At 43.0% G+C, this 288,358-nt stretch overlaps 5 protein-coding genes and 1 long non-coding RNA gene across 9 annotated transcripts in view; 3 read left to right on the forward strand and 3 right to left on the reverse strand.

The window, feature by feature from the left end:
• Positions 1-47,095: 47,095 nt before the first annotated feature.
• On the reverse strand, positions 47,096-57,813 carry LOC139383341 (uncharacterized). Its single transcript, XR_011628725.1, has 3 exons — positions 57,587-57,813; positions 47,431-47,553; positions 47,096-47,299 (listed from the first exon to the last, which is right to left on the reverse strand). It is a non-coding gene; the product is annotated as an uncharacterized lncRNA (long non-coding RNA).
• Positions 57,814-68,781: 10,968 nt separating this feature from the next.
• On the forward strand, positions 68,782-155,620 carry LOC139383361 (kinesin-like protein KIF13B). The gene is made up of 40 exons (XM_071127872.1): positions 68,782-68,952; positions 69,483-69,831; positions 76,252-76,345; positions 107,097-107,109; positions 107,455-107,515; positions 108,019-108,111; positions 108,420-108,600; positions 109,294-109,381; positions 110,052-110,186; positions 117,465-117,577; positions 117,769-117,880; positions 118,106-118,318; positions 118,685-118,795; positions 119,020-119,154; positions 121,874-122,004; positions 124,473-124,559; positions 124,709-124,902; positions 125,112-125,400; positions 125,553-125,715; positions 125,847-125,993; positions 128,177-128,326; positions 128,718-128,843; positions 132,265-132,438; positions 132,814-132,971; positions 133,277-133,409; positions 138,759-138,908; positions 140,054-140,083; positions 140,188-140,287; positions 140,465-140,591; positions 140,890-140,945; positions 141,130-141,254; positions 141,426-141,701; positions 142,160-142,312; positions 142,612-142,689; positions 142,874-142,924; positions 143,089-143,218; positions 144,891-145,024; positions 149,723-149,785; positions 150,121-150,817; positions 151,018-155,620. The coding sequence occupies exons 2-40, from the start codon at positions 69,762-69,764 to the stop codon at positions 151,224-151,226; spliced, it is 5,550 nt and encodes a 1,849-aa protein (XP_070983973.1). The 5' UTR covers positions 68,782-68,952; positions 69,483-69,761; the 3' UTR covers positions 151,227-155,620.
• Positions 155,621-160,029: 4,409 nt separating this feature from the next.
• On the reverse strand, positions 160,030-191,441 carry LOC139383825 (homeobox-containing protein 1-like). 4 transcript variants are annotated; one of them, XM_071128401.1, is made up of 10 exons: positions 191,221-191,441; positions 169,474-170,061; positions 167,364-167,449; positions 167,034-167,144; positions 163,876-164,032; positions 163,609-163,691; positions 163,401-163,496; positions 163,193-163,287; positions 162,461-162,538; positions 160,030-161,804 (listed from the first exon to the last, which is right to left on the reverse strand). In XM_071128401.1, the coding sequence occupies exons 2-10, from the start codon at positions 170,058-170,060 to the stop codon at positions 161,631-161,633; spliced, it is 1,467 nt and encodes a 488-aa protein (XP_070984502.1). In that variant the 5' UTR covers position 170,061; positions 191,221-191,441; the 3' UTR covers positions 160,030-161,630. The 4 variants fall into 4 exon arrangements, with proteins under 4 accessions (XP_070984502.1, XP_070984500.1, XP_070984501.1 ...); XM_071128399.1 differs by having other exon boundaries at positions 160,030-161,987; XM_071128400.1 differs by having other exon boundaries at positions 163,193-163,290.
• Positions 191,442-200,337: 8,896 nt separating this feature from the next.
• LOC139384019 (left-right determination factor 2-like) lies at positions 200,338-202,115 on the forward strand. Its single transcript, XM_071128649.1, has 4 exons — positions 200,338-200,605; positions 200,833-201,076; positions 201,201-201,440; positions 201,640-202,115. Exons 1-4 carry the CDS (start codon positions 200,338-200,340, stop codon positions 201,959-201,961), a joined length of 1,074 nt encoding a protein of 357 aa, XP_070984750.1. The 3' UTR covers positions 201,962-202,115.
• A 12,711-nt stretch (positions 202,116-214,826) lies between these two features.
• Positions 214,827-229,390, reverse strand: LOC139383834 (ADP-dependent glucokinase-like). The gene is made up of 6 exons (XM_071128412.1): positions 229,037-229,390; positions 224,914-225,073; positions 219,320-219,510; positions 219,137-219,233; positions 218,830-218,966; positions 214,827-218,392 (listed from the first exon to the last, which is right to left on the reverse strand). The coding sequence occupies exons 1-6, from the start codon at positions 229,227-229,229 to the stop codon at positions 217,686-217,688; spliced, it is 1,485 nt and encodes a 494-aa protein (XP_070984513.1). The 5' UTR covers positions 229,230-229,390; the 3' UTR covers positions 214,827-217,685.
• A 6,009-nt stretch (positions 229,391-235,399) lies between these two features.
• Positions 235,400-288,358, forward strand: part of LOC139384025 (kinesin-like protein KIF26B) — a 172,533-nt gene continuing 119,574 nt past the window's right edge. The window contains exons 1-2 of the mRNA XM_071128655.1: positions 235,400-235,949; positions 236,355-236,750. Of these exons, the coding sequence (XP_070984756.1) occupies positions 235,890-235,949; positions 236,355-236,750 (456 nt within the window). The 5' untranslated portion in view covers positions 235,400-235,889. The remainder of the gene's footprint in view (positions 235,950-236,354; positions 236,751-288,358) is intronic.

Here is a 288,358-nt window from a genome sequence, read left to right on the forward strand (position 1 = left end):
GGTGTGTCATCTACTGTAATTTCACTGTCTTAGTACAGGATAAAAACATCATAAGATAGATATTTTAAAGTGTTTTCATTGAGTCGTTTCCAGATGACAAAGTCATAATCGTTTTAATGTGACGTGCCCAAAATGTAAACGGTGTACAGTTTTATGTTAATTTGATGTGTTTTAGATTTTTAAGAAATGGTTTTATTATTTCTGAGCCATAACATGCATTACTGTTATTTAATTATTGCAGTCCTCCTGGTTTAGCATTAATGTGCACTGAAATGTATTGGTACCACTAGGTGGAGCCAGCAGATCTGTTGGTTGGTGGCCTTGACACTGGTGATTGGGATCTTACTTCCTCATTCTATTGAGAAAACGTATTGTCTCATAAGTTCTCCTGTTTTACAGGTTTGTAATGTATAACTATACAAAATATACTTCGAAATAGTAAGATAACATGTTTTGCTATCTGTTTAAAATCTAATTGTATTGGTCACATACACATATTTAGCAGATGTTATTGCGGGTGTAGCAAAATGCTTGTGCTTAGGAGCTAGAAGCAGAGCTGCCATGTCTGTCGGCATCATCTTGGTACATTTTGGAGTAGTTTTTGTTGAAGTTATAAAATGCTAAGTCTCCCCATTGTAAGTAATAAGTCATGCTAGGTGGAAAGGATTTAACATGGAGGTTAACCATTTAAAGTTGTAAAAGTAAAAAAATGTAAGCTCCGGTTCTCTTTTTTTTTTAAATGAAGACTCAGGAAACATATTATCTGGGACCTGTGACAGATTTTTGGGGGCTCGTCCGGGATTGGCGACACCTGCTGGTTGGGACCTGATCCAGCGATCTATGACATCTGGCACCAAGCAGAAGCTGAGGCTGTGTTCCAGAACATCAGAGTGAGAGTTGAGGCTGTAAATCAGACATCTGGGACTGTGTGAGGGATAAAAGAAGAGGTTGCCATGTCAGACAACAGGAGGAAGAGCCCTAGTGTGGGACATCAGGAAGTGCCTGCGCGTTCTATCGGGCTAAAGAACTCTTGAAGGGCGCCAACACCGTGGGTCAGATACTAGACAAAGAGCCATCAGAGCTTGAAGTGGGTAATGAGGAGGGTTTTGATTTTGTCAATACTTTTATATTTAGTAAGCCTTTGCTTGAGTCCAAGGATATGGGGATGGTTGAATTGTTAGGTTTGAAAGATTCCATAGATGCTCTTATCTAGGCCCGTAGTGTAACTGTTGCACCACCTGCGAGCACAGAGGTTAATGTCGAGTCACACAACACACTCTCTCTATCCACTGATGCAGCTAATGTAACCACAGCTAATGTAGCCCATGACATACCACACACAGAGAACCAGAGGTTACTCTCAGTCTATGAGGAGCTAGGTAAGAAACTTCCCTAATGTAAACTTACTCCTACACTACAGCTTATTGATGGTTGGGTCGAAATCACTGTAAACTTACTTGGGAATGAGGACCCCAACCTATCCATTCAGGACCCGTTTCTGCTGAGTTGCATGGAGCTTGAGAGTCCGCTGCTTGGATTCAATGTGGTTAAAGAACTGGTTAAAGGGCAACAAGATCCAAGTCATGCCAACCCTTGTCAATTTGATCAGTGGGGCTATGGTTATTCAAGATGACAAAGGTAAGACCACGATAATAGTCCACAATAATGTCCTCTGTCTTGATCACGTTGAGTGAGAGGTTGTTGCCCTACACCACACGGCCAGTTCTCTGACCTCCTCACTATAGGCTGTCTCATCGTTGTTGGTGATCAGGCCTACCACTGTTGTGTCATCAGCAAACGTAATGATGGTGTTGGAGTCATGCCTGGTCGTGCAGTCATAAATGTACAGGGAGTACAGGAGGGGACTGAGCACACAAACCCTTAAGGGGGCCCAGTGTTGAGGATCAGCGTGGTGGATGTGTTGTTACCTACCCTTACCACCTGGGGCAGCCCGTCAGGAAGTCCAGGATCCAGTTGCGGAGGGAGGTGTTTAGTCCCAGGGTCCTTAGCTTAGTGATGAGCTTTGAGGGCACTATGGTGTTGAACACTGAGCTGTAGTCAATGAATAGCATTCTCACATAGGTGTTCCTTTTGTCCAGGTGGGAAAGGGCAGTGTGGAGTGCCATAGAGATTGCATCATCTGTGGATCTGTTGGTATGCAAATTGGAGTGGGTCCAGGGTTTCTGGGATCATGGTGTTGATGTGAGCCATTACCAGCCTTTCAAAGAATTTCATGGCTACAGACGTGAGTGCTACTGGCTGGTAGTCATTTAGGCAGGTTACCTTAGTGTTCTTGGGCACAGGGACTATGGTGGTCTGCTTGAAAACATGTTGGCATTACAGACTCAGAAAGGGAGAAATAAAAATATCAGTGAAGACACTAGCCAGTTTGTCAACGCATGCTTGGAGTACACGTCCTGGTAATCCGTCTGGCCCAGTGGCCTTGGGAATGTTGAGCTGTTTAAATGTCGTACTCACATCGGCTGCGGAGAGCGTGATCACACAGTCGTCCACAACAGCTGATGCTTTCATGCATGTCTCACTGTTACTTTCCTCGAAGCGAGCATAGAAGTTAATTAGTTCATCTGGTAGGCTTGTGTCACTGGGCAGCTCATGGCTGTGCTTCCCTTTGTAGTCTGTAATAGTTTGAAAGCCCTGCCACATCCGACGAGCGTCGTAGTTGCTATAGTATGATTCGATCTAAGTCCTGTATTGATGCTTTGCCTCTTTGATGGTTCATCTGAGGGCATAGCGGGATTTCTTAAAAGCTTCTGGGTTACAGTCCCGCTCCTTGAAAGCTGCAGCTCTACCCCTTAGCGCAGTGCGAATGTTGCCTGTAATCCATGGCTTCTGGTTGGGGTATGTATGTACAGTGACTGTGGGGACGACGTCCTCAATGCATTTATTGATAAAGCCAATGACGGATGTGGTGTACTCCTCAATGCCATCGGAAGAATCACAGAATATATTCCAGTCTGTGCTAGCAAAACAGTCCTGTAGTTTAGCATCTGCTTCATCTGACCATTTTAGTGAGTCACTGGTGCTTCCTGCTTTAATTTTTGCTTGTAGGCGGGAATCAGGAGGATGTAGTTATGGTCAGATTTGTCAAATGGAGGGTGAGGGAAAGCTTTGTACGCGTCTCTGTGTGTAGAGTAAAGGAGGTCTAGAATTGTTTTCCCTCTGGCTGCACATTTAACATGCTGATAGAAATGAGGTAAAACTGATTTAAGTTTCCCTGCATTAATGTCCCCGGCCACTAGGAGCGCCGCCTCTGGATGATCGTTTTCCTCTTTGCTTATGGTGGAATACAGCACATTGAGTGTGGTTTTAGTGCCAGCCTCGATCTGTGGTGGTATGTAGACAGCTACGAAAAATACAGATGAAAACTCTCTCGGTAGATAGTGTGGTCTACAGCTTATAATGAGATACTCTACCTCAGGCGAGCAAAAAATTGAGACTTCCTTAGATATCGTGCAATAGCTATTGTTTACAAATATGCATAGGCCCCCTGTATGTTCTTAATGTCGTCGTTCAGCCACAACTCGGTGAAACATAAGATATTGCCGTTTTACTTTGAAACACTTACCTTGAGTCAGAGAAATCCAGTTCATGAGAGATTCAGTCAAGTACATATACAGTGCCTTGCGAAAGTATTGGGCCCCCTTGAACTTTGCGACCTTTTGCCACATTTCAGGCTTCAAACATAAAGATATAAAACTGTATTTTCTTGTGAAGAATCAACAACAAGTGGGACACAATCATGAAGTGGAACGACATTTATTGGATATTTCAAACCTTTTTAACAAATCAAAAACTGAAAAATTGGGCGTGCAAAATTATTCAGCCCCCTTAAGTTAATACTTTGTAGCGCCACCTTTTGCTGCGATTACAGCTGTAAGTCGCTTGGGGTATGTCTCTATCAGTTTTGCACATTGAGAGACTGAAATTTTTTCCCATTCTTCCTTGCAAAACAGCTCGAGCTCAGTGAGGTTGGATGGAGAGCATTTGTGAACAGCAGTTTTCAGTTCTTTCGACAGATTCTCGATTGGATTCAGGTCTGGACTTTGACTTGGCCATTCTAACACCTGGATATGTTTATTTTTGAACCATTCCATTGTAGATTTTGCTTTATGTTTTGGATCATTGTCTTGTTGGAAGACAAATCTCCGTCCCAGTCTCAGATCTTTTGCAGACTCCATCAGGTTTTCTTCCAGAATGGTCCTGTATTTGGCCCCATTAATCTTCCCATCAATTTTAACCATCTTCCCTGTCCCTGCTGAAGAAAAGCAGGCCCAAACCATGATGCTGCCACCACCATGTTTGACAGTGGGGATGGTGTGTTCAGGGTGATGAGCTGTGTTGCTTTTACGCCAAACATAACGTTTTGCATTGTTGCCAAAAAGTTCAATTTTGGTTTCATCTGACCAGAGCACCTTCTTCCACATGTTTGGTGTGTCTCCCAGGTGGCTTGTGGCAAACTTTAAACAACACTTTTTTTATGGATATCTTTAAGAAATGGCTTTCTTCTTGCCACTCTTCCATAAAGGCCAGATTTGTGCAATATACGACTGATTGTTGTCCTATGGACAGAGTCTCCCACCTCAGCTGTAGATCTCTGCAGTTCATCCAGAGTGATCATGGGCCTCTTGGCTGCATCTCTGATCAGTCTTCTCCTTGTATGAGCTGAAAGTTTAGAGGGACGGCCAGGTCTTGGTAGATTTGCAGTGGTCTGATACTCCTTCCATTTCAATATTATCACTTGCACAGTGCTCCTTGGGATGTTTAAAGCTTGGGAAATCTTTTTGTATCCAAATCCGGCTTTAAACTTCTTCACAACAGTATCTCGGACCTGCCTGGTGTGTTCCTTGTTCTTCATGATGCTCTCTGCGCTTTTGACGGACCTCTGAGACTATCACAGTGCAGGTGCATTTATACGGAGACTTGATTACACACAGGCGGATTGTATTTATCATCATTAGTCATTTAGGTCAACATTGGATCATTCAGAGATCCTCACTGAACTTCTGGAGAGTTTGCTGCACTGAAAGTAAAGGGGCTGAATAATTTTGCACGCCCAATTTTTCAGTTTTTGATTTGTTAAAAAGTTTGAAATATCCAATAAATGTTGTTCCACTTCATGATTGTGTCCCACTTGTTGTTGATTCTTCACAAAAAAATACAGTTTTATATCTTTATGTTTGAAGCCTGAAATGTGGCAAAAGGTCGCAAAGTTCAAGGGGGCCGAATACTTTCGCAAGGCACTGTACCTATAAGAGAAGAACAAAGACAATTAAGACAACACGAAGACTAATACCTACCTTATCCAGTCTAGCCAGAGACATAGGGAGAATGGGAAGCAAGACCCTTGACCCCCCCCTGTAGATGACGCTCACACTGATATTGATAGCAGACGATCTAACAGAGAGAAAAGGCCCAGACAAATGTTCACTTACCAGACATTAGGCCAGCCTTCACTACAGCCACACTCTACAGTCAACACAGTTGGAGCCTACAGTACACATTATGCAGAAGCATGGTGGACACCTTACCACATCCCACCAATATACCAAGTCACACCCTACACACCACACATATCTTACACACCACACCCATACTCACCTTTCACATATCTTACTTATGTGTACTGAGTTAATTAAGAAGGTTTTCCACCACTTATTTTCCACCATAATTTGCAAATAAATTCATTAAAAATCCTACAATGTGATTTTCTGTCATATTTGAAGTGTACCTATGATGAAAATTACAGGCCTCTCATCTTTTTAAGTGGGAGAACTTGCACAATTGGTGGCGGACTAAATACTTTTTTGCCACACTGTACATCCCTGTTAGTGAGCATTTCTCATTTGACAAGATAATCCATCAACCTGATAGTTCTGAGGAGTATTTCTGTTTGTAATAAAGCCCTATTGTCTGGGTTTTTGTTTTTCAATTAATTTATTTCAATTGACTGATTTCCTTCTATGAACCATAACTCAGTAAAATCTTAGAAATTGTTCCATGTTGCGTTTCTATTTTTGTTCAGTATATTATTTGTGAGCCATAACTTTTATTACTTTTATTAAATTATTGGAGTCCTCTAGGTTAATATGCACTGAAATGTATTGGTAACACTAGGTGGAGGCAGCAGAACTGTTGGTTGGTGGCCTTGACACTGGTGATCGTGACCTCATTCCTCATTCCTCATTCTATTGAGAACTTTTTTCTGAAACCAGACAAATTTCTCATCTCATATTTTCTCTTGTTTTACAAGTTTTTAATGTACAACTATACAAAATATACCTCAAAATAGTAAGATAACATGTTTCATGGGTTGTGTGATGTTTAAGACAGATTTTTTGGTTGTTTTTGTCGAAGCTAGAAAATGCTAAGTGACTCCATTATAAGTAATGACGTCATGCTAGGTGGAAAAATTTAACATGGAGGCGAACCTAACAAAATGACATCACAGACTTTTAAGTTGTAAAAGTACATTTATAAGCTCTTGATGACTTTATTTTATTAAATGAAGGCTTAGGAAACATATAATCTGTTTTCCTGGTCTCAACCCTGGGACCAGTAACATTAATTAATAGTATATTTATTTATATAGCGCTTTTCATTACAAGTAGAATTTCAAAGTCCCTCTGAAAACAAAATAAACAAAGAACTATTTAACAAAACAATTGTAGGGATCTAGCAGTTCTTGAGCGATGGTCTTCCACAGCTTTATATGATAGGCAGCTTGAAAAGGTTGTATCTTAAGAGGAGGCAGCATAGATGATACAGCCGGGCAGGGAGGTAGAGATATCTGACAGTTAGGACACAGAGCTCAGGGCACCTCGTCGTCTTCGATAGTCACAACTCTTCCTCCTCCGTAAGTATGCTGGATCGTCCACTATTGAAATGAAGCACCCACCTGGGTGATGCTTCGGCGACTGTAAAAGCACCACTAAGACCAACACACTCAGCAGTGGTCCAACAAATCACCTCACGCTTCAGTCCACTTCCCTCTAGAAACTGGGGCAGGGGGGCCAAAAAGCCGATGCTGTTGATCTGGTGTTGCTGCCTCATTCAAATCATATTAGCAAGCAAGGTAGCTAGCTAGCCAAATACAAACTGAATTGTCATAATCAGTCCTGCAATTCTGTGGGCCACCACAGGATATTTCAGTTCATCTAGTTATCAAGTTATGAAAAACAAAAAAAGTTGATAAAAAATGTTATAAAAACACTAAAAAATAAAATATTTACAGAGCTCTCTGCCTAGGCTACCTCATGGCGCCATGGCAATCTCTTTTAATCTCCTTTTGTTATCTCTAAACCATGGTCTGAATCACTGTTCCAATCCATTAATCTCTCAGCCTTATCTGGACAGCTAATGACGTGGCCTTGGTTCATCTAGCCAGAGAAGAAAAATCCAACCACAATGATTCACAACCTTTAAGTAGGTTAGAGTCAATCAGATCATCCCATTGGGATGTAGTTATTACAGTCCCAACATAGCCATTGATGGAGATTTCTATATGGCTCACAGTCCCAAGGCTTTAATTAAGACCATTCATCACCAATTCAAGTAGTTGTGTTTTCCTGTTTGTGTGTGTTTGTCACTTGCTGCACTGTGCATCGTTAGGAAATATTTTTTGTTTAGAACAAACACACACGCACATACACTCCCCCCATTTCCCAGAACTTCCACCACCCCCGTCACAAACTCATCATCTTGACCTTTTTTACTTCACCCACAGACAAGGTAAATACAATTCTTATGTTGCACTCAAGACCTAATGACTGTACTACTCTAGCCACTTAGCTGTCCAGTGTCCAGCCAGATTGAGCTGGTGTGTCCATTTGTCCTGTGACGAACTGGTGGCTGGCGCCACCCTGGAGTGCATCAGAATCACAGGTCCTCTCCTGTACAACAAAAAGCAGCTCATTTAGATGGTCTTAGTTCCTGTGGACTCCACTGATGCTCGGTCCAAATCATTGTCTTACGTCAGGAGGCATCACTCCTACCAGACACTAGTCCTTCGAGCAAATTAAATACTGCACAATTGAAACACTTGCCCCGCAATCCCTCCTTCTCCCAAAGCACATGTAAATATTTAACTATAAATTGTGGCTTCCTGTATTATATACTGAACAGAAATATAAATGACGCATGTAAAGTGTTGGTCCAAAATGTTATAGGCTGAAATAAAAGATCCCAGAAATGTTTGATACGCACAAAAAGCTTATTTCTCTTACATTTTGCGCACAAATTTGTTTACATTCCTGTCAGTGAGCATTTGTCCATTGCCAAGATAATCCATCCATCTGACAGGTGTGGCATATCAAGAAGCTGATTTAACAGAATGTCTACCAGAGCTGTTGCCATGAAATTCAATGTTCATTTCTATACCTGAAGCCGACTCCAATTGTCCCAGTTCTTCCATTGGCCTGCATACTCAGACATGTCACCCATTGAGCATGTTTGGGATGCTCTGGATCAACGTATACTACAGCGTGTTCAAGTTCCTGCCAATATTCAGCAACTTCACACAGCCATTGGAGAGTAGTGGGACAACATTCCACAGGCCACAATCAACAGCCTGATCAACTCAATGCGAAGGAGATTTCACGCTGCATGAGGTAAATAGTGGTCACACCAGATACTGACTGGTTTCCTGATCCATGCCCCTACCTTTAAAAAAAAATGTATCTGTGACCAATAGATGCATATCTGTATTCCCAGTCGTGTGGCATCCATAAATTAGGGACTAATGAATGTATTTCAATGAACTGATTTCCTTATCTGAACTGTAACTCAGTAAAATCGTTGAAATAGTTGTATGTTGTGTTTATATTTTGTTCTGTATAGTTATGCTAAAACATTTATTCTATTCTACTGAGCCATTTACTTTGCTTGTATTCTAATCGTATATTATTTCTTGTTGTTGTTGCATTGTCGAGAAGAAACCTGCAAGTAAGCATTTCGTTGGACGGTGTATACCAGTACACACGACTAATAAAACTTCAAATTTGATCTGGACATATGACAATGTTGTTCAAATACTATTTTCTATTGATATGATATTCTATTGCTTTTTAAAACCCTGGAAAACATTTCAATGGTGGACCTGGGTGTGTGAGGTCAGTGTAGTGATGTGGGATATTATAGAGGAGGACACTTGGAGTTGGAGTGGTTGGTGTGACAGCCTACTGTACACTTCAATAGTGGACACGTGTGGCGCTGTTACCTCGTCTTTGAATCTGCTGCAACACCCCTCACAGGTCAAAGACCTCCCGTTTCTGCAGTGGGTACACTTCTCTCACAACACGTGTCACTGAAGGAATTGACATCATGGGCTGCCTGCAAATTGACATGACCATAGAAATAGACTATAGAACGAGCCTCCCCATTCATGTCCATGAGGATTCTATTTCTATTGACATGAAAACAAGTTCTAGTGTAAAAAACATGGAGAATTCTAGAGTCTGAGACTCTATTTAGGCTATTTGTTTTTTTCTAACTTTAAGATCTGTTAGTCTGCACCTTACATTGAGTTCATTACCTTAGGGTCCAATTAAACAGTCCAGGCCAACCAATCACTCCCTATTTCCTGACCCTTCTTCTGACCTCACTAACCACTAAACTTTAGCTCGGTGTTAGGTTACATAAAACTTCACAAAATACAAGCAGAGTATAATTTCCCTTCCGTCTACAAGGCAAACAACCCAATCAGCAAAAAGACTTCACTGAATGAAATTTTATTGGTCACATACACAGGGTTAGCAGATGTTATTGCGAGTGTTGTGAAATGCTTGTGCTTCTAGTTCTGACAGTGCAGCAATGTCTAACAAGCAATTTAACAATTCCTCAACAAAAACCTAATACACACAAATCTAAGTAAAGGAATGGAATAAGAATATGTACATATACATATATGGATGAGCAATGACCAAGGGGCATAAGCAAGATGCAATAGATGGTATAAAATACAGAATATACAGTTGAAGTCGGAAGTTTACATGCACGCAGGTTGGAGTCATTAAAACTCGTTTTTCAACCACTCCACAAATTTATTGTTAACAAACTATAGTTTTGGCAAGTCGGTTAGGACATATACTTTGTACATGACACAAGTCATTTTAAAACAACAATTGTTTACAGACAGATTATTTCACTTATAATTCACTGCATCACAATTCCAGTGGGTCAGAAGTTTACATGAACTAAGTTGACTGTGCCTTTAAACAGCTTGGAAAATTCCAGAAAATTATGCCATGGCTTTAGAAGCTTCTGATAGGCTAATTGACATCATTTGAGTCAATTGGAGGTGTACCTGTGGATGTATTTCAAGGCCTACCTTCAAACTCAGTGCTTCTTTGCTTTACATCATGGGAAAATCAAAAGAAATCAGCCAAGACCTCAGAAAAAAATTGTATACCTCCACAAGTCTGGTTCATCCTTGGGAGCAATTTCCAAACTCCTGAAGATACCACGTTCATCCATACAAACAATAGTATGCAAGTATAAACACCATGGGACCACGCAGCCATCATACCTCTCAGGAAGGAGACGCGTTCTGTCTCCTGGAGATGAACGTACTTTGGTGCGAAAAGTGCAAATCAATCCCAGAACAACAGCAAAGGACCTTGTGGAGATGCTGGAGAAAACAAGTACAAAATTATCTATATCCACAGTAAAACAAGTCCTTGCAAGCCAAAGAACATCATTCCAACCGTGAAGAACAGGAGTGGCAGCATCATGTTGTGGGGGTGCTTTGCTGCAGGAGGGACTGGTGCACTTCACAAAACAGATGGCATCATGAGGTAGGAAAAGGATGTGGATATGTTGAAGCAACATCTCAAGACATCAGTCAGGAAGTTAAAGCTTGGTTGCAAATGGGTCTTCCAAGTGGACAATGACCCAAAGCATACTTCCAAAGTTGTGGCAAAATGACTTAAGGAAAACAAAGTCAAGGTATTTGAGTGGCCATCACAAGGCACTGACCTCATTCCTATAGAAAATTTGTGGGCAGAACTGAAAAGCGTGTGTGAGCAAGGAGGCCTACAAACTTGACTCAGTTACACCAGCTTTGTCAGGAGGAATGGGCCAAAATTCACCCAACTTATTGTGGGAAGCTTGTGGAAGGCTACCTGAAACGTTTGACCCAAGTTAAACAATTTAATGGCAATGCTACCAAATACTAATTGAGTGTACGTAAACTTCTGACCCACTGGGAATGTGATGAAAGAAATAAAAGCTTAAATAAATCACTCTACTATTATTCTGACATTTCACATTCTTAAAATAAAGTGGTGATCCTAACTGACCTAAGACGGGGAATTTTTACTAGGATCAAAATGTCAGGAATTGTGAAAAACTAGTTTAAAAGTATTTGACTAAGGTGTATGTAAACTTCCGACTTCAACTGTACATATGAGATGAGTAATGCAAGATATGTAAGCATTATTAAAGTGGCATTATTAAAGTGACTGGTGATCCATTTATTAAAGTGGCCTATGATTTCAAGTCTGTATGTAGGCAGCAGCCTCACTGTGCTAGTGATATAAGTTATTTTTAAGTGTCTTTGTCCCAGCTTTGATGCACGTGTACTGACCTCGCCTTCTGGATGGCAGCGAGGTGAACGAGCAGTGGATCGGGTGGTTGTCCTTGATGATATTTTAGGCCTCCTGTGACATCGGGTGCTGTAGGTGTCCTGGAGTTTGCCCCCGGTGATGCGTTGTGCAGACCGCACCACCCTCTGGAGAGCCCTGCGGTTATGGGCGGTGCAATTGCCATACCAGGCGGTGATGCAGCCCGACAGGATGCTCTCAATTGTACATCTGTAAAAGTTATTGAGGGTTTTAGGTGACAAGCCAAATTTCTTCAGCTTCCTGAGGTTGAAGAGGCGCTGTTGCGCCTTCTTCAACACACTGTGTGTGGGTGGAACATTTCAGTTTGTCCGTGATGTGTATGCCGAGGAACTTAAAAATGTCCACCTTCTCCACTGCTGTCCCATCGATGTGGATAGGGGGATGCTCCCTCTGCTGTTTCCTGAAGTCAACAATCATCTCCTTTGTTTTGTTGACGTTGAGTAAGAGGTTGTTTTCCTGACACCACACTCCAAGTGCCCTCACCTCCTCCCTATAGGCTGTCTCGTCGTTGTTGGTAATCAAGCGTACTACTGTTGTGTCGTCTGCAAACTTGACGATTGAGTTGGAGGCATGCATGGCCACGCAGCCATGGGTGAACAGGGGAGTACAGGAGGGGGCTGAGAACGCACCCTTGTTGGGCCTCAGTGTTGAGGATCAGCGAAGTGGAGATGTTGTTTCCTACCTTCACCACCTGGGGGCGGCCCATCAGGAAGTCCAGGACCCAATTTCACAGGGCGGGGTTGAGACCCAGGGCCTCAAGCTTAATGGTGAGCATTGAGGGTACTATGGTATTGAATGCTGAGCTGTAGTCAATGAACAGCATTCTTACATAGGTATTCCTCTTGTCCAGATTAGATAGGGCAGTGTGATAGCGATTGCATCGTCTGTGGACCTATTGGGGCGGGTCTAGGGTGACAGGTAAGGTGGAGGTGATATGACTAGTTTTGCAAAGCACTTCATGATGACAGAAGTGAGTGTTACGGGGCGATAGTCATTTAGTTAAGTTCAGCATTGGCATTGTTGTTTGACAAAATTGCACATTTTGGCCTTTTATTGGCCTTTTATTGTCGCCAGCAGAAGGTGCACCTGTGTAAATGATCATACTGTTTTATCAGCTTCTTGATATGCCACACCAGTCAGGTCGGTGGATTATCTTGGCAACAGAGACTTTCTCACTAACAGGGAAGCAAACAGATTTGTGCACAAAATTTGAGAGTAATAAGCTTTTTGTGCTTATGGAACATTTCGGAGATCTTTTATCACAGCTCCTGAAACATGAAACCAACACTTACATGTTGCGTTTATATTTTAGTTCCGTGTACATATTTTTGGGATTGAAAATATGTATTTTTCAACATCTCGTGCTCACTGGGAAGGTACATGCAAGGTACACTGGTTCACAGGAGAGAATTCATAGCAAAGAGAAGCCAGTGTATCATAAAAATGTGCTTTCTTATCACCAAGAAAAGGATCCAAACATTCTATATGTGAGAGCACTGTAAAAGTACATGGCTAAATGGAACCTAATCTGAAAAGTCAATTTTAATTCATTTCAGAACTAAACGCCAGTGTATTTCTGGACTGTGTGTGAATCTCCTGTGTTGCTGATGATGCATCATGTTTAGCCACGTCAAGCAAACAGAGCCTCTCTAAAATGGCTTCTAAATATGGGTGTGAAGGTATTGCCTCTGTTTACCCACAATTACATCCCTTTGCCCACAAATTACTTTGTTACAGTCTTCAATTTACCCACAATGACTACAACGTTATGTGCTATAGGCTTACGGCACTAGGCTATACCAAGGTTCCCCAACTGGCAGCCCGAATTTGGCCTGCGGGTGTTTTTATTTGGCCCCCCAAGTTTACTAAGCAAACAATATACAGTACCAGTCAAAAGTTTGGACACAGCTACTCATTCAAGGGTTTTCCTTTATTTTTACTATTTTCTACACTGTAGAATAATAGTGAAGACATCAAAACTATGAAATAACACATATGGAATCATGTAGTAACCCAAAAAGTGTTAAACAAATCAAAATATATGTTATATTTGAGATTATTCAAAGTAGTCACCCTTTGCCTTGATGACAGCTTTGCACACTCTTGGCATTCTCTCAACCTGCTTCACCTGGAATGCTTTTCCAGCAGTCTTGAAGGAGTTCCCACATATGCTGAGCACTTGTTTACCGCTTTTTCTTCACTCTGCGGTCCAACTCATCCCAAACCATCTCAATTGGGTTGAGGTCAGGTGATTGTGGAGTTCAGGTCATCTGATGCAGCACTCCATAACTCTTCTTGGTCAAATAGGCCTTACACAGCCTGGAGGTGTGTTGGGTCATTGTCCTGTTGAAAAACAAAACGCAAACCAGATGGGATGGCGTATTGCTGCAGAATGCTGTGGTAGCCATGCAGGTTAAGTGTGCCTTGAATTCTAAATAAATGACTGACAGTGTCACCAGCAAAGCACCCCCACACTATTACACCTCCTCCTCCTCCATGCTTCACGGTGGGATCCACACATGCGGAGATCATCCGTTCACCTACTCTGCGTCTCACAAAGACACGGCGGTTGGAACCAAAAATCTTAAATTTGGACTCATCAGACCGTGTTTCTTGGCCCAAGCAAGTCTCATCTTCATATTGCTGTCCTTTAGTAGTGGTTTCTTTGCTGCAATTTGACCATGAAGGCCTATTTCACGCAGTCTCCTCTGAACAGTTGATGTGTCTGTTACTTGAACTCTGTGAAGCATTTATTTGGGCTGCAATTTCTGAGGCTGGGAACTCTAATGAACTTATCCTCTGCAGCAGAGGTAACTCTGATTCTTCCTTTCTTGTGGCGGTCCTCATGAGAGCCAGTTTCGTTATTGCACTTGATGATTTTTGAAAATACACTTGAAGCAACTTTCAAAGTTCTTGAAATGTTCCTGATTGACTGACCTTCATGTCTTAAAGTAATGATGGACTGTCGTTTCTCTTCACTTATTTGAGCTGTTCTTGCCATAATATGGACTTGGTCTTTTACCAAATAGGGCTATCTTCCTTATACCACCCCTACCTCATCACAAAACAACTGATTGGCTCACACACATGAAGGAAAGAAATACCACAAACTAACTTTTAAGAAGATAGGGGTGGTATAAGGAAAAAGGAATACGAATATATAAATATATGGATGAGCAATGTCAGAGCGGCATAGGCTAAGATGCAATTGGAAAGTATAGAATACGGTATATACTGTACATATGAGATTAGTAATGCAAGATATGTAAATATTATTAAAGTGGCATTATTAAAGTGACTAGTGTTCCATTTATTAAAGTGGCCAATGATTTCAAGTATGTCTCTAGGCAGCAGCCTCTCTGTGCTAGTGATGGCTGTTTAACAGTCTGAAGGCCTTGAGATATAACTGTTTTTCACTCTCTCGGTACCAGCTTTAAAGCACCTGTACTGACCTCACCTTCTGGATGATAGCGGAGTGAACAGGCAGTGGCTCGGGTGGTTGTTGTCCTTGGTTATCTTGATGTCCTTAACCTGTGACATCGGGTGCTGTAGGTGTCAGAGGGCAGGTAGTTTGCCCCCGGTGATGCAGACCGCACCACCCTCTGGAGAGCCCTGTGGTTGTCTGAGTGAGAATGAATAACAAATCAATGATAGCTGGCTAACCACCAATCTAGATATTGTTAGTTGACATGGCTAATTGAGTGACAGTTGGTGTCTGATAAAAAACTGATGGTGCACAAGCAAATTTGAAATTGCACCTGGTGCATTCTACTATACAGTGGGGCAAAAAAAGTATTTAGTCAGCCACCAATTGTGCAAATTCTCCCACTTAAAAAGATGAGAGAGGCCTGTAATTTTCATCATAGGTACACTTCAACTATGACAGACAAAATGAGAAAATAAATACAGAAAATCACATTGTAGGATTTTTTATGAATTTATTTGCAAATTATGGTGGAAAATAAGTATTTGGTCACCTACAAACAAGCAAGATTTCTGGCTCTCACAGACCTGTAACTTCTTCTTTAAGAGGCTCCTCTGTCCTCCACTCGTTACCTGTATTAATGGCACGTGTTTGAACTTGTTATCAGGATAAAAGACACCTGTCCACAACCTCAAACAGTCACACTCCAAACTCCACTATGGCCAAGACCAAAGAGCTGTCAAAGGACACCAGAAACAAAATTGCAGACCTGCACCAGGCTGGGAAGACTTAATCTGCAATAGGTAAGCAGCTTGGTTTGAAGAAATCAAATGTGGGAGCAATTATTAGGAAATGGAAGACATACAAGACAACTGATAATCTCCTTCGATCTGGGGCTCCATGCAAGATCTCACCCCATGGGGTCAAAATGATCACAAGAACGGTGAGCAAAAATAAAAACCTAGTGAATGATCTGCAGAGAGCTGGGACCAAAGTAACAAAGCCTACCATCAGTAACACACTACGCCGCCAGGGACTCAAATCCTGCAGTGCCAGACGTGTCCCCCCTGCTTAAGCCAGTACATGTCCAGGCCCGTCTGAAGTTTGCTAGAGAGCATTTGGATGATCCAGAAGAAGATTGGGAGAATGTCATATGGTCAGATGAAACCAAAATATAACTTTTTGGTAAAAACTCAACTCGGCAACGAAGGAGTGGCTTCGTAAGAAGCATTTCAAGGTCCTGGAGTGGCACAGCCAGTCTCCAGATCTCAACCTGATAGAAAATCTTTGGAGGGAGTTGAAAGTCTGTGTTGCCCAGCAACAGCCCCAAAACATCACTGCTCTAGAGGAGATCTGCATGGAGGAATGGCCAAAATACCTGCAACAGTGTGTGAAAACCTTGTGAAGACCTTGTGAAGACTTACAGAAAACATTTGACCTCTGTCATTGCCAACAAAGGGTATATAACAAAGTATTGAGATAAACTTTTGTTATTGACCAAATACTTATTTTCCACCATAATTTGCAAATTAATTAATTAAAAATCCTACAATGTGATTTTCTGGATTTATTTTCCTAATTTTGTCTGTCATAGTTGAAGTGTACCTATGATGAAAATTTCAGGCCCTCTCTCTCATCTTTTTAAGTGGGAGAACTTGCACAATTGGAGGCTGACTAAATACTTTTTTGCCCCACTGTACTTATTCTCAATATTAAGTTGATACACCGACTGAGTTCTTTTTTAGTTTTTTGTTCTGAGCCCCCTAAGCCACCGCTTATGCCGGCCCTGAGAGGAGGCCCAACATACACAGGTGTGGGCAAACACATAATTGCTTGCATACTCACGCTACGCACACACTCACAGGGTCGAGTATACACACATTTGCGTGTGTGTACACACACCATGATAGGCATATAGATGTATGAGGGCACTGGCCCTTTATGAGGACAGACACTTAGACAAGACAAATGTTTGAAGGGGGATGAATCAAAACAAGACATGTATAATTGAGTTATATTGCTGATATGGTGGATGATGAGAATGAGTCATAAGGCCATTGATTTGCAATTACAGGACAAACAGAACCCACGAAACACACCAAAATTAGAACAAGGCACACTAATCAGGATACAGAAGAGGCTTTACCACTGTATGCACCAATCACGGTACAGAATTTCAGTTTCAACAAAAGAAGCTTTGAGAGATTTCCCCATTACACTTTCAGTGTAATAAATATTTCTAGGGCAGTACAGTATCAATGTTCTTTTGAAATCTAGGCCAGATATCATTGTGCTATCCTTGGTCCTCTGTAGCTCAGTTGGTAGAGCATGGCGTATAATACGTTAGATTCCCGGGACAGGCCGTATGTTAAAAAATAAAAAACAAAAAAATAAGTAAATGCTAAATGGCATATAAATGGCATATATTATCATATTATGTTACCTACCTCTCCCTGGAGTGAGACTCTTGCTTGGGTGATGAGAGATGCAAAGTGAAAAGAGTCCATGGCCTAGTTCAAATACATTTCAAAACCAAGCTGACAATGTTGGATAGGTGAAAAGGGATAAAACGGGCCAGGTCAATGATTACCTTGAAGGGGCAGAAGGAAGGGCCCATCTTGAAAGTGCTAGTATTTTCAACACCTTTCATAATGAACAGCTCCTAACCAACCAGTCCAGAAATATGGAGAGCTCTTAACCAAATCAAATCAAATGTTTTTATATAAAATTTGATTTGATATATAGCCCTTCTTACATCAGCTGATATCTCAAAGTGCTGTACAGAATCCCAGCCTAAAACCCCAAACAGCAAGCAATGCAGGTGTAGAGGCACGGTGGCTAGGAAAAACTCCCTAGAAAGGCCAAAACCTAGGAAGAAACCTAGAGAGGAACCAGGCTATGAGGGGCATCCTCTTCTGGCGTAGCAGAAATGGACCAACAAGCATTTGTTTTCACTCTTTGATCCTTGGTTGATAGCTTGTAACATTATTCCATATATTCCAAATCAGAGCGCATCATGACCTGCATGAATGTTAAACAGTAGGCATAGATAGATACAGTTGAAGTCGGAAGTTTACAAACACTTAGGTTGGAGTCATTAAAACTTGTTTTTCAACAACTCCACAAATTTCTTGTTAACAAACTATAGTTTTGGCAAGTCGGTTAGGACATCTACATTGTGCATAACACAAGTAATTTTTCTAACAATTGTTTACAGACAGATTATTTCACTTATAATTCCCTGTATCACAATTCCAGTGGGTCAGAAGTTTACATACACTAAGTTGATTGTGCATTTAAACAGCTTGGAAAATTCCAGAAAATGATGTCATGGCTTTAGAAGCTTCTGATAGGCTAATTGACATCATTTGCATCAATTGGAGGTTTTATTTTTTACCTTTATTTAACTAGGCAAGTCAGTTAAGAACAAATTCGTATTTTCAATGACGGCCTAGGTACAGTGGGTTGACTGCCTGTTCAGGGGCAGAACGATAGATTTGTACCTTGTCAGCTCGGGGTTTGAACTTGCAACCTTCCAGTCCAACGCTCTAACCACTAGGCTACCCACCATGCTGTACCTATGTATGTATTTCAAGGCCTACCTTCAAACTCAGTGCCTCTTTGCTTGACATCATGGGAAAATCAAAATAAATCAGCCAAGGCCTCAGAAAAAAATTGCAGACCTCCACAAGTCTGGTTCATTCTTGGGAGCAATTTCCAAAACCCTGAAGGTACCACGTTCATCTGTACAAACAATAGTATGCAAGTATAAACACCATGGGACCACGCAGCCGTCATACCACTCAGGAAGGAGACGCTTTCTGTCTCCTAGAAATGGACGTACTTTGGTGTGAAAACCGCAAATCAATCCCAGAACAACAGCAAGGACCTTGTGAAGATACTGGAGGAAACAGGTACAAACATATCTATATCCAGAGTAAAACGAGTCCTATATCGACATAACCTGAAAGGCCGCTCAGCAAGGAAGAAACCACTGCTCCAAAACCGTCATAAAAAAAGCCAGATTACTGTTTGCAACTGCACATGGGGACAAAGATCATACTTTTTGGAGAAATGTCCTCTGGTCTGATGAAACAAAAACCATTATGATCATTGTTATGTTTGGAGGAAAAAGGGGGGAAGCTTGCATGCCGAAGAAGACCTTCCCAACCGTGAAGCACGGAGGTGGGAGCACCATGTTGTGGGGGTGCTTTGCTACAGGAGGGACTGGTGCACTTCATAAAATAGATGACATCATGAGGACGGAAAATTATGTGGATATATTGAAGCAATATCTCAAGACATCAGTCAGGAAGTTAAAGCTTGGTCGCAAATGGGTCTTCCAAATGGACAATGACCCCAAGCATACTTCCAAAGTTGTGGCAAAATGGCTTAAGGACAACAAAGTCAAGGTATTGGAGTGGCCATCACAAAGCCCTGACCTCAATCCTATAGAAAATCTGTGGGCAGAACTGAAAAAGCGTGTGCGAGCAAGGAGGCCTACAAACCTGACTCCGTTACACCAGCTCTGTCAGGCGGAATGGGCCAACATTCACCCAACATATTGTGGAAAACTTGTGGAAGGCTACCCGAGACGTTTGACCCAAGTTAAACAATTTAATGCCAATGCTACCAAATACTAATTGAGTGTATGTAAACTTTTGACCCACTGGGAATGTGATGAAAGAAATAAAAGCTGAAGTAAATCCTTCTCTCTACTATTATTCTGACATTTCACATTCTTAAAATAAAGTGGTGATCCTAACTGACCTAAGACAGGGTATTTTTTACTTAGGATTAAATGTCAGAAATGGTGAAAAAACTGAGTTTAAATGTATTTGGCTTAGGTGTATGTAAACCTCCGACTTCAGCTGTAGATTTTTCTATTGTGTTATTGACTGTACGTTTGTGTAACTCTGTGTTGTTTGTCGCACTGCTTTGCTTTGCTTTGTCGCAGTTGTAAATGAGAACTTGTTAACCTGGTTCAATAAAGGTGAAATAAAATAAGCAGTTAACATCCCATCATGCTTAGGGTCATGTATAAAATGCTGGGCAGGCCAATATTTTGACTACCTTGGCCATGCCCCCGAAGGATAAAAATTCCCCCATCCCCAGGGTACAAGTGCCTGAATTGTTTGAGCATGTAAATGATGTACACCATATGCCACGGCTGTCTGTAAGACCAGATCTCAACCATATTGAACACTTATGGGAGATTACGGAGCGGCGCCTGAGACAGCGTTGTCCACCAACAAAACACCAAAGAATGACATTTCCTAGCTAGCACAAAAATCTCATTCAACTAATCTTAGTCTTAACTTTAGACCATAATTAGTGGAGTGAAGTGTTTAGTAGAGTGCTGGAACAACCTGTACTGTACACTTCTGACCCACTGGGAATGTGATGAAAGAAATAAAAGCTGAAATAAATCACTCTACTATTATTCTGACATTTCACATTCTTAAAATAAAATGGTGATCCTTACTGACCTAAGACAGGGAATTTTTACTAGGATTAAATGTCAGGAATTGTGAAAAACTGAGTTGAAATGTATTTGGCTAAGGTGTATGTAAACTTCTGGCTTCAACTGTATATGTTGTCTCTGTAATAGAGTTGAAAACACACATTTTAGATGGTATATTCAGATAGTAACGTTAAACTCATATTTGAAATGTAAATTGTCCCATTAGATTTTGTGTTACCTTGCAATGTCACGTTCGTCATAAGGATTGGACCATGGCGCAGTGTGATATGCATACATTTTATTTTTAATGAATCAACAACCAACCAACCAACCAACCAACCAGTAAAGCTATACAAACTAGTGCTGACAGGCAACTAAACATAGACAAGATCCCACAACTAACAATGGGGAAATGGCTACCCAAATATGATCCCCAATCAGAGACAACGATAAACAGCTGTCTCTGATTGGGAACCATATCAGGCCAACATAGACATACAAAAACCCTAGATGACAAAAATCCTAGACATACAACAACTAGAGTACCCACCCTAATCACACCCTGACCTAACCAAAATATATAGAAAAACAGAGGTCAGGGCGTGACATGCAACTCCTGTACATTTTCATATAAGCCAGTGTTGTTGGTTTAGCATCAAGGGAAATCAATAAGGGTCATTTGCAGAGCTAAAATGCTATGATACAGCCTGCTTACAAAAGAGAAAACTATGATAAGCTTTGGTACGGTCGTGTCTTTACTATCATTAACTGAAGACTGATAGTTTTTTTATCAAAGATTCTCTGTAATTAGTTACAATGTGATCAACTGATTAATCATGTAACTAATTAACTATGAAATCGGGGCACCAAGGAAAAATATTCAGATTACAAAGTTATCATTTCCTAAAATAACTTTTCAGATATTTTATCTGATCAATTAGTCTTTGAATTAATGAATTATTTACTTTACCTCACGTTAATCTCATTCCAAATGTTGTAAATTGTTGGTTATCTGCACGAACCCAGTCTTCACTATGAGTCATCCATACATCAATTGTCTTAAATCATTTATTTATTACTTACTAAGTAATTCACAGAAATGCATAAACAAACAAACAAAGGTAAATGTAATGATAGGAAAATGTGCCCTAGTGGGCTGAACCGGTATGGCGGATTGTTAGACAAAGGGGAAATGGGGGGGTTGATTAAGAAGTCACTACAGAGTGATAATTATAACAATTAAAATGCTAATCCTTTACACATGAACACTCACTCATTCGGGAACAATTGCAATCAATATATATATTTACGCTCAGTGTGTCGTCTTGATCGCTGGTGAAAAGTCTTTCTTTTGTAGAATTGTCCTTCTCTCTCCCTCTCTCTCGGTTAGAGGGGACAGTTCAAAGTGACATTCGTTATAGAATGGATGTTTCGGCGGTTGTCCTTCTTCGCGTTCGATGATACCGAATTCCTAGCTGCAGACTAGTAATTAATATCAAAGACTTGTTCTCATTCATTCATGGTAATGTGGCCACACCGTCTCCCATGAGCTTCCCAAGTTGTGACAAATGGACCAGTTCGTAGCTGGATTCTTCACCGATCTTTTACACTTTCTCTGGAACATGACATTTGTTCGTACCTCAAGTTCTGTGAGGTGGAAGGATTTCCTTTGTCTCCATGAAAAACTACTCTCTATAACTGTGTGTCCATGAGTTCTTCTCAGTTATTTACGACCTCTGACCACAGCAGCCTAGTTGAAGGAGGCAAGGGGGGGGGGGGGGGGGGGATGGGGATGGGGTTGCTATACTCAAAGAGGCCAACGTCATGACAGTACTCTATTACAACTTAATATACAGTATATTAAGTCTACCACTGATTATACAAAGGCATGAGTTACCTGGAAACGTATTGAAACTTGTTTTCATACCAAAAGGGACATTAATAAATTTAGTTAATTAAAGTTTCTAATTGTAGTTAGAACATTTTTGTTTACATGAAGAGAAAAATAATGTATATGCATACAATTAATTATTTTAGCATAATGCGTTGATATGTTTGCAAATGTCTGGGTGGGGACTCGATGATCCATTTGAAATGGAAGTCATGTTTTAAACTCAAAGCTCTCTCTCAGACACACGTACGCATGGACGCACATACAAACGCGCATACACCTGTGCAACGAAGAACTGTTACTTTTGCCAGCACTCAAAGTGAGAGTGAACTATAACAAGATCATTGTAGTCCCTAGGTGGTTCACGCGAGCGTATGTGTGTATATGTGTGTGCTGAAATACTTTAAGAAAAGAGATGGGGAAACTCCATTTGATACGCATTAACGCCCATTGTGTACGTTGCCCGTTTGTCGTCAATGGGCCACGCGGTGCATTCTGGGTGATCTCCCACAAAGAGTGTACTCCTTCAAGGAGTCAATGGGAGTCAAAAACCCAACATTAGCATGAATTGCATGAACAGCGAGATTACACATCTTTTCAGAGATAATGAACTTGTTCTCTGTCATATCGTTTAGCTTTAAAATTGTGACCTTACCTACTTCCAAGGAAAATAGGTATGTTTCTCGACTCATACCGCGACTTTTAGAAGGGATTGCGCGGCAATTGGATTAGCAACTGCGTGACGCAGCATGACAACGAGAACCCAATTGGTCGACAGTCTGCTGGGTGGTGCGTTATACGTTTCTCCATTCATTGTCCATTGAGTTTCCCATCTTCAGTTTTTTAAAGTATTTCTGTGTGTGTGTGTGTGTGTGTGTGTGTGTGTGTGTGTGTGTGTGTCCGTGCACCCGAAGCCAATCTTAGTAAGGTAAGGAAATCAAGGGAAATAAATTCTGTTCTATCGTAAGAATACCATTTGTCCCCACTCAGCTATTCTCTCTAGCCTCTGGTCACCCCTATTCACCCTGAGGCCATGCCCCAGTCGCCCTTTACTCTCCGGGGCAGACAAAGGGGTCTGTAGAGGTCTGGAGGTGGACCATATTTCATGGGTGAATAAAAACCAAAGGGTTCATTGCTCTTGTCTCAGGGACATACAGGGCTTGACTGCTTGTTCAATACTAAGGTTACGACAGTTTGCTGCACAACACAGTGATGAGAATGACATGCCTTGCGAAAGTATTCGGCCCCCTTGAACTTTGAGACCTTTTGCCACATTTCAGGCTTCAAACATAAAGATATAAAACTGTATTTTTTTGTGAAGAATCAACAACAAGTGGGACACAATCATGAAGTGGAACGACATTTATTGGATATTTCAAACTTTTTTAACAAATCAAAAACTGAAAAATTGGGCGTGCAAAATTATTCAGCCCCTTTACTTTCACAAAAAAATACAGTTTTATATCTTTATGTTTGAAGCCTGAAATGTGGCAAAAGGTCGCAAAGTTCAAGGGGGCCGAATACTTTCGCAAGGCACTGTATATGGAGGGAGACGTCAATGATTTGTCTGGAATTACAATGTGTTGAAATATCTATTTTTATGATGGGGATTGCATGATGAATGGCAAGTTCAACCATATTGAACAGCTGGACTATAAAACAGACCATCTGGGTCTGATTCTCTGGAACCACTGGCTGGATGACAGCTGATTCCTTTATGAGTTGCAGACGACAGCTAGATAGTGTCCAGAAACATTCATGTTGTTTATGGATCAAGACATTTAAAAAAAATACTTTTTGTGTCTCAGTGCAAAATTGTTTGGGAAACATAACGGAAAATCACCTTTATAAGTAACCAAAACTTGCACAATTGAATGCTTTCAGTTGTACAACTGACTAGCTATACCCCTTTCCCTTTCCCAATTGCCCCTATCACTTCTATTGATTGTTAGAGGTGGCTAAAGTTACCAGAAGTGTGTAGTGACTGTTTAAAGATATATGAACCTGTCACGACTTCTACCGAAGTCGATGCCTCTCCTTGTTCTGGCGGTGCTCGGCGGTCGACGTCACCACCGGTCTTCTAGCCATCATTGATCCATTTTTCATTTTCCATTGGTTTTGTCTCGTCTTCCTAAACACCTGGTTCCAATCCCATTCATTAGCTGTTGTGTATTTAACCCTCTGTTTCCCCTCATGTCCCTGTCAGAGATTGTTTGTTGTTCATTTATCGTGTTGTTTGTGCGCGACGGGTCCTCGTACCCGTTTTGATTATTGCCATGGTTTTGGCTATGTTTTTTAAGTTATTAAACTACTCCATCTCACCGAGTTTGATTCTCCCGCGCCGGACTTCCCTGCCACCTATACACACGTTTATGACAGAACCATGGATTACACTACAAAAAGTGAAATCTAAGCCAGCCTAAATATCTTATATTGATTAATAATTCACTTAAAATGATATTGTTTTACCAAGCTAAATTATTTAAATGTAATGGCAGATAATTTCCCTTATTTTAACCTAAAAAAGGCTTAATACAAGTAATTTATCTTATTTCAAGATATTTTTCAAGATATTTTACCTTAATCGTATTCTCAAAATAAGATAAAATGTTTGTTTTTTTACACAAAGTGAATTATTAATCCAATATAAGATATTTGGCTATCTTAGATTTCACTTTTTTCAGTGTACTCAAGGCATAGACTACTTTCAGGATGAGTAACCATCTCACATTAGGTTGTAAAATACTGAACTCCCCCTTTAATGCTGGATCCACACTATTACACGTTGTGTCCACCACCTACGGTACAAGGACTGTATTATTGTCAAGGACTGTATTAAATTTGTACATAAGTGGCTCATACCACATTGCATCATCAGCAAATACCACTAAACAGACCAAACTCACAGACTAAACTTACAAGGTCCATACTTACGAACTCTTGAGTTAAACCTCTCCTTAAACCTTCAAGAACAACAATAGCAGCTGTTATAATCTATTTTTCCCCATTGGAAAAGCTATCTAGTCCACTTCACGACGTCATGTTTTCCCTAACAAAGCTGACTGTTGTGTGCCTGATGACACATTCTGTAATGTTGACGGTCTCAGAAGAGACACAAAACGCTAAATTAGCAATTAGCTCTCATTGTGAAGCTGGCAGCAACCACTATTTACACTCCAATTAGTTTTGACAAGGCCTGAGCACAGACATTTTGGTGCTCTACGAAATAACATTTCCTTACAGTCTCACAGTTGTAACTTCTCGTCTCGCAAAGGCCCATAGAAGGATGAAAAGGGGGATGTGTGTGTGTGTGTGTGTGTGCGTGCGTCGGTACGCGTGTTCGAACATGTGTCTGCATATGCCCGTGTGTGTGTTGTAGTGGATGTGAGCATGCACGTGTGTGTGTGTGTGTGTGTGTGTGTGTGTGTGTGTGTCAGTCATAATGTCTGCTTTAAAGGCATGCAGTGCAAATTAATCAACGTCGCTAATTAAAGTGTTGAGAGTCATTAACAATTACCTTGGGGGGAAATGACTGCTAGGTCGACAGTTACTTAGAGAGAATGACATGTCTAAAAATACACTTACGTTTCTGTGCGTTAACTTTTTCTTTGGATACAATGTGAACTCGAACAATTTTGTTGATTTCTACGCTGGTTGAGAAAAGGACTTCCGGTCAGGGAAGAAGTGATATTGATTTCACGTACAGTTTCCGTTGAAAGTGATCCTACAGATGGAGTTGTGAGAAAATCTCAAGCAGCGGCTTGCTTCTGAGAGAATATAGCTACAGTGATATTAACCACACGGGTGAGCATATAGATTGCAAACTTTCAGTGAACAGATGACCATAGTGGCTATAATCGTCCATCACCTTAGGTTTAATTTGAACAACCAGGGGCGCAACTTTCACTGGGACGGGGGGACATGACCCCCCCACACATTCTAAAATAGCATAGTTGCCCCCCCCCCCCCCCCCCCCCAGTTTTATCATTGTACTGTGACACAAAACGCGGCGCAGGTGTGCGTTAGGACCATGCAGATGCCTCAGAGTGGTCGGGGAGGCTGTTTTCTGGTTTCAGCCGGCTAGATTTACAAGAGAAGTAATTTGATGATGTACCAAACAGCTCTACAGGCTTCACTGTTATGGTGCACATTCAGTACACAACACAATGCTCATCATGTCTTAGCAGGATCAGATGGTGACAGACATCAGTCTACGGAGCTCAGGTGAATGTTGCAGTATATTATAACAATTAGTGGATGGCTACAAAGTTCCATCTTGAGTTGATGGGTAGGATACTGTCTGGGATCTGGGAATGATGATCATTTCAATTATTAAACCATTGACTCTTCATGGATAATATAATGTATACATGTACACCAAGGTCATTCTTTGTCATGCCTCATCTGAGCGGGATCAGATGGTGACAAGGGTCTCATCAGGTTCAGGCAGCCAGGGAAGACCAGTCTGTGACAGCGCAGAGGTGAACTTTTTCCGATAGAAACACTGGACAAGCAAGAAGCTTAAAAGATTGAAACTATTTTAAGGCATTCTGACCAACCTCTAAAAGTTGATTTCCAAACTGTACCAACGGTTGAGAGGCTTTTCCCGATGACACAAAACATGTAAAACAGAAACGTGAGGAAGACCTGGGAGACACTACTGATGATGATGAATGGATATGTTAGAATGCCCAGTCATGTTCATATCATCTCAGACATAAGTTAGTGCAGTTTAATACCATCCATAGAACATACTATATGCCAGGGAAACTGAATATCTGCTGGAGATGTAAAACACAAAAAGGAACATATTTGCCTATGTTATGGTCTTGGGAAGGCTGGCTGAATTCTGTCAAAGATTATGTTATTTTACCTCAGTATGTCTACAGATTCTCCCTTCTCACTGTTTTGGTTTGCGTGGAAATGTTGATACTGGAGACTGTTATCAGAAGAAACTGTGTAACCTAACATTTATAGCAGCTAAGAAATGTATTGCCTTTAATCCGAAGGTTGGTTATCCTCCCACAATGGATGGGAGAAATGTAAAGTTATGAATCACTAGAATTGATTTATTACAAGATTAAGGGTGTACTGTGCAACTTTCACAAGGCCTGGATGCCTTATATGGAATACTGTAAGATAAAAGGAGTCTGTATTGAAAACATGCCCACATCAGGGGAGATACCTATTTAGATCATTCCTGGCCCTGGGGGTCTCCCGTCCTGTTGATTGTCACTTTGGCCTTGGCCTAACACACCTGATTCCAATATTGAATGTTTCACTAAGTTCCTAAAGCTAAGTGGGGTGTGTTGGGTTGGTGTGCTGCAGGGCCCTGGACCCCTAGGGGCAGGACAGGGTGACCCAGCTATATTGTGTGCAAGTAAAAAGAGCTCTACAGTACTATTAGGCCAATGATATGAATTATATGGGTGTACTGTTTCTGTGTTAATGTGTGTTTTCATTCACTTTTGTCTTCCAAACCTTTCCCTTGCGACATAAAAAAAAGATGGGAAGGAAGGAGTTGAGTTATTGACTAGACCGGTGGGAGTTAGGCGTGGAAGCAGCTCAGGCTGGCTGGGTGGTCTGGTTGAAATTAGATATAGAGGATGTCTTAATAAAGAAACTAAAGTTAAGTCTTTGTACTTTATTTATAAGAGTTGTTCATTTGTTAGGCTATTGGTTAAAAGTGCAACAATATTGATTATTGAAATATCATTGATCTAGTTCAGACATATCAATCACTTAAACATGTTTAGTCATCTCTTACCTAGCTTGACTGTGGGCATTTTTGCTTACTTTTTGCTGTTCTAAATAGAGACTTCTAGAAGGGCCATGTGTCATATTAAATTGTGTAGAAATGCAGGAAATGTGCTTTAGATGCCTGAAAAAATGGGAGGACCCCCAGACCCCCCCGCCAAGTTTTTTTGTTACATTTTTTTTTCACCTTTATTTAACCAGGTAGGCAAGTTCAGAACACCTTTATTTAACCAGGTAGGCAAGTTCAGAACACCTTTATTTAACCAGGTAGGCAAGTTCAGAACACCTTTATTTAACCAGGTAGGCAAGTTCAGAACACCTTTATTTAACCAGGTAGGCAAGTTCAGAACACCTTTATTTAACCAGGTAGGCAAGTTCAGAACACCTTTATTTAACCAGGTAGGCAAGTTCAGAACACCTTTATTTAACCAGGTAGGCAAGTTCAGAACACCTTTATTTAACCAGGTAGGCAAGTTCAGAACAAGTTCTCATTTACAACTGCGACCAGGCCAAGATAAAGCAAAGCAGTTCGACACATACAACGACACAGAGTTACACATGGAGTAAAACAAACATACAGTCAATAATACAGTATAAACAAGTCTATATACGATGTGAGCAATCGAGGTGAGATAAGGGAGGTAAAGGCAAAAAAAGGCCATGGTGGCAAAGTAAATACAATATAGCAAGTAAAACACTGGAATGGTAGATTTGCAATGGAAGAATGTGCAAAGTAGAAATAAAAATAATGGGGTGCAAAGGAGCAAAATAAATAAATGAATTAAATACAGTAGGGAAAGAGGTAGTTGTTTGGGCTAAATTATAGGTGGGCTATGTACAGGTGCAGTAATCTGTGAGCTAAGTTATGTCTCCCCACTTCTAAAACCAAAGTTGTGCCCCTGTGAACAACAAACAAACAAATTCAAGTAAAAGACACAAAATAAAACATGTTCATCTACAGTATACAGTATTTAAATCATGATGAAGAAGTCTGCCAATCTCTAAATGAAGCCCAAAGAATTATAGGAAACAGAGACCCTCTTGAGCACCTCATTTTTTGTGTGCAGAATGACAACAATCTGGCTAATTACTGGGGCCTCAATGAAAAAAATGGACTGGTGTCGGGACCTTGAGGACAAAAATAGACCGGTGTGTTAGAAATTCCCAGGCTAATTTCTGGTCCCTGTTTTGCCTCATGGTTTTAATCAACCTGAACCCAGACATTAGTTACTGATGCATTCGGCCTGTTTTCCTCTCTTCTCCTCCATACACAGGGGAATGGGAAGGGATCGAGAAAACTGGGAGAAAACGGAGAAGAAACTCAGAAATCAGTGGGCTTGGTTAGTGTGTGAAGATAAGACCTGTTATCTTTGACTCTGCAGGTGTTGAGAGTCGTGATCCAATCGAGGTGCTGCTGATGGAATTAATTGACTCCTGAACCCAGGGACTCAATAGTACACAATTCATTTAAAATCTAGAAACAAATTGAGAATCCTGACCAAACACTCACTGACGTCAAAAGGTGTTGTTCTGGGAATAAGTACATCAGTCTTAAGTTAACGGAAGTGGGTCATCTTAGGAAACAATGACGATGCTAGTTAGCTGGGGAAGAATTCCAAACTCACTTCCACAGACAACACTGTTCAGGTTTCTCAAGGAACAGAATAAGTGTTGCTCAATAATTCTCAACAGAATTCCTAAAACCGTTCTGCTTTCTTCATTAAAACCTTATGAAAAGCTAAATCTCTCGTAGACATACAATGTAAACATACATGGTACCGTAGATCTGTCATGATACAAAGATGCACTAGATAATGAGCAGCGTTAGTTTTGGTGGTTTTCCTCATAGCCGCAGGAAGTCGGGGTGCTGAAAAGTCGGAATAAAACTAAATCAATTATAAAAAATGTTCCCGCAAAAGTAGTGCGCTAATAGTAATGCTTTACTAGTCCTGTATTAGCAGACCGATATAGCAGTCTGTAGCGTGGGCAGTCTGTAGCGTGGGCAAAAAAAAGTGGTGGAGCTCTGCATTCCAGTTCCGATCTCTTCTGTTAACATGTATGGACCCAGAACTGAATCAAGCATCTGAACAATTATGCAAGGCTTTAGTTCTGCGTTAACCGAGACTAAGCTAAACCAAACTTTCCAGAAATATGACTGTACCCACTTGGCATGAACTGGTTGAATCAATGTTGTCATTTCAAACAAAATCTAAATCAATGTGAAGACGTTGAATCAACATGGAAAACGGATTGGATGTGCAAAACATCATCGATGTAAAGGAATTTATTGAATTTATGCATTTTTTTCACCCGTCTCTTCCTGTAAATCCAATGAGATGGTTCATTTTTTTCACCCGTCTCTTCCTGTAAATCCAATGAGATGGTTCATTTTTTTCACCCGTCTCTTCCTGTAAATCCAATGAGATGGTTCATTTTTTTCACCCGTCTCTTCCTGTAAATCCAATGAGATGGTTCATTTTTTTCACCCGTCTCTTCCTGTAAATCCAATGAGATGGTTCATTTTTTTCACCCGTCTCTTCCTGTAAATCCAATGAGATGGTTCATTTTTTTCACCCGTCTCTTCCTGTAAATCCAATGAGATGGTTCATTTTTTTCACCCGTCTCTTCCTGTAAATCCAATGAGATGGTTCATTTTTTTCACCCGTCTCTTCCTGTAAATCCAATGAGATGGTTCATGTTTTCATTTCACCTTTATTTAACCAGGTAGACTAGTTGAGAACAAGACCTGGCCAAGATTAAGTAAAGCAGTATGACAAACAACACAGAGTTACACATGGAATAAACAAACATACAGTCAATAACACAATAGAAAAAGCATATGTACAGTGTGTGCAAATGAGGTAAGATGATGGAGGTAAGGCAATACATAGGCCATAGTGGCAAAATAATTACAATTTAGCAATTAAACACTAGAGTGATAGATGTGCAAAAGATGAATGTGCAAGTAGAGATACTGGGGTGCAAAGGAGCAAAAAATAAAATAAAATAAATAACAGTATGAGGATGAGATTGGATGGGCTATTTACAGATGGGTTATGTACAGGTGCAGTGATGTGTGAGATGCTCTGACACCTGGTGCTTAAAGTTAGTGAGGGAGATATGAGTCTCCTGCAATTCGCTCCAGTCATTGGCAGCAGAGAACTGGAAGGAAAGGCAGCCAAAGGAGGAATTGGCTTTGGGGGTGACCAGTGAAATATACCTGCTGGAGCGCATGCTACAGGTGGATGCTGCTATTTGAGCTGAGATAAGGCAGGGCTTTACCTAGCAAAGACTTATAGATGACCTTATAGATGACCTGGAGAATATGAAGCGAGGGCCAGCCAACAAGAGCATACAGGTCGCAGTGGTGGGTAGTATATGGGGCTTTGGTGACAAAACAGATGGCACTGTGATAGACTGCATCCAATTTGCTGAGTAGAGTGTTGGAGGCTATTTTGTAAATTACATCACCGAAGTCAAGGATCGGCAGGATAGACAGTTTTACGAGGGTATGTTTGGCAGTCTGAGTTAAGGATGCTTTGTTGCGAAATAGGAAGCCGATTCAAGATTTAATTTTGGATTGGAGATGCTTAATGTGAGTCTGGAAGGAGAGTTTACAATCTAACCAGACACCTAGGTATTTGTAGTTGTCCACATATTAAGTCAGAACCGTCCAGAGTAGTGATGCTGGACGCGGGCAGGTGCGGGCAGCGATTGGTTGAAGAGCATGCATTTAGTTTTGCATTTAAAAGCAGTTGGAGGCCACAGAAGGAGAGTTGTATGGCATAGAAGCTCGTCTGGAGGTTAGTTAACAAGGTGTCCAAAGAAGGGCCAGAAGTATACAGAATGGTGTCGTCTGCGTAGAGATGGATCAGAGCATCACCAGCAGCAAGAGCGACATCATTGATGTATACAGAGAAAAAAGTCTGCCCGAGAATTGAACCCTGTGGCACCCACAGAGACTGCCAGAGGTCCGGACAACAGGCCCTCCGATTTGACACACTGAACTCTGTCTGAGAAGTAATTGGTGATCCAGGTGAGGCAATCATTTGAGAAAGCAAGGCTGTTGAGTCTGCCAATAAGAATGTGGAGATTGACAGAGTCAAAAGCCTTGGCCAGGTCGATGAATACAGCTGCACAGTATTGTCTCTTATTGATGGCGGTTATGATATCGTTTAGGACCTTGAGGGTGGCTGATTTGCACCCATGACCAGCTCGGAAACCAGATTGCATAGCGGAGAAGGTACGGTGGGATTCAAAATAGTCGGTGATCTGTTTGTTAACTTGGCTTTCGAAGACCTTAGAAAGGCAGGGTAGGATAGATATAGGTCTGTAGCAGTTTGGGTCTAGAGTGTCTCCCCCATTGAAGAGGAAGATGACCTGGGCAGCTTTCCAATCTTTGGGGACCTCAGATGAATTGAAAGAGAGGTTGAACAGGCTAGTAATAGGGGATTCAACAATAGCGGCTGATCATTTTAGAAAGAAGGGGTCCAGATTGTCTAGCCCGGCTGATTTGTAGGGGTCCAGATTTTGCAGTTCTTTCAGAGCATCAGCTATCTGGATTTGGGTGAAGGAGAAATGGGGGAGGCTTGGGAATGTTGCTGTGGGGGGTGCAGGGCTGTTGACCGGGGTAGGGGTAGCCAGGTGGAAAAGCATGGCCAACCGTAGAAAAATGCTTATTAAAATTCTCAATTATCATGAATTTATCGGTGGTGACAGGCAGCTGGGAGGAGGTGCTCTTATTCTCCATGGACTTTACAGTGTCCCAGAACTTTTTGGAGTTTGTGCTACAGGATGCACATTTCTGTTTGAAAAAGCTAGCCTTTGCTTTCCTAACTGCCTGTGTATATTGGTTCCTAACTTCCCTGAAAAGTTGCATATCAAGGGGGCTATTCGATGCTAATGCAGTACGCCACAGGATGTTTTTGTGCTGATCCTGGTTCTAAATTTTTTGAATGGAGCATGCTTATTTAAGATGTTGAGGAAAGCACTTTTAACGAATAACCAGGCATCCTCTACTGACGGAATGGGGTCAATATCCTTCCAGGATACCCGGGCCAGGTCAATTAGAAAGATTATAAAGAAAATATGTTTGTTGTTTTTTCTTTGAATTCACATTAGTTGACAACTCAATCAAATGTAAATCAAAACTAGATGTTAAAACTGACGCCTGGCACTAGCTGGTTTTAGAGATGCAATCAGAGCCAGTGATGCAGAACGTGTTAATGTGGAGCCAGAGAGCTGCTTCTGAGATGGCTTGACGCTTTGGGGAAAGAACGGCCATTCGCTCAGCACAATCCAACCAAGACAACGTCTCCCCTCTCTGATTCCACTGACAGTCATTACAGTGACAAATCACTCCGGTGACGCAGGAGAGAGATTCTCCCAGGATGGATCTCTGTCTTTATTTCTCTTACTCTCCCTCTTCCCTTCACTCTCCTTTTCTATGCTTTTGTCTCTCTTTCCTGTCCCCTCTCCACATAAACCCTGATGTTGTTATGGTGAATGGACATGCTAGATAAGCAACAGAAAAGTACCACATTAGAACATTGAACATACAGAGAACAATAAACAAGTAAATCTGATTCAGGGGACTCTGATTTCACCCGATAATTTACTAAGAATTTCCTGATATGGACTCAAGGAACATTATAGAATTACATGGATAATCTGGGATTCAACAAGAACCCAAATTACCTGATATTGGTCATCTGAGTACCCAGGACCCAATGTTTGCTTTGCACTGCTCTTCCCCACCCTATGTAATTTGTCCAACTATAAACTCCCATCTGTGCAGGTCTGATAATTCACCTCTAAGCTTCCTCTCCTCATTTAAGTCACTGTCAGGAATCCTCCTCTAATACAGGAAGAGAAGAACTCCTGATTCGGATCCTGTTATCACTGCCTTAATACTAACACCAATTTAGGTCTGGTTGGTGGGCGGCATAACGGCGGGTGATTGCAGTAGAGTGCAGCAGTGTGGTGAATTGCAAGGCTTGAGAGGTAGTGTGTTATAATGACGATTAAATCATTATCCACTTCCGGCCTTCTCTAGGCTACACATGGCTGCAGGGCAGAGTTACTGCAACTATAAGGAAAATAATTATAATTCAAGTAAGAAGGAAAGGGGTCTTTCTTGAATTACGGTGGAATTTGGGCATGGCTTATTTAAACGTATTTGGGTACATCTTCCCATTCTAAATCAACTAATATGGTAGCTTAATGACTTTAAATAATTGTTACCATTATGATAATATTGTGCTACCAGTAGGGGTAACACCAAATGATGGTAACACCAATGAGAAATGTTTGGTAAATTAAGATTGTCTGAAATGGAGGCCACAAATCCTCAAATCTAAGGTCATCAGTCCTTAACCATAATTTGCTAAAGTTATAGAATGAATCGTTTTGCAAACATTGTTATATCACCTCATTTAAATTGAGTAACACCAAGTGACACTTTGGATTTAGACACACCAAATGATCAATGGAACCCTTAAATGTATGACATACTAAAATGGTGTGATTAGATCATTGTATTTAATATAATTACAGGTAAATGAAATGTATTTATTATTGAGTTATAAGAGTTTGCCACCTGAAAGAATGCTCAAGGTCCTTATACACTGAGTGTACAAAACACTGAGTTGCACCCGTTCCACAGGGATGCTGGGCCATGTTGACTATGCTTCCCACAGTTATGTCAAGTTGGTTGGATGTCCTTTGGGTGGTGGACCATTCTTGATACACATGGGAAACTATTGAGCTTGAAAAACCCAGCAGCATTGCAGTTCTTGACACACACAAACCGGTGCACCTAACACCATATGCCATTGAAAGGCACTTAAATCTTTTGTCTTGCCCATTCACCCTCTAAATTTACCCTTTCAATCCATGCCTCAATTGTCTTAAGCCTTAAAAATCCTTTAACCTGTCGCCTCACCTTTAATCTAGACTGATTGAAATGGATTTAAAAAGGTGACATCAATAAGGGATCATAGCTTTCATCTGGATTCACTATGTCATGGAAAGAGCAGATGTTCCTAATGCTTTGTACACTGTGTATATCTTTGTAATGAGTGATTTTTGAGGCGGTAACACCAATGAATAAACTGAGGAACTCACATTACACTTATAAAACATATTTTATAGCCTTTTTTGTTTCTTTTGATCTATACATTATATTAAATACTTTTGTTCACTTTCCAGAATTCAAAATAATAGATAGACATCTGTAAATCCACAAAACATGTCACTACAACTCTACACATCACCTCTGGGATAAGACAATCTGCTTACCCTAAGTACATTAAAACAATGCATAAACATACAGTTTTGCAGTATAAAGGATTTGCATTAGGTTTTATCATTAAACATTAAGGCATTTAAACCCAAAAACATGTATGATCTGTAATTATTTGTCATTTTAAAGTGTTTTTACATGGTTGCAAAGGCCACCGCAATTCAAGAACGACCCAAAGACATTTAGTTTAAGGATTAGCCCCTTTTCTTGGTACCATTTGAAAGGAAACACTTTGAAGTTTATGGAAATGTGAAAATAATGTAGTAGAATATAACACAATAGATCTGGTAAAAGATAATACAAAGAAAAAACCAACCATTCTTTTGAATTTTTTTTGTACCATGTTTAAAATGCAAGAGAAAGGCCATCATGTATTATTCCAGCCCAGGTGAAATGTTGATTTTGGCCACTAGATGGCATCAGTGAATGTGCAAAGTTTTAGACTGATCCAATGAACCATTGCATTTCTGTTCAAAATTTTGTATCAAGACTGCCCAAATGTGCCTAATTTGTTTATTATGAACTTTTCCTCAAACAATAGCATGGTATTATTTCACCGTAATAGCTATTGTAAATTGGACAGTGCAGTTAGATTAACAAGAATATAAGCTTTCTGCCAATATCAGATATGTCTATGTCCTGGGAAATATTCCTGTTATTTACAACCTCATGCTAATCGCATTAGCCTATGTTAGCTCAACCGTCCGGTGGAATGGACACCGATCCCGAAGAAGTGTTGAATCACAGTGAGACTTTGGTGTGTTGCTCCTTCGTTCTACATTGTTTCAGCAGGGTAAAACTTTGACAACAATCGCTAAAAGACAACATAAATCAATGCTGAGAGTTCTGGAGTGTATGTGTGTGTATGTGCCCTCGTTCCTGCATGCGTGTGGGTTAGAAGACGAAAGTTGTGTTGCGTTGGCCGCCCAGTGAGAGGTGTAGGTAGACTACTGTACAGTAGAAAAGGACAAGCCTCGTCTGTCAGGACCAAATGTCACAGATTCATTGAAAAAGGCACCCAAGTGTGTCATCTTCCCATCTTCCACCAGGCATCACAGAAGCCCAAAGGGTAGGTGTCCCTGCCCCTTCCTCCCTCACCCAGACATTTCCCATCTATTTCTGTCTCAACCCACTTTCCATTAGGTTAATAGTTCCTTGCTGACGGCGGCCATATTTCTGGTCAGCTAAAGGCAACAAGGAGTGACGGCAGGAAGGTGATGAATGGGTACTGTAGGGGAATCTATAAGAAACAACATATCAGCATAATAACAGTCGATGCTCAGAGTCGATATTCACGTCATAAGAAGGAATTCCTTTCGACCACGCCCACAAATTGGGGAAAACAAACATGAATTCCCATTGACCCCCCCATTGTAAAAAAAGCCAACTTCATTGTTGATTTTAAGTTATACAGAAATAACATAACATGCCAAAAAGCTGCTGTGTTGTTCAATGTAAACGTAACCAGGTGAAAAATCAGGACTTATGGTTTGCAATGCTCCCACATTGGAAAATAGAGCCTGCTAGAAGAGTCATGTGGCTTCAGGTTATTTGGTGTGGGAAATTGTGGGGACCCAGTGTCCAAGAAGGCTACACAAGCTATGCGTGTGGAAAACATTTAATCACTGGTAACACCCTGATCAAACCCGGCTCAGCTCATGTGCATGTTGATTTTGTCTATCCCTACCAGATGAGTTCATGACACGCATATTAAAATACTAAAACCAACTATAATAGTTATGGGACAAGTCAAAACACACATGAAACATTCATGGACATTTAGCTAGCTTGCTGTTGCTAGCTAATTTGTCCTGGGAGATTAAAAGTGGGTTGTTATTTTACCTTTTTTTGCAGGATATTTGTAGAATTTTTACTAATTTTGAGTCACACAAAATCATGTGTTCTCTACTCCGACAATTAATCCACACATAAAAAGGGAAAACAAGTTTTTTTTGTTTGTTAGTTCTTTGATTAATCTCATCTTCGTTCTTCCTCCTTCTTCTTCTGTGGATTTAATACTGCGGATGGCAGTACTTTATAGTGCAGTACTGCCACCAACTGGCTGTAGTGTGGACCTTGTTTATCTTTCAAATCATCCAAGTGGCTATATACTCTTAAAAACCTGGGATAAGTTGTGCTGTTTTCAAAACTGTAATATTTACATTAATTCTAATTATTTCCAGGGATACACAACGTCCTGAAATATATGTAGATATCTTTGTTAGAAATAATACTTTTTTCCCATGAAGGAGTGATGCTGAATTTAAAAAGGGGCTCAACTTACCCCACTCTCCCCTAGCTAGGCATGACCTCGAAAGGGTTTGGTGCAGAATTTCCCAAACTCGGTCCTGCGGACCCCAAGGGGTGGGGGGTTTCCCCTAGCATTACATAACTAATTCATCCAATCAAAGCTTGATGGTGAGTTCATTATTTGAATCAGCTTAGTAGTGCTAGGGCAAAAACCAATGTTCACCCCTTGGGGTCCCCTGGGCAGAGTTTGGGAAACGCTGGTTTAGAGACATGTGTCCTCATTTCATGGATTTATATAAACATGTACAGTGTCCTCGTTTCAAACTTGTTCCGGAGGGTTGGGTTGGAGTAAACCCCGTCGTGACTCCCTCTCTTATCTACGACTTGGAATGCCCACCGTTGAGGGCTTCCCTCATTTGAATATTTGACTCAGAAAGGGGATCCGTTTTCATTTTGATTTTAATAATTTTATTTGATTAATACTACCACCAACACGTAGCCTTAAACTATAGAAATATATCAAATGATCTTGTTTATCACTTTAAGAATATATCAAATGATCTTGTTTATCACTTTAAGAATCAGGACATGGTTACAGTCATTATTTCCCTTGCAAAGCACAGGGGCATACCTTCTTCCTTAAAAATGATTCAAAATAGAAACAGCAATCTGCTCAAAGGGAAATTGGATGAATCATATGATTGTTACCACAAGTGTTGCTATTGTTGCCAGTGATGTTTCAGTCAACACATGATACGCTCTACCTTTCAACGCACCTAGGATGGATAGATGGACAAAATAATGAGGAAGAGGGGCGGGATAGGGGCTCTCAATCTATTGTTCTCTCCCAACTCGCTGCTTTCTCTTTTCTTATAAAAGACAATACAGCACTGATCAAAGCTATGTGAATCAGTCAAGTGGGAGACATTGTTGGACGATAACGTCTCAGTCGAACCCGATAACCGTCTCTTCCCAGTTCCCACTTGGGACTGAGCTCAACTTGGGGAGAATGGTGCCATTAGTCCCACATACGTACACAAATCCTAGGAGCCATTGCACTGTCGAGTCTGGCGTTCTAGCTCATGGCCTTGTAGTGTCCTTCAGAACTGGCCGATGGGTGAAAAGAATCAGATGCCTCCTCTCCCCTCCTCTTCTCCTCCCCGCCTCCTCCTCGCTTAGCCTATGCCTTGTGGTTATCATAATCATCATCATTCTATAAGATAACCTATGGAGAGGATGACACATTGGTCATTGACCAGCTGATGTGTGTGTTCTCTATAAAGCCACCCTATGAATTCTGGGTAAGGGTTTACTATCCCGCTCATATTATCTGTCATCATTACCACCTGAGGGCCTCCTCTCTCACACACACACACACACCTCCCAGTTATAGAAATGTACATATCCCTTTTATTACCAACCATTTGTCATCAGTAGCATTTGTTACACTGTGCCTTTTACAGAGCAGTAAATCAGTGTGTATTTGACGCGGGCGCAGGCCGGGATTGAAATCTAATTGGCTATTGCTTTTGCCAAATGAACCAAGAGAAGCCCATGAGGAAAACAGGCAAATGTGGGCATCACGCTTCCGTGTGTTTGGGCCCTCGTGTCCGGTAGACCTTTTTGGGAAATGTCGTCATGGCGATAACAAGTCAGGCTCAGCTCTTGATCTGTCATCTTCTGTCTTTCAGAAGGTCTGTAATGACCAAAGTGACCGATAGATCAGCGAGAGAGTAAGAAAACAGACTGAAGCGCTGGGAGACCTTATGACATCACAGTTCCCTCAGGCTGATCAATGGATCATCAGATCAGCCATCGTTGGGTTCTGCCTAGCAAGACACTCTGGCCCTAAAGTCCAGCTAAAATAGGAGAGGAGCAGAGTAGGCGAGCAGAAGTATAGGACAAGAGGGAGAGAAGAGGTCGATAGGGAAAGCGAAGTGAGAAGGGAGAGATGGAGAAAAGAGGAGAGCTGAAGAGAGAAGGAAAGGAGGAAGAGAATACAGGGATGCACAAAAAGACAGACAAGACGGCAGGCGCAGAGCACCCCAAACCAACACACCCCTCAGACAGAGGAAATGGGATGATAACACTAGTGCCGCAGAAAGAGTCCTCATAGTGATTACATGATTCCTATCACTTAATTAAACAACAAAGTACAGTATGTTAATGCAATGAACTATTACTTCCACTTAATTGGCTTACCACCGCATTAAAAGAGCAGAGTTAAGGAGCTTTGATCGAAAATACGTGTTGAGGAAACTCTGATTTAAGCAACAACAAAAAAAGTGTAAGACTTTAGGTCAAGCTTCAGGTGAGGTAGGAGTCATTTTTGTTTGTAGAGTCGCAAGCTTTGTTTGTAGAGTCGCAAGCTTGATGTAGTCATTGGGGGCAAGCAATATGGGACCAAATACTATCCTTTAGAGTATTTTAGGGTGTGCGTAGCCTTGCGGTTACGTACACCCTAACTGGTTCAAATTCCCGAGCCGTCAAGGTGAAAAATCTATCTGTGCCCTTGAGCAAGGCACCTAACCCTAATTTGCTTCCGGGGCGCCGTGTAAAATAACACATTTCACTGCACCGGGTCCAAATATTTATGTTTTTTTTTGGGGGGGGGGGGGAGAATTTGACCCCTTTTTTCCCCCAATTTCATGGTATCCAATTGTTGTAGTAGCTACTATCTTGTCTCATCGCTACAACTCCCGTACGGGCTCGGGAGAGACGAAGGTTGAAAGTCACGCGTCCTCCGATAACCAACCAAGCCGCACTGCTTCTTAACACAGCGCACATCCAACCTGGAATGGTTAGCGTACACTGCGCCCAGCCCGCCACAGGAGTCGCTGGTGCGCGATGAGACAAGGAAACCCCTACCGACCAAGCCCTCCCTAACCCGGGCGACGCTAGGCCAATTGTGCGTCGCCCCACGGACCTCCCGGTCGTGGCCGGTTACGACAGAGCCTGGGCGCGAACCCAGGGACTCTGCTGGCGCTGCAGTACAGCACCCTTAACCACTGCGCCACCCGGGAGGCCCATATTTATGATTTCTTTAAACGAGGGGACTAGGTACATAAAGCTTTTATATCTAAATGGTAAAACAAATACGTATGAAAATACCTTCAAGTAAAGGCTGACATTCTATACATTCTGTAAAGGCTGACATTCTATACATTCTGTAAAGGCTGACATTCTATACATTCTGTAAAGGCTGACATTCTATACATTCTGTAAAGGCTGACATTCTATACATTCTGTAAAGGCTGACATTCTATACATTCTGTAAAGGCTGACATTCTATACATTCTGTCTGACATTCTATACATTCTATACATTCTGTAAAGGCTGACATTCTATACATTCTGTAAAGGCTGACATTCTATACATTCTGTAAAGGCTGACATTCTATACATTCTGTAAAGGCTGACATTCTGTAAAGGCTACATTCTGTAAAGGCTGACATTCTATACATTCTGTAAAGGCTGACATTCTATACATTCTGTAAAGGCTGACATTCTATACATTCTGTAAAGGCTGACATTCTATACATTCTGTAAAGGCTGACATTCTATACATTCTGTAAAGGCTGACATTCTATACATTCTGTAAAGGCTGACATTCTATACATTCTGTAAAGGCTGACATTCTATACATTCTGTAAAGGCTGACATTCTGTACATTCTGTAAAGGCTGACATTCTGTACATTCTGTAAAGGCTGACATTCTATACATTCTGTAAAGGCTGACATTCTATACATTCTGTAAAGGCTGACATTCTATACATTCTGTAAAGGCTGACATTCTATACATTCTGTAAAGGCTGACATTCTATACATTCTGTAAAGGCTGACATTCTATACATTCTGTAAAGGCTGACATTCTATACATTCTGTAAAGGCTGACATGTCATATTGATCAGCTGATGTCAAAGCCAAAACGCTGGAGTATAGAGACAAAATTAACACGTAAAAAGCAATTGAAGGCCATAAATCATTTCTCTCTTAGAAAACGCCCTATGTGGCATCGACATGAGTCAGAACAATTTATTATAGTGACAAAATTGGGTAAGAATTTATGACCAATTGCCCAGAGACAACACATTGTGGTCTGCCCCAGCTGCCATGCAGACAATTGTCTGTCCAGTCGGCATATAGGTGCAACGCAAACACATTTCCCTCAGCAAACAGGAGTGAAAATCAGCTTCCATAAAGTTGGCGCAAACTTCCAGTGCATTTCACAACATTGCCAGATGCCATGGCCAGGAATGGATTACATCTATTGGTGAGTATGTTAGCTAAGTAGATAGCTGGTACTAGCTAGCTGCCTTTTTTATACAACATTATTTGATAATGCTAGGGAGCCAGGCTATCTATAATACCACAGATGAAAGACTCCTGTTTGCCACATCTTCAACTTAAGCTTAGAAGACGGTGTGTGCACTCATACCCGGAGAGAGGCAAAGGTAATTCCGCTGCCAAAGAATAGCAAAGCACCCTTTAATGTAGGGTTGGGCAGTATCCAGATTACCATATCGTCATACCGTCCTTCTCTCATCCCGGGATTTACGGTATTACTGGGGGTGCTTACAATATTAGCACAAGTAAAAGCGAATTTCCATGGAGGCTGCTAGCTAAATATGCTAACGAGCGCAAACAGAAATAAACTAATTGCAAAGACAGGCAATCCAGCTCATGAAGTTATATAGGGAAGAAGCTACCGCATGTCATTTTTGGTGAGTTTGGACATTTACAAGCGAATGTGAAAGAGAGACATTGTGCAAATTAGTTTTGACACATGCTTGTCTGAAGGAAGAACAGTACTGGCTCTGGAGCAGCATGTGTACACACTGTGTCTGTGTGGAGTCGCTAGGGCAATGGTCCTGCCTGCTCTGCTTGGAGAAAAGGGGGAGGAGCAGACGGGCCGAGAATGGAGAGTAGAAAAAACGCAAGGAAATCAAAAGATGGCAGTTGCAAGTGTAGAGAGAACTCATTCAAATGGCTTTGATTTTTCAAACATGGCAGAAAGCTAACACAATATGATGCCCAATCACCTTATTGATTCAACCACTTACAGTTGAAGTCGGAAGTTTACATACACCTTAGCCAAATACATTTAAACTCAGTTTTTCACAATTCCTGACATTTAATTTGAGTAAAAATTCCCTGATTTAGGTCAGTTAGGATCACCACTTCATTTTATGTCAGAATAATAGTAGAGAGAATTATTTATTTCAGCTTTCATTTCTTTCATCACATTCCTAGTGGGTCAGAAGTTAACATATACTCAATTAGTATTTGGTAGCATTGCCTTTAATTTTTTTTTTACTTGGGTCAAACATTTTGGGTAGCCTTCCACAAGCTTCCCACAATAAGTTGGGTGAATTTTGGCCCATTCCTCCTGACAGAGCTGGTGTAACTGAGTCAGGTTTGTAGGCCTCCTTGCTCGCACATGCTTTTTAAGTTCTGCCCATACATTTTCTATGGGATTGAGGTCAGGGCTTTTTGATGGCCACGCCAATACCTTGACTTTGTTGTCCTTATAGCCATTTTGCCACAATTTTGGAAGTATGCTTGGGGTCATTGTTCATTTGGAAGACCCATTTGCGACCAAGCTTTAACTTCCTGACTGATGTCTTGAGATGTTGCTTCAATATATCCATGTAATTTTCCGTCCTCATGATGCCATCTATTTTGAGTGCACCAGCCCCTTCTGCAGCAAAGCACCCCTACAACATGGTGCTGCCTCCCCCGCACCCATTACAGTAGCTATATAGTCGTCTACACTGCATAATGAAACAATCCCGAGTAAGCTAGTGTTTTGAGGGTGGACTGACTGTATTATTTGGAATTAATAGACTGGCTTTTATGCACCACAACTTTCTATCCAAGCTGGAAGAGCGCGCGAGGACGGCTCATGTCATGCAGGTTCAGGTAGGCCATAAAGGACAGTTGATTAGTATGCTGTTGCATCCCAAATACATTTTACAATCTGCATGGTTTGAATTTCCAACATTAATTACTGAACAAGTAGTTACGTTATTGCCGCCAGCCAGCAGTCTAAAGGTCAGCATTGTGACACCCTTTATATCTTTGTGAAATGCTAGACTTAAAATGAGAAAATGACAACCAAATAGACCCAGCACTAAACCTGTATCCATAAGCTAAAGCAATTCGAAAGGCATCGATTTATAGGCAGCCGTATAGACGTGTCACAATGACAGCACCGTGGACAACGATCGGTAGTCTATACTTTGTGAGTGGCTGTCTGGCACATTCGATTTTCAATTTTTATTTTAGGGAGGGGAGTGGGGGGTGAACTCCGACCTTGTGGGGGGTCCAGAGAAACTGCGTTATGCTAGTGTTCAGGAGGGGAGAAGTCCTGAACTTCAAAACTAGCTTACCTTGCTGTACTCACTACTGCCCTTGTTTGTGGTTATTGAATGACAAAGACACACCCAAGAAACACCCATATAAAACCACACTCCCAAGACAACTCTCGTATGGCTTCAGTCATGGCCGCTATCATATCTTAATGACCAAGCATTAAAATGAGGCCAGATCAGGTTCACGTTCAGTCACTCTTTATGTTTAACTGTCCAAAAACATATGGTGAGGCCCTATAAACACGGCATCCATATTAGAAAGTCATCACACAAAACTCCCTGATGACTTCTTGATATGGAATGCCATAATCCTGGCTTTGGGCATCTTTCTCATTAGAGCTATTATTGCTACCAGGGGATAGGGCGAGGGTGTTGGAGCGAGACATGCTACACCTGTCGACACACAGAGACACCTGGCGACACAGATAACCACCCCCTCAGTTGGCCTAGCTAACCCCACTAATGGTAAACAGGTGGTGGGGGCAGAACGAGGGATGAGGAGGTGAGGAGTGGAGTGGAGGAGGAAGAATTGTGATAGAGGCCAGATTTGTTTTCCCAGTCATCTACACAGATAGGGTTCAACTCTGCCACTCTGAGTTTGAGACAAATGTGCTTGATTTGATGAGAGCGTAGGACCACATTTGAATGAGGGGTGAATTCAGTATGTGCCCAGTATCTGGTAGTTCGCACACAGAGAGAACAGGTCAGGGAAGAGAGGACAGGAGAGGGGCAAGGAGAGAAAGAAGAATAGTACAGAGGAGAGAAGGAGTGGTAGGAAGAGGAGACACTTTCAGCACCACACACTCTCTTTCTGTCTCACTCAAACACACAGACACACACACAGTTCGTCCTTCCTTCCTGTCCTTATCGGAGCTACAGGAAGTGATTGCTCTCTTATCTCTGAGCGTTCCCTCGATAGCTGGGTGGCTGTCCGGCTCCTCACACACCCTCTTACAGGCACAGACAGGTTAGGAGGTACGGGGCCACACACAGTACATGTGTGGAACAGTTTACCTGAGTTAGGCGAGCAGACAGTGTTAAATATGAAGTTAAATCTTTATTCTCCCAGCGTGAAGATTAACATGGGATGGCGGTGGGCAGGAGGGGGACGTGAGGCAGGAGATTTACAGTATGTCACAACAAAACTGGAGTGGGGCTGTGTTCAGAAGGAAGGAAACGTAGTAAACTTTTAAATGATCTACCACGGGTGTCCTGGACTTTGGATTTCAATATTATATTTGTAATGACATTACATACGTTTTTTTCCCAGTTAAAGCTCCATTCTTTCTTTCTTTTGTGTCTCTCTTTCTCTCTGTTTCCTGGTCTCCCCCCCCCCCCCCATCTCTTGCTGTTCTCCCCTTCCTTCTCTCGCTACCTCCATCTCTCTCTTAGAGCATGTCTCCTGTCTAAGTTGTGACGTGTGAGCAGGATATGGGAGGATGGCGAATCGATGGGGCAGGCTGGCGACTCAATACGAAAGATCAATCGGATGTCGATGCTGTCTTATCACAATCTGTCTCATCCTGCCATCCCTCATCCCCGCACGCACACACACACACCTTACAGTGAACATGTTGAGAGTCACTCCTCATCCCAATATCACAAGACTGGCACCACACACACATTGCCTAAAAATAAACTGCACCTCTTGCACCGTAGTGCGTGATTGGCTGATAACAAAATAGGAGAAGGAGAGGAGCAATGAATGTGTGTTATCTGTGTTCCCTATGGAATCAGTTACTGTTACTAGCCAGGCTACGACACAACTTTATTCTTCCATTATGCTCAAGTCTCACAGGACAACAACAACCAGGTGATGCCTAATTAGTTTGATCATTTTCACTCAATGCATGATTTGCTGTCTAATGAATGTCACTCACTGAGATAATTCTCCAGTGACTGTTGTGTTATTACAGATTACAGTGCAGTATTGGATCGAGTATTCTTTTGTAGGGCACTACCACTTGTTTTGAATGACACTATGACACTGAAGTGAGGGAGAGAGGGTGAGAATCATGGAGAGGTTCGGAGGCGGTGAATGGAAGAGAGGATGAGGGGAGGATAGAGGACGACAGAGAGATAGAGAAAGAGGGCAAACCCACCACGGTAAGGAAACTAATCAATGCAGTGTTATACTCACAAACAAAGGGACAATCTTTGCTTTCATTGAGGAGATTTTTCACCACTTTCTTCCACATGATGAATATTAAAATACATCTCTCACAGCAGATGAAAAAGATGATCAGCATGTGTCTATTTTTTCCATCTCCCCGGGCCTCTAAACCCACAGGGGACACCTCCGGGACAAATTTACCCACAATGCCATTCTGTGTGACCCGCGGGCAGCGGTGAGACAACAGATTTGATTCCCTTGCTTAAGTAATGACCCCCTACCCATAAACCCTCTCAATTCATCCTTCTTAATAGAACCCTGGGTAATGGGAGTCTATACGGTCATCGCTGGCTGCAGCCAAAGACCATAAAAGACTATCGTCTGCATCACACCGCTCTCAGTCTCGATCACCCAACATTTAGGATATTAGCTACTCTGAGGTAACTGAAAAAAATGGCTTCATTTTTTTTTCCATATTGAAATGAAATGGAGCTTGCAATCAGAAGTTGGGCCATGAATGGAATAGATATGGCGATTAGGATGGATGGAGGAAAGGGAGGAAAATAGGGGATGATGATGGAGAAAAGGGGAGAGGGAAGTTGCCATCTAAGCTTTAAAGGCCCAGTGCAGTCAAAGACCTGATTTTACTGTGTTTTATATACACCTGCATATTGGGTACACCCATCTACACTCTAAAAAGAAAAGGTTCCTGCAGTATCCTTTAGGGGTTCTTCAAATTGAAACCCCTATAAGTACATTTTTGAACTACCGCCCCTCCCCTATTAATATTATTGTTAATAATATTATTGTTAATAATAGTAATAATATGCATACCAATAACAACAATAACACAATATTTTAGTTGTCAGTGTTGTGTTTATTATGATTTTAGCGGCAAGGCAGAATAAAAAAATCTAAATATGAGGTAAACTCCCAGCAGAGCCCCTAGTATAATGGGTATATCCTCTGGCGTGTTGATGTTAATGTGTTGATGTTCTCCGTATCCATAGCCAGAATGATTTTGCAGTGCATGGTGACCGAACAGGTTTCCTGTTATATTCATCAAGGTGTAGGGAAGGGGAAGTCTGTGAATCCCAATAATAGTAATTATGCAGATGATTAACGGACCATGCACACGACAGTATTCATACCTAGGTTTTTGTGGTAAATATGAATGAAAAGAAAACCATTATCAAAACAGTTTTCATACACATACCTTGTCCATAATGAGGCTTATGGGATATTAATTGAAGAGGTAAGAGAGGAATATGGTAAATGTGATCTGCAAAACATACCAATAACAATTGACATGCCATTGTATGATTCCTCGTCTGTATACCTGCAGACACAGACACAAAAGTGAGCAGTTCAGTCATCTGCACCCAATACAGCTAGCCTTCAACATATTCTTACCTCTTTGTTGATTGATATTCATTGAACTGTGCCCATTTTCGGTTTTACAAAGAGTTGCACAAATATGAAAAGACAGATGGTATCATCATAAAACAATATCAATTTAGATCATACAAGGAACAAACCTGACCTTAAATTGAGGAGATCTTAAACTTGTCCAGTTATGTGCCTGCACCTGCTGTCCTTTCAAATTAAAATCAAAATGTTTCAGTTGGGCAGTTAGGGTCCTGTAAGAACCCCCACCAACTAAGGAGGTTCCTCGATGAGCCCCACCTCCTATTGGGTTATTGGAATAACCTTTTGGGGGAAATTTCCAGTGCCAAGAGCCATGAGATTATTCGAAGAACTTTCGAGGATCTCAGAAGAACCCTTGTTGAACCGTGTGAGTGTAGTAGTGTAGTACCGGGTTGGACGCACTTTGCCTCCATAACAGACTGAATTCTTGAGGCATGGATTCTACTAGGTATGGCATTCAAATGTTGCTCAATTGGTATCAAGGGACTGATTGGATGGGGCCATGGAATTATGCTGCTTACGGAAAATTCTGATAATCAGAATGACGCAACAGTAACCAGGATTCATCTAACCAGGCAATGTTTTTCCATCACCTGGTCCAGCTGGACCAGTGTGGTCATCTGCTGCAAAAGCCCATTCGTGACAAGGACCGGCGAGTTGTGCATTCTGAGATGCCTGTTCTGGTATGATCGGCGGTGCCACCACACCACACTCAAAGTCGCTTAAGTGACTCGCTTTGCACTTTCTAAAGTTCATTCAAAAAGTAACTGAAAGCCTTGATTCCTGTCTGCCTGCTTTAAATAGCAAGCCACGGCCATGTGACTCACTGTCTGTAGGAGTGAACCATTTGCGTGAACATGGAGTACCTAACAAACTGGCATCTGAGTGTATATGTCCATACTATGAGGTTGGAATAATACTGTGAAATTGTGAAAGTGATGAATAATGCCCTTTCAGTGTAAGAGCTGCTCGAAAAGACCACCTGAAATTTCTGCCTGCTCTGGTGGGATGGAGTTTTGGTCTGCCTTGGTGGTAAATTAGTTAATAGACCAATAAGAAAGAGTTCCAAACCTCTCTGCCAATAACAGCAAGTTTTCAGTTTTCCCTTCCCAATTGCTTTTTGCAATTTAATTAATTTATTATAATCACAGTAAGGTGCTTAATTGTTACCCAGAATTGATTTGAAATTGAGATAAAAATGGCTGCTTTGGACCTTTAAATAGAGGATTAGGAACTGTGTCTCTTCCACAATATGACATCTGTGTGCTGCTTTTCAATATACAGTTGAAGTCGGAAGTTAACATACACTGAGGTTGAAGTCATTAAAACTTGTTTTACAACCACTCCACAACTTTCTTGTTAACAAACTATAGTTTTAGTCGGTTAGGACATCTACTTTGTGCATGACACAAGTCATTTTTGCAACAATTGTTTGCAGACAGATTATTTAACTTATAATTCACTGTATCACAAGTCCAGTGGGTCAGACGTTTACATACACTAAGTTGACTGTGCCTTTAAACAGCTTGGAAAATTCCAGAAAACTATGTCATGGCTTTAGAAGCATCTGATTTGCTAATTGACATCATTTGAGTCAATTGGAGGTGTACCTGTGGATGTATTTCAAGGCCTACCTTCAAACTCAGTGCCTCTTTGCTTGACATCATGGGAAAATCAAAATAAATAAGCCAAGACCTCAGAAAAAAATGGTACACCTCCACAAGTCTGGTTCATCCTTGGGAGCCATTTCCAAACACCTGAAGGGACCACGTTCATCTGTACAAACAATAGTACGCTAGTATAAACACCATGGGACCACTCAGCCGTCATACCGCTCAGGAAGGAGACGCGTTCTGTCTCCTAGAGATGAACGTATTTTGGTGCAAAAAGTGAAAACCAGAACAACAGCAAAGGACCTTGAAGATGCTGGAGGAAACAGGTACAAAAGTATCTATATCCACAGTAAAATGAGTCCTATATCAACATAACTTGAAAGACCACTCAGCAAGGAAGAAGCCACTGCTCCAAAACCGCCATAAAAAAAAGCCAGACTACGGTTTGCAACTGCACATGGGGACAAAGATCGTACTTTTTGGAGAAAGAGGACTGATGAAACAAAAATAGAACTGTTTGGCCATAATGACCATCGTTATGTTTGGAGGAAAAACGGGGAAGCTTGCATGCCAAATAACACCATCCCAACCGTGAAGCACAGGAGTGGCAGCATGTTGTAGGGGTGCTTTGCTGCAGGAGGGACTGGTGCACGTCACAAAATAGATGGCATCTTGAGGCAGGAAAATTATGTGGATATATTGAAGCAACATCTCAAGACATCAGTCAGGAAATTAAAGCTTGGTCGCAAATGGATCTTCCAAATGGACAATGACCCCAAGCATACTTCCAAAGTTGTGGCAAAATGACTTAAGGACAACAAAGTCAAGGTATTGGAGTGGCCATCACAAAGCCCTAACCTCAATCCTATAGAAAATGTGTGGGCAGAACTGAAAAAGCATGTGTGAGCAAGGAGGCCTACAAACCTGACTCAGTTACACCAGCACTGTCAGGAGGAATGGGCCAAAATTCACCCAACTTATTGTGGGAAGCTTGTGGAAGGCTACCCAAAACGTTTGACCCAAGTTAAACAATTTAAAGGCAATGCTACCAAATACTAATTGAATGTATGTAAACTTCTGACCCACTGGGAATTTGATAAAAGAAATAAAAACTGAAATAAATAATTCTCTCTATTATTATTGACATTTCACATTCTTAAAATAAAGTGGTGATCCTAACAGACCTAAGACAGGGAATTCTTACTAGGATTAAATGTCAGGAATTGTGAAAAATTGAGTTTAAATGTATTTGGCCTAAGGTGTATGTAAACTGTAAGTAACCCTCAAATAATGTAAAGCAGTTTGAGGCCCATACAGAAATGCTAGACATCTACTCACTCTATCACAATGAACACACACTCTTTTTGATTCTTCCCTCCCCGTGAGAAGATGAGCATTCACCTCTGACTCTCCAGGCTTCTGCTTCCAAAACACTAATCCTATTTTTGAACAATAGCATTTAGGGCCTGCATAACTCATTCTGACACACACAAACGTGCACGCACGCGCGCACACATTAGGGCGGCAGATAGCCTGGCGGGTAAGAGCATTGGGCCAGTAATCGAAAGATTGCTGGATCGAATCTCCGAGCTGACAAGGTTCTGCCCCTGAACAAGGCAGTTAACCCACTGTCCACCGGGCGCTACCGTCTGATTCAGAGGGGTTGGGTTAAATGCTGAAGACACATTTCAGTTGAATGCATTCAGTTGCACAACTGACTAGGTATCCCTCTTTCTGTAATTGCAGTGGAACAAAAAAGCACAGCATTGCACTGCCTGAATGAGAATTCTCTTTAAATGATGCTCTCTCCTCTCCGTTTCTGTTTTCGGGACCACAAATAGACTGCGGTTTCTATTTACTTCTCAAAGGTTAATCAAACCTTTGACCCAGTTACTTACCAATTACAAACCTGGTTTTAAAGGCCAACTCTACAGTGGGTATCATAATTATTCACCCTCTTTGTTTACTTTTTATTGTGTTACAAAGTGGGATTCAAATTGATTTAATTGTCTTTTTTTTTTGTCAATCAACACAAAAGGCAGTGCAATGTCAAAGTAGAAGAAAAAAAATCTAACTTAAAAGAAAGATTAATTCAAAATTAAACACTATTGTACCTTGATTAGGTAACCCCTGAGTCAATACATGCTTGAAAATAAGGAGGCAGTTACTCAGTGATCTGTTAGATTTGATTTATTTTATATCCGTTATTTTACCAGGTAAGTTGACTGAGAACACGTTCTCATTTGCAGCAATGACCTGGGGAATAGTTACAGGGGAGAGGAGGGGGATGAATGAGCCAATTGTAAACTGGGGATTATTAGGTGGCCGTGATGGTTTAAGGGACAGATTGGGAATTTAGCCAGGACACCGGGGTTAACACCCCTACTCTTACGCTAAGTGCCATGGCTTTGGGTTTAGGCCAGAAAGTGTATTCCTTTGCTGAGTTTTCTTGCATTCTTACTTTAGTACCTTGTTGCATATACAGTGCCTTGCGAAAGTATTCGGCCCCCTTGAACTTTGCGACCTTTTGCCACATTTCAGGCTTCAAACATAAAGATATAAAACTGTATTATTATATTATTATTATTATAAAACTGAATAATTTTGCACGCCCAATTTTTCAGTTTTTGATTTGTTAAAAAAGTTTGAAATATCCAATAAATGTCGTTCCACTTCATGATTGTGTCCCACTTGTTGTTGATTCTTCACAAAAAAATACAGTTTTATATCTTTATGTTTGAAGCCTGAAATGTGGCAAAAGGTCGCAAAGTTCAAGGGGGCCGAATACTTTCGCAAGGCACTGTAGCATGCATGTTTTGGAATGTTTGTATCTTCCTTTCATTCTGTTTCACTAGGTCATTATTGAGGAGGAGTCACTACAATGTTGTTGATCCGTCCTGAGTTCCCTCCCATCACAGCCATTGAATTCCGTAGCTGTTTTAAAAATCACCAATGGCCTCATGGTGACATCCCTAAGCAGTTTCCTTCCTGTACTACAGCTCAGATCAGAAGGACGACTGTATATTTGATGCGTCTGGATGGTTTAATACATGAGCCACCGTCAAATGATTAACTTGACCATGCTGAAAGAGATATTCAATGTCTGCTTTGTTATCATTACCCGTATATCAATCACTGCCCTCCGTTACGAGGCTTTTGAAGCACTCCCTGCTCTTTGTAGTTGAATCAGCGCTTGAACTTCAATACTTGACTGAAGGACCTTACAGATATATATGCATGGGGGACAGAGGAAGGGTTAGTCATTCTAAAGTCACGTCAACCCCTATTATTTCACATTTCCATGTAACTTATTTATCAGGGCACAAGGCGAGACCCAGATGCAGACCCAGGACGCAGATGGTTGGAGTCTTAGATGTTTATTGATCCAAAAAGGGGTAGCCAAGAGAATGGTCGTGGACAGGCAAAAGGTTAAAACCAGTTCAGAGTCCAGGAGGTACAGAGTGGCAGGCAGGCTCGAGGGCAAGGCAGGCAGAATGGTCAGGCAGGCGGGTACAGAGTCCAGAAACAAGCAAGGGTCAAACTGGGAGGACTAGCAAAAAAAAGAACAGACAATGCAGGCGCATGGGAAACCACGCTGGTTGACTTGGACATACAAGACAAACTGGCACAGAGAGACAGGAAACACAGGGATAAATACACTGGGGAAAACAAGCAACACCTGGATGGGGTGGAGACAATCATAAGGACAGGTGAAACAGATCATGGTGTGACATACTGATACCCACTGTATATGTGGTTCCCCATTGATCTGAAGGTGCATCAGTTGAGGCTGCACGGTTCTTAAGTGGGAGAAAGTGGTTCTGCATTCACTGCCCTTCACATGCTAAGGGGATAAATATATCCAAAGAAAACTAGTAGTGGCAACGTTTTTGCCTGATTCACATATGTAGGGATGAGCCAAGCCAAGCTTTACTGGCCTGGTTCCGCATCCCACCATAGTTGCTGGAACCATACACAGGGTTGAGATTACAAAAATCTAAGGGATTGCAAAAAACGGTAACAGTAATCCGTTACATTACCAGCTAAAATATTGTAATTAGATTACAGATGCTTTTGAAAAACTAGATGATTACTTCAAGGGGGACTTTTAAATTTAGAAAGGATGTTGGCGAAAAAAAAATCTTTGACACTCAAATCAGCATTGAAAAAAGACTCTGAGCACAAATCAGAGACCACTATGATGACACACCAATGTGTTTGATGGATCGCGGGAAAAGAGCAGGAATAGGCTTTTGTAGACTACAGTCCAAGTTATATCTTCCAATGGTGCGACTGCTGTCGGCATCCAAACGCTTGGAGGTAAGGATTTAAATTATTGTTGACATCTACATAGCGCATTGATGTGAATCACACTGCTGCTCTCTCATTTAACTATTTGCGCTTTATGAATTGTGGTTGCTGTGGATGGCCTGCTGTTCACAAATCTAAATGTGTATTTGAACCTAATAATGTTTGAATTCAAGAAGTTTAAGCTGCCTATCAATCATTGTTTCTGAAACCAGTGGACAGCCAGTGAAAAATGCACTCTTGCAGCAGCTGCACGGTGCAGATCCCAGCCAAAATAATAAAACTGGGGCTTTTATTGCTCAATCTAAATAATGCTGATATTTTTAAAAATCCATAGGCTTATGCTCAAACTCGCACACTTTTGATAGACTTAAAAGGGGCACACTTTTTGGACATTTATATATATATATCCATTGATTCTTGAAAAATATAACTTATAAATGCATCATGAGCTCTAAATATAAACTTATTTTTCTCCAATATTTGTAAACATAGGGCGGCACACAATTGGCCCAGCGTCGTCCGGGTTTGGCCGGTGTAGGCCGTTCTTGTATATAAGAATTTGCTCTTAACCGACTTGCCTAGTTAAATAACGGTAAAAAAATAAAAAATAAATAAACATTGTAAATGTAAACAAACACTGTATAGCCTCATAACATGGTGAGACCAATAATGTTGATATCATGGATTATTGCATCCATAGCTCTGTCTATTAATCTGAGAGTGGTATATTTCTCCAAGCCCATCCCTCAGTATTTTACCCCAAACATTTTTTTCATCTGTGGATTTGCCCTTTAAACAGCTGCATATTATCAAGATATCAAAGTGTCACCAACAAAAAGGTAAACAATAGGCCTATAGCAAATGCAGCATATGGCAATAATTTTTCACATGTAAATATCACTTTTCAGATGTGCTCAAAGCATGCCATTCCATGAGCCCGGAATTTATTTTTCAACTCGAATCAATGAGCCCAATCAGTCCTCCATGACAACAAAATAATCAACAACATAGTAGGGCTGGCTAAAAAGTCTTTAGCTTTGGGGTTATGCTCAGAAAACATTTTGGCTAATCTATACTTCCATATTTCCAAGTCCTTTTCTTGAAGATCAAGGGGTATAACATTTAGTGGAATGACTGGAATTCTGATAGACTTTGGTTTTTAATGTAAATATATAATGTAATCGTATATATGTAGTAGAAAGCGATGTGTTAGAAGAAGCCTACATTACCAACCCATGAAGTAAAATGTAACATCCATATGACCAGCTATGTAAACTTTAACATTGATTTATCCTACAATAGATGTCATTCAATTGGTAACATACATTTTTGTCTTCTTCTAATGCCACTTAAGGGGAAAGTAATCTAAAAGTAACTGAATGTAAACAGATTATGTTACTGAGTTTGGGTAATCCAAAAGTTACATTACTGATTACAATTTTGGACAGGTAACTAGTAATTGTAACAGATTACATTTAGAAAGTAACCCTGACCGTACAGTGCTGAAAAATCAAACAACATTTTCACCTGTGTGTTACCCACTGGGAGATAGCTATTCCTTATCCCACAGCATGCTACATTTGGGTCTGATTTGTAGCTGAATTTTGAGTAATATTGAAATCTCAGTCTGGCACCCCTACTGTCCTTTGCTCTCTGGACTGTCAAATGAAAGATAATGCTCATTCTTAAAATCAATCAACACCGCCCCTTTCTCTGTGCAGCTCACTCACACACACACAAAGACACACACGTCCGCTGCCATGCTTCCGTCTGATTAGTGGCCGGAACAATTACTCTAATCATGTCATCTTAACGAAGCAACTGATAAGTAGAGACTGTGCTGGCCTCCTAATCCAGGAGACCTTCGCCTACTCCCAATTTCAGCTGCTATCATCACACACACACACACACATAAGCGCACACACATGGACAACCACGCACAAACAAGATACAAAAGGATAGTACATACAGACACTTAGGATGTCCTGAGACTCCATGTCCACTCTAACTTGATAAGACAAAACATCTACATAAGGGACAAATTCTGTCTAGTCATTTTGAGGAAGAAGACGAGAGGGTCGTTCCACCGTAAAAAGCACAAGAAAGAGGAATAACACCCACCATTTCAAATTGTTCTGGAATTGTTTCTGTTGTTAGAAACAGACAAGATTAGCATTCCTGCAACATTATTTTGTTGAAATATAATTTGATCACTGAGAAATTACGCTAATTGAGTGCATCCAAATTAGCCATTTTAATTCATAGGATTCATATAATAATCAATAAATATAAGTACCTGGCTTGCTGAAATGACCCGAGAGAGAGAGAGGTAAGCAGAGAGGGAGAGGTAGAGTCCCTGACACTGGAAAGGAGCCAGGGTTCAAAGCCCTTGCCCTTTGCCCAGGGAAACCCCTCGGCGCTTGGCTGCCCACATCACAGCCTCTCCTTCCCAGTTCCTGCCAGGGGGTCGCGGTTACCACCGGCTACGGCAGCCATAACATTTACATTAAATTAGCCAGCTTCAAAGACTGTCTGAGTCTCTACACACACCGTCTGTAAACACACACACACACACTAATGTGATGAGACATTTCACACGTCTAATCTCTAATCAATCCCTCAGGTGACGTGGCATTTTTGCAAGAAAGGGAGTTGAACCCTTCAACCACTGCAGCTACACAAAGCCACTGACTGTAGGTCTTTGTTAGTGGAGTTCCACAGACCAACTTTGTTTGGCAGAACTTCACTTTGGTTCAAACGGCTTTTGTGAGTCATAAGCAGCGGAGGAGAGGATGGAGACACCTTATCGCAATAACACACACACACTGCATTAACTTACTGCACAGCTCTGTCTGCCCTTGTAATTTCCGTCTATTAGTGGGTCTGTAGAGCTCTAAGCCGCTCGCATTACACAATGAAAAGGTCCTTCAACATATTACTCAACTGACAATATGCTCTATGGTAGACCGAGGAACAAGGTAGCAGCAAGGGCATTTATGAGCGAGAGCACGAGCGAGAGAGCGCGCAAGAGAGCACGAGCGAGAGAGCACGCAAGAGCAAGAGAGCGAGAGAGACTTATGTGAAGAAAATAATCACTTATCTCAAATTTGTTGTTTGCAGACCTGAAGAGACACGCCTCCGCCATTGCCTCCACATGTTCAATTCCTTCAAATATGTCAACACGGAATGGGAAAGGGCAAGAGGGGTTTTCTAAAGATATAGGAGATCATGATCCAATAATTCAAATCTTTGTAAGATTATGGCAGTCCCCATATTGGTTATGGGAGTGTCTAGCACCTTCACACAAACATTTAATTTGAACTAATAAGAAGGATGACAGCAATAGTTTTCTCTGAAGATGAAAGCAATATGATAGTCCTATTAGAAAGAGGAGGAAGGGAAGCGCTACTAAGGTACACAATAGTACATTTTGGTAGATCGGTGCTCTTTGGTAAAAGGGGTAAATTGGTCATCAAAAAGAAAGGAGGACCAAGGCACTCTTAATATAATTAATTTAAATGCCTTTATTAGTATGGCATGTTCAATAGAAACGTTTTTTTTTTTTTTTAAACCTACGCGTTTTGGCAGCATGGCCTTCCTCAGGGAGATAATATAATAGTCCTGTTCTGATTCTGGTAGCATGGTGCCCTCTAGTGCAGACTTGTGTAGCACTACAACTTTTACTAACTAGTGGTAGTACCAATGCGTTTTGAGAAGGAAGACAGAAGATGAAATAAATACAATTGAGATTCACCCGCTAGTTGCAATCTGATTCTCAACCGTCGCCCTTACATGTGCACTTGTTAATTGACAGAGTTTCCACTCCAATCTATTCCTATAACATTAGTGAAGGGGTGCATACTTCACTGTATGGTTATCACCAGCAGGTGTTGCCATATCACTGTAAAAGATTCCCTTCAACTGTATAATCATAAGCAGCAGTTCCCCCATGTCCAATTGTTTTGACACAATTTCATTAGTTTGGAAGCTCTTTATCACTGACCCATGCAGGTCAACTACCTGGTTGTACAAGGTTCCAGCAGTCCCTAGTCTCTGATATCCCAGACCTTGGAGCATTGTAAACGGCACAACGTCTGGGGAGGATGTCGGATTCTCTCTGTCATTTCGAAAGGGACAACAAAAAAAAACGTGTCCCGGAGAGAGTCCTCTTCAGACAGACAGCTCTCCCAACAAATCACGAGTTTGGGTAGGCGAGGGCTTAAAATGCTAAGGAGAATTGTGCTCATGTTTAGCTAGGACAACAAGCGTATACCGCTGTGATGTTACCAGTGACGCGCTTCGCGTTTCCGACTCGTCCTCTCTGTCCCAGCGACGCCTCAACTTGTACAGACTTGTTAAGAATGAGCACTGATACATTGCCGGAAGCAATCTGTCTGTCTAGAGCACAGGAGGCTGCTGAGGGGAGAACAGAGCTAATGTAATGGCATCAAATACCTGGAAACCATGTGTTTGATACCATTCCACTAATTCTGCCCCAGTAATTACCATGAGCCCGTTCTCCCCAATTAAGCAGCCACCAACCTCCTGTGGTCTAGAGAGACTAAAGCCTTGTTCACACGGGCAGGACTAAAACCCTGTGTTTTTGGGAATTCTGATTTGATCTTTGTCCTGTCTGAACAGCCTGAACAGCCAAAAAGCACATGGAATCGGATATTTCAAGCAACATTTCAAACCATCTCCATAGGTGGTTTGAAATCTGATAAAAAGCTGAATCCTGACCATATCAAATCTGATAAAAAGCTGAATCCTGACCATATCAAATCTGATAAAAAGCTGAATCCTGACCATATCAAAGCTGATAAAAAGCTGAATCCTGACCATATCAAATCTGATAAAAAGCTGAATCCTGACCATATCAAATCTGATAAAAAGCTGAATCCTGACCATATCAAATCTGATAAAAAGCTGAATCCTGACCATATCAAATCTGATAAAAAGCTGAATCCTGACCATATCAAATCTGATAAAAAGCTGAATCCTGACCATATCAAATCTGATAAAAAGCTGAATCCTGACCATATCAAATCTGATAAAAAGCTGAATCCTGACCATATCAAATCTGATAAAAAGCTGAATCCTGACCATATCAAATCTGATAAAAAGCTGAATCCTGACCATATCAAATCTGATAAAAAGCTGAATCCTGACCATATCAAATCTGATAAAAAGCTGAATCCTGACCATATCAAATCTGATAAAAAGCTGAATCCTGACCATATCAAATCTGATAAAAAGCTGAATCCTGACCATATCAAATCTGATTTATTTGCCCCTTTTTAGACTGTTATTTATCATATCTTGTTTCTTGCTACTGTAGTTACTGACAGCTTGAAAAGAAAATTTGGCAGCTAACTAGCTGAGCGAATGTACTAACGTTAGCAAACTAAAAAACTAGCTAGCTAACTAGCTAGCCAAAAAGGACTCGTTTTGAAAGTTGGATCAAAGCAACTGGGAAACTTCCATTGTAGGCATTACTGTCACCCGAGTTTGCTGCACAACAATTTCGGAGTGAGAGGAAGCGACAAGCACCACTACCAAGCAGCTTCATTACCATGACAACTAGCATAGGCATGTCAGCAAATTAATGCTGTCTGAACACGAACAAATCTGATTTGGTCACTTGTAACTTTACCTGTGGACAGTCAGTATTCCAAAATGTATTTGAAAACGAAAACTGATTTGAGCATTAATGCATGCAGTGTGAACAAGGCTTAAAGGGAAATGTCACTACTGCTCTATTTCACTGTATATGTCCATTAATATGTTATTAACATATCATGTGTCATAAAAATCGAGAAATTCCCCACTACACACAAATACGAGCGTTTCTGCACCTCGCCGGTAGAAACAGCTCTCTACATTTCCTGGTTGTAAGCAAACCAAAATATTCACAATTCATAGTGATTTCAGGAGGTAGTACTGCACAGTGAATGCTGATCCAGTTTATGTGAATACTCCAGTCGTCACTAGTTACCATAGCCACAAAGTCATAAACCCTCCTATGTCTACAATTTATCTTCTTAAAGTTGCAATATGTAACATCTTGGGCGTCCTGACCAAATTCACATAGAAATATGTGATTTAGATCTGTCATTCTCATTGACAGAAAGTCTAAGAAGCGGTAGATATTATTCTTGGGTATGACGCTACAAGCAAGGCACACCAGTATTTGGGGAGTTTCTCCCATTCTTCTTTGCAGATCCTCTCAAGCTCTGTCAGGTTGGATGGGGAGCATTGCTGCACAGCTATTTTCAGGTCTCTCCAGAGATGTTCGATCGGGTTCAAGTCCGGGCCACTCAAGGACATTCAGAGACTTGTCCCGAAGCTACTCCTGCGTTGTCTTGGTTGTGTGCTTAGGATCGTTGTCCTGTTAGAAGGTTACCCTTCGCCCCAGTCTGAGGTCCCGAGTGCTCTGGAGCAGGTTTTCATCAAGGATCTCTCTGTACATTGCTCCGTTCATCTTTCCCTCGATCCTGACAGGTCTCCCAGTCCCTGACGCTAAAAAACATCCCCACAGTATGATGCTGCCATGCTTCACCATAGGAATGGTGCCAGGTTTCCTGCAGATATGACACAGCATTCAGGCCAAAGAGTTCAATCTGGTTTCATCAGACCAGAGAATCTTGTTTCTCATGGTCTGAGAGTCCTTTAGGTGCCGTTTGGCAAACTCCAAGTGTGCTGTTATGTACCTTTTACTGAGGAGTAGCTTCCGTCTGTCCACTCTACCGTAAAGGCCTGATTGATGGAGTGCTGCAGATATGGTTGTCCTTCTGGAAGGTTCTCCCGTCTCCACAGAGGAACTATTGAGCTCTTTCAGAGTGACCATCGGGTTCTTGGTCACCTCCCTGACCAAGGCACTTCTCCCCTGATTGCTCAGTTTGGCTGGGCGGACAGCTCTAGGAAGAGTCTTAGTGGTTCTAAACTCCCTCCATTTAAGAATGATGGAGGCCACAGTGTTCTTGGGGACCTTCAATGCTGTAGACATTTTTTGGTACCCTTCCCCAGATCTGTGCCTTGACACAGTCCTGTCTCGAAGCTCTACAGACAGTTTTTTTCAACCTCATGGCTTGGTTTTTGCTCTGGCATGCACTGTCAACTGTGGGACTTTATATAGACAGGTGTGACTTTCCAAATCATGTCCAATCAACTGAATTTACCGCAGGTGGACTCCAACCAAGTTTTAGACACATCTCAAGGATGATCAATGGAAACAGAATGCACCCGAGCTCCATTTCGAGTCTCATAGCAAAGGGTCTGAATACTTATGTAAATAAATTATTTCGGTTGTTTTTTCAATAAATTAGCAAAAATGTCTGAACCTGTTTTTGCTTTGTCATTATGGGATATTGTGTGTAGATTGTGTACATTTTTATTTAATCCATTTTAGAATAAGGCTGTCACGTAAAACAAAATGTGGAAAAAGTGAAGGGGTCTGAATACTTTCAAATGCACTATTTGCACTACATTTTTTCAACCATTTTCCTTCCAAAGAATTTTGAATTAGGAATAAGCTAAGGCTTTCATTTATGGTCAAACAGATGTAAAGTGTTTTAAAAACATAACCAGAAAAAAAGTTAAGGTATAAGAAATACATCAAAATACAATAATGTTGAAGTAAAACGTGGTCACAAAAAGCTGAGGTAGATTTTACTGAAATTCTGTTCGGAGTCTCAGAGCAATTTTGTTAACGTGGAATTGGCCCCCATCTCAATGCCCCATCATTGGCTGAGTGTAACAAAACACATACCAGTCTACAGTACCCTTTTTTGTTCACAGATTAACATGGTTTCTTGTATTGGATGTTTTACATATCCTCATGATCAGTCTTTGTGTCTTTCCAGGAGACTTGCAGTGCAAACAAATCCTCTACAAGAGGTTGAAGCAGTGGGTGGTGAAGAAATTGTACGAGCCCAGAACCCATCACTTCAGGGAGAGGCTTGTCCAAACCCAATATCCCTGCCAACATCGTCAAAGCCTGCTAAACCAGCTGCCGTTACTGAACACAAGATGGGGTTCTCCAGCTGAAGAACATTCTGGAACTTACCTGAACTATTCAACCAACACAAAATCCACATTCAGTTAGAGTGATGTTGTATTATAATATAGAATGTCTAGTATGCTCACAACTACATTGTGGTATACATTTTGCTAGCTCTTGTACATAATTGATATCTATAATGGCGTTTGACCAAATGTTTTCCATAATATTTTTTTTGCCAGAGTACTGACAAGTGACTAAATGATTCCAGCTGCATCAGAAACCAATAAAGTGTTGACTTCAACGTCTGGATCAATTCATTGTTATATTCATGAAATGTATTTGGATAAACTACCTACAATCTTACTGAGTAAAAAAAAATAAAAAATGCTGCAGGTGAGTTGGTGTATCATTTAAACTTCCATTTGTTAGCAAGTAAACATGTTTCAATAAAATAGTAAGTCTGTCAATATAGCAAATAAGTAGGCATGACTTGTATTCAAGACAGTTTATTTGCTCTGGAGACCGAGCTGAGTTTACACAGCAGTATGAAGGAACAGTTATGGGAATGCATGACATAAAGTATACAGTTGAATAAAAATATACTACGCCTGTAATAAATATTACAGTTCTACAAAGGGAACACTTGCATGGTGCATTTTAGGGGTGCAGTGAGGTGTTTGGAGTCTCTTTGATAGAAGGGGAGATTGTTGTTATGGGACCTTTCACATCTCCTTTTGAGATTATCCAAGCGGTGTTGTCTGTGAGAGAAAGATGAAAACGCTATTAGACATTCATGGGCAATCGTTGTGTACCGTCTGTATTCCTACTGTAGCAGCATGGTGTAGAATATGAGACATCTCACAGACATACATTAGTTAGCCAGCTACAACACACAGGTATAGTTACTCCGAGACAAATGAGTCATAAAGCCAAAGTCATTCCGTTAGTCTTCGTCATCATCAAAACGTTTCTCCAGTTTCGCTCCTAATGAGATGCACTGAGGCTTGCTAGCTATAACATTAGACTACAGTACATTTTAGGTATAGCAAACAAAGCTAGCTAAACTTGACTAGCAAGCCCCGTTATAGCCGAATCGATCAAGAAATTGTACTGTACTGAACAACACTGCCTTGTGTAAAAACAAAGCTTATTTAGCTAGCTTGCTATTTTACCGACAGAAAAAACGTACTCGTTTGTCATTTACCCTCCGGGTTCAGCGGAGGTGCGTTCAGTTCGCTTGAATGTTTGCTTCATTGCGAATCGGTTTGTACTGAACGATGCATTTCCCCAACGGGTTCTTGTACAGACGTTGAGGTATGTTTGGTGGGTGTGGCGAGGTGTGGCTGGAAGCAATGAGTGATGTATTTAAAGCGGAATAGCCATGCTGACAGCAATCCTAAACCCTACCCCTCCCCTGGTCTTTCAGTACAGCACCGTTTCCGTTCAATTGAACATTCCAGAGCATAAAAACGCACTGAACGCAGCCCTGGTCTAGGGTGCCTGCGCTGCTTGCTGGTCTCACAAACTCAACTCCTCTTCAGTGTATTCCGGCTCAAATAAAAAAAAAAAGTCTATATGTTCCTATGTAAAATAACATTCAAAAATGTTTTGTTGTCCAGCACTTCTTGGAAAGAGTAATCATCAGAAGCAGCCATTGTAATTATTTAGTCATCTCTGATAGACAGTGCACTAACATACTGTAGCTCCCGTGAACCTGTAGAAACTAGTACTGCCTCCGTTTTGAAAAGAATGCCTTCGAGGGTGGGAACACAATTGGACAATGAAGTAGGGCTCCCACCAGGCTGTAGTTTTTACAAAGCCAGAAAGAAAAAACATCTACCTAGATATCCTGTAATGTCCTGGCAGATAGCAACAGGTCCAATGGCTCTACAGTACTGAACAAGGACAATCATATCTTGTCGCTGCTAGCGTAACCGTGCAATCGGGGAAAAACAAAAGCTACAAAACATGACAACTCTATTCGTTTTTAGATCAGACAGCAGGCTCAATCAACCGATGATGTCATTGGTTGAACTCACCGGGCGTGACAATTAAAAAATACCACTATAGTGCATAATTATGCCTAAAACACCTTTCGCCACTCCGAATTATGTAAGGAGACTGGAAAAAGTGTCTAGCAGTGAAGTTTCCCTTTAAGCGGTCCCAGCTGCCAGATTTTGGGATAATCTCAATTGCTACTCTTTGAGTCCTCTCCTCACTTTCTTCTCAAAACCCATTGGAAGAGACAGACAGATGTCCCTGCCATTGAGATTCTCCCCATGTGCTTTGCATTGAACCAGGAAGCAAGCACCAAAGGCCAGCAGCACAGGGTCCTTTAAAATATGATATTTTGGAACCTGACATAAATCTGTATTGATGAGTGATAGGGGGATCCCTCTTTTATAGGTCAGTTGATTCAGTCCTAATTAGGGTGCCAGCTGGTTATATGAAATTATTAACTGTTGCGGTCATGGAATGGTGTTTTATGATCGACACTGGGGAATGGTGACAGCATTGTTTGGTTGGCAGCCAGCTCACACTGACTGAAGTTGGGTTGATTGGTAGACTGACTGAGTGACTGACAGAAAGATTCTATACAAAGGCAATCTCTGTATACTGAAAACAGTCAATAATTGGATTTGATGCAAGTGATATTAATCTAATAAAACCAGTAAAGATAGAGTAGAGGAATGTGGTGGTCAAATACAACATTAGGACAGTGGAGGCTCCTCAAGGGAGGAAGGGGAAGAGCATCCTCCACAGTGAATTTCATAAAAATAGTGAAACATTAAAAAGTTATAACTTTCAGATGAAACTATACTAGATATGTTCACGTCACCAAATAATTGATTAAAACACAATGTTTTGCAATTAAGGTCTACAGTATTCTCAACAGCACTCTGTAGGGTAGTACCATGGTGTAGCCGGAGGACAGCGGGTTTCCATCCTCCTCTGGGTACATTGACATCAATACAAAACCCAGGAGCATTGTGGTTCTCACCCCCTTCCATAGACTTACACATTAATTATGATACCTTCCAGAAGACGCCCTCCAACGTATCAGAGTTCTTGCAGCATGAAATAAAGTTGTCCACCCAATCAAAGGATCAGAGAAGGAATCTAGTACTGAAAAGATAAGCTATAGTCAGCTAGTACTGCAGTGCATAAAATATAGTGAGTAGTTGACTCAAAGAAAGAGAAAGACAATTAATTTCTTTAAAAATGAAGAAGAGAGAGCGCGAGAGAGAGCTATATTTTGTTGTACCTTTTTCACTTTCACTTTCTTAGCTAGCGAATGCAGCTAGCTAGTTTGGCCGACTCAAACACTAGGCTCAAACAGAGAGGGATGCTATACTAGTTAGCTGGCTATGGCTATCCAACACTGTAACTCTTCCAAATCAAGGTAAGCTTTTGGTTTCATTAATTTATTGCCACGGGCCCGCCGGTGTAACTGCTAAACTGCTTGCTGACTGTACACTGTACTGCATTATTGTAGCAGATTTACTAACGTGTTAGTTCTACTAGCTATGTTGACTATGAAGTTAACAGTTAACTGTGTGTAGCAGTTAGTGGTTATGATAGGAAGGTTTGGCTTGGAAATATTGTTTTGACTGATCAGAGACAGCTTATGTGTTGTGCACTGAAGTCCACAAATGAAGGGAAAAAGGGAGAAGAGGAGAGCGCGTAGATGCAAGAAGGAATTATACAACGATCAGGGGTGTATTCATTCCACCGATTCTGTTGAATAACGTTTCTTAAACGGAAGCAAACAGAATGAATAAACATACTTTCATTTGTCAAATAGAAACTCTCGTTTTAATTTTTGGACTATTGATTATACTCTAGATCAGCTAGATGCAGGCAAGAGTGTGCAAGACGGTATTGAATGTGTCAATGTCTGTCACTTTGATTACTCAAATTTCTCACAACCTGTGCACCTACATTGTAAACTTTCATTCATAGGCTAGGTTGTAGCAACCTCATGATGGGTACAGGGAAAATTTTAGTATCATGTAGTAGTCTAAACCTATCGATGTTACATTGAGCTGGGTGAAAGGATTATGAATGACAGTCATCTAATATGCTGTGATAGAAATAAGGACATGCTTATCTTACCTTATCTTAAAAGGTACCGACCAACACTGCATTAGACCTACAGTTGAAGTCGGAAGTTTACATACACTTAGGTTGTAGTCATTAAAACTCGTTTTTCAACCACTCCACAAATTTCTTGTTAACAAACTATAGTTTTGGATAGTTGATTAGGACATCTACTTTGTGCATGTCACAAGTAATTTTTCCAACAATTGTTTATAGAGAGATTATTTCACTTATAATTCACTGTATCACAATTTCAGTGGGTCAGAAGTTTACATACACCAAGTTGACTGTGCCTTTAAACAGCTTGGAAAATTCCAGAAAATTATGTCATGGCTTTAGAAGCTTCTGATAGGTTAATAGACATCATTTCAATCAATTGGAGGTGTACCTGTGGATGTATTTCAAGGCTTACCTTCAAACTCAGTGCATCTTTGCTTGACATAATGGGAAAATAGACACAAAAGTATCTATATCCACAGTAAAACAAGTGCTATATCGACATAACCTGAATGTCGCACTGCAAGGAAGAAGCCACTGCTCCAAAACCGTCAGAAAAAAAACTGCCTACGGTTTGCAACTGCACGTGGGGACAAAGATTATACTTTTTGGAGAAATGTCCTCTGGTCTGATGAAACAAAAATAGAACTGTTTGGCCATAAGGACCATTGTTATGTTTGTTTAAAAAAGGGGGAGGCTTGCAAAGCCGAAGAACACCAACCCAATCGTGAAGCACGGGGTGGCAGCATCATGTTGTGGGGGTGCTTTGCTGCAGGAGGAACTGGTGCACTTCACAAAATAGATCAACATCCTGAGGCAGGAAAATTATGTGGATATGTTAAAGCAATGTCTCAAGACATAAGTCAGAAAGTTAAAGCTTGGTCGCAAATGGGTCTTCCAAATGGAGAATGACCCCAAGCATACTTCCAAAGTTATTGGCAAAATGGCTTAAGGACAACAAAGTCAAGGTATTTGAGTGGCCATCACAAAGCCCTGACCTCAATCCTATAGAAATTTTGTGGGCAGAACTGAAAAAGCATGTGCGAGCAAGGAGGCCTACGTTTGACCCAAGTTAAACAATTTAAAGGCAATGCTACCAAATACTAATTGAGTGTATGTAAACTTCTGACCCACCGGGAATGTGATGAAAGAAATAAAAGCTGAAATAAATCATTCTCTCTACTATTATTTTGACATTTCACATTCTTAAAATAAAGTGGTGATCCTACTTGACCTAAGACAGGGAATTTTTACTAGGATTCAATTTCAGGAATTGTGAAAAACTGAGTTTAAATGTATTTGGCTAACGTGCATGTAGACTTCCGATTTCAACTGTATATACTATGTACAAACAATACAGGGGACCATGTAGGCCTTTGCCAGAAGATACCGACTCTACTGTTACGCTTCTTTACACTGAGCTGCACTGTGGTCAGAACGCAATCATGGTTACATTAAAACACTGTGGAGACAGCGCAAGATATGGATCGGAAAATGTACCTCAATGCAGGGATGGGATATGCCACTGTACTCCAAATTTGACAATTATCCACATTGCTCCATTGTGCTCCACGTGTTGTTTGGTATAGCATGGTATGCATTAGTTTGTGGATGTCAATCATCCATTTTGTATGATATGTTACGAATTACAATTCATATGATATGTTATGAATTTGCAAAAACGTATGCTGGCTTGCACTAATGTTAGCTAGGTGGCTAATGCTAATGTTAGCTAGGCTAGGAGTTAGGTTAAAGGGTTAAGGTTAGGGGAAGGGTTAGCTAAAAGGGTTAAGGTTAGGGAGAGGGTAAGAGTTAACTAACATGCTAAGCAATTGGAAAGTAGCTAAAAAAGTATAATGCAGGTGCTAATTAGTTGTCCATGATGAGATTCGAACATGCAACCTTTGGGTTGCTAGACATTCACATTATATGGCTACCCATCCACACTCCCTTCGTTTTTAACTTAAATGGAAAAATCCACCCAAAACCACTCATTTCTATAATTTACAGTGTTAGATGACACTGATATGTGAGAACAATATTTTTTTGTGAACACATTTAACATTTTGTTGTTAGAGTAAGATTGGTAGCAAGATTTGGAAATCTGTTGCAGCTCAAGTCGACCACAATGCAATGCTCTCTCTATGGGCTGGCAGGTTAGCTAACTAGCTAGCATACGTAGCTACACACAATAATACCAAAGTCAGTATCAGCATGTGAAGTAGCTAGTTAATTGTAAAATCACCTAAACAAACTGCACTATCAATTAGGGGTCTACAAGTTCAACCTGCAGATCGATTCGACCTCAAGAATGGAGTCTGACATTCGCAACGGCACCATGCAATGCACCCTGGACAGAAGAGAAGACAATTTACCGCGTTATGACATAGGTCATAATCTGACATATATGATAGACATTTTCTTGATATAAAAGTAATATTCCTATTAACTTCCAGTGTAGTGAGAGCGGCTTTATCTCAGTGCTACATCATACTGAAAGCCAATATCTCAGATACACATGAAAACATGAATTGACCCAGGCTATAGATAGAACATCGCTCAGAGATGCATAAAACAATAAAACATTCAAAATAGGTGAATCTTTACTATAAGTGACCTTCTGTCTGATGTAACCATACCAAACATAACATACTGTAATCATACTAATTTGAGTTTCCCGGATTTACGTTTACTATGTTACGTCTAGCCTATGAGACCAGGCTAAATCTTCCTCACACTAGAATTTTTAGACTACGGAGTGTGAACAGCAGTGATGTTTTTCAAATCCATTGTGCCTGTGCGACGCTTGTACTGTAAACACAACGTTTTGATGTGTTTGACCTTACTATTATGGCGAAGGACTCTTTCTGCCTTACTTTCTACAATGTGCTAGATTCCCAACGTTGCACTTTGAAATATAATCTATTTCACGTAAGATAAACAGTTACATTGTTTCAAGTAATAGATAAATCATGACTTGACTGTTTTCGAACACAAAAAAAAAACACATTTCTCTGCAACGTTATGGCAGTGGAACTTCGGTCAAGCGTAATATCATTCGCTCCCGACCTTCCCTGCCGGAAAGGGCGTGCACGAGGTTATCCCAGTTTGAGAGCTCGAGAACAGAATTAACGGAACACTGTGCTGACGGGGAGTTGCTCGCCGAACAGGTGGAACATTTGGCCAAGATATACGAAATTGAAACCACACAGCACCATTCCGAAGATTGGATTTTAAAACACGGAGCAGCGTCGTTAGCCGGTAGATTGAGCCCCCGCACTTTCTTGTAAGTCGCGAAGTTGAGTCCCCTAGACTCAGCCCGTTAGCTAGCTAATTTTGTCAGCCAATGCAAGGCAAGGGGTTTGGTCGCAAAGCAAATAGGTTATTTGCTTATTTAAACTATCGTGGTTGGTTTACACTTTACATTATGTGATGTATGCTTGTTGGGCGTGCCCTTTAATCAATGTTTGCTGTCATTTGTTTGAATACAGAAAATAGTCTTAGCTAGCTAATGATATTTAGCTAGGTTAGCTCAACTCCAAGGTGGCTTCGACTATTCCATTTATTTGACTCCATTGCCAATTCACGAACTATTAATTGATATTGTTGAGCTGAGTCTTAAATGCTAATAATAAGTGAATGCCAAATGCATGTCTGCATCATAAAAACAACCGTTATGTTAGCACACTAAGTTAACGTTTGTCCTCTCTAGTCTTGTTTTGCGAAGACAATCAAATGGGTCCAGTGTGATGCTAAACATATTTCTTGCTTGTTTTGCAGCATGTATTGATGCATTTTCTGGATTGTATTTTACAGCTCAAACCCCTCGGGACATACAGTAACTGGAGGATAGCTGTTTATTGAAGATTTGTTGAAGGAGAGAGAATTTTCCTCCCAGCAAGACATTGTGCAATGATGGAAAATGCCATGTTTTAGGACGAACCCTTAAAGCTAGCTGGCTGACCAGGCAGCTAGCAGCACATATCAAGGATTCTGGATGATTCTTCCACAAGAGTCCATTGGGCATCATTATTATCATCCGGAGAGCGCCTCTAATTTATCACCGAGACAGACGCACTGTCTGTCCGTCTGACAATGGGCGACACCAGTCTGAACGACTCGAACGTGAAGGTCGCAGTCCGTGTTCGTCCTATGAACAGGAGAGGTAAGTAACATTAGCTGGGTTATCGCTAAATTGATGACACGAAGCTTGACACTCGGCTCAGTTGCTGTGAAACGGGTCTAATCGATAACCTCTTAGTGAATCAAAGCCCAGACCCTTGCCTGCCATGGGTCACTCCTTGGGGCAGGATCTGTAGTAAACGCATTATTATCTATGTTTTCATGAACATACAGTACCAAGTTTGGACACATCTACTCATTCCAGGGTTTTTTATTTCTTAACTATTTTCTACATTGTAGACATCAGCGCTATGAAATATCACATGGAATCATGTAGTAACCAAAAAAGGTTAAAAACAAATCAAAATATATATTATATTTGAGATTCTTCAAAGTAGCCACCCTTTGCCTTGGTGACAGCTTTGCACACTCTTGGCATTCTCTCAACCAGCTACCTGGAATGCTTTTCAATTAACAGGTGTGCCTTGTTAAAAGTAACATTTTCTTTCCTTAATGCATTTGAGCCAATCTGTTGTGTTGTGACAAGGTAGGGTTGGTATACAGAAGATAGCCCTATTTGGTAAAAGACCAAGGCCATATTATGGCATGAACAGCTCAAATAAGCAAACAGAAACAACAGTCCATCATTACTTTAAGACATGAAGGTCAGTCAATACGGTAAATGTCAAGAACTTTGAACGTTTCTTCAAGTGCAGTCGCAAAAACCATCAAGCGCTATGATGAAACTGGCTCTCGTGAGGACCGCCACAGGGAAGGAAAACCCAGAGTTACCTCTGCTGCCGAGGATAAGTTCATTAGAATTCCCAGCCTCAGAAATTGTAACCCAAATAAATGCTTCACAGAGATCATTTATTTTTATTTCACCTTTATTTAACCAGGTAGGCTAGTTGAGAACAAGTTCTCATTTACAACTGTGACCTGGCCAAGATAAAGCAAAGCAGTTTGACACAAAACAACACAGTTACACATGGAATAAACACACATACAGTAGAAAAAGTATATATACAGTGTGTGCAAATGAGGTAAGATCAGGGAAGTAAGGCAATAAATCGGCCATGGTGGCAAAGTATTTACAATATAGCAATTATACACTGGAGTGATAGATGTGCAGAGGATGAATGTGCAAGTAGAGATCCTGGGGTGCAAAGGAGCAAGATAAATAAATACAGTATGGGGATGAGGTAGTTGGATGGGCTATTTACAGGTGGGCTATGTACAGGTGCAGGGATCTGTGAACTACTCTGACAGCTGGTGCTTAAAGCTAGTGAGGGAGATATGAGTCTCCAGCTTCAGTGATTTTTGCAGTTCGTTCCAGTCGTTGGCAGCAGAGAACTGAAAGGAAAGGCGGCCAAAGGAGGAATTGGCTTTGGGGGTGACCAGTGAGATATACCTGCTGGAGCGCGTGCTATGGGTGGGTGCTGCTATGGTGACCAGTGAGCTGAGATAAGGCGGGGCTTTACCTAGCAAAGTAACAGACGCATCTAAATATCAACTGTTCAGAGGATGTGTGAATCAGGCCTTCATGGTTGAATTACTGCACAGAAACCACTACTAAAAGACACCTATAAGAAGACTTGCTTGGGCCAAGAAACACGAGCAATGAACATTAGATCGGTGGAAATCTGTCCTTTGGTCCGATGAGTCCAAATTTGAGATGTTTGGTTCCAACCGCCGTGTCTTTGTGAGACGCAGAGTAGGTGAACGGATCTCCGCATGTGTGGTTCCCACCGTGAAGCATGGAGGAGGTGTGGGGGTGATTTGTTGACACTGTCAGTGATTTATTTAGAATTCAAAGCACCCTTAACCAGCATTGCTAACACAGCATTTTGCAGCAATACGCCATCCCATCTAGTTTGGGTTTAGTGGGACTATAATTAGTTTTTCAACAGGACAATGACCCAACACACCTCTAGGCTGAGTGATGGAGTGCTGCATTAGATGAGCTGGCCACAATCACCTGACCTCAATCCAATTGAGATGGTTTGGGATGAGTTGGATCGCAGAGTGAAGGAGAAGCAGCCTACAAGTGCTCAGCATGTGTGGGAACTGCTTCAAGACTATAGGAAAAGCATTCCAGGTGAAGCTGGTTGAGAGAATGCCAAGAGTGGGCTAAGCTGTCAAGGCAAAGGGTGGCTACTTTGAAGAATCTCAAGTCTAAAATATGGTTAGATTTGTTTACACCTTTGTTTTGGTTACTACATGATTCCATATGTGTTATTCATAGTTTGTCTTCACTATTATTCTACAATGTAGAAAATAGCAAAAATAAAGAAAAACCCTTGAATGAGTAGGTGTGTCCATACTTTTGACTGATACTGTATATTAGAGATGTCTAGAGATGACTTTTGCTTGATGATTTCAACAGCCAACAACATCCACTGACATTTTGCTTGATCAGGCCAGACTATTGGGTGGGATAGCATGAATTTGAAAATATTCCTGACCTATAATACACAAAGGAGCTGCCTATTCAAGAAGTTATGGATTTAGCGTTAAATGGTGTGATCGGCCTGAACAAGTGTAGTCTCCCTTTCATAGCATAAGCCGCAGTAATGAGTGCAGTGACATGCCTCCCGTTTAATGAATTTTTGCGCACACTCAAATGATTCGGTCAATTATAATGCTGGCAATGAATCCCGCTTGGAGGGAAGAAAGGATATTTTAGCCGTGTGCCCCCAGTCGAATTTAGCCACGGGAGAACATGTCTGGAAGTACGAGAGTCTACCGAGGTGGAAAATACTGAGTCTAGCTACAATGTAGTGGGCCATGTCACGTGTTCCTTCTCACAGAGCGTAGAAATCGGTCACAAGACAGAATTTTACCAGCGCTCTTTCTCGTGTATCCTCCAATCATGCAATGAAACAAGCCCAGGGCAGGCAGTATCCACTTGACACTGTTATATCCTGCACTACACCTATCCTTGTCCATTTTGATTAGTAGCCTACTGTCTGCAAATTTAATTGGATTCCCACCAAAACAGACCCTAGACTGAAGTTTCTCCTTTGAAGATACACTGTAATACAATTGTTAACAACCACAAATCAGAACCCGAGCGATTTAGTGTTTTTTTTTTAAGGTTGTTTTGGTTAGATTTAAAAAATATATATTTATTATATTATATTATATATATTAAATTATATAGTTATCGATAATTTAAAACATTAAATCTATTATGAAATAAGTAGTGAACATTCAATTGCCAAAACATTGAAAATATTCCATTGATGTCAATAGAAAAATTTAAAATTACTATGAGGAAAATATTTCAGTTGTGTATATTACTTACTTTATTATTTTTCATTCCTTAAAGTCATCATCGTATCTCTGCTCAGGCAGTAGTAGCCAGACAGCCATAACGTTGTCTTTGTGCTCCCCATACTGTACTGTTTTCAGTCATCCTATTTAGCTAGGCTAACCTTTAGCGCTGCAGAGCTGTCTGACAATCATTTTACAAGTTCTTTAAAGTAGATAAGGCATACTTTCACAAACTGTCTCAATCATTCACTCTTGTTGTTGTGTACATTCCTTTCTCATGCGGTCTGTGTGTGTCTAACGTAGCAGTTGTAAAAGTGTATCCATCTATACGAGCCGGAAAGAACAGGCTCAAAGGATTGTCATTGTAGTCATTTACCACATATCTGCACTGAACTAGGTTCAATATTTGCTTAATGAAAACTACAAACTCCCTTCAGCCCAGCGTCCCACATAGTTCTTGACTTGATTCCTCTCAATAATTATTTGATTTCCCTCTAGAGAAACGGCACATTGGATTCACAAAAAAAACAACATGGAATTCAAGTAATTCATCCTACGTCGTCAATGTAGTTTTCTTTTTAGGATATAAAACAACGTTTTGGTTAATCGCTCAGCACTAGTCAGACTCTGAGCTGTTCTGGCTGTGCTGGACAAAGGCAGGAAGGGAGTCAGTCTGAAAGGACTATTTGCTAGCGTTGCATAACTGACCATGTTCTCATGGCCGTAGAGGAGTTACTGGTGGGAGGCCAGGTCTTCGAAGAACGACCCCATCGGCTCCAACCCAGTCACATCATATACACTGCCTTTCCATTTCCACATTGATGTCATGCCTATTGTACCACCAACTAAGCCCGGTGCTGTTTCACTTACCGCACGGAAGAAAGCTAATTAGCCAATGGAAAATGAGCTGGTACTGGAAAGAATCTGACGAAAGGCGAGAGAATACTAAGATATTATCGTCACTTCTCCGTTGCATTTCACATAAGATGTATATCTTTTTTCCTCTGTTCATTTCCTTTGAGAAAAAACAGATCAAATGCTATTACCGAATGTCACAGAATAGTCAACTGGTCAGAACATTAGCAGGTGTATGACCACACACTGATCTGTACTGCCAGACTGGTATGCGAGGCTGCTGGAGCTTACTCACACACACACAACAGGCGAACTGGTTGACCCATACCAGTGATAGTGATAACGGTGTAATGGCGCTCAAACCACACACACACACACACAGTGTGCCCAATAAAGATGCTCAGTGACTCGGTTCAGGGAAACACGGGGCTGTGACACTGGCAAGGCACTCAAGATCATGTCTTGTTATTTGGGATTTGACTGAAGCCTAAGTCTTTGGATTCCTTCACAGTACCAGCACTGACTCTTAAACCCAATTTGACCCCAACAAGTATACACATTCTTTACCTCTTTGCTTCGGTGGTTACTGGTCACCAGTGCATGATGGGGGAAGGATGGATGGAGGGAGGAAGGAAGGGAAGAGGGAGGAAGCCCGTGCTTCCTCTGAGGGAGAAGGGTTGCAGCCAGCCGGAGTCACTCACCCGAAGGTCCCTCCCACCCCCTCTGTGCCCCAGCCTCCATAGGGTAGTGCTACCTCTCCATGCAACTCCCCTATGCGCAAAAAACTCTATGCAGTTTGCATTGACATGGCCATGGATCATGTTCAGTAGGAAGCAATGGAAGAAAATGGACAAACTGTGAGGGACTACTATCGGGACGTGTCCAATAGAAACACTCAAGGTTTTAAAACCTCTTCCATTGTGTGTTCTAATGAACATAATGCCGGACTAGCCTTTCCTCTTGACACACTTACAGTTTCATGGATGTGTTTGAAATTGAATGTGTGTGGTTGTTTACATAGCCAAGTAGTGAATGTTTTGTTTGGGTGTCTGTGTGAGTTTGTCTTGTCAACTGGCCTCTTTGTTTGTGTGTATTCCTGTTGATGCTAAAAATGTGAGGAATTGTGAATATTGGACCCCAAGGGTCAAGAGCAAACACAGGGTTTTGAAAATAATGAACTGGTTGTTTGGTTAATAATAATAACAACATCTATAAGAATGCAGTCAGTGAGGAATAATTTTCTAGACACAGTACAGTAAGTACAGAGGAAATCTAGGCTAAATCATAATACTGTTGAAGTGTGTTTTGTTCCTTAGCACAATTTTGAAATGAGCAAACTGACAGTGTGGAAAGGGGATGAGCCCACATTTAGGCCAGCAGTACAGATGGAGAGCCCAATAATTAATGCTGCTATTATTAGGCTTCCATATGGCAGTGCTGGGCTGCGCTAGCTACAATGTGCTAACTAACAGGGCAGCCAAAAATAATGGCACACCCATTGTGCCCACAGAGCAGTTTTGGAATTCAAGAAATTATATTTAATGGGTTTTCTATGAAGGAGAAAAAAATAAGTTCTCACTCTCCAGTTTCGATAAAGTAACATTTACATGGTCATTCATCAGACATGTTTACAGTGAATGTGAATCACAATATGTGACTTAATGCAATATAGGCCTGCTACATTATCCATTAGTAGCCTTTGTGTGACCCTTGCAGGAATTGATCGAACAACCTTGTTTTTTTGCCATAGTCAGCAGCATGTCCAATCTAATAAGTAGTACTGAGCCATTTGGACCAGCATTGCTTGGCCATTTCTCTCTTTCTTGCATTGGCCAAACCTGAGTTGTGTGAGTGATAGCTGTTGTCTCCGAGGCCAAGTTAAGTCATGGTTTGGAACCAGAGGGCCAGGGTCAAAGTGTGATTGAATCAGTGTCCCAAGTCACGTGATGAGGGCATTTGTGTGAGGAGGACTAATAGTTTTAGACCCTTTGTTCTACAGTTATCAATTGAGTTACAGCTCACCTCCAAGATGAAAGGCAACAAGCCTGGGTCGATGCCTACCCAGTAACCACCAATCACTTAACAAAAGCTTATTTTTCTTGGCAGAACCCTATGTTATACATTCCCAAATGTGCATCTCTCGGTCTTCACACTACTTAAATGCTTTCAAAGTTGACCATGTTGATGTAATGTGGCTGCATTAAACTCTGTCTTGGCCTGGTGCAGGTTAAACAGTGTACAGATATTCTCCTTTCTAGTCCCATGATTATGTACCCACCCTGCACCTGGAAGTTGTTCTGAACCTTTTCTATTTCATCTCTCCCTCTCACAGAAAAGGACCTGAACACAAAATGTATTGTGGATATGGAAGGCAACCAGACCATCCTTCACCCAGGTGGTGGAAACCTGGGCAAGGGAGACTCCAGGTTGGTGTGTGTGTTTCTGTGTGTGCCCATGGGAATCCGTTTCAGCTGTTGAAAGAGTTTGAGTCCAGTAAGGGGATTTGGAGAATGTCGCATGACTGTGTTTGCGTGTCGACAGTCTGTCACCTGCTGAGTGAACAATGATTTGGGGGGGGGGGTTGAACAGTCTGTGTTTGTTTGTGTGGAGAGAGTGTGTGTCTGTGTGTGTATGCCAGTAGACAGCCCAGGCTGCCTGCTGCTCCTCTCCTCATCCTTCCGTGTGCTGGAGCATAACTCTCCTCCGGCTGACTTCCTCTCTTTATCTCAACCCTTCCGTTGCCCCGACAATGCAGGGGGAGGTCACGGCGGGGTCAACGCCTTGAGATCATGGAACCCCATTACATTTGCAGAAGCTAGGGAATGAGGAAAAAGAAAAGAAAGAGAAAAAACATGTTTGCTTTAGCATCTGTCGGCAGTAAAGATCCTCGGCTGACTTTTATGGGGGTAAACAAGGGAAGCGCTATCATTTCTCTCTTTCTCTGCCTCTTTTCTTTATTTCCCTTTTATTTTCCTTCGGATGACAATGGTGTGAGCGTTGGTGGGTGGACCAGGTTTTAAACGTGGAGGAGAAAGATGGAGCTGGCTGCTGCCCTCACACTGCAGACACTTTAATGGTGGAGCTGGGTTCGTGTTGTGGGACCTGCTGCTGGGATGAAGAGATGAATGGAGTAGAGGCCCTCCTTGCTCACTCCCATAGAGCCTCTACAGACTCCCAGGGCCCCAGATGCCTCCAATGGCACGAGTTCACATGACTGCCCAGTGTTTTACCTAGTTTATCTTTGGTGGTGAGGGGGGGGGGGGGCTCGGAATCCAGACAACAGAATTGTTTTTTTTTATAAATTTTTTCCCCTACCCCCTTTTCTCCCTAATTTTGTCGTTTCCAATCGCCTCAACTCCTGTACGAACTTGGGAGAGGTGAAGGTCGAGAGCCGTGCTTCCTCCGAAACACAACCCCAATCAAGCCGCACTGCTTCTTGACACAATGCCCACTTAACCCAGCCGCACCAATGTGTCCAAAGAAACACTGTACACCTGGCGACCATGTCAGTGTGCACTGCGCTCGGCCCGCCACAGGAGTCGCTAGTGTGCGATGGGACAAGGACATCCCTGCCGGCCAAACCCTCCCCTAACCCGGACGACGCTGGGCCAATTGTGCGCCGCCCCATGGGTCTCTCGGTCGCGGCTGGCTGCCACAAAGCCTAGACTTGAAGCCAGAATCTCTAGTGGCACAATTAGCACTGCAGAGCCTCTGCGCCACTCGGCCGGCCCAACGGAATTCAACAATATTCAAAAATGTATTGAATTAAGTAGGAAATCAACTAAATATATTATTTTGCCCAAGATGATCGAAAGACATGAACAAAGTGTGTCGTTGATTTGTATTTCCCTTTCTGAACTTTCAACTTTCTGAAGCAAAGGCACGGTAATTACCAGCGTTGGTCTACCACTTTGTGTAACCGTTAGCAATTTCCAATGGGAGATGGAAAGGCGTTCCCCAAAATCTTCTCAATTAAATGTTAATTACAAAATAGCCTATGCCTACCTGGCAGAATATCATTGTGATAATTTGCATCAATCCAGTGGCAATTGTTTAGCAAATTCTGCCATCATATGCGTGCTACAGAAACGCTGCTAACCAAACAAGTTGCTGGTGCCACTTAAATTAAAGCGTATCTACACCCAAAAATGAAAACCTATATTTTTCCCAGACCTCAAAAGTGGCCCCTTGATGTGGTTTAAGCATTGTTGTGTACTTAGAACATCAAATGTCATTGTTTTTCTGTTAAAGCTGATTATGGTGACTTGTTGTGTATATGGAAGCAGCCTCTTCTGTCTTACAGAGACTGAACTCTGTTTATCATGCATGCTTGCGCTGGATTACAAATGCCAAGTCACTCACCCACCATTGTACCTTGTACCAAATGGTGGTTTGGACCTCACTTTATATGCACAGAATACTACATTTGTATGTGTTCATCTACAAAGTCATTTTGGGTAAACTCCCTCTACATCTGTATTCTAGTCTCCTTCACTATCAGCAGTTACCATATTCGGTCTGCTAGGTGATTGCTACTTAAAGTCCCCAGGACATTTACAGTGTATTCAGACCCCTTGACTTATTACATATTTTGTTAAGTTACAGCCTGATTTTAAAATGGATTGTTTTTTCCCCTCATCAATCTACACACAATACCCCATAATGACAAAGCAAAAGCAGGTTTAGAAATGTTTGCAATTTCACCTTCCCCAGATCTGTGCCTCGACACAATCCTGTTTCGAAGCTCTAAGGACAATTCCTTCGACCTCATGGCTTGGTTTTTGCTCTGACATGCACTGTCAGCTGTTGGACCTTTTATATAGACAGGCGTATGCCTTTTCCAAATCATTTCCAATCAATTGAATTTACAATAGGTGGACTCCAAGCAAGTTGTAGAAACATCTAAAGGATGATCAATGTAAACAGGATGCAACTGAGCTCAATTTAGAGTCTCAGCAAAGGGTCTGAATACTTTTTTTCTTAACCTGTTTGCTTTGTCATGATGGGGGAATTGTGTAGATTATTGAATCAATTTTAGAATAAGGCTGTAACTTAAGAAAATGTGGAAAAAGTCATGGGGTCGGAATACTTTCTGAGTGCAATGTATAGTATTAGGCAAAACTGTTTTCTCATTTTGTGCACCAGAGGCATGGAATAGTCTACATCCCATGCTTTATCTACATATGTTAGTGCCACTGAATTAATTAAAAATGTTGATTGGAGACTGTAACAGAGGAGTGTAAATGTAAAAAAAAAAATATGCTGGATCGTGTTAAATTGTATTGTATATTTTTTAATTCTGTAATGTATTGATTGTTTCTGCTGCCTTGGCCAGGTCTCCCTTAAAATAGAGGCTCTGGTTCTCAATGGGCTTTTCCTGGTTAAATAAAATGTAACTTTTTGGGCGTCTTGACCAAATTCACAGAAATGTGAGTTACAGATCTGTTAGTCTAATTGAAAGGAAGTCTAAGAAGCGGTAGATCTATTCTATGTGCAGTGTTTCTATGCTTCCCATTCTTAAGTTTTGTTTTTGCATCTTTTACTTTCAATTTTGTACAACAGCTTCAAACAGCAGAAAATACATTTGACAGAGGTTTAGATGGTGCAAAAATTATTTACCCTATTGCTTGTTTTGTCAAACTTAAATTAGGCAAACTTTTTGAGTTTTAGCAACCAGGAAATGTCGGAGCGATTTCTGCATATTGCAACTTGAAAATGTGTGATTTTATCGAATGTGTGTGTATATGTGGGACGTTGAACTGCTAATGTTTTGTCTCTGCTCCCGTGTCTTGTTAAAGTTTAATGGCCGATTTTGGTTTGTTCTCCCTATGTGTTCTTTCCTCTAGCGACAGTTAGAATCAGGGATAGCCCTCTGTCGTGTCGATGCATGTTGGACCTTCTGTGTTGGCTGATCTGCTGTATCATGATTCATGAGTGGAAAATGATAATGTCAGATAGGGCCTGTCTAATGAATGTTCAATAGGCCTACAGTACATTGACACTCCCTGAATGTCCCTGGCTGGAACTGACTGTGCTCCACCTCCATTGAGACAAACTAGCCACGCTCAGACCGTACAAGGACTGCCTATCTAGCACTACCTTCAACAACCTTCAATAGATGAAGACCACCATACATGCACACTGGCCACACACACACTAGTGCTTTGACGGTCATTGAATTTTGGATGACTGTAATTGGCCAGCCAAATGACTGAGGTCTCTGTAATAACCATTTTGAATAGCCCCCCCCCCCCAGACCCCTTTTTCCACATCTTGTAACATTACAGCTTTATTCTAAAATGTGTTAATTCATTTTTTCCTCATCAATCTAAACACAATACCCTATAACCTGACAGAGCTTGGTTGTCCTTTGGGAAGGTTCTCCCATCTCTGCAGCACTCCACCAATCACCAAGAAGGAAGCCATTCGTCAGTGAAAAGCACATGACAGCCTGCTTCATCTTTGCTAAAAGGGACCTAAAGACTCTTAGACCTTGAGAAACAAGATTCTCTGGTCTGATGAAACCAACTCTTTGGCCTGAATGCCAAGCGTCACGTCTGGAGGAAACCTGGCACCATCCCTACGGTGAAGCATGGTGGTGGTGGCAGCATCATGCTGTGGGGATGTTTTTCAGCGGCAGGGACTGGGAGACTAGTCAGGATTCAGGAAAGATGAACGGAGCAAAGTACAGAGAGATCATTGGTAAAGACCTGCTCCAAAGCGCTCAGGACCTCTGACTGCACTTTTTTTGTCCATTGAAATAACATCAAATTAATTAGAAATACAGTGTAGACATTGTTAATGTTTTACATGACTATTGTAGCTGGAAAAGGCTGATTTAAAAACCATTTATTTTTTAATGGAATATCTACTAATCTAATTATCAGCAACCTGTGTTCCAATGGCATGTTGTTAGCTAATCCAAGTTTATCATTTTTAAAAGGCTAATTTATCATTAGAAAACCCTTTTGCCATTATGTTAGCACAGCTGAAAACTGTTGTCCTGATTTAAAGAAGCAATAAAACGGGCCTTTAGACTAGTTGAGTATCTGGAGCATCAGCATTTGCGGGTTCCATTACAGGCTCAAAATGGCCAGAAACAAAGCACTTTCTTCTGAAACTCGTCAGTCTAGAACGAGCTTCGACTGGGAAAAGTCATTTTGAGCAGTCATCCAACTTGGAATTCCAACTCGTGAACTCAAACCTCTTTCTAGAGCGCCGACTTTCCAACCTGAAGAACACTGACGTCATGATTTGACCTAGTATTTTTCAGTTGTTCACAGAGTTCACAGTTGTCTTGAAAGCACCATAAGTCAGTCGAGTGAACTATATCTTGTTATAACATCTTTTGTCTGACAACCAAAAAGCATTGTAGGACATCAACAAACATGGAGCTACACATAGCCGGCAAATAGCTTTGCATTAGCTCATAATCACTACAACCTTCAAAAAACTATTTTACATGCGAGTCTATTACAATGTATGCAAGAATCGGAATGCATTATGTCACCAGTACTTGAAAATGTGAATAAAACAATAAATATATTATGGTCCGGGCCTCCCGAATGGCGCTGCGGTCTAAGGCACTGCATCACAGTGCTTGAGGTGTCACTACAGATCTGGGTTCGATCCCAGGCTGTGTCGCAGCAGGCTGCGCCCGGGAGACCCATGAGGTGATGCACAATTGGCCCAGTGTCGCCTGGGTTAGGGGAGGGTTTAGCAAGCTGGTATGACCTTGTCCCATCGCCCTCTGGCGACTACTTGTGGCGGGCTGGGCGTATGCACGCTGACTTCAGTCAGCAGTTGTATGGGGTTCCCGCCGACACATTGGTGCGGCTGGCTTCTGGATTAAGCGAGCAATGTGTCAAGAAGCAGTGAGGCTTGGCAGGGTTGTGTTTCGGAGGACGCATTGCTCTTGATCTTCACCTCTCCCGAGTCCATACGGGAGTTGAAGCGATCAGACAAGACTTGGATATCATGAAATTTGGGAGAAAACGGGGTAAAAAGTACAAACATAAATTGTCTGCAACAGTGAAATGGGCTACTTATGTGAAACAGCCTATAGATAATTAGCAGGCAGCGTGCCTTGGTTTGAAGGTGGCGTGGGTTAACTGTCCTGTTGCGTAACAATCACATTTTGGAACAGTGAGTGCATTCTGACATCACGTGCCTGAAAAAAATTCACACTGGGGCAACCGTTGGAGATATTTGGAACTCACACGTGAAAATGGTTGAGAGTCCATATTATCGCATAAACTGTTTATGACGATTATTTTATTTTTATGATTGTCTTCATCCATAGCCGTCGGTTATACGATGCCAGCCCTAATACGTGCCAGCCCTAACACACAGCAGCGAGGCCAGAGGACCTCTGATGGGAGGGTGACTGTTGATCCAATATGGCCGACCAGCTGCACACCGTGTCATAAAGGACTCAGTGACAGTCAGGCTGCTGACGACGTGCTGGCACCACTGCTCTAGACTCATCTCTCCCTTTCTGTTCTGATAACAAGATTGGCTGGCTGTCTATTGTTGAACACCTGTCTGGGTGGATGGCTGGCTGGCTCACTCATATCCTGCCAGTATTGGAGTTTGCATTGTGTGTGTGCGTGTGTAGTTTGCATAGTGACGTAAGGTATTATTTGCGTAAGTGTCAGAGTTCAATGTTTGCTCGTTCAGTCAGACCTTGGCTCAAACTGTTAAGATGTCATTCTTCTTATTATATTGACAAGATGTTTATTGCACATGGGACAAACGTAGCTCTGTATGGAAAAATATCCAGAAGTATTTCTGGTATTTTATTAGGATCCTATTAGCTGTTGCGAAAGTAGCAGCTACTCTTCCTGGGGTCCAAACAAAACATGAAACATGACATAATACTGAACATTCCAAATCAAAGTTTATTTGTCACGTGCTCCGAATACAACAGTACAGTGAAATGCTTACTTACAGGCTCTAACCAATAGTGCAAAAGGGTATTAGGTGAACAATAGGTAAGTAAAGAATTAAAAACAACAGTAAAAAGACAGGCTACAGTGCCTTGCGAAAGTATTCGGCCCCCTTGAACTTTGCGACCTTTTGCCACATTTCAGGCTTCAAACATAAAGATATAAAACTGTATTTTTTTGTGAAGAATCAACAACAAGTGGGACACAATCATGAAGTGGAACGACATTTTTTGGATATTTCAAACTTTTTTAACAAATCAAAAACTGAAAAATTGGGCGTGCAAAATTATTCAGCCCCCTTAAGTTAATACTTTGTAGCGCCACCTTTTGCTGCGATTACAGCTGTAAGTCGCTTGGGGTATGTCTCTATCAGTTTTGCACATCGAGAGACTGACATTTTTTCCCATTCCTCCTTGCAAAACAGCTCGAGCTCAGTGAGGTTGGATGGAGAGCATTTGTGAACAGCAGTTTTCAGTTCTTTCCACAGATTCTCGATTGGATTCAGGTCTGGACTTTGACTTGGCCATTCTAACACCTGGATATGTTTATTTTTGAACCATTCATTGTAGATTTTGCTTTATGTTTTGGATCATTGTCTTGTTGGAAGACAAATCTCCGTCCCAGTCTCAGGTCTTTTGTAGACTCCATCAGGTTTTCTTCCAGAATGGTCCTGTATTTGGCTCCATCCATCTTCCCATCAATTTTAACCATCTTCCCTGTCCCTGCTGAAGAAAAGCAGGCCCAAACCATGATGCTGCCACCACCATGTTTGACAGTGGGGATGGTGTGTTCAGCTGTGTTGCTTTTACGCCAAACATAACGTTTTGCATTGTTGCCAAAATGTTCAATTTTGGTTTCATCTGACCAGAGCACCTTCTTCCACATGTTTGGTGTGTCTCCCAGGTGGCTTGTGGCAAACTTTAAACAACAATTTTTATGGATATCTTTAAGAAATGGCTTTCTTCTTGCCACTCTTCCATAAAGGCCAGATTTGTGCAATATACGACTGATTGTTGTCCTATGGACAGAGTCTCCCACCTCAGCTGTAGATCTCTGCAGTTCATCCAGAGTGATCATGGGCCTCTTGGCTGCATCTCTGATCAGTCTTCTCCTTGTATGAGCTGAAAGTTTAGAGGGACGGCCAGGTCTTGGTAGATTTGCAGTGGTCTGATACTCCTTCCATTTCAATATTATCGCTTGCACAGTGCTCCTTGGGATGTTTAAAGCTTGGGAAATCTTTTTGTATCCAAATCCGGCTTTAAACTTCTTCACAACAGTATCTCTGACCTGCCTGGTGTGTTCCTTGTTCTTCATGATGCTCTCTGCACTTTTAACGGACCTCTGAGACTATCACAGTGCAGGTGCAGATTGTATTTATCATCATTAGTCATTTAGGTCAACATTGGATCATTCAGAGATCCTCACTGAACTTCTGGAGAGAGTTTGCTGCACTGAAAGTAAAGGGGCTGAATAATTTTGCACGTCCAATTTTTCAGTTTTTGATTTGTTAAAAAAGTTTGAAATATCCAATAAATGTCGTTCCACTTCATGATTGTGTCCCACTTGTTGTTGATTCTTCACAAAAAAATACAGTTTTATATCTTTATGTTTGAAGCCTGAAATGTGGCAAAAGGTCGCAAAGTTCAAGGGGGCCGAATACTTTCGCAAGGCACTGTATATATATATTTTTTCAATCGGCAAATCGGCTTCCAAAAATACCGATTTCCGATTGTTATGAAAACTTGTAATCGGCCCTAATTAATCGGCCGACCTCTATTCAGGAGTCTTATGGCTTACGGGTAAAAACTATTGAGAAGCCTTTTTGTCCTAGATTTGGCACTCCGGTACCGCTTGCCATGCGGTAGTAGAGAGAACAGTCTATGATTTGGGTGGCTGGGGTCTTTGACAATTTTTAGGGCCTTCCTCTGACACCGCCTGGTGTAGAGGACCTGGATGGCAGACAGCTTAGCCCCAGTGATGTTCTGGGCCATACGCACTACCCTCTGTAGTGCCTTGCGGTTAGAGGCCGAGCAATTGCCGTACCAGGCAGTGATGCAACCATGCTCTCGATGTTGCAGCTGTAAAACTTTTTGAGGATCTCAGGACCCATGCCAAATCTTTTTAGTTTCCTGATAGGGAATAGGCTTTGTCGTGCCCTCTTCACGACTGTCTTGGTGTGTTTGGACCATTCTAGTTTGTTCTTGATGTGGACACCAAGGAACTTGAAGCTCTCAACCTGCTCCACTACAGCCCCGTCGATGAGGGTGGGGGCGTGCTCGGTCCTCCTTTTCCTGTAGTCTACAATCATCTCGGTCTTGGTTACTTTGAGGGATAGATTCTTATTCTGGCACCACATGGCCAGGTATCTGACCTCTTCCCTTTAGGCTGTCTCGTCGTTGTCGGTGATCAGGCCTACCACTGTTGTGTCGTCTGCGACCTTAATGATGGTGTTGGAGTCGTGCCTGGCCATGCAGTCGTGGGTGAACAGGGAGTACAGGAGCATGCACTCCTGGGGGGCTCCAGTGTTGAGGATCAGCGTGGCAGATGTGTTGCTACCTACCCTCACCACCTGGGGGCGGCCCATCAGGAAGTCCAGGATCCAGTTGCAGAGGGAGGTGTTTAGTCCCAGGATCCTTAGCTTATTGATGCGCTTTGAGGGTACTATGGTGTTGAACACTGAGATGTAGTCAATGAATAGCATTCTCACATAGGTGTTCCTTTTGTCGAGGTGGGGAAGGGCAGTGTGGAGTGCAATAGAGATTGAATCATCTGTGGATCTGTTTGGGTGGTATGCAAATTAATATACAAGGACAGAACTAATCAATTTTAAAAAAGGCTTACATATTTATACACACAAACAGTCAAGGTCAAATACGGGAGAGGCGTTGTGCCATGAGGTGTTGCTTTATCTGTTATCTGGCCTCATTGTGTTAGCCAACACAATGATGTCCCCGTATGGAAGCATTGTTCACATAAGTCCTCTTTTTAATTGTATGTCGTCGGATTAATCTAAAAGCACAATTTTAGGCACAATGTTTGGAAACTATTGTAAACACTAACTCACTTGGCCTCTCCTGAGTTGGTGAGCTTTAAAGTTGATGATCTCCTCAAAGGCCTAGTCCATTGACCCATGTCCCCTGACTGCTGCTTGTTATTTACAGTATTATTATGATCAGCCACCCAAGACAGGCGGGCCCCACTCTGTTGTTTGTCACGCATATTAATTCATTTAGAATGTGTCTGCTCTGCGGTAGGTGTGGGATTACTATTTAGGTCAATAGTACAGGACAGTCTCCTCAGCTCCCCTCCTGACTTCAGTCCCCATATAGCCCTCCTTAACCCTTCTCCCCGGACCTCCATCCTCATCCCTATCTGATGCTTCCTCACCCTGGCCCCTGCCCTATCATTTCTTTACCCGTCCCAGTTAGAACACTGCGCCACTCGGGAGCCTATGGCACTGCATCTTAGTGCTAGAGGCGTCACTGCAGAACCTGGTTCGATTCCAGGCTGTATCATAACCGGCCGTGATTGGGAGTCCCGTAGGGCGGCGCACAATTGGCCCAGCGTCGTCCGGGTTAGTATTTGGCCGGGGTAGGACGTCATTGTAAATAAGAATTTGTTCTTAACTGACTTGCCTAGTTAAATAAAGGAGAATTAAAAAATACCCAATCCTCCTCCCCACTCCCTAGTGCTCCTCGCCCTCCCCAGCCTTGTCCCCCCTAACCCTTGCCTCTAGTAGGCTGTAGCACAGGCTAAACCTCGTCCCTCTCCATACTCACAGCACAGAAGGGGAGCGAGCAGCCAGCGATGCGCATCCAAGCGTAAACTCATTTTTTAAACGACGCTGATCGCAAAAGAGAGAACCAGAGAACGAAAGAGAGAAGAGAGCAGGCGTGCGCCGGGTCTCCTGACTGCCTCGCATTCTCCTCTCATTGGCCGGCATGCTGCGTCACTTGACACGATGTGTGACTGGGGTGTGGGACAGGGACACTCGCAGCCCTCTGGGGTCTAACCCCCTCCCAAACTTAGCGCTGGTTCCCAGCCCCTGATTTGCTGTGACATGTGTCAGTGTGCCGGATCTCAACTCCTCAGCGAGCTGGTTATGGCTGTGGGGAGGGAGGGTTCTATTCTCTGGCCTGTACCATGCAGAGTGTTTCAACACTCGTTGAGCTCTTGGAAGAAATTGGGCAAGAAAGTCTCATAGTAGCAATGCATTGGGGAGGGTTGGTTAGATTGAGCTGTGCTGTGTTTTTTTACTGACTCACTGCCCTATACAGTGTTTCACTGAACTCTTGGAAGAAATTGGGCGAGTGGAAATGCTGGGCTTGGCTGTGGGTTTTCTCTCACTCATGTGCACACGTGGCGTGTGTGTATGTGTGTGTGTAAAATTAGGGTATACATGGTAACGGGACACGTATTCGAACCGTTCGGTACGGCAACCTCGGTTTGGCTCCGCACTGTGAACCCTAATTAATAAATAAATATGTTAGTGTTGTTGTTGATGAGTAATCGTGTGTTTTCATTTAAGAAAATACAAAGTGTTCTTGATTGTGCTCTCATAAAAGCCATTATATGACTCTTGATCATATTGTAAATGGAATCAGGAATAGCAACACTTTGTATTTTCTTTAATAAACAAAAATGAACTACAGTAACTGTTAGCATTTCATTTTCCCGCTGTACAGAAACCGAACCGTGATTCCAAAACCACTATACAAACCGAACTGTGTGTTTTGGTGAACCAATACACCCTTAATACAAGGCATGGCTCCTGGTCTGGAAGACATGAGACGAGTGTGAAATGCAAAGCTGGAGATGAAAGGAAGGGAGAGACCTGATGGAAAACACAGGAAACATTTTTAAGAGACATGTTCGGAGCCTCCCCTACCTTCTTACACTCCAGTTAGGCCCAGTCCTATCTGGAGTGTAAATCACACAGTGATGTTTCTCTCTTTTCTGGGAGAATGCCATGAAAGTTCAAGTCACTGGGGAAATAGGCCTATGTCAGTCAGTTGTTCTATGTAGCCTAGTGTCAGTCAAATGACGTGTCCCAATACCTGCTGTCAGAGTGTTACGTGTTTTTAATAAAGAGCTGAAGAAGTGCAGCTTAAGCATTCAATGGAAGAATGTTCATGGATTAAGGGAAACGGGTGTCTGTCTGTTTTACTGCTGTTGGCACACCTGTTAATTGAATAAGTGATATGCCACTCAACTCCCACTCAGTGTGTGTGTTTTAGATTGTAGACAGACAATCGTTTGCTTCAATTATATTAGTTTTTCCCTTTAGTGTTTGTTTGTGTGTGTTAGGTCTGGTACACTTACTGTATAACTGTGTAACTGACAGTTATGTGTGAAGACTGTCATGAAAAAAATAACCGTCATAACCATAAAAATACATATTTATTATTATGACTTTTTTGGTGGAAATAAAAGCTGACTGAAGACGGAATGGCCGGGCATTCGTGCGGGGGAGTCTGTTTCTGCTGTAACGTGGACTCTACAACGTGATGAAACTTTCAAAAAAAAAGTTTTTTTATTTTTTACTTCTGGCTGAAACAAGTAACGTGTTGTAGCAAACGAGTTGGGTTGTCTAGGCAACGCCCCCCTCCCCGCAGCAGCAGCAGCACATGCAGTCGGGAGCGGAGGAGAGGAAAATGTGTGTCTTTAAAAATTAAACAAACGGTTATTCAAATGGTTATTACTGTAACCACAGTCATTTGGCTGACCAATAACCTGCATTCAAAATTCCATGACTGTCAAAGCCCTAGGGGTGCGTGCGTGCCTCTAGCCTATGCCTTCAGGTTGTTTTTCCTGTAGTGCTCATCATATCTGGCTCCATCCTGCCTAGTCTGACAGGTGCCATGGGGGTATGGAGGGATGAGTGAAATAGAGGAGAAGAGATGGAGGTTGATGTTTTGAGCCTTCGGCGCTATGGGGGAGGAGAGAAGTGGCGGGATGAGGGGTAGATATGCAGGGGTCGTGTTAGAGTTGATGAATCTATATTTTCAAAACAGACCATCAAAAAATATCTGTGTTTTTTAAAACCATTTCACACACGTTTTATATTGAAAGTCAAGTGTTTTTTTTGCTTCAACAGAGTGATCAGGGACGTGCAACTATAGTTATCCTTCACAGAAAATACATTGGTGCGACACATTCGGCAGAATATAGCTTCATTTTCATCAGATGACAACAGAAGTGCAACGGTATTTGGCTGGAAGCCACAGAAGTAAATGAGCTTTTGCATGGCCATCAAATTAATGTTTATCATAGAAATAATGTAGCCAGCTAGATTTTGGAACATTGCTGCGGGGACTTTCTTCCATTCAGCCGTGAGGATTAGTGAAGTCGGGCAATAATGTTGGCCGATTTAGGATTGGCTCGCAGTCGGCATTCCAATTCATCCCAAAGGTGTTCGATGGGGTTGAGGTCAGGGCTCTGTGCAGGCCAGTCAAGTTCTTCCACACTAATCTCGAAAGTATGTGGACACCCCTTCATATTAGTGGATTCATCTATTTCAGCCACACCCGTTGCTGACCGGTGTATAAAATCGAGCACACAGCCATGCAATCTCCATAGACAAACATTGGCAGTAGAATGGCCTTACTGAAGAGCTCAGTGACTTTCAACGTGGCACCGTCATAGGATGCCACTTTTCCAACAAGTCAGTTCGTCAAATTTATGCCCAGCTAGAGCTGCCCCGGTAAACTATAAGTGCTGTTATTGTGAAGTGGAAAAATTGTCTGTCCTCGGTTGCAACACTCACTACCGAGTTCCAAACTGCCTCTGAAATATTTTACCAGGGTTATCTTCTGTATACCAACTCTACCTTGTCACAATACAACTGATTGGCTCAAAGCATTAAGAAGGAAAGAAAATCCACAAATTAACTTTTAATAAGGCACACCTGTTAATTGAAATGCATTCCAGGTGACTATCTCATGAAGCTAGTTGAGAGAATGCCAAGAGTGTGCAAAGCTGTCATCAAGGCAAAGGGTGGCTACTTTGAAGAATCTCAAATATAATATATATTTTGATTTGTTTTTAAACTTTTTTTGGTTACTAAATGATTCCATATGTCATAGTGTTGATGTCATTACTATTATTCTACAATGTAGAAGATAGTAAAAATAAAGAAAATCTGTAGCTGTGTCCAAACTTTTGACTGGTACTGTATATAGTGTAGCTAGCTAGCTAGGCTAATTGAGCATGCACTTTCTTCCTGCCCTGCAATTACAAATATCATCACCTCCATTTAGATGATTAAAAAGCAGCCTACCTGTTGGCTCTTGGTCGTTGTACCATATACAGTACTTGTCATTTAACTTTAAATTCTATCATTTTAATATCAACCGTTGTTTAGATAATCTCCTAACTTGCTTTGGCACACATGGAGGCTCTATGACTGTAGTGGCGCTTTGGTGACTTGTGATTGGCCGACAACAACAAGCTTCACGCACCACTCTGGGCTTTTTAAAGTTTAGCAGTGGAGAACATACTATTAACGTTTTATCCACAACTCTCTCTCCATCATTGTTGTTATGACTGTGAAGCCAAAATGTTCCCAAACTGGAGATTTAAACAATGATGGAGTATCCTCCAATTCTGGTTTCATCGATCCCGTCATTCGCCGTATACAGAGTTCCCTGCTGCACTTCACAAAAGGATCATTTAAAATCCGCCAGTTAAGATGAGAATTTTTGACGGAATAGCCTACAATGTTTTTTCAGATCAGATTTACTCATGGGGCAATGGCATACAACGCAGTGTGGTGTAGCTTCCACTAGAACTATGCTAACCAGTTTGGCTTCAGTTGAGCAGAGCCTTTCAGATTTACTGTATTTAATCTCATAAACCTAATTAAGAAATGGCAACGCTGACTTTTTGACAGCCAGTAAAAAAACGTTGTGGTTTATGGTGCGCCTTTTAGATCGAATTGGGTAGTGAGAGATTCATGACACAATGTTGTGGTATGTTTTGTGGCTGTGGTGTGTGTAGCCTCTAGATTACTTTGGGGCTTTAGAAGTGATATACAACTCTAGGCCCAAGGCCAGTCTTCCGAAGATTCTTCCAATAGTCCTATTACTACAGCTGTACAATCTAAACTATCACGTACTGGAATAAATCCTAGAGGATTACATTCAACTCCCATGTCTTCCACCCTGTGGCTGTCTCGGTGGTATGTAGCCAGGCCTATATAAACCATGCTCTGTGTGTGTGTGCGCAATGTTGTGTGTTGGGGAATGCCAGCCCAGCAGCTGTTGTGAAAGCAAATCCCCATCCCAAATTGAGGATAAAAAAAACACTGACAGTTTTACAGTGACTCTGTGACAGGAGGAAATCTATTGGCCTGAATGACAGGAAACAAAGCACTGCACAGGAGAGTAAAGAGGATTCCCCCCTGCCTCCAGAAGTCGATGCCTGGCTTCATTTACAGCAGTCCAGTGCTTGGGTTAATTGGGCCATGAATTGAATTTAACAACCCGGCCAATAAACTCCCACACATTGATTTGAACTATAGCTCAAAACTGAGTCAAATCAAAAAAAATTACGTTGTAGTTTTAATTTTTTTCACATATCAAACAAACAAAAATTCCTAACCAAAACCGTCTGTCCATGCAAGTCATTTGTTTATTAGACAGAAATGCTGGTGTTAAATCCATCTATGATTATCATGAAGCATCACTTGTGTGTCCCAATTGTCATATTACTTTCGCTTTGGTCTTCCAACAACATGTGGGAATAGCCACTAACTGCTACGTGAATAGGCTTCAGTAGCCTATAGCCCCATCTCCCCTAATCTGCATCAGATAGCCACATCTCCCCTAATCTGCATTAGATGCGTTCATAAATGTGTTGCTACTCACTGAATGTTTCAGAGATGTCAAGTTATGATGCTGTGTGCATTTCATAAAATGCTTGCAGTCAAACAACCAATAATACTGTGCGACTCGGTTTCTTTTTGTTTGGTCTGGACTGCGTTCTCACCTGTAGCGTACCGCACTACTGTACAAATTGAATCCACTCTTTTTGAGTGAACCACTGTATGTTGTTGTGTAGTGTGCTCCCAAGTGAGGAGTCCAAATGAACCGAATTAAGGGGTAAGAGTTTAGATAAAAAGTTTCTAAAAAAACACCCCGCTGCAAACCAATTCGGTGTGAAAGCCCACAAAGTGTGTGCATTGCCTTGATTCCTTGCTTCTCTCCTTGGCTCCCGTTGGAGAAGGTCAGTGGAGAACGATCTCAATGGGTTTTGAGAAGGAGGCGAGGACGCAAGGAATCATGGAAATGCAATTGAGATTCTGCCTGTGAATGGTAGGTCTTTTGTGACATGACAAACCTCTGTTTTAGTCTCCTGAGTTTGATTGTAAGACAATTCTATTCTAAGAATTTTCTAGAACAGGATCAAGGAAGTTGGCTTGATCCATTTGCTTACAGTACCAGTCAAAACTATGGACACATACTCATTTTTATTTTTTACTATTTTCTACATTGTAGAATAAGTGAAGACATCAAAACTATTAAATAACACATATGGAATCATGTAGTAACCAAAAACGTTTAAAACAAATCTAAATATATTTTAGATTCTTCAAAGTAGCCACCCTTTCTTTGCCTTGATTACAGCTTTGCACACTCTTGGCATTCTCTCAACCAGCTTCATGAGCTAGTCACCTGGAATGCATTTCAATTAACAGGTGTGCCTTGTTAAAAGTTAATTTGGGGAATTTACTTTTTTAAAAGCGTCAGTTGTGTTGTGTAAAAGACCAAGTCCATATTATGGCAAGAACAGCTCAAATAAGCAAAGAGAAACGACAATCCATCATTACTTTAACATGAAAAGAGGTTGACATGAAGGTCAGTCAGTATGGAACATTTCAAGCGCTATGATGAAGCTGGTCCTCATGAGGACCGCCACAGGAAAGGAAGACCCAGAGTTACCTCTGCTGCAGAGGATACGTTCATTAGAGTTACCTGCCACAGAAATTGCAGCCCAAATAAATGCTTCACAGAGATCAAGTAACAGACACATCTCAACATCAACTGTTAGGAAGAGACTGTGTGAATCAGGCCTTCATGGTTGAATTGCTGCAAAGAAACCACTACAAAAGGACACCAATAAGAAGAACTTGCTTGGGCCAAGAAACACAAGCAATGTACATTAGACCGGTGGAAATCTGTACTTGTCTAAAATTATGGATTTTTGGTTCCAACTGCCGTGTCTTTGTGAGACGTAGAATAGGGGAACGGATGATCTCCGCATGTGTGGTTCAGACCGTGAAGCGTGGAGGGGGTGTGGGGTTGCTTTACCGGTGACACTCAGTGATTTATTTTGAATTCAAGGTACAATTAACCAGCATGGCTACCACATGGCTACCACTGCTACGATAAGCCATCCCATCTGGTTTGCGCTTAGTGGGACTACTATTTGTTTTTCAACAGGACAATGACCCAACACACCTCCAGGCTGTGTGATGGCTTTTTGACCAATAAGTAGAGTGATGGAGTGCTGCATCAGATGACCTGGCCTCCACAATCACCCGACCTCAACCCAATTGAGATGGTTTGGGATGAGTTGGACCACAGAGTGAAGGAAAAGCAGCCAACAAGTGCTCAGCATATGTGGAAACTCCTTCAAGACTGTTGGAAAAGCATTCCAGGTGAAGCTGGTTGAGAGAATGCCAAGAGTGTGCTAAGCTGTAATCAAGGCAAAGAAATGGTGGCTACTTTGAAGAATCTAAAATATAAAAATAGTAAAAATAAAGAAAAACCCTTGAATGAGTAGGTATGTCAACTTTTGACAGGTACTGTATGTCTAGCCTACCTGGTTGTCACAGCTCTGCCAATGGGAGTAAACAACACACACACAGCAACTTGGATGGAACCATTAACAATGGTCCCAGCCCGTATCAGACAACCTTTTTTCCACCCCACATATCATCATCCATAAGGCCATAATGTTTTATGGGTGCAGGTGTTGTGCCTTGCTGGCATGCTGCTAAGCTGACTGAGCAGATGTCCTCTACCCTCAGTACCCAGACTCGGGCAGGCTGAGACAACATGTCAGTCTGCTGCTGCTGTAACAGCTTGCTGGAGCCAGGCCTGGCTGGGAGGTGGGAATACCAGGGGATGAGATGAGCAAGCCAGTGGGGCGAGGGTAGGTTGGTGGTGGAGTGGAGGGTGGCGGGGTGAGGGCTGGGAAGCAGCTGCCAAATACTTCCACTTTCCGACCATCCATCCATCCATCGCCCACGCCTTCCTCCCTCCCTCCGTGGCTATCAGAGTTAAGCCCAGGGTTGGAGCAAAAACCTACTCAAACACTGTTTGAGAGCCCTGATACGGTCTCTTTATAGAATTCACCTGAACCTAGTACTGTCTAGTGTTTCCCCTACCTAACCATCCATATAGGCGTGGTAGTCCACCTTACTGTATAATGTTTTTAGGCTCTGGTCATGTGTTGGTGTTGTGGGCATTGGGCTGGAGGGAGCAGTCACTGTGCTGGGACGAGGTCAAAGTAACTCTAGCTAGGCTACATTGTTTAGGAAGGGAGTGGGCAGGGCCAACGGGTGATGTGTCTGTGTGTGTTGAAGAAGTAGGACCCTATAAAATCTGCTTTGTGGAAAACGTGGACTGAATCATGGAATCTAGACAAAAACATTCAACAATATTAAAATGTATTAAACTTAATTGGAAATCAACCAAATGTAATGAACTTATTAGAAAATACCTTTGCCCAAGTTATTAATAAGACATTAACAAAATGCATCAGTGATTTGTATTTTCCTTCAACTTTCTGAAACGGTATAGGAATGCCCCTGTCTGTGATGGTCCGTGCCTATGTCTACACTTTGTGGAGCTGTTAGCGATAATGCTAATGATAACGGTCTGCTGGTAGATGGAAGGGCTTTCCCAAAAACCTTCTAAATAAAATGTTAACTACAAAGTAGAGGTCGACTGATTTAATCGGCATAGCCGATTTTAAGTTTTCATAACAATCGGTAATCTGCATTTTTGGACGCTGATTACATTGCAATCCACGAGGAGACTGCGTGCAGGCTGACCACCTGTTACGCGAGTGCAGCAAGGAGCAAAGGCAATTTGCTAGCTAGCATTAAACTTATCTTATAAAAAACAATCAATCTTAACATAATCACTAGTTAACTACACATGGTTGATGATATTACTAGTTTATCTAGCTTGTACTGCGTTGCATATAATCAATACGGTGCCTGTTAATTTATCATCGAATCATAGCCTACTTCGCCAAACGGGTGATGATTTAACACGCGGATTTGCGGGGGGAAAAAGCACCGACGTTGCACCAATGTACCTAACCATTAACATCAATGCCTTTCTTAAAATCAATACACAAGTATATTTTTTTATACCTGCATATCTAGTTAATATTGCCTGCTAACATGAATTTATTTTAACTAGGGAAATTGTGTTACTTCTCTTGTATTCTGTGCAAGCAGAGTCAGGGTATATGCAGCAGTTTGGGCCACCTGGCTCGTTGCGAACTGCGTGAAGACCATTTCTTCCTAATAAAGACCGTAATTAATTTGCCAGAATTTTACATAATTACGACATAACATTGAAGGTTGTGCAATGTAACAGCAATATTTAGACTTAAGGATGCCACCCGTTAGATAAAATCCGGAACAGTTCCGTTTTGTTTTTCGAAATTATAGTTTCCCGATTTTACCATATTAATGACCTAAGGCTCATATTTCTGTGTGTAAATTATAACTAAGTCTATCATTTGATATTTGATAGAGCAGTCTGAGCGATGGTAGGCAGCAGCAGGCTCGTAAGCATTCATTCAAACAGCACTTTTGTGCGTTTGCCAACACCCTTTTGCTATGCTTCAAACATTGTGCTGTTTATGACTTCAAGCCTATCAACTCTCGAGATTATGCTGGCAATACTATAGTGCCTATAAGAACATCCAATAGTCAAAGGTATATGAAATACAAATGGTATAGAGAGAAATAGTCCTTTAATAACTACAACCTAAAACTTCTTAACTGGGAATATTGAAGACTCATGTTAAAAGGAACCACCAGCTTTCATATGTTCTCATGTTCTGAGCAAGGAACTCAAACGTTAAGCTTTTTTACATGGCACATATTGCACTTTTACTTTCTTCTCCAACACTGTGTTTTTGTATTATTTAAACCAAATTGAACATGTTTCATTATTTATTTGAGACTAAATTGATTTTATTTATGTATTATATTAAGTTAAAATAAGTGTTCATTCAGTATTGTTGTAATTGTCATTATTACAAATAAATATCAAAAACAATCGGCCGATTAATCGGTAGCGGATTTTTTTGGGGTCCTCCAATAATCGGTATCAGTATTGGCGTTAAAATCATAATCGGTTGACCTCTACTACAAAGTAGCCTATGCCTACCTGGGAGAATATTAGGATTATTTGCATCAATCCAGTGTCAATGTTTTTAGCTAAGTGCAATCACAGAAATCAAATCCAAATCTAATTTATTTATATAGCCCTTCTTACATCAGCTGATATCTCAAAGTGCTGTACAGAAACCCAGCCTAAAACCCCAAATGGCAAGCAATGCAGGTGTAGAAGCACGGTGGCTAGGAAAAACTCCATAGAAAGGCCAAAACCTAGGAAGAAACCCTTGAAAGGAACCAGGCTATGAGGGGTGGCCAGTCCTCTTCTGGCTGTGCCGGGTGGAGATTATAACAGAACATGGCCAAATGTTCATAAATGACCAGCATGGTCAAATAATTATAATCACAGTAGTTGTCGAGGGTGCAACAGGTCAGCACCTCAGGAGTAAATGTCAGTTGGCTTTTCATAGCCGATCATTGAGAGTATCTCTACCGCTCCTGCTGTCTCTAGAGAGTTGAAAACAGCAGGTCTGGGACAGGTAGCACGTCCGGTGAACAGGTCAGGATTCCATAGCCGCAGGCAGAACAGTTGAAACTGGAGCAGCAGCACGGCCAGGTGGACTGGGGACAGCAAGGAGTCATCATGCCAGGTAGGCCTGAGGCATGGTCCTAGGGCTCAGGTCCTCCGAGAGAGAATGAAAGAAAGAAAGAGAGAGAATTAGAGAGAGCATACTTAAATTCACACAGGACACCGGATTAGACAGGAGAAATACTCCAGATATAAGAGACTGACCCTAGCCCCCCGACAAATAAACTACTGCAGCATAAATACAGGAGACTGAGACAGGAGGGGTCAGGAGACACTGTGGCCCCATCCGATGATACCCCCGGACAGGGCCAAACAGGCAGGATATAACCCCACCCACTTTGCCAAAGCACAGCCCCCACACCACTAGAGGGATATCTTCAATCACAGAGGAAGCTCTGAGCAGATTATTTGTTGCAATTGCAAACATAATAAAATGGTGGTCCGATTATGAGTGAGTCCCGGATTATGAGGAAAAACATTAAGATCCACAACATTTATTCCATGGGACAAAACTAGGTCCAGAGTATGACTGTGGCAGTGAGTAGGTCCGGAGACATGTTGGACAAAACCCACTGAGTCGATGATGGCTCCGAAAGCATTTTGGAGTGGGTCTGTGGACCTTTCCATGTGAATATTAAAGTCACCAAAAATTAGAATATTATCTGCTATGACTACAAGGTCCGATAGGAATTCAGGGAACTCAGTGAGGAACGCTGTATATGGCCCAGGAGGCCTGTAAACAGTAGCTATAAAAAGTGATGCATAGATTTCATGACTAGAAGCTCAAAGTATGAATTTGTTTTTATTTTTTTGTAAATTGAAATTTGCTATCGTAAATGTTAGCAACACCTCCGCCTTTGCGGGATGCTCAGGGCATATGGTCACTAGTGTAACCAGCAGGCGAGGCCTCATTTAATACAGTAAATTCATCAGGCTTAAGCCATGTTTCAGTCAGGGCAATCACATCAAGATTATGATCAGTGATTAGTTCATTGACTATAACTGCCTTGGAAGTGAGGGATCTAACATTAAGTAGTCCTATTTTGAGATGTGAGGTATCACAATCTCTTTCAATAATGGCAGGAATGGAGGGGGTCTTTATTCTAGTGAGATTGCCAAGGCGAACACCGCCATGTTTATTTTTGCCCAACCTAGGTCGAGGCACAGACACGGTCTCAATGGGGATAGCTGAGCTGACTACACTGACTGTGCTAGTGGCAGGCTCCACTAAGCTGGCCTGCACCCTGTTTCATTGTGGAGCTAGGGGAGTTAGAGCCCTGTCTATGTTCATAGATAAGATGAGAGCACTCCTCCAGCTAGGATGGAGTCCGTCACTCCTCAACAGGCCAGGCTTGGTCGTGTTTGTGGGTGAGACCCAGAAAGAGGGCCAATTATCTACAAATTCTATATTTTGGGAGGATCAGAAAACAGTTTTCAACCAGCGATTGAGTTGTGAGACTCTGCTGTGGAGCTCATCACTCTCCCAAACTGGGAGGGGGGCCAGAGACAATTACTCGATGGCAACACATCTTTCTAGCTGATTTACATGCTGAAGCTATGTTGCGCTTGGTGACCTCTGACTGTTTCATCCTAACATCGTTGGTTAACAATATCCCTATACTCACCAGTTTTAGCTTTAGCCAGCACCATCTTCAGATTAGCCTTAACGTCGGTAGCCCTGCCCCCTGGTAAACAGTGTATGATCGCTGGATGATTTGTTTTAAGTCTAATACTGCGGGTAATGGAGTCGCCAATGACTAGGGTGTTCAATTTGTCAGAGCTAATGGTGGGAGGCTTTGGCGTCTCAAACCCCGTAACGTGAGGAGTAGAGACCAGAGAAGGCTCGGCCTCTGACTCCGACTCACTGCTTAATGGGGAGAACCGGTTGAAAGTTTGTCGGCTGAATGAGCGACACCGGTTGAGCATTCCTACAGCATTTCCCTTCAGAAGCCATGAGAAAGTTGTCCGGCTGCGGGGACCGTGCGAGGGGATTTATATTACTATCTGTACTTACTGGTGGCACAGACGCTGTTTCATTCTTTCCTACACTGAAATTACCGTTGCCTAACGATTGCGTCTGAAGCTGGGCTTGCGGCACAGCTATCCTCGCCCTAAGGCAATCATTCTCCTGTATATTATGAGTACAGCAACTGAAATTATAAGGCATCATGTTAATGTTACTACTTAGCTTCGGCTGTTGGAGGTCCTGACGAATCATGTCCAGATAAAGCGTCCGGAGTGAAAAAGTTGAATGAAAAAAAGTTGAGTGAGGGAAAAACTAAAACTATAAATGGTAATAAAAGAGTAAAAACCGTGAAGTTGTCAGGTAGTAAAGTAAGGTTAGCAACAAAATGCACAGCAGCACGTAAACAAGTCTGCAAGTTGAAGTTGTGACTGGAAATGACACGTCCGAAACACCGCTAACCAAGGAAAGGTCTCTGGCTGGTATGCACTTGCGTTAAAGGTAACTTCACCCAACATTTTTAAATGTCTTCAATTTTCCCACACCTCAAAAGTGGTCTCCTGATGTCATTTAGGCATTGTTGTGGACTTAGTTGAGAACAAGTTCTCATTTACAACTGCTTTGCCTTATCTGGCCAAGATAAGGAGACTGAGACTGAGACTTTTGTTAATGACATCGCCGAAGTCGAGGATCGGTAGGATGGTCAGTTTTACGAGGTTATGTTTGGCAGCATGAGTGAAGGATGCTTTGTTGCGAAATACAAAGCCGATTATAGATTTAATTTTGGATTGGAGATGCTTAATGTGAGTTTGGAAGGAGAGTTTACAGTCTAACCAGAAACCTAGGTATTTGTAGTTGTCAACATATTCTAAGTCAGAACCGTCCAGAGTAGTGATGGACGGGCGGGCAGGTGCGGGCAGCAATCGGTTGAAGAGCATGCGTTTAGTTTTACTTGCATTTAAGAGCAGTTGGAGGCCACGGAAGGAGAGTTGTATGGCATTGAAGCTCGTCTGGAGGTTAGTTAACACAGTGTCCAAAGCAAGGCCAGAGGTGTACAGAATGGTGTCGTCTGCGTAGAGGAGGATCAGAGAATCACCAGCAGCAAGAGCGACATCATTGATGTATACAGAGAAGAGAGTCGGCCCGAGAACTGAACCCTGTTAGAGAAGTAGTTGGTGAACCAGGCGAGGCAATCACTTGAGAAAGCAAGGCTGTTGAGTCTGCCGATAAGAATGTGGTGATTGACAGAGTTGAAAGCCTTGGCCAGGTCGATGAATACGGCTGCACAGTAATATCTCTTATCAATGGCGGTTATGATATCGTTTAGGACCTTGAGTGTGGCTGATGTGCACCCATGACCAGCTCTGAAACCAGATTGCATAGAGGAGAAGGTACGGTGGGATTCGAAATGGTTGGTAATCTGTTTGTTAACTTGGCTTTCGAGAAGACCCTTTTGAAAGGCAGGGTAGGATAGATATTGGTCTGTAGCAGTTTGGGTCTAGAGTGTCTCCCCCTTTGAAGAGAGGGATGACCGCGGCAGCTTTCCAATCTATGCGAATCTCAGACAATACGAAAGAGAGGCCGAACAGGCTAGTAATAGGGGTTGCAACAATTTCAGGCAGATCATTTTAGAACGAGAGGGCCCAGATTGTCTAGCCCGGCTGATTTGTTGGGATCCAGATTTTGCAGCTCTTTCAGAACATCGGCTATCTGGGTTTGGATGAAGGAGAAATGGGGGAGGCTTGGGCGAGTTGCTGTGGAGGGTGCAGGGCTGTTGACCGGCTATAGGGGTAGCCAGGTGGAAAGCATGGCCAGCCGTAGAAAATTTTTAATTCTTAATTATAGTGGATTTATCGGTGGTGACAGTGTTTCCTGGCCTCAGTGCAGTGGGCAGCTGGGAGGAGGTGCTCTTATTCTCCATGGACTTTAGTGTCCCAGAACTTTTTTGAGTTTGTGCTACAGGATGCAAATGTCTCCTTGAAAAAGCTAGCCTTAGCTTTCCTAACTGCCTGTGTATATTGGTTCCTAACTTCCCTGAAAAGTTGCATGCTATTCGATGCTAATGCAGAACGCCACAGGATGTTTTTGTGCTGATCAAGGGCAGTCAGGTCTGGAGTGAACCAAGGGCTATATCTGTTTCTGGTTCTACATTTTTTGAGTGGGGCATGCTTATTTAAGATGGTGAGGAAGGCACTTTTAAAGAATAACCAGGCATCCTCTACTGACTGGATGAGGTCAATATCCTTCCAGGATACCCGGGCATGTCAATTAGAAAGGCCTGCTCGCTGAAGTGTTTTAGGGAGCGTTTGACAGTGATGAGAGGTGATCGCTTGACCCATTACGGATGCATGCAATGAGGCAGTGATCGCTGAGATTTTGGTTGAAAACAGCAGAGGTGTATTTGCAGGGCAAGTTGGTTAGGATGATATGTATGAGGGTGCCCGTGTTTACGGATTTGGGGTTGTACCTGGTGGGTTCATTGATAATTTGTGTGAGATTGAGGGTATCAAACTTAGATTGTAGGATGGCTTGGGTGTTAACCTCTCTGGGATATTTGGGACGCTAGCGTCCCACTTGGCCAAAAGCCAGAGAAAATAGAGAGCGCCTAATTCAAATAAATTACTATAAAAATCTAACTTTCATGAAATCACTCATGTAAGATACCAAATTAAATCTACACGTGTTGTGAATCCAGCCAACATGTCAGATTTCAAAAAGGCTGTTCGGCGAAAGCAAACGATGCTATTATCTGAGGATAGCACCTACGTAAACAAAGAGAGAGAAGCATATTTCAACCCTGCAGGCGCGACACAAAACGCATAAATAAAAATATAAATCATGCCTTTGACGCGCTTCTTCTGTTGGCACTCCAATATGTCCCATAAACATCACAAATGGTCATTTTGTTCGATTAATTCCGTCCATATATATCCAAAATTTCCATTTATTTGGCGCGTTTGATCCAGAAAAACACTGGTTCCAACTTGCGCAACGTGACTACAAAATATCTCAAACGTTACCTGTAAACTTTGCCAAAACATTTCAAACTACTTTTGTAATGCAACTTTAGGTATTTTTAAAATTAAATAATCAATAAAATTGAAGACGGGATGATCTTAGTTCAATACAGGAAGAAAACAAACTGACGCTACCTTTCTGGTCACGCGCCTCTATCTAACAGTTCACTTCAAGTGACCCTCGTTTTGAACCGGGCTACTTCTTCATTACACAAAGGAAAAACCTCAACCAATTTCTAAAGACTGGTGACATCCAGTGGAAGTGGTAGGAACTGCAAGAAGGTCCCTTAGAAATCTGGATTCCCAATGAAAGCCCATTGAAAAGAGAGTGACCTCAAAAAAAAAAACTCTGAATGTTTTTTCCTCTGGGTTTCGCCTGCTAAATAAGTTCTGTTATACTCACAGACATGATTCAAACAGTATTAGAAACTTGAGTGTTTTATATCCAAATCTACTAATAATATGCATATCTTATCTTCTGGGGATGAGTAGCAGGCAGTTGAATTTGAAAATACTGCCCCGTCACCAAGAAGTTAAGCATGTCCCAATTTAGTTCACCTAGCAGCACGAGCTCTGAAGATAGATTGGGGGCAATCAATTCACATACGGTGTCCAGGGCACTGCTGGGGGCAAAGGGTGGTCTATAGCAAGCGGCAACGGTGAGAGACTTGTTCCTGGAAAGGTGGATTTTTAAAAGTAGAAGCTCAAATTGTTTGGGTACAGACCTGGATAGTAAGACAGAACAAATGATAATGAGCGCTTTGTGAACATTTTAGTAGTAACTCAAAAATGCTACTTACAGTTTGCTGCACAGACGAACCAAATAAACTCACTATCAACTGCGTTTATTTCCAGCAAACTTAACATGTGTAAATATTTGTATGAACATAACAAGATTCAACAACTGTGTCACGGCTGTTGAAGGAGGAGGACCAAGGTACAGCGTGGTGAGCGTACATATTCTTTTTACCGAACAAAACAATAAACACTACAAAACGTGAAGCTAAAGGCTATGTGCCCTAAACAAAGTCAACTTCCCACAAAGAAAGGAGTGAAAAAGGGTTACCTAAGTATGGTTCCCAATCAGAGACAACGATAGACAGCTGTCCCTGATTGAGAACCATACCTGGCCAAAACATAGAAATACTAAATCATAGATAACAAAACATAGAAAGCCCACCCTAAATCACACCCTGACCAAACCAAATAGACACATAAAAGGCTCTCTAAGGTCAGGGCGTGACAAACTGAGACATAAACGGAACGAGTTCCACAGAAATGTGACTAACAGAAATTGAATAATGTGTCCTTGAGCAAAGGCGGGGTCAAAATCAAAAGTAACAGTCAATGTCTGGTGTGGCCACCAGCTGCATTAAGTACTGCAGTGCATCTCCTCCTCATGGACTGCACCAGATTTGCCAGTTCTTGCTGTGAGATGTTACCCCACTACACCTGCAAGTTCCCGGACATTTCTGGGGGGAATGGCCCTAGCCCTCACCCTCTGATCCAACAGGTCCCAGATGTGCTCAATGGGATTGAGATCCGGGCTCTTCGCTCGGCCATGGCAGAACACTGACATTCCTGTCTTGCAGGAAATCACGCACAGAACAAGCAGTATGGCTGGTGGCATTGTCAGGCTGGAGGGTCATGTCAGGATGAGCCTGCAGGAAGGGTACAACATGAGGGAGGAGGATGTCTACCTGTACCGCGCAGCGCTGAGATTGCCATGCAATGACAACAAGCTCAGCCCGATGATGCTGTGACACACCGCCCCAGACCATGACGGACCCTCCACCTCCAAATCGATCCCGCTCCAGAGTACAGGCCTCGGTGTAACGCTCATTCCTTCGTCGATAAACGTGAATCCGACCATCATTCCTGGTGAGACAAATCCGCGACTTGTCAGTGAAGAGCACTTTTTGCCAGTCCTGTCTGGTCCAGTGACAGTGGGTTTGTGCCCATAGGCGACGTTGTTGCCAGTGATGTCTGGTGAGGACCTGCCTTACAACAGGCCTACAAGCCCTAAGTCCAGCCTCTCTCAGCCTATTGCGGACAGTCTGAGCACTGATGGAGGGATAGTGTGTTTCTGGTGTAACTCGGGCAGTTGTTGTTGCCATCCTGTACCTGTCCCGCATGTGTGATGTTCGGATGTACCAATCCTGTGCAGGTGTTGTTACACGTGGTCTGCCACTGCGAGGACGATCAGCTGTCCGTCTTGTCTCCCTGTAGCGCTGTCTTAGGCGTCTCACAGTACGGACATGGCAATTTATTGCCCTGGCCAATAAGGCATGTTCACGCAGATGAGCATGGACCCTGGGCATCTTTCTTTTGGTGTTTTCCAGAGTCAGTAGAAAGGCCTCTTTAGTGTCTAAAGTCTTCGTAACTGTGACCTTAATTGCCTACCATCTGTAAGCTGTTAGTGTCTTAACTACCGTTCCAGAGGTGCATGTTCATTCATTGTTTATGGCTCGTTGAACAAACATGGGAAACAGTGTTTAAACCCTTTACAATGAAGATCTGTGAAGTTATTTGGATTTTTACGAATGATCTTTGAAAGACAGGGTCCTGAAAAAGGGACGTGTCTCTTTTTGCTGAGTTTATTATACAGCAAGGTGCTTGAGCCAGGAGGGGATTCTTGCTGTTACCAATTTTTGGTAATTTTGGAATAAGCCTTTACTGCTTTACCGAAGTTGCAAGACATTGCAACTAGGCCTAGAGCATGGTTCTGACTATGTCTGCCTGGTGCCCGAACTGCCTATACTGTGTACCTCCCCTCTCTCTCTGTTCCTCGCTAGCTCGCTATGAAAGATGTTTGATTAGTTGCCGTACTCAAGAGAACAGTCTCCTCCGTTCCAAAAATTGGAGTCGAGCCTGGAAGTCGACGTGCGAGGAATCAATTATTTTCGAGTCGACTCTCCACTACATTGTCGTTAACAGTTGGACAAATGTCAGCGAAAGTTAAATGAGAAGGAAATGCAAACTTTGCGAGGTAGAATTGAGGTACAGTAATGGTAGTACAGGTGCAATGCTTAACTATATGAAAGAGAGCAACCTTGAGACCCACACCGTTGCTAGCAGCAGCTCAGCTGCATTGTGAATTCACATGGAATTGTATGAATTTTTCTTATAGTTTGAACGGAAAATTCAACATTAACATAAATTGTCTATTTGTCACATCCCTAGTCAGCATAGCTTCCGATAGATGCACTGATCTTGATCCTAAACTCTGATTGGCTATGCTGGTCCAGTCCCTGAAGCCTGATTTGGCTATGCTGGCTCAGTCACTAAAGCATGATTGGCTATCCTGGTCCCATCCTGGAGGTCCATGTCCACCACCCAGCACGGTCTACTCCTGGGCCTGTGAGATGGAGGCCCAACCCGCTGACATGTTAACTAGTACCCCAGGGGTCTCTAATCCTCCCTGCAGTTTCTGGAGATGTGACGCTCACACACACACCTACACACACATGCACTCTCTGCCTGTGGCGCTGCTTGTTATACAGCTGAGCTGATCCCTTACGACAAGCCCAGCCCCAGGTCACGAACAGCCTGCGGCCATATTTATTCCTATCTCTCTCTCTGTCTTTGTGCCAGCCAGCTCTCCTCTGTTGTCACTAACATTGCTGCATATGCTCCAGTGGGTCTCTCGTGTGTGTGTGTGTGTGTGTGTGTGTGTGTGTGTGTGTGTGTGTGTGTGTGTGTGTGTGTGTGTGTGTGTGTGTGTGTGTGTGTGTGTGTGTGTGTGTGTGTGTGTGTGTGTGTGTGTGTGTGTGTGTGTGTGACTCCATGTCATGATGTGTGCTCTCGCACATGGCGATTTCTTTTCAGATATGAACTGTGTGTGTACTGTTGCTGTGTAATCTATTATTAAACTAATTTACTAATGGACAACCAGTGCGTGGGACTTTCAAAGGACACACAAAATGTCTGAAAAAGTGTGTGTGCAAATACGTGTGTCATGCATGCTCTCTGAGGGGAGCCCGTGTGTTTGTGTTAGAGAGTAACATCCCCAGCATTTTGTGAATGCGGTGTAGAAACTGAGTGTCTCCTTGTCTTTCTCCCACGGCCTGTGTGTTGGAGTGTAATGTTTATATAGGTCATTGTGTTCATTCAGTGCTGTGTAAAGCTTCTGCTCAGCCACAGGGTAGATAAGGGAGTCCTTAAATGCATATTTACCCTGCTGCTCGGCTCGACTCTCCCTCTCTTGTCATTATGTGAATCTCCGATTCTCTCTCTCCCCCTTTCCCTTTATCTCTCCCTCCTCCATCCTCTCCTCTGCCATTGAGTGATGCTCTCTCTGTTTGTGTTCAGGTCCACTGAACAAAGTCCAACTGATGACATGGATCAAGAGAGTGGCTTTGTGTCCTATAGACCCTCCCTCTCTCACTCTCTCTCAGTGTTGTTCGCACAGGGAGCCGGGAGCCAGGACCCCCCCTACCCATGATATAGCCTATGGGGTTGGAAACAGTAATGAAACATTGTCATAAACAAGGGTTTATCAACTCCAGGCCTCGGCAGCCACAGGGTTGAACATTTTAGAGAGAGAGAGAGAGAGTGTGAAAGACTGAGAGAAGGGGAGAGGGAGCAGGAAGAGTGGAAGCTAGCGTGCATTCCTGTGAATAGGTTCATGTTAGCTTTATTACCCATGCATCCTGTCTCAGACAAATAGCAAAACAACGCTAAAATGAATACTAACTACTGTCTCCTCCATTATTTGTAGCTCATCATTGAGATAGACCAGCAGTCTTTATTTTCTTGACTTATCTAGTGATGATCACATCACTGATAGTAGGATGTAATCTGAATACACATCATTATACTCAAACTATGCTTCTTAAGATCACAAGTGGGCCTCTTAAAATGAGCAGGGTTATTGACGGAGAATAATCTCAAAGCCCTCACCAAACTGTGTGTAACGCAGTGCCAGAAGAATTCATTTTTAGACCTGTCTCAGAAAATCCTGTTACAGTGTGTGATTGTCTGTCTCGGGGTGCACTACAGTACATCAGGGCCAGTGTCCACAAAGTACCTCAGAGTAGGAGTGCTGATATAGGATCAGGTTTTCTGTTTGGATCATAATTAATAATATTATATGGACATGGAGGACCTGATCCTAGATCAGCACTCCTACTCAGACTCTTTGAGAATACGGGTCCAGTAATTCCTGGTGTTTGTTTACATGCTGTCTGAGACATGATGCTTTAGTCTAAATGTCCCCCTTTTCTTTCTTTCTTTCTTTCTTTCTCTACCTCTACCCATGTGGCCATCCTGTGACCTCGTGTGAACTTCATCAGGAATCAGACCAAGGTAAGTCCAGGACTGTGACTGGCTGCTATTACTATTGATTGTGTTAATGTTTGGTTGGCAATGCTGTTATTGTCTCTGTGTTTACATTCTAGCTACGCTGTATTCATGCGTTTTATAAAGCAATCATTGTACTTTTATGTTGACATGTACACACACGGTTCATTTGTATGCCATGTTTATCATTGCCAGTGCTCAACAAGAAACACCCAACGGGCAAAACTGGTTGAAATGACACTGTAACAATGCCATTTTAACTGATCATTCCAATATGTTTTGCCCTCTAAATAACAGCTGTTTTAAATCAGTTCTAAACTGTTTTGTTTCATTCTATGTCTTGTCCCTCAGACCTTTGCCTACGACTACTGTTTCTGGTCCATGGACGAGTCGGAAAAGGACAAGTTTGCGGGTCAGTTTTCATTTTCCTCACGTTAGCCCCTCCTCACTTCCCTTCCTTCCCTCTTCTTCCTCCACCTCGTGTATCTAGAGGTGTCCCTGTGAGCACAAGATGTTGAAAGGACATTGAAACAGTGTATTTTTGGTTGAAAAGACATTGAAACAGTCTTTTCAACGTCTTTTGCTCAATGGGATAGGTCTGTTCAGGTGGTTTTTAGGTATTTTTTCAAACATTTGTCTCTACGGTGACTAAGGAATTAAGATCCCACCTGAATTCTCTGTCGTTTACTCGCTTGGATGAATCTGTAGGTGATTGTTTCTCGCATTGTTCATGGCTACGGTCTGAAGGTCCTATTTTAAATTAACATGCATAGCTTGTAGCTTATTTTGTAATTGTCTGTGTGCTCCAGATCATTTTCTAAAGCACCCCTAAAGGAATCAATGAAGTATTTTTGTACTGTTTTATATTGTATAATAATTTGTGGTGTTGTAACGTTGCCTGGTGGTTGTCTCCAGGTCAGGACGTGGTGTTCCAGTGCCTTGGGGAGAGTCTTTTGCACAACGCTTTCCAGGGCTACAATGCCTGCATCTTCGCCTATGGACAGACGGGTATGTTATTACATTATGGGAGAATCTGAGTTGCGTTTCCTTTATTACTTGCGGCCTCTCTCCTCGCTTCCTTCTCCAAACCCATTGGATGAGGTCAGAAGGTCACCATCTCATCCAATGGGTAAGGAGGAGACAAGGAATCAAGGAAATGCAATTGAGTTTTTCCCTATGACATATACTATTGGTTGTTCTGATTAGCATGTAAAAGATCCTTAGGTGTTCATCTGTCACCTCCCTACTATGCTCTCCCATTGGCTGTCTCCTCACATCCGTGCTCACCCATTGGCTGTATGTGTGTGTCCCTCCAGGTTCGGGGAAGTCGTACACAATGATGGGTTCGGGGGACTCTCCAGGTCTGATCCCGCGGCTGTGCAGTTCTCTGTTTGACAGGACCCTGCTGGAGCAGAGGGAGGGGGAAGGCTTCACCATAGAGGTCTCCTACATGGAGATATACAACGAGAAGGTCCGCGACCTCCTTGACCCCAAAGGGTACGACCTTTAACCTCCACATGACCTCTTGTTTTAGTTAATTGTTTGAATATACTACAGTTTGTCTGTGGCCCCATTTTTAAATAATTTAAACACGCTTCCTCCCTTGATGTAGTCACTAATAACTTGTTCCATGACATACTGGTAGCTTTTGCCTATCCAGTATGTTTCCAAACATGCTTCGGAGCTGGGCCCCAATGGTTTTGCACACATTTGCACCTGTTTGTCTGCTCACAGTTTCTATGGCTCACGCTTGACCCCAAAGGCTATGACCCCGTCACCTCTGACCCCTGCTAAAACAATCAATAGAATAGCAGAGCTGCGTGCCACAGGAGTGGGAGGTCCGACATCTGACGGCCATATGGAGTCAGTCTGCCACATTATACAGATGCTAGAACTTGGCCTAATGATATACCACTTGTATTGATCTGGCTATTGCTGATTCTATTTGGAGAACTGTTGCTTTTACACAGGAGAGTGTATAGGAATACAACTCAAATAGAACACTATTTGAGATTAATTTATTTACAAATAAATGAATATTTTTTTAAATTAATTTACAAATGAAAAATGATAGAAATGTATAAATGCATTCAGTTATTTATATTATTTTTAGACAAGAGCATGGAAGCATGATGACTGTGGATTTATTCCATAGTAAACCACATTCATATCTGTCATCCCCCCCCCCAGGAGCAGACAGGCTCTGAGAGTGAGGGAACACAAGGTGTTGGGGCCGTATGTGGACGGCCTGTCTCGTCTAGCTGTGGCCAGCTACAAGGTACACCACAATACCACTGCTGTACCACTACCACCAGTAGTAGAGTGACTACTGATATGACCATGCTACTGATGATACAAGCTTTATTCAATATTCATAAGCGACAGAATTGATACGATGATATGGTATCTCCATGAGATATTTATGGTCTGGGTTGGAGAGTAGAGAGGGGCGTGTCAGCTGAGAGGTTTGCTAGCTGTTCTCACATCAGTGGTAGTGTACCATGCTGGGGTGTTCATGCTCCCAGGGGATTTTATTAGGTCAGGATGTCTGATGAAGACCTAATGGTTGAAACATAATGATAAAATCACTTGGGAGCATGAACAACAGTGTGTGGAGTTCACTGAAAACTCGAGCACCTGCAAAAAAGTACCTGGATGCACGGCTGTTCTTCAGCTTTTGTAAATGTGTCATGCTGCCCTGCCCATGAGGGATGGTTTCTCTGGAAACAATATACAAGTATTTATTTGTTTACTAATGAATTATTTATAGCATCTCCCTTCCTCTCTCTGTTCTCCATTCTTCCTTTCTCTCCTGCCTACTTCCGTCCCCCGTTTGTCTTCTCACTCACTCTCTCTCTCTCCTTACATCTCTCACTGTCCTTCCATCCTCTCCGATACCCCCCTCCTCTTCTTCCTCTCTCCATCCACCCCTCTCCAATCTCTCCTAGGACATCGAGTCTCTAATGTCAGAGGGGAATAAGTCTCGTACGGTGGCCGCCACCAACATGAACGAGGAGAGCAGCAGATCTCACGCAGTCTTCAACATCATCCTCACACACACACTCAAAGACCTGCAGTCTGGGGTAAGCCATGCTGACACACAGGAACAGACACACACACACACACACAAACATGGAAACACACATGGACACAGAGACACAAACCCTCCATCTGGTTAAGGGGGGGTTCCCATACCTTGGTTTTGGAGGTTAACCCGCCAGATAATTTTTTATGTAGAAAGACTGGGAAGTCAAGTTCTTATGACTTTTTAAAAGGACATTCTACTCCAAAATTGATGAAAATAAAATTACGCTGACACCATCTAAAATATAATTTCCACCTCCAGAAATGAGTCCAATAACATATTGGTTATTGGTTACAGTGCATTTGGAAAGTATTCAGACCCCTTGACTTTTTCCACATTTTGTTACGTTACAGCCTTATTCTAATGTTGATTAAATTAAACATTTTCCTCAATCTACACACTACCCCATAATGACAAATATACATTTTACACATATAAAAATGTATATATGTATATATATATATATATATAAAAAAAAACTGATACCTTATTTACATAAGTATTCAGACCCTTTGCTATGAGACTCGAAATTGAGCGCAGGTGAGTCCTGTTTCCATTGACAATCCTTGAGATGTTTCTTCAACTTGATTGGAGTCCACCTGTGGAAAATTCAATTGAATGGACATGATTTGGGAAGGCACACAGCTGTCTATATGAGGTCCCACAGTCGACAGTGCATGTCAGAGCAAAAACCAAGCCATGAGGTCAAAGGAATTGTCCATAGAGCTCAGAGACAGGATTGTGTCAAGGCACAGATCTAGGGAAGGGTACCAGAAAATGTCTGCACCATTGAAGGTCCCAGAGCACACTGTGGCCTCCATCACTCTTAAATGGAAGACGTTTGGAAACACCAAGACTCTTCCTAGCGCTGGCCCACCGGCCAAACTGAGAAATCGGCGGAGAAGGGCCTTGGTCAGGGAGGTGACCAAGAACCAGAGGGTCACTCTGACAGAGCAACAGAGTTCATCTGTGGAGATGGTTGTCCTTCTGGAAGGTTCTCATATCTTTGCAGCACTCCACCAATCAGGCCTTTTATTAGAGAGTGGCCAGACGAAAGCTACTCCTCAGTAAAAGGCACATTAAACCCGCTTGGAGTTTGCCAAAAGGCACCTAAAGGACTCTGACCATGAGAAACAAGATTCTTTGAACTGATGAAACCAAGATTGAACTCTTTGGCCTGAATGCCAAGCATCAAGTCTGGAGGAAACCGGGCACTGCTCATCACCTGGCCAATACCATTCCTACTGTGAAGCATGGTGGTGGCAGCATCATGCTGTGGGGATGTTTTTCAGTGGCAGGGACTGTGAGACTAGTCAGGATCGAGGGAAAGATGAACCGAGCAATGTGCAGAGAGATCCTTGATGAAAACCTGCTCCAGAGCACTCAGGACCTCAGACTGGGGGTGAAGGTTCACCTTCTAACAGGACAATGACCCTAAGCACACAACCAAGACAACGCAGATGTAGCTTCGGGACAAGTCTCTGAATGTCCTTAAGTGGCCCAGCTAGAGCCCGGACTTGACCCCAATCAAACATCTCTGGAGAGACCTGAAAATAGCTGTGCAGCGACGCTCCCCATCCAACCTGACAGAGTTTGAGAGGATCTAGAGACGAATGTGAGAAACTAGTTAAGGTCTTGTTGAGCAGCTAATTAGTAGAATCAGGTGTTAAATTAGGGTTGGCCTGAACCCACAGGATGGTAGATCTCCAGGAAGAGGGTTGGGCAGCACTGGTCTATATCATGTGTCAACCTCATTCCACGGAAAGTCAAGTGTCTGCGGGTTTTTTCTCCTCCCTCACTAATTAGTAAAGAACTCCCCTCACCTGGTTGTCGTAATTGAACGGAACAACCAAAAACCTGCAGACACTAGGCCCTCCATGGAATGGGTTTGACACCCCTGGTCCATATTATCGGGTATGCTATTAGCATTATCACCTGTAGCCCAACTGATGCAGCATAGTATCTATAAATAGGCTGAAGCATGGGGTTGCCTATTTGCATTTACCCTAATGTGCTAATCATTAGCTAGATCCCAAATGTGATATTTTAACTAGTTATACATATTGATGCATTTTATGTCCCCAAGAAATGACAAACACAGTGAGTATAATGTAGGCCTACCTGTTAAGGTAGTTTTGGGTAATCCGCCACCAGGTGTACTTCTCACCGAAACCACTTCATGTCACACATTTCCCCACAACTCTTTCCCTGGTTACCACTACTCTTGCTCAACTAAAAATGTAATCTGGCTAATCACAGTTTCTTAAGACACTCCAAAAAAAAAAGCTTGAGGGTGGTGTTTTATCCCAAGTTACCCCACAATTGACCCGTGTACCATCCAGCCCCACTCTTCCCTATGCGATAAGTTGCTTAACCATGCTGCTGCTTAAAACTCTGGGTTTTAAATGGTGCAGTTCACACATATTTAGGAGTTGAGAAATAAATCAATAAAGCTGGGACCCCCCCCCCCCTTTTAACAAAAACCATTACAACCGCTGTTTCCCCTGCGATTGTGTTATGAATGGTTGTGCATTGACCACTTGTCAAAATGCATGTTCCCTCCCTATGGCACTCGCAGCTTGAATGTGCCTTGTGAGGAACATTTCTCCCGCATCGAACGCACAACAACAAGTCGACTAGGTAAGTGTATAAACTATTCTACTATGGGGTTGTTTGATTTTTCTATTAGTTACTCGTTTTGTTTGCAGAGGGAAAGTAAATGTGGACTGTTTTAGCATTTTCAAATGTTCCAGATTTTTTTTGCCGTGGCGCAGCGCCACGCTGCAGCGGAAACACTGCGACTGCTGTAATGCTTTTGTTATCTAAAATTCTCTCATCCTCTCACTCTACTTCAGTGTTGCTCACAATTGTTTGTAAGGGGGCAACTTTAGGTTGAGACAACCATTGAGGGCTGCATGTCTTTAATTTGTACTTTTTCTTCCAATATTATCAATTGAGAGCAATAGAGCACATGCAACTGATGATACAGCACATCACAGATATATACATACACACACATCAAATAGGCTGCATCACATGCATAAGACCCATATTAAGGGTTACCACAGTAGTTGGATGAGCGAAAATGTCTTCTGCTCCTTGACTGAATTCTAAATGTATAGTCTGTTGCTATCCTTGTGAGGCAATCCATGTGTGCATTGGTCAGTCTCTCTGTTTTTTGTTGTATCTTTCCCTTGGAACTGGAGATAAACTGTGTTGAGGTGGCAGGTGATGTCTGTTAAAACAGCCTTAATATCCACTGTGGATCATCCAGCTCTGGCTCCACTCTCCCCCTGCTTGCAACAAATTCACAGATTTGAGGGAGGAGAGAGAAATCTTTCCAAAGCTGCCACGAGACAGCCATCTCACCTCATTGTGAAATATCAAGTCGCTGTATTCTGTCTGGTATTCCTCCAGCAACTTGCGGAATTGCAAATTCAGTGCCCTAATAATAATGTTCACCAAGCGCACGACCTGCTGCATCACATTCTGTAAGTCAATCTTTGAGTTTAGCCACAAGTGCTTCCTGATGAATGATACAACGAAACGTTACAAATTCGGGAATATACTCTCTCATCAGGCCTAGGAGTCCGTTTTCCTTCCCTCGCATGTTTGGTGTGCTGTCAGTGCACACAGATACCAGATTTGACTGGTCAATATTATTATCTGCAAAAAAATGTAACGAGGTCTTTCAGAATATCCTCTCCTCGTGTTTGCCCCTGAAGGGGTAGTAAACATAATAAATATCTCTCTGAACGACTCGTTTTGAGGGAAGCGGACACAAACACATGATTGGGCAATGTCATTTGAATCCAGTGCAATACTAAAACACGGCGCCACGGATATGTCAGTAATCAGTTGCTTACTGATGTCTATGCGTCTTGTTATGGTCTAGTCTGAGAGTTGCAGTCCCGTAATTTGCTTTAAAATAGCTACCTTGTTTGTGAAATCAGCATACACTACTTCGGCGGAGGTCAAAAACAGTCTTATCTCCGCGTCTGTGAAGGCCTTCTTGTTTCTCGCGAGCATCCAAGCCATCTCAAATGTTGCCTCTGTCGTTTTCTCTGCAACAGTGATAGATAGACCTGTCCGCTATTTGCTGTCCTTTGAGTTGCACACTTTTGTTGTTTCTGAGGTTGCTTTGTGGCAGATATTTGTTTCGTCAAAGTGGGCATGGTGTAACTGGAAATGTCGCTCTAAATTTGCTGGTTTCAAACAAGACAAAGTGAGCTAGTCCCATTATGCAGTATAAACAAGTCTGTCCATTTCTCTTGGAACTTTGTGTTCTTCTTGAATCGACCGTAGCCAACTTCTCTTAGCCACCAAAGCTACGTTAGCTAGCTGCAGTTCCCCGCCGCCATGTTCCCGATTTTTCTGGTTCTCCGGCGGTTGTTTGTTCATAGCTGTCACGTTGTTCTCCAGCCCTTTCCTCTCATCTTCATTGGCAATAGATTTTTGTTGATTTATTTTACAATAAATCGATCCATGTCGACCAGACTGCAAAATGAGCTAGTAGCAAACTAATATGTGTCGGTCGCTGTAGCTGAGCAGTTTGCGTTCTATTTCGGGCCTTTCTGTTCAACAGTTGTGCTGTACTGCCATGTATTGCAGTCCAGGGAACTATATATATATATATATATATATATATTCAATGAAGTGATTCAGGCCTACATTGAATTGAAATTGTATCATTATTATGAATGGAAAATCACTGCGATAAGAGTACCACTGCTCTACTTCTTAAGCACTTTCTATCTAGGGCACTGTGTGTGTAGGCTACGTTTAAACAGGCAGGCCAATTCTGATCTTTTTTTCACGTATTGGTCTTTTAACCAATCAGATCAGCTATGAAAGAAATATCTGATGTGATTGGTCAAAAGACCAATTAGTGGAAAAAAATATTCGAATTGGGCTGCCTGTGTAAACGCAGCCTAAGAGTGTCCCAGAGAGACTCTCCTGTCAGCGAGCCTCAGTTTCCACTGTTCAGGAACTAGCTAGTGATGTTAGCCTCCAAGAAAACCTTTTAAATAAGTAATGAGCTGCTCTCTCTCTGTCTGGATGTCAGCTGATCTGCTGCTGTGTCAGCCTGATCCTTTGTTATCCCAACAACACCTGGTCGCACATCCAACTGTGTGTGTGTGTGTGTGTGTGTGTGTGTGTGTGTGTGTGTGTGTGCCTGACTTTATTTACATGCATGTGTGTGATATAATCACCCAAGCCTGGTCTTCTGGGACAATGTATGAAGCACACAGATTTGAATAATGCAGGAGTGGAACAGTTGATTCTAGTCCAGGTCAAATAAGGCTGTGTTCAAGTCAATGAGTGTTGCCCATTGTTGCAGACTGACCATTTGATACCTTGTTGGTTGTGTTCCTGAATGCAGCCCCAGGTGCACATGCTGGAATGGAAACAAAGCTAAATATAGACTGAGCCGGATCATTGAAACTGACACACAAATGAAGTCTGTCCACGCGTCAACACACACACACACACACACACACACACACACACACACACACACACACACACAGTTTTGTAGTGCTATCCTTGTGGGGACCAAAGAATTGATTCCAGTCCAAAATCCTATTTTCCTTAACCCTTAACCTCAGTCTAACCTTAAGCCTAACCTTAACCCCTAAACCCTAAAACTATACCTAACTCCTAAACCTAACCCCTAAGCCTAAAATAGCATTTTTCCTTGTGGGGACCGGCAAAATGTCTCCACTTTTCCTTGTTTTACTGTCCTTGTGAGGAATTCTGGTACCCACAAGGATAGTTAAAGAAAAACACACACACACACACAGTGAGAGAAAGAGAGATCGTGAATCATTGGTTCTCCTTTTTCAGCTGTTGATGATATGCTTTATCCTCCCTTTACTGATGATTTGCATATCTCCATGGAAATTCAGTTCAATGCAAATTCACAAGGGCCTGTTGACAGTGCATGTAATCTAAGCCTGTGTGTCTGAGATGAGAGAGGGAAGTTTAGTATAGCATCTTTATAAAAGGGTGATAACGCAATAACTAAATCATAGGAAAGAGCAAAATATTTCCTGTGGAATCCAGTTGGTGAAAACAGTTTGAGGTACCAGCCAAATACTTGGAATCCTTTTTGACCTAGGTTCACCCCAGTTCATGCAGTCTTTTTCCTTCTTTCTGTTCTCTCTCTGGGGACAAGAGCAGTCTTTGTTTTCACAACACACTGTAGTCTCTGCCTGCTCTATTCCCACTCAGCACAACTCCGTACATAATTCAACCCCACTGCCCTTTGGCTCTCTCTACCCTCCCCGCTCTCTCTCATTTTTCGCTCAACTCATTCACTCACCCCATCTCACATACTTTCATTCTCCCTCCCTCACTCTTTTTTTTATTTTATATTTTACCTTTATTTAACTAGGCAAGTCAGTTAAGAACAAATTCTTATTTTCAATGACGGCCTAGGAACAGTGGGTTAACTGCCTGTTCAGGGGCAGAACGACAGATTTGTACCTTGTCAGATTCGAACTTGCAACCTTTCGGTTACTAGTCCAACGCTCTAACCACTAGGCTACCCTGCCGCCCCTTTCTCTTACATTCTCGCTCTTACATTCTTTCCGTCCTGCATTCTCTCTGTTCTTCCTCTGTCTTAAATCATCTCTCCTATCCAGAACGCTTTCCTCTTTATTTCTCTCCTTCCTCCATATCCTCTCTTCCCCTCCCTCCCACCCTACCTTTCTCATCTGTCAATTATCTCTCCGCCTCCCAGTCAAGCTTCAGTCCTTAATGCACACATACCTTATGTAAGATAAAGACCCCATTACGCACCCACCCACACACATACACCCCCCCCCCCCCTTGCACATGTATACTGCATGTAAATTATAGGATGGAAAATGTTTTGTCAACTTCACTGAAATCTGTCAATAAGTTGACATCCCAAATAAGCACAGTGTGCAGGACCGGAGTCCTTCTAGCATGTATTCCAACACAAATTAAGTTATTTTAATTGAAAGAAAATCTGCTAAAATGACTTCTATCCGTTCTCACTCACTACCTTTCATTTTTCTCCCTCCCTCCCCCTTCCTCTCTCTCTCACCCTTAAACCTACCACCTCCCACCCCCTTTAACCTCCCACCTCCCTCCCTCTTTGTCTCCCCCCTCTTCTATTCTATTTCTCTCCCTCCCCTTACCTGTTCCTCTCACCATAACCTTCCCCCTTCTCTCTCTCCCCCTGTTAACCTCCCCCTCACACCCGCCTCCCCCTTGTTCTCTCCCTCCCTCCCTATCCTTTCTGTAGACGAGTGGTGAGAAGGTGAGTAAGCTGAGTCTGGTGGACCTGGCTGGCAGTGAGAGAGCTGCTAAGACTGGTGCTACTGGTGAGAGGATGAAGGAGGGCAGCAACATCAACAAGTACGTCACTGAAAACACACACAGACACAGACACAGCTCCAAGTGTTCTAGTTTTAGCTTCAAGTTCCCAAATGAACAAAATTATACACACTTTACACCCAGAAAACATTCCATCGCTTATGATCGCGGCCCGGTGTGTGTGTTACAATATTTTTCCTGACGGAGGGTGTGTTCTCTGTGTGTCTCTGCAGGTCTCTGACCACTCTAGGCCTGGTCATATCTGCTCTGGCAGAACAGGGGTGTGGGAAGAACAAGACCAAGTTTGTCCCCTACAGAGACTCTGTACTAACGTGGCTGCTTAAGGTAAGACACACACACACACACACACATCTTCTCTTTTTCCCTGCTCTTAATATAACTTCTCTCATCCTACTTTTCCCCTCTCGCTCCCATATCTTTGTTGTTTCCTTTAATTAGTTGAACACTTCTGCCCCAGAATCATATTAAGATTTGGTCCCTGCAACCTTTTGTCTTTCTTTCATTCTCCCTCTCTTACTAACACTCCTTTCTCTTCCTCCCCGTCACCAGGACAGCCTGGGCGGCAACAGCCGCACGGCCATGGTGGCCACGGTGAGCCCGGCGGCCGACAACTACGACGAGACGCTGTCCACGCTGCGCTACGCCGACCGGGCCAAGAGCATCGTCAACCACGCCGTCGTCAATGAAGACCCCAACGCACGCATCATCAGGGAGCTCCGCGAGGAGGTGGAGAAACTACGGGACCAGCTGACACAGGCAGAGGTGAGGGGTGGAGGGGAGAGAGAAGGGGAAAAGGGAGTGAGAGGAGGAAATACACGGGGGGAAGGGAAGAGAGGCGGTGTAGCAGAGAAGAAGGGGGAAGAGGGAGATCAACTGAGACAGGTGAAGGTAAGGAGGGAGGGGAGGAGAGGGCCCACACCAGCTGGCAAAACTGGTTGCGTTCTGTTTGGAAATTGCATCCGGAAAATGAAGGCTTCATCAGGTGTAACAGAGAGCATTTGGTTATATGAAGACTTTTTTTCAACCGAAACATCCGTTTACAAATTACATCAACTACCACATCTTGTCTGCTGGGAGACAGGGAGAGGGAACACAATTAAGAGTGTGTTTTTCTTGTCTCCTGGCCAGTCTATGAAGGCCCCAGAGCTGAAGGAAAGGCTGGAGGAGTCTGAGAAACTCATCCAAGAGATGACTGTCACCTGGGAGGAGAAACTGCGCAAGACGGAGGAGATCGCACAGGTACACACACACTTGTACTTTCTGTCCTGGGTCATGCTCACTAGGCACAAAAAAGAAAACGGTCTGAAACTGAGTGAAACAGGGACTTTCTAAAATTGTACAATTAGACACGCTTCTTTTTTTGTTTTTGTGTTGCACAACATTTTAAAATGTTTTGCTTCTGTGTGCCCTTATTAAAACAACCAGCATGGATGCATTGTTTCCCTCTGTTGTGTGTCCTGTAGGAGCGTCAGAAACAGTTGGAATCTCTGGGCATCTCTCTCCAGTCGTCTGGCATCAGAGTGGGAGAAGACAAGTGTTTTCTAGTCAACCTCAACGCTGACCCCGCTCTCAATGAGCTGCTGGTCTACTACCTGAAGGTACACACACACACACACACACACACACACACACACACACACACACACACACACACACACACACACACACACACAGACACAGACACACACACACACAGACACAGACACACACACACACACACACACACACACACACACACACACACACACACACACACACACACACACACACACACACACACACACACACACACACACACACACACACAGACACAGACACAGACACAGACACACACACACACACACACACTAGTGGAGCAAGGGTCACCCGCCTTTGCTAATAATCCATCCACATGGCTATATGTGATAAAGTGAAAATCTGAGACCCGCACTTGGGCTCCCGAGTGGCGCAGCGGTGTAAGGCACTGTATCTCAGTGCTAGAGGCGTCACTACAGACCCTGGTTTGATTCCAGGCTGTATCACAACCGGCCGTGATTGGGAGTCTCATAGGGCGGCGCACAATTGGCCCAGCGTCGTCCAGGGTTGACCGGGGTAGGCTGTCATTGTAAATAAGAATTTGTTTTTATCTGACTTGCCTAGTTAAATAAAGGTTAAATAAAATAACACTCTAATATAGAAAATGCGCTGTAGGCTGCAGTCAGACAGCGGAAAGATTTTTTGACAGGGTGCAGGATTTTTTGTTGTTGCCTGATTTAGATATATTTCTGCTTATTTCCAACATTTTGGTAGGCTATTTGTTAGTCATCTTGTCTATAATTAGATACACACAGCTTCTCTTCTGTCATTATGTTGCCCTAGAAGACTAAATAAACCCTTGCTCACCAGATTGTCATAAATTATAGAATGAACACTTCACTCTAGTTGACAAGTTTTCTCTGTCATCTCTGCTTCTTTCGTGGAGCAATGACGTTTAGGGACCGGGGAGAAAATGCAATAAAAAACGGAAAAGATTTTCTGTACAAAATTTCCAAATGAAAGCTGAGAAAAAAACGACCCATCAGCTTGGATGCATATTTTATGTGGTTGAAATACACTGCTCAAAAAATAAAGGGAACACTTAAACAACACAATGTAACTCCAAGTCAATCACACTTCTGTAAAATCAAACTGTCCACTTAGGAAGCAACACTGATTGACAATAAATTTCACATGCTGTTGTGCAAATGGAATAGACAACAGGTTGAAATTATAGGCAATTAGCAAGACACCCCCAATAAAGGAGTGGTTCTGCAGGTGGGGACCACAGACCACTTCTCAGTTCCTATGCTTCCTGGCTGATGTTTTGGTCTCTTTTGAATGCTGGCGGTGCTTTCACTCTAGTGGTAGCATGAGACGGAGTCTACAACCCACACAAGTGGCTCAGGTAGTGCAGCTCATCCAGGATGGCACATCAATGCGAGCTGTGGCAAGAAGGTTTGCTGTGTCTGTCAGCGTAGTGTCCAGAGCATGGAGGCGCTACCAGGAGACAGGCCAGTACATCAGGAGACGTGGAGGAGGCCGTAGGAGGGCAACAACCCAGCAGCAGGACCGCTACCTCCACCTTTGTGCAAGGAGGAGCACTGCCAGAGCCCTGCAAAATGACCTCCAGCAGGCCACAAATGTGCATGTGTCTGCTCAAACGGTCAGAAACTGACTCCATGAGGGTGGTATGAGGGCCCGACGTCCACAGGTGAGAGTTGTGCTTACAGCCCAACACCGTGCAGGACGTTTGGCATTTGCCAGAGAACACCAAGATTGGCAAATTCGCCACTGGCACCCTGTGCTCTTCACAGATGAAAGCAGGTTGAGCAGATGTGGAGAACGTTCTGCTGCCTGCAACATCCTCCAGCATGACCGGTTTGGCGGTGGGTCAGTCATGGTGTGGGGTGGCATTTCTTTGGGGGGCCGCACAGCCCTCCATGTGCTCGCCAGAGGTAGCCTGACTGCCATTAGGTACCAAGATGAGATCCTCAGACCCCTTGTGAGACCATATGCTGAAGCGGTTGGCCTTGGGTTCCTCCTAATGCAAGACAATGCTAGACCTCATGTGGCTGGAGTGTGTCAGTAGTTCCTGCAAGAGGAAGGCATTAATGCTATGGACTGGCCCGCCCGTTCCCCAGACCTGAATCCAATTGAGCACATCTGGGACATCATGTCTCGCTCCATCCACCAACGCCACGTTGTACCACAGACTGTCCAGGAGTTGGCGGATGCTTTAGTCCAGGTCTGGGAGGAGATCGCTCAGGAGACCATCCGCCACCTCATCAGGAGCATGCCCAGGTGTTGTAGGGAGATCATACAGGCACGTGGAGGCCACACACACTACTGAGCCTCATTTTGACTTGTTTTAAGGACATTACATAAAAGTTGGATCAGCCTGTAGTGTGGTTTTCCACTTTAATTTTGAGTGACTCCAAATCCAGACCTCCATGGGTTGATAAAGCTTTTGGCAGTTGGCGTGTAGGCTGACTGGAACACGTACAGTTAGGTTCTAAAGCTTAGGCTTACGCACTGATGCCAGGTAGCCTAAAATAATGAGCGAAAAACCTCAACGTAGCCTATAGATATACATTTTTATTCAGCCCGCCACCGACCCGCCGTTGATCCACACAATATTTCATGACCCTAACCCCTCCGCGGGGACTTCAGGTTATGAGTCAACCCGCGGATCAATAAATCTCACACACACACACACACACACACACACACACACACACACACACACACACACACATACACCCACACACCATTGTAACATGGTATTGTTGTGTACTGTAGGAGCACACTAAGGTTGGTTCAGCAGACTCCCAGGACATCCAGCTGTGTGGGATGGGTATTCAGGCTGAACACTGCATCATTAACATCACAACTGACCAATGGGTGGTCCTCACTCCCCACAGAAACTCACGGTACGTATAGAACACTCCTGTTCATCTCAACCATCATCCTCCTCGTCAGTATAATCCACAACGGGGCAAGCCTGGATGAGGTGACGCCTTTCCAGAACCAAAATCTGGTTTTAAAAATGACCTTGTTACCAATTTTGCCCGCTAGCACCAGCTCACACCGCAGAAAATGTCACAGTACACCAGCAGTCATTATCATCATCATCATCTCAACGCACATCCATCATTATTGCGACACATCTTTAGCCAGAGATGTGGACTTGATTCACCTGTCTTGGACTCGAGTCTGACTTGAGTCACAAATTTGATGACTTGAGACTCGACTTTGAGACTCGACTTGAGACTCGATTTTGACTTGCGGCCTCAAGACTTGAGACACGACTTTGACTTGAGACTGAAATTATCTGGCCAGGTTTTGTAACGTTTTGTCGCTCATTTTGTGGCACTGAGTCTCAGTGGATTAGGCTACTCTCCACGCAGCCAGAGACCACTTGCAAAAAAAAAAAAGATTGGCTAGTGAAACGCACAGGCCTACGGCATTGCACACAATTTTGTTTAAAAAACATCTGTTTCAGAACCAATAAATTGCGTGTCTTGACTGTTGACCAATGACCAGTCATCAGCATTGGCACGCAAACGTGGGCTCACATATTCAGATTAGTCACCCAGAAAGAGCTTGTTAATTTTCTCCGGTATTGCCTGGCAAAAACAGAGTAGCCTGTGGCAACAGTGGCAAGAAAAAGTATGTGAACCCTTTGGAATTACCAGGATTTCTGCATAAATTGGTCATAAAATTTGATCCAATCTTCATTTAAGTCACCACAATAGACAAACACAGTCTGCTTAAACTAATAACACACAAACAATTCTACGTTTTCATGTCTTTATACTTTACAAAAAGTTTGAGAATCACGAAGCTAGTGAACAGAGCTCTGATTTGCTGTGAGAGGCTCGGGTGCAGCGTAAAAGTCAACTTGTAGGGAGAGGATTGCCATAAATATGCAGCTCCAAAAATTGTTTGGTGATCAGTAATATTAACTGTTTACTTTGCAAGCTCAACAGCAATGGGTCATCAATCAACAATTACTAGGATAGGCCTACTGTGCCTTTGGTATCCCAGAATTGCTTCAAATTGATAATTTTTATGAAGCATTTAGAATTATGTTTTTAAAATTTATTATTACATAATCAACATGTGTTTTAGACCAAATAATGAATACGGCTGTCTGGTAGCCTCAATAAATAGACAAAGATTTGGTGACCTTGGGACTATAAGGTTCTATCTGCACAAGGCATAGTTCTGAGATTTTGAGCATGAAAGTTGTCACATCCCAGATCTCAGAACTGTTTTGTTGTGAATTCTTCGTCCATAACCCGTTAAGGTCCTCACTTACCTAAAGTATCAACATCCTGAGACATTTCTAAATCCATTTTTGTAGGGGGTTGCAATCCCAGATATAACCTTGACATCTCAGAGCCATACGGTTCCGTCTAGCACTTCTGAATAAGGCTATGTTCAGTTTTTAAGAATACTAGCTATTTTACCAGGATAGTCAGAGCACATCATCAAATACATTAATACATGTATTATGGTCATTAGACAAAATATTGTCATCGTTGAACAACGATGTGACAACATCATTTATCATTCATTTTCTGACAGTGTTGTTTTTTTTGCTCGCGTGCCATTATTGCTGGTTGGACTAGTTAGACCATACTAAGAGGGAGATGTCAAAGACGTGTTCGGATTGGTCCATCTGTATTTATTCAGTCTTGTGATTGGATTGCAGATATAACCTTATAGTTCAAATGGGTTTATGCAGATAGAACTTTCTAGTTGTTCATTCTTTTTTTTAACAAAACTTAAAAAAACACTTCATATGTCTGTGAAGAACCATCTAAAGATCTATTATATGTGACTAAGTCATTTTTTACAAAAATGTCAGATGGAACCTTAATAGTCCTACGGTCTCGATTTGTAGATTTAAAAATATATATTTTTTACTTGACTTGAAAAAACTTGACTCAACTTGACTCGCTCTTAGAAATGCACGACTTGGACTTGACTCGAGACTCGACCCGTTCTACTTGTGACTCGAATAATAGTGACTTGGTGATTCGAATAATAATGACCTCTCTCTAGCCTCTAGTCACCCACTCTATGACTGCGCACACACCTCTAGCCTCAAGTCTGATCTCCTGCTGTCAGATGATGGTGATGTCATGTTGCCGCAAGGCCCCTTAAGAATTGAATGAACTAACTGGATCATTCATTCATTTTTATTAGATCTTTTTTTCCCAGGATAGTCCACTCAGTAACATTTGGCAATGTTTTCCAGGGAGTCCTTGGTTCCATAGAATCAATAAAAAACAACAGTAAAGATGTTCTTACGTATTTATTATGTCGCTTTTTCTTAGGTCATTGTTACATGTTTTTATTATGTGGAACTTAAGTTGTTGTTACATTACAGAACGTGTGTGAACGGCTCTCCTTGCACCAGCCTGCAGCGGCTCCACCACGGAGACCGCATCCTGTGGGGCAACAACCACTTCTTCAGGTCTGTCTGTCTGTGTCCCGACAGTTCTGGCTACTGTGAATCACAATGTCTCGCTCAACTACTGGTCCTCGTTTTGGAAAGAGTAGTACTGAAACCATTCCCTTTCTCTTTCCTCCCATCCCTCTCTTCCCCTCCTCTATCCCCCACAGGATCAACTTGCCTAAGCGGCGGTCGCGGGGTGGCGGCGAGGAAGAGGAGGGTGAGGGGGGCCCAATGAAGAACAGTGGCAGTAGTGAACAGCTGGAGGGGGACGGAGACACCAACAGTGAGGGGTCCTCCGAGGTCTCTTTCTCCTACGAGTTCGCCCAGACAGAGGTCATGATGAAGGCCCTGGGCAACAATGGTGAGTACACACACACACACACACACAGGTCCTTGTAAAACAACAATGAGAATGGAGGGAAAGGAGTAATATAAACGCCCTCAGAAACAAATGTGTTGATAATCATCGATTGACGACGCAACTACTGTCCGTCGCATCGCAATCACGATTGTTTGCTCATCCAAAAACCCCTTTCCTGATTGACTCTCGCCCCTGTCCGTCACCTTCAGACCCCATGCAGGCGGTGCTCCAGTCCCTAGAGAGGCAGCACGAGGAGGAGAAGCGCTCGGCGCTGGAGAGACAGAGGCTGATGTATGAACAGGAGCTGCAACAGCTGAGGAGACGGCTCCACCCGGACAGACAGTCTGTAGGACAGGCTGGCACGGCCCCCAGCCAATCACAGGGCCAGGCCGACAGGCCGGGACAGCCCCACTACCGCAGTCTGGAGAGACTCAGCATGGGAGGCATGTCCAACTCACCTAGTGCACAGAGCAGGCTGAGGCAGTGGAGTGAGGAGAGGTGAGTGGTGGGGGAGGGAGGGTGGAAATGTCTGTAAATGAGTGTTATTGTCAGTGATATTGACCGTTGTGGTGGTGATGTTACACTCCATTCTGTAGAGGCAGTGTTGACGTGTGTGTGTGATTTGAAAATGATGATGCTCTCCCCATCAGAGAGGCAGTGTTGACCCGGAGCCTACGTAAGCTGAGGGAGCAGATAGTGAGAGCTAACCTGCTGGTGCAGGAGGCTGGCTTCATAGCAGAGGAGCTGGACAAACGCACAGAGTACAGAGTCACCTTGCAGATACCTGCTGCTAACCTCAATGCCAACCGCAAGGTACACACACATGAGCATTAACACACACACCTGGTCCTATGTGCATCTTCTCTCTCTCTCACACTCATTCTCACACTCACATAAACACACATCTAACCCCCCACCCCCTCGCCGTTTCTCCGTCTTCACAGCGTGATGCAGTGCTGAGTGAGCCTGCGGTGCAGGTGAGGCGTAAGGGGAAAGGGAAACAGATCTGGGCTCTGGAGAAGATGGAGAACAGAATGGTGGACATGAGAGAACTCTACCAGGAGTGGAAGGACTACGACGACGACAACCCTGTGAGTTCAAACGACTTGTGTGTGTGTGTGTGTGTGTGTGGTCATGAGTGTGTGGTCATGAGTTTGTTCGTGTTCTTAGGAAACTATGCAGTGTTTTTCTTTTTTCTGTATTATTTCTTACATTGTTACCCCAGGAAATCTTAAGTCTTATTACATACAGCCGGGAGGAACTATTGGATATAAGAGCAACGTCAAGTTACCAACATTATGACCAGGAATACAACTTTACCGAAGAGGATACTCTGTTTGGCCCACTACCCAGGACAATAGATCGGATCCCAGCAGGCGACCCAAAACAACGACGCCACAGAAGGGACAGATGGCACGGTCTTCTGGTCAGGCTCTGTAGACGGGCACATCGCCCACCGCTCCCGAGTATACTACTCGCCGATGTCCAGTCTCTTGACAACAAGGTAGACAAAATCCGAGCAAGGGTTTCCTTCCAGAGAGACATCAGAGATTGTAATATTCTCTGTTTCATGGAAACGTGGCTCACACGGGATACGTTAGAGTCGGTACAGCCACCTGGTTTCTTCACGCATCATGCATCGCGCATCTTTCTGGTAAGAAGAAGGGCGGGGGTGTATGCCTTATGATTAACCAGTCGCGGTGTGATCATAACAACATACAGGACCATACATGACCACAATTCAATTTTTTTGCTCCCAGCCTATAGACAGAAACTAAAACAGGAAACACCCATGCTCAGGTCTGCTTCAAGATTGCTTCGATCACGTGGACTGGGATATGTTCCGGATAGTGTCAAACAACAACATTGATGTTTACGCTGATTCGGTGAGCAAGTTTATTAGCAAGTGCATCGGTGGTGATGTAACTACGGCGACTATTAAAATCTTCCCCAACCAGAAACCGTGGATTGATGGCAGCATTTGCGCAAAACTGACAGCGCGAACCACTGCTTTTAATTAGGGAAAGGCGACCGGAAACATGACGAATACAAACAGTGTAGCTATTCCCTCCGCAAGGCAATCAAACAAGCGCTAGTATAGAGACAAAGTAGAGTCGCAATTCAAAGGCTCAGACACGAGACGCATGTGGCAGGGTCTACAGTCAATCACGGACTACAAAAAGAAAACCAGCCCCGTCACGGACCCCGATGTGTTCTTGCTCCCAAACAAACTAAACAACTTCTTTGCTCGCTTTGAGGACAATACAGTGCCACTGACATGGCCCACTACCAAAACCAGCGGGCTCTCCATCACTGCAGCCGACGTGAGCAAAACATTTAAATGTCTTAACCCTCGTAAGGCTGCCGGTCCAGACAGCATCCCCAGCCACGTCCTCAGAGCGTGCACAGACCAGCTGGCTGGTGTGTTTTTGGACATATTCAATCAATCCCTTTCCCAGTCTGCTGTTCCCACATGCTTCAAGAGGGCCACCATTATCCCTGTTCCCAAGAAAGCTAAGGTAACTTAGCTAAACGACTATCGCCTGTAGCACTCACTTCCGTCATCATGAAGTGCTTCTATCTCAAGGCCATCAGACTGTTAAACAGCCATCACTAACATTGAGTGGCTGCTGCCAACATACTGACTCAAATCTCTAGCTACTTTAATAATAATTTTTTAAAATAAATGTATCACTAGTCACTTTAATCAATGCCACTTTATATAATGTTTACATACCCTACATTACTCATCTCATATGTATATACTGTACTCTATACCATCTACTGCATTTTGCCTATGCCGTTCGGCCATCGCTCATACATACATTTATATGTACATATTCTTATTCATTCCTTTACACTTGTGTGTAAAAGGTAATTGTTGTGAAATTGTTAGATTACTTGTTAGATATTACTGCATGGTCGGAACTAGAAGCACAAGAATTTCGCTACACTCGCATTAACATCTGCTAACCATGTGTATGGGACCAATAAGATTTGATTTGTGTGTGTGTACGTGGTAAACCTTCAAGCCAGGCCAGTGTCAGTGTTGATGGAGTGTGTGATGGGGAGAGAACTTGGACTACAACGAAGACAAACCCTGAGAGACAAATCATTGTTTTCGACAGCGTGATATCCAAATGGAGTGCATTTAGTAGTAATTGTTACTAGGCCATTCAGATATACACAAATGCTATGTAAAGTGGAAGGGCTCTATTTGGGAATGGACACATCGCTCATTTCTCTCCCCTCTCTCTCGCTTTGTCATCTGCAGGTGATGCGTTCCTACTTTAAGCGTGCCGACCCGTTCTTTGACGAGCAGGAGAATCACAGTCTGATAGGCGTGGCCAACGTCTTCCTGTCCTGTCTGTTCTATGACGTCAAGATGCAGTACGCAGTACCCATCATCAACCAGAAGGGGGAGGTAAAGAGAGGCTTCAAGCACTACATAACACCAGGGTCGTGTTCATTAGGCACAGTGTAACGAGATGTTTTTGCAACGGAATTCGAAAATGAGCATTTCTCATTGGACAAGTCAAGGTAGTTCCTCCTTGTTCCAGTCCGTTTATTCCGTTAGTCGCCGAATGAATACGACCCTGTTTCTCAACCAGTGATGTCCAACTCTTGTGTTCCAGCCCAGCAGGAACACACCTGATAAAACAGATAGTTGTCTAGCTTGATGGCTGCCCTGACTCGATTGTTTGAAGGAACAAGGCGTCTTGGTGTTGTGCTAAAACGAAAGCCTCATTTTGTGGAACAGTGACGATGCAGCACAGAAAACTCCCCTTGTTATGAAATGATTGGTTTTCTTGTAGGTGGTTGGGAGATTACACGTTGAGGTGGTGAGAGTGGTGGGGGGGGTTGAGGACAGCATGGCTGGGGGAGAGGACAACGAGGCCAGCCCTGATGGAGAGGTGCAAGAGAGGAAACTGGTCTGCATGGTGAGTCTATTTCGGATAGGGAGACACTCGTACACACACACAGAAAAGTCCCTTTTTTAGATTGGTCTTCTGTCTCTCAAAAAAAGAGAAGGCAATATCAGACCTACCAACATGCATGCATTTTCCGTACCAGCTACGCAATTCCCTGTCCATGTAAGCAGGTACAAGATCCGAGTTAAAAGTATGCAGAAATGAATAGGGCCTGATTTTTTATTTTCTCGAGCTGCAACACACAGACATGTAAGGGGTTTTGTCAACAGACATGGAGATTAATACATCATTATTCGACGTAGCTGCCCCCTGTTTGTTGTGATGCTGAGTTTGCCGACTGTCAGCTGTACGTAAACACATGGCCAAAATCCCTTTTCGACTCCGTGTGTTGTGGGAAGGTGAACACTGATTGTTTCAAGCTAACGTTAGCGAACATAAGATGGACATTCAGTGGGCTCTAAAGTGCCAGCAGTTCACTCGCATTTGCTAGTGAAAGAAATGAAATGCAAATACAAATACGAAAAATGACCGGTCGCATTTCTGCGAGTGTGATATACGTTTAATTCTGCATCCCAGTAGTTGTATTTTCCACGTAACATTACGAGGATCACACAACCTGATAGACTGTAACTGTAATTATGATCCACGTAACATTACGAGGATCACACAACCTGATAGACTGTAACTGTAATTATGATCCACGTAACATTACGAGGATTGATCCACGTAACATTACGAGGATCACACAACCTGATAGACTGTAACTGTAATTATGATCCACGTAACATTACGAGGATCACGCAACCTGATAGACTGTAACTGTAATTATGATCCACGTAACATTACGAGGATAACATTAACTGTAATTATGATCCACGTAACATCACACAACCTGATAGACTGTAACTGTAATTATGATGTACGAGGATTGATAGACTGTAACCACGTAACATTACGAGGATCACACAACCTGATAGACTGTAACTGTAATTATGATCGTAACACGTCACATTACGAGGTAACATCACACAACCTGATAGACTGTAACTGTAATTATGATCCACGTAACATTACGAGGATAACATGTAACTGTAATTATGATCCACGTAACATTACGAGGATCACAACCTGATAGATTATGATCGTAACACGTCACAACCTGATAGACTGTAACTGTAATTATGATCCACGTAACATTACGAGGATCACACAACCTGATAGACTGTAACTGTAATTATGATCCACGTAACATTACGAGGATGCCTGATAGACTGTAACTGTAATTATGATCCACGTAACATTACGAGGATCAGGATAGACTGTAACTGTAATTATGATCCACGTAACATTACGAGGATCACGCAACCTGATAGACTGTAACTGTAATTATGATCCACGTAACATTACGAGGATGACCTGATAGACTGTAACTGTAATTATGATCCACGTAACATTACGAGGATCACGCAACCTGATAGACTGTAACTGTAATTATGATCCACGTAACATTACGAGGATCACACAACCTGATAGACTGTAACTGTAATTATGATCCACGTAACATTACGAGGATCACACAACCTGATAGACTGTAACTGTAATTATGATCCACGTAACATTACGAGGATCACACAACCTGATAGACTGTAACTGTAATTATGATCCACGTAACATTACGAGGATCACGCAACCTGATAGACTGTAACTGTAATTATGATCCACGTAACATTACGAGGATCACGCAACCTGAAGACTGTAACATATGATCCACGTAACATTACGAGGATCACGCAACCTGATAGACTGTAAATGATCCACGTAACATTACGAGGATCACGCAACCTGATAGACTGTAACTGTAATTATGATCCACGTCACATTACGAGGATCACGCAACCTGATAGACTGTAACTGTAATTATGATCCACGTCACATTACGAGGATCACGCAACCTGATAGACTGTAACTGTAATTATGATCCACGTAACATTACGAGGATCACGCAACCTGATAGACTGTAACTGTAATTATGATCCACGTAACATTACGAGGATCACGCAACCTGATAGACTGTAACTGTAATTATGATCCACGTAACATTACGAGGATCCACTGTAACTGTAATTATGATGTTGATAGACTGTAACTGTAATTATGATCCACGTAACATTAGGATCACACAACCTGATAGACTGTAACTGTAATTATGATCCACGTAACATTACGAGGATCACACAACCTGATAGACTGTAACTGTAATTATGATCCACGTAACATTACGAGGATCACACAACCTGATAGACTGTAACTGTAATTATGATCCACGTAACATTACGAGGATCACACAACCTGATAGACTGTAACTGTAATTATGATCCACGTAACATTACGAGGATCACACAACCTGATAGACTGTAACCGAGGATCACACAACCTGATAGACTGTAACTGTAATTATGATCCACGTAACATTACGAGGATCACACAACCTGATAGACTGTAACTGTAATTATGATCCACGTAACATTACGAGGATCACACAACCTGATAGACTGTAACTGTAATTATGATCCACGTAACATTACGAGGATCACACAACCTGATAGACTGTAACTGTAATTATGATCCACGTAACATTACGAGGATCACACAACCTGATAGACTGTAACTGTAATTATGATCCACGTAACATTACGAGGATCACACAACCTGATAGACTGTAACTGTAATTATGATCCACGTAACATTACGAGGATCACGCAACCTGATTATGATCCACGTCACAAAAAGCTCCCTCAGTACAGACATGCTAAGTGCCCTCGTTACCAAGTAGGTTTCAACGATTGCCAGAGGAACTACCCTGATGCTCTGCTAGCTTCCAGGCAAATCTGTCTAGGAAATGAAATGAACATTTGAAGGTCTCCCAAAGATTTGTTCTCACCCACTGTTTCCTATCATAGCCTTTCCCTTTTTATTATGGGTAACATGTTTATTTGATACTGATGCTATGCTTCAAACATTTTTCTTATCATAGAGTTTTTTTTTTAAAATGATGGTGGATAAGACGTTTGTACATTTTGTACCTAAATAAATAACTTTTGAGTTTTTTTATTTTATTAAACAAATAATGAAGGCCCTTTGTGTGTTCTCTCTCATTAGATCTTGTTAGGGACTATTATCATATGTGTACCGGTAAATGGAATGCTGTCAAGAAAAAAGTACTCCAACCTTTTATAGACTAGATTTGGTACAATTCTATATTTGCGATCAGACTCACAAACAGCCTGCGCACGAGTTGAATCTTCAATTTGCCGCGCGCATCTGGTACTCTAAAAGGCTGGACAGGGTTGGCAGGTCTGCAATATCATTTGCTTGTTCTCTCTTGAATCCTATTTAATCACCCCCAACCCCAACCGTGCCTCTCCTCCAGATCAAGATCCTGCAGGCGACAGGTCTCCCCCAGTACCTGTCCAATTATGTGTTCTGCCAGTACTCATTCTGGGACCAGGCAGAACCCGTCATCGTGGCCCCAGAGGTGGACCCCTCCGCCTCGTCCCCCAGCAGCAAGGAACCGCACTGCATGGTGGTTTTCGACAGCTGCAAGGTATGACATTAAATGAAAAGTACTTGTATTGCCAAAGTAACAATGTTGAACAGTCCAACAGGACATAAAAGACATTTACATTTTAATCATGTTGCAGATCGCTTATGTAGCTCAGGATGAAACAGGTAGCCTGGTTAATCTAGTGAACGCAGCATTCAGTCTGGTTTAACCCCAACCCTTCCTATCTCCTTACAGCATGTGTATTGTTCCGCTATAGTGTGTTAATGTAATGCTAACGCATCTATGTTCTTTCAGTGATGTTCTATGCTATTATTTCTGCCCTTTCAAATGCTGTTTTTCTTTCTCTCTATATCTCTCTCTATATATATATCTCTCATTTATATATATATATATATATATATATATATATATTAGGAGCTAGGTGTGGCAGTAACAGAAGAGTTTATAGAGTATCTGACAGAGGGGGCATTGGCCATCGAGGTGTACGGACACAGACAAGCAGACTCCGGCAGGAACCCTGCCCTCTGGGACCTCAGCATTATACAGGCCAAGACACGCACACTACGGGACAGGTACACACACACTACGGGACAGATACACACACACCCAAGGTATGGTGCACTGTATGGGTCAGCTATACACACACACAGGACAGGCACATAGTACAGACACACTACACACACACATGGTGGCTGCAAGACAGGTACGTAGGCTACTGGACAAGTACACACACACACACACACACACACACACACACACATACATACAGAGTGATGCAGCACAAAGTGGTACCAACACATATACCAGAGGTTCCATTTCTACAAAAAAGCAACCTTGTAAATGACATATTATGTCCTGTGTCTGTCTCCACCTGCAGGTGGAGTGAGGTAACCCGTCGTCTGGAGATGTGGATCCAGGTGTTGGAGATCAACGAGAACGGAGACTTCATGCCTGTAGAGGTCATACCTGCCAGAGACGTACGCACCGGAGGCATTTTCCAACTACGACAGGTAGGTGTTACCTGTGTGTGTGTGATTTTTCTTCTTCATTTTCTCCTGCCAATGTAATGGTGTCATTTAGTTTATATCTATTCAGAACCCTATCTAAAACAATGTTTTTTTTCCTGTCAACGCAATTTTAAGTAAATATCTTTATTTTATTTTTTATCAAATCAAATCAAATCAAATTTTATTTGTCACATACACATGGTTAGCAGATGTTAATGCGAGTGTAGCGAAATGCTTGTGCTTCTAGTTCCGACAATGCAGTAATAACCAACAAGTAATCTAACTAACAATTCCAAAACTACTGTCTTGTACACAGTGTGAGGGGATAAAGAATATGTACATAAGGATATATGAATGAGTGATGGTACAGAGCAGCATAGGCAGATACAGTAGATTGTATCGAGTACAGTATATACATATGAGATGAGTATGTAAACAAAGTGGCATAGTTAAAGTGGCTAGTGATACATGTATTACATAAGGATACAGTCGATGATATAGAGTACAGTATATACGTATGCCTATGAGATGAATAATGTAGGGTAAGTAACATTATATAAGGTAGCATTGTTTAAAGTGGCTAGTGATATATTTACATCATTTCCCATCAATTCCCATTATTAAAGTGGCTGGAGTTGAGTCAGTGTCAGTGTGTTGGCAGCAGCCACTCAATGTTAGTGGTGGCTGTTTAACAGTCTGATAGCCTTGAGATAGAAGCTGTTTTTCAGTCTCTCGGTCCCAGCTTTGATGCACCTGTACTGACCTCGCCTTCTGGATGATAGCGGGGTGAACAGGCAGTGGCTCGGGTGGTTGATGTCCTTGATGATCTTTATGGCCTTCCTGTGACATCGGGTGGTGTAGGTGTCCTGGAGGGCAGGTAGTTTGCCCCCGGTGATGCGTTGTGCAGACCTCACTACCCTCTGGAGAGCCTTACGGTTGAGGGCGGAGCAGTTGCCGTACCAGGCGGTGATACAGCACGCCAGGATGCTCTCGATTGTGCATCTGTAGAAGTTTGTGAGTGCTTTTGGTGACAAGCCGAATTTCTTCAGCCTCCTGAGGTTGAAGAGGCGCTGCTGCGCCTTCTTCACAATGCTGTCTGTGTGAGTGGACCAATTCAGTTTGTCTGTGATGTGTATGCCGAGGAACTTAAAACTTGCTACCCTCTCCACTACTGTTCCATCGATGTGGATAGGGGGGTGTTCCCTCTGCTGTTTCCTGAAGTCCACAATCATCTCCTTAGTTTTGTTGACGTTGAGTGTGAGGTTATTTTCCTGACACCACACTCCGAGGGCCCTCACCTCCTCCCTGTAGGCCGTCTCGTCGTTGTTGGTAATCAAGCCTACCACTGTTGTGTCGTCCGCAAACTTGATGATTGAGTTGGAGGCGTGCGTGGCCACGCAGTCGTGGGTGAACAGGGAGTACAGGAGAGGGCTCAGAACGCACCCTTGTGGGGCCCCAGTGTTGAGGATCAGCGGGGAGGAGATGTTGTTGCCTAACCTTACCACCTGGGGGCGGCCCGTCAGGAAGTCCAGTACCCAGTTGCACAGGGCGGGGTCGAGACCCAGGGTCTCGAGCTTGATGACGAGCTTGGAGGGTACTATGGTGTTGAATGCCGAGCTGTAGTCAATGAACAGCATTCTCACATAGGTATTCCTCTTGTCCAGATGGGTTAGGGCAGTGTGCAGTGTGGTTGAGATTGCATCGTCTGTGGACCTATTTGGGCGGTAAGCAAATTGGAGTGGGTCTAGGGTGTCAGGTAGGGTGGAGGTGATATGGTCCTTGACTAGTCTCTCAAAGCACTTCATGATGACGGAAGTGAGTGCTACGGGGCGGTAGTCGTTTAGCTCAGTTACCTTAGCTTTCTTGGGAACAGGAACAATGGTGGCCCTCTTGAAGCATGTGGGAACAGCAGACTGGTATAGGGATTGATTGAATATGTCCGTAAACACACCGGCCAGCTGGTCTGCGCATGCTCTGAGGGCGCGGCTGGGGATGCCGTCTGGGCCTGCAGCCTTGCGAGGGTTAACACGTTTAAATGTCTTACTCACCTCGGCTGCAGTGAAGGAGAGACCGCAAGTTTTCGTTGCAGGCCGTGTCAGTGGCACTGTATTGTCCTCAAAGCGGGCAAAAAAGTTATTTAGTCTGCCTGGGAGCAGGACATCCTGGTCCGTGACTGGGCTGGATTTCTTCCTGTAGTCCGTGATTGACTGTAGACCCTGCCACATGCCTCTTGTGTCTGAGCCGTTGAATTGAGATTCTACTTTGTCTCTGTACTGACGCTTAGCTTGTTTGATAGCCTTGCGGAGGGAATAGCTGCACTGTTTGTATTCGGTCATGTTACCAGACACCTTGCCCTGATTAAAAGCAGTGGTTCGCGCTTTCAGTTTCACACGAATGCTGCCATCAATCCACGGTTTCTGGTTAGGGAATGTTTTAATCGTTGCTATGGGAACGACATCTTCAACGCACGTTCTAATGAACTCGCACACCGAATCAGCGTATTCGTCAATGTTGTTGTCTGACGCAATACGAAACATGTCCCAGTCCACGTGATGGAAGCAGTCTTGGAGTGTGGAGTCAGCTTGGTCGGACCAGCGTTGGACAGACCTCAGCGTGGGAGCCTCTTGTTTTAGTTTCTGTCTGTAGGCAGGGATCAACAAAATGGAGTCGTGGTCAGCTTTTCCGAAAGGGGGGCGGGGCAGGGCCTTATATGCGTCGTGGAAGTTAGAGTAACAATGATCCAAGGTCTTTCCACCCCTGGTTGCGCAATCGATATGCTGATAAAATTTGGGGAGTCTTGTTTTCAGATTAGCCTTGTTAAAATCCCCAGCTACAATGAATGCAGCCTCCGGATAAATGGTTTCCAGTTTGCAAAGAGTCAAATAAAGTTCATTCAGAGCCAACGATGTGTCTGCTTGGGGGGGGATATATACGGCTGTGATTATAATCGAAGAGAATTCTCTTGGTAGATAATGCGGTCTACATTTGATTGTGAGGAATTCTAAATCAGGTGAACAGAAGGATTTGAGTTCCTGTATGTTTCTTTCATCACACCATGTCACGTTAGTCATAAGGCATACGCCCCCGCCCCTCTTTTTACCAGAAATATGTTTTTTCCTGTCTGCGCGATGCGTGGAGAAACCTGTTGGCTGCACCGCTTCGGATAGCGTCTCTCCAGTAAGCCACGTTTCCGTGAAGCAAAGAATGTTACAGTCTCTGATGTCCCTCTGGAATGCTACCCTTGCTCGGATTTCATCAACCTTGTTGTCAAGAGACTGGACATTGGCAAGAAGAATGCTAGGGAATGGTGCACGATGTGCCCGTCTCCGGAGTCTGACCAGAAGACCGCCTCGTTTCCCTCTTTTTCGGAGTCGTTTTTTTGGGTCGCTGCATGGGATCCACGCCGTTGTCCTGTTTGTAAGGCAGAGCACAGGATCCGCGTCGCGAAAAGCGTATTCTTGGTCGTACTGATGGTGAGTTGACGCTGATCTTATATTCAGTAGTTCTTCTCGACTGTATGTGATGAAACCTAAGATGACCTGGGGTACTAATGTAAGAAATAACACGTAAAAAAACAAAAAACTGCATAGTTTCCTAGGAACGCGAAGCGAGGCGGCCATCTCTGTCGGCGCCGGAAGTCTCAAGTTTTAATCAGCAATTCCAAGTTGTTCTTACCTCAGAAAATAGCATTTTATACAGGGCCTTCAGAAAGTATTCATACCCCTTGACATCTTCCAAATTTTGTTGTGTTATTGACTGAATTTTAAATTGATTAAATTGAAAAAATGTTGTCACTAGCCTACCCCATAATGTCAAAGTGGAATTAAGTTGTACAATATTTAATTTTTTACAATGTCTTGAGTCAGTAAGTATTCAAGCCCTTTGTTATAGCAAGCTTAAAAAAGTTCAGGAGTAAAGATTTTCTTATCAAGTCAAATAATCAATTGCAAAAAGCACTATTGCACTCTTAGTGTTCAACATGATTTTTGAATGACTACCTCATCTCTGTACCCCACACATACAATTATCTGTAAGGTCCCTCGGTTGAGCAGTGAATTTCAAACAGATTCAAAGACCAGCGAGGTTTTCCCAATGCTTCGCAAAGAAGAGCACCTATTGGCAGATGGGTAAAGATTTTAAAAAGCAGACCTGAAATATCCCTTTGAAAATGGTGAAGTTATTAATTACACTTTGGGATGGTGTATCTATACACCCAGTCACTACAAAGATACAGGCGTCCATCCTAACTCAGTTGCTAGTTACATTGTAGTTACTCCACAATATTAACCTAACTGACAGTGTGAAAAGAAGGAAGTCTGTACAGAATTAAAAATATTCCAAAACATGCATCCTGTTTGCAACAAGGCACTAAAGTAACACTGCAAAAAATGTTGCAAAGCAATTCACTTTTTGTCCTGAATAGAAAGTGTTATATTCGGGGCAAATCCAATACAACACATTACTGAGTACCACTCTCCATATTTTCAAGCATAGTGGTGGCTGCATCATGTTATGGGTATGCTTATAATCGTTAAGAGCTGGGGAGTTTTTTTCGGGATTTTAAAGAAACGGAATGGAGCTAAGCACAGTCAAAATCCTAGAGGAAAACCTGGTTCAGTCTGCTTTCCACCAGACACTGAAAGATGAATTCACCTTTCAGCAGGACAATAACCTAAAACACAAGGCCAAATCTACACTGGAGTTGCTTACCAAGAAGACGGTGAATGTTCCTGAGTCGCCGAGTTAGTTCTAACTTAAATCTACTTGAAAATATATGACAAGACCTGAAAATAGTTGTCTGGTAATGATCAACAACCAATTTGACAGAGCTTGAAGAATTTTGAAAATAATTATGGGGAAATGTTGCACTATCAAGGTGGGGAAAGCTCTTAGAGACTTACCCAGAAAGACTCTTCTATTGACTCCGCGGTGTGAAAACTTCATGTAAATGAGATATTTCTGTATTTTATTTTCAATAAATTTGCTAACCTTTTTGAAAACATGTTGGGGTATTGTGTGTCGATGGGTAATAAAAAAAATATTTAATCAATTTTGAATTCAGGCTGTAACAACAATGTGCAATAAGGCACTGTACATCTACCATTGAAATGGACAAGCAACGTTCTCCCCACTGTTCTATATTCTGTTGATGCCATGTGTGTCACTCGGGGCTAGTCCAAAGGCATGTCATGGAAAGGGGCTTACCAAAAAAAAATGGCCAAAAGGACTAATTTGAGGTAGAAAGGAGCTCACTTTAATCCATTGTAGAGGATGCGAACAGATGATTGACGTTAGAACTTCATATCTAATCTCTTCTTCCCTCTTATCCCTCTCCTTCACCCCCACCTACAGGGCCAGTCAAGGCGTCTGCAGGTGGAGGTGAGGTCTGTGCAGGATAGCGGCACCATGCCCCTGATAGCTGAGGTGCTGCTGGCCGTGTCAGTGGGCTGTGTGGAGATCAGACAGACTTGCCAGGCCAAGGCCAGCAACGAACCCGTACAGGTAACACAAGAACACACATACATACAGTACCTGTCAAAAGTTGTCAAAGGACACAATTACTCATTCCAGGGTTTTTCATTCTTTTTTACTATTTTCTACATTGTAGAATAATAGGAAAGACAAAGAGAAACGACAGACCATCATTACTTTAAGACAGAACTTTGAAAGCTTTTCAAGTGCAGTCGCAAAAACAATCAAGATCTATGATGAAACTGACTTTCATGAGGACCGCCACAGGAAAGGAAGACCCAGAGTTACCTCTGCTGCAGAGGATAAGTTCATTAGAGTTACCAGCCTCAGAAATCACAGCCAATATAAATGCTTCACAGAGTTCAAGTAACAGACACATATCAACATCAACTGTTCAGAGGAGACTGTGTGAATCAGGCCTTCATGGTCGAATTGCTGCAAAGAAACCACTACTAAAGGACACCAATAATAAGAAGAGACTTACTTGGGCCAAGAAACACAATCAATGGACATTAGACCGGTGGAAATCTGTCCTTTGGTCTGATGAGTCCAAATTTGAGATTTTTGGTTCCACCCGCCACAGCATTCTGCAGCGATGTGCCATCCCATCTGGTTTGCGCTTAGTGGGTCTATCATTTGTTTTTCAACAGGAAAATGACCCAACGCACCTCCAGGCTGTGTAAGGGCTATTTGACCAAGAAGGAGAGTGATGGAGTGCTCTATCAGATGACTTGAACTCCACAATCACCTGACCTCAACCCAATTGAGATGGTTTGAGATGAGTTGGACCGCAGAGTGAAGAAAAAGCTGTAAACAAGTGCTCAGCATATGTGGGAACTCCTTCAAGACTGTTGGAAAAGCATTCCAGGTGAAGCTGGTTGAGAGAAGAGTGTGCAAAGCGGTCATCAAGGCAAAGGGTGGCTACTTTGAAGAATCTAAAATATAACACTTTTTTGGTTACTACATGATTCCATATTTGTTATTTCATAGTTTTGATGTCTTCACTATTAATTCTACAATGTAAAAAATAAATAAAACCCTTGAATGAGTAGATGTCCAAACTTTTGAGTGGTACTGTATACACATACATTACTATACTGGAAGAAAGAAATGTCTGCCATTTATGAAAGTGTTTTGGACTAATACTATTGTGTATTTTGTTGTTTGTCCCACAGGTGGAAGGTGATGAGATGGACAGCTATCAGGTAAATACCATTAGATTATCTCTACTGAGAGACAGATAGCGGGACAACTCAATGATGGCTTCTGGTGCTATATCTGATCGGTTGGTGTGTGTTCTGTCCAATAGGAGCGTGATCTGGAGCGTCTGCGTCACCAGTGGCTAACGGCTCTCACCAAGAGACAGGAGTATCTGGACCAACACCTTCAGACCTTGGTCAGCAAGCCAGGTAACACACACACAACAGTCAATGTGTAGTGGAGGAAGTACTGTATAAGTTTGGGCGGCAGGTCAAAGGGCACAGGAAATGAGGTAGAGGAAGTGGTGGCAGAAAACACATTCCTCTGATTGCCTACACATCTGTGTGGCATTGAGGAAGAAAGACATTGTTGTGCTCCCTCTACAGAAAAGACCGAGGAGGATATGGAGAGGGAGGCCCAGCTTTTGGAATGGCGTCTGACTCTGACCGAGGAGAGGAACGCGGTAATGGTGCCTTCAGCCGGCAGCGGCATCCCCGGAGCTCCCGCAGAGTGGTGAGAGAGACAGGGAATGTGCGTGTGTGTGAGTGTGTCAGTGTGTGTGAATGTGCGTGAGTGTGCGTGTGTGTGAGTGTGCGAGTGTGTGAATGTGCGTGTGTGTGAGTGTGTGAATGTGTGTGTGTGTGTGAGTGTGTGAGTGTGTGAGTGAGTGAGTGAGTGAGTGAGTGTGTGTGTGTGTGCGCGCGTTTGCAAGAGAGATGGATATAGATGTAGACGGTTCAAACAGTTTTCCTATGGGAAATGTCCATATTATTCAACAAGTGTCTTTGGTCATGTTTCTTTGTTTCTCCAGGGTCCCCCTACCTGGAATGGAGACCCACACCCCTGTGCTTTTCCTGGACCTTAGTGGTAAGTTCTTTCTCTACTCTTCTTTTCTTCGTTCTCTCTCTTCTGACTGTTCTAGAGTAACATTACGTCAATCATTGAAAACATCACGTTCATTCAGCTAGCACCGCATGTCTTTCTCTTACCCTCTCTTTTCTCATTCTCTCTCTCTCCCTCTTGCTCCCCCCCCCCCCCCCGCTCTCTCCAGCGGATGATTTCAGTTCCCAGGAGGCATTGGAGGTCCCGGAGGCAGGCGGTTGGAACGCCACTCTGAGCGGAGAGGATGAGGACGACTTCTTCGACCTGCAGATCGTCAAACACTATGATGGAGAGGTAGGCACCAGGTCCTATTCATTAGGGCACACCGTATCATTTTTTTTGCAATGGAAAACCAAAAGCGTTTTTCATTGGGAAAGTCCAAGTAATCACTCTCTGTTTGTCGTCTCTCTTCCATATGATCCCTAATGAACACAACCCTGCTCCTCCCCATCCCTTATCCACTAGGTAAAAGCTGAGGCGTCATGGGACTCCACAGTGCACGAGTGTCCCCAGCTGAGCCGCGGCGGAGCGTGGCCAGAGCAGAGGGTGTATCTGACGGTACGTTGCGTGGTGCAGCTCAGCCACCCGGCCGACATGCAGCTGGTACTGAGGAAACGGATATGTGTCAACCTGAACCCGGGCAGACAGGGCTTCGCCCAGAACCTCCTGAAGAGGATGTCCACACGCTCCACCATCCCTGGCTGCGGGGTCACCTTCGAGGTGGTCTCCAACATTCCCGGGGTGAGCCATACACAGGAAGTGTTGTGATTTCTAGTCAGTTACCATGGCTCTTTTTTTGTACAAACTTACTACAATCACTAGCTCTCAGCTGTTTAAAAATCTGTCCTTTCCTCACATTCTCCTTCATTGCAAGGAGCCAACCTAATGATGCCCTTGGCTTCCACCATATTGTTTTCCTTTGTCAAGTAATGTATTTTAATACAGTATAATAACAATCTATACCATTTCGCTTTTGTCCGAAGCGTCTTAGTCATGTGTGCGTACATCTTACGAAGGGGTGGTCCCGGGAATGGAACCCACACTCCTGGTGTTGCAAGTACCATGCTCTACCAACTGAGCTGACCAGTGCCGATGAAGGGGAGGAGATTAGGAGGGGACAGATATTTTAGCAATTGAGATCTGCGTCTTTTTGGCAGCTCTACTAACTCTCCCAGGTCTCTGTCTCCCGTCTCTCTCAGGACGCACAGGGTTCAGAGGACAGGGAGATGTTGGCTCGTCTAGCTGCCAGCGCCGAGAACCCCAAGTCGGCCGACAACGAGGCGGCCATCGAGAAATACCTCCGCAGTGTCCTGGCTGTGGAGAACATCCTCACTCTGGACCGACTACGACAGGTACACACTTACACACTGAGGATGGACTGTGTTCAATATCTGGGTTGAGTTTGACATTTTTTTCAGTGTTTATAAGTTTAACCTGCTAAATAGTTGCAAACATTTCAAGTACTTGTATTCAATTACTATTAAACCAATAGAAACCTTGAATGGAGTACTCAAGCCCATCCCCACTACACACTAGGACCATCTACATAACACTTAACATTTCTGTTGGTCCATCGCAGGACAATTCAGTACGGTTGCTGCTATTGCATGTTCCTGGTTTTGACTGTGTTTAATCGTGTGTGTGTGTATAGGAGGTGGCGGTGAAGGAGCACCTGGCAGGCAAAGGGAAAGGCAACAGACGCAGTCTCAGCTCCCCCAGTGTACACAGGGTAAATGGCACATTCTCTCTACTAAAGTCATGTCTGTTGGGGTACTGGGTCCTTGGTATATTTATTTATTTAATAGGTTTAGGCAGCAGAGGTCTGCCTAATTACATTTTATCCTTCCTTCCTTCCTTCCTTCCTTCCTTCCTTCCTTCCTTCCTTCCTTCCTTCCTCTCTTTCTCTTGTTCAGCTCTCTGGCAGCAGACAGGACCTGTCCTCTACCTGCAATCTGGAAAACAAGGTGATTATTCAACCCTGTTGAAGCTATACAACTGTTAGTGTTCAAACTGAACAAATACAGAGCCCAAATTACATGGATCAATCCCCACATCTTTTAATTCTCTCCCCCTTCCGCACATTCTCTCGCTCTCTCTCTGCTGTTCTTTTCTCTCTTCTCTCCTCCAGAGTCGCTGGGAGAGCCAGCAGGACATCTTCATCACCTCGCCCCAGTTCAGCCGGACTCTGCCTCGCCCCTCGCCCTCCTCCTCCCCACCCACCATGCCCCCACAGAACCAGAGCCAGGACTTAGACCAAGGTAAGGCCCTGACTCCTCCCTCTACACCACTGCTCTACCCTCCCCTCTCGCCCCTCTCCTCTCTGTCTTTCTCCCCCTGAGACTGCTCTGTTAACTGGCTGATTCTACCTGTCTTGACATTCACTCTCTCTGTTCTCCTATCATCCTTCTCTTTTCTGTGCAGTAGACCTCTGGTGTGATTCCATCTCTGTCCTGTGTTTTAATTTGTGCGTGTGTTCGTGCCAGGGTTTCTTTGAATCGGTAATGCAGTGGCTCTGCAAACGTGGAGCGGATATTCTCCGCTGCTGGCCGGATCTCCAGGCGACCATCGCATGAGCCTGAAACCACAGACTGGCCAAACTCGTGTTTCTAAAAATGAATTCAAAGGCACAAAGTCATTTTTTGTTAATTTGTATTTAATTCTAAGTAAGTCACAGCCTATATGTGCAATTTACAAGACTATAATGATTTAATACAACTAAATGTTGTTTAAATGCTGAGAGCTTTATGTCCCTACCAGCCTGTTTTGTCGCACTCGCAAATGCTTGACAATGTATATCTTGGAAGGCTTGAAATAATTGAAATAATATAGCCTAAATAATTCATTAGGCTCCCTGTCTGGCTCCTGACCTATTTAGAGTGATTATATTCTGTTTAATATGACATGTAGCTTATTTGAAATTATGTACACTTCTTACATTCACCTCTTCATGTTTATTCCAATCATTTTCATTCAAATCCATATGGTTTGGTTTCAATACTTCAAAACCAAATGGAAGGTCCAAGTAGTCACAAAAATAGATGGGTGTCGGTTAAATTGTGATTTTAATGTATAGAGCGAATTTGGAGCTGCAGTTTTTTTCCCCTGTGATCGCGGAGGTTTTTTTGCCGGGGCGCTCCATGAGCGATGAGAAGGATTTCCAACTGCTCAACTCCGCTCACATGCTCTGCTCCCAAGTGGGTGGGACTACGCCCTCCCAGGGCCACCCATGGCTGTGCCCCTGCCCAGTCATGTGAAATCCATAGATTAGGGCCTAATAAATTAATGAAATGGACTGATTTCCCTAATATGAACTGTAATTCAGAAAAATCTTTTGAAATTGTTGCATGTTGCTTTATATATATTTTCAGTATAGTTACCTACCTTCCCTAATGGGCTACGCACCCAATGCATATGAGTCCGATACATTTCTCAAATGGCCAGTGAATTCAAATCTTCCCGGTGACGTTGTCCAGTGCCACATTTTCCTAACAGAAACCCTGGTGTGTGCGTGTACCTGTGTTACATACAGTAGTACCATTTCCTGTTTGTTTTTCTTTGTTTGATTTCACTCTCAGCGATGTCATTTTAATGGCTGTGGCCAATGAGAATTAATCATTCAGATTAATTTGCAATCTTCATGATTATAATATGTTAGTACGTGGTAAAATCATCTTTATTTTATTATGTTCCATTATTTTAATTTATTTTTTGTCATCTCTCTGACCTGGTCCAGCCATGTTTTATTTTTTTTGTAATTTCCTGGGCTTGCTTTTCAACTTCCTGTCTTAATCTCTCGCACCTCCCCCACCTTCCAAACCTTCTCTTGCCCTTGCTCTTTTCCTCCTGCTCCTCTCTTTCTTCTCCTCCCCTATCTTTTCTTCCTGCCCCTCACCCTCTCTTTTCCTCCTCCCTCACCGGTTCTCCCCTCAGGTCGTTCAGGGCTTGCTGCCTCTTATCTTTCAGTCAAAGCCCTGGTGCCGCAGATGCCCAAGCTACTCAAGTCCCTGTTCCCTGCCCGCGAGGACAAGAAGGAGCCCCTGCGCCCCTCGCCCCACTCTCTACAGGTAGGGCTCACACACACCCCATTGACCTTAGGTAACCAAGTGACATTTGAACTATCACCAATGGTCACCCCCCACAGCTGATTCAAATCATCAAAGCATGATGAGTTAGTTATTTGGTATAACGTGCACCCAGGTGGCGTGAGGGGCAATGATCGAGTTTGGGAAACCCTGTTGTAACCCCACTGAAGCCTTTCCCATTTTCTGGGATTCCCCCAAATAAACCAAACCATGTTTCTAGCCACAACACCAATCAGTAACTGTGAGCCCAGAGAAAATGTATGGTTGATGTGGGTCTATACTCCACTGTAGTTCAGTCTCCTCATCCTCTGACTCCCAAATGAGTGCTTAAATCTATGCCTTCTTTTCAATGTAGCCTATTTTTCCTTTTTTTTTCTCTCCCCATAATATGACATAATGATTTGCTCAAGTCATCCATCAGGCATTTTACCAGGTGCTGCTATCACAATAAGGCCTATCATTATCTGCATTTGAGTGGAATGGAGTAAAGTGGAGATGGTTTTTAGAGCATTCGGAAGAAATTGTGTCTAAAATAGTGAATGTTACGTTCAGCTTCCAGCAGAGCTGACAAAACACACTCTTGTGTTACAGGTTATAAGACGAGCTACTCTCAGAGAGACACTGCTCGATACACTGCAGCTCTGAAATGATTCCCACCTGCCACTTGTGATTTAGAGTTGTTTTACACAGTGGGAGATGGGCACACCTGGGGTGGTGAAGCTGGGGGTAGAGTGATCTGGAGCTGTCTATTGGGATTATGGTCATTATTACACTGTGATACAATGGCTTCTAACAGCCTACCAATCAGCTCTAAACAAACTCTTGAAAAATACAATGCTATATGAACAATGATACAATGCTATATCTCTGTGAACAAATTAACAACAGGCTTTCAGTATGCTTATAGAGAAGAGCACTAAACATGCACTGCACTGACACAAATGGCTGAAAAAAGACTTCAGTGCAGCCTTTCATATTATTGACCATAATCTGTTATTGGAAACATGTCTGTGTTATGGCTTTATATCCTTGGTTGAGAGCTATCTATCCAATAGAACACAGTGGGTTTTTTTTCAATGGAAGCTTCTGTAAAGTGTGGTATTCCGCAAGGCAGCTTTCTTGGCCCTTTACTGTTCTCTATTTTTACTAATGACCCACCGCTAGCATTAAACAAGGTGTTGCAGTCAGTTTTGGAATGGGTGGGTAGTAATAAACTAGTCCTGAACATATCTGAAACTAAAAGCATTGTATTTGTTACAAATCATTCCCTAAGTTCTAAAGCTGAATCTTGTAATAAGTGACGTGGCTGTTGAAGAGAATACACTTCTTGGTTTCACCTTAGACTGTACATTTGTAAATTGTCATGGTCAAGGCATATTGATTAAATTGTTGTAAAGATGGGGAGAGGACTGTCTGTGATTAAAAGATTTTCAGCATTTTTAACACCTCAGTTGACCAAACAAGTCCTGCCAGCTCAAGTGTTATCTAATCTTGACTTCTGCCCAGTGATTTGGTCAAGTGCTGCAAAGAATGACATTGAAAAGCTACAGCTGGCCCAGAACAGAGCAGCACATCTTGCCTTTCAATGTCAGTCTCTCTTGGCTCAAAGTAGAGGAGAGATTGACTGCATCAATTCTTGTGTGAAAAATTGTGTTGAAGATACCAAATTGTCTGTATATAGCTCTGACAGACATACTTACCCCACCAGGCATGCCACCAGGGTCTCAAGGCAACGTGTTATATAGAGCCATAATCCAGGCTTCTTACCATGTGGACTGGCTGTGCCAAAAATAAAAAAAATACTTTATTTGTTATCATTTAAGAACAGGCACCACACCCTAATAGAGTATTTTTTTGCGCTAGATTGCAAGAAATGGCAGTTACATGTTTTAAAAAATGCTAAAATCTCAGAGCCAGTAGTTGTGAAAGTGGTCCCCGAAAATTGCGTACTACATCGCAGATGTGTGCACCCTGTCATTGCTCTCTCTCTCTGGCTCTGCTGTGTATTTCTTGCTACCTGTCACTCAATTGGCGAGGGGTTGAATATTATTGGCTGGAACATGAAATGGCCCACTTGGGGGGGGATGTAGGGAAAATGGCGCAGCACAGCTTCCAGAAAACAGTCTTTCAAACTAGGGATTTCGTAGGTAATTGAGGTAAAACAGTAATTCTACTCAGATTATGGATGTATGAAGTACACATTGACACATCCAGCCCTAAGCGGGAAATTTGAAACATACTAGTTGTCAAAGTACCGGAGCATGTCTTTAAGGCGTATGTACACTTTATGTACAAAAGTATGTGGACACCCCTTCAAATTAGTGGATTCTGCTATTTCAGCCACACCCGTTGCTGACAGGTGTATAATATTGAGCAAACAGCCATGCAATCTCCATAGACAAACATTGGAATTGCCTTATTGAAGAGCTCAGTGACTTTCAACGTGGCATCCTATGAAAGGATGCCACCTTTCCAACAAGTCAGTTTGTCAAATGTCTGCCCTGCTAGAGCTGCCCCGGTCAACTGTAAGTGTTGTTATTGTGAAGTGGAAATGTCTAGGAGCAACATCGGCTCAGCCGTGAAGTGGTAGGCCACACAAGCTCACAGAACGCGGGACCGCCAAGTGCTGCATTTCAATGTAAGGTATAAGGAAAGCTTATAGAAGTCTATGGCTTTGTCCCAATAATCTTTCCTGCCATGATTTGAAATGACCAGTATTACCATTTAGTCCAAACCTTGACCGATCCATTGCTTTTAGACCTGTTATATTTGGCGCATGTGACAAATAACATTTTATTTGATTTTCTGAATTGCGTAGTGCATAAAAATTGTCTGTCCTCGGTTGCAACACTCACTACCGAGTTCCAAACTGCCTCTGGAAGCAACGTCAGCACAATAACTATTCGTCGGGAGCTTCATGAAATGGGTTTCCATGGCCAAGCAGCCGCACACAAGCCTAAGATCCCCATGCCCAATGCCAAGTGTCAGCTTGAGTGGTGTAAAGCTCACCGCCATTGGACTCTGGAGCAGTGGAAACGCATTCTCTGGAGTGATGAATCATGCTTCACCATCTGGCAATCCAACGGATGAATCTGGGTTTGGCGGATGCCAGGAGAACGAATGCATAATGCCAACTGTAAAGTTTGGTGGATGAGGAATAATGGTCTGGGGCTGTTTTTCATGCTCGGGCTAGGTCCGTTAGTTCCAGTGAAGGGAAATCTTAACGCTACAGCATACAATTACATTCTAGACGATTCTGTGCCAGGCCTAATTACCCAACATCAGTGCCCGACCTCACTAATGCTCTCTTGGCTGAATGGAAGCTAGTCCCCCGCAGCAATATTCCAACATCTAGTGGAAAGCCTTCCCAGAAGAATGGAGGCTGTTATGGCAGCAAAAGGGGACCCAACTCCATATGAATGCCCATGATTTTGTAATGAGATTTTTGAAGAGAGAGCAGGCCACATACTTTTGATCATGTGGTGTAATGTGCAGTAATGTAACTCTGCTTGTCTATGTATTTAAATATATGTAAATTCTAAAGTATTTTTGTTTGTAATGTCTTTTTCGTGGTGTCGGACCCCAGGAAGGCAAGCTGTCGCTAATGGCGATCCCAATAAAAATCTAAATGTAAGCTTCAATGGAGGTAAAATGTGAATGGTTTAACACAGAAGGCGAACTACAACTCCCTACATCTCTCCAAGAATTTGGTTCTCTCCCCATCTTCTCGAGCTGTCTAGTGTTATAATGGCGCCTCGTAAGCATTGCTCTAAGGCAGGGCTGTCAAACTCATTCCATTGGGGGCCCTAGTGTCTGCTGGTTTTTGGCTTGTCCTTTCAATTAAAGCCTAGACAACCAGGTGAGGGGGGAAGCAAAAGCCCTCAGAGACTCGGCCCTTCCGTCGAATGAGTTTCACACACGTGCTCTAAGGTAGTGCAGGGTTTCCTAAACTCGGTCCTGGCCCCCCGGTGCACATTTAGTTTTGTGTCCAGCTGATTCAAATAACCAACTCATCATCAAGCTTTGATTATTTCAATTAGGTGTGTAGTGCTGGGGCAAAAAACAAAACGTGCAGCAAAGGGGGGGCAGGACCAGGACCAAGTTTGGGAAACCCTGAGGTAGAGGAACATAAAAACAATTGGACAGAAAAGAATTGTACATCTCTTTCCAATAATTTATTTTTATTTTTTAGCTGGAACAATTGTTTAAGTGGATGAACAACATGAGCGGTTTACATAGCGAAGTGATTTCTTACATCACCTGTCTGTAAAGTAGTTGATGGGTTGCTTATTTAATACCATGTCTATAGCCTATACAGTAAAGTCTAACGTCGCTGAACACTATGTTGGTCTAGCCCAGCCAGGCTTGCTGTTTAATTTCCATATAGACAAGATGTATTGCCAATGCAGTAAGATGTAGCAATGCCATGGTTCCACTTCTGTTAACGCTGCATTTGTTAGTCACGCTTTAAAGACCGATAACACCACAATGGATTAAAAAAATATTCTGTATGGATTAAAACCATTTTTGTGAAGAGCCGAATATAATCGGCTGAGCTTTTTGGATTTTATATTAAACTCTTAGTTGAGTATAATGTGAAAGAATACTTATGTATTTCATTGAAGTGTTTCTTCTTTCCCATTGAACAGAGTTGTGTTTCTCTCTCTCTCTTCCTGGCAGCACATGCCTCGTATCATCATGCAGACGACAGGGCCTGAAGACAGCAGGATCCGGATAGAACCGGTAAGTTCCAGTCTATTTGTAGTTAGTTTAGACATCAGTCTAGTTTGAGTTGGTTAGAGATTTACAACCATTCTTCAGGCTGAGACAGTGTATTGACCATATAAATAGAGTGAGTGAATTATATTTCTGTGGTATTGACTGTAATATGAAGCTATGGTTGGTAGTAAGCTAGTGGATCTGAGGATCTCATTACGAGGATGATGGTGGTGGTCGAGGTGGTAACGATAGGCAGGCAGTATGATGTCATGGTTTGCTCCGGTCAGTCTTGAGTTGGGTTGAATAATTCTTAAATCCCTGTCTGAGGTGTGATTGCCATTGCCGTCAATTCCCCGTAGGTTGCTATGGTAGCGAAGACAGCCCTGATCCCGGCCCTGACCAATGACAGGTGGTCGGAGTCCCCTGAAGCCAATCCTGTTCCGTCCTCCCAGCATGACCCGCATGACTACCCCCTCAGCCCCATCAGCGAGGCCTCCAGTGGCTACTTCTCCACTAGCGTTTCCACGGCAACCCTGTCCGAGGTTTCTGCCGGCGGCGACCACCCCACCACCCCCCTCCGTCCATCCTCCTCCCTCACCCTCCTAGAGGCAGGGGTGAGGCTGAAGGGGAGTAGTGCTCCTGAAACTACATTACCCAGAACCCATCCGCAGCAGCGAGCTGACCGGAACGGTGTTACTGCTGCATCTCCTCAGTACGAAAACAAAATGGCCACCATCGGTCCCGGCTCCAACGTCAACAGCGTGGTGACAGGCAACAAGCCCTTCTCAGTGCAGAGGGTGTGCACGTCGGACCTGAAGTCGTTGCAGGAGCGTGTCCTTGGGGAGGAGGGAGGAAGAGGAGGACAAGGGAGTCTGGAGAGGTTGGAGATCATCCTGGACGATGAGGACCGCAGTCGCGACTTCGTTTTGCCTGACTGGCTGAGAGAAGGGGCGTGCGTGTCGGTGGGAGCCAATAAGGGCGGGACGGTGCGCTACGTGGGCAACACGAAGTTCGCAGAGGGCGTGTGGGTCGGGGTGGAGCTCGACTCGCCCTCAGGTGTGTGTTTACTGTTCACAAAGGAATCGCATGACTTAACATAATGACATCATAAGCAATGGAATTTAAGGAAGTAACCTGAAAACGTAGAGGGCCCTGTCCTTGTCCGTATGCATACACATCAAAGTAGGCAGTGTTTAGGAAATTCAAAGTACTAAACCTTATTCCCTCCTCTTTCTCCTTCCTTCCCCTCTCTCCAGGTAAGAACGACGGCTCCGTAGGCGGGCACCACTACTTCCGCTGTATCCCTGGTTACGGCGTCCTGGTGCGTCCCGACCGAGTGTTCAGACGGGACAGTTCCACCAAATGGAACCTGGAGAATCGCCGCAGTGGCGAGTGCTACCAACCCGTTTTACGGGGAGAGTCCACTAACAGGAGAGGGGAGAACCGCAAGTCCTGGAGCAGTTGAACTGGAGAGAAACAGGCCTGGGTGGGAGAGACTTTTAATCCTCACACCACTTTGTCTCCTGGCTCGGATCAACTAGAAAACCCACACATTATTTTTATCCTGTTTCTAAGCCTCTGTCTCCTTTTAGACTCCTATCAATTTCTCCCTAACTATGCAATACTACCACATCTAATGTAACAACGGTCCCTGTCCTCTACCCACCATCCACCCACAGCTTGGCAACACTACATCAGTACTGTGCCCTCTCCTGGCCAAGAGATGCTAAGCTGGGTTTCTGTGTCAGCACTTTGTGACATCTGCTGATATAAAAAGGGCTTTATGAATACATTTGGTGAATAAAGGCTGATCCTGTGTTGGCTTGACTGGCCATGCATCTGTCTCACTACAGGGAAACACCCATAGGGATCTGTCTGGATTCATTTCAATAGGGAAGACTTTTACTCAACCTGCTCCTGGTGCGCTGTCTCCCTATCTGGACGCAGCACTGTTGGCGCCCCCTGTGGCATGGATTGGGCACAGCACCTGAAGTGTGACTATGCAGAGTGCTGCTGTCTGTATGAAGTGAATCACGGGGCGACCAATGGAGAATGTTTCTTCTCGGGCCAAGGTTCAGGATCCATAGTGATGACACAACTTTTTCTGATGTCATCAAACTGGTCACCTCAAGAATCCTTCTGAACGAATGAGGCTCTATTCCACCAGACTTGGACTGGAACCCCCGACCCCTCTTTTTCAATGGAACTGTCCATTTTACACACACCCCTCTTTTTCAATGGAACTGTCCCTTTTTACTAATTTACTAAAAAGTTACTATATCCGTTTCCCACATGTGGAGTCATTTATCTGAAATGATCGATTCTTCCAGAATGTGCCTTCATGATGAGTTTATTTTTCGTTGTAATATATTTGTTAGTGGGTTTTATTAGATTTTCACCCTCTGTTGAACTTTGATGAGAATGCCTTGTGTAAGGTGATCTCAGGGACTGCAGAGTGGACATGAACGTGTATGTAGGTGCGCCTGTGTGTGTGTTTTAGAAGTTTGGCCCTTAAAGGCCGAATTTACCCATGGCAATGTTGTACAGTGGACAAAAAAACTGTGTGTGTGTGTGCATGTTTTCGGCTAATCTGAAAGGTGAAGCATCGTTGTTATGATGACGTGGTTTCTGCAACAGTCATTGGCGTTGGTTTTAAATTGTAAGTGGAGAAGTAGGTTGAAAGATGGTTCCATTATGAGAAGAAGCCCAGTGTGCAAAATTGGTCAAAAATACATATTTTGCTCATAGGGAGGAGATTTTGCACAGTAGAGGTTTATCACTAGTTTGGTGGTGACTCTAGTGATCTGTGTTAGAAAAATGGGTGCCTATGGTTTTAGAACTGTTTGAGGAAGTAGCAGTGGCATATATGTATGGTGTGTGTGCTGGACTGTACTGCTGGTGTTGTGTAACGTTGTATCAATGTTTAACGTCATGTAACGTGTGAAGCGGAAGTTGGATGGAAGCTGGTCTTTGATTTGTGTTTGGGGGAACATCTCTTCTACGCATGCGCTCACCTGTTATTTTTAGATACAGATCTGTAAATGGGGTCTGAAATGGACGTACTGACTCAATGACTTTGGGAGATGAAGGGAATCAAGAATGTGGAACCATATTATTTTTTTTAAATATAGTTTCAAAGCTTTAGGAGCAAATTTGTTTGAATGCAAATTCCAGGTTGAGAGTTGAAGGATGTGTAATGAGGGACACTATGGAGTTTTAATTGATGTTTAATTGATCCCTCGTCAATAATTTTCATTAGACAGAAGTTTCATTAAAATAAACTGTGCGCTCTCACCTAGTGAGCTGAGTCACAAGCTCTGACAGGACTCAATGTGTGTTAAAGGGATACTTCACCCAAATTCCAACATTACACATTGGTTTCCTCACCCTGTAAGCAGTCTATGGACAAGGCATGACAACAACCCATGCTTTAATCCCATATTAGCATTCTTTGCACATATCCAAATCATCAGTATCTACAATTGCTTGTGAAACTCAGTCACTTATAAAATGTTATGTACATGATGCGCAACAAACGCTCTTATCGATCCCATGACTTGAATGGAATTTGTGCCACAAATGCTAACATGTGGAAACGGTGCCAGGGAAACTAAACCAAAGCATGGATTGCTGTCATACCTTGTTTCCTCACCCTGTAAGCAGTCTATGAACAATGTCATTTTGTTATGACTATACCTTTTAACACTAATCCATTCAGCAAGCATGGCGTGAAGCCACAACATAAATGATCTATCTGTAAGATATACCCCGTCGCCCCAACGCTATGCCATTTAAGAAAGGTCTACATTTGCTATGACATATATATATTGTAATGGTTGACATATGCCTTTATCATGTGAAAAAGACTAAGCCTTTTAAATTATACTGAAAAACATTGATTGCACAAGTAATTCTATGAGGAATGATGCTGCTATAGCAACTGTAATATAACTGTATAGTGATCTGATCATTGGTATTATAAGTCCTTATCGGGAGTTAATCTTGATTTTTAGCCTTAAACACCACTTGAGATGGGACCGAGTAAGGAGGAGTTGTCAATGGGCCGATGACTGGCCAGTTGGGAGATATAGTCTAGTAGATAGGATGAGCAAGTGTTTTATTTGTCATGGTTGCCTTAAGTACTTTACCCGATTCGCTCAGACCCATTACGTTGCTGTTAGCAGAGCTAGGGTGTTTTTTTTAAGTTGTTTGTCATGGTTGAGTTGGTGTCAAGCTTTTAACCGAGTGATCATCATTGTGCTAATATAAGGAATGGAATTGAGTTTGAGGGTATGTGCGTGTGTGTTATATGAAGATTGTGAGAGCAGGTAGGTTGTGTTTAGACAGGCAGCCCAATCCTTTTGACCAATCAGATCAGCTCTGAAAATGAAAAAGATCAGAATTTGGTTGCCTGTGTAAACGCAGCCATAGTGTATCGGATGGATTTGGCCTCAGTTGTGTCGTGTCCACGCTTCTTTGCACAGAGACCGAAAAGTGGTTAAGATCACTTTAGGCTTATCTAGTTCTTTATTTCCGTGCCTCGCTCGCTCTTTCTCTCATCAGGAAGTCAGAGACACACAAGTAGCTCTGATTCAAACCCATTTCATTATTCAGTAGCTTTTACCGGTTTGTATTTCCAACTGTTAGCTCTTTAACGAGATGTGGAGTTAAAGTTCAGACCAGCACGTGTCATAAGTACTTCATTTCATCATCATGGACGCGCTCAGAACCACGTTTTCTATTGAGTTTGACTGTTAGACTGTCTATACTTGATTAAGGATATATCCATAGTTACCGTATCATTCCACAGAAGGCATGCTCTGTGTTTTAAAGAATAAGCAAGGCCCGGGGGGGGGGGGATTTCAAGAGTATATTTGTTTATCTTCCTTTCCAATATATACATATCCTATATATCTCTATCTATGACAACACAGGCTCAGAGCAATATGTCACCTGCCTTTACGTGGCCTTCAGTCAGTCTTCACGTCAATCTGTCTGTCCCTCTCTGGGTTTAATAACTAAAAACCTCCATCTTCGGCTTTCTCCAGACTACCAAGTCTGGCAAGGCGAGACTCCATAACTAGAAACCCTCAAACTCCAGCCATGGAGAAACCTGTGTAATATTAGACTGTTCCTTCACACTACATGTGGCTTGTCCATAGCCAGCAGTGGACCACATCAGACAAACTACCACTGTACAAAGTCGGGCGCTGGCTTATGTGCCAATGGAAGCTCATGTCAGTAGAGGATTCTAATGGGGAACTTGTCTGTTTTCCCCAACACAGACATCAACTAGAGTAGCGCCTCTTTACCCCCAACTCTCACCGGCCACATTCCATTTCTGTGCTGAGCTCCCATCGCTCAGGTGTTCAACACTAAAGCGGTAAGGGACAGAAATGGAATTGGGCCGGATCTTCAGACTGTTTGTGCAACTCTTCTTCTACAACGGTTGCTTCTGAAATGGCATCCTATAGTATTATATTCCTGTAGTGCATAGAGAATAGGGTGCCATTTTAGACATACTGACTGACCTGAGACCAGCTCTGGTCTGTGCCTCGTCCTGGAGTCTTGAGTTATCAATAATAGTCCTCAATGATTTGCGTATCTGATTCTGTTCTGCCAGTTGTCATGAAGTGTATTATTTCACTATATCTGTGGGAGCGAATGGGTGTATGTATGTATGTGTATATATAAAGACTTAAAAATCTGGGCACAAGTTTGGATTTTGATTAATTTAATTCTCTGCTGAAATCCAAAGAATAATCATTTATTATAATGCATTTATAATTTTCTTTTTTATTGTCTGGACAATTATCTCCCTGTAAAGGAAAGAATAAAAAAAAAATGAATTGATTTACAGATTTGTATCATCTGCAGGTTTTTTTTACGAGACTAATCTTCCATCATTAAGTGCAGAATGCTAATTTGAGCTTCTGATGCCAATTGATACACATTGAGAGCTAGACTTTAGTTGCTCACAAAACACAGACCCATTGTTCATCTTTCTTTATTCTTTAGTAGGTACAATACTAAAATAAACAAGTTAACAAAATGTTTTTCAAACAAATGCAACAAAAGGCATATAGATTTCTACATATTAATTACAGAACAGTCTACTGTCCAAAAAAGGCACTAAATTCTGAAATAGAAGATAACAGGACTCGTTTAACTATTTCATTCTGATACAACAGTGATTTCAATAATTTATATTCATTTCATCTTCTAGAATATGTTATTTCATGTATTCACATTATGTATGAATGAGGACTGGCAATAGCTGTTCCCTCAGTTTTAAAGGCAAAACCCCTCCCACAGAGGTTAATGGTCATTATTGAGTAGCAGTCCTTTAGCAAAGATGTTTTCACCTGGTTTTGTATACAGTACCAATTTAATTTGTAGATTTGACAGATTCATCAAATTCTGGGTGATGCCAAAGAACCAAATCTTGTGCTAGCTCGCTACTTGATATGGCGTTAAAAATTGTTAAACAGTCTCGAGAGACTAGTAAAGAGCTCAGAAACCTGAAGGATAAGTTTTGCCTTTGATGATAGAGTACAATAGGGCAGTGAAAAACACGGTAGTTTGGGGCCGACTCAGACCCGAGTTATGCGTGCATAAATGTAACTTTATTCCCCCTATTCTACACTTTCCAATATTTAATGGATTGAACAATTGAATATGGCAACTTTCAGGATGAATATTTACGACTATTTTTGATTCACCAACCTATCATGCTTAAAGGCTCTCCAAACCTGTTATTATTTATAAATACTTTCCTAACCCTAAATCATACACAAGATCAGAGTATTTTTAAATCTACCGATTGGTGCTGAAAATGAGATTAATATGCATGTATTTACATGGCCTTTCATCGATCCATATATTCTAGTGCAGGGATGGTCAACTCCAGTCCTCGGGGGCCAGAGTGGTGTCACTTTTTGCCCATGCCTAACAAACAACACGCTGAATAAACGAATTGCATTCTAAACTGAAGATCTTGATTATTTGAGTCAGGTGTGTTAAGTGTCACACCAATCATGCCCCCCAAGGACTGGAGTTGCCCATCCCTGTTCTAGGGAGTCTGTCAATGTAAAGTTATGGCTTTAGATAAATGTACTGAAAACTCCAAGAGAAAATCAGCTGGCCAGAAAGTGGGAGGGTTTTCAGCAGTTGAGTTAAATGTATTCAGTGTGCACAAGGGAACCACGCCTGAAAAGCCCTTTATGCACCTGCATAAAAGGTAAGTCTAAATACCAACTACTGAGAAGTGCTTAGGAAAGGCGTACATTTACGAAGTCTGAATCGGGCCCACTGCATATCAAAATGGAAAAACAAAGAAAAAAACTAAGCATTTAATGATTAACCTCATACTATACATTTCTGCTTGCCAGAGTTTTACACATGGAAAGATTTAAGTAACAAATCGAAAATAAAATGTTTTTTTTCCTGCCTCAGTCTTTAGAATAGTCTTATCTTGTAAGATACATATTTGATACAGAACAAAGCACTGGGTGTTAGTGGAACCTCGGAAGCAGCAGAAACAGGTCAGCTTGGCTGTCATTTAATATATATTGGCCTACTAAAAGGGACAGTTCACCCAAACATCAATTGTGAGTCATCTCTGCAACTTGGTCAGCTAACAGTATGTCACGAGACACTAACGTTTGCCAAACATCTCAATACCTCAGAAGCAGGGGTTGGAACCAATTATTTATTAGTTTAATTCTGAACAGAACCATATTTTTTGTTGCGTTCCTCTGTTCCCACAGAGGTTTGAACGGGAAAAAACGTTACTTTTTAATGTCGTTCTTTCTGTTCTTTTTTTAAACTTCTGAAATCTTGTGTGACGAGCGGCACCAGAATTAAAATAAAAACACATCTTACCTTTTGGTAGTTAATAAATCCAATGTGAAACGTGATAACCAGCATTGAACAGGTTAATCCATTCTTCTCTAATTACAAATCGCTCTCCCTAATTTCTGAATCACACTTGTAACGTCAGTTGGCTACAGTAAACAATACTTCGGATGGGGAGGGGCAGGTAGCCTACACGCACACTGGCAAAGATTTTCAGCTGGCAGGGAGGCAGACACCAGAATAAGTTTCTTAATGACACAGTGAGTGCTTTACATAGGCGGTTTGTTGCGCAACAGAAAAAATGAACGGAACGTAAAATAGCATTATAAGCCGGATCCCATGGTTTTAAAATAACAGTATAGATCACTTTAGTTCTGATTCTGTTTGTTGTTTCTGTTCCCTGAACTGGTTCCAAGCCCTGCTCAGAAGTGGTCTAACAATAAACTGGGACCATATCCCACCATGACTGTTGTGTGGAACTGGCAAGGAGAAAGTTTCTCAGTAGTTTGGGATTGAGGTCTGCTGATTTCATCATAACAGGAACCTACACAACAAAATCACGTTTGAATCTGGTCAACTTGAATTTGAACTACCCCTTTTAAGGTACAAAAAAAAAAAAAAAAGAAGAAGGTTATTCATCTACATAACTTATTTCACATTAAAAGCAGCGACCTGGGAGTGGGGGAACCTAGCTTATAAGGAAAGGTAGACCTAACACTTGACCCTGTGTCAGCCAACAGATCAGTCTCTCTTCCTCCTATTGCTTGCCTGGTCTGTCAATCACTCAGAACGACCAATAAGCTACGAGGGCAGGAAACTCAAGCCCCATAGTAGCTACTCCCATAAAGTGACTTATTTTTAAAAGAGAAAATACAATTTAAAATAAAGTATCTTGGATAACAGCTTGTGTTGAAGACATCATGGCATATAAAGGATAGAAAAAGAAGTGTTTGCATTACTCCCAGTACTAAGAATAATAGGGACCACAGGCAGCCGCTGGCACCTTAATTGGAGAGGATGGGCTCATAATAATGGCTGGAACGGAATGGTTTCAAACACATGGTCCATGAGTTTGATACCTTTCAATTTACTCCATTCCAGACATTATTATGAGCCTTCCTCCCCTCAGCAGCCTCCTGTGATAGGGACATTGCCAATCAAGGGTGCATTGGAAATCTTAAAATACACTACTCAAAAAAATAAAGGGAACACTAAAATAACACATCCCAGATCTGAATGAATGAAATATTCTTATTATTATACTTTTTTCTTTACATAGTTGAATGTGCTGACAAAAAAAAAAAATATCAATGGAAATCAAATGTATCAACCCATGGAGGTCTGGACTTGGAGTCACACTCAAAATTAAAGTGGAAAACCACACTACAGGCTGATCCAACTTTGATGTAATGTCCTTAAAACAAGTCAAAATGAGGCTCAGTAGTGTGTGTGGCCTCCACGTGCCTTTATGACCTCCCTACAACGCCTGGGCATGTTCCTGATGAGGTGGCGGATGGTCTCCTGAGGGATCTCCTCCCAGACCTGGACTAAAGCATCCGCCAACTCCTGGACAGTCTGTGGTGCAATGTGGCGTTGGTGGATGGAGCGAGACATGATGTCCCAGATGTGCTCAATTGGATTCAGGTCTGGGGAACGGGCGGGCCAGTCCATAGCATCAATGCCTTCCTCTTGCAGGAACTGCAGACACACTCCAACCACATGAGGTCTAGCATTGTCTTGCATTAGGAGAAACCCAGGGCCAACCGCACCAGCATATGGTCTCACAAGGGGTCTGAGGATCTCATCTCGGTACCTAATTGCAGTCAGGCTACCTCTGGCGAGCACATGGAGGGCTGTGCGGCCCCCCAAAGAAATGCCACCCCACACCATGACTGACCCACCGCCAAACCGGTCATGCTGGAGGATGTTGCAGGCAGCAGAACGTTCTCCACGGCATCTCCAGACTCTGTCACATGTGCTCAGTGTGAACCTGCTTTCATCTGTGAAGAGCACAGGGCGCCAGTGGCGAATTTGCCAATCTTGGTGTTCTCTGGCAAATGCCAAACGTCCTGCACGGTGTTGGGCTGTAAGCACAACCCCCACCTGTGGACGTCGGGCCCTCATACCACCCTCATGGAGTCTGTTTCTGACCGTTTGAGCAGACACATGCACATTTGTGGCCTGCTGGAGGTCATTTTGCAGGGCTCTGGCAGTGCTCCTCCTTGCACAAAGGCGGAGGTAGCGGTCCTGCTGCTGGGTTGTTGCCCTCCTACGGCCTCCTCCACGTCTCCTGATATACTGGCCTGTCTCCTGGTAGCGCCTCCATGCTCTGGACACTACGCTGACAGACACAGCAAACCTTCTTGCCACAGCTCGCATTGATGTGTCATCATGGATGAGCTGCACTACCTGAGCCACTTGTGTGGGTTGTAGACTCCGTCTCATGCTACCGCTAGAGTGAAAGCACCTCCAGCATTCAAAAGTGACCAAAACATCAGCCAGGAAGCATAGGAACTGAGAAGTGGTCTGTGGTCCCCACCTGCAGAACCACTCCTTTATTGGGGGTGTCTTGCTAATTGCCTATAATTTCCACCTTTTGTCTATTCCATTTGCACAACAGCATGTGACATTTATTGTCAATCAGTGTTGCTTCCTAAGTGGACAGTTTGATTTCACAGAAGTGTGATTGACTTGGAGTTACAATGTGTTGTTTAAGTGTTCCCTTCATTTTTTGAGCAGTGTAGTAATGCATTTTCTCTCAACTGGGGAACATGATTATGACACCTTAATTTAAGGGAACAGACTAAGCTACGGTTAAAAGCTAAAAACAAATGGTTTGGGTACAGCTTCAATATGCTTATAGTTACCCCCATAACAACCACGTATGGCCCCTTTCACTAGCTTGCACGAGTCCTCTCTCTCTCAAGCAATAACATAATGAATGTCTGATTTTCACTTGCTTTAAAACCTATCCAGCTTAGGTAGTGCTACAACAAGGGGATATATTTATACATTTTAGGGATTACAGAGGCCTGTTGAGAACCCTCACCTCTCTCTCCCTTATACTGCTGAAGAGGGAGACAAATGAAAAGGGGCAGACGGATGAGAGGGAAAAGGGAGGGGCGAACAGACAGTGTAAGAGGCAAAGCCAAAGAGAAGACTATACATAGAAAGAGAATATGTCTGGGTGAGGTGGAGAAGAAAGACGGAGTGAGCGAGGAGTCAAGGAATCAAATAGCATACTGCGCACGTTGGGGGAAGAAGGTGCCACAATCAGGATGCCAAGGCAGGAGCCCTCTATGCTCAGAGGGAGGTGTCCAGGGTTCCATAATAACCTATTCTGATTCTTTAGACTCACACACACAGACAAGAGCATAATATACCTCACACACTGTACATACACTGTATGACTGTTTCATAGACAACTTTAGGGCCAGGCCTCCCAACACAATACCTCTAGAACAGTCTAAATGAGTTAGGAAATGGGGAGGTAGAGGTAAGGGGAGGCCTGTTACCTTAGCTTGGACAGCCCCTAAGCCTATGCATTACTTTTGGTCATCATTTACAGTATAATGTTCCAACAAGCTCTACTTGCTCCCAACAAATATTTTTCCTACTCTACTATAGCCTCATCCTCGCGTGCACGCACGCTCGTGCGCACACACAATTATATGCTACGTTCATAACCAAGTGGGAATGTGGTATTTACCATATAGGACTGACTGGTAGCTGCTAATGGGAAACCCGTCCATCATTCCTGAACTCTGACGTCACCTAAGGAAATGACTTCGATAACAGCATTTTTGGCAGTTAAATGCAACAACAAAACATTGCTTTTTATAGATATTAATGTTTTTTGAACACCTATTTGTTTACAAGCATTATAGCTGTACGTTTCTCAACGAGTTCAAAGCGCGTGAATGCATCCAACACGTTTTTGCGACTTCACAACTGGTAATTACCACCTTCCCATTTGATTCTGAACACAGAATTACATGTTTCTCTCTCATCCCTAGTCGTCCAGCACCTCTGTTTTGATGTCACTTCCTGTCCCGCCCAGGGCCAATCCTCCCCCCGCCTGCGTTGCCAGGGCGAGGATGCTGTGATTGACGGCCGCCATCTCCACGGCAAGGGCGATGGGATCCTGGTGCTCCAGGGCATTGCTGTGATTGGTGGAGTCATCATCCTGGGGGGAGGGGGGAGACCAGGACACACCTGTCAGTCTGGAACCTTCCATCCCCGCCCCCTGAGCGAGACCCCACCCAGAGAGCAAGGAGCGGCCAATCAGAGAGCTAGCCCTCTGGGCAGCCAAGCCCCCCCTGCCCGAGCCGGGCCAAGCCGCCAGCCAGCTGGGCAGCAGGGTGGGCACCTGCAACCGCAAGAGGGGGAGGAGTCAAGGGTCGTGTTTACACATCATACTAGTTTAAAGCTGTGGTCTTCAACCCTGAGACAACTGCAGGGCGCATTTACTAAGCAATACCACAGGCTGCATTAAAATCGGTTCACGGACCATATTTGGCCCACCCTTGAGTTCGAGACCCCGGACCTACACACTGACCTGAAAGAAATGGATAGGTAAAAGCAAAGTCTACGATGTTGCTTCCCACTATCCTGTGTTTTCAGATGGAGAATCCGCTTCACACTGAGATGCACCCTTGTTCGGTTATGGACGTCAACTGGTTAGCATGGACAATTACATGAACATTATAAGGCGTTCTTTCCCCCTACTTCTTGGTTAGCTACCCATCTCACAGATTTGGTATAGAGAAAAAGTTCTGTACCAAATATGGAGTACAGTATGGATATGCAATGCAATACAACGTCTCATAGCAGTATACATACCTGTGTGGGAGAGGACAGGTCTAGTCGACTGAAGGGTCTGGTAACAGCTCTCTTTTCAAACAGAGGGGCTTCACAGCCCTGCAGGAAAACAAGAGGCAATATGTTAAACCACCCGTATGAAGGCAGAATGGTCTTGACTACGGGATCCAAACTGGATGAGACTAGGGCCTAGATTGACTCAGATCAAGCGTGAACTGGCGATAGCCGACACCCGCATAGCTGATGTTTTGGCGATTTCGAAGGTGTAACTGCTTTGGAGCTGTCTAATTGGTGCGCAGCTACTCTTGATCATTGTCACGAAGCCACACCCGTCCCACTCGCGTTAGAAGTTCAGAACGAGAAGGTCTATCCTATATAGAGAAATAATGATGCTCAAATTGAAAATGATTCAACAAAAATAATGAGGATTTCTATCAGCCTAATCTAGGTGTAGATTACATCTCATATTCTAATGTTCGAACTGGGATTTTTCTTAATGCGTGCTGTCAATGACAATGTCTGCTTTAAGTATAGTGCCAAGAGTCGCTAGTGGATTTGACCAGTCTAACGCATTTCCACCTCTAACACCGCAAAAACGACCGCTGTGGATGTCGGCTAAACCATTTTACATTCTCAGGGATGATCTCTCTCATGTGTATGATAGAGCACCCCTATAAAAAGGTAGAATGTCTTGGCTGTCAGATACACGATTTGCAGAGAACTGGACCATTCCATCTTGTAAGGGGTGGTTACCTGGTCAGGGAAGTCATTCCCCTCAATGTCATCGCCGTTGGAGTGTCCTCCAGGACTCTGGACGTCGATCCCATGACTCTCCAGGATTGCTGCTTCTTCTTCGAAAAAATAAAAACTTCTCCATAACATATCTGAGCCGTACGCACACACACTCTCATACACACTCACTCGACACCCCCCCCCACCCCCGAGGGGTCGTAAACGTTACCTATGTTGGCGCGTCTCTTGATCTCCTTACGGCGGTTGGCAAACCAGTTGTAGACCTTCAGAGACGTGACTTTCTCCAGATCAGACAGCTTCTTCCCTGCACACACAGACGCACGCACCATATTCAAGTCTCCTTACTCCATAATTAATATTCAACATAAGTATGTACCTCTTTCGTTTTTCCATGTTTTCCTCCTGCTGGTTCTCACCTGGTTTCTGGATGACAGCGTTGCAGGCGTTAGCGATCTCCTCTCGTTTAGCTTCATCAGGGTACTGGTTGTCATTGAAGTAACTGGGAAATAACACAAAATAACCACAACATCATTTATTAGGCAACATTCACATTCCTCCAAATCTAACGGCAAATCTGCTGCTTTCCCCAATCTCTCAGCCTTTATCTAGATTATAACAACTCACCAAATCTCCCTCCCTCCCTCCTCAACTCTCTCTCCATCACTCCCCTTTCTCCTCCTCACCTCTCCATCACAGCCAGACATTCTTTCCTCCAGGTGAACCGACTGCCTCGGCGCAGACGGAAGCTCCCGGGGGTGGAGCTTACAGGGGGCGGAGTCTGCCGCCACTCAACCACATCCTCCAGAGACATGGGGGCGGGCCGCATCGTCAGAGTGGCACCTGTAGACACAACCGTGATGTCACCATGGAGACAACCCTCACGTAACCAAGATTGTATCAAGTGAACATCAGACATCTACTATTTGGAGTGCGCTCTCCTTTGGTTGTTGATGGAGTGCATTTTATGAAAAGGATTCAGCACCTTATTTCTTAGAAGAATTAAGTGTTATATTGCGACTGTGTGGTGTGCATGTATGGAAATTAGGACTCATCTATACAAAGAGCGGTAGTGTTTTCAGCATAGATCAATAGCACTATCCTAATGAACAATGACGGCTGTAAGCCTTATATACGGCCTGTAGCTGTAACACACATACAGCATTCTGATGATAAAATGTAGAGATGTAGGGAGAGGTGGATTGGGACTGTGTCCATATGAAGATGTTGAAACTCAGGAACACCTTGAAACAGTCAATGGATGTTTTAAAAGACTAACATCCTAGATGTTACTTGTGCTTCCTGGGTCTTTTTATGACTCAATTCTATTTGACTCACACCTATACATGCTTTTGATTGGAACTAAAATAAATGTTGAAATCTGCTGTCTAGATCAGGGATGGGCAACTTTGATGGGGCCACAACAAAAAAAAACTATAAAAATTGCAGTTTTACAGCAAATTTCCTGCAATTCTACACATTTTGCCATATGGTGGAGGCCCATTTTTGTGGTTTTTAATATGATAAACAGATAATCACTGGGCCCCATCCCGGTCGGTAATTCGACAATGCTTAAGTTAGACTAATTTGCCAATCTAAAAACATTTAGCTGACATGGGCTAATTGAGTAACTGCTGATGCACAACCTAATTTTGAAATTGCACCTTGTGTGTTCTATTATTCTAACTCTCAACAGTAAGTTGAGACCCCGACTGAGACCCTAAAATAAAGAACACTTTACCGGCAGTACTGCAGAGCTGGAGGCCCGGATGGGAGTAGCCCTGCCGTATGCAGCTAATACAGCAGTCGTCTATAGGTGCTGTGACATACACAGTCCACCAGGGCTCATCACTACACCCTCCCCTCCACACAGACAGAGAGGTGAGGCCGGTGTGATTTCACAAGTTAGCTTTTTATTAAAAAAAAACAGTTTTGTCACCATGGTTATACAGTCACACACCAGTACTCTTTAAGGCCTAGCTATAGTCATCGTCATAACATATTAAATGAGGTTTATACCGTGCTTAAAGCACTTTACATTTCTACTCAATTGTCTTAGCGACATCGTAGCGATACAACTACAAGTACTACTACTACTCATTATACACCAGCCAATAATGAGTATTTGAATATTTGCGGCTGTGATAGCTTATCGGCTGCTGTGCCCAGAGGGTAGGGAGGGACACAGAAAATGGGAAGTGACACATCTGGACACAGGAAGGAGTCATAGACAGACAATGGGGTTGTAGGGGCAGAAACAGGTTGCAGGGGGGGGGGGTTTGAAAATGGGACGTAACAGCTCAGAGAATTGGACGGGACAAGTACTGTGAATGGAACATTTTTTGGGGGGGGGAGAGGCTTCAATACTGCATGGGGTGTGTCTGCAGAGTAGCTACAGTGCCTTGAAAAAGCATTCATACCCTTTGGATTTCTTCACATGTTTGTGTTAAAGTGGGATTAAGCTGGATTTCAGTTATTTTGTCAACAACCACAAAATACTTGAATGTCAATGACATGTTAGAGATGGATCGAAATGAAATAACTCATATAGTCGTTGCATAAGTATTCAGCACCCGGAGTCAATACATGTTAGAAACCGCTTTCACAGCGATTATTGTTTTGGGTCTTTTGGGTAATTCTCAAAGAGCTTTACACACCTGGATTTGGCTATTTTATCCCATTTTTGTTTTCATAATTCTTCGAGCTCTGTCAAGACGTTGGGGATCATGGCTAGAAAGCATTATTCAAGTATTTCCGCAGATTTAGGTCAAAACTGTAACTTGGCCACTCAGGAACACCCACAATCATCTTGGTAAGCAACTCCAGTGTAGATTTGACTTTGTTATTGGTTATTGTCCTGCTGAAAATGTGAATTCCTCTCAGAGACTGAAGCAGGTTTTCCTCTAGGAGTTTGCCTGTACTAAGCTCCATCACGGTTTTATTTTATTTTTTTACCCTGAAAACTTCAGTATTTGCCGATGTAAAACACACCCACACCATGATGCCGCCACCAACCACCATGCTTGAAAATAAGGAGGGAGTTGCTCAGTGATGTGGTGTTGGATTTGCCCCAAACATAAGGTTGTGCATTTAGGCCAAAAAGTGTTTTCCATTTCCATGTCTTTCTTTTGCAGGATTACTTTAGTGCCTTGTTGCATGCTGTGAAATATTTGTATTCTGTATATTTGTATTCTTCTGTCAATTAAGTCATTCATTTAGGCTTGTCCAAACAAAGGGCCTGAATACTTATGCAACGACTATATTGTAGTTCTCATTTTTATTATTGTTGACAAAAAAAAACTAACAATTAAATCAAAATGTTAATCCCACTTTGTAACACAATAAAATGCAAATAAATCCAAGGGGTCTGAATATCTTTGCAAAGCACTGTATGCCCATTGAAACTGAGGGGGCACAAGACGGCATGTGGGTAGTGTAGTCACATGGAGTGACTACAAATAAACACACTCAGATTTGGCATGAGCGCCCCCTAGAAAAGTGGATTGCATTGGGCCAAAACAACAGTTCAGGGATACATAGGGTGGATTTGGAAGGGCCATCACTATTTTCTAGCCCGAGAATATCAACAAATAGTTCATAGATGCACCCATCAGCTCTCATCATATAACCCCTCTAGTTTGGACAGGGTCTTAGAGAGTCCTCTAATAGTGGATGGAACGAGTGGAACAACTGAAGAGGGACTGGACAGATGGGAGGAGGCTGAGGGTGGGGGGGTCGGGGGGGCACAGAAGGGGGTCTGCCAGGGGGTGGAGGAGGTGGAGGTGGGGGGCATGGTGGGACCGGGTGGGGGTCTGGGCATGGGGGTGGTGGTGGTGGGCATTACCGGGGGTGGTCTTCTCCAATTGGTACCAGCGGTAGAAGGCCCTCTTCTTCTGTTCACTGAGGTCCGAGCCCTGCTGGAGCAGCCAGTGGGAGATACGACTCTGACTGATACCTGGAGAGAGGGGGAGCAAGGGAGAGAAAATGGAGGGAGGAAGTAAGAGCGAGAGAGAGGATGGCCCAGAGAGAGGGATTCATTAACTTGCCACTGCATATATACAGTGGATGAAGTACTTGCGGTTTCTCATTACATCCACACAAACACTAGTGACCACAGTCCCACTCCCACAGTCAAGTGCCATGTGCTGTGTTAGCCACAAGGGGGCATACTGACCTGTGACCTGAGCCACCACGGCCTGAGAGATACGCCTGTTCCCCAGGAACACCTTGATCTCCTCCTTGATTATGGCACTGTCCCTTCTGGAGGGAGAGAGAGGGGGAGAGGTGGTGAGTGTGAGGGAGGGAGGAGCGAGAGAGAGAGAGAGGTGGTGAGTGTGAGGGAGGAAAGAGAGAAAACAAAGAGCATTGTTCCCTTTTGCTAGGAAGATCGAACGAGAGGACGGTTCAAGGAAAAGAGAGAGGACGAGGGAAGAAGTGAGAGATGTCTGTGGAACGAGCGAGAGAAACGGAGAGGAAGAGTGGAAGAAGATAAGCCATGGATAGAGGGAGATATCAGCAAGTACAATGGCGTTGGAGAGGAAGCAAAGAGCCAATCAAAAGGGAAATATTTATTTTATTTTTTATTTAACTAGGCAAGTCAGTTAAGAACAAATTCTTATTTACAATGACGGCCTACCCCGGCCAAACCCGGACGACGCTGGGCCAATTGTGCGCCGCCCTATGGGACTCCCGATCACAGCCGGATGTGATACAGCTTGGATTTGAACCAGGGACTGTAGTGACGCCTCTTGCACTGAGATGCAGTGCCTTAGACCGCTGCGCCACTCGGGAGCCCAATATGAGGGGTTGAGGAAAAGCAAGGAGAATATGGGTGATGGCAGAGAAAATGTGTCTGTGTGTGACCAAGTGCCGCTGCATGTGTGATTGTCAGACGGAAAGAGTGAATGTGACGAGAGAGAGAGAGAGAGAGAGAGAGAGAGAGAGAGAGAGAGAGAGAGAGAGAGAGAGAGAGAGAGAGAGAGAGAGAGAGAGAGAGAGAGAGAGAGAGAGAGAGAGAGAGAGAGAGAGAGAGAGAGAGAGAGAGAGAGAGAGAGAGAGATAGCGAGAGAGATAGCGAGAGAGAGACGGAGGGAGATAGCAAAACAGAGAAGGAGAGAGCGAGAGAGCGAGCGAGCGAGCGAGACGGAGGGAGATAGCAAAACAGAGAAGGAGAGAGAGCAGTTCTGATAGATGTGATGGAGCGCCTGCTGAACACTGGAGACACACACACAGTCTTTCTGTCGATACACTGCCTTCTCATTTACATTTATATTGATTCCCCTTCATGGAGAACGTGAGGGAGAATCAGGCAGCACTGAGCTGCCAGAAATCCACTGCTACTTTTCTCTCCCTCCATTTCATTTCATTTTCATCTAATCAATACTGCCTTTATCACTGGGCACACACTACAGAAGAGCAGCTGCAGGGTTGACAGGACACGTGTGTGTGTGTGTGTGTGTGTGTGTGTGTGTGTGTGTAATATATATATATTAGAGCCCATATTTTATGTAGCAAACCAGATAATAACGTTACCTGCATATATTCCATTATTCAATTCATAGTTGATATCTTTCCAACCACTTCAACCCAAACTGTCAATTTAATAACCTATTGTGTGTTCATGTGTTTTTGGACAAGCATTGGTTAAATGATAACTGACTGGCCTCCCACCAATTTGGCCTGCTAATTGTGTGCAGGTGGTCAAAGGTGCAGGAGAGGCACCTGGTTTTCAGTGTAAGCGAGGAGGATGTGAGGAGTGTTTGCATCTTTGACACCTCCCCCTTTTGTCTTTAGCCATTTTAACTCTGCCTGTTTCAAGTCTGTATTTATTAAAGTTATTTTTAAAGTAAATCCAACTCTAGTCTAATTTATTAATGTGAAAAGCATCAGCCTGCTTCGTCACGGTGTGTCTGATTATGGTGTCTGTGTTTATAGACAGATGTCACTTGACTCAGGCCTGGGGGGGGGGGGGGGGGGGGAACAAACCCATTCAAAAACCGACATGTTCAGGTAGTACAAACGGTCATTAGTTTGGTTCCCATTTTGTGCCTATTGACTACCATGTAAATCTATTCAGATAACGCTGTGTTCATGTGCTATACGACACTCGGGACCTCCAAGTTCACATGAACACAAGTTATTTGCGTAGAGCTTCCTATTGGTTGATTCTGGTACTTTCAAGTGAGAAACTCGAGTTCAATGAGTTTCCAAGTCGGAAATGTCAGAGTTTCCTATTTCCGACTAGCACGTGAACGAGGCATAAGACTCCGGTTACTCCTCCTCACCTCATGAGTTGCTCCACTTTGTCGTCCACGTCTAGTTCCTCCTCGCTGGCCTCAAACCCGTAGCCTCTCCCCGTCACGCCACCACTAACCGCACTAACACTGATAGGAAACCGTGGTGGAGACAGCTTTCCGTTCGTCATGGCAACAATCTCTCCGCCGCCACCAACCCCACCACACCCGTTCTGAGCCACCGCTGCCAAAGCAACAGGGGCAGATACAACCGCCGGAGGGGGCGGCGACATATCATAGTTGTTGCTAGGTGACGGCGACAGACCACTCCCGCCAGTCCCATTCGCCTGGTAACCAGTCTGTGTGGCGGTCGTGGACGTCGACGAGGACGCCACAACATTATTGGACGAGGAAGACGACGTCATATTAGCATTGCTATTGGACGTCGGTCCCTGACCGACAGGCTGGGGCTGCGTCTGGGGGCGGCGTCCAAACTTGTGTCCGTGCTGGCGGTCCAGTCTGTCCAGGGTATCCAGGGCGTGGAGGATCTCTGGCTTGGTCATCCCCGTCCTCCTCAGCCGTTGGAGCAGGTCAATCTGCTCGATGGTGAAGCGAGGCTCATCGGTGAACTGAGACATCCTGGACAGAGAGAAGAGAGAGAGGAGTTGACATGGAGCGAGAGAGAGGGGAACGGTTAGATGGGATGGATGAAGAGGGAGAGAGAGAGAGAGAGATGGCGTGAGAGACGAGAGTTTAGGAGGAATGGATGGAGGGAGAAGGGTTTAAACGGAGGGAGAGCGAGAGTTCAGATCAGACGGACGGATGAAGAGAGGAGGGAGAAGGAGACGAGTTTAGATGAGACATATAGGGACGGATGGAGAGATGGGGAGCTGTGGCTGTCCAAAGAACAACCTCGAGCCCCTTAGACACTGGCACAGATCAAATAGAATTTCATAACACTGCTTATGTCTATGACCTAACCCATTATTATGAGGGAGACCATGGCAGCTCTTACAAAAGATTACGCTGAGACACGTATGCACTCAGAATCACACAAAAAACATCACCCAGCTTACAGAGAAGTACACACAAATGGAAATTCCCGAAGAACCGCACTGTGCCGCACACACCTTATCTCCTCATCAGCGGCATGCTTAGAGAAGACTGGCTCAGCAGCTGCAGCCCAGATATGAAATGGATTATTCTATCAACCTCTTAGAGGGCTTTTAGAGCGAGAGAGAGAGAGCGAGAGGTAGAGACGGGGAGAATGAGGAAAAGGACATGAGAGGTAGGAGAGAGAGAGAGAAGAGAGGGATAGATGTGGAAAGGGATGGGACATATGGATAGACTTAGATAGATAGTGCGAAAGGGGGGAGGGTGAGAGAGATGGAAATAGAGAGAGAGCAGACCTCGTGTGTGCGAGAGAGAAAGAGCTGACAGAGAACACATGCATGAGAGAGAGAGTTGAAAGATTGAGAGGAGAAAGGGAGGGAGGAGGGGTTAACAGAGAGTGCGACTTGGGAAAAACGCCAAGAAAATGTTCCATCCTAAGCGGCCAACCTCCATATTTTCCCTTTGAAGAGGGCGGGGATGAGTCATAGGACAGTGTATAGGATATCACACAGACAGACATCAGCCCTCAGACAAACTTACATACAGTACTGTACAGACACACACAGCCAGGACACACACATACACAAAGACAGCAGTACAGTACAACAACAAAAAAACAGGCAGACAGGGTCAAAAAGAGTAGAGGGCACACACACACAGTCTCTAGACCTAGTGACTGAAGGCTGGTGGAGAAGGAGGTACCATAGTCAGAATGCATATTGCACAAAGCACACTAGTGATATCATCAACTGAAAACAAGAGGGCATATAGCCTATATGTTATTATTACGTAGAGCCTTAAAACAATGCAACAACGCCTAGCCTACTTGACATAGACAGTACCGTATCAAAAGCCATTACCGTATCAAAAGCCAGTCTCTGCACAGAGCAGACTAAAAAATTAAAAAAAATACACAAAAAAAAGCCCTATAGGCCCTGGTCAAAAGTAGTGTACTTTATAGCAAATAGGGTGCCATTTGGGATGCTTACTTTGAGACATTGGCTAAATCAGAGGAATCAGAGTCAGAGGAAGGAGACATTAACAGCTCGTGATCTTCATTTCACACTACATTCTCCTCTACATTGTCCTGATGTGGTCACATGAAGGCTGCTGGACACATTCCACAATATGATTCCAAATCTGCCGTCCTTAAAAAAAAGAAGCTCTCTGGAATATATGAGGCATACCTCCCCCTCTCTGCTTCTCTTATCTCCCTCTCAAACTCTACAGTGCATTCGGAGAGTAGTCAGACCCCTTCCCCTTTTCCACATTTTGTTACATTACAGGCTTATTCTAAAAATATGGTTGTTTTTGTCCCCCCTCAATCTACATTTTACCCACTAAGTTGACTGAGAACACATTCTCAGCAACAACCTGGGGAATAGTTACAGGGTGAGGAGATGAATGAGCCAATTGTAAACTGGGGATGATTAGGTGGCCATGATGATATGACGCCCAATTTGGGAATTTAGCCAGGACACCGGGGTAAACACCCCTACTCTTATGATGAGTGCCATGGGATCTTTAGTGACCACAGAGAGTCAGGACACCTGTTTAACGTCCCATTCGAAAGACAGCACCCTACACAGGGCAATGTCCCCAATCACTGCCCTGGGGCATTGGGATCATTTTTTAGATGAGGGTGCCTCCTACTGACCTTCCAACACCACTTCCAGCAGCCTCTGGTCTCCCATCCAGGGACCGACCAGGACCATCCCTGATTAGCTTCAGAAGCAAGCCAGCAGTGGAATGCAGTGTGGTATGCTGTAACACCCCATAATGACAAAGCAAAACCCGAATTAGACATTTTTTATTATGTGACATTTCCATAAGTATTCAGACCCTTCACTCAGTACTTTGTTGAAGCACCTTGGCAGTGATACAGCCTAGAGTCTTCTTTGGTATGATGCTACAAGCTTGGCACACCTGTATTTGGGGAGTTTCTACATTCTTCTCTGCAGATCCTCTCAAGCTCTGTCAGGCTGGAATGGGAGCGTCGCTGCACAGATATTTTCAGATCTCTCCAGAGATGTTCGATCGGGTTCAAGTCCGGGCTCTGACTGGGCCACTCAAGGACATTCAGAGACCTGTCCTGAAGCCACTCCTGCATTGTCTTGGTTGTGTGCTTAGGGTCGTTGTCCTGTTGGAAGGTGAACCTTCTCCCCCAGTCTGAGGTCATGAGTGCTTTGGAGCAGGTTTTAAATAAGGATCTCTGTACTTTGCTCCATTCATCTTTCCCTCTATCCTGACTAGTCTCCCAGTCCCCACCCCTGAAAAACATCCCCACAGCATGATGCTGCCACCATCATGCTTCACCGTAGGGGTGGTGCCAGGTTTCCTCCAGACGTGACACTTGGCATTCAGGCCAAAGAGTTCAATCTTGGATTCATCAGACCAGAGAATAATGTTTCTCAAAGTCTGAGAGTCCAAGCAGACTGTCGTGTTCCTTTTTACTGAGGAGTGGCTTCCTTCTGGCCACTACCATAAAGGCCTGATTGGTGGAGTGCTGCAGTGATGATTGTACTTCTGGAAGGTTCTCCCATCTCCACAGAGGAACTCTTGAGCTCTGTCAGTGACCCTCGGGTTCTTGGTCACCTCCCTGACCAAGGCCCTTCTCCCCTGATTGCTCAGTTTGTCCGGGCAGCCACCTCTAGGAAGAGTCTTGGTGGTTCCAAACTTCTTCCATTTAAGAATGATGGAGGCCACTGTGTTCTTGGGGGGATCTTCAATGCTGCAGACATTTTTTGGTACCCTTCCCCAGATCTGTGCCTCGACACAATCCTGTCGGGGAGCTCTACGGACAATTCCTTCAACCTTTGCTCTGACATGTACTGTCAACTGTGGGACCTTATATAGACAGGTGTGTACCTTTCCAAATCATGTCCAATCAATTGAATTTCCCACAGGTGGACTCCAATCAAGCAGTAGAAACATCTCAAGGATGATCAATGGAAACAGGATGCACTGGAGTTCAATTTCAAGTCTCATAGCAAAGGCTCTGAATACTTATGAAAATAAGGTATATCTGTTTTAAATGTTATAATACAATTGCAAATATTTCTAAAAACCTGTTTTTCGCTTTGTCATTATGAGTGTGTGTAGATTATTGAAAAAAAAAAAATCTATAAATGTAATCCATTTTAGAATAAGGCTGTAACGTAACAAAATGTGGAAAAAGGGGTATGAATACTTTCCAAATGAACTGTAGGCTTAGGCTAGGTCCCAACACTAACGTCTAGGGAAAATAGTACATTTTTGCTCTAGCCAAGTGCAAACATGACTGATTTGACTAATAATCAACTAGGTTAATCAAGGGCTTGACTAGTTGAATCAGGTGTGCCAGCTAGGTGAGGGCAGGAACAATAAGGTGCCTGGACCTTGACTTAGAGCAGGGCTGCCCATCCTTCTTCCTGGAGATCTACTGAAACCATGTCTTATAGTCAGTCTGTAATATAAACCCTGGGGGGGGGGGGGGGGGGGCTCCTGGGGGGGTCAAAGTGCGGCTCCTTTAGTTAAGTAAAACAAGTTTCTCCACAAATCCTCCTCCTCCTTGACCTTCCTGTCTTCCTCTGGTGCAGAGGCTCTGAGCCTGGCCCTTGCCCTGGGGAGGACAGAGGTTTAATACTGCTGACTAAACTAGCCCTGGTCAATGCTCTTTATACAGTAGATCACTGCTCAGCAGAAAGGCTGCAGGGGGAAAGGGATGGATGGATAGAGAGAGAGAGAAACCTATGCACACACGACTATGCCCCGAGAGCCTCATGGCTTTTAAAAGTTTGAGTGTCCAGGCGTGTCAGATTTGACTCGGCAGGAAAAACAAACTCTCAAAACATACACAGAGTGTGTTTGGGTCTGAGTGACTTGTTAAACAAGTGGCCGCAACTACTAGCATATTACAATTGTGAAACGACTGTACTATATATTTGTGCTGTAGACTGCAACGCCAGGGAAATGATCGTCCTTAGGAGCAAAATAACACATTTTTCCATGCCTAATCAACCATTCCAAGCTTGTAAACTGTGTAGTTGAATCCTTAGGGCCCCTAGAAAAAGGTTAGGAGCCAGGAAGCAATATATTTACCCAGGTGCAGAAGGAAGCAGCCAGTGAGCAGCTTCACAGCAAACTTTCCCTGACTCCCTTTGCCTAGAGATCTTTTGGATTACTAGGTATCTGATGAAAAGGTGGATACTGGTAAATGTGGGTGTCTGTGCTTCTGGTTTTGTATTGGGAACACTGACTGGTAAACTAGTCTCGCAACACAGAGCCTACACGGGGAAATCTAATGGGTAACCTGTATAATGATCTACAAATTAGGACTAGAGGAAACATTTGCATGCAAGCAATTCCATGGTAACGGAATAACCCTTTGACTCAGATGTTTCACTTTAAAATGTGTGCCAAAATAAAAATTTATTAAAAAAACATTGATTTCAAAGTTTAACAAACCACACAACTCTATGCAATGGTGTCTGGAGAAGTGGGTGAACTCTATGGCCCGGCCAGGGAAGGCACCCTGTCTGAAAAATTCTATGAGAAAGTGACAAATTCCAAATGACCTAAAATGATAAATCCCATATTGGTCTTTCACAGTCAGGAAACCCAAGCTGTACTGTGCTAGTAGTCTAATAGTAGGACTACTATTGAAACAAATAAATGAGGCGGTCAACTGAGTCAGAAATATTCAGGTTTTCGCTCTCAAAGTCAAGCTTGAATAGACAAACAACAAAATTGGGTGTTCCAATTCCATAATGCTTAAACTAGAGGTCGACCGATTAATCGGAATGGCCGATTATTTTTGGGCGCAGATTTGCCAATTTAAAAAGATATATATATATATTTTTTATATACACCTTTATTTAACTAGGCAAGTCAGTTAAGAACACATTCTTATTTTCAATGACGCCCTAGGAACGGTGGGTTAACTGCGTTGTTCAGGGGCAGAAAGACAGATTTTCACCTTGTCAGCTCGGGGGATCCAATCTTGCAACCGTACAGTTAACTAGTCCAACGCAATGGCTAACTAGTTAGCGCGCACTAATAGCGTTTCAAACGTCACTCGCTCTGAGCCTTGCAGTGGTTGTTTCTCTTGCTCTGCATGGGTAACGCTGCTTCGATGGTGGCTGTTGTCGTTGTGTTGCTGGTTCGAGCCCAGAGAGGAGCGAGGAGAGGGACAGAAGCTATACTGTTACACTGGCAATACTAAAGTGCCTATAAGAACATCCAATAGTCAAAGGTTAATGAAATACAAATGGTATAGAGGGAAATAGTCCTATAATAACTACAACCTAAAACTTCTTAACTGGGAATATTGAAGACTCATGTTAAAAAGTAACCACCAGCTTTCATATGTTCTCATGTTCTGAGCAAGGAACTGAAACGTTAGCTTTTTTTACATGGCACATATTGCATTTTTGCTTTCTTCTCCAACACTTTGTTTTTGCATTATTTAAACAGGTTTCATTATTTACTTGAGGCTAAATTGATTTTATTGATGTATTATATTAAGTTCAAATAAGTGTTAATTCAGTATTGTTGTAATTGTCATTATTACAAATAAATTAAATAAATAAATACAAATAAAATAAATTTAAATTTTTTTTTTTTTTTAAAAATCGGCCGATTAATCGGTATCAGCTTTTTTTGGTCCTCCAATAAATTGGTCTCGGCGTTGAAAAATCATAATCGGTCGACCTCTAGCTTAAACCATATCAGGAGACCACTTTTGGGGTTTGGGGAAAACCCAAGAATGTAGTGCATGAGATTGAGTTTCCCCAGGTAGGCATTGGCTACTTTGTAGCTAGTTAACATTAAATAGAGGTTTTTGGGAAAGCCTTTCCATCTACCAGAAGAGTCAGAACTGTTTCTTTTGTTCTCTAATTGTTTGAAACCTGGATGTTTTACTTCATATTCTGAGACATATATTGCCTGGATCACAGTAGTCTATCGCCAAAATCCCCCCATAGAAACATGGGGGCAATTATTTTAGAAAGACTTCCTCATATGCGTTCTCCTGTTCTATTGTTTTTCTTGTAACTTTTCATTGTTTAGCAGCCAAAGGCCTGATCCTAATCATAGCAACCCATGATACAACAACTATCATTAGATCGCCCCGCTCTCTACATTTTTAACAGATATTTACATTTCTGTCCATGAAACTGCTCGCATGTGCTGTGCACATTTTAGAATGAGTTTTCCTGCCAATTGCATTTTTGGAGCATTCGCGCATAGGCCTACTGCTGTGTGCATATTGCTGAATAAGTAATAGCTCGACATTTTAAGCTAAACATTCTGATCTGTTCCGTCAACATTGTTAATTGATACGGCTTAAGGAAGTGTGTATACAGGGTATACCCGCCACTACACGACTGACTCTATGCACAAGGACAACGTTGAACAATTTACACAGATTTCACGAACAAAACACATTTGCTGGTAGACCTGTGCAGACGCAAAGTTAAGTAACAGAATTACAGTAAGATCTCCAAGGTTTAAATATATTTTTTTAATAGATGACAACTTTATAAAAAACGATGCGCACTCTTCAATGGGGCAGAAGTCTGAGTTGTTGTGATTCTGGATGGCCAGAAAGCAACAGTGACAAGAAACTGCCTTTTGGGGAATCTTAAGTGATTTGTTTCAGCTAGTTTCATATTGTTCTTGATACCATGTCTTGTTTTGAGGTGTTTTGACTGATTTCATGTCAATACTTATATGGCTCAGATTGGCTAGCTAACCAACAACTGTAATGACATATTTGAGAGACAAGTGCTAATTGTGCAAATGTATTTGTTTCCAATAAACATTGGAGACTAAATATAGTTTACATGTTGTCAACAATCTAAGCCAACCCTGTCTGTTTTGACACAAACTCAGCAAAAAAAGAAACGGCCCTTTTTCAGGACCATGTCTTTCAAAGATATTTTGATTTTTACGAATTAACTTCATAGATCTTCATTGTAAAGGGTTTAAACACTGTTTCCCATGTTTGTTCAATGAATCATAAACAATTAATGAACATGCACCTGTGGAACGGTCGTTAGGACACTAACAGCTTACAGACAGTAGGCAATTAAGGTCACAGTTATGAAAACTTAGGACACTAAAGAGGCATTTCTAATGACTCTGAAAAACACCAAAAGAAAGATGCCCAGGGTCCCTGCTCATCTGCGCCTTAGGCATGTTGCAAGGAGTCATGAGGACTGCAGATGTGGCCAGGGCAATAAATTGCAATGTCCGTACTGTGAGACGCCTAAGACAGCGCTACAGGGAGACAAGACGGACAGCTGATCGTCCTCGCAGTTGCAGACCACTTATAACAACACCTGCACAGGATCGGTACATCCGAACATCACACCTGCGAGACAGGTACAGGATGGCAGCAACAACTGCCCAAGTTACACCAGGAACGCACAATCCCTCCATCAGTGCTCAGACTGTCCGCAATAGGCTGAGGGAGGCTGGACTGAGGGCTTGTAGGCCTGATGTAAGGCAGGTCCACACCAGACACCAACAATGTCACAATGTTCACAAACCCACCGTCACTGGACCAGACAGGACTGGCAAAAAAAAGTGCTCTGCACTGACGAGTCGTGGTTTTGTCTCACCAGGGGTGATGGTCGGATTCGCATTTGTCCTCGAAGGAATGGCCGTTACATCGAGGCCTGTACTCTGGAGCGGGATTGATTTGGAGGTGGAGGATCCATCATGGTCTGGGGCGTCACAGCATCATCTGACTGAGCTTGTTGTCATTGCAGGCAATCTCAGTGCTGTGTGGTACAGGGAAGACATCCTCCTCCCTCATGTTGTACCCTTCCTGCAGGCTCATCCTGACATGACCCTCCAGCATGATAATGCCACCAGCCATACTGCTCGTTCTGTACGTGATTTCCTGCAAGAGAAGAATGTCAGTGTTCTGCCCTGGCCAGCAAAGAGCCCGGATCTCAATCCTATTGAGCACGTCTGGGACCTGTTGGATCGGAGGGTGAGGGCTAGGGCCATTGCAGCCAGAAATGTCTGAACTTGCAGGTGCCTTGGTGGAAGACTGGGGTAGCATCTCACAGCAAACACTGGCAAATCTGGTGCAGTCCATGAGGAGGAGATTCACTGCCGTACTTAATACAGCTGGTGGCCACACCAGATACTGACTGTTACTTTTGACCACCCCTTTGTTCAGGGACACATCATTCCATTTCTGTTAGTCACATTTCTGTGGAACTTGTACCGTTTATGTCTCAATTGTTGATTCTTATGTTCATACAAATATTTACAGATGTTAAGTTTGCTGAAAATAAACGTAGTTGACAGTGAGAGGACTTTTATTTATTTTTTAGTTTAGTTGCGCACAAGTCGGTTTTGTTGCTAAACAACCAACCCGTCTATGCGACCACGTTTTCCAAAAACTCTGTTAAAGCTGCAATGTGTAACTTTTGGGCGACCTGACCAAATGCACCTAGCAACGCGACTTATAGAACTGTCATTCTCATTGAAAGCAAGTCTTAGAAGCGGTAGATCTGTACTATGTGCGCTATTTCTATGCTTACGTTCTGTTGTGTTGTGGTGACTTTTACTTTTGTACACCAGCTTCAAAAACAGCTGAAAATGCAATGGTTATTGAAAATATATTTCACAGTGGATTAGATGGTACAGTGATTCTCTACACTGCTTTGTCATCACAAACTGAAATTAGGAGTAATATTAGAAATTAAGCAACCAGGAAATGGCGGAGCGATTTCTGCATATTGTACCTTTAAATATCTCCTCAGAATTAGGTTTAAAATATGTCTGCAGAAAGAATGGGGTGTCAGCTATGACATGACACATTGAGTTTGATATATATATATATATCTTGGTTATTGAACTACAGTAGGTGAATTGGATTTACATCCAGTAATGTAATTACATCATGGGTCCCTGATCTGTACTATACAGAAATTGATATTTATGGATATTAATCTAAATTCTCTTCATGGTGATGTATCCTGAATAGGTACATAAAAGAAAGTAGAAATATGCATTATCCTTCTTTTGGATATTTGGGTATTATTTTACACACTATCTATTATTCTAATGAGCTCCGCCCCCAAGTTTGGTCCAGTTGGTCCGGACCAAACCAATCATAGATGTCTCTTTCACAAGTTACGACATCACAGTAAATGAAAAAGAGGGTACGTAGTAGGTGTGCGAGAGGAAGGAGAATCAGCACAAGTCTGGTTGTCCTTTCAGTTTTCATTCTTGTTTTGACTACAAGATGAAAGAAAATAGTTATGAGCTGAACATAACAGTATGTTAGCGGAAAGAAAGACAGTAGCAGGTGACTCAACGGTGGTTTGTTAACACTATGATTTTCAATTGTAGCCAGTTCAATTGCGGAAATTCCGTTACCGATTTGGTAACTGAATTACGACTTTTAATCACTTTATAATACATAAGCAAACGTTTATCAGTAAATACACTAGCTTATTTGGTAGGTCTACCTATACTTGTTACTTCTGTGAACTTTCATTATCCTCCCTCAGAGAGAAATTTGGAAATATCTTAAACATATGGGTTTTTGGAAACGAATGGCACATTTTTAGGATGGAAAATGGTTGAAAAATGTACAGTTGAAGTTTACATACACCTCAGCCAAATACATTTAAACGCAATTTTTCACAATTCCTGACATTTAATCAGAGTAAAAATTCATTGTTTTAGGTCAGTTAGAATAACCACTTTATTTTAAGAAATGTGAAATGTCAGAATAATAGTAGAGAGGATAATTTTGTTCAGCTTTTATTTATTTCATCACATTCCCAGTGGGTCAGAAGTTTACATACATTCAATTAGTATTTGGTAGCATTGCCTTTAAATTGTTTAACTTGGGTCAAACGTTTTGGGTAGCCTTCCACAATAAGTTGGGTGAATTTTGGCCCATTCCTCATGACAGAGCTAGGGTAAATGAGTCAGGTTTGTAGGCCTCCTTGCTCACACACCCTTTTACAGTTCTGCCCACACAATTTTCTATAGGATTGAGGTCAGGGCTTTGTGATGGCCACTCCAATACCTTGACTTTGTTGTCCTTAAGTCATTTTGCCACAACTTTGGAAGTATGCTTGGGGTCATTCTCCATTTGGAAGACCCATTTGCGACCAAGCTTTAACTTCCTGATATCTTGAGATGTTGCTTCAATATACAGTGCCTTGCGAAAGTATTCGGCCCCCTTGAACTTTGCGACCTTTTGCCACATTTCAGGCTTCAAACATAAAGATATAAAACTGTATTTTTTTGTGAAGAATCAACAACAAGTGGGACACAATCATGAAGTGGAACAACATTTATTGGATATTTCAAACTTTTTTAACAAATAAAAAACTGAAAAATTGGGCGTGCAAAATGATTCAGCCCCTTTACTTTCAGTGCAGCAAACTCTCTCCAGAAGTTCAGTGAGGATCTCTGAATGATCCAATGTTGACCTAAATGACTAATGATGATAAATACAATCCACCTGTGTGTAATCAAGTCTCCGTATAAATGCACCTGCACTGTGATAGTCTCAGAGGTCCGTCAAAAGCGCAGAGAGCATCATGAAGAACAAGGAACACACCAGGCAGGTCCGAGATACTGTTGTGAAGAAGTTTAAAGCCAGATTTGGATACAAAAATATTTCCCAAGCTTTAAACATCCCAAGGAGCACTGTGCAAGCGATAATATTGAAATGGAAGGAGTATCAGACCACTGCAAATCTACCAAGACCTGGCCGTCCCTCTAAACTTTCAGCTCATACAAGGAGAAGACTGATCAGAGATGCAGCCAAGAGGCCCATGATCACTCTGGATGAACTGCAGAGATCTACAGCTGAGGTGGGAGACTCTGTCCATAGGACAACAATCAGTCGTATATTGCACAAATCTGGCCTTTATGGAAGAGTGGCAAGAAGAAAGCCATTTCTTAAAGATATCCATAAAAAGTGTCGGTTAAAGTTTGCCACAAGCCACCTGGGAGACACACCAAACATGTGGAAGAAGGTGCTCTGGTCAGATGAAACCAAAATTGAACTTTTTGGCAACAATGCAAAACGTTATGTTTGGCGTAAAAGCAACACACCATCCCCACTGTCAAACATGGTGGTGGCAGCATCATGGTTTGGGCCTGCTTTTCTTCAGCAGGGACAGGGAAGATGGTTAAAATTGATGGGAAGATGGAGTGAGCCAAATACAGGACCATTCTGGAAGAAAACCTGATGGAGTCTGCAAAAGACCTGAGACTGGGACGGAGATTTGTCTTCCAACAAGACAATGATCCAAAACATAAAGCAAAATCTACAATGGAATGGTTCAAAAATAAACATATCCAGGTGTTAGAATGGCCAAGTCAAAGTCCAGACCTGAATCCAATCGAGAATCTGTGGAAAGAACTGAAAACTGCTGTTCACAAATGCTCTCCATCCAACCTCACTGAGCTCGAGGTGTTTTGCAAGGAGGAATGGGAAAAAATGTCAGTCTCTCGATGTGCAAAACTGATAAGAGACATACCCCAAGCGACTTACAGCTGTAATCGCAGCAAAAGGTGGTGCTACAAAGTATTAACTTAAGGGGGCTGAATAATTTTGCACGCCCAATTTTTCAGTTTTTGATTTGTTAAAAAAGTTTGAAATATCCAATAAATGTCGTTCCACTTCATGATTGTGTCCCACTTGTTGTTGATTCTTCACAAAAAAATAGTTGTATATCTTTATGTTTGAAGCCTGAAATGTGGCAAAAGGTCGCAAAGTTCAAGGGGGCCGAATACTTTCGCAAGGCACTGTATCCACATAATTTTCCTGCCTCATGATGCCATCTTATTTGTGAAGTGCACCAGTCACACCTGCAGCAAAGCACCCCCCACAACATGATGCTACCACTCCCGTGCTTCACGGGATGGTGCTCTTCGGCTTGCAAGCATCCCCCTTTTTCCTCCAAACATAACAATGGTCATTATGGCCAAACAGTTCTATTTTTGTTTCATCAGACCAGAGGACATTTCTCCAAAAAGTACGATCTTCATCCCCATGTGCAGTTGCACACCGTAGTCTGGCTTTTTTATGGCGGTTTTGGAGCAGTGGCTTCTTCCTTGCTGAGCGGCCTTTCAGGTTGTCGATCTAGGACTCGTTTTTACTGTGGATACAGATACTTTTGTACCCGTTTCCTCCAGCATCTTCACAAGGTCCTTTGCTGTTGTTCTGTGATTGATTTGCACTTTTCGCACCAAAGTACGTTCATCTCTAGGAGACAGAAAGCGTCTCCTTCCTGAGCGGTATGACGGCTGCATGGTCCCATGGTGTTTATACTTGCGTACTATTGTTTGTACAGATGAACGTGGTACCTTCAGGCGTTTGGAAATTGCTCCCAAGGATGAACCAGACTTGCGGAGGTATACCATTTTTTTCCTGAAGTCTTGGCTGATTTCTTTTGATTTTCCCATGATGTCAAGCAAAGAGGCACTGAGTTTGAAGGTAGGCCTTGAAATACATCCACAGGTACACCTCCAATTGACTCAAATGATGTCAATTAGAATATCAGAAGCTTCTAAAGCCATGACATCATTTTCTGTAATTTTCCGAGCTGTTTAAAGGCACAGTCAACGTAGTGCATGTAAACTTCTGACCCAGCTGAATTGTGATACAGTGAATTAAGTGAAATAATCTGTCTGTAAACAATTGTTGGAAAAATGACTTGTGTCATGTCCTAACCGACTTGCCAAAACTATAGTTTGTTAACAAGAAATATGTGGAGTGGTTGAAAAAGTAGTTTTAATGACTCCAACCTAAGTGCATGTAAATTTCCGACATCAACTGTATATGTGCTTTAATAAAAAAATGTTTTTAAAGACTCAGCTTTATTTGATATGGTCCTATGAAGTTTACATGTTGGAGCTCATGGGTCCTTTAGATGGAAACGCCCATGCTTAACTAGGGAGGCTCGACAATCGCTAGTCAGGTTTCCATCCAAATGGCGGCAGCTTTTCATGCAAATATTAAAAATTGAATAAAAACATTATGGGAATTTTCACATCAGAGATGATGCCTTCAAACTGACAAATAACTTTTGCGGTTAAAATTCCCATGTATTGAACAAAAAAATACAAGTTAAATTGGTTTCCATCGCATTTTCAACTCTACTGATTGTTTTGTCACAAAACCTGTTGCGTTATATAGCAAAATGTGCCCACTCTGGTCTTGGCACATGCGCTCTAGCCAACAGCTCGCAGGAAGTGCGGGTAGGCTACCTTCATGAGATTATAGACTGAGCTAGACTATTTTTATTTGTCAAATGCAGTGGAGGCTGGTGGGAGGAGCTATAGGAGGATGGGCTCATTGTCATGGCATAAATGGAACGGTATCTAACATATTTGAACCATGTTTGACTCCGTTCCATCAATTCCAGTCCAGTCATTACAATGAGCTCCTCCTATAACTCCTCCCACCAGCCAAGCATCATGATCATGTCACCAGAATAAAACTCTTGATATTTATTGAAAAGGTGCATCAGGTTCATCACCGGGCACTTTCACCACCCTGTGAAGGCTGCTGAGGGGAGGACGGCTCATAATAATGGCTGGAACGGAGCAAATGGAATGGCATCAAACACATGGTAACCATGCGTTTGATCCCATTCCTCTGCTGCTATTTTCACGAACCCGTTAAAAGTGCCACAACCTCCTGCGAGTTCGTCATAACTTATTTCATCTGTATCCTAAAACTGCAAGCTTTCCCTGAATCATAGCAGGAGACCACACAACATATTGCATGACTCCGAAGTTTACTTCTATATGATGGGTATTATACCAATATCTTTCTAGATTGATTCTTGCCTCCTATAAGACCCTATGAGTTGTGAACTGTACATGATACAGACAACATCTTGGTGTCATTACACTCCTTATAGTTTGCTTTAATATATGGAGTGTCTAGGTGAAATAAAAATATTTCACATTCATTTGTTCAACATTGCAAAATATGAATCGTAAAACTACCCGTTTAGATTTTGTTCATTTTTAGACATTGTTTAAAGCAATATACTCTACAAGTACATCACATTTACAGAGTGGGTTCTCTGCTACATGATAAATTAATGATTGATTGTGTAGCAGTAATAATCAATTGTATGAGCACCACCACCAGAGTGAATGGGAAAATGGATTCAAAGTGAACTCCTTCTGCTGGTGATTTGCTGAATGTGTAATCTTAATTAAAAGGAGGGCTTGGATTGGTTCATGACATGTAATGTAAATTTCAATGTATAAAATCATATTTTCAAACGTACCAGGGAGCCCACTCTGGATGTGATGTACTTGTAGAGTATATTGTTTTAAATAATATGTAAAAAAAAAAATAATAATTAAGTGTCATTTTGGGTGATTCTGTCTTTAAGGGCGTGTTCGTAAATTCACTGTCGTGCCAGAGTGTGCTCAGAGTGCATTTGTGAGTGTCGTTAGATTGTCCGTTAGTAAATTCAGAGCGTTTTGCTCTCGGAGCGTTCAGAGCGCACACTGGACGCTCTGGCCGAGGAGTAAGGTTGATGCGATCGTTCTGACCTCCCAACAGCAGTCAAGCACGCAACCGAACTTGATTACTACTTCCAGACACAAATGAGAGAACACCTCACTCTGAACATTTTACACGCCCTAAGCACAACTGTTTGGTCTGTATTCAAATTATCTAGTGCATTGGTGAATGCAACTGTGCTGCTGGCAACCATTTCAATATGGTTTTTTTTCTGCCGACGTTTACTGGACAGCAGTATTATTCAAATGGGTGTTGCGCGTTCGTAAATTCCTCAGTTATTTTGTGCTCTGGCACACAGACGAGTGTGCTCTGAAATCGGAGTATATAGCCAGAGTGAATTTACGAACACAGTCCAAGTCTCCAGTGGGTGATGAAGTCCCTTCCATCTATGTAATGTATTACGTTAAGGACAGGTGCAGTCAGGTGGAAGGAGGGGTGGAGTGCATGACACTCCATCCTGGATATGACAAGAGTCTGCCTCAACCCATGGGTCCAATAAGTTCAATAAGTACAGACAGATGTGAGATGTAGGAGGATGGCACTCTTCCCATACCACTCCAGGAGGCTGCTTTGCATTGGTCAGTAGCCTACAAAGGAATATGAGAAGAGTGCAATTGCTGAACTTAAGTAGATATTCTAAACAAAGTGTTTTGATATCTTTCAAGTGTAACAGTAACAATAATAACAAAATATTTAATAAAAAAGTACTAGTATAATTTTAATGCTGAGAGCAAGGTCTCTCCCAATTCATACATCAGTATCACCTCGTCTTTGAGTCAGAGGATTCCAAAAGCATCTCTTCTGCCCATCTGTAAAAAAAAAAAATGTTTAAAAAAATGAGGAAGAGTTGATGAGTGGCACACATATTAAAAAGGGTGAGATTACTAAACACTTGTGATGTACCGTGTTATTAGTAATCCCCTTTTGCCCCTTCGGAGGTGTTTGCCAACACCTGATGGGCATGGCAGCGTATAACAGCTCCAGGCACCTCTTGTCACAAATACTGGTCATGAAGCAGCCCGACTTCGGCTTCTTCATGGCATTCGGAAAGTATTCAGACCACTTCACTTTCTCCACATTGTTACGTTAGCCGTATTCTAAAATGGATTAAATAAAAAAATGTTTGTCATCAATCTACACACAATACCCCATAACGACAGAGCTAACAATTTTTTAGAAAGCTTTGCAAATTGATAAAATATTTGTTTTTAAATTAAATAAAAAAGTATTCAGACCCTTTGCTATTAGACTATGCATCCTGTTTCCATTGATCAACCTTGATGTTTCTACAACTTGATTGGAGTACACCTGTAGTAAATTCAATACAAGGTCCCACAGTTGAAAGTGGATGTCAGAGCACTTGGTGGAATCACCGAGACTCTTCCTAGAGCTGGCCGCCCAGCCAAACTGAGCAATCGGGGGGAGAAGGGCCTTGGTCAGGGAGATTACCAAGAACCTGTGGGTCACTCTGACAGAGCTCAAAAGTTCCTCTGTGCAGCACTCCACCAATCAGACCTTTATGGTAGAGTGGCCAGACGGAAGCCACTCCTCAGTAAAAAAGGAACACGACAGCCCGCTTGGAGTTTTCCAAAAGACACCTAAAGGACTCTCAGACCATGAGAAACAAGATTCTCTAGTCTGATGAAACCAAGATTGAACTCTTTGGCCTGAATGCCAAGTGTCACGTCTGGAGAAAACCAGGCACCACTCATCACCTGGCCAATACCATCCCTACGGTGAAGCATCATGGTGGCAGCATCATGCTGTGGGGATGTTTTTCAGGGGCGGGGACTGGGAGACTAGTCAGGATTGAGGTAAAGATGAATGGAGCTAAGTACAGAGATCCTTAATTAAAACCTGCTCCAAAGCACTCATGACCTCAGACTGGGGGAGAAGGTTCACCTTCCAACAGGACAACGACCCTAAACACACAGCCAAGACAAAACAGGAGTGGCTTTGGGACAAGTTTCTGAATGTGGCCCGGTCAGAGCCTGAACTTGACCTGAAAATAGCTGTGCAGCGACGCTCCCCATCCAACCTGGCAGAGCTTGAGAGGATCTGCAGAGAAAATGGGAGAAACTCCACAAATACAGGTGTGCAAGCTTGTTGCGTCATACCCAAGAAGACTCAAGGCTGTAATTGCTGCCAAAGCTACTTCAACAAAGTACAGGGTCTGAATACTTATGTCAATGTGATATCAGTTTTTTTTATATACATTTGCAAAAATGTCTAAACCCGTTTTTTGTGTGTAGATTGATGAGGGGGAAAAAATATTTAATCAATTTTAGAATAAGGCTGTGATGTAACAAAATGTGGAAAGAGTGAAGGAGTCTGAATACTTTCCAAATGCACTGTATATCCAACCCAGCTCCTATATCACTGGGGGAGAGAGGGAAAGACATTCACCATACAGTCATGGAAGCCAACAGTAAATACACAATTCAACATAGCCAATCAGAGATCCTGATGCACAGCTAAATCACAAGGGACACGTGCCAGCATGGAATTACTCACTCCGCCCAGGAGTAGTCCATTGGCACAGTGTGGAAGGGGACACTTCCTTACAACATACATATACACACACAGCAATGATTACATTATCAATGGTGGTTAGGTGAATTCCAGGACAGATGGTGTTTTGACCATTGACCAAATCAAATGTGACCAACCTGATTCAAGTGTCCTCCATTACTCTGAAGTGGGACTGGTGTCTAACAGTTCCTGATATGGTAGGAGGGTTCCTAGATGCTGCTGAACAACAAATCCACCAGGTTTTGTAAGTAGGCTGTGAATGAAATAAAATATAACTCAAACATAGCGAGAAAAATAACTAGTTTGGAATTCATTGATATGCTAATAGAGGGACTAACTACAGAATAGATTCAGCCCGGTGACGCTGAACGCCGTTACTATGCAACCAGCTGTGTACGTTGCTGAATGCTTCCTGATAACGTTTTGCTATTCACTGCCAGAGCCATAGTTATATTTGTAGTAGATTAGTACCATCATTTATTTTTGCCTTAGAAAATAAACGACAAACTTATTATCACAGTCATGTTTTGGGTTAGCAGACGAAGCCCCCAAATGCTAGCTAGCTACCTCATTTGCAAATCCAGGTAAGTTATATCTTTGTCCGAGTTTAAATGAGTTGGCTATCTAGCTAACATTAGTTCGTGCTGAAACATTATTGACAGTAAGCTGGCTACATGTTATTATTAGCTAGAAAGCTAGTATCCAAGTGCCTGCCCTGTATCGACTTAAATTTGAGCAAATAATAAAATGTCAATGGGCTACAATTAGCTGTTGTTAGCTAGCTAAGGTCAGCTATGCACATCGTCCTCTGAGATGCTACATCACATTACACGTAAGCTTGATGTATTTAGCTAGCTACAGTATCATTCTCCTTTCATCTGTGGCATCATAGATCGCCTGGCACGCTAGCATTATCAAATAATGTTGTATAACCAAAAATAACTGCTAGCTAGTACCAGCTATATACTTAGCTAAAGTACTCACCAACACCAGTGGTTTGACGGTTGACAGGCAGCGGAAGATACACTGTCGCAAGTAATCCATTCCTGGCCATCTGGCCATATTGTTGAAATGCATTGGAAGTTTGCAAAAACTTTATGGAAGCCCATTCTCACTCCTATTTGCGAGAAAAATGTGCTTACGTTGCACCCATATGCAGACTTGACAACGAATGTCCACATGGCATCTGGGAACATAGCACAACATAGCACAAGGTGTTGTCTCTGGGCAATTGGCAGTTGTGTAAAGTCCTTAAGTAAAACTACTTAGTTTGTTTGGGGTATCTGTACTTTACTATTTATATGTTGACAACTTTTACTTCCCAACATTCCTAAAGAAAATTATGTACTTTTTACTCCATACATTTTCCCTGGCACCCAAGAGTACTCGTTACATTTGGAATGCATAGCAGGACAGAAAAATGGTCCAATTCACACACTTATCAAGAGAACATTCCTGGTCATCCATATTGTGTCTGATCTGGCGGACTCACTAAACACACGCTTCGTTTGTAAATGATGTCTGAGTGTTGGTGTGCCCCTGGCTATCTGGGAAAAAAAGAAAATGGTACCTCCTGGTTTGCTTAATATAAGGAATTTGAAATTATTTATACTTTAACTGTTGATACTTAAGTATACCCAACACTCCAGTAAGTTGTAAAGAACTCACAAAACTACATTTCGGGCGATACTGACCAAAATTATCCTATTTACACTGTGTAGTCAATTTTGGCACCAGAATGAATGATTCTGACTCATATTGATGCCACATGGGGCATTTAAAACCAGACATATTGCTTCTAAGAGACCGTTTAAATGTTGAATAAATTAATGTGTAAATGTTTCATAATCTAGATGTTCTCCATACGTTAGAAGACACTAAGTATAATGACACCAAGATGTTGTCCAACCATGATTGTGTTCTGACCCCAGTGTAGCTCAATGTAAACAAGGGTAAAGTGTAGGCTTACGCTGACATTTTGATAACCATGTAAATCTCTCTTGGACAAGATGACTTATCAATATAGTCGGCTCTAAGCATCAAAGTAGACATGCAAAACTACAAATCCCTGCAAGCTCCAGCACATCACTAGCTGACACCTTTGCTAACAGGTATTGTGTCCATTTAAAAACTTTCACAGGACAAATCACAGAATTGGGAATTTAAAGAAGTGTAGCCAATTTATTTCTTACTACATTTAGCTAACATTAGATAGCTAATTCAGAGATTCTTACCTTTGCCTCGATTCAGCAGTCTCGTCCAGGTCATCATGGCATTTGTAGTCCTTTATGATAGTCATATTAGCAGCTAATTTGCTATGCATTATTGGGGGGGGGGGGGGGGGGGGGGGTAAATACAGGCAAATATATTTATAAAAAGTAACTTTGTCCTAGAGAGCTTTACACAGTTATCAAAACATCACGCCAGGGTAAGCCACGAAACACAGCTCTTATTTTAAATGTTTCTAAAATCCCCTATGAGGAAAAATGAATGGCGGGAAAACAATTGGAACCATTTCCCTGTTTGACCGCTAAGTTTATGGGTATTATGACCCATACTGTGGTACTCTATAGCCGCATTCAAAACAACTGGAAACTCAGAAAAATGCGAGGTCAAATCAGTGATCTTCAGGTCCTAGCTCTAGAAAGAGGCCCGAGTTCCCGAGTTGGAATTCCAAGTTGGATGACTTAATATACATTTTTCCCAGTCGGAGCTTTAAAAAAAAATGTGTATAAAGTGTTCCCAGTTGTTTTAAAAGCAATTACATCGGAAGTGTGAGATTTCCAAGTTGTTTTGAATGCGGCATATTTCGGAGTTGTTTTGAACCCGGCATAATTTTGTGACGTGATGACTCAAATTACGTCACCCCCGTAACATTCACATTGGAATCAAAACAGTGCAACGCCAATGCATCATACGGCGCCGCGGGCGTACCATTTAAAATAAAATAATCTAATAATCCAAACCCAGTCCAGACAACTATGCAAAAACTATCCGCCTGTGTGTATAACCTGTAGCTAACAGCAAGCAAACGCCTCAGGGTTCCGACTGTTTGCAAAGTGTGTGGTGACAGGAGAGGTGGTGTTCAATCACGGTCCAACTCTAGATTTTAGGCGAACGTTACTTAGCTCATCCTTTGCAAGTAACTCTGCATGATCTAATAATTTGAGTATGGCATTGGCTGTGTTGTTACTTTATGATAATGATCTAGTTACAGTATAGGCAGGAAATAGATACATGGCAGGGTAAAGGCACCCACAAATGTATTGTTGCTATCTAGTGATCTAAACAGTTGAGTGTGGTAGCAATGGTTGTTCAATGACAATAGCTACAGTACTGGGTATCTAGCTAGCTAGTTAGCGTGACAAATATATAAGCTATCGTTATAGTTATGACATGACATCTGGCTTGTTATCTACCAATCTTCACAACCTGTATAGACCAAGCAGACTTTTCCAACGACTTCATAAAACACTGATCTGGCATTAGCTATAAATCCTTTAAGTGACCAGCTATAGCTCAGCTAGCTAATAAAGTTAGCTTGCTGACTAGCATTGGGACCAGTGCCAAGGAGTGCGGGCGAGTCTGCAGAAATGCAAGCTATGCTAACTACTTAGCATTACAAGTCTTACCTTGATCTTTGTATCTAGGTCCCCCGTCCTCCACAGCATTTAATAAACCGGTGTTTAGTTGGTCCTCGTGACAAGTCCTCTTCTATATCCCCGACACGGAACATGCACCAGCCGGTTTTCACAATGCCATCCGTTCTCCTCTAGCTTGCTAATTTGATTTCATTTCGTGGCGAGACTGATTCGCCTTTGTCTGACTGACAGTGGCCATATTGACATTAATAGCGAGCGCACTGAGGTTCTCTGGGATTCGTAGTTTTGGAAATTCCTATTGCAGGAACGTCTCAGAAACATACGATCTTGAATGCACCCTTGATAAACTCTTTCTCAGGATTTTACCGCCGCCTGGCGGAATTGTTGTCTAATAATCCAATCAAATTTTTTTCAGTAATAGAGATGTTGTTTTCCACAAAGTTTTAAAAGTTATCCACTTCAGTTTTTTTCACAGACCCAAATTAGACCACAATCACCTGCTTTTGGACATTAATAATGTTTTCTCATCTAAGGTGTGTGTGTGGATGTGTTTAGCTATACTTGTGGGGTCCAGAAGTCCCCACAAGGTCAAATGCTATTTCTAGGGGGTTTAGGGTTACGGTTACGTGCTTCTACACCTGCATTGCTTGCTGTTTGGGGTTTTAGGCTGGGTTTCTGTACATCACATTGAGATATCAGCTGATGTATGAAGGGCTATATAAATACATTTGATTTGATTTGGTTAGAATTAGTGTTCGGGTTAGGAGCTAGGGTTAGTTTTAGGGTTAACGTTAGGTTTTTGGGTTAAGGTTAGGGAGAATGGGATTTTGAATGTGACTGAATTGTGTGCCCCCACTTGGTTAGTTATACAAGACTGTGTGTGTGTGGTTCTGGTCCTGGTCTGAAAGAGAGAGACCCCATGGTAGCAGCCACGGTAGCTGAGTGGAGCCTGTTTAATGTATGGTTTGGCCGTGGTTATGTCAAACTGGGTAAGGGAGAGTGCAGGCAGTTACATGCACAATGAAGCCACCACTCATCTTTTCAACCCTGACAGTGAACAGTAAGCTCTATTTTAGGGCAATTCCACCACTTTTAAAACTCATTTTCATTATCTCCAGCACAATACCAGGGCCTACATACGTGGAAAAGGCACATTTCTGTATTTTGTTGAAAAATGTTAAAGGTTATTGTTTATTTTATATATATATACATATATATACACACACACACTAACGTTCAAAAGTTTGGGGTCACCTTGAAATGTCCTTGTTTTCTCTAAAAACATACAAAAATGAGTTGCAAAATTAATAGGAAATATAGTGAAGACATTGACAAAGTTATAATGATTTTTAATTGAAGTAATAATTGTCTTTCAAACTTTGCTTTCATCAAAGAATCCTCCATTTGCAGCTATTACAGCCATGCAGACCTTTGGCATTCTAGTTGTCAATTTGTTGAGGTAATCTGAATAGATTTCATGCTTCCTGAAGCACCTCCCACAAGTTGGATTGGCTTGATGGGCACTTCTTCTTCGGTCAAGCTGCTCCCACAACAGCTCAAAAGTGTTGAGCTCCGGTGACTGTGCTGGCCACTCCATTATAGACAGAATACCAGCTAATTGCTTCTTCCCTAATTAGTTCTTGCATTTTTTATATATTTTTTTATTTTCAATCTTTATTTAACCAGGTAGGCTAGTTGATAACAAGTTCTCATTTACAACTGTGACCTGGCCAAGATAAAGCAAAGCAGTGCGACACAAACAACAACACAGAGTTACACATGGAATAAACAAACATACAGTCAATAACACAATAGAAAAAGTCTATATACAGTGTGTGCAAATGGCGTGAGGTGGTAAGGCAATAAATAGGCCATAGTGGCGAAGTAATTACAATTTAGCAAATTAACACTGGATTGATAGATGTGCAGATGATGATGTACAAGTAGAAATACTGGTGTGCAAAAGAGCAAAAAAGTAAATAAAAACAATATGGGAATGAGGTATTCGGCCCCCTTGAACTTTGCAACCTTTTGCCACATTTCAGGCTTCAAACATAAAGATATATAACTGTATTTTTTTGTGAAGAATCAACAACAAGTGGGACACAATCATGAAGTGGAACGACATTTATTGGATATTTCAAACTTTTTTAACAAATCAAAAACTGAAAAATTGTCCGTGCAAAATTATTCAGCCCCCTTAAGTTAATACTTTGTAGCGCCACCTTTTGCTGCGATTACAGCTGTAAGTCGCTTGGGGTATGTCTCTATCAGTTTTGCACATCGAGAGACTGAAATTTTTTCCCATTCCTCCTTGCAAAACAGCTCGAGCTCAGTGAGGTTGGATGGAGAGCATTTGTGAACAGCAGTTTTCAGTTCTTTCCACAGATTCTCGATTGGATTCAGGTCTGGACTTTGACTTGGCCATTCTAACACCTGGATATGTTTATTTTTGAACCATTCCATTGTAGATGTTGCTTTATGTTTTGGATCATTGTCTTGTTGGAAGACAAATCTCCATCCCAGTCTCAGGTCTTTTGCAGACTCCATCAGATTTTCTTCCAGAATGGTCCTGTATTTGGCTCCATCCATCTTCCCATCAATTTTAACCATCTTCCCTGTCCCTGCTGAAGAAAAGCAGGCCCAAACCATGATGCTGCCACCACCATGTTTGACAGTGGGGATGGTGTGTTCAGCTGTGTTGCTTTTACGCCAAACATAACGTTTTGCATTGTTGCCAAAAAGTTCAATTTTGGTTTCATCTGACCAGAGCACCTTCTTCCACATGTTTGGTGTGTCTCCCAGGTGGCTTGTGGCAAACTTTAAACAACACTTTTTATGGATATCTTTAAGAAATGGCTTTCTTCTTGCCACTCTTCCATAAAGGCCAGATTTGTGCAATATACGACTGATTGTTGTCCTATGGACAGAGTCTCCCACCTCAGCTGTAGATCTCTGCAGTTCATCCAGAGTGATCATGGGCCTCTTGGCTGCATCTCTGATCAGTCTTCTCCTTGTATGAGCTGAAAGTTTAGAGGGGCGGCCAGGTCTTGGTAGATTTGCAGTGGTCTGATACTCCTTCCATTTCAATATTATCGCTTGCACAGTGCTCCTTGGGATGTTTAAAGCTTGGGAAATCTTTTTGTATCCAAATCCGGCTTTAAACTTCTTCACAACAGTATCTCGGATCTGCCTGGTGTGTTCCTTGTTCTTCATGATGCTCTCTGCGCTTTTAACGGACCTCTGAGACTATCACAGTGCAGGTGCATTTATACGGAGACTTGATTACACACAGGTGGATTGTATTTATCATCATTAGTCATTTAGGTCAACATTGGATCATTCAGAGATCCTCACTGAACTTCTGGAGAGAGTTTGCTGCACTGAAAGTAAAGGGGCTGAATAATTTTGCACGCCCAATTTTTCCGTTTTTGATTTGTTAAAAAAGTTTGAAATATCCAATAAATGTCGTTCCACTTCATGATTGTGTCCCACTTGTTGTTGATTCTTCACAAAAAAATAAAGTTTTATATCTTTATGTTTGAAGCCTGAAATGTGGCAAAAGGTCGCAAAGTTCAAGGGGGCCGAATACTTTCGCAAGGCACTGTACATACACATACATACATACATATACACACCTTGTAAGCATTTGTATCTGTCATGTGTGAATGTTGCTGTTTTTATGTTTACTATACACAGTATATCAGAAATTGTGTAATATAATTATTGTTAACATAAAATTATAAATATAGTTTATACATTTTCTGTATATTGTAAATAGCCTCTAAAATATACCTAAACAGACCATAAATGTCAAAAAATGTGTTTTCTTGGAAAGCAGTAAGTGCTATGATCCTGTCTCAGCCTCCAGTAATTATGCTGCAATAGTGTCGGGCGGCTAGGGTCAGTCTGTTATATCTGGAGTATTTCTCCTCTCTTATCCAGTGTCCTGGGTGAATTTAAGTATGCTCCTTCTAATTCTCTCTTGCTTTCTCTTTCTTTCTATTTCTCTCTCTCTCTTCTCTCATAGGACCTGAGCCCTAGGACCATGCCTCAGGACTACCTGGCATGATGACTCCTTGCCGTCTCCAGTCCACCTGGTTGTGCTGCAGTTTCAACCTTTCTGCCTGTGGCTATGGAACCCTGACCTGTTCACTGGATGTGCTACCTTGTCCCAGACCTACTGTTATTCTCTCTCTCTCTACCGCACCTGCTGTCTCTAACTCTGAATGATCGGCTATGAAAAGCCAACTGACATTTACTCCTGAGGTGCTGACCTGTTGCACCCTCTACAACCACTGTGATTATTATTATCTAACCCTGCTGGTCATCGATGAACTTTTGAACATCTTGGTCATGTTCTGTTATAATCTCCACATGGCACAGCCAGAAGAGGAATGGCCACCCCTCAGAGCCTGATTCCTGTCTAGGTTTCTTCCTAGGTTCCTGCCTTTCTAGGGAGTTTTTCCTAGCCACCGTGCTTCTACATCTGCATTGCTTGCTGTTTGGGGTTCTAGGCTGAGTTTCTGTATAGCACTTTATGACATCAGCTGATGTAAAAAGGGCTTTATAAATAAATCGGATTGATTGATACAATATCAGTACTTTTTACATTTACAACTTTTCTAAGTCATATCATCAACTGATTTCAGCCAGTGTATGGTTGTGGATTGACTGCATTGTTTCAATGGAAGGTTGGCGTATTGTCAGTTAATTTGAACAATTTATGGAATTTTTCCTCAGACTGTCTGGCTAGCATACAGTGGAGATACATTCTTGAAATTCATTATTTTATTTATATCTTATCACAGCTTTGGCAAACCATGGTTTAGCAACTCCCTGACCAAAATGACTGACCTTTATCCCATCATAAGAAGGTTAATGACCATTCTAGTATTCTAGTTCCTAATTAAATCAAAATCAAATCAAATTTTATTGGTCATATACACATTGTTAGCAAATGTTATTGCGAGTGTAGTGAAATGCTTGTGCTTTTAGTACCGACAGTGCAGCAATATCTAACAAGTAATCTAACAATTCCACAACCAGCTAATACACACAAATCTAAGCAAAGGGATGGAATAAGAATATGTTCATATAAATATATGGATGAGCAATGACCGAGCGGCATAGGCAAGATGCAATAGATGATATAAAATACAGTATATAAATATGGGATGAGTAATACATGATATGTAAACATCATTATTAAAGTGGCATTAATAAAGGGACTAGTGATCCATTTGTTAGAGTGGCCAATGATTTCAAGTCTGTATGTAGGCATCAGCCTCTCTGTGTTAGTGATGTCTGTTTAACAGTCTGATGGCCTTAAGATAGAAGCTATTTTTCACTCTCTCGGCCCCAGCTTTGATGCACCTGTACTGACCTCACCTTCTGGATGGTAGCGGGATAAACGAAAGTGGCTCGGGTGGTTGTCCTTCCTTTGACATCAGGTGCTGTAGGTGTCCTGGAGGGCAGGTAGTTTGATGGGTTGTGCAGACCGCACCACTCTCTGGAGAGCCCTGCAGTTGTGGGCAGTGCAGTTGCCATACCAGGCGTTGATACAGCCCAACAGGATGCTCTCAATTGTGCATCTGTAAAAGTTTGTGAGGGTTTTAGGTGACAAGCTACATTTCTTCAGCCTCCTGAGGTTGAAGAGGCGCTGCTGCGCCTTCTTCACCACACTGCCTATGTATGTGGACCATTTCAGTTTGTCAGTGATGTGTACGCCGAGGAACTTAAAACTTTCCACCTTCTCCACTGCTGTCCCATCGATGTGGATAAGGGGGTGCTCCCTCTGCTGTTTCTTGAATTTCACGACCATCTCCTTTGTTTTGTTGACGTTGAGTGAGAGGTTGTTTTCCTGGCCTTACCAAGGCAACTATTGTCTATCTAGTAAATGTGCTAGCTATTTCAGTGGATATTGAACACATTTCTACCTGCAAATGAATAATGTTTTTACTAGATCTAAGGAATTGTAATAAATTCACACAAGGTTTTTTGTGGAAATCAACGGAAGTCAAAGGATGTCAAAGTAGGCCATAAATGTTTGAGTAATTTACATTTGGTTTGAGGTCTCTCTGACAATCAATTAGAAAGGGTATTGCGATAACAATAAAATGACATATTTCACAAGATTTAAGTCATTTTTATAATTTTTTGGGGTGGAAATCCAAGGTTGTAAAAGTAGGCCAGACATTTGTAGAATCATTTACACTTGGTTCAAGGTGTCACTGACAAGCCTATGGAAAAGTTAATGCGATAAGAATAATTATATATTTTACTAGATTTAAGGCTTTTTATCTAAAAGGTTTCATTTAGTTTCCTTAATAGGATATTGATTTATGCGTCATATCTTTTTCTTAATCCACTTAGAACTCATTATAAACACAAAACATATTTTGATCAGCTAAGGCTACATCCCCTTTATCACAACACATGTAGGCCTGCTAAAACTTTGACTACAGAAAATGATCACCATTACAAGAATAACAGCACATTAATAGCTGCAGTAAATGAAAGGCTTGGCTGTGTCTTTGTTTCTGTTGTCCTATTTTGTAATGCTAATCTATAGTCCTTCATTAAAACCTGTTGATTGGGGAAGACTTGCTTATTTCTGATTAAGTGGATCAAGATGTCTGTTAACTTTCACCCGAAGAGCTTCTGTCAACAGTCAGGGTAGGAGGGGCGACTCGTTCCTCTCACAACCCGTCTCCAACCCCTTATCGATGTTGTGTATTGTCAATGCCAACTGTTCTCGCAAAATCAAAGCTTGCCGGTCCGTAGATTGTGTGAACATGGGATCAGCATCACCCAGGGGCGTCATATACCCAAAAAATCTGAGGGGACACAAACTATGTGTGGATGGCTGGGGGTTGGTCTACCGGGAGGAACATTTCCCTCTGTACGTAAATGTGAGAATGTTGCATTTTTCAAACACCTGAAACAGCATTTTCCTGCTATCTAAAGCCAAAATATTTATGCTTTGTAAAAAATATTTGGATTTTTCTGCATATCTAACCATACATCTTAAGCTGTCTGTAGAAGAAGAAACGAAATATGCTGCTCTGCATCTCTGCTAAAATCTGGGTTAAAGATTAAAAGGAATTCAGTACATTTAGTTATTGCTTGCTTTTCTCAAATAGTTAGACAAGCTAGCTACTAACTAGATTGATAGCCTGAAATGGCTTCTTGGTAGCTAGTTATGAGGTTGTTGAGAGTAGGAACCTAATCTGGGCAAGCTAAAGCCAACGTCATAAAATTGCTAAGTGACTAGTAGTATTACAAAGGATTTATTTTTATTTTTTAAATTGACAAATCTGAGGGGGAACGTGCCCCTGTGCCCCCTATGGGCATGACACCCCCGGCGTCACCCCTTACAAATGGCACTATCTAATGAAGTAAAAAAAAATGACGCAAGGTTTTACATTTAGGTTAGGCATACCCAGAGCAATAATACAGGCATTTTGTATTGGAGCAATGGGCGCCAAATGTGTCTCTAACTTTATAGGGCTACTTTTATATGTCCTATGTGAGCGTTACAATTAAATAGGCAACCAATTCATATTTCAAGTTTTGCACAAATGTCATTTTTGCTGCTCTATTCCCAACTCCAATGTGGTGAATAAAAAAAATGGTTGGCTTGACAATGACAGCAATGGAATTGGCAAGAGCACAAACAGATCTGAGACCAGGCTACTACTCCCCCTCATCAGGAAACAACTGAAATCTAAGACATGAATTTGTCTGAATCTTTCATCTCTTTTGTTGAATGTTGGTTTAGTGTTGTCCGTCTACTACATCTATTAAAATGAGGACCCAGCAGGCCTGCCCTGCCAAAAAGAGACCGCTAATAACATGATGATTAACACACACAGCACAGGGAGCACATCTGTTTAGCTGTCTGACTACTGTTGATCTAGCATCACGTTTTGTGTGTGTGTATGTGTCTGTCCTCTGCCTGTCAGCTGTCGATCTGTCAATCAGCCATTCCTGTGTGTTGTCTGTGTGAATGCTGTCTGCGGGCACACTGTCTGTCATCCCAAGACCACCTGCCACACTCCAGTCCCAATACACACTCCAGACTGGGACTCTATGGAGGAACCAGTTGCCTCAGCCACTATAGTGTTTGTGTGTGTATATGACAGAAAAAGACGCAGCCAGCTCCTGCATTAGAGACACATAATCAGGTGCATGTGAAGAGCCCTTTACAATCCACATCCCAGAGCAGAGCACACACTGGATTACTCATCTGTCCCCTATGGGAGCTCGGCTCCCAATACACACCAGTCTGTTTGACCTGACACACACACATACACAGGGGGACCACCATAGACTCAGGCAGAGAAGGATAGACATACCTCCACACACTAATGATGTTATACACATATTTGACAAACTTAATTACACTAATATGATAATCTGTCCATGGGGTGCCATTCTAAAGCTACACAGGGGTTGAGGGGCCAGTTGTTAATGAGTGAAAGGAAAATATCTGTCTGTCAGTGATGTCCATCTATGTATGCCTTTTGATCAAGCAAGACTAGTGCTCCAATTAGAACAATATTAGATCATGAAAACTAGATCATTATCCCAGACCGAGTTGATAAATAATGCAAAAAGTTTAGGCTCAAAACTGTTTCGATTTTTAATTAAACAATTCAAGAATTGACATAGCCTACCTGAAGCGTATCAACGATGTTTGGACTGAATGACATGGAGGGTGAAACCGCTTAGATGTCCATTAGAGAGAGATTATCACGTCATTAATTGCCGGTAAAAAAGCACTCCTCTATCTACTTATCTATTGGTGTCTAATCCACCCTTGTTTCAGATGAAAATGGGGTCATTAAAAACGAAATGTGTGTTTTTCTTTCATGTGCGAGTCCCATCTTTACTGGTCGATGTGGTGATGATGGGTGTGATCGATGAGTGGGTGGAGGTGGGGGTTGGGATCAGGCAGAGGCTATTAGTCCTAAAATAGGGCGTTACTTTGAAGCTCCCCCGCGCGTCCACTGTCTTTGATGTTGGTCCCCACCCCTTTGTACACGTCCGTCGGGATGTCACAGCGGGGCTACTATATATAAAGGTGGTCAGTCCTTGTCCTCCTCCATCTGCAACAGGGTTTAACTCTCAACTCTTTCAGAAATGGCATATTTCCCAATTTGGCTGCTGTGCGCCAGTGCGATACTGTCTCTAACGCACAGCTTCAACCAGGAGAACCTGAAAGAGGCTATGCTTCAGAGGCTTGGACTGAAGGAACTCCCAAGGATCCATAAAAGGGACTTGGAAAACCTGGTCGTTCCTAGCCACATCAGAAACAAGTACCTGACCCTGCTGAAGCTGCACCACGAGAGGAGACGCCGCTCTCTGCCCAGCCTAGCAGGAATCCTCAGGGGGTATTCCGGGAACGCAGGTAAACACCCATGGCAACTATGACAGTTTCTAAGACTGAGAATGACAGTTTTAAAGACTGACTGATTTTTTGTTTTATTTTCCATCATTATATTTGATTTACTATTAGTTATACTATTGTTAACACCAATGCGTAATTCTCAGTTTGGTTCTGTTTGGATTCCAAATTACGCACTGCTGTCCAATTGTCCACATGCGGACGGTGTCCTGTTATATTCTACATAACAGATATATCGGGGGAGATTCTTTACTCTGACGCCACCAGAGAGCGGTTGGTTTTCGACATGGAGGCCAGGGTCCCAGCCAACAGCGAGGTGACCATGGCGGAGCTCAGACTCTACCAGAACGCCCCTCATAAACTGCACCTGGCCGGGAGAAAGAGTCAAAAGCAGGGCAACAACGCACGGGTCAGCGTCTACTGGGTGGAGGTTCTAGAGAACGGCGCCAACCGCTCCTCACTGGTAGACTCAAGGTCAGCACCGTTACCGCACATCATTCAACAGCCTACTTTTAATTAGCCTAATACTAATTAATTGGCATGCTAGTTCATTAAAGTGCTATTGTGATTAATTTGTACGGTTGTCCTCTTTCAATAGGTTGGTGCCAATCTACGAGACCGGGTGGAAAGGTTTTGATGTGACGCAGGCCGTACACTACTGGTCGAAGGGACGTCGAGAGGTGCCGCTGCGCCTGGAGCTGCGGGTCGAGGGGGAGAGACCGGGAAGCTACGCAGCCGAGATGGCCAAGAGTATGCGCTTTACCGCGCAGGACCCCTCTGACCAGAGCACGGGAAAGCCTGAGCTTCTTTTTTACACCTTGAACCTGGAGGAATATGGGTAAGTGACATTTAATAGCTAGGCTAATAGCAATGTTTAGAACCTTGGTTGGACAGTGGACACATTTTAAGCATATAGGCTACACACATATGGACCTGGCTGCTATGTCACAGTATGGCATTTGCTTATACATTATTTGAGAATCCTCTATAGGTGTGTCAAACGTGTAATAATAACCTGACCGTTTATCTTCGTCCAGTTCCCGTGGTGACTGCCAGTCCAGCAAGCCGAACGGCATATGCTGCAGAGAAGACCACTTCATCAACTTCCGGGAGCTAACTTGGACTCAATACTGGGTCATCGAACCTGCAGGCTACCAGTCCTTCCGATGCGCAGGAGGATGCAAGCAGCCAAAGCGTCATTATGGCTACGGAGAACGGCGGTGCGCGGCTACGGAGAACGCTCCGCTACCTATAATGTACCTGGTGAAAAAAGGAGACTACACTGAGATTGAAGTGGCCGAGTTTCCCAACATGATAGTGGAGAAGTGCAGATGTACAATGGACAATGTATCTGTTTGAGAATGAGGAAGGAGCGCAATCCAGAGAGACAGAGATGCGAGTGCGACTCGTGACGCACAGTACTTTTTTTCTTCAAACTTAAATTACTACAGGCTAAAAAGGAGATCTCTTGTTGGTGTGAATATTTGAGACAACGGTTATATTAGCCGATCACTTGTTTGTTGAGCACTTTAAATGTAAATACGTAGCCTAATTTATGTTTCCCATGAATGCATTTATACTCTTCATATGACAAGATTAAAAATATGAATTAATTGCACATTTTCAAAGTATATTAACGAACGTATTTTTCTTCCACAAATCCTTAACAGTGTCACTTCATTGTTGTCTACGGGTTTGTCTTTTGAGGGAAAGCGGAGGGAGTGTGAATAAACGAAAACACAGTCAAACTGAGATCATTTACAGATGTGGTTGTGAGACCAATTTCCTATATCATTAGAGCCTCACCACTAGCCCAGTCCTTTTTTATGGTAACACATCCTCATCACGGGGCTGCCGATCAGTGTTTGATTTGTGGATTTATTTCCGTCTCAGAATCTACAGCACTGCACCCTTTGACGACCAGTGTGGCCAAGCTAAAAGTCACCAATTACGCACGAATGGCGCGCCTTTGGAGATTCACTATGACACGCGGACGGGAACAACAGGGTTGATTCTTATGCAAATACACCGACGGAGTTTTGAACTATGTCAAATGAGTTTTTATTTAAAAATGGCATGACTGATTTGAAAGACATCCAGGCCACTCTACCATTTATGACCAAGACCACGAGACAAAACCAATGTCAGATCGCTGTCCTCATCTCGTCCCCCATTAGAGCCCCAGTCAGTGTAAAGTGTGAGGTATTTTACTCTAATCTTAATCTAATCTATTCTCCGTGGTGTTCCGCGTTTGCCTGGCTACCCAAGCTCCTTGCTACGGACACACGCTACACCAAACCCAAGGACATTAGTTTCTTCTCAGCAATGAAGATAGCGGGGGAAAAAAATCTGTTTCAGTCGTCACGCAAATTCAGCATAACTAGGTGAAATCATACAGCCGGTTCAGTAAAGTTGGTGTTGTCTTGTTTTGCACACACACTGTACAAAATAATAAAATGTAGAACTACAGGATATTTCTTAACGTAGCTCTTTATTAGCTAGCTATAACTGGCATGTTCACGTATCGCCAACCAGGATCCAACCGACCATGACCTAACCGTTTGGGTGGTCTTAACCAATCATAGCGGTAAAATGCATCCAATTACAATTCAGTATGTTTACACATATGAATATGACATCCCCCTTCTTTTAAAACAAAATGTTTACATATTCTAAGGGTTTCTTTTGAATACATACCTTGAGTTCAAACTACAGAGCAAGTAACCATTTATATTGCATACTATACCAACTGAATCAACAGACTCTGAAACAATAAATCAACATACTGTTACTTTTCAAACAAGGGATTCTCAGCAACTCAGCTTTCACTGTAGAAATAACATCTTAACATTTCAAACAAGTACAATACCAAAGCATTTCAAGTAAACTTTCAATAACAAGTTTACAGTCAAACTCTTTTAGGGCATCGATCCGCCTACACCCTTTGACATTTCACAGGTCTAGGACAGCTCTGGACTTGACCTCTCTTCCTGACCTTGTGCGATATGATGCTGAGCATGCTTCTGTGTCAGTCAACAGTTCTTGTGGTGTTGCAGGTAAGTATGGTGTATGTTGTGCTGTGTGTGGGTTTAGTCAATCACGTTCTCTTTCAGGGGAACAGTTCATCTCATCATTGTGTTGTTCCTTTGTGTTCAGTAGGTGACGATGATTGCAGCAGTACACCGCTCCTTCTGCGGTGCGGATGTGATATGAACGTTCAGTGTCAGCTGGCTGGATGACGACCGCTGGCTTCCAGAGGCCATGCTCCTGGATTCTAACTGACTCTCTGTCGTTCAGTGGTGGCAGTGGTCTAGCTGACCTGTCGTAGTATCGCTTTTGTTGGTGTTGTCTCTGTGCACGTTTTTAATGCATTTCCTTGTAGCTGGCGACCTCAGGTTGCAGCTGCTGGTTGGTGCTGGGAAGGATGGAGCGAAGTCTGTGGCTCATCAACAGCTGGGCTGGTGATTTGAAGTTGTCAACTGGAGTGTTGTGGTATTCAAGGAGACTGAGGTAGGGGTCTCTCGTCTGCTTTTGCTTTGTCCATGAGTGATTTAGCAATCTGCACAGATTTTTCAGCAAGGCCATTCCTTTGAGGGCGTGTGGTGATGTGTGAACTCCCATGCTTTTGTGAAGGATTCAAACTCATTTGATTTGTAACAGGGCCCATTGTCAGATTTTAAAGTCTCTACAATGCCATGCCTAAAGGCTGCTTTCAGCTTGTGTATCACAGCTGCATATGTGGTGCTGTGAAGCTTGTAGAGTTAGAAGTATCTGCTGTAGTAGTCCACTGTTACGATGTAGTCCTCGTTGTTCCAGGTTAACAGATCGGTTGCCAGGACATGCCAGGGTCGGTCTGGGATACAGTGAGGTAACATTGGCTCTTTGGTGTTTGAGGGGCGTCGTTCAAGACATATGGCGCATTTACCAACAATGTCCTCTATTTGTTTGCACATTCCGGGCCAAAACAAAATGTCCCGTGCTCTCTGTTTGCAGTTTACCATGCCCATGTATCCAGCATGGATCTTTGTCAAACTCTCTTCTCTGAGACTGGTAGAAATAATCATTTTCTCTCATTTGAAAATTATTCAGTTGATCTGTGATAGTTCATTACGATGGTTCCAGAATTCTGAGACGCTCTGAGGGCATTTTCTCCTCTCCTCAGGCCATCCATCCTGTATGACTTTCCTCAGCTGTGCGAGTTGTGAGTCATTTTCTGTTTCTGCTTGGATTTCCTTCAGTTTTGTGTCACTAACTGGTAAGTTGCTGTACACAGTGTGCACTTGCATGTCCATGCCTTCACTGAGGCTGCTGTCCTTATAGGTAAGAAACTTCCCGGAGAGTGTGTCTGCGACAGGGATGTCTTTGCCTGGACGGTGAGTGATTGTGAAGTCGTATTTTTGTAGTTGAAGGATCATTCTCTGTAGCTTTGGCGGGTCTGCGGCTAGTGGTTTCCTCATAATTGACTCAAGGGGCTTGTGGTCGGATTCCACAATGACTTGTCGTCCATATATGTACTGATGGAAACATTTACATCTGAACAGAATGGTGTAGAGCTCCTTTTCGATTTGAGCGTAGTTGATTTCACAGTCTGTGAGTGATTTGGAAGCGTAGCCGATGGGCTTTCCTTCTTGCAGTAGCACTGCACCTAGTCCATACTTCGATGCGTCCACTTGGAGTCTAAGCTCTTTGTTGTGGTCGTAGTAGGCAAGGATTGGTCCTGGTTCTCTCGTGATCAAGTCTTTCACATTCTGGAAAGCAATGTCGTGTTGCTTGTCCCAGAGAAACTCACTGGACTGCTTTAGCAGTTGACGCAGGGGTGCATTAGCATTGGAGAGGCTGGGTGCGAACTTGGCTGAGTAATTGACCATGCCAAGCACTGTTTCCACCTCTGCACGGTTCTTTGGTGGCTCCATTTCTTTTATTGCTGAGATCTATTGTGGATGTGGCTTGATTCCAGTCTCTATGAGACAATGTCCGAAGTAGCTGACCTCTGTAGCGCCGACTGTGCTCTTCTCGGGGTTGAGCTGGACTCCTCTCTCGCGGGACCTTTGCAGCATCGCGCTGAGGTTACGCTCGTGCTCATCTTTGGTTCGACCATAGACAAGGATGTCGTCCACAATGGCCACAACTCCATCTAGGCCTTCGTACACTTCGTTGATCTTTCACTGAAACTCGTCTTTGGCTGAGATAATCCCAGGTTGGCAACAAAACACACAGCAACACATAAACAAGTCTGCAAGTTGTGACCGGAAAAAAAAACATGCTTTAAGACCTAGCACTACAGGTGCTCTAGTGTCAACAACATAAAAGTCCAACATCATGTCACTTTCCTTGTATTAACATTTGAAAGTGCGTGTGCCTTTTATGTATGCTTGGGGTCATTGTCCATTTGGAAGACCAATTTGCGACCAAGCGTTAACTTCCTGACTGATGTGGGGCGGCAGGGTAGCCTAGTGGTTAAAGCGTTGGACTAGTAACTGGAAGGTTGCAAAGTTCAAACCCCCGAGCTGACAAGGGACAAATCTGTCATTCTGCCCCTGAACAGGCAGTTAACCTCTTGAAGCTAGGGGGCACTATTTTTATGTTTGGAAAATAACGTTCCCAAAGTAAACAGCCTATTTCTCAGGACCAGATGCTAGAATATGCATATAATTGACAGATTAGGATAGAAAACACTGAAGTTTCAAAAACTGTCAAAATATTGTCTGTGAGTATAACAGAACTGATATTGCAGGCGAAACCCTGAGAAAAATCAAACCAGGAAGTGGCTTCTATTTTGAAAACTCCATGTTCCATAGCCTCCCATTGCTCCATTTAAAGGGATATCAACCAGATTGCTTTTCCTATCGCTTCCTCAAGGAGTCAGTCTTCAGATATAGTTTCAGGCTTTTATTTTGAAGAAGGAGCGTGAACGACCATATTGCGTAAGTGGATAGGTGGGGGCTCTCAGAGTGAGTTGTGCGCAAAAGAGAAAGGCAGCCATTGTTACTCCCGGTCCTAGTGAAAAGCCAACTGTCCCGGTTTATATATTAGCGAATAGATATTTGAAAAACACCCTGAGGATTGATTATAAAAAACATTTGCCATGTTTCTGTCGACATTATGGATATAATTTTGAATTTTTGTCTGCGTTGTCGTGACCGCTCTTTCCGGTGGATTCCTGGGCATAACGCACCAAACTAACCGGAGGTATTTGGATATAAGAAATATCTTTATGGAACAAAAGGAACATTTGTCTAACTGGGAGTCTCGTGAGTGAAAACATCCGAAGATAATTAAAGTTAAACGATTAATTTGATTGCTTTTCTGATTTTCGTGACCAAGTTACCTGATGCTAAGTGTACTTAGTTTTGTCGAGCGATCGATAAACTTACACAAACGCTTGTATTGCTTTCGCTGTAAACGACAGGTGGATTAACAAAAGGCTAAGCTGTGTTTTGCAATATTTCACTTGTGATTTCATGAATATGAATATTTTCTTTTGATATTATTTGACTGTGGCACTATGCTATTCAGCGTTGCTGATGACAATTATCCCGGATCCGGGTATGGGTGGTTCAGAGAGGTTAGAGAACCCACTGTTCCTAGGCCGTCATTGAAAATAAGAATTTGTTCTTAACTGACTTGCCTAGTTAAATAAAGGTTTGAAAAAAAAAAATCTTGATGTTTCTTCAATATATCCACATAAATGGCATCGTGAGGAGGAAAACTATGTTGTGAAGTGCACCAGTCCCTCCTGCAGCAAAGCACCCCCATAACATGATGCTGCCACCCCCGTGCTTCACGGTTGGGATGGTGTTCTTCGGCTTGCAAGCCTCCTGCTTTTTCCTCCAAACATAACGATGGTCATTATGGCCAAACAGTTACATTTTTGTTCCATCAGACCAGAGGACATTTCTCCAAAAAGTACAATCTTTGTCCCCATGTGCAGTTGCAAACCGTAGTCTGGCTTCATGGTGGTTTTGGAGCAGTGGTTTTTCCTTGCTGAGCGGCCTTTCAGGTTATGTCGAGATAGGACTCGTTTTACTGTGGATATAGATACTTTTGTACCTGTTTCCTTTGCTGTTGTTCTGGGATTGATTTGCACGTTTCACACCAAAGTACGTTCATCTCTAGGAGACAGAACGTGTCTCCTTCCTGAGCGTTATGACGGCTGCGTGGTCCCATGGTGTTTATACTTGCATATTAGCTCAGCTCCCCTCAGCACCCTGGACACCATATGTCAATTGATTGCCCCCATCTATCTTCAGAGTTCGTTCTGTTAGGTGACCTAAACTGGGATATGCTTAACACCCTGGCAGTCCTACAATCTAAGATAGATTTCCTCAATCTCACAATCTCAATCTCAAGGAACCCACCAGGTACAACCCAAATCTGTAAACATGGGCACCCTCATAGATATTATCCTGACCAAATTGCCCTCCAAATACAACTTTGCTGTTTTCAATCAGGAACTCAGCGATCACTGCCTCCATCCGCTATGGATGGTTTCTAACGACCACCCCTCATCACTGTCAACCGCTCCCTAAAACACTTCTGCGAGCAGGCCTTTCTAATCGACCTGGCCCAGAAGGATATACTGGTAACCTGGAAGGATATAGACCACATCCCGTCAGTCGAGGATGCCTGGTCGTTCTTTAAAAGTAATTTCCTCACCCTCTTAAATAAGCATGCCCCTTTCAAAAAAATGTAGCAAAACCTGGACCCGTACAAATCAGCTGGGCTACACAATCTGGACCCTCTTTCTAAAATTATCAGCCGCCATTGTTGCAAACCCTATTACCAGTCTGCTCAACCTCTCTTTCGTATCGTCCGAGATCCCAAAAGATTGTAAAGCTGCCGCGGTCATCCCCCTCTTCAAAGGGGGGGAGACACTCTAGAACCAAACTGTTACAGACCTATATGCATCCTGCCCTGCCTTTCTAAAGTATTTGAAAGTCAAGTTAATAAACAGATGACTGACCATTTCAAAATCCCATCGTACCTTCTCCCCTGTGCAATCCTGTTTCCGAGCTGGTCACGGGTGCACCTCAGCCACACTCAAGGTGCTAAACGATATCATATCCACCATCGATAAAAGGTTGTACCATGCAGCCGTCAACAGCCTTGGTTTCTCAAATGACTGCCTCGCCTGGTTCACCAACTACTTCTCAGACAGAGTTCAGTGTGTCAAATCAGATGGCCTGTTGTCCGGACCTCTGGCAGTCTCTATGGGGGTACCACAGGGTTTAATTCTCAGTCCGACTCTTTTCTTTGTATATATAATCAACAATGTTGATATATGCAGGTGATTCCCTGATCAACCTCTACGCAGACGACACCATTCTGTATACATCTGGCCCTTCTTTGGACACAAACTTCCAAATGAGTTTCAATGCCATTCAACACTCCTTTCGTGGCCTCCAACTGCTCTTACATGCAGGTAAAACTAAATGCATACTCTTCAACCGATTGCTGCCCGCACCCTCCCGCCCGACTAGCATCACTACTCTGGACGGTTCTGACTTAGAATATGTGGACAACTACAAATACCTAGGTGTCCGGTTAGACTGTAAACTCTCCTTCCAGACTCACATTAAGCATCTCCAATCCAAAATTAAATCTAGAAATCGGCTTCCTATTTCGCAACACTAATGCTGCCAAACATACCCTCGTAAAACTGACTATCCTACCGATCCTTGACTTTGGCGATGTCATTTACAAAATAGCCTCTAACACTATACTCAGCAAACTGGATGCAGTCCATCACAGTGCCATCCGTTTTGTCACCAAAGCCCAAAATACCACCCACCACTTGCTAACCACACTACTTACCAAGAAAGTACTCATCTGTATTATTCGTAGCCGTCTATTTACCACCACAAAGCGAAGCTGGAACTAAGATTGCTCTCAACCAACTCTATAAACTCAACCAAGGCCATAATCAAAGAAGAAAATGCTCACCCAGAAGCGGCACTCCTAGTAGCCGGAGACTTTAATGCAGGCAAACTTAAATCAGTTTTACCAAATTCTTACCCGCATGTCACGAGCAAACAGGAGAATAAAAACATCTTAGACCACCTTTACTCCACACACAGATGCATACGAAGCTCTACCCCGCCCTCCATTTGGCAAATCTGACCATAATTCTATCCTCCTGATTCCTGCTTACAAGCAAAAACTAAAGCAGGAAGTACCAGTGACTCGCTCAATATGGAAGTGGTCAGATGACGCGGACGCTACACTATAGGACAGTTGTGATAGCACAGACTGGAATATGTTCCCGGGATTCATCCAATGGCATTGACGAATACACCACCTGTCAGTCAGTCATCGGCTTCATCAATAAGTGCATCGATGATGTCGTCCCCACATATCCCAACCAGAAGCCATGGATTACAGGCAACATCTGCATCGAGCTAAAGGCTAGAGCTGCCGCTTTCAAGGACGCTTATAAGAACCATCAAACAAGCAAAGCGTCAATACAGGATTAAGATTGAATCCTAATACACCAACTCTGACGCTTGTCGGATGTGGCAGGGCTTGTAAACTATTACAGACCACAAACGAGGGAAAACCCGACAAAGGGAAACCCAGATGCGAGCTGCCCAGTGACGCGAGCCTACCAGACGAGCTAAATGCCTTATACTCGCTTCAAGACAAGCAACAATGAAGCATGCACGAGAGCACCAGCTGTTCTAGATGACTGTGATAACGCTCTCGGTAGCCGATGTGAACAAAACCTTAAAACAGGTCAACATTCACAAAGCCCCTGGGCCAGACGGATTACCAGGACGTGTACTCAAAGCATGCGTGGACCAACTGTCTAGTGTCTTCACTGACATTTTCAACCTCTCCCTGACCGAGTCTGTAATACCTACATGTTTCAAGCAGACCACCATACTCCCTGTGCCCAAGGAATCGAAGGTAACCTGCCTAAATGATTACTGCCCCGTGGCACTCACATCGGTAGCCATGAAGTGCTTTGAAACGCTGGTCATGGCTCACATCAACATCATCCTCCCGGACACCCTAGACCCACTGCAATTCATACACCCCCCAACAGATCCACAGATGACGCAAATCGCAATCGCACTCCACACTGCCCTTTCTCACCTGGACAAAAGGAACACCTATGTGAGAATGCTGTTCATTGACTACAGCCCAGCGTTCAACACCATAGTGCCCACGAAGCTCATCACTAAGCTAAGGACTCAGGGACTAAACACCTCCCTCTGCAACTGGATCCTGGAATTCCTGATGGGCCGCCCCCAGGTGGTAAGAGTAGGCAACAACACATCTGCCACGCTGATCCTTAACACTGGGGCCCCTCAGGGGTGTGTACTTAGTCCCCTTCTGTATTCCCTGTTCACTCACGACTGCGTGGCCAAGCACACTTCCAACACCATCACTAAGTTTGCTGACGACACAACAGTGGTAGGCCTGATCACCAACAACGATGAGACGGCCTATAGGGAGGAGGTCACTGGCAGTGTGGTGCCAGGACAATCTCTCCCTCAATGTGAGCAAGACAAATGAGTTGATCATGGACTACAGGAAAAGGCTGGCCGAACAGGCCCCCATTAACATGAACGGGGCTGTAGTGGAGCGGGTCGAGAGTTAAGTTCCTTGGTGTCCACATCACCAACAAACTATCATGGTCCAAACATACCAAGACAGTCGTGAAGAGGGCACCTTTCCCCCCTCAGGAAAATATTTGGCATGGGTCCCCAGATCCTCAAAAAGTTCTACAACTCCACCATCGAGAGCATATTGACCGGTTGAATCACAGCCTGGTAATGCAACTGCTTGGCATCTGACCGTAAGGCGCTACAGAGGGTAGTGCGAACAGCCCAGTACATCACTGGGGGCAAGCTTCCTGAAATCCAGGCTTCCTGAAATCCTATATCATAGGCGCTGTCAGATGAAAGCCCAGAAAATTGTCAGAGACTCCAGTCACCCAAGTTATAGACCGTTTTCTCTGCTACCGCACGGCAAGCAGTACCGGAGTCTAGGACCAAAAGGGTCCTCAACAGCTTCTACCCCCAAGCCATTAGACTGCTGAACAATTCATAAAAATTGCCACCGGACAATTTACACTGACGCCTGCTCTTTGGCTGTTCTTGCCAGAAATGGCCTACCCACTGAAGATCTGGTCAGTCTATACTACACTGGTCAGGCCCTGTCTGGAATACGGTGGAGTGCTGTTAGTTAGATGCAGTACAAAGCAGCAGGCCCAACTAGACCGGGTGCAGAGGGCCTTGAGGATCATCTCCAGTGGTGGATCAGTCCAACCACAGCTCCCCTCACTGCAGAGCAGGCTGCATGCAGTGCATCTGGTGAAGGACATGCACACTCTTGACCATCCACTGAATGACCTGCTACCTCCAAAAAGAGGTAACTGCACCACCAGGCTCCTGAGAAACAGCCACGAACTGTCCTGTATAACTGCCCGTACAAACCACCTGTAAAATGCCCCTCTACCCACTGATAGATTGTATAATACCTCCAGCTTTTAATATTTACACTTCCATCATGAAAAATGTCCTGTAAATGTTTTAAATTGTTCAATATTCTATTTGTCACATATTGTGTGTTAAGTATTTTAAATGGGTGTTTTGCAATTATTAGTCATGTAAAATTCTGCATTTCTTCAGTTATCTGTGAGCAAGAATAAATAAACTCAAACTTCCACTTTCTGGGCACGCAATATTTATTTTTATATGAGCTCTCAACTATCTCCACTGCTCTTCAACATGAACCTCTGCGACCCCTTTTATCTGAATTCTCCACACGTGCACATTATCTTCCGCGTTTGACATTCCTCCCTGCTTCTTTAAATTAAGACATGGAAATTACGCCATATGAACTGCTTTGCTCAAGGGCAGAACGGCAGATTTTTCCAATTTGCCAGCTCAGGGATTCAAACCAGCAACCTTTCGGTTACTGGCCTAACGCTCTTAACCGCTAGGCTACCTGCCACCCTTGATTAGATAAGTGTTCACCACCGAGTCAATACATGTTAGAAACACCTTTGGCAGCGATTACAGCGGAGTCTTCTTGGGTAAGTCTCCTAAGTGCTTTGCATACCTGTATTGTGCAATATTTGCCCATTCTTCAAGCTCTGTCAAGGTGTTGGATCATGGCTAAACAGCAATTTAAGTCTTGCCATAGATTTTCAAGCAGACTCAACTTTAACTTGGTCACTCAGTAGCACTCACTGTCTTCTTGGTAAGTACAGACTTGGCTTTGTTGTAGGTTATTGTCCTGCTGAAAAGCAAATTCCAGACACCAGAATGTGTCAGGTGTAAAGCAGAGTAGAGCAGGTTTTCTAGGATTTGCCCGTGCTTAGCTCTTTCCCGTTTCTTTTCAGCCTGAAAAAAAAAAAAAACTCTCCAGTGTTAACCCATGTCAAGCATACCCATACCATGATGCAGCCACCACATTTGAAAACAAGGAAGTAGTTACTAAGTGGACAAAATCCTTCCCTTCCTACCTGGAGGGGAGCCCTCCCCTCATTGGTCACCACACACCTCCATCAAAGCTCGTTAAGCACAATCACATCCACCTGAAAGAGGCGGGGCTACCCCTTTAAATGCCCCACGTACAAAAATTCAAATGAAATACCTTGGCAACCACACTCATGCAATACTCAGTCAATAATGCATCTCTAGTGGGCCATGCTGGTTTGGTTGAAAGAGGACTAAAGGACTGCAGATGGGGCATTTACATGGATAGCGCTGCCTCTTTCAGGTGGATGCTTTTCAACCGTTCGCTGCCTGCACCCGCACGCCCGACTAGCATCACCACCCTGGATGGTTCCGACCTAGAATATGTGGACATCTATAAGTACCCAGGTGTCTGGCTAGACTGTAAACTCTCCTTCCAGACTCATATCAAACATCTCCAATCTAAAATCAAATCTAGAGTCGGCTTTCTGTCCCGCAACAAAGCCTACTTCACTCATGCTGCCAAACTTACCCTAGTAAAACTGACTATCCTACCGATCCTCGACTTCGGCGATGTCATCTACAAAATAGCTTCCAATACTCTACTCAGCAAACTGGATGCAGTTTATCACAGTGCCATCCGTTTTGTTACTAAAGCACCTTATACCACCCACCACTGCGACCTGTATGCTCTAGTCGGCTGGTCCTCGCTACATATTCGTCACCAGACCCACTGGCTCCAGGTCATCTACAAGTCCATGCTAGGTAAAGCTCTGCCTTATCTCAGTTCACTGGTCACGATGGCAACACCCACCCGTAGCACGCGCTCCAGCAGGTGTACCTCACTGATCATCCCTAAAGCCAACACCTCATTTGACCGCCTTTCCTCCCAGTTCTCTGCTGCCTGTGACTGGAACGAATTGCAAAAATCGCTGAAGTTAGAGACTTATCTCCCTCACCAACTTTAAACATCTGCTATCTGAGCAGCTAACCGATCACTGCAGCTGTACATAGTCCATCGGTAAATAGCCCACCCAATTTACCTACCTCATCCCCATACTGTTTTTATTTATTTACTTTTCTGCTCTTTTGCACACCAGTATCTCTACCTGCACATGACCATTTGATCATTTATCACTCCAGTGTTAATCTGCTAAATTGTAATTATCCGCCTACCTCCTCATGTCTTTTGCACACAATGTATACTCTTTTTTCTACTGTGTTATTGACTTGTTTATTGTTTACTCCATGTGTAACTTTGTGTTGTTGTCTGTTCACACTGCTATGCTTTATCTTGGCCAGGTCGCAGTTGTAAATGAGAACTTGTTCTCAACTAGCCTACCTGGTTAAATAAAGGTGAAATAAAAAACAAATAAAAATGGAGGTGTGTGGCGACCAATGAGAGGAGGGTTCCCCTCCAGGTAGGAAGGGAGTCATTTATTTTTTTACTCTCAGTGATGCGTTGTGAATCTATAAAATACCATTCAGTAATGTCCCAGTATCTTTGATGAGCACACTAATTAAAAGGGTCTGCACTAGGGATATTCAGCTCTTACCCTACGAGGTCCGGAGCCTGCTGGTGTTCTGTTATAGCCGATAATTAATTGCACACACCTGGTGTCCCAGGTCTAAATCAGTCCCTGATTAAAGGGCAACAATGAAAAAGTGGAGCTGGCTGCGAGGTCCAGAGTGAAGTTTGAGGGGTCTACACTTTGATGGCTCAGACTATGTCCGAGATTCAGACATGGCTTGAATGAGAAATGACTTTCTGTAAATAAGAGACAGGATAGACACCAGAAGATGGAATGTGTGTTTCTTTATTTATCCCAAGTCAATCAGAATAAACCAACCCACGTGGCTATGAGCCAGCCTTCCTCCATGTACTGTGATACACCCAACCAAGTCCTCCAATCCATCTGGAAGTACACTACATGGCATAAAGTATATGGACACCTGCTCGTCCAACATCTCATTCCAAATTCATGGGCATTAATATGGAGTTGGTCCCGCCTTTGCCGCTATAACAGCCTCCACTCTTCTGGGAAGGCTTTCTACCTGATGTTGGAACATTGCGCCAGAGAACATGTTTTCCACTGCGCCAGAGTCCAATGGATGCAAGCTTTACATTACTCCAAACCCATTTTATGAAGCTCACGAACAGTTATTATGCTGACGTTGATTCCAAAGGCAGTTTGGAACAAAGGACACGCTTCAGCACTAGGCGTTCCCGTTCTATGAGCTTTTGTGGCCTACCACTTTGCGGCTGAGCCGTTGTTGCTCCAAGACATTTCCACTTCACAATAACAGCCCTTAACAGTTGACCGGAGCAGCTCTTGCAGGAAGTTGACAAACTGACTTGTTAGACAGGTGGCAACCTATGACGGTGCCACGTTGAAAGTCACAGATCTTCAATAAGGCAAATGTTTGTCTATGGAGATTGCTTGGCTGCGTGCTAGATTTTATACACTTGTCAGCAACGGATGTGGCTAAAAATGTCCAAATCCACTAATTTGAAGGGGTGTCCACATACATATAGTTTAAGGTCTCCCAGAGCCTACAGGTCTCCTGAACAGCCCAGCTAGTTCCTGAGACAACAATGTCAGATGGCCAGAGCAACGCACACACAAGTATGTTCCGCAAGCATGCACACTCACTCATAACATGCGTGTCTGGGACAAGCAGGCGCAGACAGGCAGGAACGCACACACACACACAAGCTTGCAGATCAGTCACTCAGAGGGGTGGACACTTGAAGTGGCATGGTGTTAGGTCTCAAAATAAATGCAGCCTTTAGAGGGCAGCAGAGAAACCCTGTCAAGCAATACAGGCGTCATCTACATCTCATTAGTACAGTGGCTTCCTCTCATCTGCGCTCATATGAAGATTTGAGATATGTGCAGGTCGGTGCTAATTAAATACAGGAAACAGGGAGAGAAAACCACAGACTGTTGGGATGCACCCAGTCTCCCTTCACAGCAGATGAGATCACGGGCCGTTCTCCATAGAAAAGTACATTTAAAATGACAAACGTGTGTCTGATATTATTTCGCAGGCACTTTTAGCCAAAGCGCCTTACAGTTAACACATTCAGTGTGCGTGGCCCATGCAGGAGTCATTCAAACAACCGGAGGGCCTAATGTGTTTCTGTGTGTGACGCAATGATATGATACAGAGTGAGGAGATCATGGGAAGAATACATGCTCATGTAAAGGGTCAAATAGTTTCACATTACAGACATAAGAGAAGCACTCCCTGTTGTCAATCATGAAATCAGCGCGAAGACAACATTACAGCGGATTGTATGTACAGGCCAGATTGAGTTTAGCATCAAGCAACAATATGTATATACATTAAAAACCCATTTTTTAAACTAATTATAGACTGTGTTTACACAGGAAGCCCAATTCTGATATTTTGCCCAATGAGCTGATCGAATTGGTCAAACGATCAATTAGTGAACAAATATACAAATTGGGCTGCCTGTATGAACGCAGACCTAGACATACGAGTTAAGTCTCATATGCCTCCAGCATTAAATCTGGTTTACATGAAACCCCCCCCCCCCCAAAAAAAACTTCACAGATATCAAACTAAATCTTTCCCTTGTGGAAAAAAATAATCAAAACATTAGTACACAGGGACAGAACGTCTGAAATAGTGGGACTGATGGAATGTTGGGTTTTTGTGTTGATATCCTGGGAGAGAATGGGATGAATAACTATGATAACAGCTCCAAGGCAGATACGGATCTATGTAAAAGACTACAGGGAAAATAGTGGATATGTGATGCGTGTCTGGACCGTTGCACGACCGACCGACACACACATGGTTGAGGAAAACCCCACAGCAGGGGTGTATTAACGAGGAACTAAACAGAACAGGGAGGGACCTATTTGAATGTGTCCAATAAACTTTTTATTTTTGTTTCTGGTTGAGGAAATACTATATATCCCAGGGGGGTTTATGGGTAGTATTATTAGATGTGTTCCATCTTCTGACGGAATGAGAGAACGAGCTGCCTGTCTTGACACGGTCTGTTTGACAGGAAGTATAGAAGTCTGGAGTGTGTGAGTCTCACCCGGGTCATACTGCTCAGAGAGGACAGGAGAGAAATGAGCTCAGGAGGAGAGCGGGGAGAGGAGATAAAAGGAGAGAGAGAGAAGAGGAGCAGGCTCGGCCCTGCCACAGACACACTGGACCCTGTGTTAGCATTGCACCGGCAACACAACATGAAACAATCAAAACCAAAAATAAACACACCTAAAACCAGAATGCCTAAAGTCTTCACATGTTATGGGAAGGGTTGTCTGTCTTTCTGTCCGTTTGGTTTACTGACTTAAAACACACGTGGAATTTATTCAAGAAGTCTGTGGAGCTCCAGAGAGCTAGCCAGCTATCATAGCTCTCTGTGTTACCCTTTGGCGCGTTAGCCTAGCGGTGAATCCTAGGGGGCCAATCCTAGTGGAGAGCTACGAGGTGTGCTGGCTTTTGCTCTGGACCTACCTATCAGATACTCATGAGGATCTTGTATAGTTGAATTCAGTGTGTTAGAATAGGGCTGGAGCAAAAGAGTGCACCACCCCCCCGGAGCAGAGTTGGCAGCCCCTGTTAAGCTAACGCTTAGTCAGAGTTAGCCGTTCGTCGCTATCAATGGCTCAGATCTGCAGCACCAGTCCTGCGGCAGAGATGTTGTCCCCTCCCCCGGCCGTCTGGTAAACCTCGGTGCACACCAGGACAGGCGCCACACAGATCTCGTAGTCCTCCTCGTCCCAGCAGCTGACAGGCCTGGTCTCCTCTAGAGGGATCCGCTGGCTGCCCTCCTTACTACTCACCGAGAACGACTCGTCCATGATGAGGCGCGCCTTGCTGGGGTCGATGTCCGGCGAGCCACACACGTGGCGGTTGGCGGTGAGCGAGGCCTTGGCCACAGCAGACATGGTGTTCTTCCACTGGGAGCCGCGCGTCACGATCATGGCCTGGAACGCCAGGGTGTGTACGTGGAGCCGGGTCAGCGGCCGGCCTTTGGCACTAGTGGCGTAAGCGCCCATGTCGCTATCCTCATTAGCGTCGCGGTAGCGCTGGTTGACCAGGCGGTAGAGCGCCCTCATCTGGTCGAGGACGGTAGCAACGCGAGGGTTAGGGTCAGAGAGCACGGTGATGTTGGAGCCCCTCAGAAGGCTGAGCAAGTTGGGCAGCTCCTGCTCGTTCATCCCCAGAGAGTCAGCGTGGGGCAGGACCAGACGCAGCAGGTCCCCCATTAGACCCTCATCCACGAAGCTGGCCATCTCAAAATGGACGCCCGTACGAGGGGAGGAGGAGGAGAGGAGACTGCCCAGCCGAGAGAGCAGTGCTTCCCGCTCACCTGGAGAGAGAGAGAGAGATGCTGTTAGAGGGGGAGAGAACTTATTCAAAGTAGTAAAACCAGTCTGACAGCACAAAGGCATGTTCCTGGCCAAAGAAAACACAGCATTGGATACATCCCCACACCCTCCCTATACACACACATGTGCTTCCTATGCCGGCTGAGTTCTAGAGGCCTGTGTGACTGAGGCAGCAGAGCTATTGAATAGAGGCAGGCAGGGTTAATCCACTTGAATACCAACAGTCTGCACGTCAATGGGAACCAACCCTGCCTTCCCCTCCGCTCTCTTATCCTTCCCTCCGCTACTCTCTCCCTCACAGCAACACAGACCACTATAATACAAACAGTCTGTCACTCAATGGGAACCAGCTCTGCTCTGAAAACACCTGCCAATTGGGGAACAAGCTGACAAACAGGGTGGCAGAGTATCCTCTCACCCTGTTGGAAGGGGAAGCTGTCCATCATCTGGAGCCCGCCCACCACCAGCAGGTCAGGGTGGAAGTCCTGTAGCTTCACCTCAAAGTCCTGAAGCGACGCCAGGTACGGGTTATGGTCATCACTGTGGACTATGTACCTGGACACACACAGGTTAGTGACACAGGGCAAGGGTTATAATGGACTACATCATAGGTTCACAGGTACACGCGCACGCACACACACACACAAAGTGAAGGTCCTGATATGCAACCACACCATGAATAATCTAACTCTGTTCATCTCACACCCTCTAGTATTAACACACACCTGTTGGCTCTGCGGGCGGTGTACTGGCCCCAGGTGGCTCCTGATGGGTACTCCAGGATCAGATGGATATCAGGCTCCTCCACCACATTACCTGCAACTGGAGAGACAGAGGGGGAGGGAGGTGGGTGGGGGATGGCATCAAGGAGGGATGTATGTACTCATGTACTGTGTGTGTGTGTGTACCTGTGATGTGCTGGGACAGTATGTCAGCGAAGTCGGGGCTGAAGCTCCCCCCTAGCAACACGTCGCAGCCCTCGGTTGCCATGCGACCAGCCATCACCGGGGCGTTGCCACCTATGGCCCAGCGGTTGTCGGGCAACTCACGGGATGCCTCGACCAGCTGACTGAACAAGGTGTCATTTATCACAAACCGCCTGAGAGGAGAGGGGGGGGGGGGGGGGGGGTTGAAGGGGTACCAGAAAAAGGAGGGAGGGTTAGAATGTAGAAACTCCACAGCTTTTAAAGAGTTACACAACCAAGCCCAGGAAAACGTTTTAGAAGTGTGTGTTAGTGCTGAGAGATTAGTGCTTTTTAAGGTCAAATATATGGTGTAGGGAAGGTTCCATAAGGATAGGTCCTGAGTGGAGGCTTTCCTCTGCGAGAACCAGGTAAATATGGTGTAGGGTAGGTTCTAGAGGTCGACCGATTATGATTTTTCAATACAGATTATTGGAGGACCAAAAAAAGCTGATCCCGATTTGTTTATTCATTTATTTGTAATAATGACAATTACAACATGAACTTTACTGAATGAACACTTAACTTAATATAATACATCAATAAAATCAATTTTGCCTCAAATAAATAATGAACCATGTTCAATTTGTTTTAAATAATGCAAAAACAAAGTGTTGGAGAAGAAAGTAAAAGTGCAATATGTGCTATGTAAGAAAGCTAACGTTTCAGTTCCTTGCTCAGAACATGAGAACATATGAAAGCTGGTGGTTCCTTTTAACATGAGTCTTCAATATTCCCAGTTAAGAAGTTTTAGGTTGTAGTTATTATAGGACTATTTCTCTCTATACCATTTGTATTTCATTAACCTTCGACTATTGGATGTTCTTATAGGCACTTTAGTATTACCAGTGTAACAGCATAGCTTCCGTCCCTCTCCTCGCCCCTACCCGGGCTCAAACCAGGAACACATCGACAACAGCCACCCTCGAAGCATCGTTACCCATCGCTCCAGGCTTGAAGTCATAAACAGCTCAATGCTTGAAGCATAGTGAAGAGCTGCTGGCAAACTCACAAAAGTTCTGTTTGAATGAATGCTTACGAGCTAGCTGCTGCCTACCACCGCTCAGTCAGACTGCTCTATCAAATATCAAATCCTAGACTTAATTATAACATAACAACACACAGAAATACGAGCCTTATATCATTAATATGGTCAAATCCGGAAACTCATTTAGAAAACAAAACGTTTATTCTTTCAGTGAAATACGGAACCATTCCGTATTTTATCTAATGGGTGGCATCCATAAGTCTAAATATTCCTGTTACTTTGCACAACCTTCAATGTTATGTCATAATTACGTCAAATTCTGGCAAATTAGTTCGCAATGAGCCAGGCGGCCCAAACTGTTGCATATACCCTGACTCTGCGTGCACGGAACGCAAGAGAAGTGACAATTTTCCTAGTTTAATATTGCCTGTGAACCTGGATTAAAAAATATACTTCTGTGTATGGATTTTAAGAAAGGCACTGATGTTTATGGTTAGGTACACATTGGTGCAACGACAGTGCTTTTTTCACGAATGCGCTTGTTAAATCATCACCCGTTTGGCGAAGTAGGCTATGATTCAATGATAAATTAACAGGCACCGCATCGATTATATGCAACGCAGGACAAGCTAGATAAACTAGTAATATCATCAACCATGTGTAGTTAACTAGCAATTATGTTAAGATTGATTGTTGTTTATAAGATACGTTTAATGCTAGCTAGCACCTTGCCTTGGCTCCTTGCTGCACTCGCATAACAGGTAGTCAGCCTGCACGCAGTCTCCTCGTGGAGTGCAATGTATTCGGCCATGAATGTGTCCAAATATGCTGATCACCGATTGCTATGAAAACTTAAAATCGGCCCTAATTAAAAATCGGCCATTCCGGTTAAATCGGTCGACCCTCTAGTAGGCTCCATAAGGATAGGTCCCGAGTGGAGGTTCCTCTTTGAGATCCATGAGTGACATTACAGTGTAGGGTAGGTTCTGCATAGGATAGGTCCCTAGTAGGGGTATTCCCCTGTGAGATCTGTAAAAGGGATGAAAGTCCCAGCTGCAGTGACAGTGAGGCAGTAGAGTTTATGTGGATAATGATAAGGTTGCCTATAAATTCTGAAGTAAAGCCACATGCATGGTTAAAAGAAAAGCAATAAGATATTCAAACACTGTTTGCGTTACGTTGCTCAGCAGTAGCACCAAGGAGAACGGTTGGTTTATGCCCTATGGGGAGAGGGAACCATAACATTATGTGGAAATAGGATGACAAGTGTGATTAATGTTGGTAATGTGTGTTATCAACAACAGTGATATTTGAGGCGTAAAACTGGAACAAGACATTAGGTCATCAGTATTCTCCAGTAATACATTTGCAGACGCTACAGCATTGGTTCTAATACAAGGTATTAAGTGCCGTGATCAATTAATAGGCAGAAATACCATTACCATTCCCCGGGGGAGTGGGTAGCGCTACCTTGGAAAATAGTTAATAGAAAGTGTATATTAGAGACGGGAGTGAAGAAATATTAACACCCTGGACACCGTCGGGAGAGGTTTCGGAAGAATAATTATTGAAATGGCGACAGACGGCCCCCGATTCACCCTGTAAAGCGGAGCTAGAGGATTTTAATAAAGCCGTGGAGGCACTGAAAGAAGCGCACGAGCATTCTACCAATTCGCCTCAAATATGGGAAACATTTTGCAAACTGGATAAAATTGGGCAACATTTCCCTGCTGACAGAAAATTCTAATCAAATAAAGAACTCACAATGACATCATTGAGAAATCGCAAGCTCAATATCCAAGTTGTAATGTTGCCGTTTTATCAACAGAAGAGTATAGAAATTATAGAAATTAAATGAGTAGATTCCTCAGCTGCAAAAAGACGGTACGGGAGTGCATTGATAGAATTTGCACTTCGGCTTTGATGGCAGGTTTGAAACCGGTGATCAAAACGGCAATTGCGGGGGTAGTGGATGAAATAGAGCAGGATGCTTTGAGTGGAATAATACTCCTCTCACTTGGCAGACGTGCGAGGGGTTAATACGGCCACAGTGAAAGTCACTAACAGTGGTTTCAATGGCCAAGGTAAGACAAAGAAAAGTGGAGAAAAAAACAAAAGCGTAGGGTGATCGATGTGGGACTAAAACAGGGAGCTATCGGGCATTGGAAGAAAGAGGTCCTGGAACCTGCTGTATTTGGAGGAAATGCTGCTATACAAGTGTTTGCAACAAATCCTCGAGAGCAGCAAGACAGGAACATTTTACATAGCAGTGAATGGCCTCCGTTCGATCAACAGTGGTTCAGAGATAACTTTTTAATAGATGGCAGGGATTAAATATTGCGGATTCCTTATGATGAGAAATTGGCTAAATTTGCCACAGGGAAAAGTATTTTGGGTTGAAGAATCTAGGCGACATGCCAAGGGATGGATTCTAAAGACATAACAAATTATAATTATCTGGCCAAACACTCCTCGCAAACTCACAAAACCTTGGGAGGTTTTTAATCTCATGAGACATTATGTAATTTTATTAGGAAATAGATTGACATTTTATGTCGTCTTATTCTGAAATAGATTTCTAGAATGGACGAAAGGGTGGAGGGGTCACGAGGAATTAGCACAGGGGTTTACCAAACCTAAAATGAACTTTACATTTTTTTTTAGTTCATGAACATGGTGGTGCAGTGGTTATGTAGAATCATGGGGAAGAGAGACCTGTGAATCGTTAAGACTCGGTGGCGAGAATGTCACCATGTCTAAGGGTAGTACGTGCTAAATAAACGATGGGGTGTATTAAAACAAACATTTAAGGATTGGCGTAAGGACAGTGGTTCCCAGATAGCGCCTGTTCCTGTGTTCTTGACCTACGGTTTACCAGCACGCTCACACAACTTACCAGTTATGAATATGCGTTAGTGGTGTTGATACTGGGAGATTTATTTTGTGGGGTCTTTTCAATTTGGTATGCAGAATTATGGAAATGTTAGATTTTTAAAAAAAAGTGTTTTGGAAGGACAGGGAAAGAAAAGGGAGATGAAATATTTGAAAGTCACCTGACTTTCTGGTGAGGCCAGATCAATCTCACTAGAAATGATCGAAACAGGTGGGATTTAATTATAAAAATGAATGAGAAACACCAGTCTCTATTCTATTTTACCATTACTTTATGGGATATCATTATTTCCTTATGGAGTTTAAGAGTTGTAATTCTAAGTTGATTGGTTATTCAAGTTAGTTTATTTTTGATTTAGCAATGTGAATCATGTGTTCAAAGGGGGGAAACTACCAGTTCCCTGGGACCCTGGTCTTTGGGTAAATACACAAATGTATTTTGTTCAGTCTGCATAGAGAAGGAAAAATATATGTTAATGAGAGTTGACAGTTACTCCAAATGGAGTGTGATGTGTAATTGCTGATCTCATTTTTGTCTTTGTTTTGATACAAATTTCACCAGATTGGGTCTGCTGGATTGTTGGGATTCCCCCATGGGCTAGGGTGCTAACTCCCTGATCTGGTAACTCTTACGAGAGGTCGCCAGAAAAATAAGGGAGTATAAACTAATTTTGAAAATGGTTTCAACAGTAACAGTATGTTGTTATGCTTTGATATTTGTCATAGAGATAATGTTAAGAAAATTTGGAATGTAACAATTTGTCATAGTCAATGCTTTTCTGGATTTCCTGAATTTGATTTACTTGAACTAAACTGTTGTTCTGATCTGTCCTCTCTTGAGGTTATCATGGAAGGTGACGTCAGATCGTGTCTTAAAGGTATCACTTAATGCATGGTAGGTTTTGAGGTTCACACAAACCCTGTGTGAATGCATGTGGAGTGAGATCCCATTCAAACTTCTTTCATGCTCTTGGTGTACTGGTGGGAGAAATGGACGAGAGAATGGTGGTAGCTCAGATGAGAGACTTGTGTACTTATTTGGATATTGAAAAATCGGGACATTACCAAGGGCCATCAAATGTGACATGAAAGAGTTACATGTGCTGTTGGGAAGATGAACTGTAATGCTATATGAAGAAGACACGCTAGAATGATAAGTACCGGGAGAAAGGTGGGGGGGGGGGCGTCAACCATGCCCGTTATTGTTTAATTGGGGTATCAGATTTACGGAGGAAGATCTAACAAAATGTATTACAGTTTGAGTTCAGTTTCAAATAAAAATGTTTTAATTAAATGCATTATGAAATATGACCTTCATTATTTTATTGCATTTTAATTGAAATTCCAAAGCCAAATACTGAGAACATGCAATTGTCTTCAACACCATAAAACCATCATTAAGAGCACACGATGGTAGAGACTAATTACTGTGTGCTTATCACTTTATTTACTAAAATATTTATTGTGTGTATATTGACCTGGTCTGTAAGGAACACATATCTGTGTTTGTGTGTGTGTGTGTGTGTGTGTGTGTAACCGAATGCCTTTGTAAAGGATCGCAGACTTTGTCCTTTAGTTGTTCATTAACACTGTGCACTAGAAATGTCACAACACACACACACACACACACACACACACACAAGGGGACTTGGCCACTTACTCTGAGGCTGCTCCCGGGGCAAAGAAGTAAGCGAAGCTCTGTGCCAGCTGATCAGCGGTCTCTATGTAGTCATGGTGGAGAGGCTGGCCTGTGGGCGGCAGGCCGATCTTATTCAGCAACGTCACCCCATCCACGATGACGTCAACACAACCCCCTAAACCTGGAGGAAGAGAGAGAAACGGTGAGAACAGTATTTAACTCTACACAATCACAAAGCAACCCCCAAATCTCAGAGACAGAGACACAGAGAGAACATAATTTGATGCCCCCAGCACAGCCACCAATCCCCCCCCCAATTACTTCCACTGCCCCGCCTGCCTGCCCAGTACTCCCAGTACTCTGACAGATGTACTAAGTGGCAGAGGGAGTGAGATACAGTTGAAGTCAGAAGTGTACATACACCTTAGCCAAACACATTTCAACTCAGTTTTTCACAATTCCTGACATTTAATCAGATTAAAAATTCCCTGTCTTAGGTCAGTTAGGATCACCAATTTATTTTAAGAATGTGAAATATCAGAATAATAGTAGAGAGAATGATTTATTTAATATTTTAATTATTTCATCACATTCCCAGTGGGTCAGAAGTTCACATGCACTCAATTAGTATTTGGTAGCATTGCCTTTAAATTTTTTAACTTGGGTCAAACATTTTGGGTAGCCTTCCACAAGCTTCCCACAATAAGTTGGGTGAATTTTGGCCCATTCCTCCTGACAGTGCTGGTGTAACTGAGTCAGGTTTGTAGGCCTCCTTGCTCGCACACGCTTTTCAATTCTGCCCACAACTTTCTATAGGATTGAGGTCAAGGCTTTGTGATGGCCACTCCAGTACCTCGACTTTGTTGTCCTTAAGCCATTTTGCCACAATTGTTGCTTCAATATAGCCACATAATATAGCACCTGTCTTTCCTGCAGCAAAGCACCCCCACTACATGATGCTGCCACCCCCGTGCTTCACGGTTGGGATGGTGTTCTTCGGCTTGCAAGTCTCCCCGTTTTTCCTGCAAACATGACGATGGTCATTATGGCCAAACAGTTCTATTTTTACATCATCAGACCAGAGGACATTGCTCCAAAAAGTACAATCTTTGTCTCCATGCGCAAATGCAAACCATAGTCTGTCTTTTTTATGGCGGTTTTGAAGCAGTGGCTTCTTCCTTGCTGAGCGGCCTTTCAGGTTATGTCGATATAGGACTTGTTTTACTGTGGCTATAGATACTTTTGCACCTGTTTCCTCCAGCATCTTCACAAGGTCCTTTGCTGTTTTTCTGGGATTGATTTGCATTTTTTGCACCTAAAGTATGTTAATCTCAAGGAGACAGAACGAGTCACCTTCCTGAGCGGTATGACGGCTGCGTGGTCCCATGGTGTTTATACTTGCGTACTATTGTTTGTACGGATGAACGTTGTACCTTCAGGGTTTTGGAAATTGCCCCCAAGGATGAACCAGACTTGTGGAGGTCTACAAAAATTTGAGGTCTTGGCTGATTTCTTTTGATTGTCCCATGATGTCAAGCAAAGAGGCACTGAGTTTGAAGGTAAGCCTTGAAATACATCCACAGGTACACCTCCAATTGACTCAAATTATGTCAATGTGCCTATCAGAAGCCATGACAATTTCTGGATTTTTCCAAGCTGTTTAAAGGCACAGTCAACTTAGTGCATGTAAACTTCTGACTGACTGGAGTTGTGATACAGTAAATTATAAGTGAAAGTCTGTAAACAATTGTTGGAAAAATGACTTGTGTCATGCACAAAGTAGATGTCCTAACCGACTATCCAAAACTATAGTTTGTTAACAAGAAATTTGTGGAGTGGTTTAAAAATGAGTTTTAATGACTCCAATCTAAGTGTATGTAAACTTCCGACTTCAACTGTACTACAGTACTCTGTGCTTCGTAAATATGCTACCATAAATCAAGGTGCATGCAAAGTCCTTTCAGAAATGTGTCAACACACAATAACAGCAAAGTCACTAACTTTACCTCGGTGCCAAACTGAACCATGTACCTAACGACTCTCTAAAAGGTTTGGTAAACAATACTTTTCTGTGGGTACATTCTGGCTTGTAAGGAAAATGTACACAATTTTGCTGGCATTAGTTTCAGGGTGTATTACAGCCTAAATAACCAGACCAAGTAATTTGCATTGATTTATTGGCTCATTAGCTAGCTAGCTAATAAGATACATCAGCTAGCTAGCTAATAAGATACATCAACCACAATTGTAAATATGTTTAAATGGTTTTATAAAAAGCTGCTGGTGCTTGCTTGGCCAGATGGTTTTCATGCAATCCAAAACCCCATAAAATGGCTAAAACCACCTGCGTCATTCCTAGTGTGCGGTGCCTTTTCTGTCCCCAGGAAATATCACTTATTTAGTGTAAGATTCCAAAAGGCTTTCAATAAGGGCAGGTGTCCTTTACCTTAACACAAAATTATCGAACTTGAAATGGAATTTTATGCATTTTGAATTGGGATGTGACAAATGTACAAATAAAAAAATACATCTTAAAAGTTTAAACTGCCATTTTGTTGTCATTTTAACATTGTTTTTTTAATCATAAAAGTATGTGTTTCACAATTCAGATATGGTCCTGCATATGACCATTAAGGAGGCGCAGTCCTGACAACCTAACCAGACAGCGTTTACCTTACTGCTGTCCCCACCCACTCAGCAACAATGGTATTAATGCCGTTTTAGGTTCTCTTGTCTCTTTCCTCCATGGTCTCAGTTGTCAGTACATAGGACTTCATGTCCCACTTCTCATCAATGTGATGGCTCGTTACAGTGAGGTATGACAGTGTGTTTCATAGACGTCCAACAATCTGTTAATGCCACGTATGGTGTTTTGAGAGCTTGCGCTTTGTGCTTGCAGTGCAATTATTGTACAATTTCTCCATCAGGGCCTTTACGGTTTTTCATCAAAGCATCTTTTAGACTGGCTCTAGATATGCTATTAGGGTATTGATGCTGACATTCTCTACTATTGGCTGCATATCAACTGCAATCATTTCTGTAATCATTTGATCATTGTTGCACTGGTGCCATCAAAGGGTTGGGTCTCCCTTTGAGCATTGCACCTGTACTGCAGCACAATTCCATCTCGCAATGGTTGCATTTAATCACCTTCTCATTTAACTTCTCAAAAGTATTGCCATAGAGGACTTCGCTGCTGTCGCTTCCCTAACTCACTATCTGCCATTTTTTCCAACTGTTAATGAGCATGACGTGCGGAGCACTTTATATCCGCGGCAAATAAAATAAAGGTTTTCGGTAAGGGATTTTTTTTTCTAAACATTAACCATCCCAAACTCGTTTAAACATCAAAGCTATAAAAAAAACTACACTTTTTTCAGTAGATGTTGGCGTTTTCGCCAAGTCCCGTGGGGGTCATTCATCAACTTCCACCAGAAATAGAAGCCATAAAAATAGTTCAAATTCATCATATAATTCATCAATAACTTTTTTTCGTGATTACTGTATTTATTATTATTTTATTTAAGATGTGCGTGTCACTAATATCACTTTCCACCCTGTTAGTTTGTTGTAATTCTCCTTTAAGAAAACAACCCCTTCCTACAATAACACCACATTCAGTGTCGTCATTTATTTTGTGCAAAAACGGTGCAAAGTTCAATAAACATAAAACACGCAGTTGTATATTTTTCACGTTGTTAGTCTGTATTTCCCACTCATACATTTCCTTCCTGATAGGTTAAATTAGAGAAAATTAACAAAAATGTCTAAATATATTTGATAGAGAAGTTAAAAATACTGTTCAAGTGTTCACCATTATGCTAATTCAATCAGCTCACTCACAGAGCTATTGCTAATTTACACCTGTAAGGTTCCTCCATCCACCCTGTTAGGATTATGCACCTAACCGTTTGGAAAATGTACCAACAAATGTTAAGTGGCCGAGTTTGACTAATATATTTTTCTGAAAGTCTAACGTCCTTTCTCTGGTAGAATACAACAACAAAAATACAAAGATATACTATCCAAAAGGCACTGGTTTGTAGGAATGACCCTCCTCTCTGCGCATCAAAGTAAGGACTAAGGTTAGCTGACATTAGCTAGCTAACTGATGCTAGGCTAGCTTGTCATATAGGATTCTCACCTATCGCCACCCTGGGTCTGGCGTTGTTCATCCCCACTTTGCTTTCAGCCCGCAGTAGGGAGGACAGCACCGTGTCAAGCCTGTTATCTAGTCCTGACTCCCCTGGAGATCGGAACCAGTACGCCAGCAGAACCATTGCGAGGGACGCTGCAGTCCCATACTTCATGAATGAAAACCCGCTTCCTTGCTCCATGGCCAGTGGCTGTGGACTGGCCAGCGGTCCTCCAGGCAACAGCTACGACGAGTCTAGCAAACAAACTGGATTGACAAAACAAGTGTCCCTGAGGAGGCGGTTGTGTTGTTGGTTTCAAGCGTGAATACAGGGTCAGCCCCAGGAAGCTGCGGAGGGGGAGTGACAAGAAAGCGGAAGTAGCTGGCTAAGGCCACGTTTTGGTCGGTGCAATCTGAGATCCTTGGGACGGCCCTACCCTAAACCCTAACCAAAGATTAACTAAACCTCTCATTGTTCTATCTATGCCCTAACCGTAACTATTTAAATGGAAGTCCAAATGACCCATGATAGTGACGATCCACTGATTATCCATTATACTGGGTTTCCACTAGTTATCAGGGCCAAAGGCAAAATTGTCCATAAAAATATAAATGCTTTTTTGTCTTAATTTAAGGTTAGCAGCGTTGTTAAGATTAGGGTTTAAAATCACATTTTAAAGAAACATTTAAGAAATAGGCGGGTTTATGACTTTTTGGCTGTGGTAACTACTGACGACCATTATATTGACCCGATGCTCTAGTGCCCTCAAACTCGGCTTGTTTTCATTGGTCATCTCTAATCAGGGACTGATTTAGACCTGGCACACTAGGTGATGCAATTCATTATCAAGTAGAACAGAAAACCAGCAGCCTCCGCACCTCTAGTGGCTTCCCAGCCGACACAGTTCAGAAGAGTTCGTGCATATATTATGACGACATATCTTGATCTCTGGCGCCCTCGTGAAGCGTCAACCCGTAAGCGTAAAGCATCAGACAAGCTCAATGCACATAGTTGGTTTTATTAAAACACATGAGGTGTGTCTATATATGGAAAAATACACACTAAAAAACATTTTGAGCACTCGATTGGTCGAAAGAACAGACTACTTTCGGTCGACCAATATTTTCTTTAATCGGTGACAGCATCCCGCAAGCCCTCACCGTAACCCTCCCTATCACTAACTAGCTAAACTGCCAACAACCATTAGGCTACGTACAGAAGGGCTTTGCAGTGGCAATTTGGTGATAGCAGTCGCCTAGAATTTTCACTGTGCCAAGACGCCACCTTTTCTACACAAGTCCCTAGTGGCAGCAATATAGCCCTACCGTAATGACGCGAAAACACCAGTCAGCTTTTATTCAATAGCTCTTTTCACATAACTGCTGTTGATTCAGTGGCTTTTATCTGTCACTGTGGCCAAAGTCTGTCAAAATATAGCTAAGATTTTTTCACAATTTGTTACTCAATCAAAATGTCTGTCTTTGCCCAGAGCAATCAATAGACATATACTTATTTTTATAAATGAGACATCAGAACACATACACTGACATTCACTGGCAGTGTGCATGGCCAGAGTCTTCTATTTGACCATTTATTTCCCTATTTCAATTGGTGCTTTTGTTGTAAAATACTGCATCTAACTTCTGGAATAATATCAACTAGTTTAGAGTGGTCCTCCCATATAAATATAATATAGACTAGATTCTATTTCCATGGGTCCTCCCATTAGGACCAATGAAAGAACCTTCTGCTAATCAAAAGCTAGTTCTTATATTGCTCTAACGAACCCTTAAAGATAATTTGACATACATTTTAAAGGTGTCACCTGTTTCAGCTATCCAGATTGCACCTTCCGACAGTAACAATATTTATGCTAGAGATGCGCCTCTGGTATACACATACACTTCTTGACCAAAAGTATGTGGACACCTGCTCGTAGAACATCTCATTCCAAAATGATGGGCATTAACATGGAGTTGGTCCACCTTTGCTGCCATAACAACCTCCACTCTTCTGGGAAGCATTAGTGAGGTCAGGCACTGATTATGGGCGATTAGGCCTGGCTCGCAGTCAGCATTCCAATTAATCCCAAAGGCGATGGTGGGGTTGAGGTCAGGGCTCTGTGCAGGCTAGTCAAGTTTTTCCACACCGATCTCAACAAACCATTTCTGTATGGATCTCGCTTTGTGCACAGGGGGCTTTGTCATGCTGAAACAGGAAAGGGCCTTCTCTAAACTGTTGCCACAAAGTTGGAAGCACGGAATTGTCAAGAATGTCATTGTATGCTGTAGCGTTAAAAGATTTCCCTTCACTGGAACTAAGAGGCCTAGCCAGAACCATGAAAAACAGCCCGAAACCATTATTCCTCCTCCACCAAACTTTACAGTTGACACTATGCAGCTCCCAGCCAACAGTTATTGTGCTGCCGTTGCTTCCAGAGGCAGTTTGGAACTCGTAGTGAGTGTTGCAACCAAGGACAGATTATTTTTTACATGCTACGCGCTTCAACACTCGGCGGTCCCGTTCTGTTTCCACTTCACAATAACAGCACTTACAGTTGACCGGGGCAGCTCTAGCGAGCTCTTCAGTAAGGCCATTATACTGTCAATGTTTGTCTATGGAGATTGCATGGCTGTGTGCTCAATTTTATACACCTGTCAGCAACGGGTGTGACTGAAATAGCCGAATTCACTCATTTGAAGGGGTGTCCACATACCTTTGTATATATAGTGTAGCTATGGAAGGCTAAGTGGCAACATTGGCCTTAATTGGTTATTTTACAGTGATCAATTCCAGAGGGATTTTTTTCTCATTAAATTCACCCTGGTTATTCCTGACCTAAGTTATCACAGATATGGCCAGGCCTACTAACAGGTTTACACATAGCTGCGGGAAGTAGGGGTGCTGAGGGTGCTGCAACACCCCCTGAAAAAATGTAATAATTAAGAAATACAAATATATAAATTATTCCTGAATTACCAGAGAAAAATACTGCCTCTGTTCTTACACATAGCAAAACTGACCTTAGATCAGTGTCTTACTCCAAATATAGACAGAGTACGTGTGTCCAGAAGGAGGTGGGATTCACTATAAAGATAAGAAACAAGGTTGTAGCTCGCTGATGAAACAGGCATAATCACTCCCACCTTTTACTACCCGGTCTTAGTATGGGATAACACTTCTGTTAACTGTCTGCCTGTCACTGGCGTGGCACTTTGTGACACCTTATACAAACATGATGTGATTGATATATTTCACTTACTTGCAGGGATGTTCTGTATGAGATTGTGTTAAAGGTGTGTGTGTGGTCCAGACTGTTTCTATAAGCACCCGAGGAGTAACAGACTATCTGAGAGACACTCCAACAACACTTAACTACTTCCTATGTCCACTGAGCCTCAGGCTGGAGAGAGAGAAGAAAAAGTACAGGGGGATGACAAAACGGAGAGAGAAAGGGGGAGGAGAAACAGAGCAGGGCCAAAGTAAACAATAATGAAAAACAGATTGAGACACAGGACACAGAGGAGTCATTGAGATGGAAGGGAGATGCGGACAACAGATGGGTGGGGCTTGAGAGAAAAACAGGAAGGGGAGAGAGAGAGAGGGAGAGAGACAGAGAGAGGGGAGATCATAATGGTTTGATAAACATTGTGTTGAGTTGTGTCATGTTTACAGGGTGTGTCCTTCTAACTAACTCAAGCCTAACACACCCTGCCCACTTCTCACCACTCTGACAGTCAGCACCACCTAACAGGCTCTGGGAGCTAACACAAGACTTCAGCTCTCAGACAGGCTTACCCATCACACTCTGTTTCATGTGCCCCATACATAGTCACCCAGATCTGGAGAATAAAACTGCATTGAAAAGAATGTCCATTGTGTTGTGACTGTGTGTTTGTGGCATCCTGTGTACATCCTAACCACTGTCATGGAATGTAATACATCTGAGAGGTTCAAATGAAACCATATGACTGTAATAGTCCTCCTCAGCCTGTTTCCATATGCTGCTTCCTGAAAGAAGGTATTCATCCTACACAACACTACCAACCATGCTAGATGTATTCTACACTATAGGCTGCAGTTTGGAAAAGAAACTGCAGCACACCGGTGTGTGTGTGTGTGTGTGTGTGTGTGTGTGTGTGTGTGTGTGTGTGTGTGTGTGTGTGTGTGTGTGTGTGTGTGTGTGTGTGTGTGTGTGTGTGTATGTGTGCGTGCGTGTGTGTGCAGGTATGCAGGTTCTGGCCCATCCCTGAGGACCTGCTGCTCCAGGCCTTTGAGGATGTATATGTAGACTGTATTGGTTATCTTGGGTAAATTCCCTTTATTGCAGACTGTATAGGTTCTGAATGTAGACTGTATTGATTATATTGGGTTAATTCCCTCTATTGCAGACTGTATGGGTTCTGAATGTAGACTGTATTGGTTATCTTGGGTTAATTCCCTCTATTGCAGACTGTATAGGTTCTAAATGTAGATTGTATACATTCTTATCTTGTGGTTTATATGTTGTAGACTGTCTAAGTTCTGTAAGTAGACTGTTTTGCTTCTGTATGTAGCCTGTTTTGTTTCTGTATGTAAACTGTAGGCTCTTACGTTAGATTCCTTCTTTTATAGACTGTTTAGGACCATACCTTGGGTTCACTTTGCATCAGATCAGCTGAACAAGGGACATTTGGAACCGGAGGAGATAACGAGTCACAAAGTACTTGACACAGGCAGGTAATGTGGAAGCAACATAGAAAACCACAGAATCATTGGCCCGAAATCACAAATCTGTCACATCTTGTCACTTTGTATTAACATTAATGTGTTCTTTGATTACAGCAAGGTGATATTACAGTACTCATGCCCTCCAGTGGTCAAAGATTTTGACAGCTACTGACAGATAACAATCTACTGTACAAACATGATATGATGATATCCCCCAGATCAGCAATATAGTCTCTGGTTGACTACAGTATTAATTCTGAGCATATTTCAAGAAAAGGTCACTTCCAGTTTGCTGGTTCCCTTCGACCAAGCAGATGCACTTATTAGTATCTAACAGATGCTCAGCTGGAGTGACATTCAGCAAATAGTGTGTCCCCAGAATCAACATTGAGAAACCCTGCTAAGGGGTGGCGGTAGCCTGAAAGTTATAAAGGCAACTGCCATCACTATCTCAGGAGCCACCTACTGCCGTTGTGACTTTGAGCAAGGCTCACTTTAAACTGCAGGGGCTGGCTGTTCTGTGGTGGACACCGTGCTGCTCCCAGCGTGTTGTGTGCGTTTATGGTGTGTTTGGTACTGTGTTATCGAAAGTTGTGATTGTGTCTGTATAATGGATGAATAAAGATCTATTGTTCCTATGAGTTCCTCTGTGCAGGAGAGCTCTTCACCCAGCAGGAGATGGAGGAGATTCTGTCAGCTGTTCTGGAACCTGCCAAGAACGCCATCGTCTACAAAGACTTTGTTAGCATGATGACCGTGGATGACCCCAGACACACACACATGCACACACAAACACCCCCCCCCCCCCCCCCCCCCCCCCCACACACACACACACACATACACACTCTTGCATGCACGCACACTCACACACTCACACCTTCTGGGAATAATGACAAATGTAACCATCATCTTGCCTAATTGTTGTATTGTTCTAGATTCAAAATCTGATACAGAATATATTGAGGTATTGTAAATATTTGCAGTGACATAAAACATTGTTTTATCTTCATCTGTTGTGCTAGGCCATGCAGTGACACCAGATGGCGCTGTGCATCCACAAACAACATCAAAACCCCAGGCTGTGTCAATCCCATAAATCACAGCAGCAATATGCTTTCATTAACATGACACCACCAGCATCCCCTATGTGCATTATCCTCAGAATGCGAAACACAAATGAATTGAACGAGACTATTCATGAATAGGACAATAAACTCAAGCTTTTTTGGGGGGGGTTTAAGTTGAGTGATTGTGTTTTGTGTAAAACCTCTCCAGTGAATGATTTAATACTACCTTATTGCTTAGAAATATACCTCGTTTCTGTGGTAGTGGTGGTGATGATGATGATAATTCTGAATGATATTCTTGATTAGGCCTAAACCTCTTTGATCCAACTATACATAGCACACCCCTGATCCAGGTACCTTTTTAATGCACATCACTCTCTTGCAACCATTGTCTATCATAGGCTACGCATCTGTTACTACCTTACTCCCTAGTCAGCATTTACCCCCTCCAAAAGTTGACATAGGAAATTAGCTGCCACCTGTCAGTCAACCAAGCATTGATACGGTATTGGTCGGCCAGTGAGGAGGGGGCAGAGAGGACCCTCCCCCAGCCAGATGTGAGCGCCACTCTCTCCAGTCTGCACCTCTGCCTTCAGATGAGCACGGAGCCTCCTGCAGTTTGCAGGCGTACAGACAGCCAGAGGAATACCACGGCTGTGCCTCTGCTCTGCCTTGGACTGTGGTGTGGGCTATAGCGCTGCAGACGCGGCGTCCCCACTGTCTCAACGTTGAGCCTGTGCGGCAGCGGCAGAATTCACTCTGCTACCGCCTTGCCTGCTGCACTTCGCCGCTCCCAGAGAGAGAAACCCGTCTGTCCTCCACTTTCAAGTCGCTAAAGGAGACCGTGGATTGGAACTAATTATTGCGCCTATTGGATCAATTTGAGTGGACTTACTGTTAGGTCGTTGTTTTTCATGGTTGAATACAGTAGGCTATATGGATACCCAATCTGTGTGATATTGGTTCATGATTGAGAAGCGCGGAGGGGCGTGGAATTAATTTAAATCTATTTGGTCTTCTTGGATGTAAAACAACCGAGATTTATTTCTCCCCAATCCTCCCTTCCCATCTCCTCACCTTCAACATGACTTCTCTGTCTGGGACCAAAGAGAGGTCTGTGACCAGCAGGAGCAGAAAATACGGGGTAAGTATTTCTAATGAATACTAGTATAAATGGATTGGATGATTATATCAGTGATAATTGTGGCAACAACAACAGTGAGTCGTGCACTACTGATGAGCGCTCATGCATTCCAACAGAGCAGTAACTGTATGCTTGCTACAGGTTTGAGTGTAGGTAGGCACTTAATTACTGCGGCGAAGAGAGTAGGCTATAGTTAGGGAACGCAAATATCATACTCACCTTTAGTTTTTTAAATGCTTTTTTGCAATTTGTGTTCAAACTTTAGACCTACGTGGTTTTTTTTCGGCTGTGGTGCCGTTTATTAACATTGCAAAGACCGCGTATAGTGACTAGTGCGTTATTGTGCGTCTCCCCAATTTAAATGTTCCATTAAAGGTAGGCTTGCCTTTATGTTGCTCCCAACAGATTACCGACACCTCCCCGACAAAATCAACCTCCTTCTCCCCGGAGACATGGTACAGAAAGGCCTATGAGGAGTCCCGGACCGGCAGCCGACCAGCTCCAGAGGGAGCCGGATCTATGCCCAGCTCCACAGGCACCCCCTCCCCAGGATCTGGCACTTCGTCCCCGGGATCCTTCTCCGGTTCCCCCGGGACCATATCTCCAGGGATCGGGACCGGTTCCCCTGGGTCTCTAGGTGGCTCGCCAGGTTTCGGTACAGGTTCGCCTGGCTCTGGCAGCGGGAGCTCCCCTGGTTCTGAGAGAGAGAGGGGGATATGGTGTGAGCACTGCAATGCCCGGCTGGCGGAGCTGAAGAGACAGGCGCTGAAGCTACTGATTCCCGGCCCCTACTCCAGCAAGGTAAGCCCGGCTATATGCAATGCTGCTCGGCTATAGCATCCTCTGAATCTGGCGAACTCTGCAAAGACCATCAGACATCACTATGGTGTACCATATTGGGAATATTGACATCTCCATACATGGCATGACTGTTTTCTGTTTCCATGTAAAAGACGCATGATATGAGTAGTGAGTTGGAGTTGGATAGTGAGTTGGATAATGGTAAATCTGACTACTACCCTGTTTGTGTTGTGTTGTGCTTGGGCTGTAGAGCCAGAGAGCCTATGGGAAAATCTCAGTTCAAAGGCAGACAGCTTTGTGCGGGGTGCTCGTTCTATAACTGGTATTATGCCAAAACAAATATGATAATACAATTTGATTTCTTGTCCATCAGCTTTATCCAAAATGTAAATAAATGAGTTCAATTTGCTTCATTACGCATTTTTTTGGCGATTAATATAATGGATGCTTTCCATTAGGCCGATAGTTTTTTTCGTGTCCATAGTTGGGTTATTTACTGTGGTATTTGGCTACCTATGTATTTGTATTTCCCACTGTCATAAATGAATGCTACAAATGAATTTTGTCAGAGGCACAGACTCGTTTCACTGTGCAGGTGTGTGTGTATGTATGTATATTTGTGTGTGTGTGTGTGTGTGTGTGTGTGTGCGCGCGCGCACGCGTGCCTGTGCTCGCGTGTGATTGTTTGCGCGCCCGCGTGTGTGTGCGTAAAGAGGGTTCTCTCGCTATAGAGCACAATAGGCCTATATGCCCGATTGAGTTTTTTTTTCCAACATGTTGCGGAATTTAGGCGGCCTTGCCAAGTTATCTGCATTGCCAAGAGTCTAGGTCCTACAGAGTGACGAATGCAGCCCGCGGGGACGGTGTTAATTGGTTACAAATAGCAGCGTTCTGCGTGGCACAGCGCGCGTACAGTCAACCCAGAGCGAACAGAGGAATCGCGTCATGATCCTGGCTGCTGTAAAAAGACCACGGGTCGTTAAGACCGCAGGGGGGAGGGGTGGTACTGGTGGGATCCCAATTAAAACCGATTAAAATGAGTTCGGCTTTGACTCCCAATGTGCGTAATTGGCCCATTCATCCACGGGTCTATTCTGAGGGGATGTAGAATGCTTATGAACTTCTAACCTTATGCTTAAACTCAATCTTTCTCTGAACCATCTCCCCGTTCTAGCCCAGCCTAACCATGGTGCATAAAAGTTGGATTTTCTTTCAGCCTGGTACTGTATTTGAGAACAAGCGTGTTTGAAGGTCTAGGGTTCTCTCCATAGTCTGCCATTCCGGTGTGGTTGTATCTACAGCACGCCCTACTGTTTGTTGGCAATAGAGAAGGTTGCTCTGAGACATGGTTGCTGACCGTGGTCATTGCTGACAGTGCACAGGTGATGAGTGAGTGGTAGGCCTATAAGTGAGGGACCAGAGCAGTCCCAAGTAGGGACACAGGGGGTGCTGTATAGCAACAGACAGCTGGGCCGCGTTCAGTAGACAAAAGTTGTGGAACTTTGCCGATAGAAATGCCATCAATAGAGCTGACACAATCCCTTATTCCAGGGCTGCCCAACCCTCTTCCTGGAGATCTACTGTCCTGTAGGTTTTCAGTCCAACCCTCTTCCTGGAGATCTACTGTCCTGTAGGTTTTCAGCCCAACCCTCTTTCTGGAGATCTACTGTCCTGTAGATTTTCAGCCCAACCCTCTTCCTGGAGATCTACTGTCCTGTAGGTTTTCAGTCCAACCCTCTTCCTGGAGATCTACTGTCCTGTAGGTTTTCAGTCCAACCCTCTTCCTGGAGATCTACTGTCCTTTAGGTTTTCAGTCCAACCCTCTTCATGGCGATCTACTGTCCTGTAGGTTTTCAGCCCAACCCTCTTCCTGGAGATCTACTGTCCTGTAGGTTTTCAGCCCAATCCTAATTTAGCAGTTCTCCAGGAAGAGGGTTGGGCAGCCCTGCCTTTTTCTAAATGTCAAAGAGGGGTGTTTGTTCTACATGGTGTATTTCTATCTGAAATCAATGTTGCACAACGTTGTATCCTGCTGAACGCTCCCCCAGGTGCCTTATGGAGTTGAGGAGCTCACCTATCAGACCGAACAACCAGGGGTGAAGTTTCAGACACAGGGTCAACTTGCAGTGGAAACTGAACAGATTTCTATTGAAATCATAGTGGGAACTGGGAGAAACAAAAAAACGTTGGGGACCACCTCGTGACCTTGGGACTATAAGGTTCTATCTGCACAAGGCATAGTTCTGAGATATTGAGCATGAACGTTTTCACATCTCAGATCTCAGAACTGTTTTGTAGTAAATTCTTCTTTCTTTATGACAACTGTAGCTATTGGAATACATAAATGATAGAATTACACTATTTTACTAAGATAGTCAGAGCACATCCTCAAATACATGAAGAAATGTATTATGCTCACCAGACTAATTATTAACTGTCATCACTGAACAACGATGTGACAACATTTAAGGTTTCTGACAGTGTTGTTTAGTTTTGCTTGCGTGCCAGTATTGCTGTCCAGACTAGCCTAGACCATACTTAAAGGGAGATTGCAAAGATGTGTTCTGATTGGTCCCTCTGTATTTGTTCAGGCTTGTGATTGGACCTTAGATAAGGGTTTATGAGGGGTTTATGCAAGAATTTCACTTCACCTGCATTAACATCTGCAAATCTGTGTACGCGACCAATGAACTTAGACTTGGTTTGATTTAGTAAAAAAAAACAAAAAAAACACTTACAATTGACTTACATTTTTTTTTAACATCACAAACATATGAAGAACCATCTAAAGATTAATTATATGCGGCTAACTCATTTTTGACAAAAATGGCAGATAGTCCCAAGGTCTCTACCTGCAAAATCCCTATCTAACATCAGGATCTTGACTTGAACAATGAACTGTCTTGTTGATTAAGTCAATATAAATGGTACACGATGTTCGTATGTGCACCTTCTGGAAGCTGCAGGTTTAGTGAAGGGGTCATATGGAGCGCGGTATTGTCAAGGGTGGGAGAATCTTACTGTTTAGTCGTGTGTGTGTGTGTGTGTGTGTGTGTGAGAGAGAGAGAGAGAGAGAGAGAGGGGGTTCAGATAAAGTTAACCTTTTTCCCAGCCTCCATTACATAGTGGTAATTGACTGGAGAGTGTGGGTATGTTAGTATTATAGTGGATTACAGGGTGAACGTTTGACACTCTCCTAGTGAATTGCACTCAGCAGGTAAATGCACAGGCTTCCACATAGAATTGTAATTCAAAGAACGGACATAACAGACTTTTCCATTCAGAGCAATGTTGGAGGGCAGCCATATGCGGCGGGCCATTTGGAACGGCCGACACTTATCGTCATCATCATCATCATCGGAGTCATCATCCTCATCATCGGAGTCATCATCATCATCATCATCAGCATCATCAGCATCAGTATCATTATTATTGGAGTGCAGTCATATTGATGATTGGTGTAAAGGGACGTTGACTGACTTTAGTTGCTGTTTGAGCTCTCTGGCTGGGCAACTTTCTTATCAGGAGAGAGACACAAATGGAATGGTTTGATATGATGAGTTTGTATTCTCATCGTTGGGAAAGAAAAAAAAGAGTACTGTTATTATGGAAGGGGCCCTGCAATAGACTCGGGTCCTCATGTCCAGAGCTGTTCTGGCTCGTACAAAGCTATTAGTGATGGGACGAGAGAGAGTTTGAGGGGTTGTTGTCTGGGCAAATCTCTGTTGTTCTGACAGGAACATGGCTGGTAGCTAGTAGGTCTCTCAGAGGAGACAAGGGACACGGGTTCTGTCCCAAATACCACCCGATTCCCTACATAGTGCACTACTTCTGACCAGAGCCCATTGGAACCTGGTCAGAAGCAGTGCACTATGTATGGAATAGGGTGGAATTTGGGACGCGGCCACGGTGCATCCATCACCTCTCCTGCTAACCCCCCCCCCCCCCCCCCCCCCCCCCTGACAGAACCAACAGACATGAGTATTGCTATGCTAATCATGACCTTCACAGAGCCACTGTAGAGAGACCTGGTTCTCAGTCTCTGCTGAGCGTCCGCAAACAATACACAGGGAACAGAAACACACACAACACCACACAGTTGAAGAGTGCAGCAACGGAGTCCATGTTCGGAAAATGTCACTCGCTGCAACCTGCCACTGCCATGTGTGTCTGCAAGGCTCAGGGTTGGAGGGCAATGGAGAGAAGGAACAAAGGAGAAAAAAGTGAAAGAGAGGGAATAAGTGTAGCCTAATTTACCTAATTTGCATGACTAGGTACAGCAGAGCAGGAAGGGGCTTTTGCCTCCCCCATTCTCCCTTCCCATTCCTCCTTTCCTCCCCCTCATCTGTCTATTTCTAATGGAGAGATCTGAAATCACACAGTGTGTGTGTTTGCGTGTCTTTTCCTTTCTCTTTGAAGTGGATGTGTTTGTTAGCTGTGCTGTGGTTAAGGTATATGACTGACCAACCAACTACAGGAGGAAAGATGAGGAGGGCTCTCAAAGAAGAACAGGGATAGACAATGTATGGGAGGAAGGAGAGAAATGTACGAATAGAGGGAGTGAAGAGAGCAAGATATGGCCTCTAGAGGGGTTATGTTAGTAATAATGGCAGAGGAGAGGGAGGAGGAGAGGGAGGGAGGGAGAGATGGAAGGAGGAGACGGGTCAGGGAAAAAGAGGTAGATGTCAGTGACACCGCATGGGAGGATTTTTATAGACATATTTGTAGCTGGAGGCTCAGAGGCACATCTGGTACCAAAGCTGAAGTCATTCAAGTCCTGGTTCCTGTGTGTGTGTGTGTGTGTGTGTGTGTGTGTGTGTGTGTGTCCTACACCCAAATCGTAGCTGGTGAGCGGTCTGTTCTTGGTTAGTCAGGTTCAGCTCATTAAAGTGGATCAGAGTGTGTGACGTGCGTGTGTGATGTGTGTGTGTTTGTGTGAGCCATGAGGAATATGTGCTAGAATGTACAAGTAGGAGTGTCGCTGGCTCAGATCTCAGTTTGGAGAGGTATAATTTCTCTTACGGACTCCCCTGTAACATACAGTACCACTACATTACAGCAGTGTTGGTAAATTACCACCTAGCCTTGTACACACGCACACACGCATGCACGAACGTACACACACACACATCATCGCTCTCGTAACCGTGGCACCCTCCGTTGCTACGGCAGCGACATATGACAGATGTGAGCTGCATACATATCTCAGTCAACGCTAATGTGCTCTTCACGCCTGTGTGTGTGTGTGTGTGCGCGTGCGTTCCTTCGTGCGTGCGTGTGTGTGTGTGTGTGTGAGCGTGAGCGTTAATGTCCTCTTCATGCCTCTCAGGTGGGAAAGGCATTACCATATAAAGAGGTCCCTTCGTCAATACAGCGAGAAGGGATGGATGGATGAGAAAGGAAGAGGGAGGGAGGGATGCTGATGGCGGCTGAATGGAAGAGCTTCTCATACAGACTTCTTCGTGGCTCCTTCTGTATCCGTCTCTTTCCCTTTACTCTCTTTTCCACTATCACTTGCTCCCTCTCTCTTTGAAGTGTCACCCTCCACACTTCTCAACTTCTCTTTCATTTCGTCTCTCTCTCACTTCTCCCCCTCTCCCCTCTTTTCATTTTCTCTACTTTTCTCTCTCCTTTTTCTTTCTCTGTCTCTCTCAATTCAATTTCAAGTCAATTCAATTTCAAGTCAATTCAATTTCAAGTCAATTCAATTTCAAGTCAATTCAATTTCAAGTCAATTCAATTTCAAGTCAATTCAATTTCAAGTCAATTCAATTTCAAGTCAATTCAATTTCAAGTCAATTCAATTTCAAATCAAAGGGCTTTATTGGCATGGGAAACATATGTTTACATTGCCAAAGCCAGTGAAATAGATAAACAAAAGTGAAATAAACAATCAAACACGAACAGTAAACATTACAATCAAAAGAACATTTTAAATGTTATATTATGGCAATGTACAGTGTTGTAACAATGTGCAACTGGTTCAAATACAAAAGAGAAAATAAATAAATATGGGTTGTATTTACAATGGTGTGTGTTCCTCACTGGTTGTCCTTTTCTTGTGGCAACAGGTCACACATCTTGCTGCTGTGATGGCACACAGTGGTATTTCGCTAATATATCTGGGAGTTTGTTCAAATTGGATTTGTTTTCAAATTCTTTGTGGGTCTGTGTAATCCGAGGGAAATATGTGTCTCTAACATTGTAACGTGTACGTTGAGAGTCGGGAAGCAAGTACAAGGAGTGAATCATTTAATAAATAAACAAACATAGACGAACCACGAGCAGCGTACAGACTTGAAACAACAGAACATAAACAATAACGCCTGGGGAAGGAAGCAAAGGGAGTGACAGATATAGGGAAGGTAATCAGGAAGGTGATGAAGTCCAGGTGAGTCTGATGAGGCGCTGGTGACAGGTGTGTGTAATAATGAGCAACCTGGTGACCTAGAGCCCCAGAGAGGGAGTATACTTGACAAATATGGTCATACATTTGGCAGAAGGATAGGAAGTGCAGCTCAGTTTCCACCTCATTTTGTGGGCGGTGTGCCAGGTCTGTCTATGGTAGCCTCGAACAATAGCAAGGCTATGCTCACGGAGTCTGTACATAGTCAAAGCTTTCCTTAATTTTGGGTCAGTCACAATGGTCAGGTATTCTGTGTACTCTCTGTTTTGGTCCAAATAGCATTCAAGTTTGCTCAGTGTTTTGGTGAATTCTTTCCAATGTGTCAAGTAATTCTATTTTAGTTTTCCGATGATTTGCTTGGGTCTAATTGTGTTGCCGTCCTGGGGCTCTGTGGGGTCTGTTTGTGAACAGGACCAGCTTTCTTAGGGAACACTTCTAGTTATGGAATGTTTATTATGGAAGGTTTGGTTGTAGAACTGAACATCTCTTTTCTGGATTTTGATAATTAGATGGGAATCGTCCAAATTCTGCTCTGCAAGCAGTATCTGGTGTTTTAGGTTGTACACGGATGTTTTTGCAGAATTCTGCATGCAGAGTCTCAATTTGGTGTTTGTCCCATTTTGTGAATTCTTGGTTGGTGAGCGGACCCCAGACCACACAACCATAAAGGGCAATGGATTCTATAACTGATTCAAGTATTTTTAGCCAGATCCTAGTTGGGATGTCAAATATGATGTTCCTTTTGATGGCGTAGAAGGCCCATTCTTGCCTTGTCTCTCAGATCGTTCACAGCTTTGTGGAAGTTACCTGTGTTTAGGCTGAGGAAGGTATAGTTTTTTGTGTGCTCTTGGGCAACTGTGTCTAGATGGAGTTTGTATTTGTGGTCCTGGCAGCTGGGCCTTTTTTGGAACACCATTATTTCTGTCTTACTGTGCAGATGATTGCATCAAGTACTCTGTGTTGACTTTTGCGGTTATGCAAATGCATAAAGAATTAATTAACTCCAATACTCTGTAAGTAAGACAAGTTAGCTTATGAGGCTGTGGAACAGCCGAGGACAGGGCAGGGATGGAAAATAGCCTGATATTGAACACACACACACACACACACACACACACACACACACACACACACACACACACACACACACACACACACACACACACACACACATACACACACACACACATACACACACACATACACACACACACACACACACACACACACACACACACACACACACACACACACACACACACACACACACACACACACACACACACACACACACACACACTGTGCCGAGGGAAGTGTCTCTTTCCTCCCTAATTGTGTTATTACAGTATGAGGAGAAAACCCACACATATAATCACACTTATAATCACCCAGCAAACATGACTAATTACACACACCATGCCTCTGTCATCAGGGGCTTTAAATGAACTGGAAACTGTGTGTGTGTGTGTGTGTTCGTGCATATGTGCGTGTAAATGTGTCATTCTCCTGGCCTTTCATGATAATGATGCTGCTTTGTACTTAGGTCCTTGCCCCTTTTCCTCCTTTCCCGACTATCCTTCCTTTCTCTCCTCCTTCCTCCTTCCCTCCATATAAGTGTTATTGAACGTGTGTAATCCTGGTTTGGTTCACAAACTTTCTGACCTACTTTTAAGGCCAATTCAAACTCCTCTCTGTTAATGTTTCATGACATGAATTAAGGGGCGACGAGAGGGTGTATTGGGGATGATTTAATGAGAGAAAGAGACAGAGAGAGAGAGAGAGAGAGAGAGACAGAGAGAGAGAGAGAGAGAGAGAGAGAGAGAGAGAGAGAGAGAGAGAGAGAGAGAGAGAGAGAGAGAGAGAGAGGTTCGTCCGGCACCATAAAGGGTCAGCTTGTCTACCTTATTGGTTGTGTGTTTGGAAGCATGTATCCTGCCGTGTCATTTGGAACATTGGGCCATTGCTACCATGGCAACACCGAGTGCCAGCTCCATTTCCCTCCTCAAACAAAATGACAAATATATTAATGTATTCGGAAATAAATAAAAACAAGTGGAGAAAATGCATTTTCTTCCTCTGTCCCAGCTACTGGGTTTTGCTGAAGAAACACACACACACACACACACACACACACACACACACACACACACACACACACACACACACACACACACACACACACACACACACACACACACACACACACAGCTCCCTGTGTGTCTGTGCCCCAAACACTGCAGAAATGCGGACTTATTTCAAGACAGTGCATGTCTGAATAATCAATTACAGCAGCTGATGAGCCGTGTACGCGTGTGGTTGTGGGTGTGTGTCTGTGTGTGGGTGTGTGTCTGTGTGTATGATTGTGGTAGTGGGTATGTGTTTGTGTGTGTGGTTGTGGGTGTGTGTCTGTGTGTGAGGTTGTGGGTGTGTTTCTGTGTGTGTGCCTCTCTCCATTGATTTGGGTCTGTGAGTGTACTCGTGTGTAAAGGAGAATGTGTGTGTTTCTGTAAAGCAAGTGTTTTTTCTATTTCTTTTCTTGAGGCCAAATACAGTCTGCTTCGATCAGTTTATGCACACACACACACACACACACACACACACACACACACACACACACACACACACACACACACACACACACACACACACACACACACGCGTGCACACTGGGCAGTGTGATTGTGTCCCAGCAGGTGAGTGTAAGCTGCTCCTACTTTGTCGGTTTAAACCAGCATGGTTGCACAGGGCTGGATACAAGATCCCTACAAGCTTTTACCCCCCCTCCCTCCCTCCCTCCCTCTGCCCTTACTTCCCTGCCCCACTCTAGAGGGTCTGTATATATATGTGTGTGTGTGTGTGTGTGTGGTTGGTATGACATTATCTTAGATTATCATGCTGCTGTTGGGCTGTCACCCTTATTTCTGCACAGAGTGTGTGTGTGTGTGCGTGCAAAAGTATGTTGACACCCCTTCAAATTAGTGGATGTGGCTATTTCAGCCACACCCGTTGCTGGCAGGTGTATAAAATTGAGCACACCGCCATGCAATCTCCATAGACAAACATTGACAGTAGAATGGCCTTACTGAAGAGTTAAGTGACTTTCAATGTGGCACCATCATAGGATGCCACCTTTCCAAGAAGTCAGTTTGTAAAATGTCTGCCCTGCTAGAGCTGCCCCGGACAACTGTAAGGACTGTTATTGTGAAGTGAAAACGTCTAGGAGCAACAATGGCTCAGCCACGAAGTGGTAGGCCACACAATCTCACAGAACACATCTGCCGAGTGCTGAAGTGCGTAGCACGTAAAAATAGTTTGTCCTCGGTTGCAACACTCACTACCGAGTTCCAAACTGCCTCTGGAAGCAACGTCAGCACAATAACTGTTTGTCGGGAGCTTCATTAAATGGGTTTCCATGGCCGAGCAGCCGCACACAAGCCTAAGATCACCATGCTAAGCGTCTGCTGGAGTGGTGTAAAGCTCTCGCCATTGGACTCGAGAGCACTGGAAATGCGTTCTCTAGAGTGATGAATCAAGCGTCACCATCTGGGAGTCCGACGGACGAATCTGGGTTTGGCGAATGTCAGGAGAACGCTACCTGCTTGAATGCATAGTGCCAACTGTAAAGTTTGGTGGATGATGAATAATGGTCTGGGGCGGTTTTTAATGGTTCTGGCTAGGCCTCTTAGTTCCAGTGAAGGGAAATCTAAACTCTACAGCATACAATGACATTACGATTCTGTGCTTCCAACTTTGTCAACAATTTAGGGAAATCTCTTTCCTGTTTCAGCATGACAATGCCCCTATGCACAAAGCGAGGTCTACACAGAAATGGTTTGTTGAGATCGGTGTGAAAGAACATGACTGGCCTGCGCAGAGCCCTGACCTCAACCCCATCGAACACCTTTGGGATGAATTGGAACACTGACTGTGTGCCAGGCCTAATCGCCCAACATCAGTGCCTGACCTCACTAATGCTCTTGTGGCTGAATGGAAGCAAGCCCCCGTAGCAATGTTCCAACATCTAGTGGAAAGCCTTCCCAGAAGAGTGCAGGCTGTTAGAACAGAAAAGGGGGACCATTTCCATATTAATGCCCATGATTTTGGAATGAGATATTCGACGAGCGAGTGTCCACATACTTTTGGTCATGTAGTGCACATATGTCAGAGTCAAGGCCCGCGGGCCACATCCGGCCCGCAAGAAGGTTTTTTACGGCCCCTGGGATGATCTTGATTTATTATTAGAACCGGCCCGCAGCAAGCCGGCAGCCCGCAGATCTTTTACACGCACCAATACTACATTTCCCACAATGCAAAGGTGACGCACCGAGCAGTAGGCTGCTTCATTTCAATATTTATTGGCACAGCAGTCGTCAGCATCACAGTAAAATTAACTTTCAGATACCCATCAAAAATGGCAAAACGGAAGGTGGATACTGAGAACCGGGGGTTTCAAACAAGGTGGGAGTCGGAGTATATGTTCACGAAGGTAGCTGGAAAACCTGTGTGTCTTCTGTGTGGAGAAAGTGTGGCGGTACTGAAAGAGTATAATCTGAGACGACATTATGAAACGAAACACGCGGACAAAAACAAGAATATGGACATGGAACAAAGGCTACAAAAGGCAGAGGAATTAAAACGAGGCCTCAAATCTCGACAGGCTCTGTTCAAAAAAGCCAAATCACAAGGCCAGGCTGCTGTCAAGGCCAGTTTTATTTTGGCAGAAGAGATCGCTAAATCAGCCCGGCCATTTACGGAGGGGGATTTCATCAAAAACTGCATGATTAAAGTTTGTGACGAAGTTTGCCCAGAAAAAAGGCAACTCTTTTTAAATGTGAGTCTGAGCAGAAACACCATTGCCGAGAGAGTAGACCAGTTGTCCATCAATCTAAAAGAGCAGCTTGTGAAAAAGGGAAAAGATTTTATTGCATATTCCTTGGCTGTGGATGAGAGCACCGACATTTCTGACATTGCCCAGTTGTCAATTTTCATCCGCGGAGTGGACTCCAACCTAAGCGTGACAGAGGAGTTTTTGGCTTTACGTCCTATGCATGGCACAACTACGGGGCATGATTTGTATGAAGAGGTGTCAAGATGTGTAAATGAGATGGAGCTGCCTTGGGAAAAACTCGTGGGTTTGACAACCGACGGAGCACCTGCGATGTGTGGACACAGGAGCGGACTGGTGGCGAAGATACGGGAAAAGATGCAAGAGGAAAACGCGACAGGTGAGCTGACAGCTTATCATTGTATCATACACCAGGAAGCGTTGTGCGGTAAAGCCTTGAAAATGGAGCATGTAATGAGCATCATCACGCGCACAGTTAACTTTATCAGAGCCAAAGGTTTGAATCACCGCCAGTTCAAGGCATTTCTGACGGAGTTAGAAACGGAGCATGGTGATTTGCCTTATCACACAGAGGTGCGATGGCTAAGCCAGGGAAAGGTGCTTCAAAGATGTTTCGAGCTTCGTGAGGAGATTTGTCTGTTCTTGGACAGCAAAGGGAAAGACACAACACAACTCCGAGACGAAATGTTTCTGTGTGAAATGGCTTTTCTGTGTGACATTACGAGTCATCTGAATGCAATAAACTTGCAGCTGCAGGGTCGGGATCGTGTCATCTCTGATATGTACAGTACAGTGAAGGCATTTAAAACCAAACTGACTCTGTGGGAGACGCAGATGCGGAAAGAAAATTTGAGCCACTTTCCCAGCTGCCAGACCATGAAAGAGAAGCTCTCTACCAGTGCGTTCCCGAGCACACAGTTGGCTGATAAAATAGGTATGCTTGCCGCTGACTTTCGACGCCGATTTGCTGACTTTGAAGCACAAAAAAGCAGGTTGGAACTGCTCGGTAACCCATTTGCTGTTGACGTGGAAAGCTCACCACCAAACCTCCAAATGGAGTTGATTGACCTCCAATGCAATGATGCACTGAGGGCAAAATATGCGGCAGTGGGTGCTGCGGAGTTCGCCCGTTTCCTCCCCGGCACAATGCCCCAGCTGCGCATCCAGGCTGCTCAAACGTTGTCTATGTTTGGCAGCACATACCTGTGTGAACAACTGTTTTCTTTGATGAACCTGAACAAAACATCACACAGAAGTCGACTTACTGCTGAACACCTCCACTCAATTCTGAGGATTTCTTCAGCTCAGAGCCTTACCCCGAACATTGATGAACTTGTGGAAAAGATGGGACACCACCAAGTATCACCCTCAACCTCAAACAAGTGAACATTACTGTGCAATCACATATTTAGAGTTTTTACTCAGTTCAAGTTTAAAAGTTAAAATTTAATATTTGTTTTCACTGCATGTTACTTCTCCTTAAACAAAGTGTTGTTTTTGATTAATAGATTTTTGCACTTTATTTTTTTGTATTTCAATCCAATTATATTTTAAAAATATTTCAGTTGAGTGGATGATAGAAAATTGCTATTATTGTTTTTTCTTTGAAGTAAATTTAGCCCACTTTTGCTAAAATAGAAAATATAGTCTACTGATGGTGCCTTGAATACCGGTTTCTTTCATTTAATGTTCATGTTATGGGGATATTTATATAAAGGAAATTTGTCTTTTGTGTCTGTTGAAAATTAAAGATTACTGACAGAGCCATAAGAAAATATTGCTTTATTTATCTGATCATATTGTAATATATTTGTTAGGTTTTCAGTAGGTTCAATTAGGTTCACTAGACTATATGCGTCATTTAAAAAATTTTCAATGAACATTCGAACAGTCCGGCCCTCGTCTTGTAGCTGATTTTTTTATTTGGCCCTCCGTCCATTTGACTTTGACACCCCTGATGTAGTGTATGTGGTGTGATTGACAGGTCTCTGTGGAGGTGTAACAGCCGGACCAGTCAGAGATGGTCTGGTTTTAGCTTGGTTGTTACGAGCCTTATTGGCTCACTCTACTCAATATATGACTACATGTTACGGCTTCTCTCTCCAAATAGCATATGACGTTACGCGTGCATTTACACACACACACACACACACACACACACACACACACACACACACACACACACACACACACACACACACACACACACACACACACACACACACACACACACACACACACACACACACACACACACACACACACACACACACACACACACACACACACACACACTCTCTTTTCATAGGGTGCTAGACGGACCCATGAAAACAGCACTAGTGTTGTTGTTCCCAGGCAGACGACAGAAGATGTGTGGATGACTAAGCTGTTATTTCCAGTAGTGCTAAATGCTCCTCCTCTCATCTCCCCCAGCTCTCACTGACGCTGGCTGACGGTTATTTCTGAGTCGGAGGTGTTGAACGTGTTGGAGACTGGAGGAGTGTTTGTGTATGTGTGACAGAGATATATAAAGGGAGGGAGAAAGGGGAGGAGGCGAGAGAGAGAGACAGAGAGAGAGACAGAGAGAGAGACAGAGACAGGGACAGACAGAGAGAGAGAGAACATAAACAGTTATCGCTGTTCAGTTATGAAGGTTTGACTTGAGAGGCGAAGCTGGATCTATAGGGAACCTGATTAACTATGTTCCCCTGTGTCCAGCTCAGTATTATAGCTCAAGGATGGTTGATGTCAGTACAGGGAACACACACACACCCATGTTATTACAGAAGTAATTACGGATTGTGGGATCTCACCTTACTGCTGTTTATACCGTATAGAACTACAATAGGCTACACCAATATACCTGTAAGTCAGGTAGGAGCCAGCTGAAAGTTTAAATTATGTGTCAGCATAGATGTGCCTCTTTGTGGGCTCGAAAGGGGTTGAGATAATGACAAATCATAAAAACATTGAAATGCAGTGTATTTGTTCAGTTCTAAGGAAAGTATCAGTAGCTTTTCTCTCTCTCTGTCTCTCTCTCTCTCTCTCTCTCTCTCTCTCTCTCTCTCTCTCTCTGGTGAGTTAGTGCAGGAGGCTGCTCAGCTTAAGGGGGAGGAAGGAAGAAGAGAGAACGGCTACAGCTATAGGGGCTGAAGAAGAGAAGGATAGATACAGCAGCCAGCTAAGTTCACATCAGGCTGCATGATGTGCTGTAGAAGCAGCTGCCCACTGGGCAAAAACTGGGTGAATCAACGTTGTTTCCACCTCATTTCAACCCCCCCAAAAATCTATGTGATGACGTTGAATCAATGTTGAAATGTTTTCAAGAAGTTGTCAGCGTAAGGGAATTTTGTATAATTTTTTAAAACCTAAATCCAATGACATGGCGATTTGTTTTGTTGATTTCACGTTGAATGCACGTTCGTTGACAACTCAACCAAATGCAAATCAAAACTAGTCTGTGCCCACAGTGGGTAGGTTCAAACTGGGGTATAATCTGAAAATGCTTCTCCCATGAAGTGCTTTATTGCTGCACCAGAATAAAACATGTTTTGTATACAGTATCTTTCGCTGGGTCGTCATTTTGGGCCCTAAGCAGGTGAACAGACTTGAGCTGTGAATAGGGTTGCAGATAAAAATACAAATAAATCCCAGTTTTTCCACAAATCCAGTTTGGAGGATTCCGGATTTCCTACTGATTTCCTCATCATTCCGGGAATCTTCCGACCAGGTTTTTACTTAGAATGCTTGCTACAATAGCTAGGTTCAGATAGGGACACACGTCTATGTTCTGTTCCACTGATGATGATGATGCTTAGGGTGATCAGCCTCATTTGGTTTTGGGATAGTCCTGGGAGAGGTTAATAAGAAACTACTTGCATCTGGTTATAAGAGGGCTGGACAGCTATGAACTATCCCAGAGTTTCACTTCAAGTTTCAGTCATTTTGTGGAATACCTTTAAGTATGCATCACGGTGTATGTGTGTGTGTGTTTGTCCTGTTATTGACCAGCAGTACGGGGGGGGGGGGGGGGGGGGGTAATAGAGGATACAGCTTTAAAGGTTAGACCCAGAGGCCCTTACACACACTCTAGCTCTCAGAGAGCATGTTTTATGAGCTCTGTAAGTGCATTCCTGAGTTAAATGCGCAGGGGTTAAGTGTGTGTGTGTGTGTGTTGGAGGTGGGGGATAACCACATGAGTGGGGGGGGGGGGGGGGGGGGCAACCACAAAAAAGTAAGAATGGATATGAGAATTGGGGGTGGGGGGAAATAGGTAGATATTACATTTAGTTGACATTAGCACTGTGATGATAGCTCGTCTTTTACACAGAAAAAAGAGAGGCAGAGAGAGAGAGAAACAGAGACTGCTTCAGCAACTGGGACAGACTTAGAGACAGATCAGGAAGAGCTTTTGAATTACTTTTAGAGAATATATCTTTATAGATAATCATCAGCATGGCTGCTTTGTGTCTGCTCTCTATCTAATGTAATGCTAATTTCTGCTTCCTTTACCCGCTGGACTGATAAGATGCTGCATATTACGGCTAATGGATTGGAGGTAGAAACACACAAACACACAGTGACTGACTGACTGACTGACTGACTGACTGACTGACTGACTGACTTGCTGGCTGGCTGACTGGCTGGCTGACTGGCTGGCTTACCGGAAGACTGGAAGACTTGACGGGTTCACTTCTCTGTACCCTTCAACCTCCCCTCTGTTTCTGCAGATATGGTCAGATTTCTATAGGGAAAGATGCGTGTGTGTGTGTGTGTGTGTTCATGACAGCTACAAGCACCCACCCAGTTTGAAATCCGACAGTTATATAACTGACCATTACAGTTGCTGTGCTATTCCTAACTCTCCTCTCCTCCCTCTCTCCTCTTCCTACCTTCATCCTCCTCCCTCTGTAAGACAAATATAATTTGCTGTCCATTCGCTCTCCTCCTCAACAAACAACATCCCTCTCTAGCTCTGCTTTGATGTTCTGTTCCCTCTGTTTCCAATCTCTCTGTGAGCTAGGGTGGTAGAGGGATGAGGGGTGGAGGGGGGAGGAGAGGAGAGAGGAGAGATTGCCTGTCTGTTCTGACCCACAACCTTTCTCTAATGGGAAACTGGCCCTTGTTAAACTTTTCCAATTACTGAGAGATGCCGAGAGCGGGGCTGTTGTTTACTACGCTCTGGACAGAGACAGGTGATGGAGGGAATAATTGGGAGATAAGTAGGGTTCTCTCTGTCAATCCCTTTTCACTTGGCTCCCTCTCTCTCGCTGACCCTGTTTACGTTTGGATTGGCTCTAATTGGATTGTTTGTGTGTGTGTGAGTGAGTGAGTGAGTGAGTCTCTGTGTGTGTGTGTGTGTGTGTGTGTGTGTGTGTGTGTGTGTGTGTGTGTGTGTGTGTGTGTGTGTGTGTGTGTGTGTGTGTGTGTGTGTGTGTGTGTGTGTGTGTGTGTGTGTGTGTGTTTGTGTAGCTACAGGGTTCTGGTCCTCTGGCCAATCTTGGGATTGAGGGAGGCTGGTAGAGAGGGATGAGAGAAATAGGAAAGTAGGCATAGAGAGACAGTATTTGGGCCTGTGAGTGTGTGAGTGTTTTTTCTATTTATTTGCTTGAGACTAAATACAGTCTGCTTAGAAGTAGATCAGTTCACACAAACACATTGCTAGACAGCCATATTTAAGTCTTGCCATAGATTTCAAGCCGATTTAAGTCAAAAATGTAACTCTGCCACTCAGGAGCATTCAATGTCATCTTAGTAAGAAAATCCAGTGTATATTTGGCCTTGTGTTTTAGGTTATTGTCCTGCTTGTGCTTAGTTCTATTCCATTTATATTTTCCTAAAAACCTCCCTAGTCCTTGCCGATGACAAGCATACCCATAACATGATGCAGCCACCACCATGATTGAAAATATGAAGAGTTGTAGTCAGTGATGTGTTGTGTTGGATTTGCCCCAAATATAACGCTTTGTATTCAGGGCATAAAGTTTTTTTGCCAACTTTTTGGCAGTTTTACTTTAGTGTCTTGTTGCAAACAGGATGCATGTTTCGGAAAATGTTGATTCTGTACAGGCTTCCTCCTTCTTTTCACTCGGTCAATTAGGTTAGTATTTTGGAGTAACTACAATATTTGATCCATCCTGTTGTCTCCTATCACAGCCATTAAACTCTTCAACTGTTTTAAAGTCACCATTGGCCTCATGGTGAAATCCCTGAGCGGTTTCCTTCCTCTCCGGCAACTGGTTTAAAAAGGACGCCTGTATCTTTGTGGTGACTGGATGTATTTATACACCATCCAAAATGTAATGAATAACTTCAAAATGCTCAAAGAGATATTCATTGTCTGCTTTTTTAATATAGGTGCCATTCTTTGCGAGGCATTGCAAAACCTCTGTAACAATCTTAGGGCGTAGTGGTGCAGTGGTGCAGAGTCAGGTGCAGGAGGCAGAAAGTTTTGAATAGCGCTTTATTCAGCACTGGGTAAAATAGTCTATACAACGAAACTGAGCGTCATAAAACAAATGCCCAAAACAGGAACCTAACTAAGATCGCACAACCACACATACAAAGTGGGAATTAACAAGCCCGCACGAAGAGCAGGCGGGCCTACCGACTTAAATAGCCAAACTAAAAGTCTAAACAAGAAACAGGTGAAACATATCAGACCAAACCAACAGAAAAGGGAAAAAGGGATCGGTGGCAGCTAGTAGGCCGGTGACGACGACCGCCGAGCACCACCCGAACAGGAAGGGGAGCCACCTTCGGTAGGAGTCGTGACAACCTCCCTGGTCTTTGTGGTTGAATCTGTGTTTGAAATTCACTGCTTGACTAAGAGAGAATTCATTTATTCTTCATGTTAAACACTATTATTGCACACGGAGTGAGTTCATGCAACTTATTATGTGACTCGTTAAGCAAATTTTCACTCCTGAACTTATATGGGCTTGACATAACAAAGGGGTTGAATACTTATTGACTCAAGACATTTCAGCTTTTCATTTTTAATTCATTTGTAAACATTTCTAAAAAAAATAATTCCACTTTGACATTATGGAGTACTGTGTGTTGGCCAGTGACAAAACATCGCAATGTAATCTATTTTAAATTCAGGCTGTAACACAACAAAATGTGGAAAAAGTCAAGGGGTATAAATATTTTCTGAAGGCACTGTATACATGCACAGCTAGACACTACGCATGACTACTCACAGCTCTCCTGTGATGCTCACAGGGGGTATGAATATTTTCTGAAGGCCCTGTATACATGCACAACTAGACACTACGCATGACTACTCACAGCTCTCCTGTGATGCTCACAGGGGGTATGAATATTTTCTGAAGGCCCTGTATACATGCACAGCTAGACACTACGCATGACTACTCACAGCTCTCCTGTGATGCTCACAGGGGGTATGAATATTTTCTGAAGGCCCTGTATACATGCACAGCTAGACACTACGCATGACTACTCACAGCTCTCCTGTGATGCTCACAGGGGGTATGAATATTTTCTGAAGGCCCTGTATACATGCACAGCTAGACACTACGCATGACTACTCACAGCTCTCCTGTGATGCTCACAGGGGGTATGAATATTTTCTGAAGGCCCTGTATACATGCACAGCTAGACACTACGCATGACTACTCACAGCTCTCCTGTGATGCTCACAGGGGGTATGAATATTTTCTGAAGGCACTGTATACATGCACAGCTAGACACTACGCATGACTACTCACAGCTCTCCTGTGATGCTCACAGTAGATTAATAACAAAGAAAAAACATTGCAAACATTTCGTTGCCATGGCAACATGCTACATTAATTGCCATAGCAACTCTGATTATTAATTACCTGCTGTTTTAGATGCAGGGTTGCTTGGGAAATGGTGTCTCAGGCAGTCAGTGCGTCTGTTTGCGTGCATACGTGCATGTGTGCGTGTGTGTGTGTCTGCCGGCCAGTAAGAGAGACATTATGCTATCTCTGACAGTGCAGCTTGTCCGGTGGAGTGCGTGTGGTTGGGGTGGGCAGGGAAGGGAGCAATGAGGAGACTCACCTCTGCAGCTTACCGCCACACTCAGACATATTTCTCTCTCAGACATATACCTTCCTCCCTTTATCTCCCTCTGCCTCTCTCCTCCTTGCTCTTGCAATTTTCCACTCAGCCTCCCCCCTCCCTCTCTCTAGATGGCGCCGTATTGGATGGCCACCGTTTTGCAAGCGCCGACCCAACTTTGCTATTTTGTGATTATTTTGTTGTTCATTTTTACTTTATTTTCAAGAAATGTATCCGCTATTAATTTCTCACAACTGACAAGAACAGCAGTCACTTACCCCAATTCCGGCATAAACTTCGACTCTGCCCTGTGCTCTCTCTGTAAATTCCGACCCAATTTCCGTGCTCCCCAAGAGGAAACACCGCCGTTAAAAAGGCAATAGGGGGGTAATGCTGGTGAGATTAAGGCGAAGGAAAAACCAGACACTTCTTCCCTCCATTCTACTGGCCAATGTGCAGTCACTCGATAATAAGATGGACACCCTCCGACAACGGGACTCTCAAAACTGCAATATTCTTTGCTTTAAAAAAAAAAATGGCTCTTTGACAAGATACCCCCCATGGCTATCCAACTCAATGGATTCGCCATTCACAGGGCGGACAGGACTGTGGAGTCGGGGAAATTGAGGGGGGAGGGGTTTGTTCCTACATCAACACCAACTGGTGTGCTAACTCTAGCGCGGTGTAAGTGTCGACCCACTGTTCACCCATCTTGGAATATGGTCAAATGCCGACTCTTCTACCTCCGAGGGAGTTTTCAGCTGTTATCTTGGCTGTTGTCTACATTATACCTCAGGACAAGAAAAATAACAAGCTGGCACTTAATGAACTGTACAAGGCTATAAAATAAGCAAGAAAACCTACATTCAGAGGCTGCTTTTCTGGTTGCCGGTGATTTTAACTCTGCGTCACTAAGACACGTGATGCTTAACTTCCATCAACACGTCTTCAACGCAATTAGGGCCGATAAAGTCCTAAACCACTGTTATTCTACCCACAAGCAAGCATACAAGGCCCTCCCTCGTCTGCCATTCGGCAAATCAGATCATGATTCCATACTCCTGCTTCCTGTTTACAAGCATAAACTCAAACAGGAAGTACCCATGACTCGCTCCATTGAGAAATGGTCACCAGAATCCAGAGGTGTGGACTCGAGTCACATGACTTGGAACTATCACAAATATGGTGACTTGCAACTCGACATTGACTTTAACGCCAATGACTCGTGACTTAACTTGGACTTGAGCCTTTGACTCGAACTGACTTGATACCCTCTCCAAGCCCAAATAATAAAAACTATGCTGTTAAAAAAAGTGTTCAGTGTATCAACTCTTCATTTAATGGATTACAGTTTGAATCGGACAGCAGCCAATCAAATTGTGCCAGCTGAGAAAAAGTTGTGCGTGGCAGTGCAGAGGAACGTCGGTGGGTGAATTCAGATGGAGCCCTTGGAAAGATGATACTTAAAATTATTATTTTCGGATATGAAGACTACACTGTAGTCATCCAAAAACGGATTGCAACTTGCAAAACATGCAGTAAGAAAGTTACAGATGGAGGTGCAACAACTTCAAACTTTGTTCGACATTTGAAGCTGAACAAAGAACAGTAAGTCATGGCAGAGAGAGGGTGTGTGTGGTGTGTGTATGTGTGTGTTAAGGTTGGGCGATTGTGTACAAGCCTACATCGCCTGATTGCGCCCCATAGCGATCCTCGATGGCCGATCGCAATGGGGGGGGAGGGGTCTTTCTCATGGCTACCCATTTATTTCCATGAACATATAAAGTTTATTTGGAAAGTAATATATATATATTTTTTTTAAAGCATGCATGATTTGCGGAAATGTAATATACTAACTATTACTTTTGTTAAAAATATGAAATGGTATTACATTTGGTGAAGAGCACATTATGACTTGTTTAGGACTCGAAACGGAAAGTTTAGGACTTGAGACTTGACTTGAGACTTGACTCGGACTTGCTTGTCTTGACTTGGGACTTGAGTGCTAAGACTTGGGACTTACTTGTGACTTGTAAAACAATGACTTGATCCCAACTCTGCCAGAATCAGAGATTATGCTACAGGACTGCTTTGCTAGCGCTGATTGGAATATGTTTAGATACTCCACCGATAACACTGAGATAACCACCTCCATCACCAGCTTCATTAGAAAATGTATCGGTGATGTTATACCCACAGTGAGGGTTCGCTGCTTCCCCAATCAAAGCCCTGGATTAACAAAGAGGTTGGCTATTAAAATAAAGGGCAGGGCTACCGTACACAGATCAATCACAGAAAACCCTGAGGCTACGGCCGAAGACAGGAATAAGTACAAGATGTCCCTCCGCAGAGTCATTAAACGACCAAAAGGACAATGTAGGAATAAGTTGGAATCACACTACACAGACTCCGAATCCCGCGACATGTGACAGGGGCTACAGTCCATTACGGATTAAAAAGGAAGACCCAACCGTGATCTGGCCAACGATGCCTCTCAACCAGATAAACTCAATGCACGCTTAGACAACAACAACATTGTGCCGGGTGTGAGGGCCGTCACCAACTCCGAGGATTGGGTGATCTCGCTCTTCGAGGCCGATGTGAGAAAGCTCTTTAATCAGGTCAACACCCGCAAGGCCACGGGGCGCGACGGTATTCCAGGGTGTGTTCTCAGACCATGAGCAGAACAGCTGGCAGGCTTATTCACGGTCATTTTCAACCTCTCCTTGTCCCAGTCTGTAATCCCCACATGTGTTAAGATGACCATCATCATTCCTGTCCTCAAGAACTCTGAGGCTTTATGACACAATGACCACTGCCCTGATGCAATCACTTCTGTAATCATGAAGTGCTTTGAGAGGCTGGTTATGGCACACATTAACCACCATCCCAGATGGACACACTTCTAAATCAAATCAAATCAAATGTATTTATATTGCCCTTCGTACATCAGCTGATATCTCAAAGTGATGTACAGAAACCCAGCCTAAAACCCCACACAGCAAGCAATGCAGGTGTAGAAGCACGGTGGCTAGGCCAAACCCTAGGAAGAAACCTAGAGAGGAACCAGGCTATGTGGGGTGGCCAGTCCTCTTCTGGCTGTGCCGGGTGGAGATTATAACAGAACATGGCCAAGATGTTCAAATGTTCATAAATGACCAACATGGTCAAATAATAATAATCACAGTAGTTGTCGAGGGTGCAGCAAGTCAGCACCTCAGGAGTAAATGTCAGTTGGCTTTTCATAGCCGATCATTAAGAGTATCTCTACCGCTCCTGCTGTCTCTAGAGAGTTGAAAACAGCAGGTCTGGGACAGGTAGCACGTCCGGTGAACAGGTCAGGATTCCATAGCCGCAGGCAGACCAGTTGAAACTGGAGCAGCAGCACGGCCAGGTGGACTGGGGACAGCAAAGAGTCATCATGCCAGGTAGTCCTGAGGCATGGTCCTAGGGCTCAGGTCCTCTGAGAGAGAGAAAGAAAGAGATAATTAGAGAGAGCATACTTAAATTCACACAGGACACCGGATAAGTACGCCCCCATCCACATTGACGGGGCTGCAGTGGAGCAGGTGGAGAGCTTCAAGTTCCTCTGTGTCTAAATAGCTAAAGAACCTCCCCTCAGAAGGTTGAAAAAGTTTGGCATGGGCCCTCAAATACTCAAAAAGTTCTACAGCTGTACCATTGAGAGCATCTTGACTGGCTGCATCACTGCCTGTTATGGCAATAGCACCGCCCTCGATTGCTTGGGGCTACAGAGGGTGGTGCGGACAGCCCAGTACATCACTGAGACCGAGCTCCCTGCCATCCAGGACATCTATATCAGGCGGTGTGGTAGGAAGGCCAGGGAAATCATTAAAAGACTCCAACCACCCAAGCCATAGACTATTATCTCTGCTTCCGCAAGAGGTACCAGTGCATCAAGTCTGGCACCAACAGGCTCTTGAACAGCTTCTATCCCCAAGCAATAAGACTGATAAATAGATAACAAAATAGATACATGGACTATCTGAGTTTACCTTGTATCTTTATTGACTTTTATTTGTGCATTGTCTCTATTCACACTCACAGGGCCCAACACACTCTCTCACACACACACACACACACACACACACACACACACACACACACACACACACACACACACACACACACACACACACACACACACACACACACACACACACACACACACACACACACACACACACACACACACACACACACACACACACACACCATCATCTGCTCACTCACACATAATGTGCACATAATCAGTCTGTAAAATAATCAGAAATAGATTACACAGCGAGAAGCCTGCTTTTGCACGTTTCATTGATTTCCAGGAAGCTTTTGATTTTGTAAATAGGGATCTTTTAGCCTATAGTTTGTTAAAGACAGGGGTTGATGGGACATTTTATCACGCAATCTAGTGTCTTTACAAAGTATCAATTGCTTGTGTGTGTGTTAATGAATCTTGTACAGATTGGTTTCCAACACCCTCGGGTGTAAAACAACGCCTTGTCAGACTTTGTTTGCTATGTTTATAAACGATTTGGCAAAAGAAATGAAACAGTTCAATATTGGAGTGAGATATGATGATGAAATGCTAAGGATCTTTTTATATGCTGATGATATTATTTTGACGGCAGAAACTGAACAAGACCTGCAGAACGTGTTATTATGTACAGTCAATTGGCGTAAAAGATGGAGACTCATGATCAACCAGACAAAAACACAGGTAATGCATTTGGGGTGATGCATATGCCAACTGCCAGAATAGCTTGTGAAGTTTTTCAACGGGATCTACCCATAGGGGGAGCCTGGGAAACTGAAATGTCTGACCTTTTTCAACAATCCGATTGTGAACATCTGTACGAAAACCAAAATAAGGGAGACAGATATTATTATTTTTTTTTAAACCTTTGATGCAATATGAAAAAAATGGGTGGAGGAGATGAATCATAAACCCACATTGAGAACCTTTCCTTTGATTGGGTGGATTTCTGTGTGAGGGATACAGTACCAGTCAAAAGTTTGGACACACCTGCTCATTCAAGGGTTTTTCTTTTTTTCTAAATTGTAGAATAATAGTGAAGAAGTCAAAACTATGAAATAACACATATGGAATCATATGTTAACCAAAAAAGTGTTATTTTACATTCTTAAAAGTAGCCACCCTTCGCCTTGATGAGAGCTTTGCACACTCTTGGCATTCTCTCAACCAGCTTCACCTGGAATGCTTTTCCAACCATCTTGAAGGAGTTCCCCACACTTGTTGGCTGCTTCACTCTGCGGTCCAACTCATCCCAAACCCAAATCTCAATTGGGTTGAGGTCGGGTGATTGTGGAGGCCAGGTCATCTGATGCAGCACTCCATCACTCTCCTTCTTGGTCAAATAGCCCTTACACAGCCTGGAGGTGTGTTGGATCATTGTCCTGTTGAAAAATAAATGATTGTCCCACTAAGTGCAAACCAGATGGGATGGCGTATCGCTGCAGAATGCTGTGGTAGCCATGCTGGTTAAGTGTGTCTTGAATACTAAATAAATCACTGAGTGTCACCAGCAAAGCACCATCACACCTCCTCCTCCATGCTTCACAGTGGGAACCACACATGCGGTGATCATCCGTTCACCTACTCTGCGTCTCACAAAGACACGGCTGTTGTAACCAAAAATCGCACAGATTCCAACCAGTCTAATATCCATTGCTTGTTTTTCTTGGCCCAATCAAGTCTGTTATTCCTATTGGTGTCCTTCAGTAGTGGTTTCTTTCAAATCAAACTTTATTTGTCACATGTGCCGAATACAACAAGTGTAGACCTTACCGTGAAATGCTTACTTACAAGCCCTTAACCAACAGTGTAGACCTTACTGTGAAATGCTTACTTTACAAGCCCTTAACCAACAGTGTAGACCTTACTGTGAAATGCTTACTTTACAAGCCCTTAACCAACAGTGTAGACCTTACTGTGAAATGCTTACTGACAAGCCCTTAACCAACAGTGTAGACCTTACTGTGAAATGCTTACTTTACAAGCCCTTAACCAACAGTGTAGACCTTACTGTGAAATGCTTACTGACAAGCCCTTAACCAACAGTGTAGACCTTACTGTGAAATGCTTACTTTACAAGCCCTTAACCAACAGTGTAGACCTTACTGTGAAATGCTTACTTACAAGCCGAATACAACAAGTGTAGTAGACCTTACTGTGAAATGCTTACTTACAAGCCGAATACAACAAGTGTAGTAGACCTTACTGTGAAATGCTTACTTACAAGCCCAATACAACAAGTGTAGTAGACCTTACTGTGAAATGCTTACTTACAAGCCAAATACAACAAGTGGAGTAGACCTTACTGTGAAATGCTTACTTACAAGCCCTTAACCAACAGTGTAGACCTTACTGTGAAATGCTTACTTACAAGCCCTTAACCAACAGTGTAGACCTTACTGTGAAATGCTTACTTACAAGCCCTTAACCAACAGTGTAGACCTTACTGTGAAATGCTTACTTACAAGCCCTTAACCAACAGTGTAGACCTTACTGTGAAATGCTTACTTACAAGCCCTTAACCAACAGTGTAGACCTTACTGTGAAATGCTTACTTACAAGCCCTTAACCAACAGTGTAGACCTTACTGTGAAATGCTTACTTACAAGCCCTTAACCAACAGTGTAGACCTTACTGTGAAATGCTTACTTACAAGCCGAATACAACAAGTGTAGTAGACCTTACTGTGAAATGCTTACTTACAAGCCGAATACAACAAGTGTAGTAGACCTTACTGTGAAATGCTTACTTACAAGCCCAATACAACAAGTGTAGTAGACCTTACTGTGAAATGCTTACTTACAAGCCAAATACAACAAGTGTAGTAGACCTTACTATGAAATGCTTACTTACAAGCCCTTAACCAACAGTGTAGACCTTACTGTGAAATGCTTACTTACAAGCCCTTAACCAACAGTGTAGACCTTACTGTGAAATGCTTACTTTACAAGCCCTTAACCAACAGTGTAGACCTTACTGTGAAATGCTTACTTACAAGCCCTTAACCAACAGTGTAGACCTTACTGTGAAATGCTTACTTACAAGCCAAATACAACAAGTGTAGTAGACCTTACTGTGAAATACTTACTTACAAGCCAAATACAACAAGTGTAGTAGACCTTACTGTGAAATGCTTACTTACAAGCCCTTAACCAACAGTGTAGACCTTACTGTGAAATGCTTACTTACAAGCCCTTAACCAACAGTGTAGACCTTACTGTGAAATGCTTACTTTACAAGCCCTTAACCAACAGTGCAGACCTTACTGTGAAATGCTTACTTACAAGCCGAATACAACAAGTGTAGTAGACCTTACTGTGAAATGCTTACTTACAAGCCCTTAACCAACAGTGTAGACCTTACTGTGAAATGCTTACTTTACAAGCCCTTAACCAACAGTGTAGACCTTACTGTGAAATGCTTACTTACAAGCCAAATACAACAAGTGTAGTAGACCTTACTGTGAAATGCTTACTTACAAGCCCTTAACCAACAGTGTAGACCTTACTGTGAAATGCTTACTTACAAGCCAAATACAACAAGTGTAGTAGACCTTACCGTGAAATGCTTACTTACAAGCCCTTAACCAACAGTGTAGACCTTACTGTGAAATGCTTACTTTACAAGCCCTTAACCAACAGTGTAGACCTTACTGTGAAATGCTTACTTTACAAGCCCTTAACCAACAGTGTAGACCTTACTGTGAAATGCTTACTGACAAGCCCTTAACCAACAGTGTAGACCTTACTGTGAAATGCTTACTTTACAAGCCCTTAACCAACAGTGTAGACCTTACTGTGAAATGCTTACTGACAAGCCCTTAACCAACAGTGTAGACCTTACTGTGAAATGCTTACTTTACAAGCCCTTAACCAACAGTGTAGACCTTACTGTGAAATGCTTACTTACAAGCCGAATACAACAAGTGTAGTAGACCTTACTGTGAAATGCTTACTTACAAGCCGAATACAACAAGTGTAGTAGACCTTACTGTGAAATGCTTACTTACAAGCCAAATACAACAAGTGTAGTAGACCTTACTGTGAAATTCTTACTTACAAGCCAAATACAACAAGTGTAGTAGACCTTACTGTGAAATGCTTACTTACAAGCCCTTAACCAACAGTGTAGACCTTACTGTGAAATGCTTACTTACAAGCCCTTAACCAACAGTGTAGACCTTACTGTGAAATGCTTACTTTACAAGCCCTTAACCAACAGTGTAGACCTTACTGTGAAATGCTTACTTACAAGCCCTTAACCAACAGTGTAGACCTTACTGTGAAATGCTTACTTACAAGCCAAATACAACAAGTGTAGTAGACCTTACTGTGAAATGCTTACTTACAAGCCAAATACAACAAGTGTAGTAGACCTTACTGTGAAATGCTTACTTACAAGCCCTTAACCAACAGTGTAGACCTTACTGTGAAATGCTTACTTACAAGCCCTTAACCAACAGTGTAGACCTTACTGTGAAATGCTTACTTTACAAGCCCTTAACCAACAGTGCAGACCTTACTGTGAAATGCTTACTTACAAGCCAAATACAACAAGTGTAGTAGACCTTACTGTGAAATGCTTACTTACAAGCCCTTAACCAACAGTGTAGACCTTACTGTGAAATGCTTACTTACAAGCCCTTAACCAACAGTGTAGACCTTACTGTGAAATGCTTACTTACAAGCCCTTAACCAACAGTGTAGACCTTACTGTGAAATGCTTACTTACAAGCCCTTAACCAACAGTGTAGACCTTACTGTGAAATGCTTACTTACTGTGAAATGCTTACTTACAAGCCAAATACAACAAGTGTAGTAGACCTTACTGTGAAATGCTTACTTACAAGCCCTTAACCAACAGTGTAGACCTTACTGTGAAATGCTTACTTACAAGCCAAATACAACAAGTGTAGTAGACCTTACTGTGAAATTACTGTGAAATGCTTACTTACAAGCCGAATACAACAAGTGTAGTAGACCTTACTGTGAAATGCTTACTTACAAGCCAAATACAAAGCCCTTAAGACCTTACTGTGAAATGCTTACTTACAAGCCCAACAGTGTAGACCTTACTGTGAAATGCTTACTACAAGCCAAATACAACAAGCCTTACTTACAAGCCAAATACAACAAGTGTAGTAGACCTTACAACTGTGAAATGCTTACTTACAAGCCAAATACAACATATGGAGTAGTACAAGCCAAATACAACAAGTGTAGACCTTACTGTGAAATGCTTACTTACAAGCCAAATACAACAAGTGTAGTAGACCTTACTGTGAAATGCTTACTTACAAGCCAAATACAACAAGTGTAGTAGACCTTACTGTGAAATGCTTACTTACAAGCCAAATACAACAAGTGTAGTAGACCTTACTGTGAAGTGCTTACTTACAAGCCCTTAACCAACAGTGTAGACCTTACTGTGAAATGCTTACTTACAAGCCAAATACAACAAGTGTAGTAGACCTTACTGTGAAATGCTTACTTACAAGCCAAATACAACAAGTGTAGTAGACCTTACTGTGAAATGCTTACTTACAAGCCCTTAACCAACAGTGTAGACCTTACTGTGAAATGCTTACTTACAAGCCCTTAACCAACAGTGTAGACCTTACTGTGAAATGCTTACTTTACAAGCCCTTAACCAACAGTGCAGACCTTACTGTGAAATGCTTACTTACAAGCCGAATACAACAAGTGTAGTAGACCTTACTGTGAAATGCTTACTTACAAGCCGAATACAACAAGTGTAGTAGACCTTACTGTGAAATGCTTACTTACAAGCCAAATACAACAAGTGTAGTAGACCTTACTGTGAAATGCTTACTTACAAGCCAAATACAACAAGTGTAGTAGACCTTACTGTGAAATGCTTACTTACAAGCCCTTAACCAACAGTGTAGACCTTACTGTGAAATGCTTACTTACAAGCCCTTAACCAACAGTGTAGACCTTACTGTGAAATGCTTACTTTACAAGCCCTTAACCAACAGTGCAGACCTTACTGTGAAATGCTTACTTACAAGCCAAATACAACAAGTGTAGTAACCTTACTGTGAAATGTAGTAGACCAGTGTAGACCTTACTGTGAAATGCAGTTACTTACAAGCCTTACAAGCCCTTAACCAACAACTGTGAAATGCTTACTTTACAAGTAACCAACAGTAGACCTTACTGTGAAATGCTTACTTACAAGCCCTTAACCAACAGTGTAGACCTTACTGTGAAATGCTTACTTACAAGCCCTTAACCAACAGTGTAGACCTTACTGTGAAATGCTTACTTACAAGCCCTTAACCAACAGTGTAGACCTTACTGTGAAATGCTTACTTACAAGCCCTTAACCAACAGTGTAGACCTTACTGTGAAATGCTTACTTACAAGCCCTTAACCAACAGTGTAGACCTTACTGTGAAATGCTTACTTACAAGCCCTTAACCAACAGTGTAGACCTTACTGTGAAATGCTTACTTACAAGCCCTTAACCAACAGTGTAGACCTTACTGTGAAATGCTTACTTACAAGCCCTTAACCAACAGTGTAGACCTTACTGTGAAATGCTTACTTACAAGCCCTTAACCAACAGTGTAGACCTTACTGTGAAATGCTTACTTACAAGCCCTTAACCAACAGTGTAGACCTTACTGTGAAATGCTTACTTACAAGCCCTTAACCAACAGTGTAGACCTTACTGTGAAATGCTTACTTACAAGCCCTTGAAAACTTACAACAAGTGTAGTAGACCTTACTGTGAAATGCTTACTTTACAAGACCTTACTGTGAAATGCTTACTTACAAGCCAAATACAACAGTGTGTAGACCTTACTGTGAAATGCTTACTTACAAGCCAAACAACAACAAGTGTAGTAGACCTTACTGTGAAATGCTTACTTACAAGCCAAATACAACAGTGTAGACCTTACTGTGAAATGCTTACAAGCCAAATACAACAAGTGTAGTACTTACAAGCCAAATACAACAGTGTAGTAGACCTTACCCTTAACCAACAAGACCTTACTGTGAAATGCCAACAGTGTAGACCTTACTGTGAAATGCTTACTTACAAGCCCTTAACCAACAGTGTAGACCTTACTGTGAAATGCTTACTTACAAGCCCTTAACCAACAAGTGTAGTAGACCTTACTGTGAAATGCTTACTTACAAGCCAAATACAACAGTGTAGACCTTACTGTGAAATGCTTACTTACAAGCCCTTAACCAACAGTGTAGACCTTACTGTGAAATGCTTACTTACAAGCCCTTAACCAACAGTGTAGACCTTACTGTGAAAACTTTACAAGCCCTTAACCAACAGTGTAGACCTTACTGTGAAATGCTTACTTACAAGCCCTTAACCAACAGTGTAGACCTTACCCTTAACCAACAGTGTAGACCTTACTGTGAAATGCTTACTTACAAGCCCTTAACAACAGTGTAGACAGTGTAGCCCTTAACCAACAGTGTAGACCTTACTGTGAAATGCTTACTTACAAGCCCTTAACAACAAGTGTAGTAGACCTTACTGTGAAATGTACAAGACAACAGTGTAGACCTTACTGTGAAATGCTTACTTACAAGCCCTTAACCAACAGTGTAGACCTTACTGTGAAATGCTTACTTACAAGCCCCAACAGTGTAGACCTTACTGTGAAATGCTTACTTACAAGCCCTTAACAACAACAGTGTAGACCTTAGACCTTACAAGCCCTTAACCAACAGTGTAGACCTTACTGTGAAATGCTTACTTACAAGCCCTTAACCAACAGTGTAGACCTTACTGTGAAATGCTTACTTACAAGCCCTTAACCAACAGTGTAGACCTTACTGTGAAATGCTTACTTACAAGCCCTTAACCAACAGTGTAGACCTTACTGTGAAATGCTTACTTTACAACAAGACCCTGTGAAATGCTTACTTACAAGCCAAATACAACAAGTGTAGTAGACCTTACTGTGAAAGTGTAGACCTTACTGTGAAATGCTTACTTACAAGCCCTTAACCAACAGTGTAGACCTTACTGTGAAATGCTTACTTACAAGCCCTTAACCAACAGTGTAGACCTTACTGTGAAATGCTTACTTACAAGCCCTTAACCAACAGTGTAGACCTTACTGTGAAATGCTTACTTACAAGCCCTTAACCAACAGTGTAGACCTTACTGTGAAATGCTTACTTACAAGCCCTTAACCAACAGTGTAGACCTTACTGTGAAATGCTTACTTACAAGCCCTTAACCAACAGTGTAGACCTTACTGTGAAATGCTTACTTACAAGCCCTTAACCAACAGTGTAGACCTTACTGTGAAATGCTTACTTACAAGCCCTTAACCAACAGTGTAGACCTTACTGTGAAATGCTTACTTACAAGCCCTTAACCAACAGTGTAGACCTTACTGTGAAATGCTTACTTACAAGCCCTTAACCAACAGTGTAGACCTTACTGTGAAATGCTTACTTACAAGCCCTTAACCAACAGTGTAGACCTTACTGTGAAATGCTTACTTACAAGCCCTTAACCAACAGTGTAGACCTTACTGTGAAATGCTTACTTACAAGCCCTTAACCAACAGTGTAGACCTTACTGTGAAATGCTTACTTACAAGCCCTTAACCAACAGTGTAGACCTTACTGTGAAATGCTTACTTACAAGCCCTTAACCAACAGTGTAGACCTTACTGTGAAATGCTTACTTACAAGCCCTTAACCAACAGTGTAGACCTTACTGTGAAATGCTTACTTACAAGCCCTTAACCAACAGTGTAGACCTTACTGTGAAATGCTTACTTACAAGCCCTTAACCAACAGTGTAGACCTTACTGTGAAATGCTTACTTACAAGCCCTTAACCAACAGTGTAGACCTTACTGTGAAATGCTTACTTACAAGCCCTTAACCAACAGTGTAGACCTTACTGTGAAATGCTTACTTACAAGCCCTTAACCAACAGTGTAGACCTTACTGTGAAATGCTTACTTTACAAGCCCTTAACCAACAGTGTAGACCTTACTGTGAAATGCTTACTTACAAGCCAAATACAACAAGTGTAGTAGACCTTACTGTGAAATGCTTACTTACAAGCCAAATACAACAACCCTTAACCTTACTGTGAAATGCTTACTTACAAGCCCTTAACCAACAGTGTAGACCTTACTGTGAAATGCTTACTTACAAGCCCTTAACCAACAAGACCTTACTGTGAAATGCTTACTTAACAAATACAACAAGTGTGAAATGTAGACCTTACTGTGAAATGCTTACTTACAAGCCCTTAACCAACAGTGTAGACCTTACTGTGAAATGCTTACTTACAAGCCAAATACAACATATGGAGTAGACCTTACTGTGAAATGCTTACTTACAAGCCAAATACAACAAGTGTAGTAGACCTTACTGTGAAATGCTTACTTACAAGCCAAATACAACAAGTGTAGTAGACCTTACTGTGAAATGCTTACTTACAAGCCCTTAACCAACAGTGTAGACCTTACTGTGAAATGCTTACTTACAAGCCCTTAACCAACAGTGTAGACCTTACTGTGAAATGCTTACTTACAAGCCAAATACAACAAGTGTAGTAGACCTTACTGTGAAATGCTTACTTACAAGCCCTTAACCAACAGTGTAGACCTTACTGTGAAATGCTTACTTACAAGCCCTTAACCAACAGTGTAGACCTTACTGTGAAATGCTTACTTACAAGCCCTTAACCAACAGTGTAGACCTTACTGTGAAATGCTTACTTACAAGCCCTTAACCAACAGTGTAGACCTTACTGTGAAATGCTTACTTACAAGCCCTTAACCAACAGTGTAGACCTTACTGTGAAATGCTTACTTACAAGCCAAATACAACAAGTGTAGTAGACCTTACTGTGAAATGCTTACTTACAAGCCAAATACAACAAGTGTAGTAGACCTTACTGTGAAATGCTTACTTACAAGCCAAATACAACAAGTGTAGACCTTACTGTGAAATGCTTACTTACAAGCCAAATACAACAAGTGTAGTAGACCTTACTGTGAAATGCTTACTTACAAGCCAAAGTACAACAAGCCAAATACAACAAGTGTAGTAGACCTTACTGTGAAATGCTTACTTACAAGCCCTTAACCAACAGTGCAGTTCAAGAAAGAGTTATCATTTTTTAAATAAAATAACAAATGATAAAATAACAATAATGAGACTATATACAGGGGTTCCCGGTACCGAGTCAATGTGCAGGTTAGTCGAGGTAATTTGTACATGTAGGTAGGGGTGAAGTGACTATGCATAGATAATAAACAGAGAGTAGCAGCAGTGTACAAAACAAATGGAGGGGGTGTCAATGTAAATAGTCCGGTGGCCATTTTGATTAATTGTTCAGCAGTTTTATGGCTTGGGGGTAGAAGCTGTTAAGGAGCTTTTCAGTCCTAGACATGGCGCTCCGGTACCGCTTGCTGCGCGGGGACTGGAGTCTCTGACAATATGTGGGGCCTTCCTCTGAGACCACCTGGCATAGAGGTCCTGGATGGCAGGAAGCTTGGCTCCGGTGATGTACTGCCGGCCGGTAGCGCCTTACGGGCAGATGCCGAGCAATTGAATGCAGCAATTCGAGCACGAAGGACCGATTCATGCAGTCCCCTCTGAACAGTTGATGTTGAGATGTGTCTGTTACTTAAACTCTGTGAAGCATTTATGTGGGCTGCAATCTGAGGTGAAGTTAACTCTAATGAACTTATCCTCTGCAGCAGAGGTAACTCTGTGTCTTCCTTTCCTGTGGCGGTCCTCACGAGAGCCAGTTTCATCATAGCACTTGATGGTTTTTGCAACTGCACTTGAAAAACATTTAAAGTTATTGAAATGTTCTACATTGACTGACCTTCATGTCTTAAAGTAATGATGGACTGTCGTTTCTCTTTGCTTATTTGAGCTGTTCTTGCCATAATATGGACATGGTCTTTTACGAAATACATCTTCTTTATACCACCCCTACCTTGTCACAACACAACTGATTGGCTCAAACGCATTAAGAAGGGAAGAAATTCCACAAATGAACTTTTAACAAGGCACAGCTGTTAACTTAAATGCATTCCAGGTGACTACCTCATGAAGCTGGTTGAGAGAATGCCAAGAGTGTGCAAAGCTGTCATCAAGGCGAAGGGTGGCAACTTTGAAGAATTTAAATTCTAAAATATATTTTGATTTGTTTAACACTTTTTTGCTTACTACATGATTCCATATGTGTTAATTCATAGTTTTGATGTCTTCACTATTATTCTACAATATAGAAAATAGTAAAAATAAAGAAAAACCCTGGAATCAGTAGGCGTGCCCAAACTTTTGACTCCTACTGTATATTATGTATAACCTACCTAAAAGCAATAGATCGCTATATGCAAAGCTAAGATCATGGATATTGCCTCTGCGTATTGAAACAGGTCAGATCAGGGATATTGCCTCTGTGTATTGAAACAGGTCAGATCAGGGATATTGCCTCTGCGTATTGAAACAGGAAAGATCAGGGATATTGCCTCTGCGTATTGAAACAGGTCAGATCAGGGATATTGCCTCTGCGTATTGAAACAGGTCAGATCAGGGATATTGCCTCTGTGTATTGAAACCGGTCAGATCAGGGATATTGCCTCTGCGTATTGAAACAGGTCAGATCAGGGATATTGCCTCTGCGTATTGAAACGTATTGAAACAGGTCAGATCAGGGATATTGCCTCTGCGTATTGAAACAGGTCAGATCAGGGATATTGCCTCTGCGTATTGAAACAGGTCAGATCAGGGATATTGCCTCTGCGTATTGAAACAGGTAAGATCAGGGATATTGCCTCTGCGTATTGAAACAGGTCAGATCAGGGATATTGCCTCTGCGTATTGAAACAGGTAAGATCAGGGATAGGTCAGATCAGGGATATTGCCTCTGTGTATTGAAACAGGTCAGATCAGGGATATTGCCTCTGCGTATTGAAACAGGTATTGCCTCTGTGTAGATCAGGGATATTGCCTCTGCGTATTGAAACAGGGATATTGCCTCTGCGTATTGAAACAGGTCAGATCAGGGATATTGCCTCTGCGTATTGAAACCGGTCAGATCAGGGATATTGCCTCTGTGTATTGAAACCGGTCGGAATCGTGGTGAAATGGAAGAGGAAACACTATGTAACTATTGTGACCTCAAAGAAATAAGCGAATGACACTCATTCTATCCTCGATTGTCTTTTCTACCACAATATACGCTTGCTCTTATTCCAGAAAGCACACCAGGTATACCCTGGCATTATGTGGCTGAGTGATGAGGAGACAGACCACCAGATATACCCTGGCATTATGTGGCTGAGTGATGAGGAGACAGACCACCAGATATACCCTGGCATTATGTGGCTGAGTGATGAGGAGACAGACCACCAGATATACCCTGGCATTATGTGGCTGAGTGATGAGGAGACAGACCACCAGATATACCCTGGCATTATGTGGCTGAGTGATGAGGAGACAGACCACCAGATATACCCTGGCATTATGTGGCTGAGTGATGAGGAGACAGACCACCAGATATACCCTGGCATTATGTGGCTGAGTGATGAGGAGACAGACCACCAGATATACCCTGGCATTATGTGGCTGAGTGATGAGGAGACAGACCACCAGATATACCCTGGCATTATGTGGCTGAGTGATGAGGAGACAGACCACCAGATATACCCTGGCATTATGTGGCTGAGTGATGAGGAGACAGACCACCAGATATACCCTGGCATTATGTGGCTGAGTGATGAGGAGACAGACCATTATTTTTTGTCCATTGTGTATTTCCGTATGCAGAATATTTAGATAAAGCCTGGAATAAAATAAGAAGGGCTACCTATAATGAAATTATACAAATATTTAGCTTCTATGAGTTTAAGGGCACGTGTGTGTCTAGATTGTGTATAGGATTTTCTCCCACATGAATATTCTCTTTGTGGCAGACTAGGTTCAAATGCCTTTTGTTTAATTCTTCTGTATTTATTTATCCGTATATGTTATGCATGTATGTTTGTATACATGTATGCATGTATGTGTATATTTACAGTGCCTGTGTATGTATGTATGTCTGTATACAGTATGTACATGTATGTATATTTTTTTTACTGCTCTAGGGATATAATTATTGTTTGGATAACCTTATTTACTATTATGTATTGATTTATACCTTAAATGTTTTCACTCTTTATGTGATGTGCACTGCAGAGAACACCTGAAGAAGAATTATCACAGTGAATTATTGTAATGTTTGTTCATGTGTCAATGGGATGGGTTGCCTACTGGCGATTGGACGCAGAAATCAAATGTAATTCCTTCATTCATTTATACGGACTCTACACACACACACACCGCTCACATACAAGCTGCTGCTACTCTGTTTATCTTACATCCTGTTGCCTCGTCACCTTACCCCTATACATATCTACCTCCATCACTCCAGTAACCCTGTCACCTTATACATATCTACCTCCATCACTCCAGTATCCTAGTTACCTTTCCTTTTACATATCTACCTCCATCACTCCAGTAACCCTGTCACCTTACCCCTATACATATCTACCTCCATCACTCCAGCATCCTAGTCACCTTACCCCATACATATCTACCTCCATCACTCCAGCATCCTAGTCACCTTACCCCTATACATACAGTGCCTTGCGAAAGTATTCGGCCCCCTTGAACTTTGCGACCTTTTGCCACATTTCAGGCTTCAAACATAAAGATATAAAACTGTATTTTTTTGTGAAGAATCAACAACAAGTGGGACACAATCATGAAGTGGAACGACATTTATTGGATATTTCAAACTTTTTTAACAAATCAAAAACTGAAAAATTGGGCGTGCAAAATTATTCAGCCCCCTTAAGTTAATACTTAATGTAGCGCCACCTTTTGCTGCGATTACAGCTGTAAGTCGCTTGGGGTATGTCTCTATCAGTTTTGCACATCGAGAGACTGAAATTTTTTCCCATTCCTCCTTGCAAAACAGCTCGAGCTCAGTGAGGTTGGATGGAGAGCATTTGTGAACAGCAGTTTTCAGTTCTTTCCACAGATTCTCGATTGGATTCAGGTCTGGACTTTGACTTGGCCATTCTAACACCTGGATATGTTTATTTTTGAACCATTCCATTGTAGATTTTGCTTTATGTTTTGGATCATTGTCTTGTTGGAAGACAAATCTCCGTCCCAGTCTCAGGTCTTTTGCAGACTCCATCAGGTTTTCTTCCAGAATGGTCCTGTATTTGGCTCCATCCATCTTCCCATCAATTTTAACCATCTTCCCTGTCCCTGCTGAAGAAAAGCAGGCCCAAACCATGATGCTGCCACCACCATGTTTGACAGTGGGGATGGTGTGTTCAGGGTGATGAGCTGTGTTGCTTTTACGCCAAACATAACGTCTTGCATTGTTGCCAAAAAGTTCAATTTTGGTTTCATCTGACCAGAGCACCTTCTTCCACATGTTTGGTGTGTCTCCCAGGTGGCTTGTGGTAAACTTTAAATGACACTTTTTATGGATATCTTTAAGAAATGGCTTTCTTCTTGCCACTCTTCCATAAAGGCCAGATTTGTGCAATATACGACTGATTGTTGTCCTATGGACAGAGTCTCCCACCTCAGCTGTAGATCTCTGCAGTTCATCCAGAGTGATCATGGGCCTCTTGGCTGCATCTCTGATCAGTCTTCTCCTTGTATGAGCTGAAAGTTTAGAGGGACGGCCAGGTCTTGGTAGATTTGCAGTGGTCTGATACTCCTTCCATTTCAATATTATCGCTTGCACAGTGCTCCCTGGGATGTTTAAAGCTTGGGAAATCTTTTTGTATCCAAATCCGGCTTTAAACTTCTTCACAACAGTATCTCAGACCTGCCTGGTGTGTTCCTTGTTCTTCATGATGCTCTCTGCGCTTTTAACGGACCTCTGAGACTATCACAGTGCAGGTGCATTTATACGGAGACTTGATTACACACAGGTGGATTGTATTTATCATCATTAGTCATTTAGGTCAACATTGGATCATTCAGAGATCCTCACTGAACTTCTGGAGAGAGTTTGCTGCACTGAAAGTAAAGGGGCTGAATAATTTTGCACACCCAATTTTTCAGTTTTGGATTTGTTAAAAAAGTTTGAAATATCCAATAAATGTCGTTCCACTTCATGATTGTGTCCCACTTGTTGTTGATTCTTCACTACAGTTTTATATATTTATGTTTGAAGCCTGAAATGTGGCAAAAGGTCGCAAAGTTCCAGGGGGCCGAGTACTTTCGCAAGGCACTGTATCTACCTCCATCACACCAGTATCCCTGTCACCTTACCCCATACATATCTACCTTCATCACTCCAGCATCCTAGTCACATTACCCCTATACATATCTACCTCCATCACTCCAGTGTCCCTGTCACCTTCCTCCTATACATATCTACCTCTATCACTCCAGTATCCCTGTCACCTTCCTCCTATACATATCTACCTCCATCACTCCAGTATCCCTGTCACCTTACCCCTATACATATCTACCTCCATCACTCCAGTATCCCTGTCACCTTACCCCTATACATATCTACCTCCATCACTCCAGTATCCCTGCTCATTGTAAATATGGTATTGAAACCCTGTACTTATTGTGTTCTTATTTCTCGTGTGTTTTTTTCTTCTTCTGGTATTGTATTGTTGGGTCTCACTATTTTTGTGCGTGTGACATAAGAACTTGAAAACGTGAAACTCTATGCCAGTATGAACAGAGTTGTAACAGCATGCTCCATAAACCTCCTGCTCTCATAACTGGCCTCACTTTCTTACACAACCACTGAATGGGATGGATGTGTGTGTGTGCGTGTGTGTGTGTGTGTGTGTACTTTTTTAACATGCAATGGGATGTAGTAAAAGCCCCACTGCATACGCTAACCAGGTGGTCTTTTGGCCTTAAATAACACACACACACACACACACACAGTAGGCGAGGTTAGCTGAAGAGTTAGTGAGACACAGAGACCCAGTGTTCACTGTTTGTGTAAACACTCACTTGAACATCTACATATTTCCACTGAGTAGTGCATGTGTTTCTGTGTGTTTCTGTGTGTGTTTCTGTGTGTTTCTGTGTGTGTTTCTGTGTGTTTCTGTGTGTGTTTCTGTGTGTTTCTGTGTGTGTTTCTGTGTGTGTTTGTTTGTGTTTCTGTGTGTGTTTCTGTGTGTGTTTCTGTGTGTGTTTGTTTGTGTTTGTTTGTGTTTCTGTGTGTTTCTGTGTGTTTCTGTGTGTTTCTGTGTGTGTTTCTGTATGTGTTTCTTTGTGTGTTTGTTTGTGTTTGTTTGTTTGTGTTTCTGTGTGTTTCTGTGTCTTTCTGTGTGTTTCTGTGTGTGTTTCTGTGTGTTTCTGTGTGTGTTTCTGTGTGTTTCTGTGTGTGTTTGTTTGTGTTTCTGTGTGTGTTTCTGTGTGTGTTTTTTTGTGTGTTTGTTTGTGTTTGTTTGTGTTTCTGTGTGTTTCTGTGTGTTTCTGTGTGTTTCTGTGTGTTTCTGTGTGTGTTTCTGTGTGTTTCTGTGTGTGTTTCTGTGTGTTTCTGTGTGTGTTTCTGTGTGTGTTTGTTTGTGTTTCTGTGTGTGTTTCTGTGTGTGTTTGTTTGTGTTTGTTTGTGTTTCTGTGTGTGTTTCTGTGTGTGTTTCTGTGTGTGTTTCTGTGTGTGTTTCTGTGTGTGTTTGTTTGTGTTTCTGTGTGTGTTTGTTTGTGTTTCTGTGTGTGTTTCTGTGTGTGTTTCTGTGTGTGTTTCTGTGTGTGTTTCTGTGTGTGTGTCTGTGTGTGTTTGTTTGTGTTTCTGTGTGTGTTTGTTTGTGTTTCTGTGTGTGTTGTTTGTGTTTCTGTGTGTGTTTGTGTTTCTGTGTGTGTTTGTTTGTGTTTCTGTGTGTGTTTGTTTGTGTTTCTGTGTGTGTTTCTGTGTGTGTTTGTTTGTGTGTTTCTGTGTGTGTTTCTGTGTGTGTTTGTTTGTGTTTCTGTGTGTGTTTGTTTGTGTTTCTGTGTGTGTTTCTGTGTGTGTTTCTGTGTGTGTTTCTGTGTGTGTTTCTGTGTGTGTGTCTGTGTGTGTTTGTTTGTGTTTCTGTGTGTGTTTGTTTGTGTTTCTGTGTGTGTTGTTTGTGTTTCTGTGTGTGTTTGTGTTTCTGTGTGTGTTTGTTTGTGTTTCTGTGTGTGTTTGTTTGTGTTTGTTTGTGTTTCTGTGTGTGTTTGTTTGTGTGTTTCTGTGTGTGTTTGTTTGTGTGTTTCTGTGTGTGTTTCTGTGTGTGTTTGTTTGTGTGTTTGTTTGTGTGTTTCTGTGTGTGTTTCTGTGTGTGTTTCTTTGTGTTTCTGTGTGTGTTTGTTTGTGTTTCTGTGTGTGTTGTTTGTGTTTCTGTGTGTGTTTGTTTGTGTTTCTGTGTGTGTTTGTTTGTGTTTCTGTGTGTGTTTGTTTGTGTTTGTTTGTGTTTCTGTGTGTTTCTGTGTGTTTCTGTGTGTTTCTGTGTGTGTTTCTGTATGTGTTTCTTTGTGTGTTTGTTTGTGTTTGTTTGTTTGTGTTTCTGTGTGTTTCTGTGTCTTTCTGTGTGTTTCTGTGTGTGTTTCTGTGTGTTTCTGTGTGTGTTTCTGTGTGTTTCTGTGTGTGTTTGTTTGTGTTTCTGTGTGTGTTTCTGTGTGTGTTTTTTTGTGTGTTTGTTTGTGTTTGTTTGTGTTTGTGTGTGTTTCTGTGTGTTTCTGTGTGTTTCTGTGTGTTTCTGTGTGTGTTTCTGTGTGTTTCTGTGTGTGTTTCTGTGTGTTTCTGTGTGTGTTTCTGTGTGTGTTTGTTTGTGTTTCTGTGTGTGTTTCTGTGTGTGTTTGTTTGTGTTTGTTTGTGTTTCTGTGTGTGTTTCTGTGTGTGTTTCTGTGTGTGTTTCTGTGTGTGTTTCTGTGTGTGTTTGTTTGTGTTTCTGTGTGTGTTTGTTTGTGTTTCTGTGTGTGTTTCTGTGTGTGTTTCTGTGTGTGTGTGTGTGTTGTGTGTGTGTCTGTGTGTGTTTGTTTGTGTTTCTGTGTGTGTTTGTTTGTGTTTCTGTGTGTGTTGTGTGTTTCTGTGTGTGTGTGTTTCTGTGTGTGTTTGTTTGTGTTTCTGTGTGTGTTTGTTTGTGTTTCTGTGTGTGTTTGTTTGTGTTTCTGTGTGTGTTTGTTTGTGTGTTTCTGTGTGTGTTTTGTGTGTGTTTGTTTGTGTGTTTGTTTGTGTGTTTCTGTGTGTGTTTGTGTGTGTTTGTTTGTGTTTCTGTGTGTGTTTGTTTGTGTGTGTGTGTTGTGTGTGTTGTGTTTGTTTGTGTTTCTGTGTGTGTGTGTTTCTGTGTGTGTGTTTGTTCTGTGTGTTTTGTTTGTGTGTTTGTGTTTGTGTGTTTCTGTGTGGGTTTGTGTGTTTCTGTGTGTTTCTGTGTGTGTTTGTTTGTTTTTCTGTGTGTTTCTGTGTGTGTTTGTTTGTGTTTCTGTGTGTGTTTCTGTGTGTTTCTGTGTGTGTTTCTGTGTGTGTTTGTTTGTGTTTCTGTGTGTGTTTGTTTGTGTTTCTGTGTGTTTCTGTTTAGTGAAAATACTGTACCAATTTAACTGTGTGGTTATATTCCCTCTTCATTTAAAATGTATAGTGCACAGATTGGAGAAGCAGCAAGTCTTAAACCTTTAATGGTTGAGCATTTGACCTTTTGGTCTGTTTTGCCCTGTTTGTAAACTAGGTATCTAGTATCTAGAAATGCAAGTGATATAAAACACCAATTATTCATTGGTATGCTGTAATATGTAAACAATCATCACTCAGAAGTACCTTGTCCCTGTGTTATAATCGTGCGTGTGTGTGTGTGTGTGTGTGTGTGTGTGTGTGTGTGTGTGTGTGTGTGTGTGTGTGTGTGTGTGTGTGTGTGTGTGTGTGTGTGTGTGTGTGTGTGTGTGTGGATCTGAAGTCAATGTCCTATAGACAGGAATGCTAGGTGCCAGCTCACGCTGACTGAGCGCGGAGTGTGTGAGATTGAGAGATGGTGTCTGCTGTGGCAGCATCCATCTCACTGAGTAGACATCACCGTGGAGGTATAACAGACACACACTACTGTTCATCACAGCACTGGTCTCTGCCTAGCTGTATGCGTGCGTGCGTGTGTGTGTGTGTGTGTGTGTGTGTGTGTGTGTGTGTGTGTGTGTGTGAGATCTATGGCGGGGTAAATGATAGCAGTGTTTTTGATGTTGTTTATAACCTCTGTTTTGTTGACCTTCCCCCACTGTTCTCTCAACTGTAACACACCAGACTGCATCATTACACGCACACACACACACACACACACACACACACACACACACACACACACACACACACACACACACACACACACACACACACACACACACACACACACACACACACACACACACACACACACACACAGTCCATCATCATTCTCCTTCATGCGCCAGAGGACGTGGAACTGTTAGCAATATAAAGTCACAGCATTCTCTCCATTACATCTCTATTCTTTCTCCTCTCTTCCCTCCTCTTCTTTTTTACAATGCCTCGATATCGCCCCCTGCTATTATTACCCCCTTCTCTCACCCCCTGATCTCCCTCCCCATATCTACATCTCTCCCTCCCTTTACTGGTCTCCCTCTCCCCCCATTTGTGAAGTAGCCCCCCCCCACCATGGGGCCCCATCCATCTAACCCATACCACACACACACTGTAAGCTGAGAGCCATCCATCAGTTACAGAGGGGGTTCCAGCTGTATGAATAACGTTAGTGTAACCCTGATGTCATAGTGTTTGTGAGGACATGGGAATGAATTAGGCCAGCAATGAGATTTACAGTTAGCACATTTCCCTCACAGAAATAAAACTCATCAAGTGAGAAAAATTAACAATTTACAGATGACACGTTATCCAAGGCCAGTTTCAAACACTGCATTATTTATTCTGTTTACTGCTCCTTGCTCCTATATCTGTTTGTGTGTGGACCGGAAGTCCCCACAAGAATAGTAAACGACCAAAATTTGACCAATTTGGGACATTTTGTTAGTCCCCACAAGTAGGCTGGACACATGACATTTTTAACAATGCTTTTTTTCTGATAAAAGCTAGTTCATTGCTTCCGCCGTGTTACCCAGTTTCATAATATGACCATATTTCCCAGCTGCTGGCCATCGTTTTCAAGTAATCATGAAAAACAGGCCTTATTTTAGGTCATTCTTCAACCTGCCAGCTCATATTAGTTCTATTGAGCACGGCGGCACCAACTCGCCTTCCGAACTATTCCCAGCTTTTTGCTTTACGTCACAATGCCTGCTTCGCTATTGTTGGCAATGACACCTGCTCACATTGTTTATAGTTAAAGTGTGAACAAAAACAAAACATGACTCATGGAACTCTGAGGTTGTCCTATTGATTCCGATAGGGGAAATATAGGCGTCTGTCTATTTTGCCAAATATCTCACAATGTGTACATTTGGATTTTTTCAAGTTGGACTCCATTTTAATCATAAGAATCTCCTCTTTCTAATTATGTAAGTCTGGGCAGCGAGCTCGGTTGTCATCAAATGCTAGCCCCAAAGTACTATTTGCCCTTGGAACACTGAGCTCCCCCCATTGTTTTCCTGTGGAGAGGCACACCGGTTTATTTAGACAAATATCTCACAATGTGGATATTTAGATTTTTTCAAGTCGGACTCCATTTTAGTCATAAGAATCTCCTCTTTGTAATTGTGTAAGTCTGGGCAGCGAGCTCGCTTGTCATCGTTCACTAGATCAGAAATAGTCCGTAGTTTTCATTTTTCCCCTACTTTCTCATTACGAGGACATAAGCACAGTTGACACCATCGAGATGCGGATGTTTACTTTCTACACAAGTTGTTTTTTTTCCCAGCTTCGTCCGACGAACAGATTGTAGTGGTCAAATTAAAAGGGATACATTTATTTGTGCCGTTTAGGCAAAATGGAATTCTAAGCATCACTCTAGTCAAAACAGGCTTTCGATTCGAAAAGCGAAAATTCGATTCCATTCATTCGCTACGGGCTCCCGCTAGTGTTCCAGTTTAGCCAAGGTTCTTTTGCTGTTTTTCAGCCGTGGGTGAATTTTGAATCCTTCTATTATCCAACCTACCACAAGATCAAATACTATTTCTAGGGTGTTTAGGGTTAAGGTTAGAATCAGTGTTAGGGTTAGAATTACGTTAAGGGTCAGGGTTATGAACTAGGGTTAGTTTAAGGGGTAAGGTTTTTTGGTTAGGGTTAAGGGTTAGGGTACAGGTTAGGTTACGGGTTAGGTTTAGGGTTAGGGGTTAGGGAAAATAGGATTTTGAATGGGACTGAATTGTGTGTATGTGTGTGTTGTGTGGGTGTGTGAGTTTGTGTGTTATTTAAGGACACAAGACCGTTACATTGTGGAATTAGAGAGGTGCAGTCTGAAAGAGGAGGAGAAGGGGAAGACGAGAGGTTCGTTCCTTCACATGCTCACACAGGTTGTATGTTACAGAGTGCAAAAAGCACACACACAGAAACACAAACAAACACACAGAAACACAGAAACAAACACACACAGAAACACAAACAAACACACACAGAAACACAAACAAACACACAGAAACACACAAACAAACACACACAGAAATACACACAGAAACACAAACAAACACACAGAAACACAGAAACAAACACAAACAAACACACACAGAAACACACACAGAAACACAAACAAACACAGAAACACAAACAAACACACAAAGAAACACAAACAAACACAGAAACACAAACAAACACACACAGAAACACAAACAAACACACACAAAAACACACACAGAAACACAAACAAACACACACAGAAACACACACAGAAACACAAACAAACACACACAGAAACACACACAGAAACACACAGAAACACATGCAATACTCAGTGGAAATAAGTAGATGTACAGGAGTGAGTGTTTACGTAGCTAATTATCTTACAGTGAACACTGGGTCTCTGTGTCTCACTAACTCTTCAGCTAACCTCGCCTACTGTGTGTGTGTGTGTGTGTGTGTGTGTGTGTGTGTGTGTGTGTGTGTGTGTGTGTGTGTGTGTGTGTGTGTGTGTGTGTGTGTGTGTGTGTGTGTGTGTGTGTGCTCAGAGCAGGTGCTATAGACCGGATCCTTCTCTTCTGCACCAATAAACTGATCTCAGACCTGCTGAGAATGCACCTGTGTGTGTGTGTGTGCTTTTTTAAACATGCAATGGCATGTAGGTGTTAGGGTTAGAATTAGGTTTAGGGTTAGGTTTAGGAGCTTGGGTTAGTTTTAGGGTTAAGGTTAGGGTTAGGGGTTAGGGAAAAATAGGATTTTGAAAGGGACTGAATTGTGTGTCCCCACAGGGTTAGTGTGTTTGTGTGCGTGAGTTTGTCTTTGGAAGATGCCTTTGTGTTCATGTGAAAGCGAAAGAGACAGACAGTAAGGTAAGGGTAGAGTAAAAACTAAATGAGAGTGAGGGAGAAAGGGGAAAATGGAGGAGAGAGATGAAAAAGGGGGAGAGAGAGAGAGGAAGGAAAAGCATGAGAGAGAGGGGGTTGTTCAGCCTCACCTTCCGTGTGCAGCCATCTGGAACTTATTACACGCCGATAAACCCTCGGCATTCTGGGTAAGACTTGCTCCATTTCCTGTCTCACCCCCCTCTCCCATCCTCTCCTCCTTCCCCTTCCCTCCTTCCTCTCTTGTTGCTTTACTCCGAGCTCTAATTTCCTATTTCCAGTCTGAGGGGGGAGGAGGGGCGAGGGAGGAGAGGAGAGGGGGAGGTAGGAGAGAGAGGCAGAGAGAGAAGGGAGGGGAGACTAGAGAGGGGAGAGAGAGAGAGAGAGAGAGAGAGAGAGAGAGAGAGAGAGAGAGAGAGAGAGAGAGAGAGAGAGAGAGAGAGAGAGAGAGAGAGAGAGAATGGAAGGAGGGGGCGGGAGAGAGGGAGGGGTCATAGCAATGTCGGCCAAGGGTGTTTTTATGGCAGATCTCCAAAAGATAGAGACAGAGAGGCTGAGTTTAGCACATAGGAGAGATTAGTGTGTGTGCGTGCGTGCTGTCTGTCTGTGTGTCTGTCTGTGTTCTGTGGTCATCACTGTCTTGACTTCAAGACCATTCTCTGACTCTCCAGCTAGAGCAGGCCATTTACCTGACACACACACACAGAGACAAATACAAAGCGTGAGCTTGTCCTGTTTCATCCAACAAGCTCTCACAGTTTCACATCACAATTAGACTTTCGGGCTTGTTGCTCAAACTAATTTCAGTTGTTTCAAATGTCAGATTTCAAAGTGATTAAGTTGGTGCTCCGAAACCATTCCAAGAAGGTAATCTTTTAACCCTATCCAAAACCTTAACACTTAACCTTCTAAATTCTGACATTTGGAGCAACTCGTAATCCCATGACTCTGAATCAGAAGATTGGGTGTTTTGATTGGAGAAACGCTGATGAACGTCTAATTCTGCATTCAGACTGTGAGAGCTTGTTGGGTCAAAAGTAGTGTACTACGTAGGGAATGGAGTCCCCTTTCAGTCACAGGCTGTGTGTAGCTACAATAAGTCTGTATGACTGTAGCAGAGGGGACGAGGAGAGACTGTTCTGTCTGCTACGACTGGCCTATTTATAAACAAATGTTTCTCTCCAAAGAGTCTGTGTGTCGGCTAGTCAGTGTCCTGAGGCATGTTGGACATACAGCAGTGATAACACACACAACCCCCCCCCCCACACACACACACACACACACTGTTGCAAAGCGTTGTCACTGGCATGCCTGGTTGTTCAGTCAGACACACAGATATGAGTGGACTCTGCATCAGACAGCGAGATGAACTGAGACAAAAGCTTCAGATGGAATTATCTCATACATTTATCACCTCTGTCTAATACACTCATCATTAACGGGCTAAGGCTGAGGACCGAGAAAGGAAGAGATGATTGGGGAAAGAGTGTGGAGAGAATGAGGGTAACCAAGTACTCAAAGGTGTTGTTATTAGAGTGTCTGTTGTCTGTAGCTTGTGAGGTGTGGAAACACTTTATTGCTTTTATGAATTTTGTCTTGCTGCTTTTTGTTCTATGTTGCTCTGTCTGTATGCTACGTCTTGCTTGTCCTATGTTGCTCTGTCTGTATGCCATGTCTTGCTTGTCCTATGTTGCTATTGTCTATATTGTAATTGTTTTTAATAACCTGCCAGGGACTGCGGTTGAAAATTAGCCGGCTGGCTAAAACCGGCACTTTTACTGAAACGTTGATTAATGTGCACTGTCCCTTGTAAAAATAAAATAAACTCAAAGTCAAACGCAAAGTGGCTGTGGGAGTGGGCTATAAGCCGAGGTAATACGGAGTGAAAGGCTGTGCTGTGATTTAGTATACACTTCTTGTGTGGGTCTATCTACAGTATCTGCTTTCACACACACGTACAAGCACACACGCACACACACACACCCACATTCATCATTCCGATCTGAAAAAAATCCTGCTCTAGCTTCGCTGTTTTCTTTTTGTTCGGGCGTTTTGGCAGCCTCCCCAACCTCAGCTAATTTAGAACAACGAGGTCCTCATCTCAGACACTGGGCACCAAGTTGCCTTTATTGTTCTCTTGGCTGATTTTCTGGTGTGTGTGCTGGTTTGTGTGTGTGTGTCTGTGTAACTGGTTTACAGGCTGAACGGGGTATATTACCTGTTGGCAAGATGTCCTCCTCCCCCCTCTCGCCCTCTTCCCCTGTCCTACTCTCGCTTTTCTGTCTCCTTCTCTCGCTCTCTCTCTCTCGCTCTCTCTCTCTCTCTCTCTCTCGCCCTCTCCCCTGTCCTACTCTCACTTTTCTGTCTCTCTCTCTCTCTCTCTCTCTCTCTCTCTCTCTCTCTCTCTCTCTCTCTGTCTCTCTCTCTCGCTCTCTCTCGCCCTCTCCCCCTGTCCTACTCTCGCTTTTCTGTCTCCTACTCTCGCTCTCGCTCTCTCTCTCTCTCTCTCTCGCCCTCTCTCTCTCTCTCTCTCGCCCTCTCCCCCTGTCCTACTCTCGCTTTTCTGTCTCCTACTCTCGCTCTCGCTCTCTCTCTCTCTCTCTCTCTCTCTCTCTCTCGCCCTCTCCCCCTGTCCTACTCTCGCTTTTCTGTCTCCTACTCTCGCCCTCGCTCTCTCTCTCTCTCTCTCTCTCTCTCTCTCTCTCTCTCTCTCTCTCTCTCGCCCTCTCTGTCCTACTCTCGCTTTTCTGTCTCTACTCTCGCTCTCGCTCTCGCTCTCTCTCTCTCTCTCTCTCTCTCGCCCTCTCCCCCTGTCCTACTCTCGCTTTTCTGTCTCCTACTCTCGCTCTCGCTCTCTCTCTCTCTCTCTCTCTCTCTCTCTCTCTCTCTCTCTCTCTCTCTCTCGCCCTCTCGTCCTACTCTCGCTTTTCTGTCTCCTACTCTCGCTCTCGCTCTCTCTCTCTCTCTCTCTCTCTCTCGCCCTCTCCCCCTGTCCTACTCTCGCTTTTCTGTCTCCTACTCTCGCTCTCGCTCTCTCTCTCTCTCTCTCTCTCTCTCTCTCTCTCTCTCTCTCTCTCTCTCGCCCTCTCCCCCTGTCCTACTCTCGCTTTTCTGTCTTCTACTCTCTCTCTCTCTCTCTCTCTCTCTCTCTCTCTCTCTCTCTCTCTCTCTCTCTCTCTCTCTCTCTCTCTCTCTCTCTCTCTCTCGCCCTCTCCCCCTGTCCTACTCTCGCTTTTCTGTCTCCTACTCTCGCTCTCGCTCTCTCTCTCTCTCTCTTGGACATAAAACTCTCTAACAAGGGTTATTAGTCAGCAGGAGCGTATTCGTTTTGCTTGGTTTTCTTTTCCTTTGCAGGGTAGAGAGGTAATGCTGGAGAGAGAGAGAGAACATCGAAAGGGTGGACAGAGAGGGAAAGAGAACACTGACAGAGTTGAAAGAACAAGCCGAAGGAAACGTAGTTCATTTAGCTTAGTGGGGGGAGGGTGTGTTTGTGTACTGGGTCATGTCAGCCACAAATTAACATGTGTCTTTTGTTTGAATGTTTGTCTGTCTGTCATTCTGTCCATGTGGGAAGGCATTGTTGTATATGTAGGACCAGGGTACCCACCTAAACCTCATTCCTTCCCTCACATACACAATCCCTCAACTGACAGTCGATGTGTGTGTCCTCTCGCTGTTGTGGGTCTGATTTGTTGATGTAGGCTAATGCTCGGTTTCAGGATCGCGGGGTGGTCTTTCAGAACATGATGGTGTGTGTGTGTTCTGTGTTGGTATGAAGGGCTGCTTTGTGGGCCTGTCTGTGGTCTGAGTGCAAATTCATGGACAAACACAAACACACACACAAACTCTCACTCGCTCACATCAGCCAAGTAACACCAAATCGAAGGCGATATTCGACCTCCGTCCAGGTTCCCAGGGCGTCGGCAATCGGCTTCAATACCGACCACTAGGGGCAACGGTGAGCCCTGTTACAATCAAGTAGGCTCGCGGCTTGCTAGGGCGTTGTGGACGGGGATGACGGATGGATGTAAGCCGCGCGCTCCGGTTCCAAGGATCGCGGGTTTCAATCCCAGTATGCCGCTCGCACCGGTTCCAAGTCTCTTGGGTTAAATCCCTGTGCTAGGACACATATTTATGTTTTAAGCCTATCCTTAACCCTTACCTTAACCGTTCAGAATTAATGCCTAAAAGGAACTGTAAAAAAATCAAAGTTTATCCCCGTTAAAAATCAATATTTATCCTCCTTTGTACAGTGAGGGAAAAAAGTATTTCATCCCCTGCTGATTTTGTACGTTTGCCCACTGACAAAGAAATTATCAGTCTATAATTTTAATGGTAGGTTTATTTGAACAGTGAGAGACAAAATAACAACAACAAAAATCCAGAAAAACGCATGTAAAAAATGTTATAAATTGACTTACATTTTAATGAGGGAAATACGTATTTGACCCCTCTGCAAAACATGACTTAGTACTTGGTGGCAAAACCCTTGTTGGCAATCAGAGGTCAGACGTTTCTTGTAGTTGGCCACCAGGTTTGCACACATCTCAGGAGGGATTTTGTCCCACTCCTCTTTGCAGATCTTCTCCAAGTCATTCAGGTTTCGAGGCTGACGTTTGGCAACTCAAACCTTCAGCTCCCTCCACAGATTTTCTATGGGATTAAGGTCTGGAGACTGGCTAGGCCACTCCAGGACCTTATTGTGCTTCTTCTTGAGCCACTCCTTTGTTGCCTTGGCCAAGTGTTTTGGGTCATTGTCATGCTGGAATACCCATCCACGACCCATTTTCAATGCCCTGGCTGAGGGAAGGAGGTTCTCACCCAAGATTTGACGGTACATGGCCCCGTCCATCGTCCCTTTGATGCGGTGAAGTTGTCCTGTCCCCTTAGCAGAAAAACACCCCCAAAGCATAATGTTTCCACCTCCATGTTTGACGGTGGGGATGGTGTTTATAGGCAGCATTCCTCCTCCTCCAAACACGGCGAGTTGAGTTGATGCCAAAGAGCTCCATTTTGGTCTCATCTGACCACAACACTTTCACCCAGTTGTCCTCTGAATCATTCAGATGTTCATTAGCAAACTTCAGACGAGCATGTATGTGCTTTCTTGAGCAGGGGGACCTTGCAGGCGCTGCAGGATTTCAGTCCTTCACGGCGTAATGTGTTACCAATTGTTTTCTTGGTGACTATGGTCTCAGCTGCCTTGGGATCATTGACAAGATCCTCCCATGTAGATCTGGGCTGATTCCTCACCTTTTTCATGATCATTGCAACTCCACGAGGTGAGATCTTGGATGGAGCCCCAGGCTGAGGGAGATTGACAGTTATTTTGTGTTTCTTCCATTTGTGAATAATCGCACCAACTGTTGTCACCTTCTCACCAAGCTGCTTGGCAATGGTCTTGTAGCCCATTCCAGCCTTGTGTAGGTCTACAATCTTGTCCCTGACATCCTTGGAGAGCTCTTTGGTCTTGGCCATGGTGGAGAGTTTGGAATCTGATTGATAGATTGCTTCTGTGGACAGGTTTCTTTTATACAGGTAACAAACTGAGATTAGGAGCACTCCCTTTAAGAGTGTGCTCCTAATCTCAGCTCGTTACCTGTATAAAAGGCACCTGGGAGCCAGAAATCTTTCTGATTGAGAGGGGGTCAAATACTTATTTCCCTCATTAAAATGCAAATCAATTTATAAAATATTTGACATACGTTTTTCTGGATTTTTTTGTTGTTATTCTGTCTCTCACTGTTCAAATAAACCTACCATTAAAATTATAGACGGATAATTTCTTTGTCAGTGG

This window comes from Oncorhynchus clarkii, chromosome 25 (genome assembly GCF_045791955.1).
Source record: "Oncorhynchus clarkii lewisi isolate Uvic-CL-2024 chromosome 25, UVic_Ocla_1.0, whole genome shotgun sequence".
Taxonomy (NCBI): domain Eukaryota; kingdom Metazoa; phylum Chordata; class Actinopteri; order Salmoniformes; family Salmonidae; genus Oncorhynchus; species Oncorhynchus clarkii.

What these genes read in the sequence shown, in the direction of transcription:
- LOC139383361 (XM_071127872.1), top strand. Translation starts at nt 69,762, where the DNA reads ATGGGCGACACCAGTCTGAACGACTCGAACGTGAAGGTCGCAGTCCGT. An exon ending in ACCTCAATGCCAACCGCAAG is followed by an intron (nt 125,716 to 125,846) that starts GTACACACACAT and finishes CCGTCTTCACAG; the next exon opens with CGTGATGCAGTGCTGAGTGA. An exon ending in GCATTTTCCAACTACGACAG is followed by an intron (nt 133,410 to 138,758) that starts GTAGGTGTTACC and finishes CCCCACCTACAG; the next exon opens with GGCCAGTCAAGGCGTCTGCA.
- LOC139383825 (XM_071128398.1), bottom strand. Translation starts at nt 170,060, where the DNA reads ATGTCTCAGTTCACCGATGAGCCTCGCTTCACCATCGAGCAGATTGAC. An exon ending in CGCTGTCATCCAGAAACCAG is followed by an intron (nt 163,497 to 163,608) that starts GTGAGAACCAGC and finishes CTGTGTGTGCAG; the next exon opens with GGAAGAAGCTGTCTGATCTG. An exon ending in ACCTGTCCTCTCCCACACAG is followed by an intron (nt 161,988 to 162,460) that starts GTATGTATACTG and finishes TTGCGGTTGCAG; the next exon opens with GTGCCCACCCTGCTGCCCAG.
- LOC139384019 (XM_071128649.1), top strand. Translation starts at nt 200,338, where the DNA reads ATGGCATATTTCCCAATTTGGCTGCTGTGCGCCAGTGCGATACTGTCT. An exon ending in GGGGTATTCCGGGAACGCAG is followed by an intron (nt 200,606 to 200,832) that starts GTAAACACCCAT and finishes TCTACATAACAG; the next exon opens with ATATATCGGGGGAGATTCTT. An exon ending in TCCTCACTGGTAGACTCAAG is followed by an intron (nt 201,077 to 201,200) that starts GTCAGCACCGTT and finishes CTCTTTCAATAG; the next exon opens with GTTGGTGCCAATCTACGAGA.
- LOC139383834 (XM_071128412.1), bottom strand. Translation starts at nt 229,229, where the DNA reads ATGGAGCAAGGAAGCGGGTTTTCATTCATGAAGTATGGGACTGCAGCG. An exon ending in GCCCCGGGAGCAGCCTCAGA is followed by an intron (nt 219,511 to 224,913) that starts GTAAGTGGCCAA and finishes CTCTCCTCTCAG; the next exon opens with GCGGTTTGTGATAAATGACA. An exon ending in ACCGCCCGCAGAGCCAACAG is followed by an intron (nt 218,967 to 219,136) that starts GTGTGTGTTAAT and finishes GTGTGTGTCCAG; the next exon opens with GTACATAGTCCACAGTGATG.